The sequence below is a fragment of the Toxorhynchites rutilus genome, chromosome 2 (genome assembly GCF_029784135.1).
Source record: "Toxorhynchites rutilus septentrionalis strain SRP chromosome 2, ASM2978413v1, whole genome shotgun sequence".
Classification (NCBI taxonomy): Eukaryota; Metazoa; Arthropoda; class Insecta; order Diptera; family Culicidae; genus Toxorhynchites; species Toxorhynchites rutilus.
In genome coordinates, this window is record NC_073745.1 from 194942717 (window position 1) to 195231074 (window position 288358).

Below are 288358 nucleotides of genomic sequence, written 5' to 3' on the forward strand. Positions count from 1 at the left end.
ACAGCAATCGCTTCAGAGTTTAATTCATCGGCAAGATCCACAATTTCCATATGCAATTTTGGGAAGGAATAAATTTACACAAACGGCGCCTGCACTGCTGCTGGAAAACTCGCTCCTCTTCTCACGACTTTATTTTCCTTCTCGCCCAATCTATGCGGAATTGACACCCTCTTAGCATGCATCTCACGCACACAATCTCACACTAGCGGAGGATTGACGTTTATTTTGCATCATGCTTTCATGTCAAAGAACTCAGCGGAACGCAGCGCAATGTCGGAATGCGCTTTACGCCGGAAGGTATGAGCTATCCGTTCCTCCAGCAATGACGTCACACTCACGTTGGAATCAATGGCTCGATTGCCGTTTTCATTGTTGTGTCAATTTCATGTTTACAATAATTAAGATTATGCCCTGTGAAAAACACGTCGATCGAATCGAGTACGCCCCGCTTGGCTAGAAGATACTACACTGTGTTTAACCCCCCTTTTTTTAAATCTTGCTTTGTAAATCTGGGCACAGAATACCGCTTTTTGCGTCACGTCACGTCAGGATGCGTTGACAACGCTTGTTGATACGATCGACCAACGCAATCTGTCGATTTTGAATCACGATCCAGCGCTCGGTCGACTCTTTGTTTTGAGTAAACGAAAAGTAAACTTATATTCAGCGAATATATCTGTAATCCCACTTTTTATTGCTTGTAGAAAATCGTGATTATAATCTATTCATCTATTCAATCTATTTCGAATGTCGAACTGTCATCGCAGCAGTCAGACAACTGTGAATCCAAGACAGTGGAATTAATAGGTGGCTCGTAATTTACACTATTTAGAAAAGACGTATGAGGAATGGCAGGACGAAATGTTTGGATTTGTTTATGTTATTACTTACGTTGGTATGGTTACATTTGATTTCATCGAAGGTATTTGCAGCAGAATAATAAATAAACAGTTGTCGTTGAAAATAGTAACCTAGTAACCTTTATGCATATGCTTCCGCCAGCTGACTCGGCTAATGTGATATGATTTATTCAAGGAATGCTTTGATCGTGGTACGGCAATCAACCGTGCCGGCGAAACTGTAGTCAATGTTTAGTGTTGTTTGGATACCATCTATGTAAATAAATTCAAACTTACGGGATACGTTGTAACTCACGAAGACTTCCAGTCGTTTCCGATGCGGACGCCTTCTTAAGCCAGCCAAGCTAACTCACTCAATTATTCTCAGGGTCGACTAAAACGCGCCAGTGGAAACTCACCTGTCCCTTCTCTATTCTTGAGCTAATTAAGCTGAAATAAATTTCTTTGGTGCACACAAGAAAATATCGCAAGCAAAATGTATAAAAACGAATCAAATAACACTTTATTCCAGAATCCAATGACAATTTATTTATTGAAAATACATACCTTCGAGCCTTTCTGATCTATTTGTAGAACATTCAGACATTTTACTGCTAAAGTCGTCATTGCAAAAATCTAGAACTATTGGCGATCTAACGCAAAACGTAAACGATCGGTGAGACATCTGGATTTTGTTTTTGAACTCAGAAAATGATGCTAATGTAACCTAAAACTCAAAAAACAAATCACGTATATTTTACTTCCGGGCTTTCCAAGGTAGTTCTCACATGCAGGAATCGTGCATTTTTCTACTTGTGTTTGATTGTGCTCTCGAATGTCCTTCTTTAATTCAACCATTGTCAACATTTTTATAGTTTTCACTACTGAAAGAGGTAAATAAATAACATGTTGGGCCTGATTCTCGAATACACTTCACGGTGGAAACGAAATAAACGGCACGCCATTGAACTACGTTTTACGAGTTAGTGAAGTGTCGAAGATAATGATGAGTTTTCAGGCAGAATGAGTACTTTTCAAATAAAAAATCATCAATGAAAATTAACTTCTTCGTATCAAACTGGTATTCAATGTGAGTGGAAAACTTTGTTTTCTTCATGTGATATAATAATCTCATACAAAAATTTAATCTGAAGATAATTTGATATTATAATGATAAATTTAGTGGGAAACTAATCTCGCATCCAGATGTCGACACCGTACCGTTGTCATCGCGAATGCGTTTCATACCGTTTCCACCGTGAAGTGTATTCGTAGTGTATTCGAGAATCAGGCCCGTTATATATAAAATTGCGCAGAATTAAATTTCTTACAAACTCATCGCAATCAAATAATCCTTTATGATTATAACATTGTAATTTATGGAAAGAACTACAAACCTTCCATAAGCTCACATGGCAAAATTTAAAACCATCATCACTTTCACCGCAGCGCCGCCTAGGTGTAGATTTGTACGTTAGATCGCAAATTGATGAAACACAAATTTCGAAATAATTCGAAGTCGAACGGATTGATAAATGTGCTTAATCGAAGTCGAACGGGTTACAAAATGCATCTTTTTGCTAATTTCAAACCCGAACGGGATCCGGAATTAGGGTGATTAATTCCACTTGGTTCATCTTAAACTTACTTTCGGTTATGGGACCAGGAGGAAGTATAGAACGATTGCTATCAATTGTCTTCGTTTGATGGTAAGAATTATCCGGAGCGAATATTCCGTGTGTACTGTATAAAAAGCGAATTGGTCGATATTGTGGATATTGCAGAAAAGCCGATGATAGTGCTGCAACGAAACAATAGGAAGAGGCCGCTCGTGAGAACGGATCAAATAAAAGAGAAAGTTTGAATCGCTATTAATCTCGAGGAACCATGATTCCCAACTGGAATATGTACAGGACAATCGAACACCCAAAGAAGTTTGAGATGCACAACAGGAAAGTTCGAAATAAAGAGCATTGCCAGTCATATGTTGCTGGGGGTATTCGAGTAACCGTAACAAATAATACAACTCGATAGAGTATAATTTCCCATTCAAAGCTATAATTTAGATAGTTCACTATTGGTTACAAATACATTATTTACTGTTACTCACAAATTTAGTTTATCGTTTTATTTCTACTTTACCCCAATTCTCCGTATCTTCTTGTTACGAACGGTAATTAATTTAATCAAATTCAATCTCACATGACCTCCAACCGGTCAGACACCTATAAAATGCCACTCGACATTTCTGTAAATGAAAACGGTTTCCTAGATGTCTTCCGCGACTTAGGGAGCGGAGCAATCCGAGAGACAATTGGTTTTGTTTCTCCGAATTTTTCACTATATGTCATCTCTCATAACTTCGTCTATCGTGGTTCGCAATTCAGGCACATAGAATCGTTGGCGCATTCACCTCTGTCTCCCTACTCCCATGACCATACATGTGATGATATGTTTCAAACAACTTTATCGTAATCAGCGGATGCTGCATGTTCTGCATGTTCTTACTTTTCATGCGCTCTATACCTAACTAGTTCAGAAATGGTGACAGTCGACCTATAAGCTCGATTTCCTTTAGAGCCCCCGCAGACTGCAGACTGACTTGTCAACCGATAGTTCGGTCGGCTTCTTAATCAGTACGGAGAAATATGCATGTGCGCGCGTTACACCGATTCAGTTGGGTCGGTTTTTGCACCAGTAGACCGATCCGACCAAACTGTCGGCTGAAAAAAGTCTGTAGTGTGCGGGGGCTCTTGATCTTGTCCTCGTTTCCCATAAGGCGTGGATCGCAAATTGCGTAACGCTAAAAATTCGGATTGTTCATCTCCCAAACTCATCCCCCTCTTTTCTCGTGTTACGTAGTTTTTGCACGACGCCTAAGCAGTTCTGCCTCGTCGGCGAACTTTTGAGCTTATGCAACAAGCAATATTTCGTCTCCAAATAGTTCTCTTCTCGTAAGTCGTATCCGAACAATCGAGGCCGGGTTTTTATCGGTGGCTCTTAGGCGGCTCGCACACCGGAGCAATAAACAACTAGCAAACTGCAATACGCAATATGCAACAGGAAACATATTTTGTTGTTCTTCGCATACCAGAGCAATAAAAACCCCCGACATTATGCAAACAATCGGCTTAATGTACGAAACTTGTCAAAATATGGGCGATAAGTTGCTCTTCAACCGACACGCCGTGTTGCTAGCGACATGTGTTGCTCTGTAAAGGCGACAGCGATATCGTATTGCGTCGGTATGCGAGATCAACAAAGATTAAATGGAAAAATCCATTGGCGATAATATTGCTTATTGCATGTTGATAGTTGCTAGTTGCTTATTGCTCCGGTGTGCGAGGCGCCTTACTCGTATTTAATCGATTGTTGCTTTTGTTCCGGCCAACATTCTTCTTTTTGATACAGAAGTTCGGTTCAGGAAACCATCGACTATCTAAGCTGATCAACCGGATTGGTGATAGTTGCACATCAAAATTTTCACTATGTGATTCGATGGCAACTCGATTTGCGGATCGACGCACTGGTGCGGAAATATCGCAGAACAGGAGCGGGAAAAGATAACCTAGATTTAACGATGGAGTTCGAAAATTGGTTTAAGTAACGTGACAGAAAGAGTCAAATATGAAATTATTTAACCCCTTCACGTGAAACATCGAGGGCCTGATTCTCGAATACACTTCACGGTGGAAACGAAATAAACGTCACGCCATTGAACTACGTTTTACGAGTTAGTGAAGTGTCGAAGATAATGATGAGTTTTCAGGCAGAATGAGCACTTTTCAAATAAAAAACCATTAATGAAAATTAACCTCTTCTTATCAAACTGGTATTCAATGTGAGTGAAAAACTTTGTTTTCTTCGTGTGATATAATAATCTCATAGAAAAATTTAATCTGAAATTATTTTTATTTTATTATGATAAATTTAGTGGGAAACTAATCACGCATCCAGATGTCGACACCGTACCGTTGTCATCGCGAATGCGTTTCATACCGTTTCCAGGCGCCTAGAAGTATATCCTAAGGTGGGCCAACTTGCTAAAAGCACTCTTTAGCAGTGCTGAAAATATTCACGTTCACGACATTCAAATTCAGCGAATTGCTGCCTTCCTTGTATTGATAACCTACTGCTCAAGCGAGAGTCGATAAATACGAAACAACACTGTCAATGAACCCCAGTGGAATGAACATCAACATCAGCTTGCCATGAAGTTCATTTTTCATTTGCACCTTCCTTTTCGTCATGGTATTCGTAAGGTTGAAAAAGAAGATCATGTTAGATGTTAGATCGTGTTAGTGAAAATTAAAGCATAAAATTTAACGTCACCAATTGAGAATAAAATCGATTAATGGTAAAGGATGGCAATTCATCACACAAAATTCTTGTTTTTTGGCGAGTTGTATAGAATAACTCTTGCTGCGTTTTATGAATCTACTCACGATTGCCCGGAAATGACATACACTATTTATATGTGCAATGGGAGTGACACGTTTTCAATAAAAATTCACTGCAAGCGATGAAGATCAACTTAACGTTCGTTATAATCACCTGAAATTATTGACAGTAATGGAAGTGCCTGAATGCATTCATGAATAAATTTTGATAATTTGTGGCTTTAGCCATCTTAGAAGTCTACTGTTTTTTTGTTTGTAAATAAAACACAAAACTTATCTAAACATGAAACGTATTTATTATAATATTAGATTGGACGAACACAAAATCACAAAGTATTCACGCGTTGGTCACTGGGACTAATAGTTACAAAATAAGAGAATAAATAAAATATGGTTTATTTGTGGATGTCGAAATGTGACTCAAATAAATATTACGAAATAAATATCTTTGAGAGCTTAGACCGGCATTGATAATGTACATGTGCTTCCTATGTGCTTTCACCCTCTTGTTGCGAGCTCAATGGAATGCGCAGCAATAACGGTACGGGACTCATCGTGTTGGACATGTCTGACCCATCGTAGACCGCAATTTTTGACGTAGAACTACGTCTTTCAGGAAGGGTGCCAAATCAGAAAAAAGGTCACGTTTTTGTGAAATAAAATAATTAACGTTAACGTTAATAACTATTTTCACAGCGAACAAATTCTGATACTTTGCACACCAATGGAATCGGAAATTCTCTAAGATTCGTTTGATATACAGGGTTTTCCATTTCGGGCTTCCGAAAGTATACAGCCCTGCGCTGACAACCGTTTGACATAGCTGTCAACCAAAGTGTAATATCGTTAGTTGAATGTCTGCCATTTTACAATATGGATCGTTTTAGCATCGCACAACGTGTTAATTTTGTTAAATTATACTATAAAAATGATGAAAAACCGGAAAATGTTTTTCGAGCATTACGGACGGATTTTGGTCGTCATGGACGGCCTACAAAGCACACAATCGCTAATGTAGTGCGTAAATTCGAACAAACTGGATCCGTAGCGGATATTGTGAAACCTGTGCATCATAGTAATGTGCGTTCGGCCGAAAATATTGCTGCTGTTGCTGCCAGTGTGGAGGATGACCAGAATGTTTCGATTCCACGGCGTGCTCAGCAATTGGGCTTGTCAAACACATCATTGTGGCGAATTTTGCATTTGGACTTTCACCTACATCCATATAAAACCCAACTGGTACAAAAATAAGAGCGTGGTGAGCTCGAGCTCGGTGGCTATGTGAACACCCAAAATGTCCGTATATGGGGCTCAGAAAATCCACACGTGATTGTTGAGAGGCCATTGCATCCGCCAAAAGTCACTGCTTGGTGCGCATTATGGTCTGGTGGAGTCATCGGGCCGTATTTCTTTGAAAATGAGGATGGCGAGACGGTAACTGTGAATGGTGAGCGCTATGGCCGCATGTTAACCGATTTTTTTTTGCCACAAATTGAAGATATGGATACGGATGACATGTGGTTTCAGCAGGACGGCGCCACGTGCCACACAACACCACCGAACATGGCCATATTGCGAACGAAATTTGAGGGACGCATAATTTCGCGTTTTGGTGATGCCAATTGGCCGTCCAGATCATGCGATTTGAACCCGCTAGACTTTTTTGTGGGGTTATGCGAAAGACCATGTCTATGCTAACTCTCCGCAAACTGTTGAACATTTGAAAGACAACATTCGTGAAGTTATGACCGAGATACCGCCCCATATGTGCCGAAAAGTCATCGAAAATTACCTGTTCCGGATCAGGGTGTGCGAGGAAGCCCTAGGTGGACATTTGAATGATGTTGTATTTCACACATAATGGCATAAACCAAACTTTAATTTGAAATAAAAGTTTCATCGAAATTCGAATTCTAAGTGTGTTTTATTTCAATTTACTTTCGGAATTTAAAGTTGGAAAACCCTGTACTATACAGCACAATCCACTAATGCCTAAACAATTTAAATTAATGAAACTGGAAGCATTCTCATTTTCCCATACATTTGTTCAGCCGATTTGTGTGCATTCCCGAAGAGAGCTTTCAATGACGAGCAACTAATACATTCGTTTCTGCCCGTTTTCAACATATTTGGTTTAAATAAGCCATCCGCGATGGCTCATTCTTTGTGTGGACACCGAATGGACAACGTCGTTGCTGGACGAGCTGAATAACGAGGGATCGAGTGCCTTTCTCAAGGCAATGAGGGTGGAGGTGTAGTGCAGGTGTGGAGTAAAGTTTTCCAAGGGCCTTTTTCAATGCTAGAGACGAATGAACTGAAAAAATTTAAAGTCTCTATAATCAAAAACCGAACCTATCCGCGATTTGGAGCCACACCACTTCTCGTTTGGTGGTTATCGAAGCAACATGGTTGCCGCAGAGCGTCGAGCAGGAGAGGATTGCTTTCTTGTCAGGTTAAGGAGGAGTATGGAATAGTTTCTTTCTACAAGGGCCCTTCTCAGGGCTAGAGGCGGAAACCAAAAATAGAATAGAATGAAAACACAGATGCGAGTGAGCTAGCATAGCACAACGAGCGGATATCATTCATGCCTAATACTGATTCCACACACATACATACACAGCTCGATACAAGGAGAGGATGCCCTCTGTATCGAGGTGTGCTACGACAAACAAGAGCAGCATACGACAATTTTTTCTGCTAGTGCGGATATGGAAGAGTATCCAGAATTTTGGAATACAGATATTCACTGCATTTATTTAGATAAACGTATATTTTCATGAAAGTATGTTTTCAAATTCCAGCAGGGTAACCTTACTGTTGCATGTTGTGGGGTTCGATCACATCTCAAGCGGAATATAGGAACAAAAGGGTGATCGATATCTGAGTGGGAAGGAGAAAGGCTGATGCGAGTTGAACCAAATAAACGAGAAGTACTGGTAACATTCGACTCTACTCGACTTTTTCGAGTCTACTGAAGTAATAAAAAATTAAATAGCTAAAAAGATAATAATAAATAATATCCGAAGTGATAAGCAAGTGGATTGAATAATATAATTCCGTAGTTCTACGTCGAAAACTGCGGTAGTGTCCTAGATACAACCCATTACCATTTTTTTTTATTAATTTCAACTCTGTTAAGCTTCTCCACAAAATGCCACAGAAACGTTTTGCCAGTTCGTTAAATGTACTTTTTAAGTTTGCTGTCAGGTGTAACATGTGTCGAGCAGGTTTGCCATAATAAAATCTGTGTTTTTGGTCTCAAAAAATCTTTATTTATGAGTTTTTTCTCAGAAAATCTGTATAGAAATCTGTATTACCCATTTGCGTTCGTTTGCCACCACAGCAGAAAAGTATACTAATATTATAATTTATGCAACAATGTATCAGTTCACACATTTTCTAAACGATTTTTAATGTCTTTTGAACTTATTCATGAATCAAAACGGTGCTTTTATGACAACGATACTCAATATAAACAAAAGTTGTCATACATGGTTCAGGAAAGGATTAGTGGAAAACTTCAGGTATTGCGGCACTGTGAAGATGTAAAGAGCATTGTTCTGTATGTTCAAACAAAAAGATAAAAGGTGAAAGACGTCAAACTAATTATTTTTGTGATACATGCGAAAAGTATCACACGAAGAATTATAGAAAAAAAAATATACATAAACATAAAAACGTTGTCTGGTAAATACTTATCAGAAGTTTCCAAAAAATCAAGGAATATTGTTCATTTTAGATAATCTCGCAAAGTTATACATCACTGCTTTTTGAAGTAAAAATAATTGCGACCAGTACGACACACATGTGACATGTAATACGACCGCAAAGGGTTACATTTATATTTCGAAGCATAATTTCAACTTTAGTATCATTGATTGGCATAGTTATTATGAATTTGACGATGTTGATGGCATCCACGTAAAATTCGCATTCACTGTGCTTTAGTAGAAAAAATTGTAAAGGGTTGTATCTAGGACACGACCGCATATTTTCGACGTAGAACTACGCAATTACATTATGCAATCCACTTGTTTACCACTTCGAATATTATTTTAGAATGCATCGACAATTTTGTAATATATAATGTTCTTCGTTACAAATAAATTTGATGAACGTCATTTTACGTTTGCTATGATGCCTAGGACTACCAAAATATGTGAATGGAATCAAACGATAATTGTGTTTTACATTTTCCTCTGAAATTGTTGCACATCTCATCTTCACGTAGTTCTCGAACCGCGAAAGTTCATTCACCTCTAGTATCTGAAATGACGATTCTTCCAGGCTTCTCAGTTTAAAAATGCGTTTCCGGTCTGCACAACGACAAGCGAGTACAAAAGTACTCAACACCAAAAAATACCCCAACTTGCATGTATTCGCAAAGCGCATTCCCCCAGGCACATTGATTTTGAAGTCCGTGTTAGGGAAACACAGCTCGGTGGGAACAAATATACCCCCCGACTTGCATGTATATTTGCAAAGCGGATTTCCAAAGGTACATCGATTTTGAAGTCTGTGTTGGGGAAACCATGAATCGGGCCAATCGAAACTTGGCAGTAAGAAGTTTTTCCATTTTTCATGAATTTAAACCGTTTTGAGATTAGCGAATTGTAATGTACAGCGTATCAAACAAATCTTAGAGAATTTCCAATTCGATTGGTATTCAAATAATGAGAATTTGTTCACAGTGAAAATAGTTATTAACGTTAACTTTATTTCATAAAAAACGTGACCTGTTTTCTGATTTGGCACCCTTCCTGAAAGACGTAGTTCTACGTCAAAAAGATAAACAGTATTTATTGTAGAGTTAGCCGATGACTAAGACTTTTGCATCTTTTCGTCTTATATTGAACATGATAAAGCAGTACTACACGATACATATGAATGCAAGAATGACTCTCATTCAGACTGATTCGAATGCTATAATGAATAAAATTGGTGGATTGGAAAAAAAAGATCATTGAGATCAAGCCATAACCAATATTGGATCGTTATCTTGAAAAATCTGCAAATCTGTATGAAAATTGAAAAAATATGTAATCTGTATCTACAGATTCTTTTAGACCTGAAAAATCTGTATAAATACAGATTATTCTGTAGATATGGTAACCCTGGTGTCGAGCTTGAATTGTTCAAAAAATTTCGACTTCTTTTTGGACGATTCTGACCGTTCTTGTAATTCCCGATGAAAATGACCAATGCAACATTCCCTTCTTCCATCGTTGGACCGCGTCTGAATGATCTTTCGCCTGGTTTGCTCATCTTACGAGGAATTTTCCTTTCAGTAGCAATTTTTGAATCGTTGAATTATAATAAAAACTCCATAAAAGCCATTTCGACTGGACTGTTCCTTTCAACAGCGAAAAAAAATTATCAGTACATTGAGTCTGATCACAACGTTACTCAGAGATGGTCCTTTGGTTTGCAAATATTCTGCGCTAGATCTATAGGAGAAGTGTGTAATACGCACCCCCTAAGCGAAGATGGATTTATCTTGACCGTGCTCTTAAAATTTGAGATAACAACTACGTCAGTACGTAGATTAGTAACCCTAAATCATCTGTAATTGTTCTGCATTTTAGATACTGAATAACAAAAGTGCTACGAATTTTATTTTGTAAGGCGCCCAAATTCTAAATTTCCTATCAAACGGTGTTTAATGGCCCAGCAGAAGTATTAGTTGTGTTGACTTTCGGACGTATTTCGTCAGCTTTGCCTTCGTCCAATCGATGTTGTGGTCCGCCACCTCCGCCCCCCTCCTACACTACGCCGCTGCTGAAGTGTATAAGTAATATTTATAGTTCACATGACCGAGTGGTTCGGAGTATTTTCCGACAAAGAATGTGCATTCAACTTGCTCTTGCATAGGATTTCATCAAGTTTCGAACTCGCTTCGCAACTTTAGCAATAAAAACATCATCAAACCAAGAAATGCAGAGAAGGAACTGACACGAGTATTGTCATCGACAATAAATTTTTGCGAAAGGAATATGTTTTAGAATTAAAATTTTATTATTTCTGTTCTTTGTCTGCTCTTATGCTTTTGTTTGCTTTATCATCAATATTCACAGTAATTTCAAAATCTTACCTCTTAATATACTCATTCGAACTTAACGTAAAATTCAATTATCGTAATGCCATTACTTTTTTTTCTGTGTTATACTTCACACCATACGATTGCGTGTGTGTTTGATTTTTCTCTACTTTTCAGTTATTGGATTACTCTTATTAACCGTCACATTTATTAAAGCCATTGCACACGTTTTTTTTTTAAATTCATGTCTTGCGGCTAGCATTCTTTTTCAAAAGGTTTCCAATTGCATTTTTTTTTTGTTTCTTCATTTTCATCAGATTTTTCATTTGCTTAGTATTCGTTAACGAATTTAGGGAAAACGTTTCTTATTTATGTATGCTTACGATAAATGTGTCACGAAATCATGAGAATATGGGTTGTTTATACAGTTCCACAACAAAATCATTAGGCGTAGAGTTTTGAGAAAAAAAGTTAGAAGATTATCTCGAAATTCGGTAACGGTACTCGGGTATTCGGAAACAGTATTTTTTGGGAAAAAAAATCATGCTCTGGAAGACACACTTGATCATATTGATGAAACGACATCGATTCTACGTTTCCAGACGCCTCCATAAACTTCATGTCAATTGTCGTAATAATTTTATTTTTCTTTTACGTACCAAAATACACCTTTAACTAAATTTTGATCGAATCGAGATGGACAACGCGTGTTTTTTTTTTGTGATGATGATGGAACAGAGATGTTATTGTTATGATATTTATTGGCATTCGATGATGACATGATGGTGTGAATCCCCCGCTTGAAAGTTTACTGTAAAGAAGAGTCAGTTGAAATCGACGCCTAAAGTATAGTCAGAAAGTTGGGATATTGGCTAAGCACACGCGAACAGTGTTTGCGAATATCTGCCTTCTCGTATATACATGAAATACACGCCTCCGGAAAACCGCCAACTTACTTTGAACTAATATCTGTGAAAAAACAAAACTATCTCACAAAGGACATTGAAATTCTAAGCCTATGAATGAAAAACGAAAACCAAAATTAAACTAAAACTTGCTAACAACTAATTGCAATATTCACTTGCTCAACTTTATTCTGTCCATTACTTGTAAATATATTATTAATTATATTTATTAGATCGGGTTTTGTTATCTTTGTCGTCTTACCGCCTAACCTTAATTAGTTGTTTGCTTCTCTGTGTATATGTGATTCTGTATGCGTCTATGTATATTTATATAAACTTACTGTTTCCAAGCCGTTTTTCTTTTCTGTTTATTTTTTTCCTTTATTCATTCATCATAATTTATGCATGTTCTTTAGATTTTTGCGTAAATTCATATAAACTCAAAATTTAACTAAAATAAAAAACAAGAAATTGTTTTTGTGGTAAAATATTAGGCGACCAATTATGCAAAGATCTCTATTTTTTACTGAAACATGGGGGTGGATAACGGAGCACAAATTGACTCTGTAACTATAGCTACTGTTCCTTGCGATCTCAAAAGGCAGGCAATGTGTATATTAAAAAAGGCATGGGGAGATGCGTAGTTTCAACACAAACTAAAGGTGGAATCAAAAACTCACAGTAGAAATAAATTAAAATATACAGTCAATAACTGATCAAACTTGTCTACGCCAAAAGTATTCCATACTTCGGCTAAACAAATGTGTACCGATCGACACCCGCAAACACGCTTGCAACACTTACACAGGAGACACCATGAGCGGAGAGAAACAGGGGCAATAATGGCTAGTGGGAACAGTAGATAGAGTACATCCAATGTTGGCGCAGTTTAGACGTTGAAATAAGAGGACAGCTGAAGAATTAGTTTTAGTCAATGGTGCTGCTGCTGGGTGAGAACGTCTTCCACACTGACGAATGCGCAAGCGCCAAGCGATGAACCGGACATCAGTCGCAAGAGTTCGCATGCGTGTGCTATACACACCTCCAGTGGTGGTCGCCACGAATAGCTCATTGATTCTGTTGAATGGAGAATGTAGGATGGTAACATATTTTCGGTTTGAAATCGTACTACATCTTACCTAATATGGCAGAATTGAGGGCAGCGCAAACAGATTCCCGACGCGAAGGGCACAGCTGCCAACCCAGCGGACTTGCCCAGGGATTAGAATACGCTAATAAACTAAATGCATCCTGAAAAGAAAAAAACAATGGTTCATAGATAGCACCAATATTAGAAATGTAGAAATATCACATTTATCACCCTAGACATCTAACAACGGTTATTTACACCTATCGAACATCTATCAACGATTATTTATAATGCGTTCAAATTGTTGATATCGTGAAAACATCGATGTTATAACTTGAAAATACTGTTCCCCAATTTAGCTTTGCTCGCTAAAGCCGGCGAGCGTCAAATCAATTCTGAATTGATTTATTTACATTATCTGCTTTTATTCATTTCATCGGCACTTAGTTTACTAGAGAACAAAAAAGTATCAACATTTTCTGGTCTACGTCATCATCAACATCAACATAATTCAACGAATCAGTCTGAATAAAATTTTTATTCGATAACACAGAAAATATCTTTGTTCAATGTCGGCCCCCTGCTCGATGACATGGAATAATCAATTGACGAATTTCATGCCAAATCGTCTTAGGGTACGGTGACATTACTTCGGAGTTCTTACGAAAACTTGATTGTACGATAACTGACTAAAAGAAACTTACTATTTTGTTCGCTCGAAGTAGACAAACCAAGCGAGAGTAAGCAATGTAACCACACCAATACAATCCCATATAACCGCCGCCTTAGGAGTTGGCAGCACCATCTCAGATTCAGGTTGGTCACTCAATTTAAATTTTTGAATTCCCGTATTTCTCTCGACTTTTCCCACATGAATTCACGCAATTCCCGACTCTCAGAAATGAAAATTTAATGATATTATGTCGTTAGTTAAAAATTGAGTTTTGAAACCGGATTTGTGAAAATACGTTTACTTTATTGTTTCCAAGTTCCGCAAGTGACAGAAATTTAAACGGTGTGTTTTCCAGCAACATATTTTGAGTTGGATGTAGGGTTCAGGGATGGACGGGATTGTTTCTGGAATATATGCACCTGGTGTTACAGACCTAGTTTAGATAGCAGGGCTGAAAATAAATTAGAATAATCAAATATCAAATTTCTAGCGCAGCGTGCATTCGAAAAACAAAATAATGCCAGCTAGAGCAAACCACATGTTTCATTTCCTTTCCTTCAGCATTCTATACCGCTCCCAAGATAAGCGCGCTAGAGATAGCGCACTAGACGAAGGAATAGAAGTAAACATTTATTGTCGGCAATTAGCTAGATGATTCCCACTTTAACCTTGTTCGTTGGAAGCATGTTTTGAAAAGACCCAAGGCGAGAGCGCTGTACGGGCCACTCGAGAGGTGATAAAAATTGTTTGGTTTAGGTCTCACCCTTTATCGCGCATGGAATGAACGCGAAGTGCAGAGAAGCAATACGATAAAGAAATAAAAATGTTTTTTAGGATCCCAGGCGTATGACGTAGTGAAGGATAAGAACAGGAAAATATAAATAGAGATTCCTTTGCTGGCAATCAGCAAATAGTTAGGTCGTAAAACCTTCACCAAATTGAGCCCCTTTATCGATAGCGAAGAATGGAAACCATGGGATGAATTTGATGTAGCAAATAGGCAGGCAGATAACCGATGCGGTTTCGGTTATCTGAGTAGGAAAGGGAGATTTTTTCTCTCTCTTTTAATTTTAAGCTAGAGTAAGAATTTGTGTATTTTTTTTAAACAAACGAAAAGGTTCATGACAACAAGGAAATAAACAGTTCAATTTCGGAAGCAAACCAGGACGTATTCATTTCTCAATATCAAGTTAACCATCAGGATCATGTCAGCCGAATCCAACCAGCCGAGTGCCAACATCTGCAACGCCAGAATTCCTAACAGGGAAGGAGCTCGAAAAAAAACTAGTAAGAATAACAGAGCAAATCCCAAACCGAAAAGCAGACCACTTACATCACTCGGACGGACCACTCTGGAGCCGTCGGATTCTGAAGGGTTAATGGCTGCCTTAGTCGGGATTTGCTGAAGTCTAGGGGCTTAGCCCATAAGAGTGCCCTTGAGGCAAGATTTCGATATGTAACAAAAATCCAGGGAAATAAGTACCCTGGTTAACACTTGGTACCTGAAGCGCTTTACCCTTTATAAGGCCGTGGCAAAGTGCACCCGTGGCCGAGTGGTTAGCGTCTCACATTATCATGCCGGGTGTTCGGGTTCGATTCCCGTTCTGGCCGGGAGATTTTTCGTCAAATTGGGCCATCAACAATAATTTTTTTTTCGCTACATTTGGAAAATTATTTCAATATTTTATACAGCCAAAAGCTTTTAAAGGTATCTGGCATTACTTTTTTTGACGTAGGACATCGTCTTTCATTTCTATACTGGGGTGTAAGTTCAAAGTTTCGAAAACGAAAGCGTTACGCCGGAGACCAAGATTTTGAGCGTTAATAGCTCCAAAGCAACTGAACGAAATGGTATGATATACACTTCATTCGAAAGATAAAATGTCTACGCGTTCTATGCTTGTTACTTTTTGATTAAAAAACTTGTTTCAATAGCCTTAAAATTGCTTTCAAAACAGGCTATTGAAATCACACCAATCGGTATAAAAGTGAGTGTCGCTCGGAAATCCACTCAGTTATGATTGCGCAACGATTGAGGTACCATCGCTGGAATTAATGGATGTTTCCCTAACACAGACTTGAAAACCATGGAGCCGGGGGAACCTAGCATTGCAAATTAGATGCAAGCAGCGGGATCTTTTGTACTCGTTTGCGTTTTTGCAAATCGGAATGTTTCCCTAACACAGACTTCAAAACCATGAAGCCTGGGGAAACTGACATTGCAAAGTTGATGCAAGTTGTGGGTAGTGATCCCCGATTTTTGAAATTAATCGTTCATCAGCTAATCGAATAGTTTTCAGCAGTTTGTTATTCGATACGATTAATCGCCCCAAATATCGATTAATCGATTAATCGCAACACTGAGATAAATAATTAGTTAGACTAATATTTCTCATTTGCTAGAAAGCCATCTGGAATCAAGTGTTCACTCCGCCTGAAAATCAATTATTATCTTTTACGCTCCCCTAAAGTCGTAAACAAAGCTCTATTCGCGTTGAAGGTATTGAGCTTCGTTTACAGCTAAGGGGAGCGTCAAAGATAATGATTGATTTTCAGGATAAAACTGCAGCGGCCGTAGGTTTTTTTCTCTCTGCGTTTGGATCGATTAATCGACGTAAATTATTCGTTCGCTTCGATTATTGGTTGTGCAGTATTCGTTCGATTAATAATCGATTTCTGTAGGAAGTATTCGATTAATCGATTAATCGAACGATTATCGGGGATCACTAGTTGTGGGTACTTTTTACTCGTTTGCGTTTCAGCAAATCGGAATATACGGATTTCAAAACCATGGAGCGTGGGAAATTACCATTGCAAATGAGATGCAAGTACTTTTGTACTCGCTTGCTTTTTTGCAAACCTGAATGTGTTTTTCCAACACAGATTCCGAAACCAATAAGTTGGGAAAACCGGCATTGCAGATCTTGGCAGTACTTTTATACTCCCATGCATTTCTACACTCCGGAATTCGTTTTGCTAACACGGTCTACAAAAGCGGGTACAACTTCTACGCATACCGTGTGATGATTAGGCAAAATGTTGATACCTATTTGCTACTACCATAATACATGAATTGACCTAAACAGGGATTTGATTGCAATTGAATTCGTAAATTGTTGCATTCGTTCACTAGTTTAATCAATAATTTAATCAATACATACAAAAGATAGCTCTGCGCAGCAGCGATATCGTACCCAATGAGGAACATCCTAGGTGCGATTATTGCTAATTGAAAAAACACAAATGATTACTAAGCCAACGGCAGTCCTACGTCAACCTTGCGGTTATATCATAAGTATTACCCATCCATAGATTTTGTTTGGCTGTAAAAAATGTACGATATAAATTTGGGAGTCATTTATGTAACAAAACTGCGTTTTTAGAGCGCCGGCAAAAAATACTTTTTAAATTCATTGAAAATGGACCAGATATTAGCCAGGTTCCTATCATCATGTCAACGAAGTTTCCGACCCATGTGATGGTTCTAGGCGTAGTCTATTTATTTGATCAAGTGTTAAAGGTAACAGCCGATGTATATTTGAAGGTTCTGCAATGTGTTGTCCCGTGGATGAAGTAGGTTGCCCTCATTTCATCTTTCAACAAGACGGAGCTCCTGCTCATAATACCAAGAAAGCCCTGATGAAAATCAGCTTTCAACAATTTTTGACCATTTTAATTTTCTCGTCCATCAAAGCTACATATCTCTGGGAGTCAGCCAGGATAATATTTTTTTTAGCCTCAAGCTCCTTCGCTTCAAATTTCGAAACAAATTTCGATGAGAACAAGACGTCCTTCATCTTGGTACACCAAAAAAGAAAATTGTTACATCTTGTGCGACGTTTTTACGCGCTAGAACATATACAGTAACATTCTAGAGCGCAAAAAGAAAAACACTGGGCAATAAAATCTCGACTTCATGAAGCAATTCCCGACTTTTTCCCGCATTTCCCGAAATCTCAAAGAGAATTAAACCACTTTTTAAAAAGGGGGAAAGTTCTTTTTCCTAATTTTTTGCAAAAAGTTCTAGCTCAAAAACTACAATAATTACATAGTTTTGATCAGAGTGAAATGTAGGAGATTGATCAAAGTTTCACACCAACAAATTTTCAAATTCAGACTAAAAGGAGCAACCAGACTAACAGCGCAATACAATTTGGATACAAGCAAAGAATTATATTCTAAGCCACTCCCCTTGCGATTCTACTGCTAGTCGAACCAAATAAATTTGCAAACATTATTCATTTTCTAACCGCGAAGCAGAGTTGATGTGCTATGGCTATCGTTCAAGCTTGTAGCGGCAGGAGTGGCTGGAGCGGCGACAGGAGTTGCGACAGCGGGCAACGAGTTTCAATTTTGCTGAGCTCATACACTAATAGCGAATTCGTTTTTAAACCTGGGTTAGTTCTTAACTGATTTTGTAATAAAAAAAGGTTTCCGATTCACGAATGAGACGGTTTGTTGGTGTGCGTTATATAGTCTGAGTTGTTCATATTCCGATGACAAATGTACATTGTCGACGTCTAGTGGCGATTTTCGTGCTTGGGAAGCAAATTACTCTCTGTCAGATCAGAAGGTCCGAGTGCAGTGTAAAATTACTAAAATTTGAATGAAACTTTCCTACTTCATGTTGTTTGAATTCCCAATAACGGGTATTTCAATATGGATGCTACAAAAGAAGACCGATAGGAACAGCAAACGACGCCATATTTTTCCCGCTCTCTTGACATTTCTCTTCAGTAAGGTTTTCCATTCCATAATGGAAAGATATACGATCCAACAACGAGTCGAGATTATTTAAATTTGCTACCGAAATTCGGAGTCAATGGCCTCAACTTTAAGAGCGCCAGAGGCGACGCGTGACCAACTGAACTACCTGTTCAATTTCATTTGAACATTAAAACAACAGTATTGCGATGACAGATTTTAACATTTTTATTTCTCAACATTTAACTATACAGTGAAACCAGTTTTTGTATGGTTTTTTATGCGAATTTTTTTGAGCGATTTTTTTGGTGCAATTTTTTTTTTGTGCGGTATTTGAAAAAAATATGAAGTCATCGGTCATTTTTTTCTATCTTTGATATGTATTTTATCGCTCTACATAGGGACTGTGTCAGTTAATTCCCATTCTCATGTTTTGTTATGTTTGTTTTAAGGTGTCAGTAGGAGCTTATTGACAGGAGCAAAGAGTTGATTTTATGATCTGCGCAAGTTAGTAGGCCGCTTATGAAAGTGAAAAAAGGAAATCGAATGTCGATCACGAATGGAATCATTAGGGTTTGGGTTATTTTCTTAAGGATTTTTTTTATGCGGTCCCTATCCACCACATAACCAAAAGTTTTTTTTCAAATTGTTTAGCGAACACGATTTTTTGGGCGGTCCCTATCACCCGCACAAAAACAGGTTTGCCTGTATAACATAAGAATCCTAAAGTCAACTATAAGCGAAAACTTATCAATGATTTCCTCAAAAAATAAAGACATCTGTCTTATGTCATAAAGGTAATCTTTTTCCACAGTCATCATCATAATTTCGAATAACCGTTTCTGGTCAGATCTCGACCGCAAATAATTATTGATCCGTCGAACAACAAAAAAAGTTCTTTCAACGGATGCCGTTGTATTAGGCAATGTCAGTATCACTCTGGTCAGCCGTTTCGGAGAAGGTTTGATGCAGGTTTTGTCCAGCGATAATCGGAATTATGACTATAATTTTAAAAGAACCGTCAGCTTATTAGAAAGTTTCGCTTCATCGAATTTCGAGTTGTATGAAAAAAGCAACCGTTTCGTCATTTCGTCAATAATTTTGTCTATAATCGATTCATATGAACGACGACAATTGATGACGTTACTGTCGTTCATAGTTTCGTCAGATACATCAATTGCACCTTTGAGCGTAATATCGAAATGATGATCTGCTTTGAGCTCCTCTATAGTAGCAAAACAAGCCTTGACGATACGCACAAATTCTACTACGTCTAATTCCTTTTTTTTCTGCAAAATTATAGATATGATAAACATGTGACATGTGATAAACATGTGACATGTACACGATTAAAATTCGGCTCTGTTACAGCTAAAATGCTAATGAGCCTAAAATAAACAAAAGGGATGAAAAAAAAGTACGCAGCTATTTCATCCACATGTCCGGTCAATGCAGTGGAGGTTTTGAAACGTAAGCAGACAAATGTGTACTATATATACCGGGTTCAAGTTGTCGAATGAACAAAATTGATAAAATGCCCGAATATCACCACATCCACAGAAATCATGAATGAATTTGTTCGTTTTTTATTTGCATCATGCTCGCTCGGGGTGTTTGGTGCTGTGTACTCTCGCGGTATCGTACCCTTTCTCAAATTTTAATGACGTCACAAATAGAAAGAGAAACAGAAAGGGAAACGATGACAACTACGAACAAACACTGAAGAATGGTGGTATGTATTTTCCATCGTTTGCATCGGTTTCGTTCAGCAGAAATATTGAACCGAAAACGTCATTTTTATGCTAGGCGGCGCATTAGTAGTAATAATCGATTCATATGTAGTTGACTGTGTTTGGATGACGGCGGGTTCAGATGAATGGTTTGAACCCGGTAGTCATTACTGCTTATTTCGTAGCGTTAAGGCTGTGTTGCGCGGTGTTTGTGGTTTTATTCAAATGTAATTATTAGATTATATTCTTCACGGTGGGTTTGAGTTCCACCAAAATAATAAGGATATTCGGGATAACATGGAAATCATAAAAAAATTACCTTCGATAATTACCTCATCCATGTTACAAATGTCAAATAATATACATTTTATTCTGAGATTGTCTACCTGTCCTATGAACAGTTTGAACAGGCGGACGAGACGCCTCTGAAGAGCGCTACGTCCGATTTATGGTCGTCATAATTGTCCTGCCAGATCAACAATTGAGCATATAGTGGAAAAATTTGAATCCACAGGCACAATATAAAATGTGCTCGTGCCAGTGAGACAAAGAAGTGCCCGTAGTGTCGAGAATATTGCTACCGCTAGCGCATCAATTGAGGAAAACCCAATTCAGTCTCTCAAGCGTTGGCCATCTCTGAGACGTCGTTGTGACGAATTTTGCGAAAATATCAAATTGACGCAAGAACTGAAGCCGCTTGACCACCAGAAGCGTCGTATGTTCGTGAATTGGGCTGAGTAATTGGGCGCACTTTTTCCATTTCCATTTCCATTTTTTTCCAGGTTATTAGAATGTAATTATTGAAAACTTACTAGAATCAAGCATTTGGAATCTTTCATTTTTTCCTGCATGTTCTGTGTTTAGGTTTAAGAAGCACGCTTGAAGAACATTTTCTAACATGCAACATCCAACAACCTCGCATAAGCAGAATGAGAACAACGAAACTAGCGAGAGATAACCATCCCTTTAGATCCCTATTAGAGACTATTAACCAGTGTAAAAATTAATCTGTTGGCACAACACCAACAATAACGTTTATAAAACGAGGGTACTCGTCTAGTCCTCCATCCACACTAATTATGATTACTGGCCTAATTAGTTTTTTATACCGAATAACGTCGAATTCGGGGAGCTCGCTAACTTTTCTGACGCGTTCGAAGAACAGTGCCCTCCTGAACAAACTGCAACATACGTTCGACCACTGTATCCAAATGCTTTAACATGACCTAGCTCTGTATCTGCGAAAACCGGTGGAATAAGATTATGTTTAGAAGCCACGAAAAAATCACAATATGGAAGATTGAAACGATATTCGAAATGCATTAATCGGTGCCTGCCTATTGACTGCTGTTTAGTCCATTACAACACGTGCTTTATCGACTTGGCTCTGGAAACCCACATCATTCCGTCCCAGAATTGAAGTGAGCTGCTCAATTATATAGGGGCGCGTTGGTTTATTCAGGAATAAAAATGGAAGATTGTTACGTAACGACTACGGTTACCCAGCCTCCCCCCTATGTCACATTAAGTAACGCAACCTCAACCCCCCTTCCCCTTCATGCGTTACATAATTTGTGCATGACACCTACGCTAAATATGTTGTAACCAAATTATCTTCTTATTGGGCTGTTCCAAGGCTAGAGCCGAGTAGAGTTCGTAACATGGCTATTTGTGGCACATTGATTTTCAATACGATAGCAAAAACGCACCGCTCATGACTTCATCCTACCCGTGGAGAGTTTTTTTTATATTTTGTCAATTTAAACTATACAGTTCAATCGCCTATAGCCTTGTAAAAGACCCATTAGAAGATCCATCAACGGAGCCCTGAGATCGTTCACATAATAAGCGGACGCGCAATCGTTATGGCTACGTAAAATCCACCCGCAGCTTGCGTGTATAGTCTAGATGCATGACTTTCTATTGTTAATTTGGAGTTATGGAGTAGCCTCGAACGAATCGGAGCAACCGTAAAGTTGGTCAATTTTTGAAAGTGATCTCGGAATATTGGAGTTTTTCGTACCACTGATGGATGGCTCGTTAGGATGAATATGAGGTTGTTCGCGTGGATGAGACTTTACAGTCTTCTTCGTGTTATTCGGTATGTTCCTCTCATACAAAGGAACAGTATATCATAACGAATGCTAGGAGAAAGAAAACAATTATTTGGTTTTGTTCATTTCAATTTAATTCAACAATGACGCGAAGTTGAACATCGTGAGGCACTTTGTGTCTGTCGGATATATTCGATCTGGAATTTACAACATTTACAACTCCCTTCTGGAGAAAGGCGCGATAATGACGTGTATTTCATACAAATGCAACTGAATTCGTGTGAACAAGAAAGACTTGATGATTTCTCCACTGCAAACCCACAAAATATGCTCAAGACTTGATTGAATTTTCGTTTTTACATTCTGCAATCCGTCCAACTAAAATTCGGTCGATAATGCAAATATATCATCCTTTCCAGCAAACATTAGATCGTATAACTTGGCATATTGTAAGTGGGATCGAGTCACAATCGTACATAATGTCGATCAAAGCATATCGTGTACATCGAAAATTGCATAATCGTTTAGAGAATCACTGATCCGCAATGCGACATTTGCGGATGATCTTTGTGGCAGGAAGGCTGCACATTAAACGCTGCCTACTAAACAAACAATTATAAGGGCCCTCTATTGATCAACTTTGTGTGCTATTATAGGATAGCAACTTCCTATCAAGTGATGGAAATCGTGCCGGACGGCAAACCGTCCACACATGGTCTGCTGCTTGCAAAAGAAACAGACTATTTTTGCTTTTAACCACACAGCCATGGAAACCTTGTATCAACTGTTTCTGTTCCACTGAACGTTCCACTGGGAAAAATGGTTCACCTGATGAAATTTCTAAGCATCAATTAAGAACCTTTCAAGACTTGTATTACTTGTATTAATTGAAAAGCTTCCACTAAGTGTCGCTTCGGTTAATATAAAAAAATGTTTAGAGTCAATCGAATATCAGGTTCTATGATCACAGGGAATAACACTAGTATTGGAACGGACTCGAAAAACCAAACCAGACGAGGTCAGTAAACAGCGGAGGCCAGCAAATGCATGGTACTATCGATTTGGACAGAAAAGTCAAAACGACAGTTTTTAGGGCAAGTTTGATCATTTCGACACAAGAACCAATTTGGAAATCATTCCGAATGATGTCATTAACCAATTATAATCTGAATAATTTAAGAAAAATCTTAAAACAAGTTGAAAATAAGCGTTTGCTAAGGAACTCTGGAATCTATTTTGCTTACAAGCTACACTACGTATAATTGCAATTTCCCAATATGTATACCTCAGTCACTGAACTGATTTAGAAAATCAACTACCCGTCCGTTTCATAAGGTAAATATAATACATTCTTACTGCAAAAACTAATTACCTCTAGCATTTTCTGGTTGGTCTCGTTAACTCCTTGCTCCTTCTCGAGTCGTTGGCTCATCTGGAACAGTTCTCTCCCGAATTCTAGCATACGTTCAACACCGGACCGTGCCACTAGAGCGTTATTTGCTTTGCAATTCGGTGATTGCGACTGATCTACATCTACAAAATAAATATCTCGTGGCTACAATTGCTACGTTTATCTCATTCGCATTGCTTACCCATGGCTTCTTCATCTTCGTCGTCATCTTCGAGCGAATCGTTCGGATTACAATTCGAGGTGCCATTTTTGTAACCATTGGAACTGTTATTCACGTTGTTCGCATGACCATTCTCCATCTCGACATCGTTCGAATAGTCGTCTTCGATACACGTTCCGTTATCACTGCAACGGCCAAAGACACTGAATAACTGTGAAAGCCCACACACACACACATACTCAATGGAGGAAAGCAATTCCACTTACCAAAGGACGTTATTTTTACTTAAACCCTGATTGTCACCGCTATCCGAAATAACTGTGTTACCGTTCTGATAGCTTTTCGTCGATTGTATCACTGATGTTTGCACTGGACTCGTACGAGATGAACCATCCTGGGGAAAAGAATACTCGTATCTTTAAAATCATTGAACAAAGGTTTAGGATACTTACAAGTTCGAAATCAGATCCATTCACCATTTCGATAAATTGTCTGCATTTGAGCATGAACAGCAGATTTTGATTCGATTCAAGCAGCCCCGGATATAAGCGTATTGTCTGCTCGATCGCTTGTCCCATGCGTCCTGATAGCACTAGTTTGATTATTTCTGCAAATAAAGCGTTGAAGAATTTTATTATTATCGACATTTATCATCCACGGATTCATTGAATGGAGCATTAGTATTGAGAATGACATGAGCAATGAAATAAATTGCGAAACCTTCTTACTTTGTCGATTCTTGATCGAGGCAATATCCTCTTGCATTGTCTGTCCGGTGGAGCGAGCGAAGGTTTCCGCCGATGAGCTGTACCCATGGTGTACCAGGTAGGAAGAGACCATTTTGTGTAGAATCACAGTCCAGTCACCCTGGTCATCCGGCAGCGGAAAGTTGTAAATGGTGGCTTTGGTGGCCGCTCTCAGCTCCTTCAACATGTCCTCGATGTCAAACTTGAATGGCTCCTGGCCAAAATTTGCATCCACTACTTCGCCGGGCGTTTGCAACCCAACCGTAGGATATAATCGTGGCTGTGGAAGAATAACGGAACGAATGTAGAAATAATATCACCAACGATGTCATCAACACTCACTGGTAAATCTCTGAAAGCTATTCCTAAATGGTGTCCATTCTTAGTGTAGAAACATGTATTATCCACTAAATTTACTCCACAACCAATAATATCACCGGTGGTAAATGTGGGTCCGTACGGCTGTCCGTTTCCAGACGAACAGAACGAGTTCCCATCGTCCCCGTGATATCCGTAGGACTGCTTATCCCAGCCCGGCAAGCGGTTCATTTTGAAGTGTGTATGCGCGGTCAGCCCGATGCCCATGTAACCGTCGCGACCTTTGGAGATGATCTTCACCTCGAAGTAGTACAGTCCACATGCTGACGGAATTGGGTATGGAGTGCGGGCCGATGCGGCGTCTGTGTGTGACTTCCCGATTCCTAGAATGGCATGAGAAGGAAGAAAAATGTATTTAGCAATGATAAAAACTTGGTTACTAGTGAAAAACTTAACAGTCGAGGCACAAGTAATGTTTAAACGGACAACATTAACACTACTACTAGAGCCAAGAACAGTAAATGAATATACAAGTGAATCCCAACCCCCAAACCCAACTTACTGAAACAGTTTGGAAAAGATGTGATAGAGAAAATTACTTATACACAACACACAGATTGGCTGCAATAGCCATCAATGTGTTATATAGAAGATCTGAAGATCGATTAAAAACCAATTATCTACACCTGTCTTTGTTTATCTGTTCGCGAAAATTTCGGTTGAAAAGTGTTCACTTCGTTTAGTTCAAAAAATATAAACGTAAACATGTTACAATTACATAAACAACACTTTGACTGTAAAAAGTAATGTATAGAATCCGCCCCTTCAAACACGAAAAACAAAGGCATACAGGGTGTCGACTCAAAAACCGAAATAAAATTCTTTGATATTCCCTGATTTTCCAGATGTAGACTAGTAATCAAATTTACTACTAGTTATGTGGTTTATTATCTGTTTGTTCTGTGGGTAGATTAAAAATTATATCGCTTAATGCAAAATACAGTTAGTATCACACGAAAAATCCGGTTCATGTTTTTAACAAAAATCAAAACAAATCACCTTGAGTTTGCTATATAAACTGAACTGAACTTCTAACGGGTTGTGAGAGTTGTAGTGGCAGATATAATGCGGATCCATCAATTATTAATAATATTGATATTTTGAATAGTAAACTAGTGAAAAGAGAATCTAGATAGATATTCCAACATCAACATGAAAAACTCGACATTCTCTGATTTTATTGTATCGATGTTCATAAATTCCAATTCCAATACCGTTGAATTGTTCACTTTCCGTTGCTCTTTCGTGCAGCAGTATCAATTCCGGTATCAAGAACAACATTGGATGTTAGCTGGAACCCAACTTTCATAGGCGGCTTCACAGCTCTTCAAGTCCTGGCATTGATATTGTTCGATTAGATACAACATTTTCTAATTTGTATAGATTTTTTTCAATTAATGGGAATAGAAAAGTTGTTTCTTCTTTTAAAATCGCAAATTGTTTTTTAATATATTGATCTTACCTGACAATGATGTATGTACTAATTTAATACGCGCAATTTTCAATATTTTCTGTTGGATCTCATCCTAAGTTTTATAACGAATCATGTTTAATAATAGTTCAATCAGAGAAAAAAATCGTGTCGATATTTTTCAATTTTCACGAACAATCCGGTAAAGGATATCACGATAACACGTACACGCACTAGGCCAAACAATACATTGAAAGCACCGAAAAAACATTTTGACGTTGAATTACGTCTTTCGGGAGCATATTGGGGGCACAAATTGAAAAACGAAAGTCGATCGTATCGTAAAAGTTGTCTAAATCAAACGCTTTTTGCTCTGTCATTTAAAGATAAATTTACGAAATTTTTGCGTCAACCATTCTAGGCACTACACAAAAATTTATCACATTTAAGAAAATAATATCTATCATGAAACTAACTATCGGACAATTGAAAAATCTCAACTAAACAAAAATGTCGTATTCTGATTGGCCGAAATCGAAAATACAAGCTTCCTCTTATACTCACAATTACTTCTAAGTCATTTCCTGTTGGATTTTCGAGATTTGTGCATCAATCGATTTGGGCACTCCAAAACAATTCATCACAATGAATAAAATTCCATATCTTATGCAACTAACTATCCAACAATTGGAAAATCTCAGGCAATCGTAAAACCCTCGTTCTTATTGGTCGATTCGCAAAAGGAATCTTTTCTCTGTACTCTGTATAAAGTAGAATATGGGACTGTATAATGAAATGCGTTTGATGTTTGATTTTTTGCTGATGTGAATCGTATATGTCACATGTTCATCAGATCAATAATTCAGTTTAAGTTGTTGTTTTTGTTTTCCTTTTGTGCTTAATTTATAGATTCTGAAATTTGCGTAATTCAATACATGATAATCTCTGACAATACAATCCCCCATAACTGAGCAAGGAAAGAAAGAGTCATCTATCCTTTGAGCTTCAACCATTGTGACGGTCTTTGCTCCTGTACAGTTATCGGTGACTTTTGCGGTTGGTGGATTTTCCTGCTAATCGCTCCATTGGTGTTTTGCTGTCCATCGATAAAAAGAAGCGTTCTTCCAGCGGTAATGACGCTACCTATTCTCCGGACAACGGAAAGTTTCCCCCCCCCCCCCTATGGTGAAACGCGCATGTTGTACATTTCGCGTGTTTCAACGTCTATCGTATGAAGTGCGGAAATAATAAGTGATAAATGAGCCTTTTTACGCAAGTAAATATGTCACAATATATGACCAGGCACTATAAGCACCGATCCCGTAGGCGTGCATCAGAGCTAAAACAACAGTCTAACACTGATGCCGAAAGAATTGAATGTTACCAAGAAAGGATTGCTCCCGTGGCCGAGTGGTCAGCGTTACACATTATCATGCCGGGGGTTCGGGTTCGATTCCCGTTCTGCTCGGGGGAATTTTTCGTCAAAGAAATTTTCTCCGACTTGCACTGTGGTCACGCGTATTCTAGAGCTTGCCACATCTGAAAGAACATTTACCTCATTTTCCGTACAAGTCAAAATTGAACAGCTTGAACTTTGACTCCTCCGACCAGATGACACTTCCACTTCCTGGACTTTAGCGGCTTGTTACTATGATTTCTTGCGGAGAGAAGTAGCTTCTTCTTGTTGATTATCGGTCGCTTCCCAGCTAAACAGCTCTTCAGATAACGTTCTGCTATGCGTCGTCGAATGGTGCACTCAAAAATCGGCAGACACAGGGCCTGATCACGAACGTCACTTCATAGTGAAAACGAAGTGAATTGTATACAACTTTATTACGGCTGCCACCGTGTGTGTAGGATCTGGAAGAGCTCATCCGTCGTGACAACTTTGATGAACTCGGTGTTATCATGAATACCACGATACTGTCATGTCACGGAGAAAACAGGTATAGTTTCCACTTGTGTTTTAGACGGTGAAAGCTAGTCACGCGGAATGAAGTAAGTTTAGTAAGTATTTACTTAGCTTTTTTGCCAACATATTGAATCTTGTCTTGTCTTGTTTATGAGAGAAAAGATAAACAAACAACAATTTACCCGGTAGCATTTTTAGACGGAATCCTGACGTATCCAGAGGACGTAAATTTGTTTATTTAGATTCGGTTACTGCGACATGAAGAGTAATTAAGAACTAAAAATGTAGCTCATGGCAACAGGTAAGTAGGTAAGTAATTCTACTTACGATTGTACTATAATAGCATTTTTTTATTTCCATTTTTAGGAGTAAACTAACAGAAAGTTGCAACAACGTAAAACGTAAATTGAGGCCACTGGCTCAGATACGTTGTAACAGTGTGAGCAAAACAACAATTCGTCATCTCTCATTAGAAAGAACGATCAGAATGATGTTGATTATGTATAATATTGATTTGTTGATATTTTGAATCGGAGACGAATGAATCGTTAGATTTAAAGTCTCCGTAAACAAAGGAAAAGAAGAAGAAGATATTTTGAGTATTGAAAAATAACCGTGAAGATGTTCCAACATTGTAGAGCAGGTTTTTGTAATTCAAACATTCGTACGATAGTTATAACGTCGATAGTTATAAAGAATAAGGCCATTATTTTTTTCCCTTTTTACGCAATAAATATTTTCAACGATATTGTCGAAAAACCACGATATTGTCAAAAAAGACGCACCACGCTAGATATGGGGTACAGACTAGGGGGGCGTTGCTGATTAATGGTCAGCTGCATCCCAATAGGAAGTATCCCGTGTCGGGCACACGTACAGAGCATCGAAGACTGCAACATACCAATTATGAGAACACTTGTAATACTAACCTCGAGTCAACCGCGAGTAATCGGTTACATATTACTAACATAGTTGTAAGACAAAAATTGTCAAAATATTGGACTCCCGGCCCCGTCAGGCTAACGCCACATGTGCCTTAATAAAATATATATTTTGGGAAAAAAAAACGATATTGTTTTGAATAAAAGAATATTAAAAAAGTAATAATAGATCTAAGAGCCAAATGCACTGCGAAGTTTAATGTTTCTTAAAAACAAAGAACTGAACTAAACTGATGATAAGGAAACAAACAACGAAAAAATGAGTCTATCATTTCAAAGTATTCTCAAGATACTGTGTTTTGAAATTATAAACTTAATAATAAATTTTGAAAATATATTTTTTTGATATTTTTGATATCCGTTTAAAGAAAATCTGCATCACTTTCTGCTTCTAGAAAATACCTTGAAATCAATCAGATGTTTTATATGAAAATTATGTTTCTGACCGATGCTGTTAACCAGTTCCTGTTTAAATAATTAAATCAAATCTCGTGTCCCATACATCAAATTACACGAGAATAGGAAGTATAAAAGGATTGCATCTTATATAGGAGTAGCTCAGATTATACTGATCGTGAGGTGGATAAATTCGCATTTTCTATGAGTTAAAGAAGATATTGTTATTCAAAAAAATTGTAGAAATGGTTCTTATAAAATGATTCTAACCTTGACCTATACTAAATACTTATCACTATTCAAACGAGTAAGACAGAGCTAAGGAAAAAAATATGCGAGATATTCATTATTATATATAATAATCATGTTTTATCTCTACAGTAATTTATAGAAAGAGGAAATAAAATGACATTCCCATTTGTTGAACAAATACATTATTCACGAGCAACCAAGTATTCATCTTCGAACCAGCGTTTGATTGAGGAAACTAACGCATCAAGCAAATGAATCATGGGATGAATCCGAACAGTTGGCATTGAAATACCGAATCATCGAGGTATAATTGCAAACTTGGCATTCTAAAACATACGCTTAATTAAATGGAATATTATCTCATACACTGTATTAATTTTACCTGCATAACGTTCAAACGTCCGAAATTATTCAATCGACATAACGTTCAAACGCCCGAAATTATCCAAATGCCTCTTATAAACGGGAATGATCTCTTCCACTTCACGGAGTTTATTTTTACACGTAACTGTCCGTGACAATGATGATAGACACTAAAAGATTAAGTGAAGTGACGTAAAAGCGTACGTGACAGTGATGTTTGTAATCAGGCCCACAGTCTTTATTCTAATGCACGAATGATTTTGCGTGGATCTTATTTAATCTCACGGTCTCAGGATCACGGATCATGATCAGCTTGTACGATTTGCATATCCAAAGGTTAGAAAATATCCAGAAAAAGTTCCTCGAAATCTCGGATGGAGAGGAGAATATCTGCCAGCATGCGATGATCTCTGTTGATTGATTGACCTGGATACTGTCAGAAGCAGACACACGATCGCAGATAACGCAATTCTTTTGTATTGTGCTGAGCGGATGGATAAGAAATCCGTATCTTTACGCAGGAATCGAATTTAACACCAGACCCGTTTCTCTTCGTCGTCGGAGGATAGTTGATCCACCCCTGGGTTCCAGAAATTAAACCCAGTACGAAGACACGCATAAGCTTTTGTTTACAATCGAGATACATTAATTTGTTGGTTCTCTATCATTGAAATACGTATAATTCGCAACTATCCAACCTGCTCAGAACAGGTTGAACTCCCGTTGCATCTATGAAACTTCCAATCTTCTACTTCTACTTCCAATCTACCATGCGAGCGACACTACATGTCTCGCTTGTAATGTCGCAGCCTTGAAAGGAGAATACTCCCTTCTCATTAAAGCCAATCCCCTTCTTCACAGAACCGCGGACCATCAAACTCCCACCTGTACTAGGAATCCATTGAAGCGGATCGAGAGGCTGGAACCTGAAACGATTAAAGAGTCGGCTCGGACTCCTTAGTCGTTCGTAAAAATATTGCGTTTGGATGTTCTGAATATCCGACACGCCAAAGCACTACACTCTGTCCAACTTCCAGGTGATAATCCTGCTGCTTTGTGTCATTGTAAACAAACAATGCTTCAATTTATATTCTAGCGTGTAGATATTGGTGACTACCATACACTGCATGATTTTCATATGTGTGTGTGCAAGCACTGAGCGTAAACGAATGTTTTTGTATTTTTCAAGTGCCAAGTTTCTATAAGACCAGTTACAATTTCCGTTGTTTTAGTTGATCAAAACCAATAAATCTGGAAAATGCCGAAGGGAAAAGTGCTCACGAAGAGAGAAGAAAAACAAATCGATGTATTTGATCAAAAAAATGTTAGTATCAGAGAAATTACTCGTCGGATTGGACGATCCCATCAAGTAGTGCTCAATTATTTGGCGAATTCTCAAGGTACGATAAGAAGGATAGAGCTCCACGTGAATTGAAGCTCTTTGACCGGGAATAACTGGAAATAGCTAGAACAACTTCGAGTACCTCAAAATCGCTTATGCAAATAAAGTAATATTTCAATTTGAATGTCATTCGGGTGACAATTCGTCAAGTTTTGGTAAAAGTTCCTCATATAAAAAGGGGTTCGAAGGTTATAGTTCCTCATCTTACACTATCTCACATCGGAAGACGTCTGAGTTCTGCCAAAGCTCACATGAACTGACAGTGGGGCATGGTATGTTGTGACAAAGAATGTTCCTAAAAGAATACATTTTCCAATATACCATAACGAAAAGTTCTTCAATGTATGGGTTATTTTCACTGACGAAAAAAAAAGTTCAGTTTGGATGGTCCAGATGGTTTCAACGGGTACTGGCGTGATTCATGAAAGAAGGAACAATATATTTCAACCAGGAATTTTGGTGGAGACTCGTGCATGTTTTGGGCGGGATTCTGTGCAACCGGGAAGCTCAAGATAGTTTTCACATCATTCAAGGATTACATACATGGGGCCTGATTCTCGAATACACGGTGGAAACGAAATAAACGGCACGCTATTGAACTACGTTTTACGAGTTAGTGAAGTGTCGAAGATAATGATGAGTTTTCAGGCAGAATGAGCACTTTTCAAGTAAAAAATCATTAATGAAAATTAACCTCTTCGTATCAAACTGGTATTCAATGTGAGTGGAAAACTTTGTTTTCTTCGTGCGATATAATAATCTCATACCAAAATTTAATCTGAAGATAATTTGATTTTATAATGATAAATTTAGTGGGAAACTAATCTCGCATCCAGATGTCGACACCGTACTGTTGTCATCGCGAATGCGTTTCATACCGTTTCCACCGTGAAGTGTATTCGTAGTGTATTCGAGAATCAGGCCCATGTTCTGGAATCCTCTCTTCTACCGCTTTTGCGTGGATATCGTCACAAAAGAATCATATTCCAGCAAAACAATGCTACTATTCATCCCAGCAAGGAAACGAACCAATGGATTAAGGATCAAAAACTTAAGTTTTTGCACTGGTCGGATAGCTCTCCAGACTTGAATCCTGTTGAAAATCTTAAGGGGATCCTTGTACGGAGAACTGAGGGAAAACGGTACACCACGATTGAAGAACTCAAGGTCGCAATTTCGGAAACATGGAAAAATATCGAGAAATCCGTTCAGCAGAATTTGATAAATAGTATTCCAACAAGAATTTTCCAGGTTATTAGCCGAAATGGCAAAGTTGCCAATTATTGACATGTAAATCAGCCGATAGTTTTGAATTTTTCATTGATAATACTCATGAATTTTGAAATGGTCTTATAGAAACTGGACAGCTGACATTATCATATTTAAATACAATAAATAAACAAACAACTTTTTTGAACGAAATTGACGTTACACATACCATATTCTAAGCATTCAACAATGTATGAATGTATCTTGTTGAAATTCAAACGGTTTGTGTTGCAACGAAATAAAATCAGGGTGGTCTTATAGAAGTTGGACAGAGTATAGAGACAGTTGGAATGAAAGTGACAGGACCAGACATCTCAGCTAGTCACTACATTCCAGGACCAAAGCTGGTCGACGTGGATTCCGAGAATTCTTCCCACGCAAGATGTAAGAGATAACTTCGAAGTGGAGAGATGCTCGAGGACACCGTGTTAAACAGGTAGTCTCTAGACTAGCGATTGGACATGCTTACAACATTGGCGGAGATAGGGACAACTTTCGACAAGACATTGTCTCGTATCTCATAGAGATGACCCAACCTACAGCTGAAATCTCTAATAAAAATATACCTCTTGATGCTCAATAATACTTAATAATAATACTTAATGATTTATTAATTATCGATAGAAAACCACACTCCTGGCGGAAGTTTCCTAGCATAAACATCTCGCCCACAACAAACGCAAACGTTCGATTTGCTTCCGCAACCGTGAAATGTGATTTACAGTATGAGTTATGTCTGAAAACAAATCATTCATTGTTAATTCCACAAGCACACCTTTGTAAAATAAACACAGTTTGAAACCCTTCTATGTATTTCACCTTAAGCGAGTCTAGTTAAGTATAACCGACATCGAAACGGTGTCGTCTCTGTGTCGTTCTGTGAAGAGCTTCTCCTATGAAACTATTTCCCCATGGCCAAGGCTCAATCGATGTAGCAACGCAACGTCGACGACAAACGTTCGCTTCAGCTGGGTTTCGTAAAAAATTCAATTTCTACTCCATCTCAGCTGACCTTCAAAAATAAAACTATCCAACTTTACACCATCATGGTGTGGATTATATTTTGCCCGTTGGTGTTGAGAACGCCTCAAAAAAGTAGCGCGACGCTCACTCACATTTGATTCGGTCACCGCCGCCGTTCGGTTAATTTTCTATGTATGCCATTAACTTTGTAACCTTCAACACTATGTACAACACGTTACGTTTTCAAACGCTCAAACGCAATCACCGGACTCAAAAGTAGGTCAACCTTTAGCGCGGTGTAACGAAACGGCATCAGGCAGCAGCGCAGCGTATTGTACCTATGGGGGGCACACTGCATACTGCTAAACTCGGGACTGCATCGGGTTTTATTTCTCTAACAACAGCGATCGCGGCTCACATTTGCTTTTTATGATGGAGGAAACAATTGGCTAAAATAATTAGGAAGTGATATGGAGATGTGCCCCGAATCGCAAAAATTAGCAAGTTCCGTAGAACATAATAAATGAAGTTTTGGAAAGATCAATTCACTTACAATCTACGTAAATTTTCCACGAACATAATCAATATATATGGGTGGAGACGAACACAACGAAATAAAGATAGTCATCTGTTCTCTGGTAATCACACAAAAACAAACTTTGTTCTATGCATATTTTATGTCTTATCTATCAATATTACGTATTGCTTCTTTGAAAATTTGATGTCTGTAAGACAACACGAATCTATGAAAACCCTGCCAAAAACTTCCAACTTAATAACATTTGTCCACTGTCAATGTATTTTTTTCCGAGGTATTCTACAAAATTGTACACTCGATTGCTGTTGACAAAAGGAAAACCCAGATGCACCAAATGCACGCCTACAAATCATGAGTTGTTCGTTAAGTACAAAGGTCCATGGTCTGCCAAGCTTACCCTTCCTTCTGGTTTGCCACAGAGCATCCATCTAGGCGTACTTATCATCGTTATCCTCATCAAATTTGTAGTCTGCTTCATTGATCTTTTTGGACGTAGGATTACGTCTTTCATTTCTATACCGGGGTGTAAAATCAAAGTTTCGAAAATGAAAGAGTTACGCCGGAGACCGAGTTTTTGAGCGTTAATAGCTTCTAAACAAATGAAAGAAATGGTATGATAAAAACTTCATTCGAAAGATAAAATGTCTACGCGTTATATATTTGTTACTTTTTGATCCAAAAACTTGTTTCAATAGCCTTAAAATTGCTTTCAAAACAGGCTATTGAAATCACCAATCGGTATATAAGCGAGCGCCGCTCGGAAATCCACTCAGTTATAATTGAACAGCGATTAGAGCATGTTGTCGCTGTTGTGTTGAAGTTCATCATGAAAGCGCTGATGAACGGTGTCACCAAGAGACGGTATGTGCACCTTAGGCCAAAAGGGAATCTATCAGGAGGAGAGTGATGCCACTGGAAAAGCGACCGAGAAAGTACCAGCATCGAACAGGTTCCGTTTGAGGCATCGGAGCAGCTGCCACACATACTCGCGCGGAACTCTTTTCGTTCGGTTGTTAGCCAGCATCGAGAAGAATCGGGAAAGATGTTATCGTTGCAGAAAAATAATCTGCCAGTTCCCCCTGGAATTGAAAATTAGATTCAAGCGAAAGAGTTTATTTTAATGTTTTCTATCCATATAATACTGCGACCAAATACATTTGGTTTTGTGACTTTTCAATCAAGTGCAATTAGCAGAAAAGCTTCTGAAGATTATTCTTCCCCATCAGGATATTTCCGGATCCAATATTGGATGCGCGCGCAACAGAAAATGTTTCGCATCGCGAAAATTATATAATTTCCAATCGATTATTGCTCAGTCGCGGAAAGTATCAAACTTTCCTTCCAAACTGCCATAGTAAACCACGCCTTCTCTTGATTCAATCACGGACAAAAAGCTTACTTAAGCGATTGTGGTGGCGAAACGCATTCATTTATCGTGAGGACACCTACTGGACAACATCGTTGCTGGACGAGCTGGACGGCGAGGGTCGTGAGGACACCGACTGACCTGACCTGAAACGCATTCAGTTTGTTTCGAACTGTGAGGGAGCGCAGAAGAGCCGATTCATCAGGAGAAGAGAAGGCGACCAAGAGAGTATCAGCATCGAAAAACGGTTCCGCTTGAGGCATCGGAGCAGCCGCCACACACGCATACACGCGCGGAACTCTTTTCGTTCGGTTGTTAGCCAGCAACGAGAAGATTCCGGAAAGATGTCATCGTTGCTAAAAAATAATCTGCCAGTTCCCCTTGGAATTGACAAATACATTCGAGCGAAAGAGTTTATTTTTAGTGTTTTCTATCCATATAATACTGCGACCAAATACATTTGGTTTTATGATTTTTCAATCAAGTGCAAATAGCAGGAAAGCTTCTGAAGATTATTCTTCCCCATCAGGATATTTTCGTATCCAATATGGGATGCATGAAACCTTGTGCCTCCAACGTAACGCTCCCGTTTTCGAAGTCCTTCAAATATTCATTTATTCATTCATTCGGAATGGATTCAAATTCAAATTCAAACAAATGATCACTAAATCAACGATAGTCATACGTCAACCTTGCGGTTATACCACAGATATAACCCACTTCCTGTTTTTTATGTGTGTAGATAACCTAACAATTTATCGCGTCGTTCTCTCAGCACTGGATTGCTGTGCACTTCAGAAATACTCTAGCACGTTGCTGGTTCTGTGTGAGGTGAATGGCAAGCCGGTGAATAAAATAGAGCACACAGCAATATCTTAGATATTGGACATTTGTCGCAAGCATCAGATCGTTCAACGGTTTTTTGGCAACTGTTCAAACAAAAGTTTTGAACCTGTCGAAAAAAGATAAGAGCTAGATTAAGAATTCTGTATTAAGTAATATTCTGTTTCTACTTCTTGAAGTTTAAGACCTACAAATGAGAAAATCCTGCCAGTTATCAGTTATTGAATGAGTTGCGTTGCGGGTTCATTTCGCAATTGAAAAAAAATAATAGGTGTACCGCTAAGTTTCTTCGGTTTTACAACAGATGGCGTAACTTGATTATTATTCCAGTGAATCAAATTTCCAGACATTCGTTGGAAAGCTACTGTCCTTGCGTGTCTTTCACAGTATATGTCAAAAAGTTGAAGCGTAAACAACATAGTTTTATGCCACTTCGAGTATGTCGAATTTCTTACCAACGAGAGTGTTTTTGCGGGGAGTATTACTTCATTACTTCAATATAAAGAAAACAGCTGCGGAAAAGCATCGCATTTTGAGGTATGTTTATAGTGACCACGCTCCAACTGAGCGAACGTGTCAGACGTGTTTTGATCGGTTTAAAAGTGATTTTGACTTGGAAGACGAAGGACGTTCCGGACCGCCTAAAAAGTTTGAAGATGAAGAATTGAAGGCTTTACTCGATCAAGATCCGTCACAAACGCAACAAGAACTTATACACATATACACTTCGAGTAGCTCAGCAAACCATACCTGATCGTTTAAAAGCAATGGGAATGTTTCGAAAGATAGGACATTGGGTGCAGTATGAATTGAAGCCACGAGACGTCGAACGCCGTTTTTTCACGTGCGAACAACTGCTCCAACGGCACAGAAGAAAGGGTTTTTTTTGCATCGAATTGTTACTGGCGATGAAAAGTGGGTCCATTGCGACAATCCTAAACGTCGATACCCCGGCCATGCATCAACATCGACGACTGCGCGGAATATTCACGCCCAGAAGGTTATGCTGCATGTCAAAGGATGAAATGTAGGAAAGTGTTTAATTTTTTACAAAAAAATACCAAAATTTTTTTGGAAAAACAATCGCTCACAAAAAAAAAAAAAAAAAAAAAAAAAAATATATATATATATATATATATATATATATATATATATATATATATATATATATATATATATATATATATCTCAATAGCCCTTACAATTTCCAACAAGTCGTCCATGCATCGGAAGATAGGCACTTTTACAGGGAAAAAGTTTTTCTAACAACAGCTTTTTCATATTTTCTTTGAAAAAAATACAACAATCCAAATTTTGTTTAAAGTCAAGATAGCGATATAGTGTATTCGCCAATGTTTTAGATCTTATTAAAATATGAACTGTTATAGTTTTTGGAATATAAGCGATTTTTGTATGAAGACTCTTGAAAAAAATAATGTTTTGCTCCTAACATTTTGTGTGTAAATTCTCACGTTTGACATGTTCTTGACATGTTTCTAAATAGAGAAAAGTTAGCAGAGCACGTAAATTGCGATAATGTATACATAAAAATGTTACGAATTAAACATGAATGATATTTTTTCAAAGAAAAAAATTAAACAGTTGTTGTTCGAAAAACTTTTTCCATGTAAATGTGCCCATCTTCCAATGTATGGGTGACTTGTTGTAAATTTAAAGGGCTGTTTATATCTATTTTTTCAGATTTTTAAAAACACATCCAAAATATATATTTTATTAAGGCTCATATGGCGTCAGCTAGCCGGCGCAATCATCAGCACATGTTTTCGGGAAAAATTAATTTGAATTTTCAAAATGTTTTATTTTCAATGATTTTTTTTCAAAAAATTGTTTGATATTTTTTTATGAAAACCAAAGTACTTTCCTACATTTTATTCTCTAACCAACTTTTTGTAGATCTTATAGTTTTCAAATTAAGATTTTTCGGAAAAAAATTGATAAAACTCAAAATTTAAAAAAAAACCTACAAAAATCTTCAGACCTACAAAATTTTAATCAAAAGATGGAATGTAGAAAATTAAAGGGTGTGTCACATCAAATTGCATCACGGAAAAAACGCTGTAGAAATTCGCCCAGTAGACCGATCCTTTTGAAAATTTTAGACAGTAAAATAAAAACTATTAAACAACTTTTGGCATTTTCTTTTTATTCATACTTCGAGCCCAAGCCCGTATAGTCGCACCTTCCTCTTTACCCCGTCCATAAGGTTCTGTACAACGTCAGGTTGTAATTTTTTTGGAACAGAAATCCATTTTCTCTTGAAGTCCGCCTCCGATTTGACAACTTTTGGGTTTTTCCGGAGGGCCTGCTTCATAATCGCCCAATATTTCTCTATTGGGCGAAGCTCCGGCGCGTTGGGCGGGTTCATTTCCTTTGGCACGAAGGTGACCCCGTTGGCTTCGTACCATTCCAACACGTCCTTTGAATAGTGGCACGAAGCGAGATCCGGCCAGAAGATGGTCGGGCCCTCGTGCTGCTTCAATAGTGGTAGTAAGCGCTTCTGTAGGCACTCCTTAAGGTAAACCTGCCCGTTTACCGTGCCGGTCATCACGAAGGGGGCGCTCCGCTTTCCGCAAGAGCAGATCGCTTGCCACACCATGTACTTTTTGGCAAACTTGGATAGTTTCTGCTTGCGAATCTCCTCCGGAACGCTGAATTTGTCCTCTGCGGAGAAGAACAACAGGCCCGGCAGCTGAATAACGCTTTGACGTAGGTTTCGTCGTCCATTACCAGACAATGCGGCTTCGTCAGCATTTCGGTGTACAGCTTCCGGGCTCGCGTCTTCCCCACCATGTTTTGCCTTTCGTCGCGGTTAGGAGCCTTCTGAACCTTGTATGTACGCAGGCCCTCCCGCTGCTTGGTCCGCTGGACGAATGAACTTGACAAATTCAGCTTATTGGCGACATCCCGGACCGAACTTCTCGGATCACGTCTAAACTGCTTAACTACGCGCTTGTGATCTTTTTCACTGACGGAGCATCCATTTTTGCCGTTCTTCACTTTCCGGTCGATGGTTAGGTTCTCGAAGTATCGTTTTAGTACTCTGCTGACCGTGGATTGGACGATTCCCAGCATCTTACCGATGTCCCGATGTGACAACTCCGGATTCTCGAAATGAGTGCACAGGATTAATTCACGACGCTATTTTTCGTTCGACGACATTTTTCCAAATTTACGAAAAATTGACAGTGAAGCATGGCCAACGTGATCTATACACTCTTATCTGATTCTAAAGCGAAAGCTGAAGATATAATTCCTAAAAATTAAATTTCTACAGCGTTTTTTCCGTGATGCAATTTGATGTGCCACACCCTTTATTTTGGTTTTCATTAAGAATAATCAAAGAATTTTTTTGCAGAAAAATTTCATTGAGAAAAAATATTTGGAAAATTAAAATTCATTTTTCTCCAAAAAATATGCTTTTAAAATTCTGAAAAAAAATAGACATAAATAGCCCTTAAAATTTCCAACACATTTTCCATGCATCGGACGATGGGCACATTTACATGGAAAAAGTTTATCGAACAACAACTAGTTTATGTTTTTCTTTGAAAAAATGCTATTAATGTTCAATTCGTTACATTTTTATGTATAAATTATCGCATTTTAAATAGTCTGCTAACTTTTATCTATTTAGAAACATGTCAAGAGAATGAGAATTTATACACGAAAATGTTACGAGCAAAACATAATTTTTTTCAGGAGTCTTCATACAAAAATGACATACATATATTCCAAAAACTATAAAGGATAGAAAGTTGATGTGTTCGACAAAAGTTTATATTTTAACAAGATCTAAAACTTTGTCGAATACACTATATCGCTATCTTGACTTTAAACAAAATTAGGATAAGTTATATTTTTTTCAAAGAAAACATGAAATTCGTCTATAGCATCATAAACTTGTAGCATAGCACAACCGTTTCCTCACACGTTTTGTTTTCATAAAAACAGACCGTCTCAAATTAATTTTCAAATTTTGTGAGCAAAACAAAGAAAAGTCTAAACGTGAAATGTTTCGCTACTTCAAGGATCTTGGATTCGAAAAAAACTGTATATACCGTATCATCAAACTCTTCGAGGATGGAAATACCTTTAAAAGGAAATCCGGTTCTTGACGAAAATGCTTCTTACAAGCAAAGTTCGAGCGAAATTGGAGACAGAAATGGTTGGTCGGTCGGCGAAATCATATCGTGAGCTGGGAAGAAAATATCAGGTGAATCCAAAAACGGTGATAAAGTTTTTGCACGTCATGAGTATAAAACGGACAGCGAAAAAAACACGCTCCTGCGATCACCGAAAGGCAGTCCAGTACAATTAAATCTAGACTACGAGCAGTTTCTCGAACATTTTTCGCTGCTTCCTCGGAATATAAGTGTATCATGGACGATGAGACATTTGTTACCGCAGAGGGTAATGAATGGCAACCACAAACCTACTACGAGTCCCAAGATAAAGCGGCAGCATCAGATGTGAAGTTTAAAGTCAAAGTATCTGACTAAGGTTATGTCATGGATGGCCATCAGTGAGCGTGGAATAAGCGAACCGATGTTTTTTCAAGAAGAGCCTGACAGTCACGCGCAAATTTATGTGACAAAGTATATGTCTCCTCCAAATATTTATCCAAAGGTACCACAAAAATAAAAAAGTAGTATTTTGGCCAGACTTAGCATCGTCACATTATGCTAATGCAAACTAAGTGGATTCGCGCCAACGCTCGATACCGCGTTCATCCCGAAAGAATGTAATCCTTCGAATGTTCCCTTTTGAAACTTACTGGGCAAATTTGAAGCGGATGGTATATCATAACGGTTATCGAGCTAAAAATGCCAACGTTTTATCAACAAATTCAAGAAGGAACTACAAACTATTGAAACATTTGGAATTCAGGAAGCTATGAGGTAAGTTCCCCAAAAGGTCAGGAAATCAGGACGATGTGGAGCAGATTTCTACTTGTGAATTTTGTTAATGAGTTACATTACATAAATAGACAAACAAGTTAAAAAATAAGTTATGCAGCATTTTTATTTCAAATTGAAATTTTGTTCGGTTTTCTTCATAATACGTTAGCATACACGTTCCTGAATTATGGTGGTCTGAAAATAAGTTTTTCCCAAATATGTAAAGCTTTAAAAATTCAGTACTTTTTAAGGGCTAGACCGATTTTTAGAGAGCATCCTAACAAATGCAAATTGCTAACACGAACCTTCTAAACATACTATACCACAATTCAAATGACTCCTTGATGGCGAAACATTGATGAATTCAATTTTTGATAATTTGGAGGTGTTGTGATCATCGAGTTTATTACATTTTAAAAATTGAGACTATTTTATATAACACCAGCTCACCCGGCAAACTTCGTCCCGCCCAAAATTTGTTTTTTGTTATCAATACCTTCAAAAATTCACTTTTTCTTAGTAAGCGCAAGTTCATGAGTCCAATCGCAGAACTGTTCATTGATTGATTTTCTAATCGACCCCGTTGAATTTACTTTTTACTAAAAAATTCCTAGTACTTCTACCAAAACTCATCATTATAATATCAGATTATTTGTAGAGACAATTCTCGTTCAAGATTTTTCAACCACTTGCAAATAACATGTTTCTCCGTTACATGGAATAAATGTAACATAATACAGAAAACATGATAACAAGGACAGACCCCTCCCCTCTTCTCCCCTTAGAGAGGGGGAAGGAGTGTCTATCCACCATAGAAACATTTCGTGCCCTCTAAAATCTGCACATACCAAATTTGGCTCCATTTGCTTGATTAGTTTTCGAATTATGCAGAAATTTGTTTTTTATTTGTATGACAGCCCACCCTGAGAGAGGAAGGAGGAGTATCTAACCACCATAGAATCATTTATTGCACCCTAAAACCTCCACATGCCAAATTTGCCTTCTTTTGCTTGATTAATTCTCGAGTGATGTAGAAATTTGTGTTTTATTCGTATGGCAGACCCCCCCCCCTAGAGAAGAAGGTGGTGTGTCTAACTACCATACAAACATTGATTGCACCCTAAAAAAACCTCCAAATGCTTAATTTGGTTTCATTTGCTTAATTAATTCTCGAGTAATGCAGAAATTTGTGTTTCATTTGTATGGCAGCACCCCTTGGAGAGGGGGAAGGGTCTCAAACTATCATGAAAACGGCGGATGCAAAAAAACCTCCCATCCGAGCTCCCGGAGCTTCTGGCGCGTCACCAAAGAAGTGTGTGGCCTGGCGTTGTCCTGATGGAAGACAATTCGGCCTCTGTTTATCAAAGATGGCGTCTTCTTCATGAGTGCTACCTTCAAGCGGTCCAGTTGTTGGCAGTACAGGTCCGAATTGAGCGTTTGGCCATAGGGAAGCAGCTCATAATAGATTATTCCTTGACAACCCCACCAAACACACAGCAGAACTTTCCTGGCCGTTAATGAGGGCTTGGCCACCGTCTGAGCCGCTTCAGCGGACTTCGACCACGACCGTTTGAGCTTCACGTTGTCGTAAGTGACCCACTTTTCATTGCCAGTCACCATCCGCTTCAGAAACGGGTCGATTTTGTTGCGATTCAGCAGCGATTAACATGCGTCGATACGGTCAAAGATGTTTTTTGCGTCAACGTGTATGGCACCCATACATCGAGCTTATTTGTGAATCCAAGCTTCTTCAAATGGTTAATAAAGGTTTGATGACTTATCCCCAGCTCTTGGCCGATGCTACGGCTGCTACTATGCCCGTCTTTCTCGGCTAATTCAGCGATTTTGTCGCAATTTTCGACGACAGGCCTTCCGGAGAGTGGCGCATCTTCGACGACCTCTACACCAGAACGAAAACGTTGAAACCATCGTTGTGCGGTGGAAATGGAAACTGTATCGAGTCCATAAACTGCACAAATTTTATTGGCAGCTTGAGATGCATTTTTGCCTTTGTCATAGTAGTACTGTAAAATATGTCGGATTTTCTCTTTATTTTGCTCCATATTTGCGACACTATAACTCACGAACGACTTAACCAAACAAAACACTGTCAAGGACTATATTATAGCGCAAAAATACCTTTCCAACAAGCTATAGTATGACTCGATACAATGAATACAACTAGAACTACGCGCTTACAAGGACACCTCGCGGAAATACCGCAGGACTTTTTTGACAGCCTAATATATATAGATAGAAAAATTAAAAAGGTGTTTTTTACGTCATTGATCGATCTTGCTTCCTACCCGTCGATTGCCATTTTCACCGAATATACTCATTTTTGCTAGTTGCAAATGTAAAATATTTAAGGGAGCTGGTCTAAGAAAAAGAAAACAAACTACAGGGTGGGCCATTTAAAGTGGAAGCATCTGGCAACCCCATAACTTTTGACAGAGATGTCAGATTAACAAATGTCATACCGCGTTGGAAGCGTCATTTCAGTACAATTTTAACCATGGAACAATACACACCTAAACAACGCGCTGAAATTGTTCAGCTGTACATTCAAAATAACTTCTCAATTGTGTTAACTAAACGTGCGTGGAAAAATAAAAATAAAGTTAAAACATCGCCTGGAGACAACACTATACGTCGTTTATATGCCAAATTTATATCGTCTGGTAGTGTTGGTAATGCCAGTAATCTGTCCAGACAACGACCAAGACGTTTCGACGAGAATATTGATGCCGTTCGAGCCAGTGTTGCAGAGACTCCATCGACATCAGGTCGCCATCGTTCGCAAGAGTTAGGCATCGCTCGAACCACTCTCCGACGCATAATTCGTGTTGATTTGAAAATGTTTACGTATAAAATTCAAATGGCTCAACAACTTAACCCATCTGACTTACCACGTCGACTTGATTTTGCGAAATGTTCCCCGGAAGATTAATATCGAAAAACGGCGATTATGACTGGCCACCGAGATCACCTGATTTGACGCCTCCTGACTTTTTTTATGGGGATATTTAAAATCCAAGGTATACACTGGTAAACCAAGGACCCTGGTTGCACTGAAAGACAATATCCGACAAGAAATTGCTGCCATATCGGCCGAAACATTGGGCAAAGTGATGGAAAATGCCGAAAAAAGGGCACATTTTGCGGTCAAGGCCAAAGGCGGTCATTTTTAGACACTTTTCTGGAATGGTGCTCGGAAACAGGCATTTAAGTTTGAGAGAGCTAGCCCGTGAACTAAATATCTCTCACGAGACCGTTTGTCATATTTTGGTTGATGTTTTGGGCATGAGAAAAGTTGCAGCACAACTAGTGCCAAAACAGTTACATTTTCTTCCAAAATTTCATCGCAATCAAGTTTCAATCATCAATCATGTCTTCAGCCATGCTTGAACGATCAAATCCTGATCCCACGTTCATCCAACGCATAATTACTGCCGATATGGCTCCGTGTGACATTTTACTATTTCCGAAACTAAAATTACCGCTCCGCGAGATACTTTTTGACAGCATTGAAGACAGTGTCGTCAACTAAAGTTCTCACACCCAGGGTGGAAGAGTTGATTTGAAAAAAGAAAATCTGTCCATCGGAACCATGCAGATTCAATTGATTGAAGCCGAGAAAAACGCGTTGATTTGAGTCACGATAATTCATTCTGCTATTAATCGCCAAAGCTCCATTTGCAACGTTTCACGGTGCTTCTAGCAACCGAAAAAAATAGTAACAACTCAACACACGCGTCTACTAAAACCGTCATTACTAAAACCGCCAGTGTATTTGTTGGGCGCGAGGGAAAGCACCATAAGCTTCCACTTTACCTTGACTGTTTGCAGTTAAGGTTAACGCGGAGTCGGTAGGTGAAGGATTCGTCCACAAACCTCATTTCTATTACCTGGTAGCATTCGACATAAAACAAGCAGTCGGAAGTGGTTCCACACGTTGTCGTGTACGATTACGATTTGTTTGCGTACCCCGTAAGCATCATCATCATCATCATCATCAACCATTTGTGGGTGTGCGGGCTCGTCCGTCACATTGATGTACTAACATAAACAACAATGTTCACGTTACATTTAATATCAAATCCGATTGGGGCAGTAGCTAGCGGTGTTTTTACGCTTTCAAAGTTACATCATCTGTGTTGCATTCGTGTTGTAATTGTGAGAGGGAAGTGCATCGCGTGGCGATCCAAACGTCCGTCGTAAGGTTCGATAGGCTGTCTTATTCTGTATTCCATCTACTACTAGAGCAAAAAAAAATACACATGTACATATATTTCGCAAACGGCAAGAAAATTTAATTTCATTGGAATGAATGGTTTTCTTTAATTTCTAACGATATGACATGAAAACATAGGTTTAAGATTAGCAGAGTCGTGTATCTGTAAGCGTGGAAATATGTCAAGTATCGCTCAAATTACATATAGTAAATTTGTTTTCAGATTTTAGATAACCCAACATTAGATTAATGTAGTCACCAATTAATAAATAATTGTAAACTTTCATTGACACTAATGGATTTTGATTGAGTCCATCCCATTTTCGTCAACCGATTGTTACGCCGATCCAAAGCTCCATTTGAAGGCAATTATCGAGAGTATAGTCTGAAACATCAGCCGCCAATCATCCGCGATATATAGTTTTATACGGAGCAGACGGAACAAAGAGACAAGCGTCAGCACAAAGATTAATTACTGTGCAAACATTGAACCAGGAAGGAGCTTCCATCGTTTCCTGGTGCAAATTTTGAGTACCTGAACGAAAAACAGACACCAACTCATGGTGTAGTCATTGCACTGTTCTATTCCTCCGTGACCAGAGATTCTCTCCATCAAGATGATTCTTCCAGCGTTAATTTCTGCTTGCCTCACACCCTTACTATTATTATATTGTAAAGGAGACACATTCGCAGACCTTACTGCGCTCGGTTTACTAAATGTGAGATGGTAGCTATGCGGCGGCGGATAGCAGTGTGCTGCTGCTGCTGCTTGTGTTGGTGATCCGATCAGCTGTGGCACTAGAACAAAGCTGTTGCCATCTTTCTACAGTTACATTTAGCAGGTGTAGGTGGAATACGATGAGAAGCATTTATTACTGATTATCGATGACTCCCACTTTCACACTAACAATCGTTAATTCCATTGAGAAAAAATGATTTACCGAATGAGAAAATGCTCCCATCCACAAAAAAAACAATTCCACTTCAAATAAGCAACAAAACAATTTATTCAGATACTAGCTGACCCGGCAAACTTCGTCCCGCCTAAAATTTGTTTTTTTGTTATCAATACCTTCAAACATTCACATTTTCTTACTATGAGCAACTTCATGGATCCAATCGCAGCACTGTTCATTGATTGATCTTTTAATCGACCCCGTTGAATTTACCTTTTATTTCAAAATTGCTAGTATTTCTAAAATAATTAATAATTTCTAAAATAACATGTTTCTCCGTTGCATGGAATAAATGTTTTATACAGAAAATATGAAAGCCCAAAGACAGCTCTAAATCGGACAATTCCTTCCTCGAGTTCTGCTCTTATCAACACATTCGGCGATACTTTTTTATTGATATAGACAGAAGAAGATATAGGAGTGCGTTTCATCACATTCCACATTCCACTTTCGAACAAAGATCAATTTCGCTAGCGCAAACAACAAATGGACTAACAGCATTTGTTACTGCACTTTAAGAATATTCGCTGAACTAAACGTTAGTTTTTTTTATATTTATTCTTTCTATTTTGGTCCACTGCTTCGTTTTTTCTTCTTTTTGTTTTTCTGGTATGAGACAATTCATATAGCACATGGACACTGACAGATTTTAGATAATTTGATTTCTTCATAACTACATTGTGTCAGCCAGACCACTGTCGGCCGAATCGTGCCCACACTCACCTGCGGGAGCTGTTGGGGGAGGACCGATAAGGAACAGTCGGTCACGTGCTTCACGGCAGGAATCTCCCTAATTCCTCACTACTGGTGTCAAACCACCATAAAAACATTTATTGCACTCTAAAACCTCCACATGCCAAATTTTGTTCCATTTGCTTGATTAGTTCTCGAGTTATGCAGAAAGGGCCTGGCCGGGTAAGGGAGTAAAAAGTGCCCCCAAACCAAATCACTAGCTGTATGGCAAATATTGTAAAGGATATTAAATAAGAAATTTTGGTGGTTTTTTTGAACCCCTATGTGGTTTGACGTAGGATCTATAGTGAAAAACGTACTTTTTCGTTTATTTCGCGCCATCCTCAATAGATCCGAGATAAAAATTTGAAAAAAAAAATAAAAAAAATACTTACCCGGCCAGGCCCTTTGTGTTTTATTTGTACGGCAGCCCCTCCTTAGAGAGGAGTGTTGAAACACTTTAGAAATATTTCTTGTCCCCTAAAATCTCCACATGCCAAATTTGGTTCAGTTTGCTTGATTAATTCTCGAGTAATGCAGAAATTTGTTTTTAATTTGTATGGCAGCCCCCCTCAGAGAGGGGGGAGGGGCACCTTTATATGATTAATTTTGAAAACAACTGATTTTATATAAGGGCGTATGAAGGTATTCATTGACCTTTATTTTATTAAAACAATTAGGGTAATAAATAAGAAAATAGCAAAAATAAATAAAAAATATTGACACTGTTAAAAAATACTAAAAAAATTAATAATATTGAAGATTTTATATCTCAGTACACTTCTTCGTTTGGGATACTACTCTATATATTTTCATAGAATACTGGCTTAATTCTCTAAAGTCTTACATCTCGTGATACGTGAAAAATATCAGGAAAACATAAATATATACAGTGAAGTATCGTTTATTTCACTCTCGAATTTATCTCTGAAAATGTTTCGCTTATATCACATTTTTTCGAAACGTAAGAAATAATGTGCAGCTCAATTCTATGTTGAATTGTTGAACAAAACATGAGAAATAAGCAATAAAAAATATTTTAAAGCATTTATTAGAGGTTCGCACGAGTTTCTATCGAAAGCTCCTCTAATTACTTTTATGTGCACAAAATCAACAAATATGGGTTCTTCTGAGCAACTTTCTCTTTGATTGTGTGACATAAGACGCACAGTAGGGTGCTAATGAATGTATGGGAAAAAATCGACCCTAAAATTTCAAAAAGTTACCCTATACAAAATGTTCATCACCTCGAAATACACCCTATACCAAATTTCAGCTTAATCGGACTTAAGGGAGAGTGGCGCAAAGCCGTCAAAGTTTGAGTTTTTAGAAAATCGAAAAATCACCCAAGGGGGGAGTAAAGGAAATCGGTGTTTTCGAAAAAAAAATTCGATGCCAAATGTCTTAAAATTGCATGAAACGTCGAAATCTAGTGTCATCTCGAAAATTTTTAGTTGTCAAAAATCGGCACTCTGGGACTTAGTTTGTTTTTGGAATACGAAACAAAAAGTATGGTTTAGGGTGCCAATAAAAATAGTTATCTCGATTTTTCATTCGGAACATGCTACTAAATGTTGATTTGCACGATAATACACCCTATGCACCCTTTGCTCATTCGGACTTCATTTACTGGTGTCGCAGACGTTAAAATTTGAGTTTTAAGTAAGTAAGTTTAAGTTTCGACGAGTAATGCAATTTTAAGACATTTGGCACCAACAATTTTTTTTTTTGAAAACCTCGATTTTCGGTTATTTTTCGTTTTTTAAAAAACCTCAAATTTTAACGTTTCTTACACCAGTAAATGAAGACCGAATAAGCTTATATTTTGCACAGGTTATATTGTCGTGCAAATCAACATGTAGTAGCACGTTCCGAATGAAAAATCGAGATAACTATTTTTATTGGCACCCTAAACCAAACTTTTCGTTTCGCATTCCAAAAAAAAAGGTAAGGGGCTGTGCACATACCACGTGGACAGAAAAAGTTCGATTTTAGACTCCCTCCCCCTCTGTGGACAAGCGTGGACATTTTCATACCCCTCCCCCTATTGTCCAAGTGGACATTTTTCCTTATTTTACTAGAATAATTGATGAAATAACTGAAATGCGCATAAATTATGTTTTAATTCTATTCAAGTTTATTTGTTCCAAATTTTACTAGCTGTACCCTGTTACGCTTTGCTGTGGCACATTGAGGTTTTATGGCAGAGAAACGATTAGCAAAACTAAGCATATTTTTCTTATGAGTTGAGTTTTGGATGCTTGAAATACTTTGTTATTGTATAAGGCTGTCAAAAAATTCCTGCGGTTCCGCGAGGTGTCGTTGTAAGCACGTAGTTCTAGTTGTATTCATTGTATCAAGTCATACTATAGCTTGTTGGAAAGGTATTTTTGCTATAATATAGTCCTTGACAGTGTTTTGTTTGGTTAAGTCGTTCGTGAGTTATAGTGTCGCAAATATGGAGCAAAATAAAGAGAAAATCCGACATATTTTACAGTACTACTATGACAAAGGCAAAAATGCATCTCAAGCTGCCAATAAAATTTGTGAAGTTTATGGACCCTATACAGTTTCCATTTCCAATGCACAACGATGGTTTCAACGTTTTCGTTCTGGTGTAGAGGTCGTCGAAGATGCGCCACGTTCCGGAAGGCCTGTCGTTGAAAATTGCGACAAAATCGCTGAATTAGCCGAGAAAGACCGGCATAGTAGCAGCCGTAGCATCGGCCAAGAGCTGGGGATAAGTCATCAGACCGTTATTACCCATTTGAAGAAGCTTGGATTCACAAAGAAGCTCGATGTATGGGTGCCACACACGTTGACGCAAAAAAACATCTTTGACCGTATCGACGCATGTGAATCGCTGCTGAATCGCAACAAAATCGAACCGTTTCTGAAGCGGATGGTGACTGGCGATGAAAAGTGGGTCACTTACGACAACGTGAAGCGCAAACGGTTGTGGTCGAAGTCCGCTGAAGCGGCTCAGACGGTGGCCAAGCCCTCATTAACGGCCAGGAAGGTTCTGCTGTGTGTTTGGTGGGATTGTCAAGAAATAATCTATTATGAGCTGCTTCCCTATGGCCAAACGCTCAATTCGGACCTGTACTGCCAACAACTGGACCGCTTGAAGGTAGCACTCATGAAGAAGAGGCCATCTTTGATAAACAGAGGCCGCATTGTCTTCCATCAGGACAACGCCAGGCCACACACTTCTTTGGTGACGCGCCAGAAGCTCCGGGAGCTCGGATGGGAGGTTCTTTTGCATCCACCGTATAGTCCGGACCTTGCACCAAATGACTACCACCTGTTTTTGTCCATGGCGAACGAGCTAGGTAGTCAGAAGTTAGCCACAAAAGAGGCCTGTGAAAATTGGCTATCCGAGTTTTTTACCAATAAGGAAGCGAGCTTCTATAACAGGGGTATTATGAAGTTGGCATCTCGTTGGGAACAAGTCATCGAACAAAACGGCGCATATTTGACTTAAAACAGATGATTGTAACTAATTTTATGAACAAATGAAAATTCAGAAAAAAATACCGCACGACTTTTTTGACAGCCTAATATTATCTGCGATAAAATATAAAGTCTATCTGGTTTCCCAACACGGAAACGTGCAAAATACAGTGAACAATCCGCATCCGAATTTAAACCACACAATTCCAAAGATTGATTTTGAGTAACGCCAATCGAATAAAAATAAATGGATTTAAAATCATCATCAAAAACAATTTTTAAAACACTTTCAAAAAATATGCTGCTCTGACATAGAATACATATTCAATACTAGAAAGTACATTTACGTTCATAGCTTCATTTCAGAAGTGTGCTTATTCCATCTGGAAATCATAAAGCTTCCTGAGGTGTTGGCAGTAGCAAGAACAATCATCGAAGTGTGTTGTATATTTTGTCATAATATGAGCTCCATCAGTACCAAACTTTTCGAGCGCACACAAACGAACAGAACAATTTTTCATACATAAATTATTTTTTAATTATAAAAATAACTTCAAGGAATGAAATAATAAAGTAGGAAGCATGCACTGATATCTATAGATCTACATTTAACAAAGGATTGAGGAGTAAAGAGTCGACATTTTTAAGTGATTTCGGAACGCTGTACCGAACACTTCATTTTGAAATTAAATTTACTGAACATAAATGTTATAAATAATTGAATAATGAAAATCCCGATATTCTTCAGGGTAAACCTTTCTGTATAATAACTTTTATAGGTATCAAAATAACATTGATTCAGTTTTTACAATGAAGTGATCGGAATTTGAGTCAAAAATCAGAATTTCGGAACTTGAGACAAAATGGTAGCTCCGTAACTATTAAAGTTCGATCAAAGGAAGTTTACATGAGATATTTTTAGAATATAGAATCCACTGAAAAAGTTCAACGATATGAGAATAAAATATGAACGTTTGACTGAGCTGCACTCTCGAACGGCTCAATCCGTTTTTATTGATAAATACGGAGAGTTTTGAAACTCTTCAAAATGTAACAGATTTTAATCAATTTTAAATGTATAGGTGATTGGATTGAAAAGATATATTTGTTCTTCCTGTCCACGTGGATCAAGTCTGTACCCCCTCCCCCCTCTTCGTGGACAAGCGTGGACATTTTTTTTACCCCTTACCCCCCTAAAGTTGTCCACGTGGTATGTGGACAGCCCCTAAATCCCAGAGTGCCGATTTGTGACCATGGAATTTGAAATCCGTCAAATTGACGGTTTCGGTAGTTCTAGTGTTAAGACATTTGGCATCAACATTTGTTTTGGAAACTCCGATTTCCTTTACTCCCCCCTTGGGTGATTTTTCGATTTTCAAAAAACTCAAACTTTGACCGCTTTGCGCCACTCTCCCTTAAGTCCGATTGAGCTGATATTTTGCATAGGGTGTTTTTTCGATGTGATGAACATTTTTATGGGGTAACATTTTGAAAGTCGAGATGACCATTTTCGTTGGCACCATAATGCACAGTCTGTGCCGTTTCCCAAGTTTGGCCCTTGTAAGGGGCAGTAGGACTACATCTTTCATTTCTATACCGGGGTGTAAGTTTCGGAAACGAGAGAGTGACGATGAGAGTAAACGTTAATACCTCTTTACCGGCTGAATGGAGTGGTATAATAATCACTTCATTCGAAAAATAAAATGTCAAAGAGTTATATGGTTGTCACTTATTGATTCAAAGAATTGTTTCAATAGCTTAAAATTGCTTTAAAAACAGGCTATTGAAATCATAACAATCTAGCTCATTGATGATGATTGCTTTGTGGTGATCGGAATGTGTTCCCGAACACGGACGCAAAATCAAGGCACCTGTAGAAACAAAAGAAGATTTTCACATTCGGTTCCGGTGATGCAATCGCATCAGTTTCTGTTTTGTTTTCGCATGGAATGCTCATGAGGAAATGTTTGCTTGTAAATGCGGTCGAGCGAAGGAAGACACTCATACTCATCCACTCACACTCGAACAAGGAAAACTTTCAGCAATCTTTAGAAATAATTTTTCATTCATTAATTGAGAATTGATTCAGATGCAATTTCGAACAAATGATTACAGAGCCAGCGGTAGTCCTACGTCTACCTTGCGGTTCTATCACAGATATAACCCACTTCTAGTTTTTTATGATAGATTTTGCAAATTGAGGTTTGTATTTCTTCCTGTGTACTGACGAATAGAAAAGTTAAGCTAATTTAAAAAAATCCTCCAGTGCGCGAATCGAATTAAACCCTTTACTGATTTTTTTTTAAATTAACTGATTTATCGATTGATAAATTTGAAAAAGGTGTGCTACGGCTTGTTTTTAACGTTGTTCAACTATTTGAATGCTATAGCAAGTAACCACCTCTAAGAAAACGCTGTACAACAACATACATCAGTAAGTTGGAAATAACAAAAATATAATGATACAAATTTAGAGCTACTGGCTGGACATTTTCAATAAGCTGTATAATATTGTGTAATCCAAAGCACAAATCGCTAAACAATACGGTGTGCACCATTAAAAAAATGCATACTTGTTTTGGTATTCAACATAATTATTACCATTTATGTTGAATACTAAAACAATTCTACTTTATATCTGTTTTTCAATGAAAATACAATGAGCTAGAAACGATTGTATACATGTGGTTTCTCAAACAACGAGAACTTCAGAATGTCATTTCTTCTAAAGAAATTCACTTACTGTCTGGAAAGTTTGCAGTCAATCAGCACCTGCCCGCCTGCGTTTGAGTTCAATAGTGCCTTAATTTTAAAAAGTGCTTCGCCATTCGAAGAATTTAAATATTGTTTGTGGCGAATTGTTTTCGGCCAATATTCGGGCAAATAAACAAAATAAACTAGATTTGTCACAATTAACAAATATAGTTTATTTTTCAAAACATCACAACGTTACATTACCTCACCGGGGAATCAAAACTGCCAAAACCGGATAACTTTCATGCCATGGTTCCAAATTTTTGATACTCAGGATCTTTCATTAACTCTCCAGTACTCGCGCGAAAAATCGTAACTCGTATGCTCACAGACTGCGTGCGTGTCTCTGTAATATAGCTATTGCGCTATTCTTAGGAGCTATTGGTATTTATTTAAAGAAAAAAGGTATAATTGAATGAAAAAAACTCAAGAAAATATGTTTTCTTCAACTTCATTCAGTTTTAATAGTCATTTTATTCAACCACCTCATTGATTCTCGGTCTGTCAGACTGTATGCGCAAGTATAGGAGTATGATAATTGGAAGATCGAAAAATCCTCGACGTTACAATAATAAGACACATTCAGTATATCAAGGATCTTTAATGCCTGAATTGAAACTATTTTGTATATGGTTAGGGTTACCATCTGTCCTGATTTAGATTTTGAGATCTATTTGAGACGACTTGATTCATTTTTCACAATCCAACCTTTGTCCTGATTTTCATAAGAAATCCAATTTTGTTGCAGAATCGAAATTATTTTCAGTGTATTGTGATTTTGAGTAAAACCTTTTCTATTGAAGACCAAAATTGTGTGAATATATAAAGAGTAGCAGTTGGATCTTTCACGAGATCTTTCGACTATCCTCATTTAGAGATTTTGTTTCACTGGCCACGGTGGTGTTTTTGTGTTTTGCCTCGATATTCCAAGTTATTTTTTTTCAAATATCTAAACGAAAGTGTCGTTTTACCGACGAATTATGCCAGAAGTACCCCTTTTTCACAAAAGAAAACACTTAAGGATTATGAGACAAACGCTGCATATGTGATTCATATGTGTCTGTGGCTCATAGCGGTATTTAGATTTAGCTATTTTGTTGAAACAGAAGTTTGAAATCAACAATGAAACATTACAGATAGATCTGATTAGGCAAAGCATATCCGAAAACTGAAACATTACCAGAATATTCGATTGGCATCCAGAAAATTAGAAAATTAGATCAGAAAATTAGGGTTGCAGAGTGAAAACATTGAATACCCGTGAAAACATTGAAAAACATTGTAAGGTATAGTATCTTAGTTTTTTGAGTCCCGGCAACACGTTTCGTTAATCACAATAATCAAATCTTGAATGCAAATAGGTGTGGTATAGAACAATTATTTAGTTCAAAATTACAACATTTCGCTGTCAACCAAATTTATGGCATTAGACTCAAATAGTGGAATCGGAGCATGAAGCAGAAATAATATATGTATCACAGCTCTGTATAAAGAAAGGGCTATCAAAAATAGATGAAGATATCAGGTTGAGGAAGTTGCAGATGAAAATTAAAGAATACAAGTGTCAATCAGAAAGCTTTGAAATGTTCTTCCTGATATCGTCAAAAGAATGCAATTCACACATGACTAGGCTGACCAAATAGTTCTACTAAATAGACAACTGAAGATAATATGCGAAGATCATGACTTTTGGAAATTTTATCAAAAAAATTTTCAAGATCAAAGATCTGTTTGAAAATTATCGTAACCTTAATCGTTGTAGAAAACTCTTTTCAACTGATGTGAAACTGTCAAGCAAACACGATATATAATCAGTAAGCATCACAAATTCCTCATTATCTTGAGATTTTTTTTTCTCATTTTTTGAAAATATTGGCAACTGGTAGGGATTATTTGTTTCACCTTTTTATCTCATTACAGGCTGACCCGGCAAACTTCGTCCCGCCCAAAATTTGTTTTTTGTTATCAATACCTTCAAACATTCACGTTTCCTTACTATGAGCAAGTTAATGGGTCCAATCGCAGAACTGTTCATTGATTGATCTTTTATTCGACCCCGTCGAATTTACCTTTAACAATAAAATTCCTAATATTTCTAAAAACACTCATCATTACAATATCAGATTATTTTCAGACACAATTTCCGTTCAAGATTATTCAATCACTTGCAAATAACATGTTTCTCCGTTGCATGGAATAAATGTTTTATACAGAAAATATGATAGAATAAAGACAGCTCTAAATCGGACAATTCCTTCCTCGAGTTCTGCTCTTATCAATACATCCGGCGAGCCATTTTTATGGTATAGATAGGAGAAGATATATGAGTGCGTTTCATCACATTAAAATCCATTTCCAGTTACGAACAAAGATAAATTTCGCTAGCGCAAACATCAAATGGACTAACAGCACTTGTCACTATGTAATTGTAGAACATATAGGAATTTAATTTTCCGAATTTTCCCTTTTTCCTTTCGAGTTTTCCGAAAATTTTCAGTTGCCATGTTTGGTTGGAATATTTTTGGTTGAAATATGTGTAATATTGTTATGGGACCCCCTCTCCATTCCAGAGGAGGGAGGGGTGTCATACCATTATAGAAATATTTCTCATACTCAAAAACACTCACATCCCAAATTGTGCTTGATTAGTTCTCGAGTTATGCAGAAGTTTGTGCTTTGTTTGTATTAGAGAGGGGAAGGAGTGTATTCACCATCGAAACGTTTCGTGTCTCGTAAAACCTTCACATGCCAAATTTGCCTCCATTTGCTCGATTAGTTTTCGAGTTATGCAGAAATTTGTGTTTCATATGCATGACAGCCCACCCTTAGAGAGCAGGAGGAGTATCTAACCACCATAGAAACATTTATTGCATCCTAAAACCTCAATATGCCAGATATGGACCACTTTCGACAGTTTTCTGTCTGCAATAGGAAGAAGAGCTAATGCGACATCTCCTCGAACTAGATTCTATGGGAAGTCCATGACGGAGGTCAGAAAATTGACTTTCGAAATGGCGGGAAAACAACGGACTGAAGCATACTTTCAATAAACTAACTCAGAGGCCTCAGATGGCTGAAATAAACCAACTCAGATGGCTGACTTAGCGGTTTTTAGAATATAATCCGAATATGTCATTCCGGAAGCCGGAAGATTTGACTTGAAAAAATGAGAAAAATTTCAAGGCGCATCTAGATGATTTTAGTCAAGCCTTTTTGTTCAATCTTTCTTTCTTTCTTTGTTTTTAAGAGGCTTTAAACTTTGCAGTTCATTCGCCTCTAACAATTTGTTCAATCATTTTTACGGCCTATTTGAAGACCTCCACTTATCCATCTTTACCTTCAAGTGTTTGTATTTCTCGACTCTTTTTATTTTTTCAAAGATGCCGGACACATTCATTTTACAAAATTTCTGCCTCAAAAACAAATGTTATTTTAAAAAGAGACTTAGACTATCAATTTGTGGTGAGATGGCTATATATTTTTCGTGAAATTCGCGAAAAAATCAACTTTTGCTTAAGGTGTCCGCTTTACCACCCTTCCCCTATATGTTGGCAAATACAAAAAAAACGGTAACTTTTCGAGAGCTATTCACAATGCTAAAATTAAGCATTCGCCATAATAAGTCAAAATTCACAGAAACTATTTAATTTCTGCTAAGGAACGCAGTCCAATAAATACCAAATACGCAATTCAAATATTGCGAGCATCGAAGCCCCCAAAAAAGTAAACGCACATATTTATGTATTCCTTCCTATGTAATACATACACAATGAATGAGGAATCGACACAGTTTGAGTTTTGTTTAGCAACGTCATAAACGTGCGTCGTAGCACTCAAAAACAAAACAGACCAGAGTTTGCTAATACGCATTGCGTGTGTATGTGTGCATTGGTATTTGTGGGGGATCACCAATTGTTATTGTCTTTTTTTCTGTCTATATCTCGTGCCAGCTGCTGCTAGGTACAACTATTCGCTTCTCGCACACCTATCCCTGTGTGGTGATAGCTGTTTGTGAAGGGTTTTTACCCATTTTTTGTGGTTGGAACAGAGAATCTATTTTTTTCTGTTCAATCATTTGAACTCGCTGCACATCTCAACATGTGCAGCAATGATTCTTCCCATTCACTCTAGCATCTAAAGTCACTCTGATGATAAGCTCAACAATTTTGTTGTGTGCTATTTCTGATAATCAAATATGCAAACAAAATAGAAATTGACAGGTTCAACATCTCTGAGGTGAATTTCATTCCACCAGCTGATTGTGATGTTGAGACAAACCAGATTTTGTGTTTACTTTCGAAGTTTTACACTCCGCACACTCCTTAAATGGTGTGGAAAATTATTGCCTCCTACAAAGAAACAGAAAAGCGAGGAAAAGTGAAGGAAATTCGACGTCATGTGTGTATACGTAGTAACAGAGTATTCGTGCGTTCGTAGAAAGACCAACAGCGCAATAATGAAGCTAGTTAAAATTAATTCGTTCGCATGGAATAAGCTCAGAAACCTGGCGACAAATATCGATGCATTCCAATTGAATGCCGATATCCGCTTCATGTGCACGAAGTTTGTTAGACAAAGAATCAGATTCTTCGATCATTCATGTGAACATAAATACCAAAATATTTCCCCTGACCACTGGTAAATATCCATTCAATACACGTATCAAACGCATCTCATTCAATCCTCGTGAAAAACGTCAAAACCTGCTGATTTCTCAAACGAAACATACTCACAAAGAAAAGTGTGTTATACATTTTGCTTTGCCACTCCAATACACACTTGCAGCAGCAGCATTCGTGTTATCCATATTTCGACCATTTTGCACATCGCAGGGAATTGTGAGCAAGTCAAAACAAAGCATAGAATGGAAAACACACAAACACCAGATCCGACGGACGGACGACGAGCAGCTAGCTAGTCAAATCATTCCTGCTTGCCTTGTGAAAATATCGCACACAGGTTTGAAAAGAGAATAAAAAATACTCTCGGTGAAAACATAACACAAAACAATGCAGTGTTGGCAGATTGCACTGTTTTGCAGTTCGTCGGGGTTTCAAACTTTCGTTGCAATTACAATAAATTGGCCAATGTATGAATAATTCATATGTGACTTAAACATTCTGGAAACTGGATATTATGTGAGTAAAAAGTTTCGATAAGCACTAAGTAGTACCAAATAGATAATCGCACATGATATTGCAGCTGACCATTAAAAAAATTGTTAAGAGTCGTTAAAAGGTCGTAAAAAGATCGTTCATTGAATATTGTTATCAGTTAATTAGCTTTACTTTTGTTTCATGATTTCCACGAATGCAGCTACGTGGATGATAGTGGTCAATCCCATCCCCCTACAGAGGTTTAAACAGAACAATTTATCTAGTATACACGTAAAAAAATTTAGAGAAATGTATAACATTTTGATATTTTCAGATAACATATATACATAATTTTTAAGCTACAAGTTTCTAGTTTTGACGTAGAACTGCGTCTTTGATTTGTATATAGGGAGGTCACTCTACGAAAAATGTAAAGTTTATTAAGAGTTTTCAAATGCATACTACGTTCTTACGATATATGTTATAATAAATACCATCAGACTACGTCTACGTCTTTCATTTCTATACTGGGGTGTAAGTTCAAACTTTCAAAACGGAAGTGTTACGCCGGAGAACGAGATTTTGAGCTACTATTCAACCCTGTTATGTGTCAAACTGATATTCATTAATCATTCTCGGTTAGACAATCGAACTTCCTGCCAGAAGCTTATTTTCCTTTGTGTTCGTTACAAACCGTTTGACGGTTATGAGAACATATAATAAACGGCCCTTTTCAGGGCTACTGTTTGAAGTTCCGAAAGAAATAAACTAACAGATTTCTGAACAATGGAAATAATTACATTTAAAAAATTGTAGAGGGTTGTATCTAGGACACAACCGCATATTTTCGACGTAGAACTACGGAATTGTATTATGCAATGCACGTGTTTACCACTTCGAATATTATTTTAGAATGCATCGAAATTTTTGTAGTAGATTATGTTCTTCATTACAAATAAATTTGATGAACGTCCTTTTATGTTTGATATGATGCCTAGGATTACCAAAATATGTGAACGGAAGAATTGTCAAACGATCATTGTATTTTACATTTTCCTCTGAAATTATTGCACATCTCATGTTTACGTAGTTCTCGAACCGCGAAAGTTCATTAACCTCTAATATCTGAAATGACGATTTTCCCAGGCTTCTTAGTTCAAAACTACGTTTTAGGGAAACATTCCGGTCTGCACAACGACAAGCGAGTACAAAAGTACTCAACACTAAAACATACCCCTACTTGTATGTATTTGCAAAGCGGATTCCCTAGGCACGTTGATTTTGAAGTCCGTGTTAGGGAAACACAGCTCGATGGGAACAAAAATACCCCCGACTTGCATGTATATTTGCAGATCAGATTTCCACAGGTAACGGTTTTGAAGTCTGTGTTGGGGAAACCGTAAATCGGGCGAATCAAAACTTGGCAGTTAGGGCGTTTAAATAACGCTTGACATTTTAAAGTTATTCAATTGTTCATCTAATGAATAATAATATTTTATTAATTGTGATAGATGCGTAGAAATATTTCCTATCAATTGATGCAAACATCTTTCCGATCTGTTAAGAAATGTTCGAGTTATAAGCATTCGAAATACGGATAGGGTTAGCACACAAATCGGCAGAACAAATGTATGGGAAAAAAGGAAGTTCTTCCAGTTTTCATGAATTTAAACCGTTTAGAGATTAGCGAATTGTAATGTATAGCATATCCAACAAATCTTAGAGAATTTCCGATTCGATTGGTATGCAAATCATGAGAATTCGTTCACAGTGAAAATAGTTATTAACGTTAACTTTATTTCATAAAAACGTGACCTGTTTTCTGAAAGACGTAGTTCTACGTCAAAAAACAACTATTCCGAACAATCACAGTCCTATGTTAAACTTCCGTCCGTGCCCCTAGGTTCAGACCCTTCTACTTTTTTAAACTTCTAGTAACATATTTTTGATTTGATGTGCATATGTGTAATGAACAACAATGTCGGGGAAAAAAGAAAAATCGTTTCATGCCGTTTTTTCCGAAACTTTCGTAAACTGAAACAATATTTTTGCAACTAAACCAGAAAGGTCAAACCTAGCTCATTTCACTCACACTGCCGTAATCTCGCAAAGTGACGCAAGCGCCAGAGGTAAGAATTTTCAGTACGAGACCTTTTGTAAAATTGCATGTATAATCAGCATACGCGTATATAACGAAAATCTGATCTGTGCAAAATGTGTATTGTTGATAGAAAAACATTGCCATCGGCTTGATTTTTGAAAAAATGCAGTTTTATTTAAGCTATGCCACCAAGGCCAGTTTGTTGTGGAAACAGCAAATTTAAATCACTGTTTCCACAACCGATTGGCGTTCATCCATCAAAGTATGTGAGAATCTGTTTCCAATTATTTTCTCCAACATGCTGCGTTGTGCGAAGGATCAGGGAGAAGAATTCACATACTTTCCCAACTTTGTAACATGAGTCGAGCAGGTTAACGTAGTTGAGAACCCGATTGTAATAATTATGGACAGCACTGATTTTTTAGAATTCAAAATGCAATTGAAACCATCCGTGTTAAATAATATAATGCCGTCCGAAATTATCCGAAGTAAAACCGATACAGTTTACGCGAAGATGTTTTGAGTTTTGTTACAAGATGTGTTTCGTTTCGTTTGGAGCATTTAGAAGAGTGCAGCTGTTCACCAAACGAGACATTTATCCTCCAATCAACACTCAGCTTCAATTTATCCGAAAGAGAAATTGAACAGGCGAGGAACGTAAACATCGTCAAGAAGCTTTGTTCCTTGATGCCTGAAGAAAAGAGACACTACATATTAGGGAATCCTTGTAATCAACAATTAAATTGATGAGTTTGAACTATTTAGTTCTAATCTTTATGAGCTATATGTGAGAACAGCAATACACTTCAATCTAGGATAACTTTACTTTAAGATGAGCTGGATTTTATGAATTTAAAGTACATGGTTTTGTGAGCTTCTTAGTACATGATTTGTAATTCTGAAACAACATTGCTATTATAAAAGTAACATTACATGGGGATGGACTGTTTTTGATTAGAATACTTGGCATTTCTTGGTAATTTTTTCACATTTCTGTAAATGTTCACAGTTGTTTGGAAGGATTTGGTATTCTTTATCGATCTATAACAAAAAACGTAAAATGTCAATGTTGGCGCTTGCGTCACTTTACGAGATTACGGCAGCGCAGTACACGTTGTGATGAAGTTCTCTTCTAATTTACTCAAAACTTCGATCAAAATGTAGGACACAACAACACGTTTTTCTTGGATTTTTTTTACATCGATGCGTAATTAAAATGGCTGTCTCTCGATTTGCCATGCAAACCAGCCGGGTGACGTCTTTAGAGAACCCCCATTGAACTGACAGGAGCCAACATATTGGGTATCCCACTGACATTTTCCCTTTGTTTTCATATGAATTGGGTATCCCACTGACAGTTCTGCTTGAGATTTTGCTAACGATCCTAGCATCAATCATAGCACCCGGCTGATGCAAACATTATTCCATGAAATGTTCACAATAGAAGCAATTAGGTTAAAAAACAGAAAAAAACGATTTGTTTCTTTTTCGGTCATCCCTTTTTTCATCTGCACAACATATGTAGCTGGAAGATTCCGAAACTTTACATTAATTTGTACTTTTATAATGCTGTATATCACTGAATGCCTTTCAATAACCTCCGTGTTCTCTATGATTTTTTATCGAGTGTAGACAATATATATGTTTAAAAAAAATAAGAAACCAGTATTATGAAAAAAGTCAAAGCGATCTAGCTCTGTTGGAGGCATAATTTTCAATTTAACATTATAAATAGACATAAATTGTGAATGAAAACAATGATCTTATCCGTATCGACATCCACATAAGGGCATCTCAAAAATTTCCAACCTAGGGAGATTCACAACTGATTGGGAATTGAACTAAAAATCTCAGTTCATAGTTGAAACATAAAACTGATCTACATTCACAACTATCCAATCATGAGTTGTACGAATTCCAGTTTCCACTTTGAACTCTACATCAAAAATGCTTCGTGTATCTCCTTCCTGGCAGTGTTTCCTATCGCCATGGTTCATTCCCACCAAAACGCGTGATTTATTTATTTGATTTCTTCAGATAATTTAATGGCTACCAAAATTAGTTTAAAAAACTAAAATAAATATTAGTACTCCGAGGCCGGATGGTTAGCGTCACACATTATCATGCCGGAAGTTTGTGAATGAAATTTCTTTTGAATTGTACTGTGGTCACGCGTATTTTAGAGCTTGGCACTCAGAATACTTTCAAAGTGTGTAATTTATTTTTATATTATATAGGGTTGGGGGTGCTCCCGTGGCCGAGTGGTTAGCGTCATAACTAACATGCCGGGTGTTCGGGTTCGATTCCCGTTCTGGTCGGGGGAATTTTTCGTCAAAGAAATTTTCTCCGACTTGCACTGTGATCACGCGTATTCTAGAGCTTGCCACTCAGAATGCATTCAAGGCGTGTTATTTGGCATAGAAATCTCAACTAAGTGCTAATAAAAATGACGCAAGTAATACTACGTTGAGACGGTGAAGTTCCTCTAGGAACGTTAGTGCCATTGAAGAAGAAGAAGAAGAAGAAGGGTTGGGGAAAAAGAAATGTCGTATTTCTGATCGAAATTTAACATACTTAAAATTATCCAATTTGAGTCAAATATGCGCCGTTTTGTTCGCTTGTTGCCATTTAGAAGGCAACTTCATTATCCCTCCCTTATAAAACCCCCCACCTTATTTGCAAAAAACTCAGACAGCCAGTTTTCGCAAGCCTCTATTGAGGCCAATTTAGTATCACCAAGAGCGTTTTGCATGGACCGGAAGAGATGATAATCACTTGGAGCCAGGTCCGGACTATATTGTGGGTGCAATAGGACATCTCATCCGAGCTCCCGTAGCTTCTGTCGGGTCATCAAAGATGTGTGAGGCCGAGCGTTGCCCTGGTGGAAAACAACACCATTCCTATTGATCATTTCTGGCCGCTTCTGGTCAATCGCCTGCTTCAAACGGTCAAGCTGCTCACAGTAGAGAACCGAGTTGAGGGTCTGGCCATAGTTGAGCAGCTCATAGTGGATGATTCTCTTCCAATCCCACCAAACACACAGCAAAACCTTCCTGGCCGTCAATCCAGGCTTGGCGATGGTTTGGGCCGGCTCACCGCGCTTCGACCACGACTTTTTTCGCTTTAGGTTGTCGTACGTGATCCACTTTTCATCACCAGTCACCATCTTCTTCAAAACTGGGTCGAGTTCGTTCCGTTTCAGCAGTGCATCGCAGGCGTTGATTCGATCTAAAAGATTTTTTTGCGTCAACTCGTGTGGCACCCATACATCCAGCTTTTTTTGGAATCCAATCTTCTGCAAATGGTTCCAAACGGTTTTATGGTCTATACCTAGTTCCTAGCCAATCGAGCGAGTGCTCACATGCCGGTCTACTTGGATGATTTCAACGATTTTATCGGTTTCTACGACGATTGGCCTACCAGTACGGGGTGTATCTTCGACAGCCACTACACTAGAACGAAATCGATCAAACCAACGCTGTGCTGTGCCAATCGTTACAGTATCGGGCCCATAAACTACACACATTTTTTCGGCCGCCTTCGTTGCAGTTTTACCTCGCAGGCAGTAAAAACGTAAAATATGGCGAATTTCTTGCTTGGTGGACTCCATCTTTGACGCGCTATAACTTGAGACTGAAAAGGACAATCACAACACTGTCAAAACGACACTTGTAGCGCTGATTGTCGTCTTTAAATAGCCGTAAAGTATGACCCGATGCGATAAGTACAGCACAAGACATGTTTAAGTGTTGCCATATATTGACAATATACAACATTCCTTTTTCCCCAACCCAATATATTGGCAAAGCGGATTCCCCCAGGCACATTGATTTAGAAGTCACTGTTGGGGAAACACATTTCGGTGTGAACGAAAATGCTCCCAACTTGCATTTATAGTGTAACCCCGATAGCGAATTCCAAATCTATAGGCCTTCCCGGAATTTGTCAGAGAGGGATAGGTTCACGCGCTTTTGTTTTGGTCATGTCTGGGAAGCGAGTGGCTAGTGCAATCGAAAGAAAACATAACCATTTTAATCGTCAAATTGGTAACCTTTTCACTATATTCACTGCAAAAAAAAAATCCTGTCTAATGATATATAACACATTATAGACGCGTTTCAAGTTGTATTGTTTCAAGTTGTATTTTCAGTTGTTTGTTTTCCGGCAGAATCGTACTATTTTTTTTTCAAAATGAAATCAGTGCGAAATAGAATACTAGATTAGAAGACGAGTTGACTGTTTTTGACATACTTTGGCGGGTCGGCGAGTTGACATATTGACGTGGGACTACGTCTAACCGGAATATATGGGGGGTAAAATGAAACATAAACACTGAACATGCAGGAAAAAAATGCAAGATTTCGAATGCTTATAACTCGAACATTTTCTACTGGATCGGAAAGATGTTTGCATCAATTGATAGGGAATATTTCTACGCATCTATCACAATTAATAAAATGTTATTTTTCATTAGATAAATAATTGAATAACTGTAAAATGTTTAGCATTATCTAAACGCCCAAACTGCCTCGTTTTGATTGGCTTTACGGTTTCCCCAACACAGACTTCAAAACCAAGCAGCCTTGGGGAAATCGGAATTGCAAATACATGAAAGTAGGGGGACTTTTGTTCTCTCCGAAATATGTTCCCTAACACAGACTTCAAAACCAAGCAGCGTTGGAGAAATCGACATTGCAAATACATGAAAGTAGGGGGAGCTTTTGTTCCCACCGAAATGTGTTTCCCTAACACAGACTTCAAATCCAAGGAGCTTGGGAAAATTGGCATTGCAAATTCATGCAAGTCGGGGGCATTTTTGTTCTGACTAAAATGTGTTTCCTCAACATAGGCTTCAGAATCAAGGTGTCTAGGGAAATTGGGATTGCAAATTCATGCAGCTCGGGAGTATTCTTGTTCCGACTGAGTCTGTTTACCTATAAAGATTTCTAAACCAAGGTGTCTGGGGAAATCGGCATTGCAAATACATGCAAACCGCGAGTACTTTTGTACTCGCTTGCCTTTGTGCAGACTAGAGTGCGTTTCCCTAACACGGTCTCACAACGCAAATATATTAAATTCAATTGAATTCGGAAATTGTTTCATTCAATCAAAAATTTGATCAATACAAACAAATGATTACTAAGCTAAGGTAGTCCCACGTCAACCTTGCGGTTATATCATAGATATAACCCACCCATTTTTTTAAAGAGTATTTTTGTACAATAAAGATATATCTTTAAAGAGTATGTAATTTGTTATAGTTCGTACCATAAAACAAATCTGCACAAAAACCGAAATCGATAAGCATTTAAAACTCAAAATTTGTTTTGAAAGTGTCGCAAAATCAAAACAAAAACCACATTTAAAATTTTCAATGAATAGGTTGATAGATTTTCTAGAATCCACGCAGTTTGTTTTTTTTTCGTTCAATTCAAAATCAACTGTACAATTCCAAGCAATAATTTAGAAATTCAAGATCCAATTTTAGAACTTCAAGAACTTCGTATGATGTGAACTTCACTTATGGATTTATATTGTTGATATCTATCTGTGCTGTGCTGTGCTATCGATTGTTGTTGGGTGATGGAGTTCGATTGCCAAAGGGCGTAACAGAAACTTTCACTCATACAGTCATTCGTATATATGCAGAAATAATAAAGCACGATTTCAGAATCACATACGGCAATACCCTCTAGTGCTTCATAAACACAATCATAAACAAGTGATGACTGAAACATGTCCTTGAAAACAGATCCACAAAATGTTTGGAATTCTTATTATCCGTTATTTAGGTAGGCATGGAAATGGAATGCCGATAGAAAACTTTCCACCGTAAAATTTCCATGACGTCTTCGATATTTTTTCCAATGTTGAATCGGAACATATTAACTGTGAATCTTGTCTGATTCCAGTTTTTTCCCCAAAAGTATGACTATTCGCTCATTAAGAAATAATTTCCATTGATAATCCCGTTAGCACTCAAAGTCTGGCAACAATGGCATTGCAATCAGACAGGCAAAAGATGATGGCTGCTCACGGTCTTCCTTCGATCTGATGGATTCTACGTTGAGTTATTTTCCATCTGAAAACTGTTTATATGGAGGAAATATTTTTATAGGAAAATCAATCATATGTTTTCCAACCATAATGCTTGTCTCAATTCATTACTAGAAAGACGTGTTCCGTGTTGTCTGCTCTCATAATTTGCGAACTACTTGAAAACGAATATTTTATTATGAATGAATTTCGTGGTCAGACTTTATACATTTTAACATTAGCTAGCAGACAAACAAGAAATCTCTAATTATGTACAAGGTTGTTCGGGAAGAGTATATTATTACTAATTATAGCAAATGAGAGAGAAATAGATAATGACAACCATTCTAGTTAAAGAGAAAAAAAATAAATATAAAAACCTTTGTAGTGAACACGTAAATTATTTTGTGTCAGTCCGATGGTGGTGCACTTGTCCTGAGAGCTCCAGGAACGGGGCAACGGATCGACGGATTCGTTCACGTTCGGATACAGCAGTTTTAGTCGATCGACCATCGCTACTTGGCCACCGGAAGAACCTGCAGCAACACCTCCAGGATTTCCACCACTCGACGAGGAGGAATTATTCAGAGTATTATGTGAAGTCATTTTTCCCTTTAGTGAGCTATCAAAATATGAAACACCATCACTACACTTTGCATTCACACTGCTGTCAGCCATTTGATAATAAAAAAAAAAGCGAAAGAGAACTTGTCTCTCTGCTTCCTTCTTTTCCTTGTGCTCTTGCTGTTACTGTTTCTGCTGCTCGAACTCTTCAACACTTTCCTTTGTTGAACTTTTTCCTTTTCCACACCCTCTCGCTCACACTTTAAAACGAAAACTGATTTTTTTTAGCTCTCCGCAATCCCCTTTTTCTACTTGTACCCACAATTCTCACTGACCAAAATGTCGAAATGACGACTGAATAAATGACGACTCATTCACTACGTTATGATTTCCATCCGTCCCTGAATAGCACACTAGATCAATCCCAACGAAATTTTCCATCAATTTGATGGAAAATCCTAACTAAACGAGCTATCCTGACAGTGATTAGCAACTATGAACTATCGGCCTGCGATTTTTCCGTCTGAAAAGTCTGTAGCACTTATCGCTCGATTCAGTTCATTGTATTCCGATGGTGAACTTTATTTCTTTTCGCCAGTCGAGCAGGAACTGTCCCTTCTGCTGTTTCAATACTGATTTGTGACTACACACCAAAGCAGCACAATTTTTTTTTGTTGACGATTACCATACAGTGACTTACAACACTACGAACAAGAATGTACACAAAGAAATCTTGTCGAGGGAATAACCTCTTGGCTTTTTGGGTGCTTCGCCACTGACAGTTGTGTTGCCCGATTCAACAACAGAAATTTGAAGTATTTGTTGGAGTTGAGGCGGGTTCACAATGCCAAACTGTTTGCCACTTTTTTTTTGTCTAGATAGAAATTGAGCCGTAAAATTGGAACTACCAAGTTGGTTTAAAACCTCTAAAATATATATATATATACTGGTTGACCCGGCAAACGCTGTTCTGCCATAAAAATATTTCTAGACATATTCAGGGTTGTAAAATAAAAAATAACTAATGTTTTGTAAATGTGTTTAAATGTTTCAAGGATCTACACATACGTGAAGTGTTCGTGACTCTTGTGTTCATACCTGTGTTTTACATACCGAGGAATAGAGTGCCAAGTCGATGACCACCGACAAAAATTTGAAAAAAAACGCAAACCATTCCTTGTATTCCATTCCCGATGTATTTCATTTACGAATTTGAGATTTTTGAGGCGTTGAGACGTTAAATGTAAAGTGAAAAAGGAATATATTTTTGTAGTAAAGTAGATCAATTAAATAAAGAAAATCAATGTAAATTTCGTTGTTGCAAATGTGTTGTTCTTCATCGTGCCACAGAAATTAACATTAATATGAGCATTGAATATTTTGCTCAGCTGAAGTGAATATGTCTGCATTGTTATTTTTTATGAATGATTGTCCGTCATTATCAGTATTTCTTCGTTGATATATTGGACATCCACCAAGGCTTGCGGTCGTGCCGTTGGTGAAATCTTTAAGAAATTGAAGTGTACATTTTCCATCCGCCATACAAGGCTATAAAAGTTCTAGATCACCATACGGCCATGAACCATGTCTGTGGTAATATCCCAGCAAACATTAAATCGCATAACAAGCGTATATATAACATCATATGCCCTAAAATTTGGTTGGCATATAATGTGCCTAACTGGCATATGCATGCAAAAGTGGAGGCCATATACATGCATGGCAAAAGCTTACCGAATCAGATTGGATGAATATGCAATTTTGACCGACTATAATAGCGATTATGTTGAAATTGAATTGCGATCTAATATGAATATATTCATGAATTGTCAACGCTTCTAATACGACTTTTGCCATACTCATATACGATTTATTACACACATAGAAACAAATGGCGCAAAATATTTTCGTAAAATGTTTATTATAGCCTCACGAATCGCCATTTTTATATATTAGTATTTAAATTTGTAGAAATAATAATTATTAAATTTACTTGTGTTGGGAGTGGAATATAAATGTTTAAAATAGCCCAGATTGATGTTTGGTGAAAACTGATCCAATGTGGGTTCGAATTCCGGTCGTATGTATTATCGTTATGCTGCATGTTTCATTAGAAGGGATGTTTGCCGTTGTTTCATCGAACATCAGCAATTTCGAGTGCTGATATTCAGAAGTCCATTTTTGTAAATTCATAAAAAATCTATGATTTCCTGTAATAGATTGAAATTAAACACGTTTTATGAAATCATTAAAAATTAAAAATTAATTACCATCATTATTGAAGTCATTGAATTGCTCTATTCCTGCAATCAAATCAAAATCCAAATTGTTTTGTTTTGGTGATTCATCCAACATTCCATTTTCATCTGTTAATTGGTTATGAGTTTCGCTCATATTTGTTTCGATCCATTTTGCTTCTCTCCACCGGTTGCGATGTTCTGTGAGTAATCGACTATAAGAGCCACTTTTTTTAAATTTAATTATTTTATTCTTCCTTATGTGTTCAGACATTGCTGTTATGAAATGAAACTTGTCAATGTTAAAGCATTTCATTGACATTTCAATATGATGTAATATGTTCTTTATTAGGATCTAATATGATTTACTGTTTCACGATTTTCTTCAGCATGCAACACGATTTATTGCAGTACTGAATCGATTTGAATTATACGCTTATACGACATACAAACTGCATCAGCGTAATATACGTATATGATGCGGATTAAATATATTTTATGACAATGTACATCATAAGACTGATGTTTATTATACCGAATTGCGACTTAATTTGATAATGATATATAAAATCGAGTTTTTACATTTTATGCGATTTCAAATATACACGATGCACACTTTGATTGATATTATAAGCGATTATGATTTATTCTGATTATTTGTAAGACTTAGCACGTGCAAAATTAAACGATTTAATGTTTGCTGGGTAATATCGAACAGTAACCCATATTTCGTCATAAGCAAACCCGAAAGAAAATTTAAGTTGTTGAAATTTGAATGAAAATTTTTATTCGATGTTGTTTAACACATTGAGTGCCACGGTTTTACAGCAACTCTATGCAAATTTTTATTTTGGTTCGAATTGGAATGCTTATAAGCTTATACGTTTCTATTAGTTACCTTCATTATCATATGTCATACTGTCAGTCACCTGTAACTAACGCAGCCTGAGCGAAAACTCGGTGTCAGTCACCGGTGACTGACGTGGCAGTCAACGTGTTGATTACTTAGAAGACATAGGCCTGACCCTAATTTAACTATTTTTCTAAAAATCTCCTTACATTTCAGCAAAAAAATCTTATCCAGCATATCAAATAATTATCAGAGACAATTTTCGTTCAAGATTTTTCCCTATCTGCAGAGAATGCATTTTTTCATTCATTGATCGTATCGTCTCTTTCGTCTGCAATGATGACAGGGCAAAAGTAATTATGAAATCATAAAAATGGTTGACGTGTACGAGTTATTGTTACCAAACGAAACTCCAACAGAATGCAAAAGATAATGAAATATTTTCGTCGGCCACTGAGCGATACTATGCTCATGACATCACTGCGGTGCGAACTATTTTGCGCACGTAACCACTGTGGTACGCCGGACGGCAAAGTGTTAATGAATGACTCAAAACATAGGTCTAACGTCATGTGTATTGATATAAACTAAATATAAAAACTTTAACTCATACGGTGAGTTAAATATCTTTGATGTGATGAATAGAGCTTGTCATTTTTCAAAAACCTGTGAAATATTGTTATATTCAAAAAGTTTTGCAACAAAAATGAAAAGTATTTTATAGATATGTCTGTAAATTTACAAACATATTTGTAAATCTGGCATCTCTGGTGATCTGAAAATTTATTGCAAGAAATCGCTTGAAAAAATGCATGAATTTGCTTGAAAATAAAGTGGATTGAGTCCACACCACTTAGGTAAGTTACTTTCTCATGTTTCCAAAATAACTCCCAATTAATTCCAAAATACAGTAATTTACATTTAATGAGACTTTTTTTTAATTGGACATACCTGTAATGCGACACGTTTAATTGAACATGTTTACATCCTAAGTGGTGCGGACTCAATCCACTTCATTTTCAAGCAAATTCATGCATGTTTTCAAGCGATTTCTTGCAATAAATTCCCAGACCACCAGAGATGCCAGATTAACAAATATGTTTGTAAATTTACAGACATATCTGTAAAACTATTTATTTTTGTTGCAGACTTTTTGGATATAACAATATTTCACAGGTTTTTGAAAAATAAGAGGCTCTATTCATCACATCAAAGATATTTGACTCACCGTATGACATTTGTCCATAGTTTTAATACAGAAAAGTTATTATATTTAGTTACTCAATCTGCGGCCCGGCAGACTTTCTGGTTGGTTTATCTGGTGTGTATGAAGTTTGGAACTCATACACATAAGTACTTTTGCCCTGACATCATTGCAGACGAAAGAGAGGATACGATTATTCACAATTAATGAAAAATTGCATTCTCTGCAGGTAGGGAAAAATCTTGAACGAAAATTGTCTCTGATAATTATTTCCTGTTCTGGATAAGATTGTTTTGCTGAAACGCAAAGAGATTTATAGAAAAACAGTTAAGTTAGGGTCACGCCTATGTCTATGTATTTAAACAACATCGAATAAAATTATACATTCTATTTTCAACAACTTATATTTGCTTTCGGGTCTGCTTATGACGAAATATGGGTTACTGTTCTATATTGTTACCACAGACGGTTCATGGCCGTGTGGTGATCTAAAACTTGTATAGCCTTGCATGGCGGATGGAAAATATACACTGCATTTTCTTATAAATTTCATCAACGATAAGACCTCAAGCCTTGGTGGATGTCCAATATATCAACGAAGAAATACTGATTTTTATAAAAATTAACAACGCGTATGTATGTGTATGTATGTATGTGTAGATCGTTGAAACATTTAAACACACTTACAACACATAAGTTATTTTTTATTTTACAACTAAAATATTCACTAGAAATATTTCTTATGGCAGAACAACGTTTGCCGGGTATATATACAGCCATCCCATGCAAAACCGATATAGTGATTCTCATATTTTCGTCAAAAGTGGCAATTTTGTTCTTTATCGCAAAACATTAGACCCGTATTTTTGACGTAGGATTACGTCTTTCGGGAACATATTGGGGTACAAATTGAAAATTTAAAATCGAGCACATCGTGAGAATTGTCCAATTTCAAACGCTTATTGCTCAGTCATTTCATGATGGATTGATGAAATTTTTGCTTCAATCGATTTCGACACTCCATAACTATTTTTTATATTGAACAAAATAATATATGTCATGAAACTAACTATTGAACAATTGGAAAATCTCAACCCCTATCCTAACGGAAATACCCACTTCTGATTGGTCGAAATTGACGACACATGCGGCGGGTCCCTAACAGAGACATCAAAACCAAGCTGCCTGGAGGAAATTGGCATTGAAAATACATGAAAGTAGGGGGAACTTTTGTTCCTACCGAAATGTGTTCCCTAACAGATACATCAAAACCAAGCTGCCTGAGGTAAATCGACATTGCAAGTATATGAAAGTCGGGGGCATTTTTATATTGCAAGTTAGGTGAGTGATATGATTAATTCTAGCAAATAAAATTCAAATTTGTAACTTAAATGTTAGTTGCTTTCATATCAATGACCGATCGTGTATTGTGAAAAATTTAGCACAAGTGTAAGAGTAAAATTGTATATGGTTGCAGTTGTGTAAAAAATGACTTGATGCATGAAAAGATTTTTTTCAATTTTCATAAATAAGTACACCAAGGTGTGTTCCCGCTCGAGAACGGGTCGTTTGGTTTAAGTTGTCTGTTTTGTTGTGTTCATTTTCACCCAAGGAAAGTTTATACGGCGAGAAAAATTGGAAAAGTTAAGAAACATTGGAAAAAGTGATTGCTCTACTTATAGTACTAGGTGTTGTTAGTCCAATTAAAATTCGCATTGGGTTGAATAAACACTCAGAAAGTAAAAATTATAAAAAAAATTATAAAAAATCCTTTTCCATTTCAATTACATTTTCTTTATATTAAAGTAACAAGTTTTTACTGATGAGAAAAATTGATAATTGTATATTACATTGGTGAGTTTTTTTTTCTTTATTTCATTCATACATATCACAATAGGCATCTCGTCTAGGATCACAGAGGTCGATTTTCATCAGATCTCGTTCCACTTCGGTATCTTTTATCTGATACGCAACATCCAACGACTGTTTACCATGCTTCTATCATCATCACTCGGTAAACACTGATGGAGTGAACAACCAATACCCAACAACCATACATAACGGCCCTTTTCAGGAGGCCACCAAATCATTATCAAAGAGATAGCCTAACGGAATCCTACGTCAACTATGCGGTCGTGTCTCGAACACAACCCTACTGTGGCTTTTTATTTTTTCATTAAGGTGCCCATTGCTATTTTAGGGTGGTCCGAATAATCAATTTTTTCCAATTTTTCCCAAAAATGACAAAGGAAAATTAATAACTATTGAATCACTGAACCGATTTAGATGATCGACATATAAAATTGAAACTAATGACCAACCCTTTTATTAAAAAATATTTTACTTGCGATTGTAGTCGTTTTTTTAATTTTCTATGATTTTGGACTAGAGGGCGCTATATTTTTTATATTTTTTCTTGAAAGCAGAGGATTTTTTACATAACATATCTCGATATCAGAGATACAATTTTTTCGTTTTGGCGTAGGATTACGTCTTTCGGGAACATATTGGGGTATAAATTGAAAATCGAGAATCGAGCACATCGCGAAAATTGTCCAATTTCAAACGCTTATTGTTCAGTCATTTCATGATGGATTGATGAAATTTTTGCGTCAATCGATTTCGGCACTCCATAACAATTTTTTATATTGAATAAAATAATATATATCGTTAAACTAACTATCAAACAATTGAAAAATCTCAACCCCTATCCTAACGGAAATACCCACTTCTGATTGGTCGAACTTGACGACACATGCGGCGGTTCCCTAACAAAGACATCAAAAACAAGCTGCCTGATGGAAATCGGCATTGAAAATACATGAAAGTCGGGGACATTTTTATATTGCAAGTAAGAAGAGTGATACGAATAATTCTAGCAAATAAAATTTAAGTTTGGAAATTTAATGTTGGTTGCTTCGTGAAACTCCATATCAATGTCCGACCGTGTATTTTGAAAAATTTAGCACAATGGTAGGTGTAAAATTGTATACTATAGCCGTTGTGTTAAGGGGGTATTCTAGTGTAGAGACACGAATTTCGGACGTTTTTTCGAACTCCGTAAAAATAAAACAAAGAATATTTTTACTATCCATTATATCATTATTCGTTTATCTATCTTTCAACAATAAAACAAAAATAGGACGGAAAAAAAATATTCATAATTAGAATAGTTACATGCTGGTGAAGTGAGGGTGTTCAAAAAAAAGTTGTGCCATGGCGTACACGATTCCAGTCCTTCTGGTTATCTGAAACAAAAAAATCGAACAGATTCTGAATCAGTAAAGATGTCGCTATGGCATGAACCTCGGACAAGTCAAAAACATGGGTTTTAACAAAATGGCGGCCGTTTGAAAACAAAAATGATGTTTAAAACGTTTTTTTTTTGCGTTTACCGATTTTTTAAAAATAGTAAAATTAAAAAGTTATAATTTTTTATTGGTTCATGCGATAGAGAGATGTATGCAGATTATTTTCATATAAATTTGACATAAATCGGTTCAGTAGAACTTGAGATATCGTGTACGCCAGTTAGAAAAAAACTAGTTCCGAGAGAAACGCGTTTGAAGTTCATTGTGATGGCCGTAACAGGTTAGATACCACATCACTAAGATGGCTCTAACTAGGTAAATAATAGGATTTTCGATAAGTCCTTTCTAGAGTATATTCTTGAATGCCCAAACTACAGAAATATGGTAAAAAAAAAATTTCGATTTTTTCAGATTTCTAGACTAGAATACCCCCTTAACCCTTTCCCGTACAACATAGAGTCTCATTACATATGGTACATATAGTATTAGGTGTACATATAGTATTAGTCCAATCAAAATTCGCATTGGGTTGAATAAACAATCAGAAAGTAAAAATTATAAAAGAAAATTACCTTTCCCATTTCAAATATATTTTCGCTATATTAAAGTAACATGTTTTTACTGATAAGAAAAATTGATAATTGTGTTCGGTATTAATAATTATCTTATATTAAATTGGTGAATTTTTTTTCTTTATTTCATCAATACATATCACAAGAGGCTTCTCGTCTAGGATTATAGAGGGCGGTTCTCATAATATCTCGTTCCACTTCGGTATCCTTTATCTGATACGCACCATCCAACGACTCTTTATCATCCTTCTGTCATCATCACCCGTTAAACACTGGTGGAATGAACAAATACCCAACAACCAAACAAAACGGCCCTTTTCAGGTCCACCTAATCATTATAAAGATGTGCACCCGTGGCCGAGTGGTTAGCGTCCCACACTATCATGCCGGGTGTTCGGGTTCGATTCCCGTTCTGGCTGGGGGATTTTTCGTCAAAGAAAATTCTTCCGGCTTGCACTGTGGTCACGCGTATTCTAGAGCTTGCCACTCCAGAGTACATTTAAGGCGTGTTATTCGGCATCAAAATCTCAACCAAGTATTAATGAATGACGCTAGTTAATGAACACGTTGAGACGGCAAAAGTTCCACAGGGAACGTTAACGCCATTAAAGAAGAAGAAGAATCATTATAAAAGAGTTTAACGATGTAATTATCCAAAATCAACAGATAACCTAACGGAATCCTACGTCAATTATGCGGTCGTGTCTCGGACACAACCCTCCTGTGACTTTTTTAGATATGATTTTTCAAAGTTAACCGGTGGTTCGAAAAATCATTTTCCCCCTTTGTCCAAAAATGACTTTCTGCAAATAATCATAACATTTGAACTACTGAACCGATTTAGATGATCGATATATTGACCCTTTGCGGTCGTATTAAATTTGGGTATGGGTGTCGTACTGGTCGGAATTATTTTTCCCTGAAAAAGCAGTGATACATGCAAGATTTTGGAAAACGAACATTTTTTTTATTTTTTTGTGAACTATATGTATACGTATTAGCTTAACGATGTATTTTAATTTGATGTTTTAATATTATTTTTTTATTTTATAAAAAAAATATATAAAAACATCAAATTATATTTTATGATTGATCTTCGTGTGAAATCTTTCGAAACAGTGTCCAAGAGTAAATCATATGAAGTATCATCAATACATAATTTTATTTTTATTACCCGTAAATATGAGACACTTTTGCTATTGAAGCAATAAATGTGTAATTAATGCCAGCGTTTATGTGTATCCGAAACGATCAGCACTTTTCACTTTTAACAAAGTTTTTTTTACATGAGATTATACAGAATACGTAACACACTTATGCAAACAATTATTCTACTCTTCAAAAACAACTACTTCTGCAGTTACTCAAATAATGATTTCTGCGTATCTGAAATGATCAGAACTTTTTACTTATCAACAATCTCTTCCATCAGTGTTACGATGGCTAAATTCTGCTATTGTGAATGCATTCCTATGCATTCAACGCACTGTGCGTTGTCTTGTGTGGGTGACTACTTTGTTTGATACTGCGTACCGTTATCTAGTACTCAAAGGAGTACCGCATTGATTCGTGAAAAGGTTTACCAGACATCAAGCTACGTTTAGGAAAAGCATAAACTGTTACTTGGTTGAGTGAAAAATAAGATTAGCATGGTTTCTTGCTGTGGTGGCTGAGAGCAGACAAACGACCAGAACGGTAAAAAAGGTATGGTGGCTGAGAGCAGATAAACGACCACAAAGAGTTAAATTGAAGCCAATAAGCAAAATTTGAAAAAATATCACACTTGCAGGTAGATTGGATTCTAGTCGCATAGGTCCAGTTTAGTCATATATGAATATTGATCGAAGACTTGAAACATGTTAAGTTTACAAATCATAACTTAAAAATTATAATTATAGCATCTCTGATATCGAGATATGTTAGGTAAATAATCCTCTGCTTTCCATAAAAAATGTAAAAAACCGAGAAAACTATGAAAAACTAATTCAATCAATAATTACAAAAACAAAAATTCAATTTTTCGCAAAAGTAATTTTTTTTCAAAGAAAAATAACTCGTAAGCTTCAATTTGATTCGATTAAGTGGTTCGAAAGTTAAGAATTTTTTGAAAAAGTCGTTTTTGGGAAAGAGTGGAAAAAATTGTTTTTTGGACCACCCTAAAATGGAAACGGGCACCCTAATGAAAAAATAAAAATATACGGGTCTAATGTTTTGCGATAAAGAACAAAATGACGAAAATCTGAGAACCACTATATCGGTTTGGCATGGAATGGCTGTATATATATACAAAATACAATCTTACGTGCATCGCGATGTACAAAGTATTAATGAATGTGTAAAAATTAACGTTAAAAGACATTTCTATAGATCTACACACTTTTACAGGCTTTTCCACATTTTTAACAGACATTCATATGTTTTTACAGACTTTTTTTAAAAATCATTTGGCATCACTTCATTCCACTTTTTATCGAATATTTTCAAATCGCAGAAGTAAACATTTACGTGACTCTGACTTCGCTTGTTTTTATTCCGTTCAGGAAAACGTTATGTCAAAGAAAGGGGACATTAAAAATGCGTTGCTCAGTGAGAGGCTGAGATGCTCTTTCAGAGATGCAAAGGTTAATCAAACAATTTACAGAAAAATGTAGTTCGTTCATTTTATAATTTTAATTATTTTTACTCTTGATAACAATACCCTTTTTATAGTGTTGATTATCATAAGAAAAATAACACTCCTGATCGTTGGATTTTTTTTGACATTTCAATTGGATCTTTTTTGACAGCCGTTTTGATTCAGTCCGCACTACCTAGTTTACATCTAATTGGACAGAGGTAAATCCGCACTGACAGTGGTTAGTGGCGACTTTCAATTTGGGACAAATCTCGATAGTGGAATCTATGTCAGATTAGAAGGCACGAAGCCAATTTTAAAATAATAAAATTTGAATGCAAATTTCTACATCATGTTAATTAATTACTTGAAACACATATTTTTGACTCTTATTTAATCGTTTGTCTATACATTTCTGATATTTTGACTGAAGCCTTTCATTAAATATAATATAAAATTGTCTTCAAACACAATTTTCGTATGAGGTTTTTTTTACCACCTGTAAAAAAAGTGTATTTCATTTAAATAGAATACTAATTTGATACGGAAAAGTTAATTTTTATTCATAATTTTAATTTTGAAAACGTGTTCATTCCGCCTGAAAATTAATTACTATCTTTGACGCTCCCGAAATCATGAAACGAAGCTCAGTGCCATCAACGCGAATATCAGCACAAACGAAAAACAGAATGTGAAAACGAGTTAGAACCAGAAAAGAAAAACATCAAAATGGACTCAGAATAACATTTTGATAAATCGTGGTGAGAGTGTTCTACAAGTGGCTGACGAAACGGGCCTTCCACGGTCGAGAGTTTACGGAATCGGGAAGCAAGAAATAGCATTGCGGTATTGCAAGGCGTTAGTCAACTAAACTATCCACTGTTTTCGAGATAATAATGGGAAATATAAAGGTAGAGAAACCAGATGTCGAAATCGACACAACTATCGTTAAGGAAGGATACGATGTGAAACTTAAAAATACGAATGCAATCGCTCAGCCCATGGCGTCGAATAAATTAACCAAGAACATTCATAAACTTATAAATAAAGGTTTAGATATTTTAATGTTATTTCTGCATGTTCTTATCTATATTAATTAATTGCAGCCTCAAAACACAAATCTTATTCACGATATGGATTAAAGGATGTACAAGTGCGTCCGCGGAATAATGGAACAAGTTAAGCAATGTGTATATTGTGTGTTGAAATGGAGGTTGCAATTTACAAAAAAGTCTAATAAAATCAAATATCTAATCGGAAGTCTCTAATTCGCATCTCAGTTTTTATAGGATTGGTATTTTCGCTGCAGAAAAGTGGAAATTAAGTGTCACTTGCCAACTGTTTGTGAGAAATGCAATGTCCCATATTACTATACGCCGAGTCGGAAAGACTTGGAAGCAGCAGTGGGTGTGAACGAGGCACAGTTGCAATGCTAATCCGAGAGCAGCCCGATTATCAAGAACAGTTCGATAAACTAAAAGTGAAAAATCAATGCCGTCAACACGAATATACCATTGTGCGAGTTTTTACAATACGATACATTTTTAGGAGTGTTTTCAACCATTTTTCCAACCAAAACAATTTATGGTGTTACAATCAATCATTTTGTATTTTTTGACGTAGGATTACGTCTTTCGGGAACATATTGGGGTACAAATTGAAAATCGAGATTCGAGCACCAAGCAGTGTTGGAGAAATTGGCATTGCAAATACATGAAAGTCGGGGGTATTTTTGATCCGACTGAAATTAGTTTCCTTAACACAGACTTCAAATCCATAAAGCGTGGGGAAATTGGCATTGCAAATACATGAAAGTCGGGGGTATTTTTGATCCGACTGAAATGAGTAAATGAGTTTCCGTAACACAGACTTTAAATCCATGGAGCGTGGGGAATTGGCATTGCAAATACATGCAAGTCGGAGGCTTTTTTGTTCCGACTGAAATGTGTTTCCCCAACACAGACTTCACAACCAAGGTGTCTGGGGAAATCGGCATTGCAAATATATGCAAATCGGGGGTATTTTTGTTCCGACTGAAATGTGTTTCCCCAACACAGACTTCAAAACCAAGGTGTCTGAGGAAATGGGCTTTGCAAATAAATGCAAACTTCGAGTACTTTTGTATTTTGTCTTTTTGCAGACTAGAATATTGTTGATTCATGCAAGGCGGGGGTACTTCTGCACCCGTATGTTTTTTTTGCACTCCGAAAAGTGTTTTACAAAACAAAAGCGGGTACGAACACAACGCTTTGGCTCGGTTGTTCAAGATTGTATTGAAGAATTTGCCTTCATATCTTCTGCTCACTGAATTTCTACGCATACCATTTGATGATTAGGCAAAATGTTGATAACCATTTGCTGCGATAACGCCTATTGATTGAACAATATGCGTTCGCCGTACATGTCAAAATCGAAACTGAGTGCCTGAAGTTCATCAAATCAAGCAAATTCGCGGTTCGAGAAGTACGTACACTTGAGAGATGCAAACTTCAGAGGGAAATGTAAAATAAAATAATCGTTTGATAATTCTTCCGTTCACATATTATAGCGAACGCAGCCATCGCCGAGAGTACTACCCCTTGATTAGCGATTCGCCCATCTCCACTAGCAAGCTCTAACGTCACCATAGACGATCAAATGTCAAATTTATATATATATATATATATATATATATATATATATATATATATATATATATATATATATATATATATATATATATATATATATATATATATATATAGAAAAAGAAGGAAAAACTGCCACCAGATAGGATTGTTTGAACACGTTTTTAATTTTCATCAGTGATTTATATTGAAGTTATATCTGAATAATATTCTATTGGATTTGCTCTGTAATAAGGAGACCGAAATGTAAGTTTCTTTTCAATGAATTGTATCAAAGATTATTAAAATATTAATAAATTTATAGCTTTAAGAGAGCTGCCATTGTATAACCTCAAAAAGGCGCTTTTCTCGAAGAATCCGAAAAAGTAAATCCAACAAGCTTAAAGATTTCGCTTGATCATCGGAATAAGGACACCAAATCATGCCGGAAAGCGATCGGAACGACTGCAAGATCTGTGGGCAATCCAAAAACCTCGATAATATGGTGCAATGCTCAACATGCAAAGAGTGGTTGCATATGCGGTGTGCGGGTGTGGACAGTGTACGGAAGGTACGGAAATGGAAGTGTGGAACGTGTAAGTCTTTAGAATTGCCGTCTCTACCACCACCGACAACTTCCGTGACAGCAGCACCGCAGAGTCCGAATCCGACAGGTGCGAACGAGTGTGCAGGAGGGATGAATCATCCAGCTACGACGACAGCGGCTGCTAGCGGAGATGTAAACAGTCCTCTGAGCTCATCTTCCTCACCGTTCCTTGGTTTTGCCGAGTCGACGAAAATGAATTTATTGCGATTGCAAGAACACCAGAAGATGCTTGAGCGCGAGATGGAATTACAACATAGACAAGAGTTGGAGCGAAAGAAGCTGCGTCTGGAGGCAGTTATGATGAAGGCTAGGTTCCAGCTGATGGAAGGCGAGCAAAACGAGGTTAGCACGGTTATTCAACAGACGGAAGTCGGAGAGGACTGGATCAAAAGGATGGACGCGATGTCAATTTTGCAGCCAAACGTAGCGGCAGAGGCAACTTCATTGGTCATCCCTACTATCGATCGTAGTTCAACATTGACGACCGGAGCTGCAGCGAGTACCTTGTTCGAGTTGACGTCGCCAATATTCCAGCAAAGAACAAATAGACAGAGCAACATTACTACTCCAACAGTAGGCACTACGGCCTCTCTTGTGCCCCACTCGTTAACCCCAACTACCATGTCGTGTCAAAGACAGGGAGCTGTACTATATCAACAACAGAGTGCAGCAGCGTTCTCAGCTTGCAACACGGTTCCAGCGATGACTCAACCACTGACGTTTCCTGGTTCGACGGCTGAAACAACGACAACAGGTATTCGATTGCCAACACATGCAGTAACAGAGCCCCAGCTGAATGCATATCAGCCACCATACATTGGAAGATCGCAGTCAGCATTCCCCACCACGATGAGCGGATTCACATTGGCTGGGTCCAGTTCGATTGTTAGTGCAACAGGTATGTCCCTACCACCACGTTCATCAGCATATCAGAGGCCATTCTGTGGTAACACACTTGGAACCTGCGAAGAAGGACCAGTGCGTAAAGCAGATACAGTCAGTATTATGTTTGGTGTGCAAAGATCCACAACATAAGGTAAAGGAGTGCTCTGCATTTAAGAAGATTGATTCGGAGGGTAGATGGAAGGTTGTGCACGAACAGCATTTATGTCGAACGTGCTTAGGAAAACACGGTCGTCGGCCATGTAGGTCTCAGGCGCGCTGTGGGGTGGATGGGTGTCAATTGCGTCACCACCCCCTGCTACACGTAACTTCTCTGAAGTGTGACGGAACAAATAAAAACGATGTGAGAGCACCGGCTCTAAGAGGTGATCGAGTTAACGCCCACCATAACATGAAACAGGCAGTGATGTTCAAAATGTTACCAGTGAAACTGTTTTGGAATGACAAAGCAGTGGAGACTATCGCCTTCCTGGACGACGGATCATCCATGACGCTTGTGGAACAGGCGATTGTAAATGAGCTGGGTATAAACGATGGAGAAAAACTTCCGCTTTGTTTGAGCTGGACCGGAAATGTCACTCGCTACGAGTCTGGTTCGCAACGCGTATCGATGGAAATATGTGGAGTTGGAACGAAGAGCTAGCAACACTCGTACGGTAGCTAGCTTGAATCTCCCTAAGCAAACACTGAAATACGAACAGCTAGCGCAACAGTATGCGCACTTACGCGGGTTACCACTTCACAGTTACGACTCAACTTCACCGGGCATACTTATCGGTTCCGACAATGCAGGCTTGATCGCAGCACTCAAACTACGAGAAGGTCAACTAGGCGACCCGGTAGCCACGAAGACACGGCTTGGCTGGACAATATTTGGGACAACCTCGGGGAGCAACATAATCACTAATTTCAGTTTGCACATTTGCGAGTGCACGAAAGATCGGGAACTCCATGATTTAGTCAAAGAACATTTTACGATTGAGAGCGTTGGAGTTTCGGCCAGCACGGCACCGGAATCCGAAGAGGACAGGCGTGCTCGAAGAATTCTAGAGCAAACAACGAGGCGTGTGTCTACGGGTTTCGAGACAGGTCTGTTGTGGCGGTATGATAGAATTGAATTTCCCAGTAGCTTTGGGATGGCGATGAGGCGTTTGGAATGTTTCGAGCGACGAATGAAAGCAGACAGCGAACTTTGTGATAGCGTGCATCGCCAGATTGGAGAGTACCTTGAGAACGGATACATTCATCGCGCGACTTCAGAAGAAATGAGTTCAGCGGATCCGAACAGAGTATGGTATTTACCGCTGGGAGTAGTTCGGAATCCCAAAAAGCCAGGAAAGATACGCTTGGTGTGGGATGCGGCAGCCAAAGTGAAAGGAATCTCGTGGAACACAATGCTGCTCAAAGGACCAGACCTGCTTACTCCTCTGTTGGGGGTTCTTTTCGTATTTCGCGAACGAAAAATAGCAATCTGCGGAGATATTAAACAGATGTTTCACCAATTCCGCATTTTGGAAAGAGACGCTCATTCACAGCGGTTCCTCTATCGATCGCATCCATCGCAGCCTGTACAAATGTATATAATGGACGTAGGAACTTTTGGATCGACCTGTTCTCCGTGCCAGGCGCAATATATAAAGAATTTGAACGCCAAGGAATACGAGACGACCTATCCTAGAGCAGCAACCGCAATTATATCCAGGCACTATGTTGACGACTACCTGGATAGCTTCGATAATGAACAGGAAGCCGTCGAGGTAGCGTTCGAAGTGAAAGAAGTCCACATGAAAGGAGGTTTCACTATTCGAAACTGGCTTTCCAACTCTCCAGCAGTTCTTCGACGGGTCGGGGAAGTTGATCTGGAGAATACGAAGGAAATCAACGCAAACAAAGAAAGTGTTACCGAGAGAGTATTGGGAATTTCTTGGATGCCTCGCGAAGATTAGTTTACCTATGCGGGGGAGTTGAATTTAAGTGAAATAACACCTACTAAACGAAATGTTCTGCGGTGCGTGATGAGCATATTCGATCCACTAGGTCTTCTTTCGCACTTCCTAGTACACGGCCGGATAATAGTGCAAGACATCTGGCGGACACAAGCTGGTTGGGACCAGGAGATCGTCGGAGATATTCTGGGAAAATGGAGTAGATGGATTGCTCAATTTAATAAGCTAGAGAGAGTGCGCATAAACCGACCATATTTCCCGGGATTTTCGACATCCGAGATTGGTCCACTACAACTCCACGTTTTTGTGGATGCGAGCGAGGAAGCCTACGCATGCGTAGCGTATTTTCGAGCAGAAATAAAAAACCAGGTACACTGCGCCCTCGTTATGGCTAAATCGAAGGTGGCGCCACTGAAGGCTTTATCAATTCCACGTTTGGAACTCCAAGGTGCATTACTCGGAGCGAGAATGAAGAACCCATCATCCGTCAGACATTGTGGACCGACTCGGAAACTGTTCTGGCGTGGATTACATCAGATCACCGTCGATACCGACAGTTTGTCGCCTTCAGAGTAGGGGAAATCCTATCAAAAACAAATAGCGAAGACTGGAGGTGGATTCCATCGAAACAAAATGTGGCAGACGAGGCGACCAAATGGGGCAGAGGACCGTGTTTCTCTCCAGACTCTCGTTGGATCAGAGGTCCTGATTTTTTATATCTACCGGAGACAGAGGGGCCTGCGCGATCATCGAAGCAGCCCGTAGAAACGCTAGAAGAGCTGCGTTCATGCATGGTTCACAGCGAATGTATTACACAAGAGATCGTGGATTTTGATCGATTCTCTAAATGGGAGCGTGTGTTACGAGCCGTGGCTTATATTCATCGTTACATCGGGAATCTCCGTCGCAGATACCAACAACAACCTAGAGAGTGCGGTGGTCTTACGCAAGAAGAACTACAGATGGCAGAGAACAGTCTGTGGCGCATAACACAATCCTCAGCGTATCCGGATGAAGTGACTGTTTTAAAAGGCGAAGAGAAAAAACGAGTCGACAAAACAAGTAAAGTCTTCAAGCTGACACCATTCTTAGATCAACAGTCCGTGATGCGAATGGATAGTCGCATATGGGCTGCACCGTGTACGATGTACGACTTCAAATTTCCCATTATATTACCACGTGATCATCGTCTGACCTCATTACTCATCGATTGGTATCATCGGAAATACTTACATGGAAATCATGAAACAATAGTGAATGAAATTCGTCAAAGATTCCACATTTCTCGACTTCGTAGAGTAGTCCAACAAATCTCTAAAAATTGTCAGACATGCAAAATCGCTAAAGCCAAACCGGTGGTTCCGAGAATGGCTCCACTTCCTGAAGCTCGCCTCACGCCATGGATTCGACCATTTACCTTCGTAGGACTGGACTATTTTGGACCGTTGAATGTGCGTCTAGGTCGCAGTTGTGTCAAGAGATGGGTCGCCTTGTTCACCTGCCTCACCGTTAGGGCATCCACCTCGAGGTAGTCCACAATCTGTCAACAGAATCCTGCAAGATGGCCATCCGTAGATTCATATCTCGCCGAGGATCTCCCAGTGAAATATATTCAGACAACGGGACCAATTTTCAAGGTGCTAGCCGAGAATTACGGGAACAGATCGAGAATCTCAACAAGAACTTAGGAGAAATCTATACGAACACCAACACTAAATGGATATTTAATCCGCCATCAGCGCCCCACTTCGGTGGAATTTGGGAACGCCTCGTAAAATCAGTTAAGCAGGCTCTTGGGTGCATGCTCAACTCGCGCAACCCAGATGACGAAACATTATTGACCGCTTTAGCGGAAGCTGAATCCGTGATTAACTCGCGCCCGTTGACGTATCTGCCGTTGGATTCCGCTGAACAAGAAGCTCTAACTCCTAATCATTTTATTTTGCTGAGTTCTGATGGAGTAATTCAACCGCCGAAGACACTGGGAGAAGCTACAGCGGTCACCAGAGGTAACTGGAACTTGGCACAGCAGATGACAGACCGGTTCTGGTCGAGGTGGGTACGAGAGTACATACCAACGATCGCTAAACGAACCAAGTGGTTCCAAGATGTGAATCCACCGAAGATCGGCGACGTAGTTGTAGTGGTAAATGAAGGAGTGCGAAATGGATGGGTCCGAGGACGAATCGCCTCCATCGCTAAAGGACAAGATGGCCGAATGCGTCAAGCGCTGATTCAGACAGCCAGCGGTTTCATGCGACGGCCAACGGCGAAAGTAGCAGTGTTAGCAGTAAAGTCTGGGAGTAAAGCTGAGCCGGAAGCGCAGCATTACGTGTCGGGGAATATAGCGAACGCAGCCATCGCCGAGAGTACTACCCCTTGATTAGCGATTCGCCCATCTTCACTAGCAAGCTCTAACGTCACCATAGACGATCAAATGTCAAATTTATATATATATATATATAGAAAAAGAAGGAAAAACTGCCACCAGATAGGATTGTTTGAACACGTTTTTAATTTTCATCAGTGATTTATATTGAAGTTATATCTGAATTAATATTCTATTGGATTTGCTCTGTAATAAGGAGACCGAAATGTAAGTTTCTTTTCAATGAATTGTATCAAAGATTATTAAAATATTAATAAATTTACAGCTTTAAGAGAGCTGCCATTGTATAACCTCAAAAAGGCACTTTTCTCGAAGAATCCGAAAAAGTAAATCCAACACATATTTTGTCCAAATATACACCAAACGTAAGAGGACTGTCGTTAAATTTACTTGTAATGAAGAACATAACCTATCACAATACATGAAACATGGCATTTATTCATTCTCTTTACTCACAAAGCAAATATATTGAATTGAATTCGGAAATTGTTTCAATCAATCAACAATTTAATCAATACAAACAAATGATTCCTAAGCTAAGGTAGTCCCACGTAAACTTTGCGGTTATATCATTGAAATAACCCACCCTTTTTTATAAACTCAAAGAAAGTGTTCAAACCAAACTTTATCTGTCAAAAAGTGTTGAATATTTGACCTCCGCACAAATAGTGTACGGCCACCTTTAGGTTTACTCCACTCAGTGTACAAGCGGCTTCAGAATGTGGTTGGTTTTTCTATATCATCCCATTTGCCTAGTTTGTTTTCAGTGTGTATCAAGCTGGGAAAAATAAACAAACATTGCTTGATAATTTGCTGTCAATTGTCACGAAATAAGAAATCAAAACAATTTACTACAGAGGGAATCCATAATAACGTTACTGTTTCTGATTCACTATATTTGAAAAAGTAATATGAGTACAAAAAACTCAGCTCTCGCATCCCTCACAGCAACGTATACTGATTCAGAAAATGAGGAAAAATCTGATGATGAATCAATTCATTCCGATGGAGATAGTTCCTCCCAGGTGAGTTCTAATTGCAAAACTATCGTGATGCAAATAATTTTGTCGTTCCGTAAATCTTATATTTTTCTAGACCAGAATACAATCACGTCAGCAAACCCCGATGCGTGAATCATCAGAAGCGTCTGTAACTCCACCTGCTACGAATGCTAACGTACCAAAACAAGCTGCCACAGTCGCAACTGCTACTGGCTCGAGTGAATCTTCTACATCACGACACAAGGCTCTTCGTTTGGTTAGTTACTTTGATGAAACATTCGTTTCAGACGATGAAAATGTTTCACCAAATCGGGAGCAAGAAAATATGGATGCATCCGACAATGAAGCTCCAATGGCTGAATCTACTTCACCGAAAAAGATCGATCGAGCTAAACTGTACGGCTTCAGCTTGCCGCCGGAAACGAAGGGAAAATGTTCGCTGGAATTGCAGGAAAAAATAGCCACTTTGTACGAGAAAATGCGTAACTCAAACATGGACACAAACAAAATTATACAGGAGAGAAAGGAGTTTCGGAATCCCAGTATTTACGAAAAATTGATTCAGTTTTGTAATATCAATGAGTTTGGTACCAACTATTCGCCGGAAATCTTCGATCCGTCCCAGTGGGGCAAAGAATCCTTTTACGAAGAGTTAGCAAAAGCGCAGAAAGTCGAAATGGAAAAGGTAGAGAAGGCTCGCAAGGAAAATGCCAAGACGGAAATTCAGGTCGGAGTTAAAAAGATGGATTCGGATGAATCGAAGAAACGTAAATCGAAATGGGATCAGCCGGGTGTGCTGGGAACAGCTCCTGGTGCGGCGGGTGCATTGAAACCGGCAGGAATCATCACTCAAGCTTTGACAACAACTGCTACCGGTACGAAGGGAACCGTTATTTCGGCATTTGGAACGCTACCCAAGAAGCCAAAAGTGTAAATCAATTGAAAACGGCAAATTTATGAATAAAAAAAAATTGGAATGCGTTGTTTTTTTTTCTAACTCCTACTACTTGCAGTTTTGGTTTATGTGTAGAGTACTGTAATTCTGTAACGCATTACACATATATGGGCCCTATTATGGGTCCTATTATATAAATCGAATCGAGAATTTGATACAATCGCACACCGAGCAAAATTTCGTATTTTGTAAATCGAGATAATTTCATACCGAGCTCGAATTGCATGTGTTGCAATTGCAGTATATACAGTAGAACCGCGATTATCCGCGAATGCGAGTTCCCTAGTAATTATAAAAACCTTCCCGAAATGTATCAGGTAATGGTAGAGTCTTGCTCTTTTGTAGTCATGGCTTTCACATTATCTGATCACTGTTGTCCACGACCTCACAGATGGATAGTTCAATAATTTCTGTATTAATAAAACATAGTTTTCATGCTAGAATATCTTTTTTCCGAGTTTGTATTTCATTTTTAGCCTTTCATTGCGTTATCCGCGATTTTCGTTATACGCGGTGATCTATCCCGACTATTTCGCGGACAATCGGGGTTCTACCAGGGGATAGTAACTTCAAGCAAAAAAGTGGGACCGATTTGAGATTGCTTTTATGTAAACAGTGAACTTTTTTTACACTCTAAAAATTGCTCCGACTTGCACTGACAACTGAATGATATTGTCAATTTGTGCGAGGTGCCTCAAAACAGCTGGGAATAAATATTGTTTATATACAGTAAGTTACATTTAATGCGACGTTTATATTATTGGACAGACCTGTAATGTGACACGTTTAATTGGACATTTTTGTAAACATCGAGTTCGGGGCCCAAATTATGGCGCCACATTAAAGTTGCCACCAGACGTAGACACTGTACCACTCACCTCGCCGATGTTCAATTACAGACCAAAATCGCCTCCAAAGCGACACTGATTGGTGCCTCGGCATGTCGTATTAAATTTAAATTACTGTATTATATTGTTATTTATGTTCGCATCATAGGCAACGCACACATTTATTTTCCACTTGCAACAGTTCTCACGATGATTGGATGGATGAATATACGACTTATACATGCATCTAGTACGACTATTGTCATGCGTATATACAATTTACTACAGACAATCAAAAAGCGAATGGCGGAAAACGTTCTTGATAATTATAATAATTGTTATAGATTTTTGTAAATACATGTATATTTGGAATATTACTTTAAAAATTATTTTTAAGTCCGAATATTTCCGGTTTCAAGAAAAGTGAAAGTTAAAGTTGCTTTTTTTATTTTTAACTTTTAAGAACGAAAGATTATCTGTTTGCCGGTCTTTGGCGTTCTGATAAACATAGTGACAAAAATAAATTAGTTCCACTTCGTCATTCAATTCCACTTAACTCAAAACTGTAAACATGAGATTATGAACTTGACAAACCAAGTTGCCAAGTATGCCAACCCAGCAAAAATTAAATCGTATATAGAGCAACGAATATCTGATATTTTGGGTGGTATATGTTGCGCCCAAAGAGCATGTACAGTAAGTTACATCTAATCCTCGACATACCGAGGCACTACTCAGTGTCGCATTAGAGGTGATTGGCCTGTAATCGGACATTCACGATGATAGTGGTACAATGTCGACATCTGGTGGCAACTTTCAATCTGGGGCCATACTTTGGGTACCAAACTCGATGTTTACAAAATATCCAATTAGAGATGAAAATGTCCAATTATTTGTGTCCCACTACTGTACATGCAAGGTTATTAGGCAATACCTAATAACATAAAAAGTCTGTTGTCATACGAATATACGATTCATCACTGCCATAAAAAAATGGCGGAAAATATTAAAGTAAAATGTTCGGCCTGGGGAATCACCATTTTTGTATGTATATAGAACCTTTATAAACATTTATGTTTGTACAAAAAGGAATTAATCAATTGACTTTTAGGGATATAAATGTTTGATATGAGTGGTGTCGACGGTTGTAAAAATGCTCCGATGGTATTTGAACTCCGGTTGTTTGGATTATCAAGCCGCAGCTATCTCGTATGGCTATCTGAAATATGATTTTAGGGCAATTAAAGATCTTACATATGATACGAAAGAGTTGCAATCGGATGCGTCATTACTGTTTGTTTATTGTGCTTTAGTGGAAATATCGCAAAATTTATATAGAAATGGTTAAATAAAGTTCAGTACTACATGTTTTGAGTAATCAAATAACATGAAGTAAAAAATTTCATTCATATTTTAACAATTTAAAATTGCCTTCGGACCTGCCCAGCAAACATTAAATCGTAAAAGATTCGAGGGGTTGTATCCGAGATACAACCGCTTAGAACATAGGACTATGCAATCTTTTTTCATTTGAAATATAATGGTTTATCATTTCGAATATTATTTGCGAATACGTCGAAATTTAATAAATAACTCTTTAGTAAAAAGTTCCGGGGACTTCGAAAAGGTTTAATGGCTTGCGTAGTTTTGTAGAATCATTTCGAGAAGCAACGATCATTTTTTGCCTTTGCGAGAACAATACACTAATTGGTCACATGTCGCAATTTGTTTCTTTATATCAATGCACACATTGCACTGAATATTAACGAGAGGCATCTTCCGTGCATTGCCATCAAAGACGAATGAACTGTCTGAGTTTCAAGTGTCTATAATTCAAAAGAAAAAGGGCATCGTCATTCAAAAAGCATCAAACACGCGTCTAACATATGCACACAGTTGCAGTGCTAAAAATGAAACATCGCGAGAATGACCGTTTATGAAAAATCGTTTCTCGACTCTCGGTCAAAACCGTCAACAAAGTTTCTCTAAGTTTCTATGTTTCGCGCAACGAAAACGAGCAACACACAAAAAACCATACATCGATGTTTAGAAGCGACCTATAATCATTTGCACTCTTCTCTTCTTTCGCCTTCTTTGCCATGACTTGGATGGTTGTGTTAATTGCAATGCCAGATGCACTTCAGTGAAATATTCGCTAGCGTTCACAGCTTGAGGGGAAACATTAAACACAAAACGAGCAGAATAAGCGACCTTTGTTGTTTCGGGCACAGAAAGATTCTGAGAGTTTTCGTCAGAGGAGATGCAATACTTATACGCTAGCGACAGCTTACTTAGTATGCAATGGTGGAGTTTACTTCGCAAATTTTCTCTTTCCGCTATCCCCCTTCGTTGTTTCTGTTCTAGCGGCTGCATAAGATACCCGTTATTGACAGCTCTGTTCGGGAAAGCACACAAACGGACAGAACAAATGTATGGGAAAATGGGAATGCTTCCAATTTTCATCAATTTAAACCATATACAGACTATGGGAATGTGATGTATAGCATATCAAACAAAAAATCTAAGAAAATTTCCAATTTGATTGGTATGTAAATCGTTTAAATCCGTCCGTAGAAAAAAATAGTTACTAACGTTAACTTTATTTCATAAAAACGTGACCTGTTTTCTGATTTGGCACCCTTAATGTAAGACGTAGTCCTATGTCAAAAATCTAAAATTGGAGGCGATATACATACATCCAAGACACATTACTTGTATGATGTGTATAACTGGCATATGCATATGAAATTGGAGGCCATATACATGTATATGGGTTATATGATGTAATATAAACGATAATTATACGATTTAAGTTTTTCTAGGATGTATGCATATCGCCTCCACGCCTGCATGTATGGGTTGGCAGGCGCATCATATACATGCAATTTATATTAATCATACTCATGTTTGTGAATATAATCTTCAAAATGAAATCATTACACTAAACCTTCGTTTCAAACAACTTATGCAGTAACCAAATCACGCAATAAACATCAATAATTGCTGGGAATCTCTTATCAATATTTGTTCAAATTCAAAAAGGTGCTTAACCCCAGTTTTGTTGACATTTTTTATGCATTCAATTAAATCGTACGATAAATCATATATAAACATAAACATTCCCACCTTCCATCCTTCATTAAACACCTCGTAGTAGAAATCTGTCAGTATGCATACACTCTCCTACGAAACATAGTGGAAAAAAATATATTCGTCGATGTAAACAAGCGGTGAAAAAGGAGACACTTTTCGACGAGTGATTTGTATGAAGTTCCACTGCCGTGGTTCTACTGTATTTAAGCGTTTCTGAAATGTTGAAAAGTATCAGGGACGCAAACCAAAACAAAATAATTTTATTGAAGTTATGCATCAAGCAAACCAAACAACTCGAAAAATTATGACAGTTTCACCGCTAACGGTCGATGCTATCGAATTGCTCGGTTTCTATAATAGTAAAATAGAGCTAACGAGCAAAACTCACATCGATTCGAGGCCCTATACACTGAGAGGAAAATTTAGTATATATGACGAATTTTTTCGTAAATGTTACCAATTCGCTAGTCATTTTCTACCCTACTAATCATTGGTACATCTCACAAAAGAAAATTGGTAGGCATTATTTTTGTAGGATGGTGGGCATGTTGGCCCACCATTGGAGCAACATCAGTGAAAACGTTGTTTTTTATTTGTAAGAGATAATGATAAGGGATAATGACATTATGTTATTGATAATTAATTCTTATTTATAAAGTTGTCTTTAATCATACATTATCTTTTACACAGTAATTTCCTACATCCTACATTCTATATCTAAACATTGCTCGTGCAAATAGACAGATTTAATCGCAGCCTCGACCGAATCAGTCTCATATGTTTTTTCAAATCCTCGCTCATCAAGGTTTTGCTCCTTTTCCTGTTGCACATTTTCATCCTTTAGGACAGGAACAACTGATTGGCAGTTGATGGGACCAGATCGCAGTACATTTCATCCGCATTATTTGCTCTCCCGTTTCCTGATGTATGATTATAGTTAGTTTTAAATATGGGTTTGTGATGAAATATATGTGATTACCTGACATTTATTTGTGTTGCAAATGCTTAGTCTAGTATACATTGAATATTCCACCAGTCAACTGTGCAATTTTAATCCAAGGTTAGAAACTGAAAATTAAAAGGGAAAGGATTGTGTTGAAGTTTATTTTTATAAGATTCGGTGTATTAAGATTTCACTACAACGAATTAAACTTTTGTTTTCCCGCAGCGAAAACAAGTTCTCGATATCTTTGTGGTCGAGAATTTGTTTTCGACGAAGAGAAACAAAAGCTACATATATTTTAATCTAATAAAAACCAAAAAACCTTACCTCCGAATGGCTTTGTTTCCTCAAGAAGAATGACGACTGCGAAGTACGTACATTACAGTTCCTAGAAATGAAAACAATCAAGGTTACACATGCTATGAAGTAAAATGTACGAATCTTTAGTAGGGATGTATATTGCATTAGACATCCGTTTTACAAAGTTTTGGTAATATGTACAAAAAATGCGTACATTTTACAAATGTTTCAACTACTAAAGATTTGGTAGCTGCATTTACTAATGTTTTCCTCCAGTGTGTGGTCGAGAATTTGTTTTCGCCTTTTTCGCCGAAGAGAAACAAAAGTTGAATATACACTGAAGTCGCTTTTTACGCGTTTTTTGGAATTTACGCGGTTTATTTTTACGCGGATTTTGGAATTTACGTGAATTTCGGAATTTACGCGGTTTTTTTTACGCGGATTTCGAAATTTACGCGGCACGCATTAACCGCGTGAAAATTTAATTTGCTAATTGATGTGACATTTCACGAAATAAGTTTGTATTGTATCACTGATTAGTAGCTGGGAAAAAAAGAAGATACTGATAGCATGATTGTAGCATGCAAAAAAATTGAGGTAATCAATTGTTAGAGTATGGGTTGTATTTTAAACTACTAATTCACTGTTTGTTTTTACACGGATTTTGAAAATTACCCACTTTATTTTTACGCGGATTTTTGAATTTACGCGATTTTCTTTTGCGCGGTTTTTGTTTACGCGGCACGTATCCCCCGCGTAAAAAGCGACTCCAGTGTATTTGAATCTAATAAAAACCAAAAAAAAAAAACTTACCTCCGAATAGCTTTATTTCCTCAAGAGGAATGACGACTGCGAAGTACGCACATTACAGTTCCTACACTGGAGAAAAACATTAGTAAACACAGCTACCAAGTCTTTAGTAACCGAAACATTGGTATAATGTACACATTTTTTGTACATATTACCAAATCCTTGTAAAACTAATGTCAAACACAATTTACATCCCTACCAACGATTCGTACATTTTACTTCATAGCATGAGTAACCTTGAGTATTTTCATGCTTAGCAACTGTGTGTGTGCAATCGCCATTTCTCTTGTGGAAGCGATGCAATTCGAAGGTAAGCAGTTTGTTTTATTTTAATTATAATTATACTTGTATATTTCTTTTTAGTCGCGAAGCTGTTTTTACTGGAAGAAATGCAGGGCCACACAGAATACAGCCCTCAAGAGGAACGCTATTAAGTCGCCGAGCAGCAGCGGTGGTTCAAAACGGAGTGAATGTGTTCCGCAGTTTGTACTGGCACTTATTCAATTGAGCCGCAAACTCGAAAAAAATTCATTTCTGCGCCCATCGATGATGAGACGATTGGCTTATCACTTAAACTAAGTAAATTTTGAACATACTTATCATTCCCTCGAACGAAACGAAACCAAATCTGTCTTTTTGACGTAGGACTACGTCTAACCGGAAGATATAGGGGGTGAAATGGAAATCTAGGCACTGAACAAGTAGGAAAAAATGCAAGATTTGGAACGCTTATAACTCGAGCATTTCTCAATAGATCGCAAAGACCTCAAATCGTACCGACCAAAACGGGCAATCAGAGCAGCAGCGAAATAGAATGAAGCACGATTGGAAAGGAAAAAGAAAAAAATGAACGAAACATTGGTCGCAGTCTCACACATGAGTAATTCTCGAGCCAGCCAGTCAGCTTAAAAATCCTCGCTCCGCTGCCGTAACGATCATTCTCATTCAAACCGTACACCACATCGGTTCGCATCACAATACATCAACAAACCAACCCAAGCAGTCATGTCTGGACATGGTAAAGGAGGAAAAGTGAAGGGAAAGGCAAAATCCCCTTGCATTTTTTCCTACTAAAAAAAAATGGTTTTTTTCAAAGTCTCACTCGAACCGTGCAGGTCTCCAGTTCCCTGTTGGTCGCATTCACTGATTGCTCCGCAAGGGTAACTAGGCCGAACGGATTGGTGCCGGAGCACCAGTATACCTAACAGCGATTATAGAGTTTCGGCCGTCGGAGTGCTCAAGTTGGCTTGCAAAGCTGCTCACGACAATCAGAAAACCCGCATCAAGAACAGAGCAGCTTCGGTTCGGCGCTCATCAAGGCAACAATTAGTTTCAGTGAGTGGCAAAGTGTTTCTCCGGCATGTCGCATTAAATGTAATTTACTGAACAACATGTCACAAGCTGGATGGGAAGAAATTTTCCGCAAAGGAATTTGTGAAAGCTGTGGCGAGTGGCAAACGCAATAGCTAAACAGGAAGGTTTAACCGAACAAGATGGGAATATCGAGTGATAACAAAAACACAACACCAAAGGTTCTTTTCAGAACCATCAACATATTCATAAAGAGTAAACAGTAAACTAATCCATTTTTCAGGTAGATAGGTATTCACGTAGGAGAAGAAAATAAAACAATATATTAAAAATATATATTTAACAAAAGCTGTCCCCTTTGTATAGTCCTACGTCACTCCGGTTATGTCCCCGACATTACCCACCCGTCTTTTTTTTTACTTTCTAGGTCAACTTAAAGAGTTTCCGGGAGCCGGCTATGTAAACTTCTTCAGTAAGTTTTCAGCCGGCCCATTCCATTAATTGCGCAAATATTATTCCTGCGAACTCTATTGGGCACCTTACACGATCAACCGGATTGACAATAAGTGTCTTCAATATCGTGACAGCTAGGCTTTCAACATCTGATCTAACCTCAATCAATATTTTTCCACATTACACGGTCAATATCGCCCTCAACCCGAGACAACGAAAATATCCGCGATGGCTAGTGGCGACATTCGAGTTTGGGATCCAAACTATTCTCTATCAGATTAGAAGGATAAAAGGCAATTTTCAATTGGTAAAATTTGAATGAAAATATCTACTTGGTATTATTTAATTAGTTGAAGCGCGTAGTCCTAACCTTAACTTAACCTACTTCCTCTGAATTTTCAGATATTCCTACTAAAATGTATTATTATAATATAACGTCAATTTCAGACATAATTTTTGTATGGGATTTTCTCACCACTTGCAGAAAAAAAGTGATTTGCATTCACATAGAATACTAATTTGATTCGTAAAAGTTAATTTTCATTCATAATTTACACTTTAGAATTCGGTTTTTCTTCTCAAAAATACATCATAATACTCGTTTCACAAATACAGACTGTTCCTTTCAGTTTCAGAGATGCCAGATTATTTTAGTTTGCGAAAATATATGCAAGTTATTTTATCTGCAAGCAAATGTTTTTATTCCATAAATGAGACTATGACAGTAGAACCCCGATTATCCGCGAGCGGGTGATCCGCCCTGCGGATTATTCGTGACTGCGAGTTCCATAGTAAATCAATAGGCCTTTCCGGAATTTGTTAGTGAGTGGTAGGCCCATGCTCTTTTGTTGTGGTCATGGCTTTTACATTATTTAGCCACTGGTGTACACTACCTTATAGATGGATAGTTGATTGATTTCTGTATTGATAGAACATAGTTTTTATGTTGAAACATCTCTTTTCGTGTTTGCATTTTTTTTGTCCTTTAATGGGTCATCCGCGATTTTCGTTAATCGCGGTGAGTTTGTCCGACTATTCCGCGGATAATCGGAATTCTACTGTAGCTTGAATTAACACATGATGTTTTTTCATCTGTGATTTTCCCAGATCTTCTCATTCTCCAAATTTTATAGCGGAGTGTGAAGAAACACACAACTCGCTCACTAGCGCAAAGAATCACCGAGTTCAACGTTAAAAAATTCCTAAAACGTTGTTAAGTTTCATCCACTCTCTCACCATCACATTGTCAGTTTACTTTGAAGTTTTGATTTGTATCGTGAAAAGTACCGTATTTTGCTATTCAAAGTATCGGTTTTCCAAACCAAAAGCTTCCATTTATGATTCCTACAATTTCAGTAGTTTATAAATTTTAATTGCAATCGCAAAAAAGACTAACAAAAATTAAATGTGCGCTTGCATATCTGGCAACTCAGTCTGGAAGTCCGTGAGGTAAAACGTCAACATCATGCATCTATATGAAATGTCACGATATTGATGCTCGAAAATCAGAAAATCCGGATTTCTGCGTCGTCGGCCATGTTCAGCTGTCATTATGCTCTCAAATGTCATCATATTGTCAATAAAGTTGACCGTATAAGGTCCGCTTAAAAGTGCGTATTCTCATAGTGTGTTACCGATCAATTAATCATCGACGGTCACAATAGGTTGTTCGTGTCAAATATTTTCTGTTTAGTGTGTAAGTAAAATTTTGTTTGGTTATGACCAAGGATGGAAAACAAGGGAGCATGATGTGATTTACGATTAATCGCAAACTGCACAGATCGCAATCTGTGCAAACTGCGACTAACTATTAATCCTCACCCATCATAACCAAATGATTTTCTCTTGGTAACTCTGAGTTGACCAAAGCATTGCTAGACTGAAAGTAGTTCGAATAATTGAGTTACTCTCCGTCCTCGTTTTGTTTACAACTCCTAACAAGAATTTGCTCCATGGGAATGAGTGTCTCTATGACGTACGATTCTCGCTCTCTCGTCCGGGCGTTCAATTTTCCTTTCCGAGTGCGTTTACTTCGATGAATCTGGGTAAAATAAAAAAATGCGCTACAGCAGATAGGACGACTTTAATGTTTAATGTTTCACAGAGGATTTTTCAGATGGTATTTAAATTAATCTACAAGAGACTACAAACAATAATCCCCCTCAAATCACTAATTTTATGAGTTAATGTAAATGCGTTATTGGCCAAGGCTATTACGACATCGAACACGTGGTCTTGCGAGATATATTTTTCCGCCAGCCCAAATACAGACCTCTTTTTTCGGGCCCGAGTAAACTGGTGGCTAGAAAAGACCTTGATTACCTTGAATTAATCAAAAAACATAAATTAGCGCAAATATGTCAACATGTGTTTTTTTTGTGTAAGCACGTAAATATTTACTCATAAAATTTTTGGATTGTAAAAACTCTACATAATTTGTATGCAGTTTGACTATCCACAGTTAGTGTGGGGGGGCGGGGGGGGGGGGGGTGCGAATACTCATACAACTCAAATGGATAATGATTCTCTGCTATCACAAAGCTGAGTAATTTTTTGACGTTTTGTTTTACTATTGATTCATTCAAAAAAAAAACCTTTATTTTTAAATGTTTTCTTATCCTGAGACTGGCTCACCATATTGCACTGCTACTAAAACCGTAGGCTAACTTCAAGGATATTTTTTATTCATTTTCGGCGAATAATCAATAGAGTGCCGTGTTATGAAACATCAGAATAATAGCGAAAACAATATTACGATCATAAGGTGTTGGATAGGTTATTCCAGACGACATTGGAATATATTCCATATGATCATCTTTAGAAAGATTTAAGACCTTTAAAGGATAAATTTATCTTGGGCACATTGAATTGATGTTCATGACTTCCAGTCGGGTGTTTATCAGCTCTGATAATAATTGTGTGGTCCCCACAAAGCATATATTCCAATGCCGTCAGTTCACTGAAATTCTTAGCATACCGTTTGATGATAAGGTAGGATGTTGATAATCATTTGCTGCGATACCTATTTTTCCAACAGTATTCATTCGACAAAATGAAGACTGAATACCTGAAATTAACCAGATTTAACCATGCAAATCTGCGGTCAAAGCAGTATGTACACTTGAGAGATGCAACAAGTTTGAAGGGATATAAAAAACATTAGTCGTTCGATAAATCTACTGCCAGATATGTCGGAAGTCCACGATATATGAATAAAATACGTCCATACTAATTCATTACATTTATTCGCAACGAAGAACGTAACCACACAGAATTGAATTAATCAAATATGTGATCCGTTTTATCTACAAAATAAGAAAGGGTCTGACATTCAATCGAATTCGAAAGGTGTTTCGTGAAGTCACTAATTGAATTACTATTGGAAAAATTATTTGGAGAGAACTGTGAATGTTCAGAATTATTGGTATCTAAAAACGATTTCGGGCGGGATGAGATTCGCCCAAATCTGCTGGTAATAAAATTAATCACTTGCATCCATTACACGTCTGCTGTTCATCGGGCGGGAGACGACAGAAAAATAAAATCGACACGAGACTGAGTCAGCCACTCACTGCGGACAATGCAATAGAGAATTAAAAATCCCTCGATGAGTGTCGTAAGATTTCAGTTGTTCGTCTCTTGTTACACTTTCCGATCAAGAACTCATCATCCGCTCTATGGAATGGGATTAACCGTTTGTGGCTTGCACTCACGATAAAACTTGAGTAGTAGAAGTAATGTTTCGAGAGTGCAAGCAGTGAGGATTCCGCTTTCATATTGCTTTTTTGAGATCTTGGTAGCTCACCGTTCCAAGTATTCTCTCTGTGTACATATGAAGAATAAAAGAGCATCGCCTGCTGGGGGTGATTTAAAAATATCCGACTAGAGGGATATACTTATTCATTGATCGTTGAATGTGATTTTTTACCATCCCTGGTTATGACCAAGGCGCCTCTATATGTACCAGGTGAAACAATCATATGAAATGCACTTTCAGCCATATTGGAATTGCTGTCGGTATTGTTTACAAACAGCATCCGAACGCTGCCGGCGGCTCTCTACAAACTGCTACGATTCTTATTCGAACGATGCCTACTATGTTCGGATTTCGAGAATTTATGTGAAAAAGACGGGATGATTTTGTAGAATTTCATTCTCATTTCCACTAGAGATGTGCCATCCGCTCATGAGCTGTTCCGAAGAATCGACTCTTTGAAGTGAGTTGACGCGGAACAGCTCGCAAAAAAAATCAAACAGCTCTTCAACTCACTTTGATGATGATGAAGGAGAGAAAAGAGCTGTAGAATAGAAGAGAGTGTGTGAGCTGTAATATTCAAATGAACTGACCGTCTCTCGCTCTCCGTGTTATGATATCAGTTCAGTTTCATTTGTTCCTTGTCTTTTCAACTGTTATATTCGGGTTGACGGAATTGGGCTTTGTTTTAGGGGGCGCCAAAAATAATAATTGACTTTCAGGCAGAATGAGCACGTTTTTTAAATTCAAATTATGAATGAAAATTAAAATCTGTGTATTAAATTAGTGTAAAACACTTTGTTTGTAGGCGGTGAAAAAATCTCAAAAAATTCTTCTTGAAGACAATTTTATATTATAATGAAAAGTCTCAGTAAAAATATCGGAAATGTATAGACAAAAATTCATTTAAATTTTAACATTTTAAACTGGCTTCGTCTTCTAATCTGATAAAGATTACACTATCGAGTTTGGGACCCAAATTGAAAGTCGCCACCAGATGTCGACACTGACAACTTGTAATTTCGTGTTTACTTCATGAATGACTAGCTCATTCAGCAGGGTCGTTACCCCAACGCTCACTGTCAACTACTAGACGTCAGTTGGGAGCTGAGGGGAATTCTCTCTTGCGTTCTACACACGTCCACAATGGTTAGGGTCCTCAACCACGTTCTAACTTCACCTCAAAGGCTGAGATGGTCCCTTTTTCCACCAAACTATATGGGGCGAGGCTTGGTAACCCCTTTCGAGTTCGATCACGATGTAAGAAAAAGATTTTATAGAAGAAGAACCATTCCAAGAAGAATATATGTTTTATTATAAGTGTTTAGTATGTGTATTTACTCCTTATTTTCCTACTTCCTCTTTACTATTCTAACCTACTTGTGACGTCACATTTTTATGTAATACTTGCGCAATTTTGAGCAATGTGGTTCGGGTTCGGCGAATTCCTTGTTGGTTTCTGGGTTAGCCTTTTCCATCCACGTGTGTGCTGTGTTTGGTGGTAATGTTCTCTAACTTTTGTCTATTCGTCCGCCATGTGCTAGATTAAGCGTAATGAGAAAAAAAAGGTCCACTGTGCAGACCTACACAGTTCAGGTTATAATATACCAACCATCGCTCATTAACCGCATGCTCGTTATGTGCTTTTCTTACCTTTTTCTCTCCCTATCTATTTTTCTTTAACTTTCAGGTTTGTACTTCTCGTCGGTTACATTGGTAAGTATAATTTGGTTTTTCTTTTTTTTCTGTTTTCAGGTATCTGGAGCTAATATGGTCATATCGGTAAGTATTTTCTTTTCAACAATACACAAAACATAATTTCCACAGCTATTACACAATTTAAACTAGACACGACGCGCACTACTACTCCCGATTCTAGCTCTAGGCGGAAAGACCGGATATCGCAATCTCCCGAGTTCGTCTCTTTATTAGAATCCGCAGGAAAACCCCAACTCCGACAATCTGGTTTTGACAAATGCTGATGGTTGAGAACCCTGCTCATAAAGCATTGTGAGTGAACACACGAAAGTTAGAAGAAACAATAGCTCAAACCAGTTGAGCTTTTCGTAGCCAATGAGCAGGGGCCTGACATGCTGATGAGTTTTTATTTATTTACAGTATGGTGTGTGGTCTCTGTAGTGTGTCTGTAGTGTTTATTTGGAATATTATGAAACCGATCGGTTACATTACCCCACCGTCCCTCTTCAAAATGAATTGAAAATTCATTTTGAACAAAAGTGGTTCAAGGTCAGACCTTGTCAACATTTTAATGGTTTTGTCGCAGCAAAAGCTTAAAATGTCAACATATAGTAAACGTCAATCCTTCATCTCTTTCACTCAAGTGAAGTCAGAAAAGTACGCAGTATTTTGAGCAACTTGAAGATCTCCATCTTGGACGCTTTCGGTGAGTATCATTCCAACCAATTCCTACGAGCAGATGGTTCGGTAAGTCCGGGAATTGATTCGAAGGATCAAAAAAATTGATCTAATTATTATCTCAAGTAAGTAAACGAATTTCTATTATATCGATCACGTTTAGCCTCTGTAGTAGCTAAAAGGATTTCGAAAAAATATGTTTCTCAAAGTGGAATGAATTACACTTTGTTGTACATATATTATGGTTTTTTTCTTTTTTTTTTTTTAGGAATCTGGTTTTAGATCAGAAGCAGAGAAAACTCCGATTGGTTTACCTGCCTCATCGGCAAGTTCGTATGAACTGGTACCAACCCTAGCGAGGACAATACATGGTACATAAGATGGACCCAACTTGGCATTATACCGATCTGCAGCCGATGACTGGCGGAAGTTTCGTTTATAAACTTTCTGTCCAACGGCGTATGATGGAGCAGGTTTACGGAAACGTAAGTTGTATGTTTTCAGGTTTTTATTATATTGTTTTTCTAAATTTTGAACCACCAAATCTTGAATAAACTTATCCAATCCTTTCTTTCTATTCTGTCTCTCTTCTTTAGTTATTTCACACTCATCCCTATCAATACGATGTTCATCACCTAAGTCGATGATTTCGTGACCAAAAAGGACCCTATACGGAGATAATCCTGTGCAACTATGCGGAGAGTTATTCAATGCGTGCTCTATTTCCGAGATACGAGTGTCCCATAGTCTCTGATCGCTCCGAACATATGTTCGAATACAAGCATTGATTGTGCGATTCATCCGCTCAACGGGGTTAGCCTGGCTATGATAACGTGAGTTAGCCCAATGCTGAATATGGAACTGTTCCAGAAATCGCTGGAACTCTTTGGATAAAAATGTCGAAGCATTATCCGAGATAATGTACTCGGGGGTAGAGTAACGACGAAACCAATTTTCGGAAAGGATTTTGCAAACCTGAGTTGTTGAAATTTTTCGAACGGGAAACATGAGACAGAACTTGGAAAAGAGATCCATTATAACGAAAAGGTGCGTATTACCTTGTTTGCTTCGGGGTAAAGATTGAATATAATCAACGGCTATTATTTGGAAAGGCTTGGTCGTGATTCTCTGTCGACCCATCTCGGGATGTTGGGATTGGTTGCTCGGTTTGCTCTCTTTACAGATCGAACAAAGTCGTACGTGGGTTCGGACATCTTTGGACATTTGAGGCCAATAGTACTTTTTCTTGATTTTCGAAATAGTTTTCTCATAGCCTAAATGAAGAGAGTTGTCGTGCTCTTCTCTCAGGATATCTTGTCTTAAGTCAGGTGGAACACATATTTTCCATTCGAAGCGATAATCAAGTAGGGGATTTTGGGCAAGAACAAACTTTTTCAATACTCCGTTTTCTAATCGAAAATCTTTAAAATTTTCAGGGTTCTTTTGAACTTTACAGACAAGACTACTGTACCAGTCGGATTTTTGAGGATTCGCACTGAGAGATTCTACCGCACGCGACAGGGCATCGGGCACGACATTATCAACACCTCGTCGATGTTTGATTTCGAGATCATGTCTTTGAAGTTCAATACTCCAACGGCACAGTCTAGAGGATGTTCTCCAGCTGCTTCGTAAGATGTACGTAAGAGCCGAAGAATCGGTGTAAACGCAAAATTTTGTACCCTCGAGGTAGCATCGAAACTTGTCTATGGAATTGAGAACAGCCAGCGCTTCTTTCTCCGTGGCACAATACCTTTGCTGAGTGGTTCCCAATTTTTGGGAGAAGTATGCGATCGGTTTATCGATGCCATCATAGGATTGAGTTAAGACTCCAGCTATTGCTGTGTCACTGGCATCACAGTGGACGGAAAAGGGTTTGTTGAAATCGGGATTAGTAAGGATAGGTGCACTTATTAACAACTCTTTTATTTTAGTGAATGATGCTTCTGCCTGATTATTCCATCGCACTGTTTTCGGTTTGTCCTTGAGAAGGTCTGTTATGGGGAGTACAATTTCACTATAGTTGGCAATGAACCTTCTATAGTAATTGCACATTCCTAAGAAACGTCTTACGGCTCTAAGCGAATTTGGCCTTTCGAAATTTACTATGGCCTCGATACGATCCGGATTCGGACGCAGGCCTTTTCGGTCCAAAACGTATCCTAAATAAGGAACTTCTGAGACACAAAATTTGGATTTGGTCACGTTTATCGACAGGTTGGCAGGTTGATCTCGATGCCACTTCCCTAAGGCGATCTAGATGCTCTTCAAATGATTTACTGGCTACAATAATGTCGTCCAAGTATATGAACACGTTGGGTTCCAATTCACTCCCACCCAACACTCTGTCCATCAGTCTCGAAAGTGTCGCCGGACTGTTGACCAGACCGAAAGGCATTCGAGTGAATTGGAACAACCCACGACCGAGAACGGAGAATGCCGTATACTTTCGAGATTTTGGATGTAAAGGAATTTGAAGGAAGGCTTTAGAAAGGTCTATAGTTGAGATAAATTGACTGGGCCCAAGTCGGCTAAGTATGCGATCTGCATGAGGAAGATGATATGAATCTCTTATAGTACGTTCGTTTAGCTTCCTAGCGTCTAAACAGAGCCGAACAGTATCGTCAGGTTTATCAACAGGTACTAAACGTAACGACCAATCGCTGTATGATCGTTCAATTATCCCACATTGGAGCATATTATCAAGTTCGCAGTTAATCTGCTCCTGCCGTTTGGGGGAAGTTGGAAATGGATTTATGCGGACAGGCGGTTTCTTTCTATCTTCCTCAGACAATTCGATGCGATGCATTATCATCGACGTCACATTCAACTGGCCTTCAATTGTCGGTATGAAAAGAGATTTGACTTCTTCTAATTTCGACTGTTGATCTTCAGTCAGAAATAAATTGGTTGTGTCCCACTCGAGTTCTTCTATTTTTCCGGGAGAAATTGTTGGTATTATACCAAATTCCCGCCAGAAATCAGCCCCTAAAATTAACTTTTGTTTCAAAGAAGGGATCACTAAGGTGGAAATGATCTTAGTGGTTCTGTCGAAAGTTATGGGCAAATTTATATATCCTAAAACTTCTAAAGCTTGGCCACTAGCAGTAGCAACCTCAATGTTAATATCGTAAATTTTCAGCTTACAGGATTCAATTATCTGTCTTGCATCTGCACCTAGAACAGTACGATTAGCCCCACTGTCTAACAGTCCAATCAATGGGATATCGAACACAGTTACCTTGGCAAAAGGTCGATCATCGTTCGAATTGTTGAAAAATTGTTCGTCGATTTCGATTTTGGATGTGTGTATATATTGAGAAGGTCTTACAGGTTGGAAAATTTTCTCATCTAATATGAAACGATTTTGGGGGTTTTCGGATGTTCCTTGAACCACCTGCCCCGTCAGGCGGCCTACTGAGCGTTTTTTGCACAGTATGGACAACTATCCGTATCTACATTATGAAACCCGCAATTATTACAAAATTTGTGTCGCGGACGCTCACACTCGTCTTGATGATGACCCATCAAGCGACAATTCCAACACATTCCCTCACGCGGAGGTCTGTGATTATCCAGCAGCACCTGCAATCCTTTGTCTATCCCACTGGACCTGTTCTCTTGATAACTCATGTACTTCTGATATTCGCGCGGTTGTTTCCGTAATGGTTTATCGGTTCCGGATGTATGATTTTGCGGCGTTCGGTAAAAACTACGCGTTTTTTGTGATGGTTTCCCCGATTCCACATGGTTTTTCGGTTCGTCTTGAATCTCGTTAATCTGCGCACGGTTTCGCGTAGGTTGCTCTTCAGTACTATGGTATTTGTACCAGAAGGTAGCGTCCAATTTTCGACCTAGTCTTTTCAAATCGACGAGGTTATCGACATTCGCAGTAACGGCGTGTCCTTTGTAGTCGGCGCGCATATTACGAAAAACTATTTCAAATTTTTTTCCCTCCGACATCGGTTTAGTAAGTGAATTGAAAGTTTTCTGCATCTCGAATAAATAATCCTGAAATGTTTCCTTATTTCCTTGTTTGCGTGATATTCTGGTCCTCTTCCTTGTTTGCGTGATCTGGGCTCAGAAATTCTTTTTTCATTTCGCGAACTAGCTCTTTCCAACTACCGAAATCTTCATTTTCAATACCCGACATGAACCAAATTTTTGCTGGACCTATAAAAAGATGAATAGCGAAACGAAATAGTTCCTTATTCGAAACTCCTTCGGACTTCGCGATAAATTCGACTTTTTGAATGAATTTTATCAAATTTCGACCATGATCTCTACCGTCGTATTTGAGATTCCATTCAGAAATGGGACGATATTTTCGTGATGAATATTTTTTCGTTTTAGATTTTTCTTTACGTCTCACACGAGGTACGTCATCTGACGAATCTGATTGTAAACTATCTACGGTTTCTGAACTAGCAGCTCGCGGTAATGGATTTTTGACGCTATCCTGAAGACGAAATTTATGAATCATTTTCTCTTCTTCTCTATTCCGTTGATCTTCCATCGGTTGAACTCCGATTGGATGAGACCCCTTTCCTGACAACATCGCGTAAGGATTTACCGATTTCGGAACTTTGGATACCGATTTAAGCTCACGCCGTGGTGGGATAGATTGTTGGATCACACTGGCTTCAGGAATATTTTGGTTTCTTGAATTCAGTGCTTCGTCCTGACTAATTTGCGTTGCTATGCTCTCTCGAGAGTTTGCATTCTGCTGCGTGATGGTCAAGCTGGACAAGGTTTTTGCGATTTGATTAATTATTTCCTTTTGAATTTCATTGATTGGGGAGAATGGTGAGAAGTATGTATTCAGTAACTCGCGAATGGAGCCTTTCAATTTGTCTAAATCTTCCAAATCGTAATCTTCGTCGGCACATTCTTGCACCCGTGTGCATCTCACAAAGTAATGTACTAAACGTGTTTTCAACGAGTCGTGAATACCTTCATAACGAGTTTTACCTTCTAATATATCTCTGATTCCTACTATGCTATCATCAATAGCGCTTACTTCAGCTTCAATCAACTTTTCACAACGTGAAAAGTCTACATCAATATTATTATTTTTATTTTCCTCCTTCAATCGGTCTCTTAACCGCCTACGAAGAACTGTATGACTTTCCGATTCTCCGAATTGAACTGCTCGTATTATTAACTCATATTCTACTTCTTCTCTTTCCAGATGGTGAACCATAAGATGCTTATACTGGATTATAATGTCTGAATCCATATTAATTGCAGTAATTTGGACTATCTGCCCAGGCGAACGAAAAATATTAAATACCGATTCACAGCCAGATCAACGTCTGTGCCCTCCACAGACTCACTCTGCTATCCAGCAGTACTAACCCTTCTTCGTCACCGGTCAAATGAACGGCACTCCAGGATGGTTTTGAAAAGCGGCTTTTGTGATTCTAGGGTTATTTAACACTTTTCTTTCTTTGGCTTCAGATAGTTTTATTACTATATTAATTTTATCACAGCACCACTTCAGTATAAATAAATAATCCAACACCAATTATACGAATATTATATAGGTAAATAAATAAATATAAATATGCGCATAAATAATGAATAAACGAATATTTCTACTTCTGCAGAAATATCAAGTGTACATTTAACGTTTCGTTTGAAGAACGAAAATGAAATTTTTAAATATGAAATATTTTTCTTCCCTCGGTAGGGTATGTTCCCGTTAGTTTACCAATGTGTACATGTGTATATGAGTGTTTTTGTTGGGCGCCAATTGTAATTTCGTGTTTACTTCATGAATGACTAGCTCATTCAGCAGGGTCGTTACCCCAACGCTCACTGTCAACTACTAGACGTCAGTTGGGAGCTGAGGGGAATTCTCTCTTGCGTTCTACACACGTCCACAATGGTTAGGGTCCTCAACCACGTTCTAACTTCACCTCAAAGGCTGAGATGGTCCCTTTTTCCACCAAACTATATGGGGCGAGGCTTGGTAACCCCTTTCGAGTTCGATCACGATGTAAGAAAAAGATTTTATAGAAGAAGAACCATTCCAAGAAGAATATATGTTTTATTATAAGTGTTTAGTATGTGTATTTACTCCTTATTTTCCTACTTCCTCTTTACTATTCTAACCTACTTGTGACGTCACATTTTTATGTAATACTTGCGCAATTTTGAGCAATGTGGTTCGGGTTCGGCGAATTCCTTGTTGGTTTCTGGGTTAGCCTTTTCCATCCACGTGTGTGCTGTGTTTGGTGGTAATGTTCTCTAACTTTTGTCTATTCGTCCGCCATGTGCTAGATTAAGCGTAATGAGAAAAAAAAGGTCCACTGTGCAGACCTACACAGTTCAGGTTATAATATACCAACCATCGCTCATTAACCGCATGCTCGTTATGTGCTTTTCTTACCTTTTTCTCTCCCTATCTATTTTTCTTTAACTTTCAGGTTTGTACTTCTCGTCGGTTACATTGGTAAGTATAATTTGGTTTTTCTTTTTTTTCTGTTTTCAGGTATCTGGAGCTAATATGGTCATATCGGTAAGTATTTTCTTTTCAACAATACACAAAACATAATTTCCACAGCTATTACACAATTTAAACTAGACACGACGCGCACTACTACTCCCGATTCTAGCTCTAGGCGGAAAGACCGGATATCGCAATCTCCCGAGTTCGTCTCTTTATTAGAATCCGCAGGAAAACCCCAACTCCGACAATCTGGTTTTGACACATGCTGATGGTTGAGAACCCTGCTCATAAAGCATTGTGAGTGAACACACGAAAGTTAGAAGAAACAATAGCTCAAACCAGTTGAGCTTTTCGTAGCCAATGAGCAGGGGCCTGACATGCTGATGAGTTTTTATTTATTTACAGTATGGTGTGTGGTCTCTGTAGTGTGTCTGTAGTGTTTATTTGGAATATTATGAAACCGATCGGTTACAAACTGAGCTGAAGAGCTGTTCATAAAGAACAGCTCTTCTAGATGAGCTGAGCTGATCTGAGCTGTTCATCATGATGAGCTGGTTTGCACACCTCTAATTTCCACTACTCCCGCATGTGGAAATGCAAAAATGGCGTATCCTAGCAATAACAAAACAAACAACCCCCGCTCCACAAACTGTAATCCCCTTCTTATTGAAGTGATGATGTTGCTACACCTGTTATACATTGATATAAACGCCTTGGTTATGACTGGTCTAATTGTTGTTAAATGTAAATACCAAGACGGGTCTATGGTACTAGGTGAGGCCGTTTCGTCTCTAAGTTGGTTAGGGGAGCGGTATATGAAAACAGTACGGAAGAAAGCAGAAGGGGAATTATTTCCTTGAAGCGTGAAAGAGACAGACTGATCAGGAGCGAGCTTCGGCACTAGCGTATTGTGTTTTTTTTACAAACAAAACACAGTAGTCTTCCAAGATGGCTGAAGAGTGGTTTTAGCAAGTTGGCCCACCTTAGGATATACTTCTACGCGCCTTGGTAAATACTTTGGTTGATAAAAATCGACGTAAACCGACTAACCCGATATCAGGCCGACGTGGTTTGACATCCGGTGAAAAAGAGGCTGCCAAGATTGACATATGTCCTTCCGGTGAAAATGAGAGGAAATGGAAGAAGGAAATGGGAGGAGGAAAGGAACTGGAGGAGAGAAAATAAGTTGACTTGGAAGGAGAGATTGGGGGACTCGGTCACTTAGTCCGGAGCCAGGAAACGAAAAACAAACGGAAAAGTTGGAGAAAGTCAATTGTAAAGAAAGTCAAAGACAAGCTGTAGAAAGTTGAAAATTAAGAAAAGAAAAGTGTCGTGAAAGTAAAAAGTGAGTGGTAGAGTGAAGTAAAAGAAGTAGAGAGAGAGAGAGAGAAGACGTCCTACTGATTTCGTCAAGCGGACCCACCATCCTCGGGTGCCCTGCTGAAAAACACCGGCCGCCTACCACCACGTTCTCACGCGAAGCTTTCCGGGCGATCGAGATTTCGGAGAATCCAGGAAAACACCTCCTTCCTTCCAGCATCAACGGTGATCAGCAGCGCGACGACGACCACGAAGGACAGCAAGGGCCCCAATGATTACGGTACCATACTAACCCGATAAACCGAAAAAATACAATTTTAAAGAAAAATCAACTCTAACTACTCTCTATTTTCCTCTATCATCAAAGCCAGTCCGTTTGCCAGACAACTTCTCGTGTCCGCATTTCGTTTCTCCGCTTTACTGGTTTTCAAAGATTGGAACATTCTTCCCGAGGGCCAAAGCCGACCCTGAGAAATATAAAACACTAGGTGAGCTAAGATGGGCAGTACGGCTAAAGCCGTAGTTAACAAGTGCTCATTAACATAACTTGTTTTGATCATTTTATATCAAATAAATAGGAAAAATATTGTATATACATGCACGCATGACATTACTAAGAATCCTCACTAAGCTTGGCTCTTTTTTAGAGCTTCGTCAAAGAAGCGAACTATTTTTTTCGTTGATAAATGCTTAACGAGAAGGTTGCGCCCCGAGGGTTAGGATAGGACAGATTAAGGAGGAAGGAGTTTGTTGAAGTCCTGGTGTTAAAAAAGACAAAACCGACATTCTTCAAAATTGAAGACCAAGTTTGATAGCGGTCAGAATACAGTGCTGTTTTTTACCGAACCACGAAATGGACAACCTTGTATATGGTGGACTAACGGATATTTCTCATATTTTCTGTTGCAATCGGTATAGAAATAGAATAAAAAAACGTTTATTGAACTAACATCAATTTTCCTACCTCACTCACATCTTCTGGAAAATCGCCATCGAACTTGTATTTTCTATAAAACTCTATAATTGTATAGTCCAAATAATTTCTAAAAATGTCTTCTTGTGAGCAATTCCAGGCATATGAAAAAAGCTCTTATCTCTGATAAAAACTCTCGAGCTGTTATTAAACTACAAATATATATCGCGAACTAAACACTTCCCCTATACGACTAATGGTTTCACCTCATGCTCCTATGAAGAGATGAGAGGAAGAGTAATACTTCATGATAAAAAACTATCAACTATCATTTATTTATGTTATTAAAAAATCTGTTCATAATATTATCAACAAAATATGAGTATTTTGTTTAATTATCTAATCCATCTAATCACGTATCTATATGAAGTAAACAATCGTAAATAAATATCGAACAATTCGTCGGTTATCTTTTCTCACAGTTCATAATGAAACTACCCTTAATGGTCTAATCACCATGGTTAACCCTCTTAAAATAGGTACGGAAATAATACCAGTCAAATTCCTTCCTTAAATTGCACTACTTTGTGAACGCGGACTGATTTCAAATGGCGTTATATCCTTAAAGTTTCAACGGCTGTGGTGAATCTTAACACTAAACATTGATTTTTTTTCTCTCCACATACATTGTTCCTATTGCTAAATGATTTTCATATCGTTGTTTAATGCTAAATTTTTGGCAGGTACTTACGAAGCTAGGCGAACTACAAAAACAGTAGCATAACATAATATTAGTGAAATAAACACGAAACAAAATAAAAATATATAAACAAAATGAATCTGATGGAAGAGTTACGTTATAATTTTGGTACTATAGCTGTTAAGCTATTACTACCAGTTTTAGCTCTCCTCATTAAATGCCTTAACTAATGGAATGATATTTAACTATTGCACCTTAAAGAACTAATTGGATTGTTTGTTTTATTGCACATCCGGCCTCGCTAAACACTAGTTGCTATTCTGTGTAGCTTGCATAGCTTGTTCGTTTATTTACAATCAATTGCTTTAAATATTTGTCTCTATACATTATCCTAGATATAATTTTAGTTTGGATTACGTTTCATTGCATCGTGATTCAACTAATATTCTAATATATTTGTCCGTGTGTGTCATTGCACTCGTTACCTTTTTGGGTCCATACTTGTTATCACGTTGATCTTATTTATTTTCAGAATACACATGATGATCGTCTCGATTAGCTTTTTGCACGCAAATATGCGATCTCCCCACATGATGGTACATCGGAACATAAAAGGCAAACACTTGGCTGTGTCAATAAAGATGTATCGGCTTTGAGGGTTGAATATCTATGTTTTTATACAAATTGTATAATTCTCTGCAGCTGGAAATCTGCCTTTTTTTGTCGTTTCTTGATAACTTTATCATAAAGTTTTACGTTAACGATTTTTTTATGGTTTATGCTGTAGAGCATCCGTAGTAATCGGTAGCTTTGCTAAGTTCATTCAAACCCAATCGTTTCGCGCAAATTTGGATTGAAAGTTGGACTCCGCCACCCGTAGTTCTCTAAGTTGGCGCTCCGCCACTGGGCAATATCTTTTTCTGATCTGAAAGTGTCGTAGTCGCGAGTAAAGCTTTTCGACCTTGTTTTCGATTACGTGTGAAAGTAAAAGGGTACATGAAAAGAAAGAGCTATTTCAATATTTGCGTCTCCAACGAATTCGAAATTTGAAAATTCGAAGTGCCATGCGGCTCCATGTGATTTGAATATTCAAATTCAAGAACGGATTAACAACTCAGTGTATCCATCGCATCGCTTAACCCTTTCATTTCGGCTGTGTGCCCCGCCGACAAAGTGTTACCCCTGTACGGTACACTGCGCCGAAAAGTTTGCACATCGCGCTGGTGTGATCGAAGAGCAGTATGAATTTCATGTCGTCTGAAGACGACGCTCGTAACGAAAGGGTTAAAGGTGAAAGCAACGAACCTCATTTATATTGTGATCACATTACTCACGTGAGTACTGCGTGATACCTGTGAGTGGCTAGCGTCCCACATTATCATACCGGGGGTTCGGGTTCGATTCCCGTTCTGGCCAGGAGATTTTTTGTCATAGAAATTTCTTTCGTCTTGCACTGTGTGGCCACGCGTATTCGAGAGCTTGTCACTCAGAATACAATCAAGGCGTGTTATTTGGAATAGAAATCACAACTAAGTACGTATCAAAAAAATGACGAAAGTGATACTACGTTGAGACGGCGGAAGTTCCACTGGGAACGTTTAAGCCATTGAAGAAGATGACCCAGAGAGGTCATCCGGGAGAGGACTTCCGAGATACTTAGACCCGAGAAATGAGTTTCGGTCTATCACCACTCTATTACTCACCGGTAAAAATGGAGTTGACTTACCAATCAAACCATTCATGATCGGAAAACATTTAGAGGACTTTGCTGAACCAATCGAGCATGCAACCAGTGAGCAGAAATGTACTCGTTACGTGATAAGGACAAGAAATGCAACACAAGTTGAACAATTGTTGAAAACAATTCAACTAATTTACGGAATGGAGGTATCAATAGAACTGCATCCCACGCTCAACATAAGTCGTTGCGTTATATCCTCCTTTGATCTGCTACAACTCAGCGAAAAGTACATCGAAGAAAAATTGGAACAACAAGCAGTTATGAAAGCGAGGAGAATATTGAAAGGCAACAAGGAAAAAACGCAAGCTATTATTCTAACTTTTAATCGTAGTATATATCCTGAAACCGTGAAGGTCTGAGTAGTTCGTGTGAGAACTGGACCGTATTACCCGAATCCAGTGCTATGTTTTCAATGTTACGAATATGGCCATTCACGAATAAACTGCCCCAACCCAACGCGATGCTACAATTGGTTGGTGTTAAGTCAGAGCGGACCAAGTCGCAAAATTAAAATTTTCGAGTTATTGAATGGATTAGGTTAACCATTTTGTAAGCTACATTCCACATTTATCAAATTTGGAAAATCATGCGTACAGCAGGAAGAACTTATCGTTTTTTTTGAGCGCTCAATGAAAACCCCTAATCGTACCAAACTTCAAACTCGTTTTTCTCGAAATCATAAAAATGTCACATGGTCCGGTCTGACTAAACACCGACTAATTGTTCCAATAAACACTAGGATAAAGAAGTGTGCGAACATGAACCGTTCTGCCGAAACTGTAAAGGAAGTCATCGACCCAGATACGAAAGGTATGAAATTAGAAAAACTTGAAATTCAAAACCAAAGAATGAAAAAATATCTTGACGCTCTCTATTGTTGGCAATTCTGAAACCAATAATCTATTAGTCTCAACGGCGGTTGGCACTGCGGAATACGACAAACGACAGGTCTGCTCAGCATTAGGCCGATCTCCAACGCCACTTGCGCCACACGCCACACGAATCAGATCACGCTCGAACTCACAGACAATTGAAACAGACACAGAAACAAGTCGAAAGAAAACAAAACGAGGAACAGTCCAATCAAATCATACCATGCACAACAATATCAACCAACAGGAATGTCGCCGCCACCGAAGAAAATGTCCAACAACACAAGAAGCCCAATAAAAATGAGACGAACAACAAACCAACCGATGGTGGATGAGGGGGATCTTACCGATTTTGGAACTGACCAAGACGCTTTCAACTTATAAGAAACACCTGATAATGAACCCTCAAAACAATAGAACTCAATCATCACAGTCCAAGTCATGTATCACAATCGATAACAAGACCATGCATCGTACCAACATAAATAGTCGGTTTGAAGAGGCACAGCAGGCAGATGAATCTATCCGGGACGTCTCACCCCAACCCGTTGACGGTGAAGTCTCCTGTGCGGTCGACTATTGAACGAACCACGCATTACTCTCGATCAATTTTAATTGGTTATACCAACAAACACCAAGAAGCAACAGGAAAAAACAAAAAACAGAACTATACACAGCCTTTCCACAGTACAAGCTGCTCCACAGGTTAGTGACATCATTTTGAAACCTACAAACCCTACCGCTCTTCTTCTTCTTTCTTTGTTTTTAAGAGGCTTTAAACTTTGCAGTTCATTCGCCTCTATACCGCTCTTTATATACGTTTAGCAGTAACCCAATCATGTCCTTCGCCTGGCGAAGGATCATTGAAAAAGTTTGGATAAAATGTCACATCAACCTTTCAACAAATACGAATCACACAAAGTCTCTCCACAGTGCTGCCCTCTATTGTTGGCGATTCTGAAACCAATAATCTATTAGTCTCAACAGCGGTTGGCACTGCGGAATACGACAAACGACAGGTCTGCTCAGCATCAGCCCGATCTCCAACGCCACTCGCGCCACTTCTCTCCATTCCAGAAAGGACAACCAATTCTCAACACACAACTGACTCAATGCAACAATATACAAGCAGAAGAACGCTTTAACGCAGAATATCAATCCGTCTTCAATGTCGAACGCAACATCGACAAATATGAACTCTAACAGATGTTTCGGGCTGCAATGGAATATCCGTGGACTCGGGCTAACGTCAGTGAGCTAAAATATCTCATCGCAAAACATGAACCCTACATAATAGCTCCCCAAGAGATGAAAATGAAAGAAACGATCACAAAGCTAGACTTTGTCGGCAAGAACTACCAATTGATTCTCAAATCAAACCACAAACATTACTGGCGGCATGGCGTTGGCCTCGCGATCCGTGAAGATATTCTCTTCGAGCGGGTACAAATAAATACGAAACTCCAGATTGTGGCAGTGCGAATCCAGTACCCCATTCAAGCAACAGTAATTGTCATCTATATGCCGTTCAGCACCAAGCGATGTCAGGCGCAGCTGAATGATCCTTTCAATAAAGTGGACTTTATTGGAGACTTTAACGCCCATCATACAGCATGAGGTTCGCAGTCATCAACCGTCTTTGGTCATTTCATTGCAGAGACAAACTTCACCAAACAACTCGTGATCCTAAACGATGGTTCACCCACTCGCATCGATCCAGCTACAGGCAATGCTTCGTCAATCGATATTACACTTTACTTCGAAAATCTGGCTCAGAAGTTCACCTGGCATACTCTGTCGGATACCTACAACAGTGATCATTTTCCGATTGTTATCTCCATTCCCGGAAGATTTCGTACAAAAACATCTCGACAAAAGTGGTACTATGACCGCGCAAACTGAATTAATCAATAATGAATGGGATATCGATAGCTTTACTGAAAAAAATATTAGAAGCAGCGACTGAGAGCATACCGAGAAGCAGTGGTCACGTTGGACCAAAAATATACCTTGCTGGGGTTTCGATGTTGAAGAAGCAATCAAACGATGGCGGAATCCTCTTCGAGCACTGAGACAAAAAAGCAAAAGTTCGGCGACTTCTAGCTAGCGTCTTTTCAAATTGGAGAGAGTGAGCCTAACGACGACGTGTGCATTTCTTGTCCAATAGAATGCATTTCGTTCTGGGTGCGGCGTTGATACGATACAACTTGGCGATATGCAATACTACGTACATTGAAATCATGGCAAATCAGCGGTCGTATGATGATTATCCTGCAAAGCTTCCTCTTGGAAAGAACGTTTCAAGTGTGTGTGAAAGGCTATTTGTCGAGTGCGCACCATCTAGAAAATGGGATGCCACAAGCAGTCTTGCTAATGGATACCATCGTATGACTATTTATGGAGACGAATGTGCTGTGTCATTAATGAACATCAACGTGAACAGTGAACAGTTCTGAGGTGACTGTCGGAACCGAGAAATGCATTCTTGGTCACATTCGCAATACATATTGAGCCGTGACTCTCGCGAAAGAGCAGTATGTGATGGTTGAGAGGAATGTCGACCGTTTACAACACTGGCCACAAGGCTCCGTTTTATCAGTGACACTGTTCCTTATTGCGATGTAACCCAAATTTCAAATTATACCGAATTGGGTAGATATACTTCTAGGGGAGGTGGGGGTAAAACGGACATGTTAAGAATAACTTCAATTATTATTTCTTTGGAAACTCATGTTTCCCAAAACCACTCACCACTCAAAATGCTTAATATCGAAGCAGCTAAACTGACATCCACACGCGGAATCATGTATGGTTTTCGGTTTTTGTTTCCCTGTTCCACTTTTGATTAGTATTCATTGCCATAGGGTGACTTAAATATTATAGAATAACATGTAGAAGGTGTACTCATTAACAGAAATTTGAAATTCAAAATGTAACTATACAAATCAACCACCTGTTCATTTTCCCCCCACTGTCCGTATTACCCGCGGTTCCCCTATATGCTGACGATATTCTTTCAGTAGCGCGGGTGCGTAAAACGGAAGGACTTCATCCTCTACTGCAAAGAGTCGTAAAGGCCCTTGACAAATGGTCAAAAAGTGTTGTTTTCACCATATCTACCACAAAATCACATACTTACCATTGTAGCCCTAATGTTCGACAGAACCCGGCACAAAATATTACTATTGATGGCGCTTCTTTGCCCCAAGTAAGCCTCTTAAAAATTCTTGGCATAACACTGGACCGCACTTTGAACTTTAAGGCTCACTGCAAATTGGCTAAGAAAGCATGTGCACCCAGAATTCGAATTCTTAAGATAATTGGTGCAAAACTTCTGTGCGGCAAGTGAACTACTTTGTTGCAGATTGGTTCAGTTATCGTGATTTCCAAGTTGATTTGGTGAACCGGTTAGGTTAGTCGATGATTTGGTGATTGTTACAGACTCTGCCAGTTGTCACCAGGCTTTAGAAAGCAGTAAATCGAGACATCCGTGGTCTCGGAAGTTGAAATAATGACACATAGCAGACACGTGAGATTTTGTTGGACCCCTGGTTACGCTGGTATTAATGGTCATATCGAGGCGGATAAGTTCGCAAATGAAGTAAAACGACTACCACCCTTGAATATACCGGTTTCAGCGGAAGATACACTAAAGGCAGTGAAAGAAACAATACGACTACACCCATACCTCGCTTTACAGCTTAGATTCGTTCCACGAAACTTGGCCTCACAGCGAAAAGCCGTATAAGGAATAAATTATTCTAATACGAACTCATACGAATTCAATCGGATCGGTTCCAAATTTATTAACACGACATAACATTAACATAACATGGTTTATCATTCGAAATGCATTTTATATTTTTATTTCATTTGAATCAAAAATACATACATGACAAGTACATATATTTAGGGGGTCTCCGTAGCCACATTGGTTGCACGTTCGCTTAGTAAGCGATCGATCGTGAGTTCAAAACTCAGGACCCTCATTGACCATCTTTGTGTTGTTACAGAATAACTACGTCCACGCAGCAATCATCAGCGATGGAGATCGATCCACGGTCGAAATAAGATCGGTTCATCCATACAACTGCTCTGCACTGCAAGACACATCGGGCTGCTGTTCTATAAATAACTCAACAATGATCATTAAACTGTCTCCGCTGTCCGGTCTAACAGGATAATGGAAGAACAGAAGGAATTCTCTTACGCCTAAAAAAGGCTACTGTGTGAATGTGTACCATATGCAATGGTATAGAAGGGAATACTCTAACGCCGAAAATGGCAACTGTGTAATGTGCTAATTATAGATATGATAAACATGTGACACGTACACGAATAAAATTCGGCTCTGTTACAGCTAAAATGTTAATGAGCCTAAAATAAAAAGGGATAAAAAAAGTACATATATTTGTACAAAAAATAATAACAGACTCCGAAAACCAACAATAATTCATGAACAAAACTGAAACAACTTCATGTTACATACAATATGTGTATGTATACAGCAATTCCATGCCAAACCGATGATATAGTGGTTCTCAGATTTTCGTTAAAATTGGTAGTTTTGTTTCTTATCGCAAAATATTAGACTCTTTTTTTTATTTTTTATTTTTTTTCATTTCTATGGGAATCTGAAAAATCATTTTTTACCCTTTACCCTAGCGCCGTTATAGCGAAATGCCGTATAAAGAGTGGCCGTATAGCGAGGTATGGGTGTAATCTGGGGACAATCAATGGTTTGCCTCCAGGGATTCTAAACTCAGGGAAATTAAAAACGACACGCGAAAATGGACGGAACGTAACAATACAGCCGAGCATTGACGCGTTTAACCCATACATTCCAACTTAAGAGAGAAACACTACCTAACTGCGAATTCTGTGGCACAACATTAGATGTGAAACACAATTACCTCCATTGCAGAAAATACGACAACGAGAGACAGCAATACGACGTTAGTACAACTAACGTCGTAACGTCGTCTAATTAGTGTACAGAAATGCACTAATGAACGACGATAGGAATGAAACGAAACTAATGATTTTTTAAAGACAAACAGGACTGTACAAACAATTGAAAATAGCAAATTACTTTGTAAAATTTTTAAAGGATACGAATGCACCAGCTGCCTCGGTGTAAAGTATCCCAAATAAATAACAACAACGCCGCCGTATCATTCTACTGATACTATGCTCAGAACTTCAACTCATAGTTTGTATACATATATCAATAGATTTCCTGGAAAAATACCAAAATAAAAATAAAAATTTAGGAATTTTATTATGAAAACCCAGTTGGTAATCAATCTGAAAAATATTCCCTCTTAAAAAAAGTGGTAGAGAACTCATATGAAGGTTTCGTGATCGTAAACATCAATAGAATCTTCATATGCAGTGTATATGCACCGCCAAGATGGTCAATAGAACAGCTCCACCATGAAATGGATACAGTTACGGACAAACTCGGAAGCCAGTCGTCAATGGCGGGGATTTCAATCCTTGCCTGTTAAGGGGGTAGCGGATGTATCAACGCAAGAGGGCAGAGTCTAGTAGAAGCTAATACTTATGACAGACATACAGCTGTACTTGCGTTGTGCTTCGAAAATTGTATGTCTGTCACCATGTACAGCGCTAGAACCATGGAAGCAACTCGGTACAATCGCTGTACCTGTACCGACCTGTTTTACCGCTGTACATGGCTACAGTTGTACTGTGCGCAGCGCCATAGACGGTTAGTGGTGGGTAGCATGAACAAGCAGAATCAAATCACTTGATAAACGTTCTTTTCATTGACTTTCTTTCAAGTTAATAACTCAGATTGGAAACTTTTTTTGTTGTGTTTGATAATTTAGACACTAAATAAAAACCTTTTTCATTGAAATATGTGGTGGAAATTGGAAAAATATCTGATTGTCAGTTTGACATACGGTACAATGTACAACCAAAGTATGTCTGTCATGGTACGATGGTACCTGTACAACGCTGTACACGTACAACGCAAGTGCAGCTGTATGTCTGTCCCTGGTAAAAGACTAAGCTGGTGCCGTTAGCCTCTACGCAGGAATGGCCTCTCATCTGCGCACCAGTTCATCGCCGGAAAAAAACATAAACTATTTAAAAGTGTGCGAGGGGTATGCCCAAAGTGTAAACCATCATGTGATCCGAGCTTTGTGGCCTCAATACCAACCTCCTGGTGGAACCAAACATTCAGTAGCTTCCGTGCTAGTTGTATTAGCGCCAGAAGATGTGTTCAGGGAGCTAGTACTGCTGGAGTCAGAAAGGAACGAACTAAATAAAGAAGAGTAGACCAGACCTTGTAAAGAACTGTGCCGAGACGGGGAACGCATGCTCTATCGTGATGGCTAAGATCTGAAGTGCAATGACATCTGTGGATTTTAGTTCACAAAAATTAAAGGGATTAAAGGGACTTCTCCGGAATCACCACGAGGAGGTAGCCGAACGCGTGCGGGCGAGGAACTAGTAACAATGGCAAAAAGTTTGAAGACTAAAAATACGCCACGACTCGATGTTATCTTCAACATAGTGGTAGAGAAAGCGGCGATCCATGCTTTTCCGGATATGTTTAGAACGGTGTTGCTGAAATGTCTGTATAAAGGCTACTTCCTTGATATATGAACCCTAGAAGTTGGTTTTGTAGTCTCCATAGAATAACCAAATTGATAAAGAGTGAATGTGGGCTATCACGAATGCAATATCCTAACAGGAGTTGGAAAATCTGAGCAATCCTCCAAACAAAAGCGGATATCAATATCGTCAGAGTTTTGACCGTAAAACTCAACAGTGGTTGGAGAATTGATTTTTCTTTTTGGATTTAAAATTCATTTACAGGCAAGGCTGTATTGGCTCGACCAAAAGCTTATTTGAGTCGTCTTCTGGAGAAATTTGGCATGAACGAGACTGAACCATCGAAACTACCAATGGATCCAACTATCAATGCTTCCTTTAACAAATGGGGGAGTGAAGCAAGTTCCGTTAAGCAGGACCAGAGTCTTATAGGGGCTTTGTTGTATCAGATCGCATTTCAATCGCAACCTCTATATTGAGACAACGTGTCCACACGCCAACGGAAGCTTATGGGTACGAGCTCAAATGGGTGTTGCGCTACCTCAAGTCAACGATCGAGCTTAAGCTTTGTCTGGGGTGCATCGATGCGCAGCTGGAGTGTTTTGGGGACGCGGAATGGGTTGGCGATCGCAAATCAATCTCAAATTTCGCTAGATTGGACCGTCACTAAAGTGCATTGTATTATCGAGCAGTGTAGCTGAATATGTAGCATTAGCGAAGTATCTGATGTAAGATGTGGAAGAAAAGCTTGTTTTACTTATACTCGTTAAGAAGGACCAAAGCTGCATCGTATTGAGAAGAAGTCAAAGTATATTGACACAAAGTACAACTTCGTGAAGGAAATGGTATGCGACAGAGTTGAGTAGCTGCGGTACTGCCCTTCTCAGCAGATGGAGGCAGATCTGCTGACTAAACCGTTACAAGCAGTGAAGTTGAAAAAGCCAAGCGTAAGAACGCACTAGGTGGCTCTCCCGTGCGGATTTTGCAATGACAAACCGTCGCGGAAGCTCGATAATGGAATGTGAATGAGATAAACAACACACAGCGGCTAAATGCAATTCTAAAGTCGCTGCGGTGGCTCGATGGAAATGATGAGCTGCGACGGTTTTGTGAGATTATTAGTGTATATGTGCTTTTGAAAATTGCACGTAAAGAAAGGTGCATAGAAATATACTTTCAGGTGAGCTAATACATCAAAACTATTCTGCGGCTGTGGGATGCGAATAAACTCTTCTGCCCCGGGTGCGAAAGCTTCCCTCGACGCCACTGCCCAGCAAACATTCTTTTCTTTCTTTTTTGTTTTTAATAGGCTTTAAACTTTGAAGTTCATTCGCCTCTAAAGCAAACATTGAATTGTATAACTTTTGCACATGCAAGGTTGCACATTAAAACACATCCAATCACAATCGTATAAAATGGCAATCAAAGTATGCATCATGTGTATCTAAAATCGTATAAAATGCAAAAAATACGATTTTCTATATTATTGATAGATAAAGTGGATTAAATCGGTCTAACGAGCATCGTAATACCCCTATATTATTCTACATTTAATGAATTTTGCTATATCCTTCGATAAAATAATAAAATGTCTATAGAGATAAAGTTATGTCAACACAAACATACAAATATTCACCTTGTGAATAAAATCACTCCATAAATCTCTCAGAAGCATTTCATGTATACGTAACTCTATTCATACTTAAACCAGCTAAACCATTTTAACTAAATCTAAAACAACAGTTCGTAAGATTGCACAAAAACAGAAAAAAGCCTTAGCCGTAACTAAACCTGCAATTATTGCAACTTACCCTTTACATCTGTGTAAATCTTTATCCAAATATTCAGAGGTACAATAACTCATAAGTGTTTTGTTGAAATATACACAACCATTTTCACAACGGTTTTAACTGTCTAGCGCCATCTATTGCACACATGTTTCGCACTTTTACACACTATTTCAATTCTACATTCTAATAATCTTCCCTCCCTCTCTCTAGTGAGCTATTGTGATCAAATTGCACGCCTCCACCAGCCTGGGTCGTATGTTCTTGAAGAAGACCGAGTTCGTTTCGACGCTCTCCGCCCCCGACTCACAGTGGTCGTCCGTGGCACAACTGGTCCCATCGTCATCGTCATCGTTGTTGTCGTCGGTGATGCAGGATGCGTTATCACTGCTCGCAATGTTCTCATCATCGGACGAATACACGTGGACGCTTATGGAATCGGCCGTGTTGAAGAGGAAATTTTCCTGTGGTCGAGGAACTTGCGGCGAGGAGTTGACGACCGGAGGAGGTGGTGGTTTTTCGATCATTCGTGGTGGCGTGGAATGTTGCTGTTTGGAGGGAATCGTTGCGGTTGGAGGTAGTGGCGGAGGATTTGGGGGAGGCAACGGAGGTGGGGGACCACGAGGTCGAGCTAGTTGCTTGTCGGATCGAGCACTGCTATCGGAAGACGATGAGGTATTGCTGCGAGCTGTGTTGACAGAGTTCTCCGGGATCGTACAAATTTCATATTTATTCTCCTCCTGAATTGGGTCCGATGAATCCGTCGAATTACTAGGGAAATTGAAACGTTCGTACAGCTTTTTATTATGGCGACGGAACTCGTTTGAATCGGCACTTATGTAACCACTGTCATCCTTGGCGCTCGGACGTGAATTTCTCCGAACGATTGATATCTGACGACAGCTGGAGGATGGTCCACTTGGACTGGAAATATGATGGTGATGGCGTTTGTGGTGATGAAGATGCTTCTTCTCGGAACTATCGTATGCTGTACTGGCGTCATCTATCAACGACGATATGCCCTCATCTTTGTCCAGTATATCCGAGGATTCCGAATTCTTCTCCAAGTCGGAATCGTTTTTGTTTTCGCCCAATTTGGCGTTGAATTTAGACGTTGCGATCCCGATGAACTTTTTCCACGCATTCTTGATGTCCTTGGATTTTTTGACACGATCACGGAGACCCATGGCGATCTGCATTCCATTCGTTGCTTGATTTATTTCCACTCTGAACACTTTTGTTGTAGTGATGGGAGTTACCTCGAAACTGGGTCTGCTCTCTTCGCCTTCTTTTGGATTTATATTCGGAGTGCTTTTCCCCGTTGCATACTCACAACTGGACAATGTCTTCGTGGAAAGGACTTCGATCTTATCGATGTCTTCGATGAACTTCGTTCTACTGTTATTCTGCGTTTTCCCTCTCGAATCTTGATTCATACGTGTATCCACCATATCCAGGAAGTTCTTCTCGCTGAACTCGCTCAGTGTCATATAGTTTTCCAGCGCACTCAAATCATTCGAACTCTCCACCAACCTAAAACCCTCCTTCTCGGTCGATTGCGACCGATCGCGGCCAGCCTTGTTGACCTGGCTGTAGTTGGAGATCTTTTTCTGTTTTTTCGAAGAGTTGTTATCGGTGTCCGAGAGAGCCGTGTACTGGGTAGATTCACTGTCCGGGGTAAAACTTTTCGTGGATTCATAATTTTCCAGCTTGCAGAAGGTGGGTTTCGGGGCGGGGCCATTAGGTTGCTTCGTGAACTTGTCGTTGTTCCAACAGGCCAAATTTTTCAGGGCAATACCGTAGTCCTCAACTTTTCTCAACTGCTGGCGCGGTTGGTCGTACAGATTTCGCAAGACGGAGTTTTCCGGAGGAATCAGATCCGGAGGAATCAATTTCGGAGCTATGGCTGTGTTGTCGTTAGTTCGTTGTCTTTTCGAATGTCTGAGTTCTAGGGTGAGCAACTTTCCCGACTTCAACTCGAGGTCATCCAAATTCCGGATCTGTTCAATGTTCACGTTTTTCAAGTTCTTCGACTCATATATCTCCCGGAGGCTACCAAAGGATGTTTCCTTGAATGAATTGGAATTCTTGAGGACGGTGGCGTTATTCAGATCCGTAGATGACGAGAGACGATTGGTTTCTTTCTCGTTGTTCTGTCCCCAAACGTTTGTTTTATGTTTCCCAACAATGTTGTTGTGCTTTTTTGGCTTACGGTCCAAAGTGTCCGGCTCGAATTGGTCGCTGTCGGTGGAGAGATCGCATTCGTCCGGGCTGTGTTCAACCTCGATCGTTATACTGCCCTGAAAGGGCGTGTCAGCTTTGATTTTCGGTCCCTTTTTTGTCGGTACCTGGATAACAGTTTCCGCCAAGGAGTTCATGGGAACATCTTCGTACTCCTCGGGGTCAATGCTTGACAGTTCGCGTTCCTTTTTTATGGTGTCGGTATCCTTCCTAAACCCCTCCACCCGATCGTAGATGGCATTACGAATTTCCACCTCTTCTTCCAGTGGAAGCGCAGTGCTGTTCGATGGCGACGGTTGAGAACTCAGATCACTGCTAGTCGTGGTGGACGTATTGAAGTTGGCGTGCGTCTTCGAAGTCACTCTTTCCAGACTATCCGTTTCGTAGTCCACGATCAAATAATGCGGTGATTTGCGAGAGTAAATCGGCGAATCCGGTTGATACTTGTTGAAGGAGTTTTTGCCCGAGCGGTTGCCGAGGGTGTTGTTATCGTCGGAATTGATGAAGTCATGAAAGAACTTTTCATTTTTGTACTTATCCGTTCGATCGATACTGCTAAATCGGCTGTTGCATGATTCGTTCAGGAATTCACCAACGGGAATCGATTCCGGATTGCTTGTCCATGAGTTTTGCCGTTGATCCATAGCTAACGCTTCGTAGACCATGTCAGGCATATGACTGAAGTTACGCATCCTCGTCGGAGTGACATTTGCGAATTGATCATACACTTCAATCTGTTTCTTGCCGCCTGACAATCCGACACGGCTTTGTGAGCGTTTGCGACCGTGTTGGTGGTGATGATGGCGGTTGCTGATGTCCAACGAACGGTGCTGCATTTTCGGTGACAGATCAAACTGTGGATTGTTGTATAGTTCGCTTCCAGTTATGTTGTATATTTCATTTTTCTCGTAAATCTTATCAGCGCCTGCATTTGCCCGGGAGTTGTTCAAGTTCCTCTCTGGAATTTCTTGATCGTAAGCGCGATCATCACTAGGCATTAGATCGTACTCAAAGTTATTGTTCTTCATAAGTGACCTGTCTTCAGAACCGAACTGGGTCATCTTCACGGTTTCGTTTTTCAGACTGTGGGAAACGATTTTCGGCGTAGAACTAGAATCCGAACGGATCGATTTGTCCTTCGACGGAGTGCGTACGATCGAAGATCGTTCTTTAGCACTACCAGCAACGATGGTTTCGTTGTCCGAAGCTGATGAACTGTCGCTCTGAACATTGCCATGGTGGGATCGCAAAGCTTTCGGTACCTTTTTAACCTCCGGACTGATTGGCATTGATTCGGAAGCTTTTTGTTCGTCCATTTCTTTCAGCAATTCAACACTTTCCTCAGAACTAAGGACTGGAGACTTGTTGTCGTCCATAATTTCATCTTCGTTTATCGGTTCTTCTTGTGTCGATGAAACTTCTTCCAACCACTTCCGTATGCTGTTCTGCTTGTCGCCACAGTTTTTGCAATTGCTCGAAGGAACAACAACGTCCGAGCCGCCCCCCTTCTTATCACATCCCGGACAGCCCGAGCAAGCGCTTTTCTTCGAGCTGTCCTTTCTGGAGCTGATCAAACTACTGCGTCGACTTGGGGATGCTGTTTGGGCCGCAGCATACGTTTCCGATCCCTGTGCGTGTTGTAACTCTTCGGGGATGATATTCAGAGAGGGCTGAAACCTTTTCGTAGACATCTTGTACTTGGCGATTGTGATTACTTCACGTATCTTGTTCAAGAATTCAACAGCTGCCGGTGGTGGAGACTGTAAGGAACGAAGGATAACCATAAAAAATAAACAAAGGTCAACCATGGCTTTACTCACCACCAGAAGATGCGGTTCGAAATAGGCGGGGTTAAAATAAAGTTTCCGCCGCATAGTACCGTTTACGATCGATTTCATGCTGTGGAGTTTCTCGTCGTTGCTGACATCTTCGACAATAGACACATTCTCCTCGGGTAAACACTCGGTATCGGAGTTCGGATTGTTCATTGCCTCGGGACTGTGATGTCCCATCTGCTGCTGGTTGCTGTACTGTCCTTGCGGTGGATGGTGATGTCCTCCATCCATATCGGTATGCCCGGAATAGTTTTTTGATTGGTGAACATTTGCGGTGGTTTGCATCTGAAAACGATCTCATCTGTCAACATAAAGGGTTATTCGCAACATCATTCAACAAATCACCTTCTTTTCAGCGTCAGCCGTTCGCTCATCCTCAAACTCAGATGCCGAATTCGAGTTGTCACTGATGAAGCCCGAGTTGTCGCTCAAGTTTGGAAAGTGCTTCAACAGCGGATTGTTCTTGACGATGCCCATCTCCTCAGCGTGGAGACCCACATTCAGAGCTGTCGAGATCCCCCGATGAGTTGTTCTTTGACTTCCAGAACGTCCTATAAAACTATTTTTCCTCGCCTGTCCTCCAAATGGACCGACTTGGGAGCCCAACCCAACACCGAATGTAACCTGATCGTTCTGCTGGTAGGAAGAGTAATCGTTCTTGATCGTGTTTGCGTCGTCGTCATCCGTGTTGCGTTTTCGTTTCTTCATGTGGATGTACAGGAATACCGATGCGATGTAAATCAATCCCAAGCAGAGGCTACAGATTGCGATAACTATGTACTCCTTTGTACTTAGACCCGACTCGCTATCGATGTGGTGATTTTCCGACGAGAAACTAACTTCTGTGACATCTGTTAGGTTAGCGTGAAAATAAATGAATAACAAGTTGTTTTTTTTAAATTTATTTCTTTTATCATTAGTTTCATTATTTTTATGAATTGTAATTTGAGCAGTAAGTTCATAGCACCAGTCAAAGTGCCAGATGAAAAAAAACATAGTCTGAACAAAATTTGAACCCGAAGATGCCAAAAAACACCGTGATCGGTTATAGTGACATCAATATGTCATCGATCCACAGCTCACCGACGCAGTAGTCGACGCCGAAGCGAGTCTGCACCCAGTTTCAGTGATCCAGTGATTCAGTTAGCGAGGTTACATCGTCAATTGGCCAAAGGGATTCCCCGGTGCACAAATGTGACCACTTCCAAACTTCCAAACAGACAAGCATCTCTGTTACATTTCATCTAAAACCGAGTGCAGCAAACAAGCGAAACCAGGAGGAGTCTCTTGTGAGAGTAAAGACATCTTCAAAACCACGAAACTATCCAAGTTCTCAAAAATACCTGCATCTGAGACTAAAAAAATGAATTATCGCCACCAACATCATCAATCAGGACTTACGAGGGCAGGTCCCGAAATCTTCGAAGGTGAAAAATGAAGACCGACTCTACTCTCAGTAGCTTCGCTTCGACTAGAACTGTTTCGGCAGTCGTAGTCAACAAAAAGTGACTTAACTAGAAAATGAATTGACTAGCGTTCACTAGCGAGGATGATTGGTGGAATAGTCTAGTCAGTGGTTATTTTAACTGACGCGACTAATGAATACAAATCTGCCTCTTCATTCTGACTTCAGCCCACACTTCCATTTCCTCCTGACACTAATTTTATACCCGCGTACGCAATCGTATTTTTACGTCCATATAAAGAGGAACGAAAACTTGATTTCTGACGCAAAAAAGTAGTTACCCCATCAATGGACGGTTTATTGCCTACCCGTCGTGAACTCAAACCAACGAACTAAGACATTTATCAAGTATGCTATAAAGGTCCTCGCGTTAGTATTAGTAAAAAGCGCACACTCACTGCACGCTATTTTATACGTGTGAGTAATTTTCGTATACGATATAAAAAATCTAGCTCACCTGTAGCGTATGTCAAACCACGTTGAACTTAAACATCGATGCTTGCATAATGATACTTGGGAGAGAGAGGAACGAATTCGTTTTGGGGGAAGTCACTTCAAAATGCAATGAAGACAAATTGACTGGGAAGAATGAATAGTCGAGTCGGTAGAGGGAGATAGCGACTAAACGTCCGATTGACTGTTTAGTCGTTTTGGCGGAGAAACTGCATGAAGAAGCCGAATGTCATTTCCGACTGAATACGGATATAGTCAGTCAGATAGTCAGCTGACTATCCTCAGTTGACTATGACTATGCCGATCCCTGTACGAGGATAGTGTTGAGCGTGAAGCGTTTATCGGCGGTACAAAAGGTACCGGACGCCCGAGCACGTCAACAACAGACGAAAACTTTGATGCAATGAAGAAAATAGTATTGGCCAATCGTCGAATCATCGCTAGCGGAATTGCTAAGCATCTAAACATATCGATTGACTTGTGTCATATGGCTATATGGCTCTATCCGCGAAAACTCAAATTCGCTCCAAAAGGTCATAAATTGTCACGAATCATGGGTTTATGATTATGATGCGGAAACCAAAGCTCAAATTCCAATGGGAGCCGAATTGGAATATGCAAAAATCTAAGACGAGCCAAAATACGTGCAAGCAAAGCAGCTGCCAGGAATTAACTGAACATTCAAAATGATAGAACCTGTCATCATAAGTGAGAAGGATGACTACCAACATAACACCACAAAAAAATCGAAAATGGAATATACATAACCCGCGAAAATTCAAAATTCGCGATACTCTTTGATCACGTCAAGGAAAGTCTGGAGAATCGTCTACAGATTCTCAACAAACTAAATGATAGCTCGCGAATTTGAAATTGAAACCACTGACAGTAGAATCAATTTAGAAAAATTTTAAAAATGTTCAGTTGGAAGGTTTGAAATTGCAAAAATATATTTGATAAAATGTATACCAAACGGAATTTATAGGGACATCATTTGGAGTATGTAATGAGCTAAATTTACGGATTTCTCAACAGTTACAAAAACTTTATCCAGAAGTCCAACCGTCCAACGTGTTTCCGTCCGTGCCTCTAGGCACCATAACGTCCATAAATCGGTTCCAATTCTTACAGTGAATTTGAAACTGTTTCTAACCGTGTACGTTTCTGTGGCATCTTGTAAAGCGACTTATCAGATTTGAAATTGATTAAAAATTTGCGGTCAACGATGGGGCAGATATATTTAATTCGTTGAGCCCCGTATCGTTATGGCTGCGCATTCATTGAGACCGCAACAAGAGAGCGGAAGCGCACTGAACGGGAAGCACTTGTACAATATCAGTGTCGGCTTCAGTTCCCAATGATATTTATTTGATAAGATTTTTTTGAGTCACATTATGACATCCAAAGATGAACCATATTTTATTAATTCTTTTATTTTGAAACTGTCAGTTCCAATGACCAACGCGTGAAGATTTTGTGATTTTTTGTTAGCCCTAGCTGATATTAAAATAAATAAGTTTAATGTTCAGATAAGATTGGAGGGGGACACCCTAATGACCCGCCCCGGGTGTCACCCGGTCACGCTACGCCATTGTATACCAGTATTTGAGAGTCATGACATTTTCTGTTATTTTTAGGCTCATTTAATGTAGTAAATCGGGATGACAAAACATGTGCTAAAAATGAGTGGGCTATATTTATGCCCGCAAGGTTGACGTGGGCCTATCGTTGGCTTAGTAATCATTTGTTTGCATTAATTCAATTATTGATTGAATGAAATAATTTCCGAATTCAATTGTATTCAACATATTGGCTGTAAGTAAAGAATTTGAACAAACGTCTTGTAATGTAAGGCGCCTTGATTTTGATGGCTGTGTTAGGGAACACATTTCGGTGAACACAAAAGTTCATCCAGCTTGCATGTGTTTCTGCAATGCCAATTTTCCTAGGTACCTTGGATTCTTAAATGGCTGTGTTAGGGAACACATGTCGGTGAGAGTAAAAGTTGCCCCAATTTGCATGTATTTGCAATAGAGATGGGCAAGCCGTTCATGAACTGTTCAGAAGAACTAGTAGGTTTTAGTGAACGAACGGTCGTTCGGCAACAGTTCGGATCACTTGCAACTCGACTCTTGATTGGTTGATGAGGAAAACATTTGACAAAGATAAATATACAAAAATGGGATTTCCAAAATTTTTACAGTGTTGCCAAATATATTCAAAATTGACTAATAGTTGTATTCTTATTTCAATTTAGCGAAAATTTCTATTATGGATTCTTTGTATATTTTCGTTTCTGTTGCGTCCTGTGTTCAGTTCCCGAAGAGAGGGAAACATTGTACAGTACTGTTATAAGGCCTAATTTCCGTATACACTTCACGGTGAAAACGAAATGAAGTGTATCTGCGATGACAACGATACAATGTTGACATCTGGAAATAAAATTAGTTTTTAACAAGGCTTACTACTCTCACCAGATAAGATTAGCCGGTCCGAAGGCAGTTTCAAATTGTTAAAATCTGAATGAAAAATTTTACTTGGTGTTGTTTATTCACTTGAAGCACGTCTTTCTTACCCTAACGTAACCCATTTTCTATACACTTTCCGATATTCTCATTGAAACTTATTATAATATAAAATTATCTTCAGATACAATTTTTGTAAGAGATTATTTTACCATATGAAGGAAACAAAGTTTTCCATTCACATTGAACATTAATTGGATACGGAGAAGTTAATTTTCATTCATAATTTCTATTTAAAAAGTGTTCATTCTGCCCGAGGCCCCATCATTATCTTTGCCGCTTCACTAACTCGTAAAACAAAGTTCAATAACGTGCCATTCATTTCGTTTTCTTCGTGGGGTGTATACGGCAAGGCTCATAGTCTCTTGATGAATAAAATGCACCATAAATTTAATTCATGTATTTCAACATATCATACTCCTATTACCAAATCTACGTTTTCTATTTCCCTCTGCTCTCTCTGCATTTAAATTTGTTTTGAATACCAAAATAACAGGAAAATACTAACTGTTTAAAATATGACACCCGATTTTTAATACGAAAAATGGTACATCTCCAAAAATACTTCTCCAGTTCATTCGTCTCTAACCTTCAAAAAAGCCCTTGGAAAACTTTACTTTATCCATCATATTACTCCTCCACCCTCATTGCCTTGAGAAAAGCATTCGATCCCTCGCTGTCCAGCTCGCCCAACAACGATGTTGTTCAGTCGATTTCCTCACAAAGAATGAAAGTTTGCCTCAGCGAGATCCACTGTTTATACTCTAGGCAAATATTCCCCTTCGTTCTTCTTATTTTCCTTTGTTCACGGATACTTTACTCTTACGATTTCCCCTTCGTTGCTCGTCGATAAGATGCTCGTTATTGATAGCTCTGTTCGGGAAAACACACAAATGGACAGAACAAATGTATGAGGAAATGGGAATGATTCCAATCAATTTAAACCATATAAAGACTATGGGATTGTAATGTATAGCATATCAAACAAATCTTAGGGAATTTCCGATTCGTTTGGTATATAAATCGCTAAAACCGTTCGCGGCAAAAATAGCTATTAACGTTAACTTTATTTCATGAAAACGTGACCTGTTTTCTGATTTGGCACCCTTAACGAAAGACGTAGTTCTCCGTCAAAAAATTGCGAGAGCGTGTGCGAGTGATGGGACAATCTTTTTTACGTGATAGTCTCGAAAGTACGTGATTTTTTCACGCGCATGCATCAGTCGCATAAAAAATTAATTCAGTTTATTCAGGCATCGATTGTCGATTGTGAAGATTAATCTGAAATAAAGGGATGTGACTACACGCGAAGAGAAGGAATTCGATTTAAAATGGAAATTGGCTATGAAACAACGGTAACGGTATTGAATTAAAGAGACTTTAAACTCAGAGAGTTCATTCGTCTCTATGAAACAAGTGGTAGAACAGATGGTGCAAAGGATGATGGACCGTGTTCAGAAAATAGTTCGAGAAATGGGCTGTGGTGAGAAGTAAGGCTGAAATAATGGTCTTGCAATAAGCATAAAAACCGTATTACCGATACAATTAAAAACAAAATGTATATTTTTTTCTTTAATTAGTTTTTTTTTCGTATTCTATCTTTAGTCAAACTTATAGCAGTTTGAATAAACATTAATCTTTACAATATCTACTATGAAGAACTTAATTATTCCTGTATTCAATTATAGAGGCCCAATATGAGTTTTCTGATTTAAACATCGTGCGAATAAATGTCATTAAATAATCAAATCAACAAATCATTCGCGTAATCAGATACATTCTATGAAGCGAGCTAAACCTAATATATGGCAGGTTGAGCGAGGATCGCCATCGTTACTACTGTCGGCTTGATCTCAAACGTTTCAACGAATAAGAAATGAATGAACGCCGTACAAAACGTATTTTTATTGTTGTAACTCTTTCGACAATCGAGATGATATACTGCTACTTGAACGAACGAAAGTGAAAGTGATGCGCACCATGCGGCAAATGTTTGTTAGATAACTGCGCCACTCATAATTGTTTGATAACATTTTTTTTCTAATTAAAATTCCCACAGAATGGCCAGCAATGGCTAATGTAATGGGAATACTTTTTTTCCAACCCAAGATGCGACGACCGTGATGAATATGATGTCCATTACGATCGGACCAGCGAAAAAGGCGAAAATACGGTGATAAGGAAGCGATACGTAACCAAACAAACCACAGCCCATCCGACAGTGGAATCTCCGTTTTACACCGCACAGTGGTGCCGACATACAGTAAAACACGTCATCTGCTGCGGAACTCTCATCACCTGGCGGCGGCGGCGGCGGTTGCGAAGGCCATTCAAGAAAGAATTATCATGGGAAAATGAGACATGTAGATGAGGAAGCGGTTGGACGGAGAAAGAGGATGGCTTTATTTTGTCCCCATTGAAGGCGCTTCCCGCAGACTGTGGTCTCACGCGATTAGCATACTTATAATTCAAATGACACGATCTGATATTAGTATTCTTACGGCAGGGTAGCGCCATTCGAAGACTAAGTGGTGGTAAGTCGCATGGAGAAATGGTCTGGGGGAGGTCTCAGCCGAGCTGTGTGAAGTTTTCACACTGAAAGTGAAATTACTATAAAACGAGATTACTTTGTGTGTAACGTGTCCAATTCATTTGTTTTCGTGTGTTTATATAATGGAAACTAAATTAGTTCTTGTTTTCTCTAACACTGGGTCATTTGCATCGATTAACACTTCACGTTTTGACTCATGGGTCTCACGAAGTTTTATTATCACTGGCTTTGTTGACGGTTCATGGAAGCATGACTGATGACAATGCATTGTGTGCATTGAATTATTATTGAATGATTTTGATCTATTATTCGAAATTGAATAATGTGAAGAATTATCAGCTTGGACAATTATTAAGCTAATATGAATCGAAATGTACACTTACTGTTTACGTATTTGATTGGGGTACCCACAACGCGGAACGCAATACAAGGCGTGAATATATTTTGATTGGGGTTCAAATCATCTGTAAAGAAAGAGATACAAAGAAAAAGTTAAAAAGATTAGCTAATAAACTGTAATCTACAATAATGCTCTACATTGTATCGTTGTTTTAGAATGTTAAGGAAGGTTGATCGAGTTATCTATACCCTCTGGGTAGGTAAATATACGATCGAAGGTATACCTACGACTATACATCATGTTGCTAATAACAAACTAAATCAATTTATGAGGTATCAATTATTGATTTCCTTAAATTGAATAACAGTAATTCATATTAATGATCGCAGGTAGGGAGAAGCAATCAATTACTCCCTCAAGTTGGCGTGCGTCGAACGCAGATAAACAAAAAAAACGCGCACTTGAATTGACGGAACCTATAGACTGCAAAGATCGATCGAGCATTGTAGGCGTTCCGTAGATAAATTATGTATTGCTGCCTCCTAATGAAAGCATCACGATCGGCTCTGGGGAGCACTACGGAGTAACAGATTAACGGGATGCAATCCCGATTGTGGTGTGAAATTGATTACGTTTCAAGCAGAAACGCCCACAGAATAGCATACATACTGCATTTGCATAGGCTTGCCTTTGCTCTCATTTCTGAACGTATCATTCTCACATAAATCGGTTCACAGTCGGCCCGGCCCTTCATCTGCCAATAGATGAGGTTACCTCAACACCTTATCTAAATATATTGTTATTGTAGTTACCTACAATGATTACCTTGTTATTGCACGGGTTTTGTTTGACCTATTTTTTCTGATTGATCTTGTACTTCTGCACTATATTCTGATGAGCTAGTCAACAGGAAATGTTATGTTTGCAAATCCAGCTAATATAACTGGCTTTCTTTATGCGTTGGAACGACGATTAAACAGATTGCAATACGGTGGTGCTCGGTTTATTTAGATATAAGGAGTATATCGAAAATAAGCTGTAAACACATTTTTAATCTCAAAATCCATTTTTATTGGTGACTCACAATCAAACAAGGAAACCATTCGGCAATGTTTCATGAACCGTCTTCTTATAGTGTGTGAAGAAAAATAAGTTAAAAATGATTATTGGAAATATGCTCTGACCTTCGATTTAACGCATTTCATTAGGTTTTGTACAGTGAATCAATCGGCTTTCTTGGACATAGCATTCCAGTTTTTCTTGAATTTCGCCATGGTATTATTGATATTAGCATCCTTCTTGAAGATTCAGTTGACAACAGCCCAATATTTCCGGACCGGATAGAACTGTGGGCAGTTTAGCGGATTGATGTCTTTCTCAACAAAATGATTGAACCACTTTAGAGTGGTCTTGGTATAGTGGGCTGAAGCCAAATCCGGCAGAATGGTGGTAGGGTGCTATGCTTCTTGTATAGTGAAAGGGACCTTTTGATTAGTACAATTCGGCATTTATTGTTTCTTTTGTGTTGAAACTTGACTACTTCAATCTACATGAGCGATTGCTTGCCACACAAGCAGTTTTGCCTAGTTGTTTCCATTTGAATTGACTTCTCATTGGTCATTCACATCTTCACCTAGACTGTGGTGTAAAATTGTGGCCCCGGAAGAGTTCTTGAGTCTTCTTCAACGTAAGTCTCATCATCCATCAGAATGTACGCATTGAATTTATGCACAATTCGATAATACAGCTTCCGGGCTCTGGTTTTCGCTCGTGATTTTTATTCAGCACATTGTTTTGATATTTTTATGCTTTTTGAATGTCTTCAGGTTGTTCCGCTGCACCATTCCGACCGTTGTCTCAGCTTTTTTCGCCAAATCACGTTTATCATCAATTTATTCCGATTGATGAGGTTGACTACTTTCCGGTCCAGATCGGAGTTGGAAGGTCCTGGTTTTATTCCTCTTTCCGGTAAATCATCGAATGGATAGTGTTCCTCGAATTTCGGGATGATGGATTTCACACTTGCCGGATAAATGCCAAAACGTTTTGTCATTTTATTCATTGTAATACTCTTCTGTCGCCATAATGTATCCAAGACTTGAACTTGAGTCTCCTTTTTCATACGCGACATTTCGAAAGGAGTGAAAAATCCACACGTAAACAAATTCTTGGTGGACTCTTGACAGATCAGGATACTGAATACAGGTGAGCACAACTGCATTCGTTTGCACATCAATGTACAAGGGCATTAAAAAAGTTTATAGTTTATTTTCGATATACCCCTTAGAAGAATGAAAACTCGTTTTTATTATCACAAAATGGCTTTATTGACTTTCGCATGTATTTTAACTGATTTTTTTTCACCATTTATACTTTTCCTAAACATATTTCACTGTCGCATCAACAGTTCCTTAAAAGGACAAAAATTTGATCACCAAATTTGTTTGACTTATGTGCATAAATCATGAATGTACTTTTAAAAAAAAAATCTGACCAAGATCTAAGATGAGACCAAACAACTGGTTTCTTATTTTATTTTGATTTTTTCTTCAAAACGCCACCGAAACATGTGAGCTGTCAACAATTTTAAATGTTACAATATTTGTGAAAGTTATCTTCCCAGGTTCTTCGTATTATATCGTATACGGCACATTGATTGCATCATTTTACATAAGTCTCTGTCATTTGAGATGGGTGCGTAATACCGAGGGTTTCTTTGTGTGTTTGAGTGCTATAACTCAGCAGTAAACAAAACGTAAACAGAACTCATCAATTTTTGCAAGCAGTGTTGCCACATTTTTATCTGTACCAGAGGGGTTAAAAAATTTTCCCATTTGTACTTTTTCTTCGAAAAATCTGTACCAAAAATCTGTAACATCGAAAATATTCGTTGTAGAAAAAAACTATTTTATTAGAATGAAAAAAAAAACTCATTCAATTGCTACAAATACTACATTTACATTTGCAAGTCACTCGTATGTTTGATGATGCTTATACATTGCCACTTATTTATTCAAACCTATTGATCTATTGGAATGGATAAGAGCAAAACTCGAGGCAGGAATTGTCCGATTTAGGACTGTCTTTATTCTATCATATTTTCTGTATCAAACATTTATTCCATGTAACGGAGAAACATGTTATTTGCAAGTGGTTGACAAATCTTGAACGAGAATTGTCTCTGAAAATAATCTGATATTGTAATGACGAGTTTTGGTAGAAGTACTAGGAATTTTATAGTAGAAGGTAATTTTAAAGAGCTGATTAGAAGATCAATCAATGAAAAGTTCTGCGATTGGACCCACGGACATTTGTGGTCCGTGCTGCGAACACAGATCAGCAGTGGGTTATCTAGCGTTACAGGAACCCGTTACTGAAGACATTGCAGACGAAGAAACAATAGATTGACAGATCATGAACACACAATTGTCAAACACTCACTCACACATACGAACATGTAAACACTCAGAAAAACAACAAATCACAAAGGCACGTATTAGACGTATAATTGGAAGCAGTACAGTCAAAATACAGTTGAAATACGAATATTTGCCCTTTTCGTTGGACAGCAGATTACGTAACACAAGCAAGACTAAAACGAAATTATTTATAAATTAAACATGAACTACATAATAAAACCAAATAAAAATTACAGCTTAAAAGATAACCTAAAAACGAGTTTGCTGAACGGTGGTCCGAAGTTTTGTCAGCCAACAATTTGCTTAGTAAGTAAACGTGAATGGTTGAACATGAAATTTGGGCTGGACGAAGTTTCAGCTAGTTTACACATAAAAATGTTACTAAACTTTAGTAGTAATTTTTTAAAGAAAACATGAAAAAGTTGTTGATAGGAAAACTCCATTTCTGTAGTAGTGTCCATATTGCGATGCATTGATGACCTACAAAATGTAGGTTAAAGACTAAAAAGAAGGAAATTATTTATGTTTACATAGTTTGACATTGTAGTTTATTATAGTATTATAGTTTTTGAGTCATAAATTTGAAAAGTTACTTAAATGACCAATATTTTTACACTCACAACTTTTCACTGCAATCTGAGAAGTGGTTGCCAATGGCCTGTCGAGTTGGCATTAAATTCGTCTAATAACGGAAACTCGATTGACAATTAACTTTGTTTTAAGTCTAATACTGAGTCTACTAGAGCAATAGAGAAGTGCAAAAATAGCTTGTTCACACCGATTTCTGTTTTAATGATAAGAATCGTAAAGTTTTTGCATTATTCCAAATATTTGACAGCATGTCAAGTTTTGAGCCAATCGATGGGTCTAAAGAGGATTTTCGTAAATATCTAGATCGAAATGGTGTATTAGATGCCATTACAAGAGTACTTATCAACTGTAATATTCTGATCGACCTAAGAATGCAATCGAGTATTTGCTCGATAATCTTGGAGAAAAACTGAAGATAAGGACACTATTGCAAGATTGGAAAATGAGTTGAATGAGGCCCGTAATGAAGTTGAGAAATTGAAACACGAAATGAGTTCGTTGAAACTATCTGTCTCGGAGGGTAATAAAACTGATCAATACCACGCCAATAATCAAAATTCATTAGAAAATAATCATTCCGTGTCTTTAGAAGGTGATTCTAATGAAAAATCTGTCGCAGCCGAGAATGTATCAGACCCCGTAATATGCCAGAAGACGGCATACAGTATTGTCACTGAATTTGAAAATCAAACAACCGACTCTGTAGAATATGTGCCAGTATAAAAATGCCTACAATAGGCTTCTATCAAATTCTTAGATACTCCTAAAATATTTTACCGGGGAAAGATTTGAATAATTTATGAATATTTACATTTATTGTCATAATCGCCAGGTACAATTCTGATAAATTCCATATGAAAAATGAAGAAATAAATAAATGAGTTTGGTTTTCCAAAAGATATGCTTTTTTCTTCAACATTCACATTACCAAATGGTGCAATCTCGTTATGCCGAATATGATACATTTCACTAGCCTGTAAAATATATACCGGGAATTTTTAATTTTAAATCTTCCCGCTGATTTTTTTTTTAATTTTAAGTTGGTACAGTTGTCAGCCGTCCGAATGTTAATTTTAAGCACGATCTGTCATTTAGTTTGTGTAAATGAAATAAGTGAAATCCGAATGAAAAATCGAGATAACTATTTTTATTGGCACCCAAAACCATACGTACAAAACCATAAGTCCTAGAGTATCGATTTTTGACAAAAACTAGATTCTCGAGATAACAGTAGATTTCGACGTTTCATGCAATTTGAAGACATTTGGCACCAACAATTTTTTTTCGGAAACCCCGATTTCCTTGACTCGCTTGGGTGATTTTTCGATTTTCAAAATACTCATACTTTGACTGCTTTGGATTAGGATTTTTTATGGGGTGACTTTTTGAAATTCGAGATGACCTTTTTAATTGTCACCCTTGTGTACATCCAGCAACGTGTGAGGCCGAATGCGCGTAATGTTATAATGAAGCTCATGAAAGACTTCATTTTTTTTGTTTGAACATATGTGCTGAAACGTCATGACATAAATTCCGTTTTGGTCGGGCAATGGTAAAGGTTGTGTCGGCGTTGCTCATGATAGCGTCTCGCAAGTGAATGTATTCTTCCTTGCGCAGCTTCTGTTGATTGTATTGTAGGAATCGCAGTCGTTCCTGACTGCACCGAATCTTCATACGATTCTCTTGTTTATTTTTTCTCCAGTAACCACACATTCGTAAATATTAATTAATAAACCGATGAAGTAGGGCCATTTGTCATTAACCAGCGTTTAACAACAATTAGTTCTTTTTGAAAAATGATTGTCGGTTAATTTATTTGGATAGTGTTCATACCAAAATTTCAAAAACGTGGTTTAAAAAAGGGGTTTTACAAAAAAAACCTTCGATTGTTGCGAAATAGTTAAGAGATAGTATGAGGAAAATCGACTACTTCATGTCGGGGTGTATGTACAGCGAGTACATCCAGGAACGCATTGAGGTCTCGTTTGAAATGTTTCCGAGAACGTTACGCTTTTGGAATATACTCTCATCAGAGTATTAGTAAACGAGGACTTTCGAAATTTAGGCTAAGTAGGTTATCAAATTAAAATTTCCAATTATTATAAATCATAGACATTAGACTTCATCAAGTGCAGAGCAGAAGACACACAACAAATGACAAAAATGTCCAAATGATCATCATATAATATGATAAACAAATATTAAAATCGGTAATAATTTAACCGCTGTATGTGACATGGACAAAAAAGGCTACCGTGGCAGTCTGTTATGGACCTTGAATGAAAATATAGTGTCACCGAGCCATTCGTGCAACGAAGAAACTGTTACACGCCCAATGCAGTTTTTCTATCTATTATTAGAGCAATAATTAACTATTTTCCCAAACTCGAAATGAGTTTTTTTTCGAAAACCATACATTACAATTATGGGAAGGTATTAATGATTTCTATTGTTTTTGATGAAGAAAATTGTGCGTGACTATAGTTTACTACGCTCATTAATTTATGCCACATTGTTGATTTAATTGCTCGCCCAATCTGAACAGTATCAAATCTAATCAGTATGCTATAAACCGACCTATTGATGCAAAATCAGCACCTAATTAGAGCCGTATTGTCTATCAGACTTACGAACAGATTCCCTTCTTCACCTTGTCACGCTCTTTTACAAAGTGGGATAAAAGGCGCGAAATAAAGAGTGAAATCGTCATCAGTTCATTACAATGAATACCAGTGGACTGTCCAACGATAAGATCGGATTTCTTATTTCGATTGACGTCATAACGAACCTCGAACCGAGGCTGCATCATATACAATCGAACCTCAAGATTAATACACAAAGATTAGCTCATTCGCAAGTTAACAGTCGTTCGCGTCGATTAAATGGATCATAACAACGATGATATGCGAGATCTCTCGTGAATGGTCATTCAGCGTCCAAGAAACAACTAATTCAGGGCTGGTTACGAGAGGGATGACGGTAATTGTGAATGGAATCACTGTTCATCGGATAAGTTTTATTATCCCATCATCGCCCCCTGTTAGCCTTCGCCGGTTGTGGGCAGCTAAACAGTGGCGATCGTGAGTGGCATGGTTCCTCTTTGATCTTACCATCAATAGCGGAGATATGATTGACGGCGGGTTGTCGAGGTCTAATTTGTTAACTGTGATGCAGTAATAAAATGTTTATTGCTGGCACTATTATTCATTCATGATATTGGATCGTGTGATGCTGTTATGAAAGGTGTAGTTTATAGAATTTAATTAACCGTTAATAGATAGGATTCACTTTCCTTGCAATTGTAGACAGAGTATGTCAATGAATGCCTAGCTAGAACACAAACGTTACTTACCGAGTGGTCGTGTGCGTCCGTCTTTCAACACTAGCCGCGGTGTCATATCCCGACACATGAGATGCACCAATATGAGACGACCCTGCATCCGTTGCCGCAAGTCTGGTTCTCCAAGCCACTGTAAATAGATGCGCCCTTCATCGCGGAACAGCCGGAACGGCACATCCGTATCGATTGGGTTCCTCAGCTCGGTCCAACCGGTGTGTGTCAGGAATTGTGAACCAGAAACTGCACACATTGGCATCTTCACACCTGTGGGTGAGAAATGAGAAAAAAAATGAAATAATTAGTGTATGTCACAGGTGTGAATCACAACCACATTAAATGATTCCTTGTTTAACAATTCAGTTGTTAAGATCAATATATCATTAAACATCATGTTTTATGGTGAACCTAATGAAGCATTTCAAGTTCGTTCCTCAGTTCGGACTATTGAGCAATTGGAATGGGTTTATTTTTCATTCCTGTTTTTCGATTTCGTTATATATAATATTTCGCATTTCATTTGGATCACGGGAGAAGCAAATTAGTCCGATTGCGTCTGTTTCGTTTGGTACAAAAAACCCAATCATTTTGTTGCTCTGGTTTTCGGTGGAGCGCTTTTATGACCTTATCTCCGTGAAAAAATCCTGTTTTCAATAGTTATCGTCTGGTGGAATGAACTTTGTTTTTGCAAAAAATATATATATATACATATAAAAGCGCATAAAATGTCTCATTTGAATAGCGGAAATTATATTTAGTGATGGAGGGAAACAAGACATGATCAGCTGGTTTTAATAATTGCTCTATTTAGTTAATTCATCCCATACTAGGACACCTTTTGGTATGTGCTCTAGATTTGAATACCGAGAATCTGATAGGAAAATTATTGCCGAAGTGTCAGGCCGAATTGTTCCGTTTTTATGATCCATAAATTTGCCATGATCGTATTGCTCTTATGTCCATCACGTGCCATCGTCATCCTTTTTTGGACCAATTTATACTTGTGATAAATTCCGCATTCGATGTACAGGGTGGGCCATTTAAAGTGGAAGCATCTGGCAACCCCATAACTTTTGACAGAGATGTCAGATTAACAAATGTCATACCGCGTTGGAAGCGTCATTTCAGTACAATTTTAACCATGGAACAATACACACCTAAACAACGCGCTGAAATTGTTCAGCTGTACATTCAAAATAACTTCTCAATTGTGTTAACTAAACGTGCGTGGAAAAATAAAAATAAAGTTAAAACATCGCCTGGAGACAACACTATACGTCGTTTATATGCCAAATTTATATCGTCTGGTAGTGTTGGTAATGCCAGTGATCTGTCCAGACAACGACCAAGACGTTTCGACGAGAATATTGATGCCGTTCGAGCCAGTGTTGCAGAGACTCCATCGACATCAGGTCGCCATCGTTCGCAAGAGTTAGGCATCGCTCGAACCACTCTCCGACGCATAATTCGTGTTGATTTGAAAATGTTTCCGTATAAACGGCGCTACATGCCATACAGCGGCTGCCACGACCAAATTATTGCGCAAAATGTTCCCCGGAAGATTAATATCGAAAAACGGCGATTATGCCTGGCCACCGAGATCACCTGATTTAACGCTTATAATTTTTTTATGGGGATATTTCAAATCCAAGGTAAACACTGGTAAACCAAGGACCCTGGCTGCGCTGAAAGACAATATCCGACAAGAAATTGCTGCCATATCGGCCGAAACATTGGGCAAAGTGATGAAAAATGCCGAAAAAAGGGCACATTTTGCGGTCAAGGCCAGAGGCGGTCATTTACGAGATATCATAATCAAAAAGTAGTTAGAACAAATCTCCTTGGACCAAAATAAATGAATTTAAAAAAAAATTTAAATTGCACTTCTTTACTTTGCTATTGCAAAAACAAATCCTTCCACTTTAAATGGCCCACCCTGTATTTGATGAAATTTGCAATAAAGGAATAATTATCGATACCAGTTGTCAAAAAGCGATTAAATTATTGGGTTGTCTGGAGAGTTTGTGTTTTCAACTGAATCCTATATTAATCATGAACGAAGACTGGATGGAAACAGAGACTAACTTCAGCGTTCCTTTCAAAGTGATTGAATTCAATCGCAGCGTATGGGAAGAAGGTGGTCCAATAACTCGTCCGGGATCACTCGTGTTTTACACAGATGGGTCAAAAATTGGAAAATCTACAGGAGCTGGGATTACTGGACCAGGGATAGATGTCTCAATTCCAATGGGACAGTGGCCTACAGTTTTTCAAGCAGAAATACATGCTATTCTAACATGTACAAACATTTGTTTGGCTAGGAAACACAGGTATGCCAGTATCTGTATTTTCTCAGATAGCCAAGCAGCTCTAAATGCATTGAAAGCATATACTTGTCAGTCAAAGCTAGTTTGGGAATGTATTCTTTCTTTAAAAAAACTAGCTGTAACTAATGACGTTAATCTATACTGGGTGCCTGGTCACTGCGGTATAGAAGGTAATGAAAAAGCTGATCTTCTAGCAAGATTAGGATCTTCAACTAAATTCGTCGGACCTGAGCCATTTTGCGGATTATCTACATCCTGTCTGAAATCCGAGCTCAAATCCTGGAAAATATCGATGATTGAAGCCAACTGGAGAGCTCTATCAACATCACGACAATCAAGATCATTCATTACACCTTGTAATAGAATAACACGCAGCCTACTCAGCTTGAATAAAGCCGATCTGAGTATGTTGACTGGGCTATTGACCGGACATTGTCCGAGCAGGTATCATCTCAAAAAAATTGGGAAAATAACGGATGATAAATGTCGTTTCTGCAATTTTGATGCTGAAACTTCGGAACATTTACTGTGTCAATGCAGTGTATTGATTCAGCAAAGACTGCGGATTCTTGGAAAGGGCATTCTTATGCCTAACGAGATATGGTCTGCTGAACCAAAAAAGGTAAGAAACTTCTTAAAAGAAGTCATACCTTCTTGGGGGGAGATGCAAAGTCCTAGTGCGACTATCACTTATTCCTTGAGTGATGGAACGAACTGACAGCGCATATATAGTAAACTGGAGTGCACCACAATAGATCAAACTAATGGTCGCAGTGGTTCAATGCTCCTACAGAAGAAGAAGAAGAAGGAGAGTTTGTGTTGAGCTAAAAATCAAAAGTATAATTTTTATAGGATGCTGCGTTTCGTTCCATATTTGTTCGCCATCTTTCACGCAATTTGAATATTTCATCATCGCAGAACTTGTTCGCTGTTTCGTCCAGAAACTTATCAAAATGCTGTTTACGCTGTACAAAGAGTCGAAGTTTTTGCTCTCAAGAGAATTTGGCCGGGATAAGTGGTAATCTTAAGGTGCCTATAATTTACTTTTCTAATTTCGAGCGCTTATTGCTCTTTCATGATTGGTCAATGGACGCAAGCAATCTGTGCTCTTGCAGTTGCTCATTCAATGTGAATACGGCACTGTGCAATGAATTATGCGTTTGGTTTGATTTTCTGGTACGGTAAATCCCACTTTTGATTGGTTCAGTTTGCGCCTCCCCAGTCCTCATCTTACCTCCTTCGGCATTCTTATCGTGCACCATCCAATGACTTATCACCATCCTTCTACCATCATCGCTGGATTGTACCACTGGTGACTCCACCACTGAACTGAACTGAACTGAACAAACAATACCCAATAATCAAAGTGAACGCTCCTTTTCAGGGCCATCAAACTATTACTATGGATTTTTTTAAACATATCAATATGCAATAACAGCTCAACGTAATCCTACGTCATATGTGGTCGTCTCTCGGACACAACCCTCCTGTAGCTTTTTTCTGGCGATTGAACTTTGAAAGCGTGTAGATAGTGACGGTTACATCTTTCACGAAATTATCTATCAGTTTTCATTCAGAGTTATATTTTCACCGAGTTGTTTTGTCTCGATATCCCAAGTTGGCTTTAAAAATGTCTAAACGGAAGTGTTATTTCACCGACGAATTGCACCAGAAGTACCTTAGTCTCACAGAAAGACGTAATGATTATGAGACTAAATGCTGCATATGTGATTATATGTGTTGGTGGCCAATAGCGGTATGTGCATTTTATCATTTTGTTGAAACAGAAGTTTCCACAAGAACCCATTACAGGTGATTTAGAAAAACATAACCAAACACCGCAACATTGCAAGAATATTCAATTGGAATCAATTTCCAAATCTATGCTGAAATATGTGTATTAAAATCTCATCGTCCGGAAGATTTGGGCTGCAGAAGGAAGTCTTGCGTTTCATACATCATAAAAGTGATACACAAACGTACAAGCCCCTACAATGGCATATTTCTGTGTATTTGTATGCTTCACGACGAATGTTGTGTACCTAGAACTGACTTAGTGGCCGGTACAATCTAATCCATCACTTTTCTGCTCGAAGGACACCATTTTTTCACGTTTATTCTTCCATTCTAATTGAAGAATTGTCACTCAATAATGAACCTTCTTCTCTTTCTTTAGTGACTCTAACGTTCCTAGAAGAACTTCTCCGTCTCTCAGACATAGTATTATTTTCGTTATTTTGATTAGATCTTAGTTGAGATTTATTTCTTTATTTCGTCAAACAATAGTAGACAACAATTACATACATTACATTACAATTACAATATACTTAATGAAGGAAGCACGTTGTTTGGTCGTGCGAGTTGTATCTTGTCGCCAGATCGAATTTAGAAAACTCCCTCAGGGCTAGAGGAAGACAGCCCAATGTGCCGGTGAGAGATGTGTTGGCTCGGTTAGACCTTGATTACATGTCCCAAATCTATATTTTCCTTAAAACTATCGATGTTCGTGTGTGATTATCCTTATATCCTTATATCCTTATATCCTTATATCCTTATATCCTTATATCCTTATATCCTTATATCCTTTGCGTGCAATTGGTCCCCTTGCTACAAACAGTAGAATAAGTTGAAATGTAAATACACAATAGATATACGAATAGATTTAAGAATTGAGTGTGTGAGATTATCATTATTGTAACAATTTCCTTATATCCCATCCTTTTCCTGAATAAATATGTCACCCTACTAAACTCGAGTAATCGGTTTTCTACCTTACTTACCTTAGATTTAGAAAATGTTTATGTATAGTAATAAAAAATATAATTAAGAATTCGGCTTCTTTAAACTTATGAAACTGAGCCTGTAAAAATAAACGAATTTAATAAAACAAAAATAATACTTAATGAATTTTTTTTTATCCCATTTATTTATTCATCAGGCTCATTGGCATTTTATCTGTAACAGAGCCGGGTTTTTATCGTGTACATGTACATATGTTTATGTTTCTATAAATTGTAAATTACACAGTAGTAGTAGTAGCCATTTAGGCGTTAGGTTTTTCTATTCCATTACATTATGGTAAATTACTCTGTAGTAGACATTTAGGCGTAAGGGTATTCTATCTGTTCTTCCATTGTTCAGCAGACCGGACAGTGGAGACAGTTGATATTGATCATTGTTGGGTTATTTATAAGAACAGCAGCCCGATGTTTCTTGCAGAGCAGAGCAGTTGTATGGATGAATCGATCTTTGTTCCACCGTGGATCGATTCCCATAGCTGATATGATGGTTGCGTGGACGTAGTTATTCTATAACAATACAAAGATGGTCAATTGAGGGCCCTGAGTTTGAACTCATGATCGATCGTTTAGTAAGCGAACGCGTAACCAAGTGGCTACGAAGACTCCCGATAATGAATAATTAATAGCTATATTTATGAAAATCAATTATTAGAGGTATCATGTATTTTGTATTAATAATGAATTACGAAATGCAACACAGCAAACATTGAAAATTGAAATTTGCAAAATTGAAAAATTTCTTAGGATCGGATCATATTGTAGTGATATTTTCGTATCAAGGTTTTTACAAATATCTTTGTATATGGTTAAATTATCCAAAGTTTGGTTTGCTTTGTATCTTTTATGAGCTTTTTGTTTTTTGTTTTTGAGATTTTTAATAGCACGGGTGAACCATACTGGTATTTTTGAATTTGTATTAAGTTTTTTCTTTCTTGTTGGAACATGTTCGCTTATGATTTTATACAGATTATCATCAAAAATTTCAACAGCTTTGTCTATGTTCCTTTAATCTTTAAGTAGAAATGACCAATTTATATCCTTAAGCTTACAATTAATTTGCTCGTAGTCTGCTATTTTGAAATCAAAATATATCTCAAATTCGCAATCGGCGGGGCGTGTACTTGTGCTATAGATAAATAAAGAGTATTCTATAGCGGTGTGGAATTTTTCATTTTTCCAAAGAGGACATTCAGCTTTCGAAACATGGAAATCTTCTGTGCAATTAGTAAACAACAGATCTAGGAAACAATTTAGTTCATTTGAAATAGGATTAATTTGACATAGACCTAGTTGGCTTGTTTTATCGAAAATAAGTTGCAATGTCTCATTTTCGCCTATAATCGGGAGTACGATTGATTCATTCTCCTCGTCTACAATGAAATCAATTGTATTTTGATAGAAGTCCCCGTAAATATGAATTTTTATTTTAGGGTCTAGTTCATCAACAAATGACTCTACAATATTAAAAAATTTCTCATAAGAATGTTTTTTGGCAAAATTAGGGATACGAACTGCGTTTACCAGGGCATTAACAGCAATGAGTACACCACCCCCCCCCCCCGATTTTTTATCACACAATGACAAATCTCGATCACACCTAAACACGCTAAAATTGCTACCAAATAATTCTTAACACGTCTGGAATGTATTTTATGTGCAAGCTCTGGAATACGCGAAACTACAGTGCAAGTCGGAGGAGATTTCTTTGCGACAAATCCCCCAGCCAGAACGGGTATCGAGCTCAAACTCCCGGCATGACAATGTGTGGCGCTAACCATCGGACCACGGAAGCGTGATGAGCATACCGAATTTCAATTTGCAGCTTACTCTACCTTACACTACCTTACTGTCCCCTTTTCACGCTCAATAATGAAAATATATCTTCTCTTTTCGCTTCAAGTTATTCGTTTCATTCTTCACACATTCGTTTATTCGAGCAGCTCAAATTTAAATGAATGTTTCGTTACTGCATTCGAAACATATTCACTGAAATTAATAAAAAGGCTTAGTGAAAGGTTATGCAGTAGGATATCATGAGTAATCAGTTGCTGATGGTGGTGATATGATGGTAAGCGTAACCAATATAGCCTAGGTGCACCCGTGGCCGAGTGGTTAGCGTATCACATTATCATGCCGGGTGTTCGGGTTCGATTCCCGTTCTGGCAGGGGGAATTTTCCGTCGAAGAAATTTCATTCGACTTGCACTGCGGTCACGCGTATTCAAGAGCTTGCCCCTCGGAATACATTCAAGGCGTGTTATTTGGCTCAACTAAGTGTTAATAAATGACGCTAGTTAATGCATACGTTGAGACGGCAAAAGTTCCACAAAGGAACGTTAACGCCATTCAAGAAGAAGAACCAATATAGCCTCCTATTTCTCTGCTCATACCGTCATGTTTGAAACTGGAGCGGATGAAACATTCAACTGGAAGCTGTGAGGGTACTTCCGCATGCGAAATTAAACTTTTTCACGGTGATAATTGAATACACAGCCATTCCATGTCAAACAGATATTCTAGATATTCTCAGATTTTCGTCGAAAGTGGTAATTTTGTTCTTTATCGCAAAACATTAGACCCGTATTTTTTAATTTTGTTTTATTAGGGTTCCCATTTCCATTTAACACGTTAAGCCCCGATTTTTTCTTGCTCCGCTTTCCATTCAGCACATATCAAGAGCGTTTGCACAATATCAGTGTCAGTCCCAGCTTCCAAAGATACTTATTGTATAAATAGAAAGTAGTCAGAGATTCGACTAGAAAGTACTCAAATTTTGTAAAACATCCGGAAACAAACCGTATATATTTTTGTTTTCTTATTTTGTAACTGTCAATCCCAGTCAGTTCGGCCCCTAGGGACCGACGCTGGGCTCAACGTGTTAAGAGTGTTCCGGAAAATCTTTTTTTTTCCACTTTTTCCCAAAAATGACTTTTTTCAAAAATTCATAACTTTTGAATCACTGACTCGATTTAGATGATATCATATCATATTATATATCATATTATATCATATCATTTGCGGGTGGTTTTGCGTATAAAAATGACGAAACGTCTGCAACGTAAAATGTCGTATTGGACAGAGTTCACAAAACCGTGTACAATCATATTGTGTTTTGTGTACAAAAAATGCTAGATTTTTAAGATTGCTGTAGTATATTGTTAAGAGGTTTGATCCACACAGTTTGAGATTTTGAACCGTCGTTTGGCATGATTGACACCGTCACATGTCGTGTATTAGTACAGTGTTGGTAAGTGCAAAACTCGAGAAAGGAATCGTCCGATTTGAGCTGTCTTTATTTTATTATATTTTAATATCAAACATTTATTTCATGAAACGGAGAAACATGTTATTTGCAAGTGATTCAAGAATCTTGAACGATAATTATGAATATTATACAAGAATATTATAATGACGAGTTTTGGTAGAAGAACTAGGAAACTTATAGTAAAAGGAAATTATAAAGGGTCATTTAGAACGTTGAACGTTTGTTCAGTAAGAAAACGTAAATGTTTGAAAGTATCCATAATAAAAAATCAATTGGTGGAACGAAGTTTACCGGGTCAGCTAGTAAACTATATAAGATATACATTGTGCAATACAACGTTTTGATAGTTATAGATTGAAAAATAAAACAATTAGGATATTACATCCAACTTTATTTAATGCAAGCTGTAAATAGTTGATCATTGCAATTCTTGAATTTTGTCGATTACGGTGTATTTTGTCGATTTCGGTACAGAATAAAAAAATGTGACCTCAATCGAATGTGAATCGCCACAATTAGATAATGGTATTCAGCAGCAATTTTTCTATCACATTCTTCTCATACAAAACTTCTTCCCGATTCACAAAAAGGGTAGCAAAACGAATGTATCTAACCGTCGAGGAATAGCTTCATTAAGTGCTACCTCCAAGCTAAATATTCGAGCTGATTATTCTCGAAAAACTGGCCCAAAACTTCGCCCACTCCATTTCAGAGGATCAACATACTCAAGAGTTCGACGACTACTAATTTAGTAAAGTTTAGTTCGTTCGTCATCCGCGAAGTTGAGCTAGGCCATCAAGTAGATGCCATCTATACAGATCTCTCCGCTGCGTTTGATAAAATGAATCACGATATTGCTTTGGCTAAATACGATCGATTAGGTGTTCATAAAAATTTGCTTGCCTTGCTATCATCTTATCTGACTGGAGACTATGTTTCTTCTCCCTTCCCTGTGACATCCGGAGTTCCTCAAGGCAGCCATCTAGGACCATTTCTGTTTCTACTATATATGAACGATGTCAACAGTGTTCTAAAATGTCTTAAGTTGTCTTACGCTGATGACCTAAAACTGTATTCAGTGATACGGAAACCAAGTGATGCTAGATTCCTGCAAGATCAATTGGAAGCTTTCGCCGAGTGGTGCCAACTGAACCGCATGGTACTTAATGTTTCGAAATGTTCCATTATACAGGGTGGGCCATTTAAAGTGGAAGGATTTGTTTTTGCAATAGCAAAGTAAAGAAGTGGAATTTAAATTTTTTTTTTTGAAATTCATTTATTTTGGTCCAAGGAGATTTGTTCTAACTACTTTTGACGTGGGACTACGTCTAACCGGAATATATGGAGGGTAAAATGAAAACCTAAACACAGAACATGCAGGAAAAAATGAAAGATTTCGAATGCTTATAGCTCGAACATTTCGTACTGGATAGGAGAGATGTTTGCATCACTTGATAGGGAATATTTCTACGCATCTATCGCAACTAATAAAATGTTGTTTTTCATCAGATAAACAATTGAATAACTGTAAAATATTAGGCGTTATCTAAACGCCCTAACTGCATAGTTTTGATTGGCCCGATTTACGGTTTCCCTAACACAGCCATCAAAACCAAGCAGCCTTGGGGAAATCGGCATTGCAAATACATGAAAGTAGGGGGACTTTTGTTCTCATCGAAAAATGTTCCCTAACACAGACTTTAAAACCAAGCAGCGAAATCGGCATTGCAAACACACGAAAGAGCCTAGAGGCGAGTGAACTGAAAAGTTTAAACCCTCTTAAAGCCAAAAAGAAGAAAAAGAACACACGAAAGTAGGGGGAGCTTTTGTTGCCACCGAAATGTGTTCCCTAATAGAGATTTCTAAACCAAGGTGCCTGGAGAAATCGGTATTTCAAATTCATGCAAGTCGGGGGTATTTTTGTTCCGACTGGAATGTGTTTCCCTAACACAGACTTCAAATCCATGAAGCGTGGGGAAATCGGCATTGCGAATTCATACAAATCGGGTGTATTTTTGTTCCGATTGAAATGTGTTTCCCTAACACAGACTTCAAAACCGAGGTTTCTGGGGAAATGGGCTCTGCAAATAAATGCAAACTGCGAGTACTTTTGTCCTCGCTTGCCTTTGTGCAGAGTGGAATATATCTGTCCTAACATGATCTTCTAAACTTAGGAACCTGGGAAAATCGTGCAGCCACTAGAAGCGAATGAACTTCCCAGTTTCAAGCAAATTCGAGATTCGAGAAGTATGTACACTTTTGGGATGTAAACTTCAGAGGGAAATGTAAAATAAAATAATCGTTTGATAATTTTTTTTTGTCTTTATTGGAAAGATTTTCAGCCTTAGGCTGGTTCATCAAACGTTTGATAATTCTTCCGTACATATATTTTGTTCTAGTCATCATACCAAACGTAAAAGGTCCGTCATTATTTTTACTTGTAACGAAGAACAATCAATCACAATAAATGAATTGACTTTACACGGCATTTGTTCATTTTTTTCACTCACAGAGCAAATATATTGAACTCAATTGAATTTGGAAACTGTTTCATTCAATCAAGAATTTAATCAATACAAACCAATGGTTGCTAAGCTAAGGTAGTTCCACGTGAACCTTGCGGTTATATCATAGATATAACCCACTCATTTTTTTGATTGTGATATCTCGTAAATGACCGCCTCTGGCCTTGACCGCAAAATGTGCCCTTTTTTCGGCATTTTCCATCACTTTGCCCAATGTTTCGGCCGATATGGCAGCAATTTCTTGTCGGATATTGTCTTTCAGCGCAGCCAGGGTCCTTGGTTTACCAGTGTATACCTTGGCTTTTAAATATCCCCATAAAAAAAAGTCAGGAGGCGTCAAATCAGGTGATCTCGGTGGCCAGTCATAATCGCCGTTTTTCGATATTAATCTTCCGGGGAACATTTCGCGCAATAATTTGGTCGTGGCAGCCGCTGTATGGCATGTAGCGCCGTCCTGTTGGAACCAGTAATTGTCCAATTCATTTTCACGAACAAATGGCAATAAAAAATCGGTTATCATTGTTCGATAACGCTCCCCATTCACGGTTACCGTTGCTCCATTTTCGTTTTCAAAGAAGTACGGGCCGATGACTTTATCGGCATAAATGCCACACCACACAGTAACTTTTTGATCGTAAAGAGGTTGCGTTTCTATGAATTGAGGGTTTTCAGTAGCATAAAACCGACAATTTTGTTTATTCACTCCTCCATTCAAGTTGAAATGCGCCTCATCAGACATTATGATTTTTTGCCAAAAGCCACAATTGAGAAGTTATTTTGAATGTACAGCTGAACAATTTCAGCGCGTTGTTTAGGTGTGTATTGTTCCATGGTTAAAATTGTACTGAAATGACGCTTCCAACGCGGTATGACATTTGTTAATCTGACATCTCTGTCAAAAGTTATGGGGTTGCCAGATGCTTCCACTTTAAATGGCCCACCCTGTATCATTCGGCAGACAACGTACATTTATACATTATAATTATGTCCTATCGAGTACTACCTTGAAGCGGGAATTAATTGTCAAGGATCTGGGAATACTCATCGATTCTAAGCTCACGTTCAAGGATCATGTCGCTTACGTGGTGGCAAAAGCTTCCTCTCGACTCGGCTTCATATTTCGTTTCGCCAAATCATTCAAATATGTATATTGCTTGAAAGCCTTGTATTGTTCATTAGTGCGGCCTATTCTGGAATACTCGGCTGTGGTGTGGTGTCCATACTACCAAAACGAGACGAATCGCATCGAAGCTATTCAACGGAAGTTTGTTCGATTCGCTCTGAGGTATCTTCCGTGGAATGACACCGTCAATTTACCCAGTTACGAAAGCCGTTGTACGCTCATACATCTGGAATTATTGGAGGCGAGACGCAACATTGCGATGGAAAGCTTCATTGGTGATCTGATCCAGGGAAACATTGACTGCACTTCGCTGTTAAGCTGTCTACATATAAACACCCGCCGCCGGAATTTACGCTCACATACTTTTTTGTATACCCGTCCCTCACGGACCAACTATGGATTCAACGAGCCCATGCGGAGGATGTGCCGAATCTTCAACAGATGCTACGATGTGTTCGACTTCAATGTTTCTCGTTATAAAAACAAATGTAGTTTCCGTAGTGTCTTAAATTAAGTTGTATAGAGCGAGTGGAATTCGTTGTCATTGGGGTGAATACATTGCATTGCTTCTGGTTGAAGAATCCTGCAACATTCGGAAAAAAACATCCTAACATTTAATATCAAGATCGAATCAACAATTCATATTTTGGTTAAATCTGTCGAATTCTCTATTTTATTACGAATTATTATGTTCGAACGATTTGGATTGATAACCTAATATTTGCCGAAACTTTCTCGAGAAACATTTTTGACGAGTCAGTAATGGTTTGGGTCGTATTTTGAGTTTGGAAATGTTAACGATGAGCGCATTTATAGTTTTTATCCTAGAAGATAGTTCTGTAGTTTCCGCTTTTAGCTGTTTCGTCTCAACTGTTTCTGGATAGCTTATCGCAGTTCCGGACTCAAATTTTTTTCGCTGATGCGGGTAATACTATTTGATGATTGCGTCAAGAAATTTTTTATTTTCGACATTTTCGATAAATAGACAGAATCGTGAAACAAGCTTCATAAAGAGTGTATCGAGAAGTAGTCTTAAACTTTTAAACATCAAAATAAAACTGAAAACGTTCAGAAAGTGTTTACAAAAGTGAATTTTATTAAAGAATATTAAGTTTAAATAGCAATGAAATGAAAAAAAAATCTTTTTTTTTGTTGATTTCTGAAAAATGATTGAACCTACGATTTAACTCCACCATCAAATTCTGCACAGCAGACTTTGTACACTTTCTGAACGCTGCCGACGCTGTTCTGATGACTGGAGTTCAATCTGAGGTTCGATCATTTTTCACAAATCAACAACAAATTCTTGAACTCTTGACATATTTTCAGACACTGTACCTTCCTTCTTGAACATGGCCTTTACAATTGCCCAGTAACGTTCAATTGGCCGTAGCTGGAGACAGTCAGACGGGTTGAGGTCTTTTTTGACGAACATGATGTAGAGGAGGAACCTCGTACTTTCTATAAAGTGGAAGCAATCTCTTCTTCAAGCATTCTTCCACATAAATTTGAGCATTTAGTGTCCCTTTTGTGAAAAAAGTTAACGATCGCATACCACACATCCAAATGGTATGCCAATCGAACACTTTTTGGCCGAATTTTTCCATCACAATAGTCGTATCCGCAAATGGTACACTCTCTCCAATCGATTTGGTATAAAATTGAGGTCCCGGGAGCGTTCTGGAGTCTTTTTTGACGCATGTTTCGTCATTCATGAGAATGCACTGGTTGGGATTGTTCAAAATACGCTCATATAACTTTCGAGATCGTGTTTTAGCGCGATCTTGCTGCTCCGGTGTTTGTTTGGCCCCTTTTTTCTTCTTTTTTTTTTGCTATTTTGTAGTATGTAACACCCTTTTTGGTGCATCAATTATGCGGACTTTAGTTTCCAAATCAACATTTCGAAAACAACTTTATTGTATTTCGATTTTTGAACAAAGCGCGCTCTGATTACACGACAAAAAAAAGTTCACCCGTTTGTGTGTAATAACGGATTAAATGTTTGAGACTACTTCTTAGATGTAAATTGAACAACATTGTCATCTTCTCTCAGATTTTTAGCCGTTTTGATAAACCGTAAGAAGTCTACGAAGTAACCTATCTATTAGCTGCGGGTTGCGATATTTTATCATCATTAATTTCGCATTCGCAAATGGGTGACAAGTTAATTTTGACAAATCCTGTTAAGCAGAGTGTCATGAATATGCAAATACATGGGATGTATATTCAAATTATTTTCTATTTCGCGGAGAGCATCTTCAACGTGACCGCAGCATTCAATATTTCGCGGCAAGAGATGCATAATACGTAAATAATTACTCCACTCGGCGCAACCCAGAGTGCTGTTCAGCACCTTGGTGGCCAGGTGGCTATCGCGGTAACATCGCGTCCCAGTATCACGTTTCACATGAGGCGCGAGTACGAACCATATCGCGAATTTATGGTTGCAAGCATTGTGGCATGTCGTCTGCCTCAACCTGAACCTGATCTATACAGTTGTTTGCCAGTTGCCATTTTCTTGAACGTGGGGACCATTGGGCTAATCCAGCCTGAACGATAAGACCAAGAAACGAGAAGAAGAAGCGAGACCTAGAATCGTCGCGATTTGCGTCTGGGTTACAAATGCGAGCACGTTGGCTAAAGTGGAAACATTGTTGTACAAACAGTTATTTTTGTGCTCTTGGTGATAATAATCATGTAGTGCCTTCGGAAGTAGAAATTTGATCTACCCACGGGAAAAACCTCATGGTTCGAGATGCAGTTACAGATGCATTTTTCAGGTTTGCTCCAATTATGTGCATAGATTATCGCTCATCCCACAATATCAGCATTTTTCTGTAATGCCACTGTCAAGGGTTATCATTGATAATGATTGTTTTGTGTGTTTCCAGCTTGAGTCAGGCAGCTCAGGTATGCTGTAAAAAATCAAAAATAATAATATTGTTGCTAGAGGTGTTTGCGTTACGGTCACGAACGCTGTGGGTTTGATAGAAGTAAAGTGTGAAATTAATGACTGGTTTCTGTTACTTGTGTTATATTGTGATGAATTTAGCTTTAACGCTTTCCCTATAATCAGAATTAGAAGCATCACTAGCTTGCTATAGGATTGTGATGGAGATTGTCGGATGCCATGAAAAGTTTAGGTAAACAGAAAATTGAAAACTGAAAATCACTACCATCAATCAAAACATCGAAGGGTGCATATAGAAACACACCGTCAACCAATCAATAACTCAAGATTGAAACAAAAGCCTATGTCGCGTGGCAAATGTTTTAATTCCTAGGCGGAACCATCAATTTGTAGCCTTGGATGCCTCCGGTGGGCGGTGCAATCGATAAAGGTATAATAAAACCATCGATAAAATTGATGGGCGGTAATTCAAGCGGCCTTTCATCGTGTTTACACCGTTGGGAAGCCATTGTGCCCAAGTCTTGGCTTATAACGGAGCCTTACTTGCACATTTCGACGAGGTAGTTATGCTTATTCTGCTGATGACAGCGGAATACCAGACGAAGCTTCTTACAACATCAACTGCGTGTTTGGGAGGGCTATAAGCTACCTCGAACTGCCCTTGACTTCCACACGGTTATGAGCATGTTTACCTTGCTGTATAGTGCATCCACCTCAAAAAAGTAATTTATATTTGTCAGTAGGGAAAACCTATGCGAAATTAATGCCTGTTTTTACCTAAACGACTTCTACACACAGGTGTATCATTATAAGTGCATTCCCGAGTGCCAGAAGCAGCGTGTAAAGAAATAATTATTGCAGCTAATTAGCATATGCACTGCACTTTATCTACGGTCATTTAATTTTGTGCGTTTAATTTGTGGATGTGACATTACACTGATGATTTTCAGCGGTTAACATTTTATTACTGCGTGAACAGTTTTACTGAAGATTCACTCAACTGAGGCTTCTCAGGAAATTGGATGGCGAAAGAGGTTGGGAGATGTTAGGTAGCTAACAAGTGAAAGCTGATGGAAAATTGATTCGAAATAGTTGCACTACTGCAATTACTGAGTTGAACCTTCTGAAAAACATCAACAAACATCTTAAAATGTCTTAACTATATTGACCCATTCCAGCGTGAAGTGGCAACGTTTCGACTCACTAAGAACAGTTTTTTTTTGTTTTTGTTCGACTTCGAAGTGAAATTCTATAGTTGAATTCGTTTTTTAACAGTCCAATACTTTTGTAACGTGTCAACATCTGACTTTTGGCGGTTTTTGACTGTTAAACATTAATGTTGGATTTTCAGTTCCGTTTCAAGACATGGAAATAAAATTTGTTTTATGCTTTGTCAACAAAAGATGAACGTTATGTTAGTATTATCCTGAATACTTCTCACATTCCACCGAGATCTCCCCTTCCCCTTCCAAAGATCCATCCTATGGGAGAGGGTGGCCCTAACCAGACCGGTTGTCCTGAACCTATTCCCCTTTGTATCTCAGGAACGGTGCTTCATACTGAATTTTGGGTGGTATCTAATGAAAGGTGTTACATCGCTAACAATTTGATAATCCAGAAAGTGGTCCAGAACCGACCTCCAACAGGTAGTCTTAAAACAACCCCTAGTTATTGTTTCGTAATTATTTAACACGTTCACTCTGGCGCTTGTCATCAATGGCTCGCGCAAGCCTGACTCATTGGGCAACGCTCACTATCGGGGGAACGCATTTGATATGCATAGCAGTCGGAGTAAGGTCAAAAAGTGGATCGGATGCCAACATCTAGGAAATAACAGAGCAATGGGTCCTGTTACACAAGAGAAAATGCTTAACCAGACACCGACTAAGCAATGAAAAATACTTCGGCGCAGAAACAGCCTGCTAACGAGCGAACTCCCATTAATCTCCCAGAGATTAATCCTATCAGAATACGCTAGTCCAGTCCTCGATCGTAGAACAACCGAAGATTTCTCCCACAAAACCTAGTGCACGTAACGCCTTTTCTTCAGTACAAGGGACGGATGGTCCGACGCGTCCCTTTGATTCGAGAAATCCAAACGGACAACGGCAGATGCAAGTTAGATCCTCAACAGTATCGCCCTCGTTTCCCACTCTACCTGCAGTGGACAACAAACGTTACTCGTATGCACCTCCAGAGGACATCTCGAACGTCCCACTCGAGACCTCACATACGGCTTATGAACTCCCGGTGTTCTCTGGAAGCCTAGAAGATTGGCCGTTATTTATCAGCGCGGACAAAAATTACACACAGGCCTGTGGTTACACAAATGCGGAGAATCCGGTGCGACCTCAGCGGTGTTCTCGTGGGCATGCGCTGGAAGCTGTGCGAAGTCGGTTATTACTGTCTGCGTCCGTTCCACTCGTGGTAGCTACACTGCGTACGAAGCACACCTCAACAACCCTACTCTTTTGTTCGAGTTGGTCGAGAAGTTATCTGCCAATCACAATTTATAGTGGGTCTTGTACAAGCGCCAGTTTCAGCGGGTAGACTTACAGACGTTTGCAGTGTACATGGGGAACCTTGTATCAGCTGCGACGGAGGTTACGCTGTACGTGGACGGCAAGCAAAATTCATCGAGTAAAACGGAGAGAATGAAAGATATGAGTTTCCATAATTCCCACGATGTCAACATAACTGCCGAAGCGATGAAGGCTAATAGATACTTAGATATGGGTAGAGAGACGTGCACCCGTGGCCGAGTGGTTAGCGTCTCATATTACCATGCCGGGTGTTCGGGTTCAATTCCCGTTCTGGCCGGGGGATTTTTCGTCAGAGAAATTTCCTTCGACTTGCACTGTGGTCATGCGTATTCTGCCCCTCGGAATACATTCATGGCGTGTTATTTGGCTTAAGAAATCTCAATTAAGTATTGATAAATGACGCTAGTTAATACATACGTTGAGACGGCAAAAGTTCCACTGGGAACGTTAACGCCATTCAAGAAAAAGAAGATATGGGTAGAGAGATAACGAATGGTTATCACGTATGCAAGGACCTTAATCACAAGGTTAGAGACTGTGATACGTTCCGACAGTGGGTGTCTAGAATCGCTGGCAAACGGTACAACGGTTGCAGTTGTGTCGAATCTGCTTATACTCACACAGAAAACGCCCATGCTAGTCCAAAAGGATGTGAGAGGAGGATGGCTGTACGTTATGATATAATCCTTTGCTGCATTCGATAACGAACGCGTCTGGTCAGCCTTCAACGAATGGTACAAGCGTTCTTGGACGATGGATCGTCTGTTTCGTTACTAGAGAAGTCAATAGCTGATTATCAGAACCTAGATGGAGCAAGCGACACCTTATGCCTGACCTGGACGTCTAACGTGACGTGGGTAGAGCCTAAATCTAAACGGATCAGCATGGATATCTCGGGGCAAGATTGTCTCGTAAATACAGAATATAGCTTCCATATCTGCGAATGTTCACCGGATGACGGCAATCTGCGCGAGTTGGTGAAACAGAATTTCGCCATAGAAAATTTGGGAGTTTCCTTGGAGCATTGTCCGGAATTTGCAGAAAACTAGCGGGCAATGCGAATTCTGGAAATGACTACGAAACGCGTCGGACAGCATTCTGAAATCGAACTGATTTGGAAATACGACCCGACCCAGAAAGCTACTCAATTGGCAGTGAGGAGATTGCAGTGCTTGGATAAAAGTATGTATGCTGATCTTGTTATAGGAGCCAGCGTAAAAAAACAGATGCTTGAGTACGAGCAGAAAGGATACATCCACCTAGCAACGGAGTAAGAACTGAGGGAAGGTATTTGTCGTTGGTAGTTATCATCAATCCCAAAAAACCTGGGAAGACACGCATATTTTGCGATGCGGCGGCCAAGGTGAATGAGATTTGTCTCAATACCATATCGCTGAAAGGACCTGACTGGCTCGTGTCGTTACCAGAAATACTGTTTGAATTTCGAGAACGCAAGGTGGCAATTTGCGCAGACGTGCGAAAGATGTTCCACCAAATATTGTTCAAAGGTGAGGACCGACATGCGTAGCGACTTCTGAAAATCCAGCTGACGATCCGAAAATCTTTCTAATGGATGTTGCGACATTTGATTCCAGCTGTTCTCCACGTCAACACCTGCGAATACGAGGAGCAATATCCTGAAGCTGCGAATGCCATCAAACGAAAACATTATGTCGACGACTATCTTGACGTCTTCGATAGCATCGAAGAGGCAGTGCGACGGGCGTTGGAGGTGAAACACATTCATGCGTGCGGCGGGTTTGTGATTTGGTCATGGATGTCGAACGGTAACGAGCAGAAGAGCTTGGGTGTCATGGGAATTTTATGACTCCCGAAGGAAGATGCGTTCACTTATTCTTCTATGACTGGTGAAATTCCAGTTTGGCCAACAAAGCGGGAGGTGCTCAGGGTCGCAATGCGGCAGTTCGATCTATTGGGGTTCCCCTCACACTTCTTAGTGCATAGGAAAATCCTAATACAGGACATATGTCGAAGCGGAACGAAGTGGGATGAACGGATTCCCGAGCAGTTGCAGTTGCGAAGGGTGTAGTGGATTGAAAAGTTTCCGTAACTAGCAGAGGTGCGACTGGCCCGCAGTTATTCCCCGGGGTACACGATATCGGATATTAGTATTCTACAAATTCACATTTTTCAGACTTCAGTGAAGCAGCTTTTGCTTGTGCGGTTACCTCCGGGCTGAGAAACTGTTCACTGTGCGCTAGCAGCAGCAAAATCTAAAGTTGCACCATTGAAGCTGCTCTCTATACCGACGTTAAAGTTTCAAGTGGCGTCTTCTATTACGCCTTCCCTCAATCTATCAATAACGAGTAAATACATCTGGAAAGACTCCCGAACGGGGTTGGTCTGGATCAATTCGAGATATCGGCGATACCTTGTCCAATACAAACTTTGGTGATTGAAGATGGGTTCTCTCCAAAATGAACGTGGCAGATGAAGCCAATAAGTGGGGTAGTGGACCTTAACTAAACACCGGCGGTCGGTGGTATCGTGGACCTAGTTTTTTTTTCAAATGAGCTGGAGAGCAGTTGGCCAACACAGATTATCCTCTTATTTGGAGGAAATGGACATCCAGACAAGCGACTATCTCCGTTTATAGATGAAAAAGTTGTGTTGCGTCAGGAGAGTCGCGCTGCTCAAACGTCGTTCGTACCATACGACACCCGGTGTCCGATTGAATGTTTTTAGAAACAAGACATTGATATATTCGTCGCAAGCAGTTTAGAACAAGTGTTAGCATTTAATACAACGATGCTTATGACGCAACACATTATTGTGGGCGGCGAAATGGAAACACGTATGTTTAAAATGAAGTGTCAAAGCACAATTGTCGCGACGCGAGGCATAGCGCGGCATTCTGGTCCCACCTTAACACTTATCTCTTTGGAGTCTTCGAGCCAGGAAGGATTAACTCCAAATCACTTCTTGTTGCCCAATTCAAGCAGAGTCGTACAACCACTACGGGATCTGCTAGAACCGAAGGCGTCGGAATTAACTTGTGTCGAGAGGTGGTGGATCACTTTTGGCGTAGGTGGATCAAGGAACACTTTCCCAGGATCACCAGGAGAATGAAGTGGTTTGAAGATTGTAAGCCTTGGGCGCATCTTGTAAAGGGTGTGTCACATCAAATTGCATCACGGAAAAAACGCTGTAGAAATTCGCCCGATTCTTTTGAAAATTTTAGACAGTAAAATAAAAACTATTAAACAACTTTTGCACAGCGCCCGAGCGGCCTCACGGCATTCTTATGTTCTAAAATACAAAAAACACAACTTCTTGGTTTTCAGGAGACACCACCGTTCTCCTGCGTGGCTCACGATCGACTCCCTTTTCTTTATTTTACTTCTCTTCACGATAACATTAATGTCTTAATATCTACCGACAAACTCTAGGTAGAGTTTTCCTATTCTGCTACCTCCGTTCTATTTATTTATTTACTGCTGCCTATCGTATTCATGGAATTTTCCATCTGTATGGAAAATTCCGGCATTCTTATGTTGCTCATTCTTATTGTAGAATCCTTTATTGGATTCTCATATTGTCTGGTTAGAAAAATGTCTGATGAGATGAGAATTAATTTAAAGGGGCGCTGCACTTTTGGCATTTTCTTTTTATTCATACTTCGAGCCCAAGCCCGTATCCTCGCATCTTCCTCTTTACCCCGTCCATAAGGTTCTGTACAACGACAGGTTGTAGTTTTTTTTGAACAGAAATCCATTTTCTCTTGAAGTCCTCCTCCGATTTGACAACTTTTGGGTTCTTCCGGAGGGCCTGCTTCATTATCGCCCAATATTTCTCTATTGGGCGAAGCTCCGGTGCGTTGGGCGGGTTCATTTCCTTTGGCACGAAGGTGACCCCGTTGGCGTCGTACCACTCCAACACGTCCTTTGAATAGTGGCACGAAGCGAGATCCGGCCAGAAGATGGTCGGGCCCTCGTGCTGCTTCAATAGTGGTAGTAAGCGCTTCTGTAGGCACTCCTTAAGGTAAACCTGCCCGTTTACCGTGCCGGTCATCACGAAAGGGGCGCTCCGCTTTCCGCAAGAGCAGATCGCTTGCCACACCATGTACTTTTTGGCAAACTTGGATAGTTTCTGCTTGCGAATCTCCTCCGGAACGCTGAATTTGTCCTCTGCGGAGAAAAACAACAGGCCCGGCAGCTGACGAAAGTCCGCTTTGACGTAGGTTTCGTCGTCCATTACCAGGCAATGCGGCTTCGTCAGCATTTCGGTGTACAGCTTCCGGGCTCGCGTCTTCCCCACCATGTTTTGCCTTTCGTCGCGGTTAGGAGCCTTCTGAACCTTGTACGTACGCAGGCCCTCCCGCTGCTTGGTCCGCAGGACGAATGAACTTGACAAATTCAGCTTATTGGCGACATCCCGGACCGAACTTCTCGGATCACGTCTAAACTGCTTAACTACGCGCTTGTGATCTTTTTCACTGACGGAGCATCCATTTTTGCTGTTCTTCACCTTCCGGTTGATGGTTAGGTTCTCGAAGTATCGTTTTAGTACTCTGCTGACCGTGGATTGGACGATTCCCAGCATCTTACCGATGTCCCGATGTGACAACTCCGGATTCTCGAAATGAGTGCACAGGATTAATTCACGGCGCTCTTTTTCGTTCAACGACATTTTTCCAAATTTACGAAAAATTGACAGTGAAGCATGGCCAACGTGATCTATACACTCTTATCTGATTATAAACGAAAGCTGAAGATATAATTCCTAAAAATTAAATTTCTACAGCGTTTTTTCCGTGATGCAATTTGATGTGACACACCCTTTAATTATAATTGAACGTAATCAGAGAAAAGATAACGAAGTTGAATTTATTGGTAAGTAGTTTGAACTGCGTATAATTAAATGATCGAATGATTAAAATTATTGTAGGCTGGAAAGAAGAGAATTTAAGGGCATAGAAGAAGGAAGAAATTGTTGGTCAGATAGAACGGATACTACGTGGGGGTAGACAGAGGATAAGTTATAAAAGGAATGTATAAATAAAATTTAAATTCATAGCTTTTAGATGTGTCCAACAACAGATTGTAAATTGCTCAAAAGATCCCGAAAATACCGCCAACAGAGTGTATGTTTCATCCGAGTATTTGTTACATTAGGGTAAATGTGCTTCGGATAAACGTGTTTCGGGTGAATGATATTCGGGTGAATGTGACACAACCACTATCATTCCCGTTCGTATTGTGGGATTTCATGCCGTTTCCTGTCTTTTAGAGCTGTTTTTAACGAACCGGAAGTAACCATCTTCGATTCCAAAATGGCTTCGGAATATTATATTCGACTTCCGCTGGTAAGACCCTTGCATCCAATACCAACCCAATATGGGGTTTCCAAAATATAATACTATTATACTATAATACTATTATCAGCAAACCGGAAGTCGAAACAAGATTGCTTACAAATCATAGAACAAGTTCATTTGTATGTTTTGAATTGAAGTTCAACAGTCCGAAACAGCAAAAGGTCAGGTGTTGTCACTTCACAAAAGTATTTGACTGACAACAAGCCAATCTAGCTATCAAATATTATCAAACTAAGGATTCTTGAAGGTAATTTTCTCAATTTCACTGTAACATCGTTTAGTTTTGTGTGGTTTATACATGAAAACGCATAAAAAAGTGTTTGTAGCGAGTCGCGTCACGCTAGAATGGATCGAATATATTTTTCGTGACGTGACAACAACAGCTTGAGACAGTTCATACTCCTCTATTTGTAAACCGATTTTAACCAAATTTTGTAAGTTGTTGACCCTCATTGTTTGAAACTGAAGTATAAAAATGTTTGAACTTAAGTTCATCTGATCAACCAAAAAAAGCTCTATTTTTGTGACGTGACAACGCTTTAAAATACCAGTTTTTCAAATGTATGTTTCTCATAAATAACAAAATGAATCCTAGGTTCCCCCACGGCCCTTTAAACAAGTATTAACTTATCTATTCTATGGTGTATATAAATCGAAGTTTGGTTAAGGAAGCAGAGATTTCTCAAGAAACATAACAATAGTGAAAACCTAAATTATTTTAAATAGTTAGTGGGTTTTTAAACTCTCAAAGGTTGGCGCACCCCTCAACCCTTACCATGAGTCTCGAGGTTTTGGCAGGCGTACTCCCACTAAAAGATCGCTTCAATTTGTTATCTCTTCGGTTCCTCATTCAGTGTAAGGTCATGAACCCATTGGTGATCGGAAATTTTGAGCAGCTGATCGAGCTAAATTTTCGCTCCGGATTCATTAGTTCATATCATGAATTCATCTCCATGCAGGTTGTTCCTTCTTCGTATATTCCCAACCGTGTTTGTTTTCCTGACTATATCAATTCCTCTGTGCATTTTGATCTGTCCATGAAGCAGGATACTCATGGAATATCAGACTATCTTCGATCGAGGATCGTTCCAACGATCTTCGGTGCAAAGTATGGGGATATCAATTCTGATAATATTAGGCTGTCAAAAAAGTCCTGCGGTATTTCCGCGAGGTGTCGTTGTAAGCGCGTAGTTCTAGTTGTATTCATTGTATCGAGTCATACTATAGCTTGTTGGAAAGGTATTTTTGCGCTATAATATAGTCCTTGACAGTGTTTTGTTTGGTTAAGTCGTTCGTGAGTTATAGTGTCACAAATATGGAGCAAAAAAAAAGAGAAAATCCGACATATTTTACAATACTACTATGACAAAGGCAAAAATGCATCTCAAGCTGCCAATAAAATTTGTGCAGTTTATGGACCCGATACAGTTCCCATTTCCACCGCACAACGATGGTTTCAACGTTTTCGTTCTGGTGTAGAGGTCGTCGAAGATGCGCCACGCTCCGGAAGGCCTGTCGTCGAAAATTGCGACAAAATCGCTGAATTAGCCGAGAAAGACCAGCATAGTAGCAGCCGTAGCATCGGCCAAGAGCTGTGGATAAGTCATCAAACCGTTATTAACCATTTGAAGAAGCTTGGATTCACACAGAAGCTCGATGTATGGGTGCCACACACGTTGACGCAAAAAAATATCTATGACCGTATCGACGCATGTGAATCGCTGCTGAATCGCAACAAAATCGACCCGTTTCTGAAGCGGATGGTGACTGGCGATGAAAAGTGGGTCACTTACGACAACGTGAAGCGCAAACGGTCATGGTCGAAGCCCGCTGAAGCGGCTCAGACGGTGGCCAAGCCCTCATTAACGGCCAGAAAGGTTCTGCTGTGTGTTTGGTGGGATTGTCAAGTTGTAATCTATTATGAGCTGCTTCCCTATGGCCAAACGCTCAATTCGGACCTGTACTGCCAACAACTGGACCGCTTGAAGGTAGCGCTCATGAAGAAGAGGCCATCTTTGATAAACAGAGGCCGCATTGTCTTCCATCAGGACAACGCCAGGCCACACACTTCTTTGGTGACGCGCCAGAAGCTCCGGGAGCTCGGATGGGAGGTTCTTTTGCATCCGCCGTATAGTCCGGACCTTGCACCAAGTGACTACCACCTGTTTTTGTCCATGGCGAACGAGCTAGGTAGTCAGAAGTTAGCCACAAAAGAGGCCTGTGAAAATTGGCTATCCGAGTTTTTTGCCAATAAGCTTCTATAACAGGGGTATTATGAAGTTGGCATCTCGTTGGGAACAAGTCATCGAACAAAACGGCACATATTTGACTTAAAACAGATGATTGTAACTAATTTTATGAACAAATGAAAATTAAAAAAAAATACCGCAGGACTTTTTTGACAGCCTAATATGTACTTTACTGATGGGTCCTCTATGAATGAGTCCACAGGTTTTGGAGTGTTCGACGAATTTTTAGCACCTTCCACAGTCAGAATCCTTGCTCAGTGTATATTGCTGAATTGGCAGCAATACACTGGACGCTGGACAGGGTCGCCTCACGACCTGTTGAACACTATTACATTGTAACGGATAGTCTTAGCTCTGTCGAAGCTATCCGTTCAGTGAGGCCGGAAAAGCACTCGCCGTACTTCCTTGAGAGATTACGAGAAATTTTGAGTGCTTTATCCAGACGCTGTTATGCCATTACCTTTGTCTGGGTCCCTTCACATAGCTCAATTCCGAGTAATGAAAGGGCTGATTCATTAGCAAAGGTAGGTGCGATTGAAGGCGATATTTATCAGCGTCAAATCGCCTTCAATGAATTTTATTCCTTAGACCGTAAAAATACCTTCGCTAGCTGGCAACGCAAATGAAACGAAGATGAATTGGGCCGGTGGCTTCACTCGATTATCCCCAAACCGTGGTTCAAAAGTCTGGACTTGAGTCGGGACTTTATTCGAACCTTCTCCCGACTCATGTTCAATCACTGTTCTTTAGACGCTCTACACTTTCGTTTTAATCTTGCCGATAGCAATATCTGTGTTTGTGGCCAAGGTTACCACGACATCGAACACGTTGTTTGGTCGTGCGAGGGGTATGTTGTTGCCAGATCGAATTTAGACAACTCTCTTCGGGCCAGAGGAAGGCAGCCCAATGTGCCGGTGAGAGATGTATTGGCTCGGTTAGATCTTTATTCCATGTCCCAAATATATGTTTTCCTTAAAACTATCGATCTTCGTGTGTGATTGTCCTTATATCTTTATATTCTCCTTTTCCCTTTCCTTCACGTAAAATCGGATCCCTTCTTACTAACAATAGAATAAGCTGAAATGTAAATACATAATAGACATAAGAATAAGCGAGTGTGAACATTGTTACAATATCCTTATATCCCCTCCTTTTTCAGAAGAAAATATGTCACCCTTCTAAACTCGAGTGGACCGCGAGTAAACGGTTTTCTACATTATTAACACTAGAATTGAGGAAAAATGTTAATATATACTAGGAACAATACAAAAATAAACGATTTATATATATGAAAAAAGGCTGGCGCACAAAAATTTAATTCGTTTCAAAGAATGAATGTTATAACTATTGCTTATTCAGATAACGTTTCAAATTTTCTTCTAAAACTTTATTTGAAATTTGATTCTTTAGTGCATAACCTCATGGAATGACATATCTTCACAGTAAATCAAATGACGCCGAAATGGAGACTTTTGTTCACATCTGGCATTCCTTGGGATGTGCTGTCAATTGATAGGAAACATTGTCATCCTAAACATCATGAAATAATGGTTTTATCATACAATGATTTTTATCATTCAAATAAACTAAAAACAACGAAAATAATTGAAATAGGTTTTGTATGCCATACGCATTTCTCTCATTGTACGTCTTTTATCATGTTTGCCTTAAACTAGTTTCCCAATTGCACTTATTTGTGTTTCTCTTATGCAACTGCCATAATGCGACACTGGACAACTTCATGAGAAAAACTTCTTTCTCGAAACTGTTGTCAAATCCATTCTCGCCTTGGTAGTCAAACTCCAGCGTAGGGAAGTTAAAGGGGCCGCCCAAGTGAAGTTAGACCTCTTCAACAGCAGCACTTATCCCTCACCACTCAGCAACTTGGAACTCTCGGGGGTAAAGGCTTGCAAATATGCAAAAATTAACCTTTGGCTTCGCCAAACGGACCAGACCGGAGCCGGGTGAGAAAGCTTTACGAGGGCGTTCGGCTGGATGGAGTGTTGCATCAATTCATCTGCCACCGCACGTTCGCACCAGAGGAGACCACCGGCAGCCCGAAGGGTAAAGACGTTTGTCGGTAAATTACACATAAGTGTTGTCCATTAGAGAGAAAGAAAAAAACAACGAGTACCGGACAACGTGAACGATTTGTTTGGTCAACACACTTACCCGGAAAACCAATCTCCTTGCTTGGATAGACAATCTGGCCCCGGTGCGGCAGGAACACGAACGGAATCTTTTCCGTGGTGGATCCGCTGATGAAGGGCGCGAGGGTGCACTCTAGAAAGAAGTGGATAATGAAAGCTAAATTAGTCGCGTATCGATTACAGTGTTCCATTTTTAATATTAAACATTAAACAATCAGGTGATTGTTATTTCAAACAACTTAATAATCCGTGCGCTCGTTCGCTACTGATTACGGCCTTAACGGTTCGGGAAGAAGTTGATTCGAGTCCTCACTCAACTAAATCCGTCCGTCTTAATGATGAATTTGCTGTACGCAGGTGCGGTTCAGCCCGTTTATTATTGTTGTGCTCACCCTTCTCACTAATTTTCTCAGCTCTCGGAATATAGACATTATTCAGCTCAATCAAATCTGGCTTGGGAATCGTGCATTCCCAGTTCTACGTTGTTCAGTTTACCAAGCTCTCGGAGCAAGCAAGCGAAATTAGGAAAGTGTTTTTTGAAACAATATCATCTCATACCATGCTTGTATGCCTTGCTTCATTCATACCCGCACAAATCACCACGTGATGCGTGATTGAGAGGTGAGGAGGCTAATGATAATTTTCAAACGTTCATTATAGGGTTCCCGCCACCACCGAAGGGTGTCGGAAAGGTGTTGGCTATCGTATTAGGGATTAGGCGGCTGGATTTGTGGCCGTAGCGCATAAATAAGCAATTCGAAGCGACAAATCAAAGTTGATTGTCGAGGGGAAGATAATGTGAACCACTTCAAGGCTCGAATTAGGGCCTAATAAAAACCAATTAAATAAATAGGCGACACCATTTTTAAATAATTGAACACTTGGGTATGACCGTGTAACTGTGCTTGTTCCGGAAGCAGATCTTCGAGGCGGGGATGGATTTCAAAGTATGAATTCAAAAGATGTTTCTCTGTAATGATTTCGAGATTTGAGATTACTAATTTTTTATATCCGATTCATAATATTTTTGACGTAGGACTACGTCTTTCATTTCTATACTGGGATGTAAGTTCAATGTTTCGAAAACGGAAGGGTTACGCCGGAGAACGAGATTTTGAACGTTAATAGCTTCTAAATAGTTGAACGAAATGGTATGATAAACACTTCATTCGATAAATAAAATGTTTACGCGTTATACGCTTGTTATTTTTTGATCCAAAAACCTGTTTCAGTAGCCCTAAAATTGCTTTCAAAACAGGCTATTGAAATCACACCAATCGGTATATAAGTGAGTGCTGCTCGGAAATCCACTCAGTTATGATTGTGCAACGATTGAGGTACGATCGCTGGAAAGGATGGATGTTTCCCTAACACAGACTTGATAACCATGGAGCCAGAGGAAATTGGCATAGAAAATTAAATGTAAGCAGCGAGAACTTTTGTAACTCGTTCGCGTTTTTGCAAATTGGAATGTTTCCCTAACAGACTTCAAAATCATGCAGCCTGGGGAAATCGGCATTGCAAAATAGATGCAAGCTGCCGGTAGTTTTGTACTCGCTTGCGTTTCTGGAAATCGGAATGTTTCGCTAACACAGACTTCATAACCATGAAGCCTGTGGAAATCTGCATAGCAAATTAGATGCAAGCAGCGGGAACTTTTGTACTCGTTTGTGTTTTTGCAAGTTGGAATGTTTCCCTAACACAGATTTCAAAAACATGGAGCCTGGGGAAATTGGCATAGCAAAATAGATGCAAACTACGGGTACTTTTGTACTCGCTTGCATTTTTTCAAACCGGAATGTGTTTCCTCAATACAGATACCGAAACCAAGAAGTTGGGAAAATCGGCATTGCAGATACATTCAAGTCGGCAATACTTTTATAACCCCAAGCATTTTTATACTCCGGAATTCGTTTTGCTATCACGGTCTACAAAAGCGGGTACAAATGCAATTTAATAAAACACACACAAAAGATATCTCTGCGCAGCTATATCGACATCGTACACAATGACGAACATCCGAGGTGGGATTATAGCTCATTGAAGAAACACCATTGATTACTAAGCCAACGGCAGTCCTACGTCAACCTTGCGGTTATATCATAGGTATAATCCATCCATAGTTTTCATGCTTCAAATGCCTTGCCAAAGTGGTCAAAGTTGCATGAAATTATGCAGTTTTTAAAATATCATTATTCTATGAAGATAGACGTGATTTTTGGTGCTACAATACGTTTAATTGTATTTATAATGAAAAAAGGAAGTTATACGCACAAAAAAATCCCACCGATTACTGTGTTATTTTTCATGGTGATGCGTTTTACTGACACGGTGCGTCTTACCCAAAGTTCCCCTACATATCGGAATCGAAAGGAATAAGCAGTGGATCAAAAAGTATCCAAAAAAAACGCTCCAATGTCGTTTGACATTTTGATCCGTTGTTGTGGTGCATTTTGGACGGGCAGAAGGGCATCCACTTCGCTTATTTAAGGGGGGACCCCTGTCTGGAAGGTCGAAAAATAATGAATTTTCGTGATTTTTTTTCTAGATGTTAGAAGTAAAGTTAAGTGTCTGGGAATTTTGGTTATTGGTATATTTGTTATTTTTGAGTGAACGAATAATGATTATTACGCCGTTCACAGCTGGATGCGTAGATGCTTTCTGAAAATCGGTGGAGGGTGGTTTCATGTCTTTGGGTACGAATGGGACAAAACTCGAGGAAGGAATCGTCCAATTTGAGCTGTCTTTATGTTATTATATTTCCTGTATCAAACATGCATCCCATGTAATAGAGAACGAGAATTGTGTCTGAAAATAATTTTATACTATAATAACGAGTTTTGTAGAAGTAGAAAAAAATATACGAAAAGGAAATTGTAAAGGGTTAAAAGGTAATTAATCAATGAAGTGTTCTGCGATTAGATCAACGAACGTTCGCTTATAGCGAATTCGTTTTTAAAACTGAGTTAGTGCCAAACTGACTCTGTAATTAAAAACAGGAAGTGGGTTATATCTATGGCATAACCACAAGGGTGACGTAGGACTATCGTTGATTTAGAGATCATTTGTTTGAAGTTGAATCTCAATCCATTCTGAATGAATGAATAAATGAATATTTGGGGGACTTCGAAAACGAGAGCGTTACGTTGGAGGCACAAGGTTTTATGCATCCAATATAGGATACGAAAAATCTTGTTCTGAAGAATAATCTTTAGAAGCTGCTAACTGTACTTGATTGACAAATCACAAACCCAAATGTATTATATGGATATTTTATGGATAGAAAACATTAAAATAAACTCTTTCGCTTGAATGTAATTTTCAATTCCAAGGGGAACTGGCAGATTATTTTCCAGCAATCATTAGATATTTCCACATTTTCCTCGATACTGGAAGCCCACCAGTGGTTAATACTAATTCGATAACCACCTGTTAATAGCACTTGATTGAAACATATTTGGTCACAGTGTTACATGGATAAAAAACATTCAAATAAACTCTTTCACATGAATGTATTTTTAAATTCCCAGAGGAACTGGCAGATCATTTTCAGTAACGATTAGATATTTCCACATTTTCCTCGATACTGGAAGCCCACCAGTGGTTAATGCTAATTCGATAACCATTTGTTAATAGCACTTGCTTGAAACATATTTGGTCACAGTGTTACATGGATAGAAAACATTCAAATAAACTCTTTCACATGAATGTATTTTCAAATTCCCAGAGGAACTGGCAGATTATTTTCCAGCAATGATTAGATCTTTCCGGAACTTTCTCGATGCTGAATGGCATCCAAACGGAAAGAATTCTGCGCGTGTATGTGTCGATCCTTCGCCGTCCACCTCCTCCAGCACGTTAGGCAACGATGTTGTCTTGTCGATGTCCTCACGAAAAATGAATGCATCTCACCACCAGAATATCGCTTAAGTATGCTTTTTGTGTGTGATTGAATCGAGAGAAGGTGTGGTTTACGATGGCAATTTGGAAGGCAAACTAGAGGGGAATGAACTCTCTGAGCTCGGAACTTTCGGCGACTGAGCAATAATCGATTGCGGGCGCATACAATATTGGATACGCAAATATCCTACTGATGGGGAAGAATAATCTTCAGAAGCTATCCTGTTAATTGCGATTGATTGAAAAATCACAAAACTAAATGTATTTGGTCACAGTGTTACATGGATAGAAAACATTCAAATAAACTCTTTCACATGAATGTATTTTTAAATTCCCAGAGGAACTGGCAGTTTATTTTCCAGAAATGATTAGAACTTTCCGGAATTTTCTCGATGCTGAATGGCATCCAAACGAAGAATTCCGCGCGTGTATGTGTGTGTGTGGCGGCTGCTCCGAACTCTTCCCGGGGAACCGTTTGTGGCATCACTCTCCTCCTGATGGATTCTCTTCTGTCCTAAGGTGCACAAACAGGCTCTTGGTGGCACCGTTCATCCGCGCTTTCATGATAAACGAAGAGCTTCACCACAACAGCGACAACATGCTCCAATCGCTGTTCAATTAGAACTGAGTGGATTTCCGAGCGGCGCTCGCTTATATACCGATTGGTGATTTCAATAGCCTGTTTTGAAAGCAATTTTAAGACTATTGAAACAAGTTTTTGGATCAAAAAGTAACAAGTATAGAACGCGCAGACATTTTATCTTTCGAATGAAGTGTTTATCATACCATTTCGTTCAGTTGTTTAGGAGCTATTAACGCTCAAAATCTCGGTCTCCGGCGTAACGCTTTCGTTTTCGAAACTTTGATTTTACACCCCGGTATAGAAATGAAAGACGTAGTCCTACGTCAAAACGTTTTCTGTTTCATGAATGCGGTGGTTTGTAGGTGTGCGTTATATAGTCTGATTTGTTTATATTTGCTATGACAAATGTACAGTGTCGACGTCTGGTGGCGATATTAGTGCTTGGGAGATATTTTTTCTCTATTAGGTCTGAAGGGCCAAGTGCAGTGTAAAAATATAAAAGTTTGAATGAAATTTTCTGCTTCATATTGTATGATTACCTAACACATGTAGTCCTGACACTCACTTAACCATTTGTCGATGAATTCTTGTTTGTGCCACAAATAATTACTATTATACTATAAAATCATCATTAGACATAGTTTTCGCTCAATATGTTTTTGTAATTTTCGAAAAAACCTCTTATTTCATCACATAAAATAAATATACGATTCCAATAATAAAGCAGTAGGTTTTCCATTTTCATAGTCTTTTTTTTCAGGTTTTCCAAAACAATACTGGGAACTCGGGGGCTTTGGGTTCGATTCTCGTTCTGGTCGATGGATTTTTCGCCAAAGAAATTCCTTCCGACTTGCACTGTGTCACGCGTCATATTTTAGAGCTTGCCACTTAACACTTTCGTCGCCCCGTCACCCAGATATGGGTGACACTTTCCTCGTTCAAATTGAATAGGATTTTGAAAGGAATTTGATAGAATAGGCACCTAAGTGTAACTGTAGGATATGTAGAAAAATAATAAAATCATAACCATATCATTATAATGTTTATACTATACTTTTTATTATAGAGCGGTTTGTACTGCAACTTTTTGCAAAACTCATATAATATGACTTTGGCATGTGTTATTGTTGTCAATTCATCTTCAAATTAAATAAAATATTGCCAGATCTTGTAAAAGTTGTCTACTAACTAAGTTTGATATTCAATAATATAATTTATACGCAAGTTGGGCTCCGCAAGAAACTCAGAAAAGTCGCTTTGGCCGTCGAACGTGTTAAGGCATCCAAGGCATGTTATTCGGTATAGGAATCTGATTTTTTGTGCATGTTGATTTACAACTGCTGTGTATTCAAAAAGCTAAACCAGCTGTAATGCAAATATAAGATAAGTTTATTACATATGCTAACGCTCAATTGGTTACCTGGGTTGAACTTCTTCAGGAAAGGATTTCGTAGTCTAATCCCTTTTAGCTGAGTGGCATTAAAAGTTACAAGCACATTGACCATTGTTTCGTCGATTACCGATGATCAGATGATCGGGAAGTTGCAGAAAAAAAGTAGAACATTGTCCGAACAACGGCCTCCTGAATATGGGATTGAATCAAATTGCCCTCTTTAGTGCCATCTGATAATCATCGTTCGCAAAAACCTCCAGCCAACGCAAAACAATTGAACTGTAAATTCCAAGCCCAGCCTACAGCTGCACTCCACACATAGATTTACCTTCCCATCCCCGATCCTTGCTACCCACTGTTTTTTTTATGTTGCTGTGATATCTTCTTACGAACGAGCATGGGAAATGCTCATTGTAAGATGATGCGTGTAAAATTACTACTTTATTTGACTGCCACTTTTTGCGCCCTCCGTACTCTACTTGTGTCGCTAATAGTCGTGTTTTTCTCTGTCACGGGCTCAGTTAGGGTGATATGCATTGCATACCTAATGCCACCTACAAGCGGATGCCACGGTAAAACATTCCGCACGGTTGGCATTTTCGCTTCAGCTACACCGTCGACGATGTGGCTAATGGCTAATCCGGCGATCGACACAGGTGGTAAATAAGCGTCAGTGAGGGGGAGGAAATGAAAGCGCACTGAATATGGGTCCAGATTCCGGTTAGGGCCACTCTAGGATTCGAACGAAAAAACGGTTCTTCAGCCGCCGCCCGCTGAGAGATCATTATTTAAACGCTCGTTTTTGCTGTGGGTGCCCATTACGGGTGAGATGCTGCATACAAAACTGCACCGGCGTGTGTTTGCATTAGAATATATAATCATGCGGAAAATGGGAAAACGTAATAATGCGCGAAACTCGAGCAGATCCAAATTAACATACTGAGGAACGTGTTCTGGAATAGCGAAAATTCAATTCCTTTTTTTCTTTCTTGAACATAACATTGGCGAGTGCAAGGCTGTTTGTTACCTGACAGCCCAGCGAGCGACTCGATACTTTTTTTCCTCCTTGCTACGAGGCTTATGTTGTGGGGTGAGGTGAACTGAGCTTTTTGGGCCGCGCGAGTCTTTCACTTTAGCGACACATTGACAGTATGAAGATGCTAATGGCGTAGAGAATTATGCTCGACGCGATAAAACCGTATGCACCGTTAATTGATTGACGCAAATGTTGTTGATTGGAACGTGCGTTCGCGTAATTGGATGCTGCCTCGGCGAAATAGGCCATACGAGGAGTTGATCAGTAGGCGTCCGAGAAACGGGAACTCTCGGTAGCTTTGTCGTAATGTGCCATCGCGCCCCTCAAATGTGCCCTAAAGTGGGCATCGCGGCCGAATGTCGTTTGCAATTTAAAAAGGGATGGAACAACTCAATGTTGTCAACCGATGGTTGGGCGTAATGTTATGATGGCAATAATATGTTCTTCTCGGGGGCTTTATTCCCTGATCATTCGTTCCGTTCGTGTAGGTGGACATTTGAATGCTATGCGATGCGAGGAGGAATGGATAAAAGCTGAATATGATTATGTCGTTCGCCGGGGATATATTGATCATATCGGGTACGAGGTCGATCATATTCGTGGGTGATCCGTATGTTTGTAAGTGATGCTAATATGATCGGAAGATCTCGAAAGAGATAGTATAGAAGGCATCCAGATGATTGCACATAGATTGATATTCTATGTTTCGTTTTGATGGTCCAAATCATTAAAATTATATTTAAAAAGTATTTACGGTTTTCTGAAAACAAATACAAAAGATGGAGCCTGCTTTGAGATCCAAAAAAAATATATTCCGATTTTTTTTTCATCAATCGAGACTAAAGACTATAATTCTCTATGTTTTCGTAGAAAACAGAGCCAAGCAGAGCAATTAAAATAGAGCAAAATCACCCTTTCGCAAACATTTTAGATAAATAAAAATAAAATAAATAAAATTTTAGAAATATAAACTAAATGAAATTTTATGATTTATCAATAAACCCTTATCGGTAATACCCTGTCGGAACCATTGTTGGAAATATTTGATTCGGTCATTCTAGTTTATTCAAACAAAAGCTGGAATTGCGCTGGAATTCATACATGATATAGGATTGAAAGATAAGATAGAAACGCTTTGGAAAGCTTGGAACCACAATTCGTTTCTCGTGTTCTCTGATTTGATTCATCACATAATCGAATATTTTGCAGATGTTTGTTATTCGATACGAGAATCAACGAATTAAAGTATTAATTGTTCCAAAGTCCACCTTTTTCCCCAAACGCTTCTTTCTATCTTCTGACATCCTACAAGAAAATAGTAGATGGTCTCCAGGGTACGATCGCATTGTACGGCATCTACGGATCTATTTTATTCAATTCACTTCTTTATATATCCTATTTTTTATGCAGCCAACATATATTTTTTCCACCACCGCCACTATTATCTACTCTTGAAAGCGCATAAAATCAACATTGCGTACATGTAATTCAATCGTACACAAACTCTCTCCACCTATCGGTATGAAAACCGGCACGGCGCATCTATTCATCGAGCCTACTAGAATTCGAGAATACGGATTATTCGGATATGCATCCATGAGGTAGAAGATAAATGACCTGTTTTGAGAGATTACATTGAACAATATTTTTATCAAAAATTGTGATTTTCCTATAAAACGACAACACTTATTGAACAATGCCGCGAGTACATCATGAACATAAACGAATTCTAACGCGTGCGGACATATAATACGAGTCCTAGATATTGACTTTCTTCCTTATCATGCCCAAACTGCAATTTTTTTACAACTCTCTGTGCTGGCATCTCTGACTCATTGTGAGCTTAACGATTTTCTCCATCTTATTCATGATATGTATCATCATCCAACAACACATCGGCAGTGATGAATAGGAATACTCAATGATTTGTCGGTGGATAATTTGACATTTACTCCAGGAAAAAAAAGTCCGACATGAGACTATCAAAATATCACCACAATCAATAGTTAGCGCCTTCCAAGATGTTCGTGAAAGATTTTTTTAGACCTACGTGGTCACGCGTACTCTCAGTCTTGTGACTGGTAATACAATCGAAATGTATGTTTTGGCATTTCGCATTATTATTACTTAAACATGAATCAATTAATCAAACGGTTACCGGACATCACTATATGTTGTTATTCTTCCGATGAAATAAAGCATAAGTGTTTAGATATGATACATTATTCCTCGCTTCATAGTTCGTTTAGTGACAAAGGTTTGAACTAGTTTTTGTATGTCATTTATGAGTAATTGCATGAAAAGGCGATGACGAGCACTGAAGATCCCTATTTCGTTTGGTTCTACATATCTCTGTGAGAATTCATTGAAACTAGACGTCGAGAAAGATAAAAAAAGTAGAATAGTTGCAATCGAACCCTCGTTTATGAAACTTCTATTTCAAATGTAGATGAACCAGTCGCCATGAATGATTTTCTGTCATGAAAAATTGAAATTAAATAGAAATGAGTTTGAAAAGGACAGTTTTTGATTATCCCAAAAAAAATTCGATATATACTGTATCAAAAGATTGTCCGAAATCGTAGAAGTTTTGAAACGACCACGATCGTTTATTTAGTACATGCTTCAGAACAGAAGAACAGAAGTAACATTTTGGAGACAACTTCCGGAAGAGGATGCAAGTCTTACAGAACGTAATTATCGCATTACTCTGCGGGGAATCAATCAGAATATCAGATGAGTATTCAAACCTCAAACAATACGGAATGTGCTCCATGACAAAGGGCATTTTTTGGATTTAATTCAGTATTGGGTTTTGCACCACACTTTTGTTCATCAGACCCAAAAATGTTGAATTTTTCCTCGTCATCGAACTCTTCAGATTTAACTACGTATTTCTGAGCATATTCCAGATGCTTTTTTGTTTGTAAGCTCGCAATAGTTGCCAGAAATATTTTTTCCTGAGATCTAGCAAATATGGAATCTTCTCGTTATAGTTCTGTTTTCCCCATACCACAAAATTTGAACGTTCACTCCAAGAATACTTTGAAGGCATCATTCTTAAAAATTTTCAACTTTTGTTTAAAAAGCCCGATGCGAGTCTTCAATTGCTCAATTGTTGCATGGAGGCGGTCTTTCTGAGAGACGTAGTCCCACGTCAAAAACAGGCTGTTACAAATTGTTACAAATTCAGCAAACAACATCGTCAATTAGCACACCATCTAACAACTTGTGTGGTTAATTCGATGTACGACACGAAATGCTGTAGCATCCACTTTGGCATCAACCACTCGTTAGTGGAGAGAGTCGAACAATGCGTGATTATTTGATTGAGCAATTTCACGCCAAATCGATTTTTTGAAACTTGGTACTTATGATGGAAACTACCTAAAATCACGATTCTCATTATAATATGACCAATTGAAATTACGACTGATTTTTGAAAAGGGCGTATTCAAAATTATTGATCTTTCGTTCGAAAAATCTTAACCCAAAATCCAAATGCATGAGTAATATATGATGTTTGACAAATTTGTTTGATCCGCAACAACAAACTAACATTTGAACCATTATCATATCATGAGACTTAAATGAACAGTGTTTGTGAGATGAGAGTATGTTTTTTATAATAACAGTTAATATGGTATATACACAGATTTACCAATGCAGTCAATCTAGTCAATTTAAATCAAAGTTTGTGATGCTAATAAGTTAAGTGTATCTATAAACCAACATGACAAAAAAAAATACTTGAAACATTCGTAACAAAAAAACTATGTTGTGATGCAAACTTCAGATCTTCAGTATGAAATCTGACCATAAACCTCAATCACCTTCTGAAAACCATTGGGCCTGCTCGCCACCAAATTCTTCAGATGTTGTGCGTTAATCTCTTTCCAGGCTCTCGATAATGGTGTGAAGTACGTGTCCTTATTCGTTACGCCAGTTTTGTTCACTTTATTGTCCAAAATAGCCCACAGATTTTCAAAAGGATGCAAATCTGGACTTTGAGCGGGCCATTTCAGAACTTTCTTCTGCTAAGACTAGAAAAAAGCCTTCGCTTTTTTGCCAGTATGTTTAGGATCATTATACTGTTGGGAAACAAAGTCTTTACCAACGCCGGTTTTCGCAACGGATTCACGAGGATTTTCATTAATAGTATCAATGTTGGCGTCAGGTGTCATTATGCCGTTGATTTTAACCAAGTTTCCTACTCCAGCCCAGGCGATGCAGCCCCACCATGCTTCACCGTGGGCTGTAGGTGACGATTTTGTAGTGCTTCTCGTTTGTTTCTCCAAACTCTCACTTGTCGTTTTTTATTAAAGATCTCAAACTTCGATTCGTCAGTCAACGAAACACGTTTGCAGAAAGATACCGGCTTGTTGAGATATTTCTTTGCGAACTCGATTTGTTCTTTTTGACTACTTTAGGACTACGTCTTTCATTTCTATACCGGGGTGTAAGTTCAATGTTTAGAAAACGAGAGAGTGACGCTGGACTGCAAGGTTACCTCTTTTCCGGCTGAACGGAGTGACATGATAATTATTTCATTCGATAGACAAAATGTCCACGAGTTATATGATTGTTAATTATTGACCTGGAAACTTGTTTCAATAGCTTTAAAATTGCTTTGAAAATAGGTTATTGAAACCGTATATAAACTCGCATACGGTTTCCACATTCAGTTGATGCGGCGATACGAGATGAGGACCGTCGCACTAAGACGCCTATGCATTATGCTCTTCTTTTCCCTTGCCATTTCTCTTCTGCAGTTGAACCGAACGGATGGGTATAAAACATGAGGCTTCCTTTGCGCTCGTTCATTTCTACCTCTACTCTCGTACTGTGAGGACTCGTTTCATTGGGACAAAGCAGACAGCTCGTAAATCACCCGGTGGTAATGCACCACGAAAGCAGCTCGGAAAAGCACACCAGCCGCAGGAAGTGTGGAGAAGCCACATTGCTACCGACCAGGAACCGTCGCTTTGCTTGAAATTCGTCACTATCAGAAGTCGACCGAATTGCTGATCCGCAAGCTACCTTTGCAGGGCTTGGTTCGTGGTATTGCCAAGGAGTTCAAAACCACTTCCAAAGTTTTCCGCTGTTATGGCACTGCAGAAGGCAAGCGAGGCATATTTAGTCGGCCTGTTCGAAAATACCAATTTGTGTGCTAAGCCACGCAAAACACGTCACATCATGCTCAAGGACATCCAACTGGCCCGCCGTATCCGAGGAGAGCGTGCTATTACCTTAACATATAATCAACGGCCCTTTTCAGGGACACCAAATTTTTAATTAGAGTTCAGAAACAAATTATGCAGGCCGAACTGAAGAAGTATTTAGCGAAAATCGTGGTGTCGATGATAATTCGATACCGATGGGCGCCATTGACTATGGATTTGATAATGACAAATACGAAATATATATGGTAGTGGATATTTCACCATATCGAAAAAATCACTTTGCTAAAAGTTGCGTTATAAAATTATTTGTATACGAATGCCGCAATCGATAATCGATTCTAATTTGCGCTGGGTATTTCCTCGGAGGGCTCGATTCTTCCTTCGAGCATTAATGATTTCTTTCTGGCAAAACGAAGTGGTATGATAATCACATTATTCGAGAGATAAAATGCAGAAGTTTTCTGCCAATCCCCTTTCAACCTCCAACATGTCTTTCTCCCATTTGTCGTTTTTCAATTCTATTTCTCTTCTGCAGTCGGACCGAACGGAGCATTTAGCGAAAACCGAGATATCCATGATAATTCGATACAGAAGTGTGCCATTGACTATGGATTTGATAATGAAGAATACGATATTAATGGTGTAGTGGGTATTATCGAAGGGTATATTATATTACATATCGAAGAAATCGCATTTATGAAAGCAGCGTTATAAAATTATTTGTTTACGAATGCTGCAATCGATCGACGTTATTAGGAAGTTGGAATTGTTGGGTAGGGGGTCTTATTTTTGCTGTGTAATTCCGAGGAGGAAACCACTTCTTCTCAAGTGTTGATAATCCTGCTCCGGTTCAACGATGATTCCAATTGGGGAGTGAGTACTATTTGCGCTGGGTTTTTCGGAGGAGGAAACGATTCCCCATTTGAGCGTTAATATTTTTTTTCAGGCTAAACGAAGTGGTATGACAATCACTTTATTCGAAAGATGAAATGTCTAAGATTTATACGCTTCTTACTTATTTATTGTTAAGTCAACGTTGGTCCTACGTCCACCTTGCGGTTATATCAAAAATATAATCCACTGCTAGTTTTTTGTTTTTGGACTGATGTATGGTAGATTATGAGCGAATTTGCTCTGCTTGCTCCATGTTCCCCGATCCTGCGGATAATTGTACGGTCCGATACCGAAAGCTGGAGGTTTTCTTTGATAGATCGAATAGTTACCGATCGACTTTTCTTGATTTAACGGATGATCATTGAATCAGCGCGATGGTCTTTTTTACGCACACATCCTCTACACATTCTGTCAGCCACATATCCATGCTACTGGTACTTCGCCCATGATTTGTTAAAATTCCAACACTCATTGAAAAATGCCCCAACGATTAATCGCTAATCGAATAAATGAAAAACTTAGACATCACTACTTGAATTGAGCGTAAATAGCGCGTACAAATAGTTTTGACATAACGCAACGCCAATAACAAGGGGTGCGTCATTGTTTTGTTACAATATATTGTTAAATTTTCCATTGGACGGGTGTTAAATAAAAAATGAGAATTTTTTCAATACCTTTCAGTAACTCAAATAAAGAGCGTAAAGTTTTCTTTCTCCAAGAAAAATGCTCTTTGGGCTAGAAACTAGAAACAGTAGGCGTGTTTGGTTTTGCTAGTTTGAATTTAGTCAAAGCAAAGATGGCGTCGAAACAGCACGTGCTCCGCGAACGCATTGTACGGTTCTACGAAACGCATTTCCAGCAAGGAAAAAGTTCATGGTGACACATTTTAAGAAAGAAAATGTACCTGTCAGTACGGTATATCGTATCCTGGGTTCCCTGAACGTAGAGCGGAAGGTCGGAAGTGGTCGTCCGGTGACGATAATGACGAAGCAGAGGAAGACATCGTTAAAGAAACTGTTTGACAACAAGGACGCAACCAGCCTGCGTGACGCCGGTCGGAAATATGGCTGCTTCCACGTATTGATCCACCGGACCCTAAAGATGGAAGGAATCGTCTGCAGGAAGAAGACGAGGTCGCCGGAGTACACGGAGGAGCAGATTGAGACGGTTAAATCACAGTGTCGGTGGATGACCAAAAAATACCGCGGGACGTCTTTCGTTCTGGACGACGAAAGCTATTTTCCGCTGTCCAAAACGCATATTCCAGGAAATGATAATTACTACTCCAGCGACAAGTCATCCACACCGCCTGAAGTGAAATATAAGTCCAAGCACAAGTTTGAAAAAAAGGTTATGTTGTACATCGCCATTTCCGACCGGGGCATTTCAAAGCCTTGGTTTAAGCCGAGCGGTCTGGCAATCAACCAATAAATCTATCGAGAAGAGTGCCTCGATGAAATCCTGCTGCCGTTCATGAACGAGCATCACGCGGAGTCTTCTGGCCAGACAAGGCGTCTTCCCATTACGCCAAGAAGACGCTGGCGTATCTTGAGGAGAAAAAGATACCGTTCGTGCCGAAAGATCGTAACCCAACAAACTTGCCCCAGTGCCGCCCAATAGAGGATTTCTTTGGCTCACTCAGTGCCCTAGTGTATAAAAACAATTGGAAGGCCAAGGACACGAAGCAACTGACTACAAGAATCCGGAATTGTATCCGGAAAATGGACGTAAGTGCCGTACAACGTTCTTGTGAGAGCATCGCGACAAAGTTGCGTCGAACATCAGACCGTGGCCCTTACTCAAACATTCACTGACATTTTTTTGAAGAAAATACATTATGTTATTAATAAAAAAATACTGAAATCGATGAAAAAAAATATATTTTTTTAATATGTGATTGAAAAAATTCTCATTTTTTATTTAACACCCGTTAAACACTACCAATTTTGCATAAAACTTGAAAATTGGGGTCAAATTGGAATTATTCAATGCTGTTCAACAACGGTCGATATGAACTCCCATTTGAGAGGTTACCTTAATTATTCCGGCGATTGAAATCCCACGGGATGAAGCGGAATTTCATCTACACTCGATAAAAAAAATTAGAGTGCGAAGTCGGAGATTTTAAGTGATTTTTGACATGCTGTAACTTCGTGATAAATTAACGCATATCGATGGGGTGTACATCATTTTAAAGCTTGTTATTAGAATATTTTACGTACATGTTTTTTCTTGGTGTGTGTAGGTGTAGTGGACATCAATGTCAAGAAGAAATAAGAAATCGATTTTTTCTGTTTTTTTTCAAAGGTTTTGTGGACTAACACAATTTTGTTGCTAGCCAACTCAATAACAAATCTAATTAACTTTATTAACCAGCTTTCATTTGGTTCCTAGAACGTTCCTGTAGGACCATTCCATACAGAGATATTTCAGTTTGAATTAAAAATTACCTCTTCGTCTTTAATGATGAATTATTCAAGAAACAACCATCGTATCGCAAATCGAAAAACAGTGGAAACTCTAATTCTGCACAAGTGTAATAACTGAATAAAAACGAATTTCTTTAGTTTCGTTTATTTCTAGATTTTTCCGTCCACGCTGTCTTCAGATCTTTTCACGAATGATCCTCTCAAGGAATAAGCTGAAACGGAATACACACAAATCAGAAATACATCAGACATGGAACGAAACGGAATACACTCGTGGTTTGGAGCAGCCGTGTTCGTTACGTAACAAAATTCCGTGTTTATTCCTAAATAAATTCATGCGCACCGATATGCTTGAGCAACTAGCTTCGATTCTGGTACCGAATGAGGTGTATTTCCTGAGCCACGAAGATAAAGCACGTGTTGTGATGAGCTCAACAGTAGCCGATAAGCAGGTACCGATTAACGCATCTCGAATATCACGTTAATCTACCGGATCATGATTTTGTCATAAGCCGCTAAACATAAGCTCATTACGTTTGTTATCGCAGGATGCAAAATAAAGCTAGGACACCGTGGCCATGCTGAAGCAGTTCTCATGGGCTCGAGTTTAAAAGGGTGTGCGAGCTGCCTGAATTCGAAATTATTCGGTATCAAGAAATAATCAAGCCAGTAATCATAATTAATGTGAATGGAGTTAATATCACAATTGCTTCTTTAGAGTAATCCCTTGGTTTCACTATCATTTCATATGAGAACTACATTTGAATTATAACATAATCGGCAGAAATCTGACAACACTACTCATTATCGTTTGTGTTTGACGTTTGCTTAGCGTGAATACGTAGAGTTTACCCGTTTATAAATATTTAAATTTCTTCCGTGTTTCATCAGTTCTCATCATCGTTAACAGTTTACTGAGATTGTTTGGTAAGTGTTTTGCAATTGACTATAAAATATAATCAAGTGTAATGTAATTTTCGTCCAGAAAAATACAAAATAAAGTGTCCGAAATATGAATTTGATTTAGTGTCCGAAGTTTGATTCTTATTCACTTCATTTGAAAAGCATTTTATTCGATGATTTTTTCATGTTTTCAAATAAATAGATACCAAAGCAGAAAGCTTAAAAGCATATTGAACTAATTTATTGAAAATATCAACCAAATAATACCTGTGCATAAAGTTTAGATCTGTTTTCTGCATCATATGTCTTAAGCGTCCGAAATATGATTCAGAACGGTAATTTGTGTACCACGCCTAACTTGTTTACGTTTTCAAAGTCGTTTTCCGCGCATTGAGATGAAAACTAAACAAAAGTTTCGCACATGTGGTTTACAACATGCAATCAAATCGTGAAAATGTTCAAAATTTCCCCGTAGAGTGTGAAATGAATAATTGATTAGTTTGGCAATGAGTGTCCCCTGAAGGATCTGCCGCGAAGTGGATGTGACCCGGTTCTAGCGGCCTCGGATTGAATGAGAAAGTCGTGAAATTTGGAACGATCATCGGATTTATCGGAATGATCCAGCGGATTAAGAAGAGACATTATTGAAAACTTACAAAAAGCGGAAAGTACCCAAACAAACTCAGGGACAGCAACATCTGGCTAAAAAGAGGGTTCGAAAGCTTTATGAGCGTATTTTGGATAATCCTAATAAATTAGAGGATGGTCTTGGATATATCCCATACCCAGTTTTTTATTGTGGGGGATACATACCTCGTAAAGAAAACCATGTAAAAAATCTGGGTGTACATTTTTCGTTTCATTGCGTATAATCAAGGACAACGCGCTGCACTATAAAGAATTCTTCGAATATTTTTGACCGTGAAAACACCATTAAAATGTCGACACGCTTGACATTCGATCGGTATTATGATATTATTATGTGCGAATTGAATCAGAGTTACCATAGAATTGACGTCTGTCACATTTTTTTTTGCTCGATCAAATATATCAATCAATCAAAATTATGCTTTCTCAGCGAGTGAAATCAGTTACACAAAGTTAGCGGTATTTCTAAGCTAAAACAAAAAGCATTTATCTTCGGCTGCATCTATGTATTCAGTCATTAATCTTTGCAATCATTTTGTGTATACACTTTTTGATAGCAAAATGAACACATCATTTTATTACAAACAGAAACACCCAACAGGTGTTTTGGTTCTGCGCTAACTCACTGTGAAGTCATTTGCGGCTTTACTTTTTCCTTTGTTTCCGTCGGATAATTCAAAAATCTTCCATCTGAAAGCATAGCCCAGATCATTACCTCACCTGCAACAACATTCAGCTTCGTCAAGCAGATGCTGCGCAGAACTCTATGAGCTTTGCATTCTGTACACGGTTAACTGTGCATTGATTCGTTTCGTTTAATTTTACGATCGAGTTCAATACGAGTGGAGCCTGAGCTCATCAGACTCCGGTGGTAGAGCTATGTTCATAGCTGTTCTCGTTGTTTCCTAATGTTGATTTGTGGTGTGCTTTTTTCTGGATCACTTTTTTTTATTTCCTTTTCATTGAAGTGCTACTTAACAAGGTTTGAGATGGGGCCGCTTTCATCTTTTCACGCCTGATTGAGTTAGATTCGTTTAGCGTGAGAATTTACCTTGTACATTGCGGAATTACATTGGGTTAGCAAGAAATTCACGCCGTCACTGATGAACGTAAAGAACGGTAAAGAATTTTTATTTCAACATTTTTCTCGAAATTGTCGATAGGTAGTGAGTTGTATTCAAAAAATATTCATTTATCAGTTGCAAACGATTTCACTTTAACTTTGACTAATTGTGTTCAACCATTTACTGTATTACCGACCACTATACATAAGAATCATCTCATGATATGTGTATAAATACGTTGAACACCCGCGGGTGCAATTATTGTTCATTGCCCCATTGCATACGAAGCTAGCCCATAGTTTTGCATTGGCAGAAGATAGCAACTTAATCCTACCGTGTAGTATAAACGGGAGCAACCGATACACATAAACGTCCGATATCCACAACCAGCAAACCGTTATTTCAGTCAGCATTGCGCGAATCGATCACGTGTGCCCGTGGAACCAGAGCCAATCACTCCCAGCGAGGATTGATAACCACCATTTTGCAGCTAGGAATTAGCAGATTAAAGACGTCGGTGGCAGAGTCGTGGCCGTGGACATTAGTGACAGAACGACACCGTGCTTCGGGCTACCTTCTGGCTTAATTGTGGCCTCTGGGCGGGTGCGTTGAGGATCCAATGTGTAGCGCTTGCCCAATGCCAATCCAGTTGAGCTGAGCTGGTAGCAGAATGACGAGAAAGCGAATTGTCGGTTACGTGCTGATCAATCAGCTGACTCTTGAGTAATATTATAGCGGCTGTGTATCTTGCACATTATCATTATGTTTCTTTAGATTGATCTTAGGTTGACTTTGGACTCTGGTTTTGTAGTGGAGATCTAGCTCACATTTGTTGGAAATCAGTTTCATTTGTTCAGAGGTATTAGTTTATTTGAAACGTCTTGAACATTGAGAGAGTCATTACTCAAAGAGGATAGCTATGAATGTTAAGGTGCTCATACACTATACACTGAAGCCAAATATTTGACACTTTTTGCCAGATGAAATTTCCGATTTGTTTAAAATATTTCTGGACCTGATCCTCGAACCATGTACTTTAATACGTTAAATATTCTATTCGATTGTTTTCCGATCTCGAAATTTGGCATTGTTGGCCACAGTTGACAAAAGAAGAGTGACAATCAATGTATATTTTGTACCCAATTCCAACCAAATTTTATTTGTCAAAAAAAGTCAAATATTTGATCTCCGATCAAGCAGTATAAGACCACCTTTACAACTAGATTGCATTTGGTTATAGTTAACCCAATTTTTTTGTTTTTGGAGTTTTGTGCAGTATAGAAATTATATGGGTGTGTCAACTTTGGTACCATCAAATCGAAAATCTAAGAGGTGCTTAGAGTTATTTATAATAAAAATTTTCCTGTTGCATAAACATGCCTTTTTGAAACTGTACGAAGGTAGAAGGTAAAAGGTTGTAGATTTTCTTTAACATAGATTCTTTTGACGTAGGACTACGTCTAACCGGAAGATATAGGGGGTGAAATGGAAATCTAGGCACTGAACAAGTAGGAAAAAATGCAAGATTTGGAACGCTTATAACTCGAGCATTTCTCAATAGATCGCAAAGGTTTTTGCATCAATTGATAGGAAATATATCTACGCATCTATCATAACGAATAACATTTCATTTTTCTTGAGATGAATAATTGAATAATTGTGAAATATCAAGCATTGTCAAAATGCACTATGTGCCCATTTTTGATTGGTCCATTTTGTGCTCCTCAAATCGTACTGACCAAAACGGGCAACCAGAGCAGCAGCGAAATAGAATGAAGCACGATTGGAAAGGAAAAAGAAAAAAATGAACGAAACATTGGTCGCAGTCTCACACATGCGTAATTCTCGAGCCATCCAGTTAGCTTAAAAATCCGCGCTCCGCTGCCGTAACGATCATTCTCATTCAAACCGTACACCACATCGGTTCGCATCACAACACATCAACAAACTTACCCAAGCAGCCATGTCTGGACATGGCAAAGGAGGAAAAGTGAAGGGAAAGGCAAAATCCCGCTCGAATCGCGTTGGTCTGGAGTTCCCCGCAAGGGTAGCTAAGCCGAGCGCGTTAGTACCAGTGCACCAGTCCACCTAGTCGGCGTTATATAGTTTCGGCCGCCGAAGTGATCGAGTTAGCTGGCAAAGCTGCTCGCGACGATAAGAAAACCCGCATTCGGAACAGAACAAATTCGGTTCGGTGGACATCAAGACAACAGGCAGTTGCAGCGAGTGGCGAGTGGCAAACGCAATCGCAAAACGGCAGCAGGTAGCAGAAGAAAAAAGTTTGTTCTTTATACAAACTGCTTTGGTGGCAAATCCAGAACAAGGCGGCATCGAGGGCGTTTGAAATGGTTTTTTTCAAAACCACGAGTACTAAGTTTTCTAAATTGGAACCATTCCATAAAACAAGGCGCTTTTCAGGGCCATTAAAGCTTCCAAAAAAGAGTTTAGGAAATACAGTTCAATGCTTTCTAAAACAATATCCAAAATAATAATAAACACAAATTGATTTTTTCATCATTTGTTTGCATGTATCTTCTATCTATATAAACAAAAATGGAAGGCCAAATGTGTTGGTGTGCCCTAAACTCGAGGAAGGAATGGTCCGATTTGAGCTGTCTTTATTTTGTAATATTCTCTGTATCTAACATGTATTCCATGCAACGGAGAAACATGTTATTTTCAAATGCTTAAAGAATCTTGAACGAGAATTGTGTCTGAAAATAATTTTATATTATAAGGACGAATTTTTGTAGAAGTACTAGACAATTTATAGTAAAAGGAAATTGTAAAGGGTCTAAGGGTAATCAATCAATGAAGAGTTCAGTGATTAGACTCACTAACGTTCACTTAGTAAGAAAACGTGAATGTTTGAATGTATTCAAATCGAAAAATCTATTTTGGGCGGGACGAAGTTGTCTGGTCAGCTAGTTGAAAATAAAACAACTTCTTTCTTTGCACCGCGAATTCAGCCTGTCATTTATTCCTCCAATTTCTCTTAAGGTGAAGGTGGAAGGAAGCTACAAATGGCTGCCACAATTGCGGTCATTTCATTCATCTCCCACCCTCACCCCTCGCCCGAAAATCAATAATTTTGCCGAACAGTGTGAGGAAAATGATCGTTTTAGCACTCTTTCCATCAAGTAATATCAACTAAACTCAATCGATATTAAATTTTCATCTGCCATCGCACTGTATAGTGAAAAACGTCGGAAAACTCGAGCTAGTGCTCTGAAAGTTAAATTTTCATTTTCTAATTTTCCGCAATGGTTTTTTTTTGTATTGGTGAAAGCATCGTTATTTTTTCGACACTGATGCCAGACAACATCATCGAAAAAGCTATGAAAAACCACTCAATAAAATGTTATTTTTTTTTGTATTGGTGAAAGCATCGTTATTTTTTCGACACTGATGCCAGACAACATCATCGAAAAAGCTATGAAAAACCACTCAATAAAATGTTATTCCTGAGTCATAGCGTTTCATATCATGAAAATCAATAAAATAAAATTGTGTTGATATCAATACAATTATTATTTCTACATTTAACGGGTATATAATGTAAGTTTTAGTAACTTTAACATTGGTTAAGAAAACTGTATTGCAGAGCTCAGAACACAGTCACGGCTGCCTATGGTTTCAAAAATAGTAAACTGAAAAGTATTACATTCAATAAAAATGCCTCGGGTGCAACGGAGAGAAGGGTTAAGGCTCTCCAACGTGAATATTTGAAAACAATACGATCAACGAAGGAAAATATTAAGGAATTATCAACATCGAGTTACTATGCGGAAGAACTTGTAAATACCAAAAGAGCCCCATTTCGCACGTGTTATAAATTTGCTCATGTTACGCTCGCGTATGATCATAATTTTATTTCATAATTCGCCTTCTATATATATTTATATTGAGATTGTTCATCGGAACACATCGTTCATACATTTTACTTTAGTATTGAATTGTGATTTTTTTCAAATGTATTCTAATACTCGTGTCAGTGAAGCGCCACACAGTCTGATAAGTGAATTGATCTATATACGTACAAAAATCAAAACAAACGAAACAAATTGCTCTTCTCTCACAAACACTTTTACCCAATTTTTCATGTGGTTTTACCTATACTACTACAATGGCTTCCTTCCACCTTCACCTTAATGAAATATTATCTATCTAAATTCCTACCGACTGATCTCTACAGGCGGAGTTTGCCTTTTCTATTACCTACTCTCTATTTATCTCTCTACCGCTACTTATTTTAGGCTTTATGGAATTTTCCGTTTGTATGGAAAATTCCGACATTCTTATTTAAGAATCCTGTATTGGATTCATCCCCATATTCTGGTTGGAAAAATATCTCATTAAATCTGTATGAGGATTTTTGGCATGGGATTCCAGAGTTAAACATTATATTTAGATTGTCAAATTTACCAAATACCAGATTAAAATATCATAATTATATTCAGGAATCCTTATCCAGGATGCCAATTTCAGACCTAGAGACTAGATTTCGGATTACTGTTAAATGTTTTCTGTTTTCCTGTTTTAAATAGCTGAGGGAATGATTTTTGTACATGACGGGATGCGCTTCTTGGAAGTTCCACGTCCCATAGAGGCCATTCAGTGTAAATTTGTGAGATTTGCGCTTCCCAACTTGCCGTGGGACGATCCGGTCAATCTGCCACCCTACCAGGACAGATGCCAGTTGCTAGGACTGGAACCATTAGAACAAAGGAGGAAGAATACGAAAGCTGTTTTTGCAGCGCCGAACTCGACGCTCCTAACCTCCTGGCCCCAGTGGACTTTCTCAAGACTAAAGTACCAGATTCATCCAATTCCTGAGCTATTAACATTGAGGGCTCCTTCAGCCGAAGGATTCGCCATTCCCACCAAATGATCTTTTCGATTAGACTGTTCCGTTTAGCAGCAAGCAAAATAACTAGGGCATTGAGTCTAGTTACAACGTTATCTAGAAATAATTTTCTGGTTTACAAATAGTTCTGCAAAAGATCTACTTGGAGTAGTTCATCGCATCTTGAATACAGGTAATCATAAACAGAATTATCGAAATGTCGAACCACAAACTGATAGTAAACTCGTGAACTCGCTCTATCATTCAAGCTTTCGTCAAGATCTCACGAAACTTCAATGGTTTTGATCGGTTTGCAACAGCCTTTCTGTCATCACATCTATGTGACTTGGAAGCATCCCAGTGACGAGTTTTTTTTATCCCATCTGTTTATTTTGTTAGGCTCATTCAGCCCAATTTACTCCATTCTCATCTTACGATAATTTTGAAGTATGTTACACACTACCCATTTAGGCGTAAGAGTATACCTATCTTATCGATACACATTTTTATCTATTACACAGTAGCCATTTAGGCGTAAGAGTATTCTTATCTTATAGATACACATGTTTCCTTTTCCGGCGTGAGAATATTCCTATTGATCGAATGTTTTCAGTTGGACCATACCCAGCGGGACTGTTGTTATGAGGCTTCCATTGTTGTGTTATCAATAATACCAATACCTGCTGCGTCGGTAGCAGACCGTAATATGAGCGGCAAGGGACTGGGATTACCGTCACATGATGATTGTTGCGTGGACGTAATAGCTAGAACAACACACAAAGATGGTCAATTGTAGCGGAGACCCCCCCAGTGACGAATTGAAACTGCGAAAAAGGAGTAAACAGTTCCAGAAGTTTGACACGTGAATTCCACATAAATTCAAAGAGGGGTCTATAAACCCGATAAATATGGCTTTTTATTTTACCTTCTCAACGAAACTTGAACTGCTCTATTCGATCTTAACATGGTTGGAGCGTTGTAAAAAGATTGTGGAAGGCACTTCATGAATTCCAACCGTTACTCTTCAGTTGATGAAGAGTCGTTACAGCCACTCAGCACTCAAGACAGATTCTATTGCATGTACACTTAACTTCTTAAACTCCACTCGTGCATTGGTTCAGAATTTTTTCTACCACTTCAACTCTCACAACCCGTTTGTACTATAAAAATCCATGTAACAAACGGCTTTCTATATGGTCACCATTCGGAATATTAGATTAGTAAAATCTAAGAATTTCTGAACAATTTGAAAAAACTAAAATTAGAAACATTTTTCACAATAACAATAACAGTCCTACGTTAAACTTATGTTCAGGCCATTGGGCACAGACCGAGTGACGTGTGACGTACATTCAAAAACTTGAATGTTTTTTTCTCGAAAAACGGACCGCCCTCCTCACCCCCGTATATTACACCACTGATAGACATTGAACAAAGGCAATTATTAGAAGCAGGATAAGTAAAGAATTAGCAGCTGACTGATAGAGGTATAGGAATTCCGCCGGTGGCGAAACTACTAAATGACTAAATTTTCTTGCTGGATATAAAAATTAAAAAAGTGAAATAAATCAGTTCTAGTCTAGAGCTCAAGACTCTAACATATTTCCATTTATTATAACAAAGCTCCAAGTCCTTAACTAAATTAGAATTTCCAATAAGCGTAATGGCTTCTGTTTCCAGCAAACCTTCCCAAGCAGCAAGTAATGATGAGATAATGATGCTAGTGATGTCTCTAGTAAACCGTTCCTCTAGAATCACGAAAAACTTTTCGCTAATGTGTGTCACTGAGGTGTTCGTCAGGCCAGTTATCCCAAGCTACGCAAACCACCACAAGATCTTCACCTGAACTGAGATTTTTTCGATCTCCTCAGACTTTTTCCTACTTCCAGGTAACTGTAGTTTGCCGAGTAAATGTCACCACCACCATCAATCTTCCTATTGTTTTTGGGTGAAAGTTTTCAGATATAGAAAACTGTCGGCATCACAAATCTTTTCCTTCAGGCCTTTCAGAACCTCGGCACTCGGCACCTAGTAGACAGAAATCTCGACACGTGCTGCTGCTGTTAGAATCCATTTTACATTTTCCACAGCTCCAGTGGTAACCATTTCAAATCGTCCACATCCCACAAAATATCAACCGAGTCAATCAAAATATAGATTCGCTGCTTGGAGTTCTTGATGGATTGTTTCCAAATACGATGCAATTGAATGAGCACATCTAGGAGGGGTTCCCTTCACGTTCAGATAGCATTCCGGCAACCAAGTGTGAATATTCTGCGTGATTTTTGCCATCAGAACGATCTTTCCAGCGCCAGTTTTTCCATAGATTACCAGCGGTCTCTGGCTGTAGTTGGTAAGACAGGATTTAACCCGATCGGTGACGCAGAAGATGATACAATTTACGTTTATGATGCGCGACTGACGATTTACTTCCTCGATTTCACCAAAGAACAATGGGAATATGTTCTGTGCAGTTACCTGGAAGTAGAAAAAAGTCTAAGGAGAACGAAAAAATCTCATTTCAGGCGAAGATCTTGTGGTGGCTTGCGTGGCTTGGGATAACTGCCCTGACGAACACCTCAGTGACACACATTAGCGAAAAGGTTTTCGTGATTCTAGAGGAACGGTTTACTAGAGACATCACTAGCATCATTATCTCAGCATTACTTGCTGCTCGGGAAGGTTTGCTGGAAACAGAAGTCATTACGCTTATTAGAAATACTAATTTACTTAAGGACTTGGGACTCTGTTATAATAAATGCTAGCATGTTCCAGGTTGACCTCTAGACTAGAACTGATTTATTTCACATCGTTTCACATTTTATATCCAGCAGAAAACTAGTTATTTACTCGTTTCGACCCAGGCGGAGTTCCTATATCTCTATTATTCAGCTGCTAATCCTTTATGTACCCTGCTTCTAATCATTATACTTGTTCATTGCCTACCCACCTGGCAAAGCACGCTCAGTATTGTATTAGTTGTATACCTGTTGGTGGATCTGAATGTAGAGATCTTACCTTTCCTATCATGTCTTCTTTAACGTCAATAATTGTTTATTATTTGGCTTCAAATTTCTTCCGCGAATCCACATATAATCATACCAACGAATAAAAATTATGAAAAATTTGAAAAAAGTATGAATTTGTGTTGATGTGATGCGCAGTATTTTCTCATTTCAACACGCTGTCACGGAGAATATTGAAGAGAAACCTGTAAAGGTGAACGATAATTTTTACAAAACGTGTATCCTAACAGGCAGCGACGGAAGATACCCGTAGGTAAAGATGGCAATTGTAAAGGTAAACAAATCAATCGTTTTCTTGTTTGTCCTGTGCTAATTCTTGTTTTTTTTTTACTGTTTTTGACTATCCTGTACAACGATTTTTGTGTCAACGAATTAACAAATCATCGCTACATCGAAATCACCTCGAGTTTGATTGCCTACCAGATATCGAATCTATTTATTTGATATCTAAAAAGTTATCGCCCAGTGGAACACAAACAATGGCTAGCACCTCAGTTTGCCACTCTTGCGCTTTGGAGATAAATGAAGTGGAGAAGATTACTTGTGACGGCTTTTGTAATTCAACCTTCCATTTGAAATGCGTAAAATTGTCTGTTGTTACTCGTGAAACAATAAAAAACTGTGCTCATATATTCTGGCTATGTAATGCTTGCACGAAAATGATGAAAAATGCCACATTTCGTCAGGCCATTTCATCTACTAATAAAGCCATTGAGGCTTCTCACGATATGCACAACAAAGCTCTCACTGAGCTGCGAACTGAAATTGAACAAAACACTACCAAAATAAACTTGGTTTTGGAACAGTTCCCTAACGCATCGAACCGGCAAGTAATAGAACGGCCGCCATTGAAAACAGGCCCGCTTGACAATTCGAGGAAACGTGCCCGAATCGACGACGAGCCAAGAAATGAAGTCGTTGCTGGTACCAGACTAACAAACTCTGCTGTGATAGTACCACTAGCGGTGCGCCCGGAGAGAGCTGATTTATTCTGGCTGTACTTGTCTGGCTTCGACCCCAAAGCCACAGAGGATAACATTCGTGAACTTGCAAATAGTAACTTGAACACAAACGAGACCGTTGACGTTCGAAAATTAGTTCCTAAAGGTAAAAATCTCGATGAACTTACTTTTGTTTCGTTCAAGGTCGGTGTTGTGTCGAGTTTGAAGGAAGTCGCACTTTCGCCCGCAACATGGCAAAAAGGAATCACTTTCCGGGAGTTTGGTCTCGAAACTCGAAGTCCATTTCAATTCCGACGGTGAACATTTTCTTTCACTACACCGCCCGCACTTACCCGCACGCCCGAGAGATGACGAGAGTGTAATGAGAAATTTGTCACCACGTACCGATCTATCTGTTTACGTTCCACATCGCACATCGAATCGACCCGCTCTATTTTCATTCACCCTATATTACCAAAATGTGCGTGGCTTTCGCACCAAACTCAGCGAACTTCACATGGCTCTCTCTATTTGCGACTACGACATCGTAGTGTTTACCGAAACTTGGCTTAACGAACTAATATTGGATACAGAGTTGACTGATGAATATGTGATATATCGTTGCGATCGTTCCGCTGCTTGATTGGAGTTAAACGGCACTTGTGAAGCAATGTTGTGCATGTCGATAATGTCAACCAGCTGGAACAAATCGTTGTGTTGTGTTGTTGATGACAACAGAGATCTATTTGTATGTGCGATATACCTGCCTCCTAATACTGAACCGATGAATTATGAGCAACACAGTGCATGTTTTCATCGTATTTGCAACCAGATGAGAGATAGAGACAGGATACTGGTGTTGGGTGATTATAATTTGCCACTGCTACACTGGGGCGCCGATGAGGATATCGGAAGTTTCATACCAACCAATGCATCATCTGAACAGGAGACTACTCTGGTGGAATCGATTCTTTCAGCCGGGTTACAGCAAGTAAATAAATCAATGATAATGGGAGAATGTTAGACTTGGTTTTTATCAATGACATAATGTGATGTGAAATTTTCGAACCCCCCATGCCGTTGATGAAAATAGATCGCCACCATAAGCCTTTTATTGTCAAGCTAACCGTTTTGAATATGACACGTGTGGATAGTTATGAGGAGCAATATTACGACTTCAGGCAATGTAACTTCGTTGATTTGAACGCTAAAATTTCGTCGATTGATTGGAGCGAGATTCTCACAGTGGGCACAATAGATGAAGCTGTTAGCCGGTTTCATCGAAAGCTGGATGGAATCATTCATGGGAACGTACCTTTGCGCAAACGGTTTGTTCAACCGAAGGGTAAACAACCGTGGTGGAACAGAGATTTGGGGAATCTTCGAAATCGACTTAGGAAGGCACGAAAGCGGTATTTCCAACTGAGAGGCGATGATCAAAAGACTGTTGTGTGGGAATTAGAGCGCCAATTCAACTCTTTGAACCAAGCATGCTTTAGATCTTAGATAAGCCGTGTGCAGAGTGACGTCAGGACTAAACCACAACAGCTTTGGAGACACATCAAACTACATTTATCGTCCAATGGAATTCCTCAGAACGTTTTCTACAAAGGCAGTACATCGTCATCATCAGTTGACTCAGCTAACTTATTCTCGTCCTTTTTTCGAAGTGTGTTAAGTAATAACTCACCACCTTTGTCTGAACGGTACTTGAGTAATCTGCAGTCATATGACCTGAACTTGCGGCTTATTTCATTCACCGAAGAGGACGTCTACAGGAAGCTGAGCCGTCTCGAAGCCTCGAAGGGAGCCGGACCGGATAAGTTGCAACCTTCTTTCATCAAGGCATGCAGCTCCTCGTTGGCTTTGCCGTCTACTTTGCTTTTCAACCGTTCGCTGAGAGAAGGGCAGTTTCCCGCATTATGGAAAACTGCATCAATAATCCCTATTCATAAATCAGGTGACGTCCACGATGTGCAAAATTACAGAGGAATATCGATTCTGAGTTGCTTGCCGAAAGTTTTTGAAAGTATGCTGCTGGATCTCATATACTCATCTGTCCGCCACATCATCGCAAACGAACAACATGGGTTTGTCAAAAAACGGTCTACTACATCAAATCTCATGAGCTACGTTTCTCTGCTGATTGACAAAATTGGGAAAAGGCAGCAGGTTGACGCCATTTACGTGGACTTTTCGAAAGCTTTCGACCGCGTTCCTCACGCCCTTGCTGTGGAAAAACTGAAGCGATACGGGTTTCCACTTTGGTTAACCAATTGGATTAATTCGTATCTGACTGATCGTAGTGCACACGTACGGATTGGCTCGTCAGTTTCATCGCCCTTTTCTGTCACCTCTGGCGTGCCGCAGGGCAGTCACTTGGGTCCTCTGCTCTTCGTTCTCTTTATTCACGATATTTGCGCTGTTCTCAAATCGCCTAAGTTGATGTATGCAGACGATCTGAAATTGTAGTAACATCATGTATGGACTGCTGTGCTCTTCAAATGGATTTAGATACTCTGCTGGGATGGTGCTCAATAAATGGCATGGAGGTGAATATTAGGAAATGTCATGCGATAACATTTTCGCGACTTTGCTCACCAATCACATTTGAATATACGATGGGGTCGACCGAAGTGGAAAGAGTTGCAGCCGTCAAAGACCTGGGTATCGTGCTCGACAACAAGCTAAAATTTACGCAGCATATTGCAACGGTCACCGCTAAGGCTTTCACCGTTCTTGGGTTCATTAGACGCCACACTCAGGCATTTAGAGATGTCTATTGCCTCAAATCATTGTATGTGTCGCTCGTACGCAGTATATTGGAATACGGTGTTACAGTTTGGGCCCCATACCACGCTGTTCACATCGCTTGTCTGGAACGTGTGCAGAAAAGTTTTATCCGATATGCTCTTCGTCATCTCCCCTGGCGCAACGACCAACATCTGACCACGTATGAAGAACGCTGCGCACTGATTCACTTACCGACACTGCAAAAACGACGAGAATTTCTCCAGAGACTGCTGATTTTCGACCTTCTTAACAACAATCTTGACTGTGCTGATGTTTTGGGCTAGCTTCGAATCAACGCTCCAGGTAGAACAACCAGACAATTTGTTTTCTTCCGGCAAGCAGCACATCGTACTCTATACGGACAGAATAATCCCTTGGATGTTTGTTGCCAACGGTTCAATGAAGTGTATCATTTGTTTGAATTCGATATGTCCAGAAATGTGTTTGTTATAAGGATTCAATAATTGAATTTTAGTCTGTCCGACAATTTCTTTGCGAAGACTGAATAAATAAATAAATAAATAAAAAGAGGTTCATTTCAGTGAGCAGGTCAGAACCGTGCATTCAATGAAAGGAGCCAGCTCATTTGAGCGGCTCGACGGCTCTTTTCAAGAAGCCGTTTATTCGGATATGTAAAGAATGAAAGACATAAAAAGTAAGGTTCAAAACAATAGTTAGTGCAGATAAAAGTAAAAATGAAAAATGAAGGTTTTCTCTGATATTTTTCCATCACAATAATCTTCATTACATTTTTTGATTTATAAACATTATATTTCCAATGTTATCTGATGAAAGTCTACTACGTATTTCATTGCAAACCTGTCCTGCTTTTGGGAAAATTCACTCACATGGTACTGAGCTATTTACAATAGCTATTGCAGCAGCTTCTGGACCATGTGAGGATTGAAGATCGCCAATCAATGCATCAAACTCCTCCCATACAGATGACCGCGCTTCGTCTTCAACGATTTGTGGTGGTTTCGTAGGCGTGTATTCTATGGATGTCATTTTTGGCGTTCTTATCAACGACTGGTTATACTTCATGTTATCGATTTGTTGTACTTCCTGTTATCTCCAAAAGCTTGCTGCTTGAAGTGAGGATCTAGCAGTATTTATTAGGTTACTAATTCGTCTGACTCAAAATTTGTAAATCGCTTTACTAGCTCCGACATCAATTAATTAACAATTTTTTTTAATCATTAGAACTGATTTCTCTTGATCCATATTATGTTGAACATATCGAATTATCAGTCGGGAGAGCATAGCAGTTTTCGATAATGACTCAGTTTTCTGCCCGTTTTATATCCCAAACATAAAAAAAATAATTATTTCTTACTTCATTTTTTCGGAATGTTTTAATGATGTACTCTATCATACAGTGATAGACATTCGTTTAGCCGCACTTGAAAAAAAAACTTGAAACACTCACAAAACAACCAGGAATGTTCTTTTTATCAGGATACTTATTTGCTGTAGTGGTAGTATATTCAAGTCAATTTTATTGAAAGGACGTGCGTCACAATCACACACACACAAGGCGGCATCGGTGTATACAAACATTCAAACGTCGTTTTTTCCCGAGACATACGTTTAGTGGCAGGGCATAAAAATCGAGTTTTCGCATAATCACCAAGCCTGTATCTGTGTTTTTTGAAAAAAATACTTGGGAATGTTCAATTTACAAGATAAATATTAGATGTGGAACGTAAGAAGTTGGTCAGATTAGTGATTTACGTAGAATTTAAAGGAATGGCGAAAGGTATTCTATTGACGGAAGAGGGGCGGAAAATAATAAAGATATTCAGTGAACAAAAGTTTTCTAATCGCTCGATCGTAACAAAAATTGGTCGATCTGAGAAAGTGGTACGGAATTTCTTTAAATAGTGCCAGAAATATGGGATATAACGACCAACAAATGGGAACAACAAAGTTGCGTCTGCGTCTTGAAGGTCGAATAAGACACGAAGTAACCAGGAAACGATGTCCTGTTCATACATTGAGGCAGAATCGGTTGTTCCAGTAACGAAGAGGCATATTGCGCGCATCTTGAATGAGTCACCAAACATCATATGGAAGAAACTTCAAGGGAAGCCGAAACTGACCACCACCCATAAGCAGAACCATCTCATTTTCGTCCAGCAATACATGGAATGGAAACTAGAATGGGGAAATGTTGTATTTTCCGGCGTAAAAAGTTCAGTTTGGATGGTCCGGACTGTTACAGTTGCTATTGGTACAATTTAAGTCAACGGCATGTCGTGAAATCAGGCGAAACTTTTGGGGCGGAAGTTTGACAGTGTGGGGGGCCGGAATGAACTCCGAAAAGTATCTTCAATTACTGGAGGACGTTTTGATTGGCAATATTGAGAATAACTCTACCGAGAATGTCGTTTTTTCAGCAGGATTATGCATACATCCACGTTTCCAAGCAATCGAAGGCATGGTATGCCGAAAAGGACAATCCGCTTCTTGAATGACCTGCTTGCAGTTGATTGCAATCCCATAGAGAACATATGGAGAATCTTGGCCGAAATAGTCTATGCAAACGGATGACAATTTGACAACATTTCCACTCTCAAGGCAATAATTCAGGAGTGTTGGGCTATAATCATGGCAACACTTTAAAAGCTGTCTGACTCGATGCCAAATCGAGTTTTCAAAGTGATCCGAAATGGGGGTGGACATACTAAATATTAGCTACCGATTGGATTCGAAATTTGCCGCACAAATTTTCTTTTATTGAAATTTTAGGATGCGGCTAAACGAATGTCCACCCTGATTCCACATATTTGAATTACTTAGAAAACAAAAAGTGAATTTATACTTTTTTTAGAATGATTTCGATGAAAATAAACAATAATAGTCTTTTATGAACAAAACTGTACAAAGAATTGACTTATTTTTAAAAATATTGAGGAAAAATAGGGCGCGGCTAAAAGAATGTCTATCACTGTATTAGTCAAATCATTCCATTCGATACCCATACGCGGGAGTTGCATGTAAAGTAATTGGCCATCTTGGAGTTGGGTTTATCATAAATAACTGTGTTCTACTAGTGCAGGGTTTTCATTTGATACGCATATTGATGGGGTTTTGACAAAATATATACAGGTAAACTTCGATATAACGTACATTTCACTTTCAAAATTGTACGTTGTATCGAATTGTACGTTATATCGAAGCATAATAAAGTACTCACAAACGTAGTCTATATTACTTTATTGTGTTGCTGTTTTAGTAAAGTTAATAAATAACTTCAATCAGAAGACGAAGCCAGCCTTTCGCATGATGTTTCCCTTCGTACTGTTGATTAAAGCTTGATTCATTTAGAATCCGGAATCACAAAACCAGCTGTATTTCGGAATTGATTGAAGGTACAAAACTTGTTTTAGCATCACAATAAAAATAATTCATTGTTCTATCAGAAAATAAATATTGAAAAAAATTTTCCTTTACACTTTGGAAATATGTACGTTATATCGAGGTAAAATGTACGTTATATTGAGTGACGTTATATCGAGGGTACGTTATAACGAGGGTACGTTATATCGAAGTTTCCCTGTAGTCTGCCATTTTGTAAGGGCCGCCATCTTGGATTTCCATTTTTCATAAATAACTGTGTTCTACTAGTTAAGTCCTTTCATTTGATACCCATATTGATGGGGTTTTGTGAAAATATGCAGTCCGCCAAAATTTATATTATATTATATTGAATGGCGTTAACCTTCCCATGGAACTTTTGCCGTCTCAACGTATGCATTAACTAGCGTCATTTATTAATACTTAGTTGAGATTTCTTAAGCCAAATAACACGACTTGAATGTATTCCGAGATGCAAGCTCTAGAATACGCGTGACCGTGCAAGTCAAAGGGAATTTCTTTGACGAAAAATCTCCCGGCCAGAAAGGGTATCGAACCCGAACACCTGGCATGATAATGTGAGACGCTAAACACCCGGCCACGGGTGCACAAAAATTTACAAAAATCCAAACAACGGTTTTACCGTTTAAAAAGCAGCATGTCTCAAACATAGAAAAAAATATTTTGTTGGGAAATTTAGAATGCGAAATATATATTTCTTCCGCACTGCCGCAGGCCACGGTTCGTCAGAACGAGCGTTTAATTCAAGGTTCTTCACAAATCAACCGACTCTGACTGAACAGTGGTTCATTTAAGATCCATTCATTGAAAAGTTGTTCATTTGAGAGCCGCGGCTCATTTTTAAAGAACCTCGGATCGTAAACTTTTTCTGGCGAACCGGCTCGAATCACTTGCCCATCTCTACCCGTGGGTAACCTGGAATGGAAGCAAAAGAATTCCTCTATAATGAAACGACGAACGATACATTTTGTGTTTCATGGCGTAAAGATTTCTTCCAATTTTCAATGAGCCTTTAAACATTTAGAGTATCTGGAATCACTGAAAAAGTTGTATTTCGGGATTGGTAAGAATACAAGAAAATATATATCAAAATGCAGATGATTTATTGCACTTTCCAGAAAAAAATATTCCGTTACAGTTCAGACTAATTTCGCACTTTTCTTCGGATACCCTCCTTCAAAGTTTGGACTCTCTGTTGGTCAATCTCAGCGACCATTTTATTCCACGGCCTCGGTGTGCAGCATCCCGAGTCACTTTGACACCCGTCGTTAATTTCCGTTTGCTAATCTCTAATATTTTCCAATTGGGCGGAATTGGGGGTAATTGTAGTGGCAGCTTGGCAAATCTGGCCAAAAGTTTAATGAACCTTTGCTGGCCATTATATATGGAAGATGACATCCCTGCAGGCACTCTTCCCTATACATTTTCAAGTCCATTGTCTTGTTTGTGGCGGTTTTCTGTCCACAGCTGGGAATCCCTTTCCAAATCAAGAACTTCCTGACACATTTATCAACGAAAATAAACTTAAGTTTGCTGGGGACATCTCCACTGGCAGTGACCTGGTAGAATTTCAGGCCTGTCCGAAATCGATCTTCACGTACGCTTCGTAATCCATCAGCATGCATCTTTCGTACTTAGTCAAAACCTTGTTATACAACCTTCGAGCGCGTCATTTGGCTTCCAGATTTCGCTTCAGCGTCCTTTTTGGTTGCTTTCAGGCTAACCATCTCGCAAACGGATTCTCCGGATGGTACCTGTGTGGATTCCAGATGGCACATTGACACCACTGCCAGCTATATTTGTCTCACCTTATTGGATCTTTTCCATTCCAGCCACAGTAGAGATAAGATGTGTTACCGAGTTCCGGGGGAAGATAGTATACCCTACGTAGCTCGGTAATTTACAGTACCGGTGTGGCATGCCCAGTTGTGGTAAAACGGGCATTGTCAGTTTAGCGATTAAGTGGGCTGTGCATTCGGCATATATTCCGCCATCTTATCAGCATTATTGTTGTTATTGCTCTCAATACCTTCAACCTAAGCTTCCGATCGTAAGTACCACTACGACGCGTCCTCTGATCCATCCGAACATCCGTTGTACGTTCACGGAAACGTTTCAGTACATCATACACGGCATGATAAAGGATACAGGTTTTCCAAACAATTTGCTGGCAAGAGTGTTGACGTAGAACTACGTCTTTCCGGAAGGATTCCAAATCAGAAAACAGGTCACGTTTTTATGAAATAATGTTGAAGTTAATAACAAGTTCGTTTGCTGGACGATCTGGACGGCGATTCATCGAATGCCTTTCTCAAGGCAATGAGGGTGGAGGAGTAGTACAGGGAAAGTAAACTAAACTTATCCAAGGGCCTTTCTCTAGGCTAGAGACGAATGCAAAAGTTTAAAGTTTCTATAATTCATCACCTTCTTCCTTGAAATAACAGTCTCGCAAGTGAGCGCAGCACAACGAACAGATAACATTCATTCCCAATGCTGATGTCACACACATATACGCACAGACCTCGATACAAGAACGGAAAGAATGGAAGATATTGCAAAATACCAGTGCAGTTTCGTTCACATTCGCTACAACAGTATCGAAGAAGAGGAAAGCTTCTGTATCAAAGCGTGCAACGACAAAGAAGTTAGCTGCAGCGCACGAGGAATTTCCGCGTCAGTGTGGATATAGAAGACTATCCATATTTCTTAAATATGGCCATACACTGCATTTACAAGGACAGTCCGATAAGTAGTTGGCCTACCAAAAAAAAACAAAAATATTGAGAAAGTGGCGATTTATTTCTCAACATAGTCTCCTTTTAGCTCGATAAACTTGACCCAGCGATGCTCTAACTTCTTTAATCCATCCGAAAAATACGTTTCTCGAGGTCTGCAAAGTAGGCTTTCGTGGCAGCGACACCTCCCCATTCCACTCAAATTTCTGCCCGGCGAGTGACTTTTTCATGTTTGGAAACAAAAAAGTCACAGAAGGGTTGCGTCCGAGACAAGACCGCATAGTTGACGAAGGAATCCGTTAAGCTTTCTGTTGATTTTGGATATGTTAGAAAAATTACATCGTTAAACTCCTTGATTTGGTGGCCCTGAAAAGGGCCGTTTTGTTTGGTTGTTGGATATTGTTTGTTCACTCCACCAGTGTTTACCGAGTGATGATGACAGAAGGATGGTAAACAATGGTTGGATGGTTAAAAATAAAAAATAAAAATTGTTATGTATGGATGAAATAAAGAAAAAAAACTCATTAATGTAATATGAAATACCAATACCAAACACAATACTTTTCTCATCAGTATAAAAATGTTACTTTAATATAAAGAAAACATATTTGAAATGGAAAAAGGAATTTTCTTTTATGATTTTTACTTTCAACCCAATGCGAATTTTAATTGGACTAACAACACTATGTAGAGCATATGGGAAATCACTTTTTTTAAATATTTCTTCGCTTTTCCAATTTTATCGCCGTATAAACATTCCTTGGGTGAAAATGCACACAACAAAACAGACAGCTTGAACCAAACGACCCGTTCTCGAGCGGGAACACACCTTGGTTTTTATTTAAGAAAATTGAAATAAATCGTTTCATATATCAAGACATTTTTAACACAACTGCTATCATATACAATTTTACACTTACACTTGTGCTAAATTTTACACAATACACGATCGGTCACTAATATGAAATTTCACGAAGCAACCAACATTAAAGGTCCAAATTAAAGTTTTATTTGCTAGAATTAATCGTATCACTCACAAGGCATTACTAGTAATATAAAAATCCCCCCGACTTGCATATAATTGCAATGCAGATTTCCTCCGGGCACCTTGGTTTTGATGTCTCTGTTAGTGAACACTTTTCAATGGGAACAAAAGCTCCCCCTTCTGTCATGTATTTGCAGTGCCGATTTCCCCCAGACAGCTTAGTTTTAATGTCACTGTTAGGGAATACATTTCGGTAGGAATAAAAGTTTCCCCTACTTTCATGTATTTGCAGTGCCGATTTCCCCTAGGCAGCTTGGTGTTGATGTCTCTGTTAGGGAAAACATTTCGGTAGGAACAAATGTTCCCCCTACTTCAATGTATTTGCAATGCTGATTTCCCCCAGGCAGTTTGGTTTTGATGTCTCTGTTAGGAAACACATTTCGGTTGGAGCAAAAGCTTCCCCTACTTTCATGTATTTGCAATGCCGATTTTCCCCATGCAGCTTGTTTTTGATGTTTCTGTTAGGTAACCGCCGCATGTTTCGTCAATTTCGACCAATCAGAAGTGGGTATTTCCGTTAGGATAGGAGTTGAGATTTTTCAATTGTTCTATAGTCAGTTTCATGACATGTATTATTTTCTTCAATATAAAATATTGTTATAGAGTGCCGAAATCGATTGACGCAAAAAAAATAATCAATCCATCGTGAAATGACTAAGCAATAAGCGATTGAAATTGGACAATTTTCACGATGTGCTCGATTTTCGATTTTCAATTTGTACCCCAGTATGTTCCCGAAAGACGTAATCCTACGTCAAAAAGGTCGCACGGGGCCGAATCTAGAGGATACGATGGATGGGGTAGCAGTTCGTAGTGCAATTCGACTAATTTGGCCGTGGCGACGGTGGAGTTTTAATTTTTTTCCATTTTTCTAAAATCCGCTGACACGCGCGCTCCCACACACAAAACTACGAGTCCGATTCGGCTGAAATTTTGACAGTAGCCGGTTACGAGAATGTACTACACGATAAGTAATCTCTTATGCGATACTGACACCATCGGACGATGAGGCTAAGTACTTATCGGACCGCCCTCGTATTTAGATACAACCTTACTATGGTATGTGCTGGGGTTCGCCCCCACTTCAGGCGTATTATAGAAGCAAAAGTGTTTCAAGTTTGAGTGTTGAGTTGGCTGATACACGAATCAAATGCACCGATCATTGAACGGACAATGAGTGAGGAGAGAAGCAATATAGCGATTTAAGCTGCAATTCCGCCATTTCTCGATTGTTCGCAGAGATATTTGCATTAATCGGCAGGAAATATTACTACGTATCTATAACAATACATCATCAAACACATTTTTTGTAAAATATATTTTCACAATTGGCGAAAAAATTTCCAAAATTTTTACATAGAATACATATGCGATACAAAAAAATCAATTATCATTCATAATTTTTATTTTAATAGTGTGTTCATTCCACCTTAAAATCCGTTTTTGTTTTGTCGCTTCTCAAACTCGGAAAACGAAACTCAATGTCGTAAATGTGGATGGTGATGACAGAACAAATATATAATCGCCTAGGGGGTGTGTACGTCAACTGGAAAAAGATAACATCAAAAATAAAAATAACACTTGCGATGCTCACTTATTATTCTCGTGCTCGTCGTATTGTTCTCGCGAGGAAAAGAATGAATTATGACTCATCCATCTTCTGCTGATAACTAAATAAAACTACGACTCTTTCCAAACTATTAAAATATTCTTCTAAAAAGTTGTTTAAAAAATTACGATGCATTCTAAAATGATATTCGAAGTGATAAACAAGCGGATTGTATAATATAATTCCGTAGTTCTACGTCGAAAATGCGGTCGTGCCCTAGGCACAACCCCATTACAATTTTTTTTAGATACGCCTACTACGATCGCTGCTATAACAGTTCAGTTATGCCTCGCCCACTTTTACAATTTGAGGTCCAATGTTGTCTTGCTTCAAAAACGTTGCATCTTATCTCTCTTTGTATTGCGGCCGTCAATCTTACAACGCTTGACTGAAACGCATCGATTCCAATAGCTTGTGATGGTTATTTCAGTCGGTTTTTACTGCTTTGGTGAGTTTTATCGGCGGCTTACGAGCATGGCCGGGAGTTCTCTATGATTTTCTTGCGCTTGGAATGATCATAATGAACCCATTTGTCACTCCCAATCACGAAGTGACGCAAAAATACTTCGCGTCTTTGCATTTTAAGCAGAGGTTCACAAAGGAATAAATCCCGTTCAGTATGTTTTGAGTTAACAAACATACACAAATTAATTAAGTTAACAAATATGATAACGCTGAACGTGTTTAGGAAACATACACCAGAAAACATCAGAAATCCAATTGACCTCTGTTGACATTTTGTGTCGGCATGTTTTAAAATATAACTATGACTAATGTGTCCTCCCTCACGCCTATAAATTATTATGGAAGGATTAAAAAGAAAAGTTCGAAATCGAATGATATAAATGATGTTCGCTGTTAGGAACGCAACATGATATCGTGCTGCAAGATTTGCAGTTAGAAAGACAAAACTGGAAATATTTGCATACGAGCATTCAATGAGAAACAGCTTCAGAGGCTGGGGTATAGTCACGGACTCCGTTGCAGTCAAAAATTATGTTAATTATTCTAGCAAGAATTAATCACTGGTGTCGGCTTGATATTTGTTCATTACTTCAAATTAATCTTGCAATATTCACTCCTGTTGCACAATCAATAATAGATAAGCGCTTTCGCGCATCTTTACCTGCTTGGCACACGGGTCATGTGTTCCATGGTGCAGTCTAACTGTTGGAGGAAAAATACTCCTAATACATCTTCTTTCAGAAGCCATTCATTATACCGCACGGAAACGTCGTTTGGACGTAGTACATTTTTGATAATTCAATTGTACATCTTGACCCAAACTCTGAACCCGAGAGATTATGTGTACAATGCAACTGGGGAATTCCCCGAACCCCGAACGAGCGTAACGTAAGCACATACATCAACTGCACAGGTGAGATGTTATTGCTGAACGATGGGAGGTTGCGGAGTTAACGGAGTCTGCTGCGCTATTCAGGAAGCGTCGGCCTCTTGTGCTGGATAGATCTCACAGGTTCTGTGTGAGGCTGGAACGATTAACCCCCATACGGGCTCTATGATTGATAAATGGTGATCGACGGATGGTTTTAACAATTTCCACACTTTGTAATGATCAGCTGCTACCCATTGGCAGCGGATGGAAGCTGCTCATGGGATCTCTTCTGCGTGCTGCATGTTTTTACCCCCATTTATTGGACCGAAATACCGTTTTATTCAAAGCGAAAAACATTATTTTCTTCATTTTTAAATGTACAACTATTTCAAAGCACTTAATGGTGAGACGAGTGGACGTTTTTCCCTTTTTTAATTAAAATTTCAACTGTCTTCATGGAGCTAAGCCCTTTCGTAATTGGTTCACCGGCGACAGCTTGCTTCATAACTTCATAATTTCGGAGGATTTTTTTACTGTTAAATAACGCACTGGACACCAGAAAAATATCGCTGAACAAAAGATGCTAATGGTGAATTTACGAGATTCGAGGGTTGTTAATTGATCTTGAATATTGAATGGGCATACAATTTGGAATAAACAAAACTGCCAAAAACCAGAATTCGAACGAATCCCGTGAGGAAAGGTAACCGAATGAACGAAACAAAACAACACAATTAGTAACGCTGGAAACACGCGGATCAAGATTAAGATCGAATTGAACGGGAGGTCCAGAAACGTTTTGATGGACAAAAAAAAAACACGACACGATGAATGACTCAATTTTTATGTAGCTTCTAAGTTTGTTTGCTGTTTCATGATTTAATCTGGGAAACGGTGATTCGAGTTGTTTTTTTGTTGCTGTTCGCGCCTCGATTTGATCATTCGCTTGATGGGTGGATTATTGTTTCACTGTTTCATTAATCAACTTCGTGCGTTACAGTTACGTTATTCTAATATCTAGTAGATCTAATGATTCGCTTTTGAAATACCCGTATCATTTATTTGATGTTAGCCGGTGTTTGAATTCAGTACATTCAATAACCATGCAATTGACCATCATTTCTCCCTTGACTCTCCTATACTCGCGCACCGGGAGGAGGCTGAGTTAAATGATTATCAAAACTGAATGAAGCTGATGAAAGAATGCTTTCTGGATTTTTTTATTCTATTATATTATTTATATCAATATTACAGAGACAAGAACGGTATATGCTGTCTTTTAGTGAAATAAATATGTCGAGAGGATATCGATCTCACGCGCCATCTTACAACCATCATGACCGAATTCTCGAAACACCTCACAGATGCACTAATTAGTACGATCATGATTTCCATAACGAATCAAATCCATAATTGTGAAGAAGCGTTTAAAAATTATTTCTAGAGTAATATCAATTGCAATTGGAGATTGAACAGGTGGATTTCCAATCAGAACACGACAAGCTCCACTAAAATAAACGAACAGTACCTCAAAGGTAATAATATCACAGTGATGGACCTTATTCCCCTCATATTAACTCAATACCTGATATTAACTTATGCCCAAACGAAAAAATAATGAAAAGTGCACACAACAACTAGTGCCTATGCTGCGGAAAATCGTCACTTGCCGCTATGCTGCCGAATCGTTCGTCTCGTTTCTCGAAATCGTTCGAATCGTTCAATGCATGCTCAGGACATGTACAACGCATGTTCAGTGCTTACACTGACACTATGACACTAAAATGTACATTTACCACTTGAATTTCGTCCTTGCACAACATTAGACCGGAGATGAGATCAGCAAACGGTTCAGGGCCTAATGACTCTTCTTGAGAGGTGGTTTATTATTATATTTGAAAAGGAAAATATAAAGAACGAGGATGAGAACAATATTATATGGATAGACAACAAAAATGTGAGTTCATGTTTCACCCTGACTTACAACGTCAGCAGCTTTTGCAGCAGTGGATCATTCACAGGACTTTTACATTATCATTCCAGATACCAATTCCCACTTACAATGGATCCAAACAGTCTAAAACAAGGTGACAATGATTCGAATCTGGAAAAATAACTAAGAAACGCTTCTGATACTTCCAAGTGCAATGACATATTCAAAATGTAGTGAATTACTCTGATGTAAGAAAGATACACAAAAAACTGATCCTTCATTCTACTGAAAGACAATTTTAGTATATCAGTATTCATTAAACTTTACTTCTATAGAGCCAAACAAAATGAATGAGTGAATTGGATAAATGAGCTGGATAGGTATATTTTGACGTAAGGCCTTTCAATATAGGGTCCCATTTCAATATTTCGGGTGGGAAAAGATATAAATTTTAAACGTTACTGAATGTATTTCTATTCCAAATACACAAACTAACAGGAAATACACCCAGAAATGTTTTTGCTTAAGACATATACTATGGAAATGGTGAAACAGGTAAACAATGGCACGAATAAAATAGATAGGTTTCTCCGATTTTACTCGTCGCTAACATTCCCTCACAATGCAACAAATAACATTGTCGCATGTGATTCTGGCATTAGCTTAAGCCTGCTTTAGAGTTCCCGTGAACGTGAACTGAACAGGTGGTGGAATAGTACAATCATTCCACGGTGAACTACATTGCGAACAAACAACTCAAAAAATCGTGGTGAATAGAATATTTTTGTTCACGTTCATGTTCATATTAAAATTTCGGCAGAGAACGTGAAGTAAATGAACATCGAGCTTCAATAAAGTAATTCGGACAAAATATACAGTTGTTCACGAATCAACCCGAAGCAACGAAGTTTTTCAACCCGTGCAGAGATCCGATTGAAAGAAATTGCATCCATATCGAAATTTTCATTGAAAACTTGAGAGTTGCTAAACATATTCTTTTGCAGTTCACGGCGAAATAATTTTTAGAATGCCTTGGGACATTCGAACGTGAACATGAACGGGGAAAAATTTTGTCGTCTATATTCACCACTGTTTTCAAGTTCACGTTCACCGAACTATGGAGAGTTCACCAACATCTCGATTCTACGGTGGAAATTCAGAATCGTTGTGAAATATTGAATTAATCCACTTTTATCAGTATGAATTGTGTTTAAACATGTTCTTCAACTAGAAAATGTTTCTTCCTATCGTTTCAAGATGTTTTCCTCGCGTTTTATATATGGACTGATGAATTATTAACAAAAAAGTGTTTGTCCGCGTTCACGTTCACGTGAACTCTAAACCTACCTTAATAAGGAAGTCGGATGAGGAATAAGCGACACTGAGAATCTTATACCTGAATACTGAGAGCTACAACATTCCCACCAATATACTGCCTACACAAAATCTCCTCTTTTGTGTAGGGGATTTGGCCACGTATTTTCCATCTGCGAATTTTATTTTATATATGTCATGAACGGGAGTATATCCGTCGTAGAAATTTTGATGAAGCAGGTGCCAAGATCGTTAGTTGTGCCGAAGCTCTGATTATACAGCCATTCCATGCCAAAACATGCCATGGTTCTCTGATTTTCGTGAAAAGTGATAGTTTTGTTCTTTATCGCAAAACATTAGACCGGTATTTTATTATTTTTTCATTAGCGTGACCATTTCCATTTTAGGGTTGTCCGAAAAATCAACTTTTTCCTTTTTTTTTTCAAAAATTCATAACTTTTGAACTACTAAACCGGTTTAGATGATCGACATTTAAAATTAAAGCCAATCACCTTTTCGAATTCTGTTTTTTATTGTTTTCATAGTATCGGGACCAAATTCGCTATATTTTTTTATATTTTTTTCTGAAAAGCTGAGGATTTTTCACATAACATATGTTGAAACCAGAAAGACGTTTTTTTCGTTTTTGAGTTATGATTTTTCAAAGTTAACCGATGGTCCAAAAAATCATTTTTCACTTTCTTTCCAAAAATGACTTTTTTCATAAGTTTATTACTTTTGAACTACTGCACCGATTAAGATGATCGATATATCAAATTAAAGCCAATTAGCTAGCCTGACACATTTGCCAATTGATTGAATTCTAGTCGCATACATCCAGTTTAGTCTAGTCTAGAAAAAATGCCTCTCTGGTTTCGACATATGTTATGTGAAAAATCCTCAGCTTTTCAGAAAAAAAAATTAAACAAATATAGCACATTTGGACCCGAGATTATGGAAACAATTAAAACAAATACAATCAATAATAACGAGAGCAGAATTCGTATTTCCTGCAAGTATAGTATTTTTTTTTAAAAAAGATCAGATGATTGACTTTTTAATTTGATATGTCGATCATCTAAATCGGTTTAGTAGTTCAAAAGTTATGAATTTTTGAAAAAAGTTATTTTTGGAAAAAAAGAGGAAAAAGTTGATTTTTCGGACAACCCCAAAATGGAAATTGTCGCCCTAATGAAAAACAGGAAGTGGGTTATATCTATGGTATAACCGCAAGGGTGACGTAGGACTATCGTTGATTCAGAGATCATTTGTTTGAAGTTGAATCTGAATTCATTCTGAATGAATGAATATTTGGAGAACTTCGAACACGAGAGCGTTACGTTGGAGGCACAAGGTTTTATGGATTCAATATTGGATACGGAAATATCCTACTGATGGGGAAGAATAATCTTCAGAAGCTATCCTGTTAATTGTGATTGATTGAAAAATCACAAAACCAAATGTATTTGGTCACAGTGTTACATGGATAGAAAACATTAAAATAAACTCTTTCACATGAATGTAATTTTAAATTCCCAGAGGAACTGGCAGATTATTTTCAGTAACGATTAGATATTTCCACATTTTCCTCGATACTTGGTTAATGCTAACTCGATAACAATCTGTTAATAGCACTTGATTGAAAAATATTTGGTCACAGCGTTACATGGATAGAAAACATTCAAATAAACTCTTTCACATGAATGTATTTTTGAATTCCCAGAGGAACTGGCAGATTATTTTCCGTATCTTTCTCGATGCTGAATGGCATCCAAACGGAAAGAATTCCGCGCGTGTATGTGTGTGTGTAGCGGCTGCTTCGAGATCTTCCCGGGGAACCGTTTGTGGCATCACTCTCCTCCTGATGGATTCCCTTCTGGCCTAAGGTGCACAAACAGGCTCTTGGTGACACCGTTCATCCGCGCTTTCATGATAAACGAAGAGCTTCACCACAACAGCGACAACATGCTCCAATCGCTGTTCAATTAGAACTGAGTGGATATCCGAGCGGCGCTCGCTTATATACCGATTGGTGATTTCAATAGCCTGTTTTGAAAGCAAATTTAGGACTGTTGAAACAAGTTTTTGGATCAGAAAGTAACAAGTATAGAACGCGTAGACATTTTATCTTTCGAATGAAGTGTTTATCATACCATTCCGTTCAGTTGTTTAGGAGCTATTAACACTCAAAATCTCGGTCTCCGGCGTAACGCTTTCGTTTTCGAAACTTTGATTTTACACCCCGGTATAGAAATGAAAGACGTAGTCCTACGTCAAAAATAAAAAATACTGGTCAAATGTTTTGCGATGAAGAACAAAACTACCAATTTTAACGATAATCCTAGAACCACAATATCGGTTTGGTATACGAAAATGCATTTTATTTTGCCGAAGATGGAATGTTATCAGGCAACGCTAGTTTGGGTGTAGCGGTTCATAGATTTTCATGAAAAGTGGTAGTTCTTTTTTCTAGTAGCGTGACTATTTTTATAGTTTACATGGTTTTGGACCAAGGGCGCTATATATTTTTATAATTTTTCTTAAAAGCTGTTTTTTTATCAAATTTTTTTTCTTTTTATTTTTTAAGTTATGATTTTTCGAAGTTAACCAATGGTTCGAAAAATTATTTTTTTCCAAAAATGTTTTTATTTTTAAATTCTTAACTTTTGACTACTGGACCGATTGAGATGATCGATACATCTTATTCAAGCCAGTGAGCTAGTTCTTTGAAAGAATATCACACTTGCGAGAAATTTATATATTTGCGTTTTATGGTTTACATGGTCTCGGGACAAGGGCGTTATATATTTTTTATATTTTTTCTTGCTGAGCTGAGGTTTTTTTTATATATCATACCCAAAAATCAAAGATGTGTTTTTTTCATTTTTGCATCATGATCTTCCAGAGTTTTTTTTAAATAGCACATTGGCTCTAATTTGATATGTAAATCATCTGAATCGGTCTAGTAAATCAAAAGTTATGAATTTTTGAAAAAAAGTAATTTTTGGAAAAAAGGGGGAAAACTTAAATTTTTGGACCACCCTAAAATGGAAATGGCATCCTAATACAAAAAGGGTCTAATATTTTGTGATAAGGAACAAAACTACCACTTTGAACTGTACTTACCTGGGCACTACATTCGCAGATCCTTCGATCCTTCGTTCCTCCTGCAAACTTGCAGCGAAGGGGTTGAGCTCAAGCTGATCCAAAAGGATTCCATCGACTCACGGAACATTCGGCGATCTATTGTTTCATGTACTGCATGGATGTTTTCCATAGATCAGTCGCTGTTGCCCGCCGTCTCTAACATATGTTAACGGCGCCCTTCTGCATTGTTGCCAATAATCACCCCGATTCTGTATTCCAACGGATTAACATTTTGTTCGAAAGCGATATTTCAATCGATTTCGAATTCGGCATTCCCAATTTCAATTGTTTTGCCTGTAAGATCCTCGAACAACTTGAACGAAAGATATGCGAGTTACAAAACAACTTAAACGAAACAGGGAAGGGGATTTATCAAAACGAACGAATATTTCGATTCGATAGAAATACAGAATCAGGGTGAATATTTAACAATACACTTCTACACTTCTATCACATACTCACGAACTAGTTTCAGTGTCAAAGAATAACAGAAAAACAGAATTTGTTGCAAAACATGTAACAATTTTGCATTACATTAACCAAATGTACCTATTTAGAAAATATATTATCCAAAGAACATATGTTATGGGTGTGAGAGAAAAACCTTCAGAAATCTAATGACGTGCGGAAACCTAACATATCGAATGGTTTAGCATCCCTGTTGTTTACACTTGGTCAAAGAAAAATTAAAACGAAGAGTAAAAAGCCAGTTGTTGGTTCTAGTCTCGGGTCGGATCCAATTGGTTCTGTTCAAGACGATAACACGATGTGTCAAAATGTGTTCACAAACAAAGATTATATACGATCAACCTCAAAAATATTTGTTATCTCGTGCTTTCCATTTGTCAGGCAATTCAGTGAACAAGGGTTTGTATTACGGAGACGAACATCAGGCGTGCCTTAAAGTAAGTGAATGAATAGAAATGGGTACCGCAATTCGATTGTGATGTCGGGGAATGGTTATCGTGTCAGTGGGTTGACAAACAATGACCAACTTATGAAATTGATCTAACTTAATGAACGATGAACATTTCAAAGATTGATTTTCTTTCAAAACCATTGTGTTCGATGTGCAAAGTATCATAAACAACAAGTTGAGCTTGTAGCCTCTTTATTGCTCGGTTTAATGCAGTTTACGGCAGCACTTAATTTTCTGATCTGTTACGCGTTTCTGCTCTTTGAGTTTGATTTCATTCTATTGTTGCCTCTCCACCTGTTGGGGTCTGAGCCAGTAAGTCACAATAATAAAATAAAACAGACGAATATAACTACACGATGTAGTGAAACGGTAGCTCATAAGAGAAAACTAAGAGCGTAAACCCCGCAGAAGTTTTGGTTAGATTTTAATGAGGCAAATGCACGTGTTATTCGTACAATTAAGATAGGACACGGCGAACTACCAGTCTTGATTAAGACGACTTTGGATTGTTTTTCAGAAGCAGTAGCAAAAACAAAAACTTGTGCTACCACGCGCTCTGTCGGAAAGTACTTAATTATTTCGGGTAGCGCTATGGTGGATTTGCTTTACTGTAGATTAGCGGTACCTGTCCAGGTGTTCCGTGACCGAATGCATCATTTTCATCATCCTTACCATCATCAGCGAAGCCATTATTTCTAATAGGCAAAGGAGTTACAATTTAAGGTATTGTTTTAGGTCTATCAGTGTTTCGTTTCTTCAGAAGCATATCAAATCGGGAGACCTGATTGCGAAATCTTGAAAATCAATCAACTGATAAAGTGTTATGAAATTATGTATGGTTGAATTATTTTTCATGCTGGTTATAGTTTGAGTTTTAGTTCTATTCGTGACTACACTTTGCCAACTAATCATTGAGTTGGTTCCCAACAATACGGTAGCAGCAAATAATTCACTGTGGCACAGAATTTCCATCCCATTCGAGTGCGTTCGTGGGAGATAATGATGCTGCTGGCCGTGTGGGCTGTGGTCCATGAAGTGAGTTATGAATGGATGCGTCATAAGAGATTGTGATAGCACACACACCCACACAGAAGGCTCTTTGGGTGTGGGGGGCCTTCCTCTGTGATTGATTATGGAGCGTGCGCACTCAGTCTCGCACCGATGATGACTGACAGAAAAATGCGTGAAATGAACATGAAAGCAAATGTTAATGATGGCCGGGGTGCTCATTTCGCCATTCGCTGAATGTTTTTACGGTATGCAGCTATTCGCCGTGGTTGGTTAGCTATGATTGGGTGCTCATCGCCATACTCCGAACATTCGGCGCAGCGGGAATAGTTGAGTCAGGGTGTTTTGAGAGATGAGAAACAGGTGCAGCTTTTTGCCACTCGTTACTACTTATGGCATGGTTCTATGTGGGGGGTATGGTGATATAGCAAACCGTTCTAAAATAGTTTTCTTTGCAAGAATTGACTCAAATGTACATACGGCAAGTTGTTATTGAGTTGTTGTACATTTTATTTTATATTTTTGCTGTGTCGAATGAATGCTAGTCGTGAAACAGAGTTTTTTTTAGAATAATGATTCCCCTACAAAGGTTTAAGCCACACAAATGGTCTTCAGAATAATTCCCAAGATTAATTCTAGTTTTCACTTTCTACCCCTTGAATTGATGGTTATCTTATTCGAAAACTGATTTTTCGTGTGCTGCATGACAAGGGATATATACATGTCCGTTGGAACTCTATTATATCAGTCACAATCCAGAAACATCTCGTTAGAACATCAAATGAATCTCACATCGGAATACGTAGGGGTAGTGAGGGCAAATTGGTCATGGGGGGCAAAGTGGTCACCTGCTTGTTTGGTAGTATAACTATTGACGATATATGCCGTATTGATAGTCGCCTTATGTTTGAAGAATTTAATGACTTTTGAGTCACCCTGTACTTCTGTAGAGCTGTCGCATGTCAAAATACAAATGAAAACAGAAATTACTCTCTCGATAGCCACTCGGCCGTAGTTCTGTGCGCATGGTATCTAAGGAATTTCTCGTGAAGTTTAGTTTATTCAATCTGATATGTTGGACAAATCATCAGTTTGGACGACTGTTAACATATTCTAGGAGAGGTGAACAGATATTTTGTTTAATCTCAGTGATTAATTAACATAGAAATTACTTTGATGTTTGGGGGCAAAGTGGTCATAGATGAATAACAACTTACAATGTTCTGTTTACTAAAGCTGATATATATCATCATATTCTGCTCTTGAAGAAGATCTTTTTGTGGCTTTGACCCTTGAGCTTGAGCTTGGGTAGACTGTACAATTCGTAGTTGCTCTCCGTGATTGACCTGAACCAACCAAATTGAACAAAGGACACACAGAATGACGCTTGGGACTAGCAAATCATTCTCGTTGTGCAATTTTCGGTGATTCAAGCTTTAAACGGTCAATAACGACACCGGCTACGTCCTTACAGTCACCAGGAGAAGGGAAGGAATGTTAGTATGATATTCGCGGCCCGAAGGCCAGAAGGGTCGCCTCTATAGCGTGGTTCCCTAGCGTTTATCATGGAAGGAATAGTTGTTAGTGGGAATGGTTAAAAATCAGGATTCACTGCGGTAAGTGATGTGATTCTAAAATCTTAAATTTGAAAATTTTTAAATTTTTAAATATTTAAATTTTCAAATTTTTAAATATTTAAATTTTTAAGTTTTCAGATTTAGAAAAAACAAAAATAATCAAAATTCTAAAAATCTAAGAATAAATTTTTAGAATTTTGATTACTTTGTTTTTGTTTTTTTTTTTAATTTTTAGTAATTAGATTTTAACACGTTAACCCCGACTTTTTTCTGCTGCGCCCTCCAATTAGCGCGCATCAAAATCCCCCCTAGGGACCAACGCTGTGCTCTACACAACGACGGAGAGCTATATTTGGGAAACCTGAGAAGGTAACCGAGAGCTCGTATAAAACCAATCGACTCGGCGATGTGTTCCGTTATTTATCACGTGTACGCTTCGTAAAACTTCAATCACGACAACGGAGAGTTATCTTTAGGAAACCTGAGAAGGTAACCGAGACAACTTCCCCAACTTACCAACCTAGCAAGACAACCGGGAGAACTGCTATTCTTCACGATATCTCAAAAACACGTAAAAATAATAATAAAAACGTCTGTAATGATAATGTAGATCACCATATAACTTCCTTGATCAAGTATATTCGGTACAAATCTCGATATTGAACTAACGCTGGCGATCGTGCGAAGAAGCTTCCATGATATATTAAGCTTTGAAAACAGCGGAAAAATATCTAGATCTTCCGAGAAGACGAGCCGTGCATTCAATTAAATGACAATGTTAGCTGATCAACTGGATGAATAAATTTTGATATCCTATCTGCGACGTAATAATTATGATTTCAAGATTTCTCAGTATATCAAATAATTAAGCTAAATAGAACTCGTGAAAACCAGAAAAACAAACGATTCGGATTTTATTTATCGTGATTCGTTATTTACCGGAATTCTGGATCGTAAGGGCATCATTTCGACATACACATCCGCACGATGAAAAAAAAATTATAGGAGGTTGTGTCCAAGATACGACCGCATTGTTGACGTAGAACTACGCTGTTATTTCATATAAGTCGCTTGTTTATACCTTCGGATATTATTCTATAATGCTGTGAAATTTTCGATACAACTGCTTAGTAGAATAATCTTTGAAATGGTTTTTCATCGTAAAATCAGTTGACGATAATTGATTGATGATTCATTCTTGCCCTCGCAAAACAATACACTAGCTGATCGTATGTCGCAATTTATTTCATGTCAATGCATTGAAAATTTACCTCAAACGCTATTCCGGTGGCCTTTTTCGCAATTGACATAGACTCGGCTACAGTCGATTATATACATATTACACCAGCACCATTATTCCACATCTCATAACTACATCAATACATTTTTGGCACCGAATGGAAACAACAACAATGACAACACTTGCAAGTATCAAATATAATGCTACATGTTATTTAGTATTGCCTCAAAGCAATCGCACCTCTAGGCATCGTTCGTACAACGTAAACCAAGCCCCAAACAAGCGGTCGTCATAGCATGCATACAGAACCATACATTGGTGGCTTGAAGCTACTAGGTATACAAATACTTCTCATCATTTTGCACTATTCTCAAAGGAAACGCTTTTGTTAATATTACAGGCCTCAAAAAATGTTGCATTACTTTCTCATGCTCGAGAGAAGCGCAGCTGTCACCCTTAGTGGAGGAATTTTTGCTACTGGTAAGCGAAACCTAATCACATACAAAATTCCAGAACGACATTTACTTTCTTGATATTTACAAACCAGGGGATTCTAATGTATAGCATATTAAACAAATCTTAGTGAATTTCCGATTCGTTTAGTATGTAAATCGCTAAAATCCGTTCACGGCAAAAATAGTTATTAACGTTAACTTCATTTCATAAAAACGTGACCTGTATTCTGATTTGGCACCCTTAATGAAAGACGTAGTTCTACGTCAAAATAGCGACACGCAACTAAGCTCATGAAGAACTCAAGCATAATTTAAGAGAAAGAGAGAGAAAATAATAGATGCGCTTAGCTTTGTAGAATCCATCTTCACTGCCGTAAAGCTGATTCTCATTCTCCGCTCTACGCTCCTGCTCCTATTTTCGCTCGGAAAACTGCTCCGCACTATACACACATACATTCTAGCACTTCGGTGCATTAAATTTGAAAATTTAAACAAAGGTCAACAAACGAACGGATCCAGGTTTTGCGTTTCAGTGATCTGTTTCTAAAGCGTTCATTTCTTCAAACTCACAAAGCTGAAAATACACTTTCAAACAGGCGCTTCAAACTTTTCACAAAATTACAGTCCTTTTTTTGGCATCACACTGCCGACGCTTCTGGGAAAATAAGAAAAAGGATCGGAGCGACCAAACACCACGTCTACACTCGTTGACTGCTCTCGCCAGTCTCAAAGATCCTTTTGTGGCTTTGACCCTGGATAAATATGCCACTCCAACTAAACCAAGCCTCATTATGCGGAACGTTATGTGTTTCTTACTACGTTTTTGTATGCAAGAGAAAATTTAAATTGAGACTCTAGGTGAATAGGCCAAGCTTATTTCATACATGTACCTACTATAACAAATATGATTTGAACAAATTTGGACGAAAAAAAAACCATAAATCTATCCCATTTAGCTTGATATGTGCGGGTGACCACTTTACCTCCAAGCAAAAAAAAAAAGTTCGATTTTCACCTTTTTTCCAAAGGATGAAAAATGTACTATTTTGAATTTCTATAGTAAAAGCCATTTGCTATCTTGAAGTACAATGAGTAATGTTCTTCGAGAAACGGGAATTAAATCGGTTTGTGGGCGCTGGAAATGGTCATATTCCTTAGGGTGACCACTATGCCCCTACTTCCCCTATGTGTTTAGCCAAAGCTCACATGAACCGACAGTGGGGCAAGATATGTCATGACAAAGAATGTTTTCAAAAAATACATTTTGTTATATATCAAAACGAAAAGTTCTTCAATGTATAGGTTATCTTCACTGACGAAAAAAAGTTCAATTTTGATGGTCCTGATGGTTTCAACGGGCACTGGCGTGATTTACGGAAAAAGAAACAGTATTTTTAAACTAGGAATTTCGGTGGAGACTCGTGCATGGTTTGGGCGGGATTCTGTGCAACCGGAAGGCTCAAAATAGCTTCCACAGCATTCAAGGATTGCATATATGCTCTAGAATTCTCTCTTCTACCGTTTTTGCGTGGATATCGTCACAATAAATTACATTCCAGCAAAACAATGGACAATATATTAAGGACCAAAAACTTAATTTTTCCAGATCTGAATCCTGTTGAAAATCTTACACCTGGGAAATCTTACACTGAGGGAAAACAGTACACGACGAATGAAGAGCTCAAGGTCGTAATTTCGGAAACATGGAAAAATATCGAGAAATCTGTTCAGCAGAATTTGGTAAATAGTTTTCCAACACGAATTTCCAAGGTTATTAGTCGAAATGGCGAGGTTTTATTGACATGTAAATCAACCGATCGTTTTGAATTTTTCTATTTGAATCGTTTGCTTGTGTGTTGGTCAACCACAGCTCTCCACTTTCTTAATAAGCGACAAGATAACGATTAGCGTGACTTCTGAATTGCTCACAAAGAGCATTGTAAATATGGTCGGGAAAAACAATATCCCGCTGATATTTTTGTCACAACCAGCTTTCATGGCTTTAAACGGTGGAATGGCAAGAAAACATGGAATTTATCTTCAAAACTAAAGCCAACTGATGCTGGTGATTGCAGAAGCAAACATTAAAGAAGTCGACTCGCGCAAATTCGTTTAGAACCGATATGAATAAATTGAAAATAATTTGATACCGTTATAGATGGAGTTGCCGATATGTTCAAGATCTTCCACATGCGTTGCGCCATTGACGCACTTCAGTTGATGTATCGTGACGGACTGAATGATCGTTCTGCCTTTGATCGATCTACCTTGATTGGTAAATTGAGGCATGTTACTACAGTTTTTTTTTCGCTTTTTATGCATGTATTTTTCCTTTTTCTGAAAATGAAAGAATAATTTAATTCATCCCCTTAAAGCCAGAGAACACCCTTCTCACATGAAAAAAATAAATTTATCCAGAGTCTTTCAAGAGGTGATAGACGATCATATATATGAGTAATTGAGTACACATCAACAAAATATTTGATGAAAAAATACTTCTACACATATGTTCGAAATTCAACAAAGACAGAGTTATTGATTTTTTTTTTGTTTCGGACTCTGTTTCCTTAAATAGCCCCTACATTACGCCGCGTCGATTCTGTTACTTCCATTTGAAAAATCTAAATTAAGAGATTTAAATAACATTTTGGAAGTGAAAAACTCAAAAGTTTGTAATTTTAAATTTGTTATTATTTGTTTTATCCAAAAAAAATCATATTACACTTGATTGTTTCTGTCAATCAAATTAAAGCTCTCAACTTGTTCTTTGATACTCAACTTCTGTCTTTCCTAATTTCGCTGTAATATCGATAAAAACAATTCCTGGTGAAAATTCAGGTAAAATCTTCAAAAATCACGATTTTTACCCCACTGTGCTTTTAATAGCCACCTTAATTTCACCTTAACGTTGAAAGGTTACATTTTTTTCTTGAAATAAGTTATATTTGAAATAGAAAAAAATCCAAGCTGTATATAATCGAGTCTAAAATTGTATATAATCGAATCATATATAATCGAGTCCGACCTGTATAAAGGGTGTGTCACATCAAATTGCATCACGGAAAAAACGCTGTAGAAATTCGCCCAGTAGACCGATCCTTTTGAAAATTTTAGACAGTAAAATAAAAACTATTAAACAACTTTTGGCATTATATTTTTATTCATACTTCGAACCCAAGCCCGTATGCTCGCACCTTCCTCTTTACCCCGTCCATAAGGTTCTGTACAACGTCAGGTTGTAGTTTTTTTTGAACAGAAATCCATTTTCTCTTGAAGTCCGCCTCCGATTTGACAACTTTTGGGTTCTTTCGGAGGACCTGCTTCATAATCGCCCAATATTTCTCTATTGGGCTCCGGCGCGTTGGGCGGGTTCATTTCCTTTGGCACGAAGGTGACCCCGTTGGCTTCGTACCACTCCAACACGTCCTTTGAATAGTGGCACGAAGCGAGATCCGGCCAGAAGATGGTCGGACCCTCGTGCTGCTTCAATAGTGGTAGTAAGCGTTTCTGTAGGCACTCCTTAAGGTAAACCTGCCCGTTTACCGTGCCGGTCATCACGAAGGGGGCAAATTTGGATAGTTTCTGCTTGCGAATCTCCTCCGGAACGCTGAATTTGTCCTCTGCGGAGAAGAACAACAGGCCCGGCAGCTGACGAAAGTCCGCTTTGACGTAGGTTTCGTCGTCCATTACCAGGCAATGCGGCTTCGTCAGCATTTCGGTGTACAGCTTCCGGGCTCGCGTCTTCCCCACCATGTTTTGCCTTTCGTCGCGGTTAGGAGCCTTCTGAACCTTGTATGTACGCAGGCCCTCCCGCTGCTTGGTCCGCTGGACGAATGAACTTGACAAATTCAGCTTATTGGCGACATCCTGGACCGAACTTCTCGGATCACGTCTAAACTGCTTAACTACGCGCTTGTGATCTTTTTCACTGACGGAGCATCCATTTTTGCCGTTCTTCACCTTCCGGTCGATGGTTAGGTTCTCGAAGTATCGTTTTAGTACTCTGCTGACCGTGGATTGGACGATTCCCAGCAACTTACCGATGTCCCGATGTGACAACTCCGGATTCTCGAAATGAGTGCACAGGATTAATTCACGACGCTCTTTTTCGTTCGACGACATTTTTCCAAATTTACGAAAAATTTACAGTGAAGCATGGCCAACGTGATCTATACACTCTTATCTGATTATAAGCGAAAGCTGAAGACATAATTCCTAAAAATTAAATTTCTACAGCGTTTTTTCCGTGATGCAATTTGATGTGACACACCCTTTAGCTGCTAGAGCCCCGAAAACGGATGCAATTCCCAAAACAAGAACAGGGAATGAAGTAATTTTAGATCAGACCACTCGCTAAAGGAGAACATATCTCACGATTGAGCGTCTGATTGGACTTTGAAATTTCATCTATGATCAGGATAATGAAAAAATACTTTCCTGACCGAGAATCAGTGGAACACAGCGATCGATCTTGGAATGAAGAAGTCTGATCCTTAGTAAGATAGAATGACTAATTGCAGATGGAGTTGTATGGTCCATGGAGAGTAGAGAAAGTACACTTCTGGCTAACCCTATATTGTTAGCGTAATGTAAATTGCTACATCGATCTAAAGAGCAAAGTTTTACTTAACGAGAGCATATTAACGATGGCCAAAGAAGCACTCTGTGAAACATCGGAACGGATGAACGGATGTTTGTTGTTGACGAAGGAGGATGATGACTCTGTTGGCGAATCGTGCAGCGATAATCCTGGGTCTTCATCTTTGTGTTTCGATGCCTACCCGAATAACGAAAAAGCAAAACGACGGCACCTCGGAAAAGAGAAGAAAAACTTGCGGCTGAACATCGTTCGAAGTGGAGTCCTAGCTTGTTTGCCAGAGATTGAAAAATATAACTGATCGTGCGAGATGACAGTACATGAAGTGATTCCAGCGTTTTCTGAACTTATCGTGGATGTTGCACGAATGATTACTGTCATGCCACCAACTCAAGTTAGCGTAGAAAAACTGTTCTCTGCTCTGAAAATTGTGAAGTCAGATCTTCGAGTTTCAACGAAAGAAAATTTAGCTGAAGCAATTCTGTTTTTTTTACGAATAAAAAGAAATTTTATTTGAATTCGTTTATGTTTAAAGGCTCAGCTACATAGGCTTAAAGAAGCCAAACTTTCACCAGTATATATCAACTTGTTTCCTTGACTCTAGCGTTCGGTAGGAAACCTATGGGTAGGTAGAAAACAGTCGAGTTGAATTTAGAATGGTTACATATTTTCTTTGAGAAAAGGAATTTTAAATTTTGATGTTTATTCTTATTATGTTTATTATGTTTATTTATTATGTTTATTCAGAGAAAATCGCAAATTGAACGTTCTAATGAAAAACCTGGTTTCGAATTATTTCATTTTTTTAGCAGGAGTCGGAGTCGGTACTAATAATTGTGAGGAGTCGGAGTCGAAGTCGGAAAATTTTTTTCCGACTCCACAACTCTGAAAAAACCAAGAATATAGGCACCTGTTTGTGAATCCACTCAGTCAAGATTGTCCGGAGATCCTATCCCTAGTTTTCTTAGCTTCAAAAAGACTGGCTCCACTTAAAAGATAAATGAACTGACAGAGTCATTAGAAGATTGCATAACAATTCTGATCCGGTAATCCAACAGGGTTTTCCAGTTTTTTTAATGGTAGAACACTTTTTATAATAAAAACATTTGATGGAGCATTTGGAATCGATAAAAAAAATCCTGTTTCCATTGACATTACCCAACAGGAAACAACTCTATTTCGGTTGCGCGTCACAGTTACATGATATCTCCCCGAAGTCAACAAGATAAATCACAGCCCAGTGAAATTAAATTAACCCTTTGCGGTCGTATTACATTTGGACATGGGTGTCGTACTGGTCGGAATTATGTTTACTTGAAAAAATAGTGATGTATGACTTTTGAAATTATATGCTGTATATAACTTATGAGATCATGATAGAAAAACAAGAGTCATTTATTCTTTTATCTTTATATAGGTATTTACTAAACAATGTGTTTTAATGTGTTGTTTTCATATAAAAAAATATGCTATAATTCTCATTCGTGTGATATCTTTCGAATCAGTCTCCGAAATGCAGTCCTGGTTTTCGTATGTATCACAAAAATAATTAGTTTGACGTCTAACGCTTTTTGGGGGAACCCGGGGCAAGAGTGCCCATCTGATTATTTTGCCTATTTCCATCTTTTACTATTATTCAACTACAGAACTTTGTTTTATACAGATACTGCATATATCTCACATATTATCAGTCAGAACCTTAAATATTTTTTATTGGAAGACAGATAAATACTAACTGAGCTTTTTACAACTGCAATCTATATAAGAACGCACAGACGCAAATTAACGAAATACCCTCACTTTCTATATGTTTGCATGACTCCACCCATAAATACAAATAGAATAATCATTTTTCTTCAACTTACTGTATGAACTAATTTAAATCGTACGTATTTATTTCAATAAAAAATAAATTTGTTATCTCTCAACTTCCGGGGCAAAAGGAGCCATTATTACCGGGGTAAAAATGCCATAGTCGTAACCTCGAATTCGATCTGTCAAACGTAAATAGTGTAATCGTAGTTGTGCTTATTGTGGTCATGGTTTGTAAATATGAACGGATATCGTTCCGAAACCAGTGGCAGATGGAAACTTTGGTTGTTGCCGTACATTCTGTAAATCATGGAGACGAGTTGCGGAGGAATATAGTTGGCCCAGAAGAACTTTGCCCAAATATGTGCAGAAGTTAGGCCGCTTTAAAACTGTGTTTTCTGAACAACAGGAGGAGTAACTCGTGAGTCACATCATTAATATGCAGAAGTTATTTTATGGGCTGACAACACACGACATCCCGAACCAAGGGTATAAAATCGCAGAGTGAAATTATTTAGATCACTCTTTCGACAACACATCCAAATTGGCCGGAGAAGATTGGCTTGCTGGTTTTCGTGAACGCCACCAGAACTTGAGTTTGCGTTCTTTGGAACCACCGTGAATTTCACAGTGCTTTTTTCATCAAAAATTATATTTTTATAATTACTCTTGCCCCGTACTTGTAAAATACAAACCAAAAACATCATTTTTGTAAATGAAACATTTTCATAGTAAACATAACTTTTGAACAATTTGATGCATAGCTACACCTAAATAGGAGTATAAATGAACAAACCAGCAAAAAATGGAAAAAATATAACAAAAGAGCATTCAAAAACGCGTATTAGCTTGAGGTGGCACTCTTGCCCCGGGTTCCCCTACCTAACTGTTTGAACATAAAAAATATGAAGTTTTCCATTAACATTTTCCTCAAGCATGGATAACGACTTTTGTTTATACTGAGTATCGTTATCTATTATTCATAGATCACTGTTTTGATTCGTGTACAAGTTCACTAGTCATTAAAATTCGTTTAGAAAAAGTGCGAACTGATACACTGTTGCATAAAGTATAAGGTTAGTACACTTCTCGCGGTTGTGGCTCTCACAAACAACCGCAAAGGGTTGGACAATTTTTTTCAAGATGGGTTGATGTAGAAGGAAGCATTCGAGGATGTATATGATTGAATTGAAAACATATGAGGGGTTCTATATTCCAAAGAGGGTAGGTGATCAATCATTTCGCTGGGGTTCGAATTCAACCGTTGTTCAAAACATCGAATCAAAAAAAAAACAACAACATTGTACTGCAAAACTGTTGTAAAATCGCAATGCGTGAAATGAGAATAATTAAGCTGTTAACATCGTGTAAATTTCAAATGAACACACTTTGATTAATATGACGAATAATCGTTGCAAGGCGATGCTTTCTAATGTTGATAACGATCCTACATCGATCAAACGCTTCATTACCGAATCGTTTGCCTTTTTTTTTCTCTAACTACCCCTACTCTAATTTGCGTTCAGAGGAAGGCGTACTGAAGTAACCGGGATCGCCACACGAGAGAAACTGTGGACCTTTGGAAAAGTATAAATGTTTGGAACAAGTGTTGACTTACCAGATATTGCAACCAAATAATAAAACTGACACTGTTCTTTTCGTTTTTTTATTCAAAAGTTCAATATCGCCATATTGTGACATCATCAGACAAATTTATTGTGAGATTCATGAGCTAGATCTTAAATGGTCGTTACATGTTATATGTTATTATGTTACCGTCAATCGATCACATCTATCTTGTAACGTGAACGTCGTAAGTTTTATTTCAGTTTCATATATCCTCGCATGAAAGAGCTATTCTATTCATGAATACACGAACATATGTACACAGATATTCGCAGTAAATTTACTCCATGTCGGCTCCTCAATAAACTGTTACTATAACCTTATATGGATTACAATTACACACTATTGCATTTTATAGGATTCCCAAAGCTTTGTAAAACACAGAAAAAATGCCTTTTTGAAATAGGACGCTCAACAGATGTCTTAACGCCAATCTGTTGATTGGAACACTCTTCAATAATCCAATGGTTTATGTAAGAACCTCATTGGACCCTCACTCGTGTTTATGACTTTGATAATAATCAACGATAATTCATTAAATGATTGTAAAACTTACCTCTTACGTCATCCACACAGATACCAAGATCCTCGCGGTAAGTGGTCAAATGGGGAAGGCACTGACACTTACATTCGACTTTTGAACCAAGCGACGCATCTGTAACAATTATAGGTAATTGCCATTTCATATATAAGCGTACTAACGCAAGTTTCATGTTCGGGCATTTTTACTTACCATTTTCTCTGTTGTTGTGTACATCATTGCCACCGCCACCGGTAAATACACTTGCCGTTCCGCTTGACAAACCGACACAGGTATCTGTATCACATTTCTCGTTCTCTGAAAACAAAATAATAAAGATTGTTATCTTAGTATAGAAATTGATAATAAAATTCTTGAGGCTATTACTAGGAAACTAGTGAAGAAGATATTGAGAAGGAATCTTGGCACACCTTTGTTTCGTTGATATTATAATCTTCAAGACATTATTTATTTATTTATTTATTTATAGATTATATTTCACAATTATCTGATTGAAAACCAAACAAGCACCGCTGTTTTTCCTAACCTAATGTAATCAAAATTTCGTTCATCACTGAAATGGTTCCAAAAATGTATTCTACACATTTTTAGCATCATTCCGAGACCATCCGGATGCCTATCTTAGTAGAAAATGAACTGTTCGAAACTAAAGACAACATCGTACAACCAATCAAACGAAGCACAATTTGTGACGATCATTCAAAATTAACGACCATCGTTGAAGATGACACTTTGGAATGCCCATCCTCGGTGAAAAACCGTAACAAACCGCCAGCACCATCTCTAGCTGTAAGGTTGAAGAATTTCGGTGTAAAAGTTTATGCTAATTACGCTTTTCCTGTGGCCCTGATGACTGTCGCTACTGAACCACTGGTTGGGGTGGCCTTTACCGGACGGATGACAGACAAACTTTCGGACGAAAAAATTAACAACAAAAGCGCAAAATTTGACGATCACGAACCAAACACTGCGCCGTGATTTATAGCGCCGATAAACTTTGCTCCAAATGCAAATTTGTCCGCGCTCGCACTCGCTCGATTGACGGTATGGACGTTTATGGGCACGTTTGGAGTCATGGACCATTACTGAACTGACCTAGCGGAGAATGTGTGAACGTTCGGTAGTAGGTGATAAAACAAACGGCGGTCATTATTGCTTCGCTCGTTTTCTATTTTATTACTTATTTCACAATGAATTTTGCCGGGAGATCACGATTATCTTCATGTTTTGTTGTCGAAAATTTACAAAACACATTGGTATCTAATCAATAGCAAAAGATTCACTCGATCGTATCAGCTGTGGTCCCCTTAGAATTCGGAACTAAGAACTCAGCTTCGACATAGATTTCTGAGATCTGATTCCTTAGTTCCGTAACAAAAATGGAAATATGTTATTTCACCTTTAGTATTAGAAAATTATACCGATGGGCTTTGGATAAAAATTTTTTGGAATTTCTTGAAGATTTCACCCAATAAACTATTGCAAATACATTACTCGAGTAATGCAGAAATTGGAGTTTTTTATGTATGGTGGCCACCTAACCCATAATCAGAAATACTACCATCCGGTGGATCCGTCAGCGAGACGATATCGCTCTTTTCGTATTGACAAGCAATCAAACGAGACAACAAAGCAGAATCTACTTGCCGAAGGGAGCGCTCTGAAGTATCAAAGCGAAGTTAACACTAAGGATTTCTATTTATTGTCAACGAAACGTGCGTGAAAATTTTGAATTTGGGTTTTTGGTAACTTCCAGGTCAAAAATTCTAAGACCACAGCTCGAGGATATTTCACCGGAAAGGTAAGTGCGCTAATAAATTCACTGGGGAACTCTGGGGATTAGTTCTCAAACAAGACTCTGTAATTGAAGATATATAGACGATAGTAACTAAAAGAGCGTTTACCTCAAAGCACATAAAGGATCTGTGAGGTTTTGGCAAAATTACCCAAGTTGGTACTACAGGCAATTGGCCGTACGTGTCACAAATACACGGATGATTAACCCCTTGAACGGAACAGACGAATCTAGCATCTAGCTCCTCATAAACTTTCCTGAACAAACTAATAATTATGAGCTGGAGCCGCCAGAAATTATTGAGCTTTGATGCTTTTCACGAGAGCAGTATCAGTAAGTCATTTCGATCTGTTGCTTTGATACTTGTGTGTAAAATTAAATCGTCTGCCAGAGCAGTGCTGACTTAAAATAAATTGTCGGTCAAGGGGTTAAACAGCGTTCCACTCTTCTCCCCTTAGAGAGGGGGGAGGCCTGTGAAGGTTTTATGGAGAAAGTTTCTTCCCCATAAAACCTCCCCACGCCAAATTTAGTTCCGTTTGCTTGATTAGTTCTTGAATTATGCGGAAATGTATGCTTCATTTGTATAGCAGGCCTCTTCCCCCTCAGAGAGACTCAGAAGTGTCTATTCGCCATAAAAACGTTTTGTTCGCATGCCAAATTTGGTATTTTCATGATTAGTTTTCGAGTCATGCAAAAATTTGTCTTTCATTTGTGTGGCAGCTCCCCCTTAGAGAAGGTATGGAGTGTCTAACCACCGTGAAAACATTTATTGCACCCTAAAACCTCCATATACCTAATTTGGTTTCGTTTGCTTGATTAATTCTCGAGTAATGCAGAAATTTGTGTTTCATTTGTATGGCAGCCCCCCCTAAGAGAGGGGGGAGGAGTATCTAACCACCGTAAAAACATTTATTGCATCCTAAAACCTTCACATGCCAAACTTGGTTTCGTTCGCTTGATTAATTCTCGAGTAATGCAGAAATTTGTGTTTCATTTGTATTTTGTATGGAAGTCCCCCTTTAGAGAGGGGGGAGGGGTCTTAAACTAGCATGAAAACCTTCCCCGGCCCCAAAAACCCCTTCATACCAATTTTCATGTCGATCGGTTCAGTAGTTTCCGAGTCCATAAGAATCAGACAGACAGAAATACATTTATATATATATATATACTAGCTGACTCGGCAAACTTCGTCCCGCCAAAAAATTGTTTTTTGTTATCAATACCTTGAAACATTCACGTTTTCTTACTATGAGCAAGTCCATGGGTCCAACCGCAGAACTGTTCATTGATTGATCTTCTATTTGACCCTCCGTTACATGGGATAAATGTTTTATACAGAAAATATGATAGAATAAAGACAGCCCTAAATCGGACAATTCCCTCCTCCAGTTCTGCTCTTATCAACACATCCGGCGATCCTTTTTTTGGTATAGATAGAAGAAGATATAGGAGTGCGTTTCATCACATTAAAATCCATTCCCAGTTTCGAACAAAGATCAATTTCGCTAGTGCAAACATCAAATGGACTAACAGCACTTGTCACTATGCAATTGTAGAACATATGGGAATTTAATTTTCCGAATTTTCCCTTTTTCCTTCAGAGTTTTCCGAAAATTTTCAATTGTCATCTTTGGTTGGAATATTTTTGGTTGAAATATTTGTAATATTTTTATGGGACCCCCTCTTCATTCCAGAGGAGGGAGGGGTATAGAAATTATAGAAACATTTATTATACTCAAAAACCCTCACATCCCGAATTGTGCTTGATTAGTTCTCGCGTTATGCAGAAGTTTGTGTTTCGTTTGTATGGCAACCCCTTAGAGAAGGGGGGAAGGAGTGTATTCACCATAAAAAACTTTCGTGCCCCGTAAAACCTTCACATACCAAATTTGGTTACATTTGCATGATTAATTCTCGAGTAATGCAATTTGTGTTTCATTTGTATGGCAACCCCCCTCCCCCCTCTCAGAGAAGGGGGTGGAGTGTCTAACCACCATAGAAACATTTATTACACCCTAAAGCTTCCACATGCCAAATTTCGTTCCATTTGCCTGATTAATTCCCGAGTTATACAAAAATTTGTGTTTCATTTGTATGGCAGAAATTTCGACCCCTCACAACGGAAATATCATAAGAACCTTCCCCGACCCCAACAACCCCTACATACCAATTTCAATTTCAACGATAGTGTGTACTCACCAAATGTATAGAACAGATCACCACCATGTTGCCGCGTGAGGTTGGCGAATATGGGCTTATCGGCTACTCCAACAATTCGCGGGAGGCCAGCTCGCTTTCCATAGGCTGGTATGGTACCCTTGGGCTCCGGAACAGGATCAGCAGCTGCGTGACAGAGCAGAATGCCCCTGACACATATTAGTATTCCGATAAGAAGTAATGTTGGCATTTTGAGCGAGAGCTTTTGTCTCATCCCATAGAAACAGGTCAGTAGTGAGCATTGTGACCGCGATCGAGACCGTCTTAGGGTTGAGTTGACCGATGAAGATGGTCGCAGCTTAGGCCGCTTCGGATAGTGCTTCGAGTTTTTTGGTGATATGAAATGTTCCTGATCGCTATAGTGTTTGAAGAACGGCAGAGCCGAAGGCTTCACCATTTTTGTTGCGTCTACTCATGCGTGCGTGAAAATCGCTAAGCGGTCTATCATGGAAAACGATTTTCGGTTCCTTTAATCTTTTGTTCTCACATGCCTTGTGCTGCCGCTGGGATCATTGCTGTTCGAATTACGGATCCAGCTTTCAGTCGTAAATCTGAAATTGAAAAACAAAAAAATATAAGTTTAGAGTATAACTGCTTATAGTTCAATGAAAATAACATGATCCAAACTCATATGCGTGAGAAGGCTGTACGTGAAAAATTCGGTAATCATTGAACGAATAAATTGATTAATGACATTGATGACTGAGCTTTATACTGTAAGCTTGTAGTATGTGAAAAGTTAATAAATTCGTCGAACGACTAATCGTTGGGGCAAACTTCTGGATCGCCTCCGGCGACATCGAAAGATGAATAATGATGCTGAGAACATGTTACAGATTTACGACTTCCCGTATTTTTCCCGAACCTTTAATTACTAATAGCAGTATCTTAATCAAGTAATGAGCTCGGAGCGAAGAAAATGTTTGTCTTAACCTCAAACTCTTTTGTGTAAAACAACATTAATAAAGTCATTTTTCTTACTAATCACCGATTCAATCTGTCACGGGAACAACAGCCGCCCAGTGTTTATCGGAGATAATTTTGAAATTAGTCATGTGCTCATTTATGTTTTTAAAAAAATCAATCAGTTGCGTCTCGTGAAACAAATTCAGTACCTGGGGCACAGTGGTGTGAATCGATAATTAGTCAGCAGTATCCATGAATGTTAACGATTTGAATCTCAACCACGCTGACCGGAAAAATATATGCTCCAGTTTAAATTTTACACGTTCGGGTTCTCATCTTATTGCGACAATAACAAATCTCTGTTCTTTTTATAAGGACAAGAGAACGGATGGATCGGTGTTTCCTTGCCGCAGCTACCAAACCATTTGGCCATTAAATTTGGATCAGAATATTGTATACGTGACATGGACATGCTGTTTTTGGGTTTAATTTTATCGTCGCCAACAGTTATTAGCATACTTGATGTCTTGACATGATGTTTTCCTTTCACAGCGCGATATTTTAACCTGCTGCATCGAATAAGTGAAACACAGAAGCACTGTTTTAGTATTAATGATCAAACGTAATAATTTTGTGTTTAAATACAGTGATGTTCTGGTTTTATCACGGACTGTCTTTATCACTTTCCATTTATATAACTTATTGATGTCACGAAAAATGAAATACCTGTAGCACTTATTCTAGAATCATCAATTCAACATTAACGATACCGTTATTTTATGACAATCCTTTGCGGAAGAGAGTCGACTTTCGCTTCCTCAGTTGTTATTATTCTTCCATACAAGTGTGAAAAAGTGTGTGACAAAATGAGAAATTTTATGTTTGCTACATACTATTGTGAAGAAGTGAAAGACTGGCGAAAGTGTATATATACGCCTTTCGTAGTGAAAAGGTTAAAAGTTTTTTTTTTAAATTGATAACTGATAACTGATTCCGGCATGTACTGTTACAATTTATTTTGAAGGCTAGGGAATTCTGGAAAGTGTTTCACTCTTTGGGATAAATGCCAGGGTTGAACACTAATTTTACCCGGTAAGTACGTGCACCAAATGCCTGAGATATGGTCATAAAGAAATGATATGCTTATCAAACCAAATTCGTTGTTCCAACTGTGGTTTAGAACATGATATGAAAGAATGTTCTTCATCATCACATTGCTTTAATTGTCAGAGTCCACAAGCGGCAAGCTTTGCGGATTGCCAAGAACAAGATTAGATAAAATAAAATCAACTACATAATGACAACACAGAAACTTACTTTTTCGGAAGCAGCCAGACAATTTCCATAAACTTTTCACGTTCAACATAGACTAATATCTCTAGCTGATTTCCAGATACTCCAACACACTGCAAATCAGGAAATGAACAAATCATTTTCCAGGGAACATTCTCTTAGCATATCCTTGCAACAATTGGAATATGAAAACATCGAACAGTTAGTGAAAGAAGAACTGCAAAATCGATTCAATTGATGCTATTGATGCTATTTTTGATAAAATACAAAAGATACAAAATTCGATAACAAAACATACTACGCAGCAAAAAAACACGTAAAAATTCTATTGATTCCGATACTCTTCTAATAAATATAAGCGATCAGATTAAATCTATTATTGACTCGGAATTAAAAACAATGAGCGATAAAAAACAGCGCAATAATACTACAAGAGCACAGAATATTTAAACAAGAAAAAATAATGGAGGGTATTGAAATTAACAAAATGGTATCACCACATGATATAATCCCACTATTTACGGAACAAATACAGAAATCCAAATACACTATCAGGAACGAAAAACTTACACCAAAAGCTTGGTGGAATGACGTTTTTTTAACCCAACAGTTTATTTTATTAGACTCATTTAGCAATTCAGCAGTAACAGATCCGAATTCATGCTACTTATTCTACATTATCAACGACCAATTAAATTTGATAAATAAAAATCTGATCACATATTTTAGAAATCAAACGTATGAAAACTATTTGAATTCCAAAAAGTCCAAAGCCAAGCTAAAACAATCAATGCGAAAATCCTTCAGGAACGACTGGTACGACTTGATAAATTCAATAACGTCGAATATGAATAATAATAAATTGTGGAACACAATTAAAGAAATCAGTTGCGGTTGCACTGGAAAAAATAATGTACACTAACTAATCGGACAGAAGCTTAGCAACAGAGTTTATACAGAATAACTTCCCACAAATATCACACGACACACAATTCACTGAAAAGCCAATTACTAACCAAATAGAAATCAATTATCAAGAAACAGATAGGCTATTACGATCACGGAAAGATAGCTCCACTCCAGGAATAGATAGCATATCGTTTTCTATGCTGAAACGTATAAATCCTAAAATAATAAACAAAATAATAGATATTTTATGTATGTCAATAAATGAAAACTTCATTCCAGATGATTGGAGGATTATAAAACTTATTCCATTGAGCAAATCCACGTCAAATCGACCGGCCGCTGACCCGGCCTCGATTTTTTTGAAACTTGGTACTTATGGTGGAAACTACCTAAAATCACAATTTTCATTATAATATTAAAAAATTATGTTTGACAAAGTTGTTGAAAAATCAATTAGCTATTTAGGAAAAATAACATTTAGAATACATTGTTAAAAAATCTTACTCAAAAATCTAATTTAATATTAAAACCTTGTATATCTCAAAACACCCCCCTTCGATATTTTTTTGTATATTTTTATTAGAGAGCCCTTCTAATTTAAGTTTGACGTATAATGGTTCTGTGTCGGACTCTCAGAAATGGAGATATAAATTTTTGAGAATTGTTGAAACTTCAATACTTTGTGAAATCGTAACCATTTAAGAATAGTAATATTAATAATAGAATCTACATGCGATTCAACATGAAAAACTATATATAACATTTTGTCCTTGGACTAACCGTTCTCAAGATATAACCAATTTCTTATAATGAAAATAATGTGGAGCAATTCCACCCCAAATCGACCGGCAGCTGACATTTCGATTTTTTTGATACTTGGTACATATGATGAAAACTACCTAAAATCACAATTTTCATTATAATATAATCAATTTAGATTACGACTGATTTCTCAAAAGGGTGTATTTAAAATCATTGATCTTTTTTTCTTCAAAAAAATGTAACTCAAAAGCTAGATGTCTGATTAAATCAATTAGTTATTGAGCGAAAATAACATTTAGAATACACTATTAAAAAATCTTATTCAAAAATTGAATTTAATATTAAAAAGTTGTATATCTCAAAACTCCCCCCTTCGATATTTTGTTGTATATTTTTATTTGAAATTCCTTATAATTCTACAAAGTTTAACGTTTAGTGGTGCCGTGTCGGACTCTCCAAAATAGAGATATAAATTTTACCATTTAAGAGAAGTAATATAAATAATAGAATATACATGCGATTCAACATGAAAAACTATATATTATGTTTTATCCATGCGCCAACCGTTCGCTAATTAAAATCATGTTTTTGAAATATCAAAAATTGATTTTACATCAACTCTGTCAAACATAATATTTTAATCAGACATCTGGATTCTAAGTTACCATTTTTTGGAAGAAAGATTAATGATTTTTGATTTTTGAAAAGGGTGTATTCACTTTTAAAAAATCGTAATCGTAAAAAAGTCGTAATTTAAATTGATAATATTATAATGAAAATAGTGATTTAGCTCTTATTGTAGGTACCAAATTTTTAAAAAAATCGACGTGGAATTGCTCCATTACTAAAACAATCAGCGAACCCAAATCACTACATCTCTTACAGAACGATTGGCATGCTATCCTTGGTATTTAAACTAAACAATTTCATAAAAACTAAGAGTCGTTTAACCGATCATATAAACGAAAAAAAAACATATTACCATCATATTTATTCGGATTTAAAAAGAAGGTATCAGTCACACTCTTTTGTCACACATTCACCATACCAAAAGAGATAACCCCAGATCTCGTTGTTGGTTAATTAATGAAATGTAAATTTCTTTTGGTTAAAAAAAGTCAAACAAATTTTTGAAAAAAATTTATTGAAAATTAAAAATTATTTTTCTCAAAAACATGTGTTTTTAAAATTATGAAAAAATAAATATAAATAGCTCTTACGACAAGTCATGTTTACGTTTAACGATTTACATATTCTGCAAACTTTTTTTTATTTAGAAACATGTCAAAAGAGGAGGCGATCTGGCGTAGTGGTAACATCCATGCATCTCACGCTAAAGGTCACGAGTTCAATTCTCACTCCCGACATTCTTCCAAAAATGGAAGTAAAAAGTGACGAACCAGCCAAATGAGTTGAAAATCACTATAATACAGATAAAAAAAAAACATGTCAAACGCGAGAATTCACGCACAGAAATGTTACGAGTAAAACATAATTTTTATATTCCAGAAACTATAAAAGACAGAATGTTGTCGTTGTCTTCGTTGTCTTCGATAAAAGTTCATATTTTAATAAGATCTAAAACTTCGTCACTATAAAAGTGCCTATCTTTCGATGTATGGACGACTTGCTGGAAATTGTTAGGGCTATTCATATAATTATTTTGAGAATTTAAAAAATACGTTTTTAAGAAAAATAAGTTTCAATTTTTGAAATAATTGTTTTAGCGATTTTTTTTTAATTTTAAAATTTTTTATGAGAATTTCATACATTTCATGCTTTGGCCAAAATTTTGTAGGTATTATATTTTTTTAATTATAAATGTTTGTAAGAAATGAAGGAAAAAAAATGTCCTTTTTAAAAAAAGTCTAATTATTTTTTGAATATTTCAAGTATGCAAAATTGCTTGAAAGACCTATGTGTTTACACCCACAACGTTTCACTGCTATCTGAGATGGTGCTGCCAACTCCTAAGACGAGTTGGCATAAAATTCGTCAGCTTCCAACGCCAGAGGGAGAATAAATATATTGAAAATGTTAGTGAAGAGAAAAAATAGAGCTAGTCCAACCACCATGCTACGTGTCACGAAAACCGTAATTCAATCACTTATTGATTGTGGATTAACAATAGTCGCTTCCACGTCTTCAGATAATTTCACGACACTTGAAACGATACAACACTTTTATATGAGAATATAAATGAGAAACATGAAATCAACTCCCAGTCGCGTTATTTTAGTAGAAACAGTTGAGCTTACCTTAAAGGAAAGAGCAGAAATTTTAGCGTTGAAAGAATGCACCAAACTAATTTATCAAAATAACTGTCCAATTGTAAAATATTTCAATCTGTTTATGATCATAGATCTAATCAGCAAACATTGCACATTTAAAAGGAATAAATAATCATCATCTTTTACAACTGGCTCGAAAGATACCATACCACCCATCAAACAAATTAGAAATTATTCCAGAAAACTGCGGAAAACTACAGAAATAAAAAACGGATCTCTGGAGGTTAAAATACGAAATACACAAATAATTACCAAATCTTTACATACGGATCAGAAGCACAAAAGAAAACAGGATACGGAATCTACGACAGACAAGAAAAAACATCCTATAGTGGAATTCACAAATTACAATCATGAATCATACTGAAAGCATTTAACCATACAATTGTTAAAAATATAGAAAAGGCAATGATTTTCACAGACTCTAAAAGCGCCTCCCCACTAATTGAAAACACAAAATCAACAGATAATAATATAGTTTGTGATTTTTGTTTGAACAAAAAAATTTAAATTTGACAAAAATCATGCTCCAATGGATTTCAGGGACCATTGGAACAAATGGTAAATGAGCGTGCAGATCATGCAGCTGAACTGGGAACAACTATGATACGAATAAAAAACATAAAAATTCCAAAAGATGATCTAATTCATAGTTTCAAATTGTGCTTGGGGGAAACTAGATATAAAATTATATTGCTTGAATCAACCATTGTAAGATAGTGCCAGCTATAAAATCAAAGCCCTAGTTTATAGATTTCAGAATGAGCACAGAGCAAACAATTATTATTTCAAGATTAAGATTAGGCCATACTGCTACGTAAGATGAATTACACAAATGGGGTTTACTTCCTGACGATAGATGCGAGTTCTGTAACGTTCCAGTAAATATTCCGAACATCTCACACGAATGCACAAATTGTAATATCAAATCAACTGCAGAGAAACTCTGACATCATAGGTATTTTAGCCAGAAACAAAATAGAAGAACTAAAACAATTGACTGGATTTGTAGGAGAAAACAAAATAAGCATCTAGGGATTTTTTTTTTAATCTGTGTTATAGTGATTTTCAACTCATTTGGCTGGTTCGTCACTTGTACTTCCATTTTTGGAAGAATGTCGGGAGTGAGAATTGAACTCGTGACCTTCAGCGTGAGAGGCATGGATGTTACCACTACGCCAGATCGCCTCCTCTAGCATCTAGGGAAATAAAATCAGCATTTTTGTAATTACACGATATAGAACTATGGACCTCGGTCGAAATCAGTAAAAGACATTGAAACGTCACAACACTTGGATGTTAAGGATCGATAAGTCTTCGCCAGAAACGACAAAAACAAAAAAAAAGAAGGTTGGATGATTTAAAAGTGGTGATTTTAGTGTTAAAGTCAAAAAGCGTCCGGGTCAACCGAAAACGTTCGAGAACAAAGAACTAGAGACATTACTCGATCAAGATTCGTGAGAAACGCGAACAGAGCTTGCATAGTCATTTGGAGTATCTCGACAAGCTATTTCTAAACAACTGAAAGCCGCAGAATACATCCAAAAGCAACGAAATTATTAATCAATAGTTTTCATAAAATTTCGCGCATTATTTGAACAAAATTAAATCGAAATGTCACGATATTTCATGTAGTTATAGTTTCAACAATTAACATTTCTGAGATTAGATCCAAATTTACTAGTCAATATTGGCCTATATAATGCCACTTTCATCATCGCTGAGTGGTTATAAAGAATAGAAATGTGAATGATTCAGTTTATTTTCATGTAATTCAGATCATGTTTTTGCCCCTTTCTTCGCTACTCAAACCACTGTTCCAGCGAGAGCAAACTCCTTGTGATGATTCGATATTTATTGGTTCGAAAAAAAACATTTAACAACGAAATTAATGGGCGACCGTTTGATACATACATACATAGATACATACTAATGATTACATTTCACTTAATATTTTGGCAGCGAACCCCAAATTAAAGCTTACGGGGCTACACTTATCGCTCAATTCCCGCTCCGTGCCTTTACATCTTCGAAAACATTATGTTTTTATGGTTTCGTTTTAATCATCGGTTGTTGTAAACCGTCATAACCTGATCAATCATCAGTCGCTGCTCCGAGCAGAATATTACCGCTTACACAGGCAGCTGCACTACTTTTCCCCCTCTTAAAATCATCATTTAAAAGACACTCTTCCGAAGACCGCCCGTTAATTATTTCACTCTCCCATGATGCTGGGAAAGAAAGCTGGTTGGTGATAAATAGAGTTAAACATACTTCTGGGCGTTGAGCACCAAATTTTAACACATCGTGTTAGTTTACACAATCCAGATCGAAGCAGAGTCATACACGTATCGAGCGTTTTATTAAACTCGATCCAATTTGTGGCGCTTTTCGGCCATCGTCGTGATCGTCTTGTTATTAGCGTATAATAATGATCAACCCAATTTAAAACAGTTCTGCTCCTGCGGTCGTCCACATTTTTTTTCTGGCTTTGTCCGTGTGGATTGATTTTATGTCGCTTCTCACAACCTGTTTAATTTGATCTGTGAATTCTCCGCCGTCGGTTTCCCACCGTCGTCAGTCGGAGAGTTCGATCTTCGATCGGCACTTGTTTGCCTCAAGGATTAGTTACGCCCGGATTGAACAAATTGATTAATATTCGACGTTTATGACGGCCGCCGAATCATTCGGGTGTGTGCTTTAGTAGACAAAACGATGTGTATCGTCGAAAATACAAATAGTGTATTTTAGAATTACCATAAATCTTTCTTCGGCTCTGTTGTGATCCAGCTTTTTGATATCTCTCCTATCCATCATAATAAAAAGTAACTTGGGTATGATCACTTGGCAACCTGTTTAATGTTCAGCAAAGTTTTCTGTGTATCTAATCGATTCGGGACACTGAGTCGGTTTTTTCTTGAAGTTTTCATCCTTTCTTGGGAAGGCAATGGAGAATGTCACCTTGTGAAACCTTCCATCAACAAATTAATATTTAATTGTAACGCATGAAAGTGGTTTCGTGAGACGGATATTTTTTAAAGACAGAACATAATTTATTATCTCGTATTGCTAGAAAAATAAACTTGTTTAATAACAATCGACATAATTTATTATTATTAATTTAATCAGTGCTAATCGTAAATGATATCGGCGAATTGTTTTTTTGAAGTCACAATCAGTTTCCTCTAGTTATTCAGTTGATCTTTTTTTTTTATTTCGTCGTATGATAAGCACTTTAGAAGCAATGGTTATAACTTCATGGTTGTAACTATAAAAACAGACTAGGGTAAATGATCCTGGTTTGCCCGATTTGGGGTGATTTTGAGAAACTAGTAAATGCAAATTGATTTTTCTTCATGAAAATCACCCATAATCGATACGATTTTGGGTTTGTTGAGAAGCCCAAAGTCTCTAGTTGCTAATACTATAATAAGGTGTTGAAATCACTCAAATTTTTATGTTTCTTAGCGATTTTCCTTAAAGAGGAATTATGATCAAGGTTTGACCACCTCTGACCATGGTTTGTCCAAAAAATGATCATGGTTTGTCCGGTTTTAGAAATCATCATTTTTGAATGAAAACTCAAGTAGATGTTGCATTTATCATTGCTTGAGTTTACTGTCATCATATTGATCCGTTCATAATTTAGGCTTTCTTCAGAATATTGCCTTTTCTTGGGCATTTTTTAACACTCAACACAGAGAAACTTTATTTCTGCAATGCGCGAAGGACACACTAAACAAACTGCAGCGCGCCAAGCGGTTGCCATAGAAATCATGTGGACAAAATAGCATTATTGAATTGGACAACTCATGATCATCTTGAGTTCATCGAAATGCGTTAATTTAATGGTTTAGTTATGTTAATCTGATACAAATGGTCTGCAAGCATGATGTATACAATATGTAAGTGTTATAATCCAGAAAAGGTATGAATACATGCCAAATAATCATCTGGTAATCGACTAAAAGTCAGCTCAAGTGAGGGGTGCATTGACACCAATAGAAGGTGTATTTTATAATCCTTTAAAACATGTGATTCCGTAAAAAAAAATACTATAAAATTACTGTAAATCATCAAAAAGACATTTATATTTATAGGTTTTGAAACATTCAAATACCTTATTTGACACAGGAGCGCTGAATTAGAGATTTCAAAAAAGTGGGCAAATCATGATCATATTTCGACTGGACAAACCAAAATCATTTACCTCATTTAATGTGTACTCAGTACAGATCAGCTCACAATCAAATAAAGTCTCATGTTTTTCTGATAGTTTGTTGGGAAAAAGTGCGTTATGGAAGACAGCACACATTCAACAGCAAAAAAAAATAGGGACAGGTTATATATGTGATACAACCGAAAGGTTGACGTAGGACTACCGTTGACTTAGTAATCATTTGTTTGAAATTGCATCTGAATCAATTCTCAATGAATGGATATTTTGAAGAATCTCTTAAAAGTCGGAGCAAGTGCAAGCATAGAGCTTCTTTCATGCACATTCTACAGATGCAGAAAAAAAATAGCGCGTCCGTTCTTCTCGGAAGCAAAAAAAAATTAGGGCGATTGAGCTTAAATTTTGCACAGGTCATATTTTGGGCCAATAAACAAAATGTACATGGTCGGTTTTTGAATTTTGACATGACCATTTTCGCTGACACCCTAGTGAACACTCAATGTTAGAATTTTGCAATGGTACAATAGATATTGTTTTCAACTTTTAGGTATAATCAATCAGTAAAAACTTTCCGCAAAATTTTCTTGCGCGCATAGTTAGTAAAATGTGTGTGTTATTAATATGCATCTAATAATGTAATATATTTTTATTTTATATTTTGCACCAAATAAATGAAGAGTATCGTCGAATAACATGTATACACCCAATTTTGCAATTGACCGTATATTAGCGCTCAGAACATTCTCTTGATAAGATCTCAACACACTATGTTAGTTTGTTAAACTATGTAATGTAAACCAGCGAAATAGCGCGGTTTATTTGATATGGTAAATTTTTTTATCCCAACTGTTTATTTCTATTATTAGGCTCATCTAGCAATTCAACAGTAACAGAGCCGAATGTATCGTGTACATTTTCTCATGTTGTATATTACACAGTAGCCACTTAGGCGTATTCCTGTATACATTTTTATCTATTACACATTAGCCGTTTAGGCGTAAAAGTAAAGGGTGTGTCACATCAAATTGCATCTCGGAAAAAACGCTGTAGAAATTAACTTTTTAGGAATTATATCTTCAGCTTTCGCTTATAATCAGATAAGAGTGTATAGATCACGTTGGCTTCGAGAACCTAACCATCGACCGGAAGGTGAAGAACGGCAAAAATGGATGCTCCATCAGTGAAAAGGATCACAAGTGCGTAGTTAAGCAGTTTAGACGTGATCCGAGAAGTTCGGTCCGGGATGTCGCCAATAAGCTGAATTTGTCAAGTTCATTCGTCCAGCGGACCAAGCAGTGGGAGGGCCTGCGTACATACAAGGTTCAGAAGGCTCCTAACCGCGACGAAAGGCAAAACATGGTAGGAAAGACGCGAGCCCGGAAGCTGTACACCGAAATGCTGACGAAGCCGCATTGCCTGGTAATGGACGACGAAACCTACGTCAAAGCGGACTTTCGTCAGCTGCCGGGCCTGTTGTTCTTCTCCGCAGAGGACAAATTCAGCGTTCCGGAGGAGATTCGCAAGCAGAAACTATCCAAGTTTGCCAAAAAGTACATGGTGTGGCAAGCGATCTGCTCTTGCGGGAAGCGGAGCGCCCCCTTCGTGATGACCGGCACGGTAAACGGGCAGGTTTATCTTAAGGAGTGCCTACAAAAGCGCTTACTACCACTATTGAAGCAGCACGAGGGCCCGACCATCTTCTGGCCGGATCTCGCTTCGTGCCACTATTCAAAGGACGTGTTGGAGTGGTACGAAGCCAACGGGGTCACATTCGTGCCAAAGGAAATGAACCCGCCCAACGCGCCGGAGCTTCGCCCAATAGAGAAATAAAGGGCGATTATGAAGCAGGCCCTCCGAAAGAACCCAAAAGTTGTCAAATCGGAGGTGGACTTCAAGAGAAAATGGATTTCTGTTCAAAAAAAAACTACAACCTGACGTTGTACAGAACCTTATGGACGGGGTAAAGAGGAAGGTGCGAGCATACGGGTTTGGGCTCGAAGTATGAATAAAAAGAAAATGCCAAAAGTTGTTTAATAGTTTTTATTTTATTGTCTAAAATTTTCAAAAGGATCGGTCTACTGGGCGAATTTCTACAGCGTTTTTTCCGTGATGCAATTTGATGTGACACACCCTTTATTCCTATTCTATCGATACACAACGCATGTCGCATTTTTCGGCGTAAGAATATTCCTATTGTTTGAATGTTCACAGTTGGATTATATACACAGCGGGACTGTTGATATGAGGTTTCCATTGTTGTGTTTATAAATAGTACTAATTACCGATGCATCAGATCGATCATATGTGGAGTGAGAGGCTGGGATCACCATCACATGATTGATGCATGGACGTAGCAGCTAGAATAACACACAAAAATGGTCAGTTGAGGGCCCTGAGTTATAAGCTCATGATTGTTCGCTTAGTAGCGGTCACGCAACCAATTTGGCTACGAAGACTCCCCTTATTAGTTAACAAAGGAAAGACCGAAACTTAGTATATACCTGTATTGTCCAAAAGCAATCAAAATGACTGCTTTGTGAAAGAATATCTGATGTGTAACGAAATTTATTCAAAACTAATTTTCAATATTTTTTATATCAATTACAGTTACATAACAAGTTATTAGTGAATATTAACAATAAATAAATTATTTTACTTGAAAAAATCATTTTTGAATCATTTATGTATTTTTTGAAAATGAGGTGGAAACCTTTTCATGTGTCTTTTTTTACTTTTATAAATTTTCACATATTCGTGCTTAGAATCTAGAACAACTATTCTTTTATTTGGACTGTTATATACTGTAAGAACACAATTTTCTGATTTACATAAAAGAGTTGAATGAAAAACGAGGCATGTTATCTTCCGTTTGATAAGCTGACTTGAATAGTTTTTGTTTCCTCTAATGGTTCCAACTAGAATGCTTTCATTCTGTCAATAATTTTGTCGCGAGTGACATACTGCAGAAAATTGGTCGTGATCTTTCTTGAACTTTCTTGAAATTACATAGTGACAAGTGCTGTTAGTCCATTTGATGTTTGCTAGCGAAATCGATCTTCGTTCGAAACTGGAAATGGATTTTAATGTGATGAAATGCACTTCTATATGTTCTTCTATCTATACCAAAAAATAGGATCGCCAGATGATAAGAGCAGAACTCTAGGAAGGAATTGTCCAATTTAGGGCTGTCTTTATTCTATCATATTTTTTGTATAAAATATTTATTCCATGTAACGGAGATTCTATTTACAAGTGGTTGAAAAAGCTTGAACGAGAATTGTGTCTGAAAATAATCTGATATCATAATGATGAGTTTTGTTAGAAATAGTAGGAATTTTATAGTAAAAAGTAAATTCAACGGAGACGAATAGAAGATCAATCAATGAACAGTTCTGCGATTGGACCCATGAACTTGCTCATAGTAAGAAAACCTAAATGTTTGAAGATATTGATTACAAAACACAATTTTTTGGCGGGACGAAGTTTGCCGGGTCAGCTAGTTATTGATAAAGTTTGTGCGGAATTCCTCGAAAATAAAAAAAATAGTTAAGTAAGGGTGAGAACTACCTGTTTAAAGTATTTAAATAACATCAAGTAATAATTCTCACTTTAATTTCAACAATTTAAAAAATACAACAGAACATACAACGCATAAAATCAACAATGCTTACGTGTGATTCAAGTATACATTAACACTGTCCAACTAACGGTATGGAAGAGCCGGTGGTTTGCTTGATTTTGTTGAAACGGATTGATGACTCATTCTAGATGTCCTTGCGAGAACAATGTACAAGTCTGCCATGTGTCGTATTTGTATAATCCTTATATCATTGTACCCATTGTACTAATTATTCATAGCGAACTCTAACGCGGCAGTCTTTCTCGCAATTGATACATACTCGATCACAACTGATTATATACCGACAAAAAATAGAGGAACATAGTGCGAAGTCGGAAATTTTACGTGATTTTTGACATGCTGTAACTTCGTGGAAAATCAACGTACCGTTTTGTCTCATATTCCGAACACTTCATTTTTGAATGTAAATTTACTAAACTTTTATGTTATAAATAATTGAATACTGAAAACAATTACATTCTTTGAGGTATAGGCTTTATTTTGACATCATTTACAGGTATCGATACAGCCTATAATTCATAATATTAAATATTTGTAAAAAAGTGACAGTCAAATCCAATGATAAAATGTTTGCGTTAGTAAATTCCGTAAAAAACAAGCATCGTTCATTTTTCAGTTTTTGTAGTTGTATCAACTATGTTGTTTGTTGTTCTGAAGTTAAGTGCTAGATAATATATAAACCTACAATAAATGGGTGAAAAATATTATATTTTATGCAGAAATCTTCATTAAAATTAGTATTGAAGTAGTGTTCGGAATATGAATCAAAGTTCTACGCATGATTCAAATTCCGAACACTTCATTTTCAAATGTGAATTTTCTGAACTTTAATGTTATAAATAATTGAATAATCACAACCCTGCAATTCTTTGGGTTATAGCCTTCATTTTAACATCATTTACAGGTATCGACACCGATATAGCGCCCTTGGTCCCGAAACCATGTAAACTATAAGAAACAAATACAATCAATAATTGCAAAATCAAAATACAATTTTTTTTGTGAGCAAAACATTTTTTTCAAAAAAGACTAGCTAATTGATTTCAATTTGATATATCGATCATATGAATTGGTCCAATAGTTGAAATGTTATATATATTTTTGAGATTGCATTTTTGCTGTTCGGAATATGAGTCAGTGACAAAAATGGAATTCGGATTTTGAGACACAAATGATTAAACATATTTTTAGTTTTTCGCCATGAATATGTATTTGTAAAACAATTTTATTGTTGTCAAATGAAAAAGAAGGCTCTATTGTACCCGAAAATCAAATTAATTTGACGAAAGAGTACCATTTTGAGTAATGAGACACTGTTTAATGGTCATCAAAGCTTAAGTGTTCGGAATATCAGACAAAATGGTATATTGATGGGATGCGCATCATTTTGAAGCTGCAGCTTTCAGGTATTAGAATACATGTGTTCATCTTGGTGTGTGTAGGTGTAATGGGCAACAGTATCGAGAAAAAATGGAAAATCGATTTTTCTTTGTTTTTTCAATAATATTGTGGACCAACACAATCTTTTGCTAACCAACTGAACCGCAAACCCAATTAACCTTTTTATCCAAATTTTATTTGGTTCCAAGAACGTTCCTGTAGGACCTTCCCACACAGAGATATTTCAGTTTGAATGAAAAATTACCCTTTCGTGATGATGAATAATTCAATAAATAACCATCGCAAATCAAAAGGCAATTTTAAAAACTCGAATAATTTCTGCACAAGGATAATTTGGTACTTCGACGAAAAAAAAAATTTTTAAATTTTTGCATCGATTTCAAATGCCAAAACCAGGATTTCTATAGTGCTTTACAAAATCCACTGTATTTCTGCAAATATCGCAGCAAGTTCTAATGTTTGCATGCAAATTTTTAGCCTAGTGTATTCCCTAAACATCTGTGAACGTTGCATACGTTCAGCCGTTTTTTCTAGCCGATTTTTCAAAGTTTGGAGTAAATTAGAGGAGCACTTAATCGCATTTATTTCTATATTTATTTCATCTGACTTGTGTTGTCATATTGACAACGGATGGAGAAAAGCCAAAGTGGTATAAAAACCCCATATCTTGACATAAAACCCGATATTGTTGCCCACTACACCTACACACACCAAGATGCAAATATGTACGTAGAATATTCCAATACCTGAAAGTTGTATCTTCAAAATGGTGCGCATCCCATCGATGTGCGTTGATTTTTCACGAAGTTACAGCATGTCACTTAAAGTTTCCGACTTCGCACTCTGTTACTCTAATTTTTTTGTCGAGTGTATTTGTTTCACCAACATCATTTTTTCACATTCCTCAACCACTTTAATCTACTTTGACAAACGCATGAAACAACAACAAGATGTGCGTGTGATGCAAAAATACAGGAGCACTTTTCATCAATCTGCATAAAAATTGACGCGGTGCCTTCAACAAACAAAATCGCTGTTTGCGATATCATTCATTCTTCCATTTTTTAATCTATATCGACCAAAACCTCTGGGTGTGATATCAGCGTTAGGAAAGAATGTTATCTGCTCACTAGCTGGATCTGGGCTATGATTTGAAATCACGAATAGCTTTTTTATACCCAATAAGTCGAAAACGAGAATCGCAATATCCCCTTTCTAGACATTGTCCGTGGAATGAACGCTGCATTTGCATTTTGAGCGAATGAATTGTGCGCACAGTGGTATACAAATATTGTACCTCGGTGATGCATTAGTTGCTCGTTATTGACGGTATGGGTAGATAAGCACACAAATGGGCAGTACAAATGTATGAGAAAATGGGAAATCCTTCAATTTTCGTTAGCTCAAACTATTTACAGATTAAGAAATCGTAATGTATAGCATACTAAATCATTTTTAGAGAATTTCCGATACGATTGGTAAGCGAAAAAAAAATCGTTCGTGGCGAAAATAGGTGTGAATATTATTTCATAAAAACGTGACCTCTTTTCTGATATGACGCCCTTACTGAAAGACGTAGTCCTACGTCAAAATATGAGAGGATAAAGTCATAGCTTGTTTTAACCTCTTCATACTCCTTATGCTGATCTCAGGTTTATATAAATATAAAAAGAAACAAGAGAAACTAGTCACAAACACATTCCGGGAAATCGACGCGAACTTTCAGAACAACCCAATACCATATTCTTATCAAAATAAATTTATGCAATGATATTGTCCAATTACAAAATCGTACTAACCATATTCTGATCCTCAGTCCAAGCATGAAATGTAGATTAATTTTCATCACACCACCTGCTGGTTTATTTTTATAGTGAAGTACATACGTTCGAAATACAAGTACCCATAAGAGGGAAGAATAACAGGCATCAACTATTCTGTTCCGTGTAGTCCGCTGAAGCATGAAAAGATTAGATCCATACGAACACGTTCCTCGTCGCATTTTCGTGGAGATAAGACCTGAGACATAATTGCCATTTGCGGAGGATCCACCGCCCGTTTTGCACCATCGTAACTTCAGAAAAACCACTCTCGTGGGCTTCGTTTATAAGGAAAAATGCGCATTCCTTCATAAATTAATTTCGCGTGTAGCGTTTCCCGCGAACTGGTCCTCGGCGTAAACAACGTTGCTCGTGCATACCCTCCATCTAGTGGGATTCCATTTCGACCTGTTGCTGTTGCATAGGTTGACAGTTAACTTGATAACAAGTATTTCTTAATCGAACGCTCGCGCTTAAGAGAGTTAATTACATGGCACGCAATTTTCGAATTATCTAGAACTTACGTTAGTAAACATATCATAATTGGTGCGTAAGAGTCGATACAATGTAGATTGACATGGGGCCATCCAGAGTGTTGCACAGAAACGTTCCCTGAAACACAAAACTTTTATAGAATGAAACCAATCTTTGACAAACCCTTCAAATGTTGGGAAATTGAATAAACCTTTTATCTCTATTTTTCCATTCATCGCATTTAATTCTTACCCGGAGTAATTCAATTTAGCCAGTCGACACCTATTTTCTTCTGAGTTACGAAGACCTGTCGATTTCATCCGTTCGATAAATAACTTCTTCACGATCTGCAAATATTTAATTGGAACTACCTACGCTTCGAGCGCTGCCGCTGACCTTCAACTATCCCACCTAAAGACGAAGCTCTTATTTAACCAATTAGTAGCAATTATTATTACTCGCGATGTTTTTCGCTCGCAATTTTTATCAGCGCTCTTGAATCGCAAGCCTTCATCGTGTTCGTGAAATGGGTTCGATTGGGAAATGTGAAGAATGGAATCATCCATCCCGTTATGGAAGAGAGGCCCCCTGTTTAATGGGTTTATTGAAACATTAGAGTACACTTTCGATAAGTGAAAAACAGAAGTGAGACTTTGGTAAAGGCTACCTGGAATGTACTCGTATATATTGTATAACTCGACGAGGGAGAAAAAAAGAAGATAATTATTTTGCACTGTTCTATGATTATACTGTTTAGCAGTGCTGATCACAATTTAGTGAGTAGATTATAGGTATTTGTTCTATTATGATGAAGCTGCATGTGTCAGAAGTGTTGCAGAAGAACTTGCTAATTTAGAAATTCAATAAAAAAAACTGCAGATAGGGTTTTGACACAGAAAACCATGCCTCGTTTTTATGAAATAGTTTCAGTATTCATGACTATTTCTGCTACGAGCGGATTTTGATGATTTTCGAATCGAATCGGAATTTCTCTAGATTTCGGCAGTATTGTATAGAATATCTAACTTTAATTTACTTTTTGTATTAAAGTGGCTTTTATTTTTGTAGTTCATTGGTCTCGGAGCGTATCTAACGATTACAATTCCTGGGAATCGTAAGTAAGTAAATAGTTTTTATTTGACAAAAAGTGGAAGCATTCCCGTTTTATCTCTAATTCGATATGTGCTTCCAAAACAGAGCCTGCCAAAATAAGCGCCTAACGCAGCGGTGATAATAAAAATCACGGGTAGTTTTTGCTTCAAGTCTTACCCACTAAATTTTTTATTCTTTTTACCTCTTATTTGTAGGTGCGAATGAACTGCGAAGTTTAAAGAATAAAAAAACAACCAACCAACCTCTCATTTCAGACACTATATTTCCCGTCAAATCCGCGCAGTGGCGCTGTTCCGTGCGAGTGTTAAAAGTACTGAAAAAAAAGTCTTTTTCAAGACTTAGTGGGATCCAAATTGAAAAAAAAAACATAATACAGGACGGACTCGATCATATACAGTCTCCAAGTTCTTTTCACTCTATATAATCGAATTAGCAGTGCAATCGAGCAAGACAAAAATTTTGTTTCATTGAATTTCAGGAATTTTATTTTCGACTCATCCCCTTATAGTCTCTTAATACTTGTCTCGCATAAAAAACCTAATTCTTTCAAGAGGTGATAGAGGATCATATTCATTGAAAAGAAAACATTCTTTTACTCATATATTCAAATTTCAACAATGACTGAATTATTGAAAATTTTCTTTGTTTCGGACTCTATTTGCCTTAAACTGGCTCTGTTTCAAAAAGTACATTGAAAACCTAAACATAGAACATGCAGGAAAAAAATAAATGATTCCAAATGCTTATAATTCGAACATTTCTTACTTACTCATTTCTTTTCCTAATTGATACGGGATATTTCCTTCCCCAACACAGCCATCACAACCAAGCAATCTTGGGGAAATCGGCATTGCAAACACATGAAAGTATGGGGACTTTTGTTCGCACCGAAATGTGTTCCTAACACAGACTTCAAAAACAAGCAGCGTTAGAGAAATTGGTATGGCAAATACATGAAAGTCGGGTGTATTTTTATTCCGTCTGAAATGTGTTTCCCAAACACAGACTTCTAAACCATGGAGCGTGGGGAAATTGGCATTGCAAATACGTCCAAATCGGGGTCATTTTTGTTCTGACTGAAATGTGTTTGCCCAACACCGACATCGAAACCAAGATGTCATCATACCAAACCTAAAAGGACCGTCATTAAATTTACTTGTAACGAAGAACATAATCTATTGCATGAATTGACCTTATATGGCATTATACAATCTTTTTACTCACAAAGCAAATATATAAGCAAATAAATTGTTTCATTCAATTATAATTTTGATCTATACAAACAAATGATTGCTAAGCTAAGGTAGTCCCATGTCAACCTTGTGGTTATATCTTAGATATAACCTACCCATTTTTTTCAAATTGTATATAATCGAGTCTAAAATTGTACATAATCGAATCGGACCTGTATACTAGTAATCCTAGTTTTGGGAGTGCTTGTTGGGTTTTTATTAAGGCTGACAGTTTTGTATTTAGCTGAAGTGCTTGTTAGGTGATAACTAGTGATATCGACTTAAGCGAATTTTTTTTATTGGAGGTCAGAAATCCTGAACAGGTTGACATATGCTTTCTTTAAAAATATTAATAGATGGAATGAAAATTTTTATTAAATACCATCAAACACTGATCTTTTCTAAATATGTCGTTACTTGCTGGGAAGCCATGAACAAGACCTCATGGTGTGGCTAAACGACCAAAATGTGACCAAAATTTACAGAATGACGAAATTTTGAGAATTTGGTCCAATTAGCGTACCAACCAGACCAGATATTCCGGAACCTATGCTGTGATTGAGGTTCTGGAATATAGGACTCACCAAGGAAGAAACCGTTTTGCGGCACTTTCGGTAAAGAACATACAATCGATACAAAAATTAAATGCCATAAAAAAGAATTTTGCTTGAGATGCAAAAAATCTGAACATGGCTCCATTAACAGTCCTATACTCGCGCATTGGTCTGTCAGACCGAGAAATCAATAATTCGTTCATTTCTCAGAATATATCAACACTACGACTTTGCGATTCTCTCTAGCTTCGTTATTCGTCGTTCGTCATCGTTTAGCGTATCGCATGTGTTGGTGCAAAGGGGACGTGTGCCACTTTTTTAACACTTTCGGTCTGACACACCGACGCGAGTATAGAAGTAACTTTTTTGGACAAGGGCCTTTTTTCATATTCTAGAATATTGTTGAATGAAGTGTATAAATTAATGTTAGTGGCGTGGAATATTTATTGAATATAATGCATAAGATCATTACCGGATTATTATTATTTGATTTCAGTCCCTTTTGTAACTGAATTGAACGGATCCATATATTTACTATTCGTCGATATATTGGTCGTTAGATTCATACGTTCAAAAGAAAAATATAAATGTTTGATTTTCGTATAGTTATTCGCTAAATATAATGGTCATACATACACACACTTGTGAAAGAATTTCACTTATGGAAGAATTGTAAACAGTAAACTATAAACTAATCGGTGACTTATGGTCATTTTTAACAGTTACAGTTTCGGGGATATTTTTGTTATAATGGATAATATCAACAAGAAAACAAGAAAAAGAAAAGGAAGTTCCTAGAAATCCTTTCATATTTTTTTTATGCCCCATCTAAAAAAAGACATTAATTCTTAGTTTACCAAGAATACAGAGACAAAGAATATTAGAAATATGCTAACTTTGTATTTCAGAACATTCTGGTAATTATCTAGAAGGTCGTTATACATTCTTCTCTTCGATAAAAGACCCGAAAAACAAGCAACAACTGCATGAGATGAAAAAATATGTTTGTTTCGAGCTTGCAGTTATGCTTTGTCCTGATTTTTACTCCATTGAAACCACAATCGATTAATACGTTTTTATGTTTATTTTATAGCTCTTTATACTTCCATGAATTATATTCAGTTGCTTACTTTTTATTAATAACAGTGAAAAACTCGATTTTCGTTATTTGTGTTCGAGTATCAAAAATTACTCTGTTTTGAGGAGGCTGAATTAGATGACTATTAAAACATAATAAAGACGAAGAAAACATATTTTTTGAAGTTTTTTTCATTCAATCATACCTTTTTCTTCAAATAAATGCCAATAAAGCTTGAAAAATACACAATGACAACATTACAGAGAAGTTCAATTTTCGGTCTGTGACACCGTGCGCGAGTATACGTGTTATGATTTCGCACGCGAGTACAGGAGGGTTAATAGAAAATTTCTGATCTACCAGGACTAGAAAAAAAGTCCAAAGACTTCACATCTTTAATGGACTTTCCCTCGATGTAGGACGCAAAACTGTGAAAGGTGGTAACACCACCTACCAGGGCTCTGCATAGTCATAGTCAACTGAGGATAGTCAGCTGACTAACTGATTGACTATATCCATAGTCAGTTGGTAATGACTTTTGGCTCCTTCACGCAGTTTCTCCGCCAAAACGACTGAACAGTCAGTCGGGCGTTTAGTCGCTATCTCCCTCTTCCGACTCGACTATATCATACCATTCTTGCCAGTCAAATTGTCCTCATTGCATTTTGAAGTGACTTCCCCCAAAATGAATTCGTTCCACTCTTTCTCTCTCCCATCTATAGTGCATGCATCGATGTTTGAGTTCAACGTGGTTTGACATACGCGAGCTAGAGCTAGATTCTTTTGTATCGTACCCTAAAATTACTTACACGTATAAAATAACGTGCTAACGCGAGGACCTTTATAGCATACTTGATAAATGTCTAAGTTCGTTGGCGGCGACTGCCGAAGCAGTTCTAGTCGAAGCGAAGCTGCTGAGAGTAGAGTCGGTCCTCATTTTTCACCTTTGAAGATTTCTGGCCCTGCCACCTACGCAGGCGCTATAAAAACTTGTACAAAGCAAAGCTGACGATGAGCTCAAAACAATAATTGAAATGCTTTATTGTCATGAATCTATCTCCGAACTAGAAACGTAAAGTGAGAGAGAAACACTATTAACATAACAATGAAACGGAACTAAAAAAAAACACAAACGACACTTAACAACAGACAAGGGATAATAATGCGAAGTCGAAGTTAGACTAGGGAGCGTTGCTGATTAATGGTCAGCTGCATCCCAATAGGAAGTAGCCCGTGTCGGGCACACGTATAGAGCATCGAAGACTGCAACATACCAATTATGAGAACACTTGTAATACTAACCTCGAGCCAACCGCGAGTAATCGGTTACATATTACTAACATAGTTGTAAGACAAAATTTGTCAAAATATTAGACTCCCGGCCCCGTCAGGCTAACGCCACATGTGCCTTAATAAAAAATATATTTTGGGAAAAATAAAGGGATAATAATCAGCTAAAAAATTGTAGGGGGTTGTATTCAAGATAAGACCGCTTAGAACGTAGAACTACGCATTCTTTTTTATTAAATTTACTTGTTTATCATATCTTCATTCCTACTCCTACTCGACGCTCGCCGGCAACGATGTTGCTTCGATGACCACCAAACGGGAGGTGAAAATTTTTCCTCAGAGGATATGCAATATTTAAACGCTATGCAAGGGTGGAGTTTGAGTCGCAAATATTCTATGTTCGTTTATCCACTTCATTGTTCCTATTCACGCGGCTGCACGAGTTGCTCGTTGTTGACAGTACGGTTAGGGAAGCAAACAAATAGACAGAACATATGTATGGACAAACGGGAATGTTTCCAATTGTTATCAAATTGAGCAATTTCCAGATCATGAGATTGTAATGTATAGCTGCTATACATTACAACCCCATAATCTCCATCTGAACCTGAATCTGAACCTGAATCTGAATCTGAATACTGAACCATCAGTGTAAATTTGATGTCTCTAAGATTTGTTTGATATGCTATAGTATAGCATATCAAAAGAATTTTTGAAAACCTATATACTGGTAGTTTTCCACTTCCACTTTCCACAATTTTCGCTACCCAATAGTGTACACATGATTCTCTTCCTACTGTTATTTTTTTTCTGATTCCGCGAGCTGTCTCCGGACTCTTCGAATAGGTGAAAATCTTCATCCATGGATTACCCAAATAGAAGAAGCTGCTTCTAATAAAAATATTACCTTCTATTATGGAGGTATTCTAGTGTAGAAACACGAATTTCGGACGTTTTTAGAGCTCCGTTAAAAATAACTAAGAGTATTTTTACAATCCATTATATCATTATTTGTTCATCTATCTTTTAACAATAAAAGAAAAATTGAACGGAAAAAAAAATTCATAACTAGAATAGTTACAAATAGTTCTTCTGGTTATCTGAAACAAAAAAAATAGAACAGATTCTAAATCAGTAAAGATGCCGCTATAGCATATACCTCGAACAAGCCAATAGCATCCTTTTTGACAAGATCGCGGCCGTTTAAAAACCAAAACGCGATTTAAAACGATTTTCCTTACGTTTTCCGATTTTTTAAAAATGGTAAAATTCAAAAAAATATTACTTTCAGTAGAACTTGAGATATCGTGTACGCCAATTTGAAAAAACTGGTTTCGAGAAAAACGCGTTTGAAGTTCATTGTTATGGCCGTACCAGGTTAGATATCGCATCACTAAAATGGCTCTAACTCGGTAGATAATGGGATTTTCGATAAGTTATTCTAGGGTACATTCTTGAATGCCGCTACTGCCGCCGACGAATTAGCTGGTAGGGGCAGAACCCAAGAACCTCCTAATATACCCATTTCTAGCTCTGATACAAAGCTTTGGGTAAAAAACAGATCCATCAAACTTGGAAAATAGCCTGAAGAAACTTTTCTTCAAAAAATTAAAAACACCACTATTCCATGGCATGAACAAAATAACAGTAGGGAATGACGGCTTCTCATCCATTTCCGAACCGGCCACACCAATTTCACTCATACATATCTCATACAAGACCCCGGTTTGGGCAGGTCGGATCTCCCTTCTTCACTTGGAGCTTCTTGGACGTTTTTTAAAAATAATAATTGGAACTTTAATAGGAATAGACTGTATTCCTCAAAGGTTGGATTTGAACTGGCGCTTTATGTGGCTATAATTAATTGAGGTAGTTACACAAAGTGGATTCGGCTTTTAGCCATAAAATTTCTTATCTAGATGTAACAACCCCATTTCTGTAAGTCACATACTACTGAATAGCCAACATACAAAGGACGCTAGAATTCGGAATAATATAGGAACTTAAGAGATATCGTCGATGGGGGTGAAAATGGGTCAAAAATTGAGAAAGTTACTATCAGTAATATCTTGACAAATATTGCGAATATTTTTGAAAACTGTGAGCCGTTTGATAGGAGATATATTTCCACAACTTCCAATAAATAATACTTAACTGTAGTACAAATAGTGATTGTTTAATAATTCATCAAAGTTTGATGAGTAAATAGCCATCAAATAACACCTCAGAAAAAATGTCATGTTCAGCATTATACAGAACTACTAAAATTGTATAGAATTGAACTCTTTAAAATCCTCGGATGAGTCATTACGGATTTTGAATATAGTTTTTTTTTCCATTCGAATTTCAATATTTCCGAAATAATCCCTTATTTACACTGAGTGGGGGTGAGCCAAACCAAACCGATATACCGTTCTGAATCATATTTCGGACAATATCATATTTCGGACACTCGATGATTTTTTTTTATGTTTTCAATCAAATAGGTACCAAAGTAGAAAGCTTAAAAGCATATTGAACTAATTTATTGAAAATAAAGGGTGTGTCACATCAAATTGGTTTTATAATCAGATAAGAGTGTATAGATCACGTTGGCCATGCTTCACTGTCAATTTTTCGTAAATTTGGAAAAATGTCGTCGAACGAAAAAGAGCGTCGTGAATTAATCCTGCGCACTCATTTCGAGAATTCGAAGTTGTCACATCGGGACATCGGTAAGATGCTGGGAATCGTCCAATCCACGGTCAGCAGAGTACTAAAACGATACTTCGAGAACCTAACCATCGACCGGAAGGTGAAGAACGGCAAAAATGGATGCTCCGTCAGTGAAAAAGATCACAAGCGCGTAGTTAAGCAGTTTAGACGTGATCCGAGAAGTTCGGTCCGGGATGTCGCCAATAAACTGAATTTGTCAAGTTCATTCGTCCAGCGGACCAAGCAGCGGGAGGGCCTGCGTACATACAAGGTTCAGAAGGCTCCTAACCGCGACGAAAGGCAAAACATGGTGGGGAAGACGCGAGCCCGGAAGCTGTACACCGAAATGCTGACGAAACCGCATTGCCTGGTAATGGACGACGAAACCTACGTCAAAGCGGACTTTCGTCAGCTGCCGGGCCTGTTGTTCTTCTCCGCAGAGGACAAATTCAGCGTTCCGGAAGAGATTCGCAAGCAGAAACTATCCAAGTTTGCCAAAAAGTACATGGTGTGGCAAGCGATCTGCTCTTGCGGAAAGCGGAGCGTCCCCTTCGTGATGACCGGCACGGTAAACGGGCAGGTTTACCTTAAGGAGTGCCTACAGAAGCGCTTACTACCACTATTGAAGCAGCACGAGGGCCCGATCATCTTCTGGCCGGATCTCGCTTCGTGCCACTATTCAAAGGACGTGTTGGAGTGGTACGAAGCCAACGGGGTCACCTTCGTACCAAAGGAAATGAACCCGCCCAACGCGCCGGAGCTTTGCCCAATAGAGAAATAAAGGGCGATTATGAAGCAGGCCCTCCGGAAGAACCCAAAAGTTTTCAAATCGGAGGCGGACCTTTATCAACCAAATAATACCTGTGCATAAAGTTTAGATCTGTTTTCAGCATCATATGCCTTGAGCGTCCGAAATATGATTCAGAACGGTAGTGATTGTCAGATTTTCATGAAAATTGGAAGTTTTATTCCTCATCGTAAAATATTAGACCCGTATTTTTTTTTCATCAGGGTGGCCATTTCCATTTTATGGTGGTCCGAAAAATCAACTTTTCCCCCTTTTTCCAAAAAAGACATTTTTCAATAATTCATAACTTTTGACCTACTGGACCGATTTAGATGATCGAAATATCAAATTAAAGTAAATGAGCTAGGTTTGTTAAATGAAAAAAATGATGTTAAATAAGACAGACTATTCAAAAAACGAACTATTCAATAATAACATGAAACTGAGCGTCAACCGAAATGGTTTTACTCCAAGGTATGCGGGAATCACTGTAATCCAAGGTCTAGACCTCAATTTCGCGAGCTCGTATGAGCATTATTTGTAGCCACAGTAATCTAGATTGTTCGATCTCAAACAATTGGCTTAGCGTGATACCATCTCGAACGGCGGGACGATATCAGGGGGAGAACCATAGCGAAGATGGTAGGATAATCTATTGAAAATCGGTCCATTTGGTTCTGAACCAACCAACCGATCGCGCATTACAGATTGGGTGTCCCTTCTTCTTCGCTTTTCCTCATACTTGGTGGAAGTTATCAGAGATCCAACTCTCGCTGCCGAGGAGTGGCTTTGATTGTAAATACAATCTGCCGGTGTGCAATTTCCCCCGGTCATGCGTTGGCCGCATTGCTTCTGGATTTACCGGTTCCATTGGGTAGAAATCAATTTCCGTAAGCAGTGAAGTGCAGTGATCCATTGTTCGAGCGTCTTTAACTAATGGTGATTTTACCTTTTTCAGAGTGTTGCAGGTTCAAGTGTGCAGTTAAACGTTTAGGGAGCTTGTATTATACGAACAAATGAAGTTCATTAGCTATTCAGCGTGTGCGAAATAAGGGCAATGTCGAAACTCATGATACTACTAACTACTTGCTGTTTGCTTCTCAGTACAAAGTTGTCCTTACCAAAGTCGATTTGTATTATGTAAACTTACATAAATCTGAAAATAGAACAGAAAAAATGAAGATGTTAATGACAGTTGTCTAAAAAACATTCAATTGAAAAACGTTGATATGACACCGAAAAGTATTATGATATTGAACTGCCTTCCATCTATGCACAAACCAGAAAGGCGAATTTCGCTATGCGATCCATCACAACCAATATATTTGCATGCCTCTAACCAATCAAAAAACCCATCCCTTCGCTCTCTGGAATGAAATCCAGGTCGCTCATATGGAGAAATGAATGCCACCAAAGAGGCTCCGGCACCGGCTCAGATCAGCAGATCAGCAGTTTGTGTTTTACGTCGTCAAACCAGCCTTGTTGCCTTGTTGGATGGTAACATGTTTTTTTTGCTCGTCCGCATTATCAATCAATTCAATCAATGTCCGCTGTCCATCTACTGAATGTTGATTTTCGACTATGAAATGCAATTTGTCATATGGGCAACAACAGCAACGGCCAAGACACGATGACACCTACACCAGTTGTGTCGGCGGCGATAGCAACGCGTGTCTCGTTAGCGGATTACCGTGAGACAACACATTTTTACGGGAGTGTTGTTTGTAATAATTTCTCCGCATCTAATTTATAAAGTGTTGCATTTTTACATTGATTCAATGCGTGGTAAGATATGATTATCAGTGATCGTGAAAGCATACATACCCTCGTATAACGGATGATTTGGTTTTTGACAGATCGTACATGATTCATATCATTTGTCAAAATTAAAGATGTATAGTTCCCATTGTCAACTCAAACGAAAAACTTCTGTTAAAAATCTTTTTTTTTGTTTCATAAAAAAAGGCTAAAATATACTGTTTGGTGCAGTTTGTGGTCCGAAGGAATCATTTGCCTGTACTTCTTTAAAAATGAAGACGAGAACAACGTTACTGGCAATGGTGATCGCTGTCGTGCTATGATTTCCAGCTTTTCATTGCCCAAAATACGCGAACTTAACCCATTAACGACCAAGCTGTAAAAATATTTTTTTGACAAAAACCCATTGGTGTAATTTTGATTATTGGCGTTACAGAAACACCAATCTTCAAGTGATATTTTTTCCGTTCTTCCGTTTACCGGAAAATGACAAAAAAGCGCCAAACAAAAACATCGGCCAAAACCTATATTTTTGTTCCTGTTGGAGGTTCAATCCAACGGTTTTTTTCCTACATCATAATGTGTGATATTTTATCAAAATAATATTGTAGAAAAGTTTACATTTTTTTAAATTTTGTAAGGTTTTGTTATTTTTTAGGTTATGTGAGGTTATGTACTTTCCGGACATAGTTGCTTTAAACCGATTTTTATGCCCAATAAAGTGATACAAATTTGAATGAAATTGATAGTAGGTGGTAGCTAAAAGACTAAGCTATCATTTCATGCTAAAACCTTACCAGAAGTTGCTGTTCGATTTTTCGAACGCTTGGCATAAAACGGGTTAACTTAGATGACATATGGTTTCAACAAAACGGTGCCACATGCCACACATTGCATGAAACGAGGGACCTATTGTGCAACGAATTTGGCGTGCAAATGATCTCTCATTTGGGGCCAGATAATCGGGCGTTTTTACGTCGTTAGACTAGGTTTAGTGGGGGTATGTCAAATCTCTTGTAATATATGCTCGATATGCTCGAAAAAGTGGCTCAAATTTGACCTTAACTACAGGCGACTGAACTGAGAAAATTAAAGCCTCTATAATTTGTAAGTACTCGCTAGCCCAGTGGTACTGATTTGTTTCATTATCTTAGAGTCGGCTCTTACCTATGAACAAGGTGGACTCACGAATACTACGGAAGCTGATGGTGATGATTCGCCTTCTAAACCCGAGTTTATCGCCAGTTATCGACTTCTTATCCCACCCATCATGGATATAAGTGAAAATGTCAATATATAACCTTGTCAGCAATATAGTTAAGAATTTGACTCCTTAAAACCTATGTAACTGAGCCTGTAAAAATAAACTTAGAAAAAATACCGACGATACAAGCAAATTGCGGCGGTTCTTGAGCTCAAGCGAGAGAATATGATTTTGCATATAATTTTCAGATCGCTAGGTGATCAGTCCATGAAGATAAGCTAAAACTTCATCGCAAGCCCCGCCCCTTAGTGGTTTATTAGCCAGTCAGAAATGCATAGAAGAAGCTGTTCGGCTATCATACATCCAGTTGTCGTTGACGACGAGGGCAACCAAAATGTCCTGCCTCAAGGCCGAGAGTTTAGGTTAAGTTTCCTGAATTGGCCTTTTTCAAGGCCACAGGCAAATGAACTGCTAAACATTCGCAGTTTGCCTCCAAAATTTGAGACTTCTCCTTTTATCTCTCAAGGAACAGAGAGTATATTTTGAATCGCGAGATAGTTCACACCACCAACGAAAGTAGTAAAACCCAATTCTCAATCCTTTAATCCTTTAGTTCTTTAACTCATTAATTCATTAATTCTTTAATGCTTTAATTATTAAATTCTAAATGCTTCAATTATTTTATTCTTCAATTTTTAAATCCTTATTGCTTTAACTCTTGAAGTTTTAAATGTTTCATTCTCCTTTTTCTTTCATTCTTTAATTCTGTATCTCTCCAATCCTTCAATTCTATAATCCTTTTATTAAATTGATTCTTTTATTCTCTCATCATTTATTCTTTGATCTATTCCTGCCGTCGCGAATGATTATAAAGAGTGCGATTGATTTTGGTAGAAACCTTCTCAGGTTTCTCAAAGATAACTTTCCGTCGCCATGATTAGATGTCTATAAAGCGTACGTGCGGTGCGTAAGCGAAATGAATATTTCTAAAGAAGTTCCCTCGGTTCCTTCTTAGGTTTCCAAAATATAATTGCTATCCGCCTTTACGATTGGAACTCTATAAAAAAAGCACACACGATGAATAACTGAGTATATCACCAAGTCGATTAGTTTCTAATTTTAGAGGGATTCCATCGGTTACCTTCTCAGGATTCCTAAATGTAACTCTCTGCTGTAGAGATATCTATAAAGCGAATGCGCAATGATTAATTTTAGATTAGTTCTCTAGGTTACCTTCTCAGTTTTTCAAAAGATAACTTTCCGTCATTATGATTTGGTTTCATCGGTCACCATTTCAGGTTGACCAGAGATAATATCAGCCACTGCGTTTAAATAGTTTTAAAACATAATACGAGTAATGAATCACAAAATATAGGTTTAAAAATAACCTCGGTCGTCGAGATTTAATGATATTTTGAAAGATAATACAAGTGACGAACATCAAAATACATAGTCAGTTTTAGTGAGTTTAGAAGAATTTCCTCGGTGATCTTTCCCGGTTGAGAATATATCGTCGATTAGAGAAATACTAAAAGGGTTTCTTAGCGACCTTCTCAGGTTGAAAATTTACCCTTGGTCTCTGCGATTGAATAAAAAATATATAGATCGAGAGTTTTTAAAGGAGTTTTTTATGACCTTCTCAGGTCAGGAAAAATATCTATGTACTACGCACGACGAATAACGAAATGCATGACCGGCTAGAATGTATATTTTCTTCAAATCTCATTTCGCCGAAGAGCCGAGAGTCCACGTTTTTAGAATCACATCAGTTACCGCAGTGAATCCTGATTTTTGTTAACCGTTCCCACTAACAACTATCCCTTCCATGATAAACGCTAGGGAACCACGCGACCCTTCTGGCCTTCGAGCGGTGAATATCATACTAACATTCCTTCCCCTCCCCTGGTGACTGTAAGGACGTGGCCGGCGTCGTTATTGACCATTTAAAGCTCGAATCACCGAAAATTGCACAGCAAGAATGATTTGCTAGTCCCAAGCGTCAAGCTGTGTGTTCTTTGTGCAATTTGGTTGATTCAGGTCAATAACGGAGAGCAACTACGAATTGTACAGTCTACCCAAGCTCAAGCTTAAGCTCAAGCCAACGAAAGTAGTAATACCCAAACGTGCGTTGCATGTGTTGTATGTTTGCTTTTGTCGTCATGGACTTTTTTTTCTAGCGTATTCCCACGCAGTTAATGATCAGTTTTTCTCAGAACTAATTTCCAAAGGAGTTTCGATTGTGGGCTTTCGAGTTCAAGTGCCTATAGGCACGTTTTTGCCAGTGAAACGGTGCATCATCCGACTAGAGCTTCCGCGGGAGTATATGTTCGTTCAGACTACAAGTCGAGCACAGGCGTATTTTTCGAGAGCTACACCAGTTATAGACAAATTATTTCATGCGATGATCTCCGTAACCATAACGGGTTTTACGCGAGTTGATATTTGGCCACATAATATTATTCTACATATTGGTTGCGTCGCTAAATTACAACAACCGTTCATGCATTACGAAACGTTAAGTATTAGTGTAAGTGTAACACTATGGGAAAGAGTGATTTGTCATATTGTTGTTAATTTTATTGAATTCCGAGTTGATGTATTTGGCATCTTGACAGTGAAGAAACTATCCCTTCATCCTCTATATAAGCAATGGTAGTGGTACATAAAAACAAAAACAATAATTTCAAGTGATATTCGTTCCCATTGCAAACAAACAACTGCTAGGCAAGATTGTTGTTTGGTTTGACAATGAATTAACTGCTGAGATATTTTCCGGTGCAAACAGATATTACAGAAGCTTGAGATTCTCTTTAGAATAAATATTAAGTAGCCCCGATAAATGAATGCTTACACTAAGCGACGTAAACGATTCGCAAAACTGCAAAGCAATAAAAAGCTAATTTGAAAATTGTCAAATCATTCTCAGCATTATAATACAATGATGTACATTCTGTCAAAAAACGGGTTTTCAATAAAAAACGAGAATGCTTTCAATACCTTTCTGTAAAAATTGCAGAGAATTGCTCTCTGGGCTCTCTAGAAACGGGTTGCACGTTTCTTTTAGCTCGGGTGTTGTCAGTTCGATCAAAGATGGCGTCGAAACAACGAGCGCGTTGTACGGTTCCTCGAAACACGTGAAAGTCAAGGAAAAAAGTTTACAGTAGACCCCTTTCGGGACGAAGATGTGCCGGTGAGCACTGTTTACTGGATCCTGGCATCCCGGAACGTCGAGCGGAATACCATGGTGGCCGCACGGCGATGATCATGACGAAAAAGAAGAAGGAATCTCTGAAAAAGCTGTTCGACAACAAGGACGGTATGAGTTTGCGTGACGCCGGCCAAAAATTTCGCTGCCCCCTTTCCCTCATCCACAGAACCCTCAAGCAGAAGGGCATCGTCTGTCGGACGAAGACTAGGTCCCCAGAGTACACGGACGAGCTGATAGCGGCCGTGAAATCTCAGTGCCGGTGGATGACGAAGAATTATCGCGGGACGTCGTTCGTGCTAGACGACGAGAGTTATTTTCCGCTGTCAAAGTCCCACATTCTCGGCAATGTACAAATATGTTGTATATTGCAATCTGCGGCAAAGGGATTTCAAAGCCTTGGTTTAACAAGCCGAGCGGACTTGCCAACAACCAGACGATGAACCAGGAGGAGTGCCTGGAGAAGATTCTGGTTCCGTTCTTAGAGGAGCATCATTCTGTTGGGAAGTACATCTTCTGGCCGGACAAGTCGTCTTCCCATTACGTCAAGAAGACCTTGGCGTACCTCGAGGAAAAACAGATACCGTACGTACCCAAGGAACAGAACTCGACTAACTTGCCCCAGTGCCGTTCTATCGGGGATTTTTTCGGCTCCCTCAGTGTGCTGGTGTACGAGAATAATTGGCGGGCCACGGGCACCAAGCAGCTGATCACGAGGATCCGGGATTGTATACGGAAGATGGATGTCAGTGCGTCCAGCGCTCTCCACCAAGTTGCGCCGTACGGCTAACTGTCCCTTTGCCAACATTCACTGATTTTTTGGAGAACAACCTGTATGTTTTTAATTCAAAAAATACTGAAGTGCTTGAAATAATGTTTTTTTTCATTTCTATTATATCACTGGAGAAAATCTCATTTTTTATTGAACACCCTTTATATGCTGGGAATTGGTGTTTTTAAAGAAAATGCTTTATTTATCATCCAAATTTATATTATCGTCCTTAAAAAGTCACACAGGACCATATCTGGAGAGTACAGTACTCACCTTCCCTGCTATTTTTGGTCAAAAATTCCTTTACAATGATCGAACGATGAGCTGGTACATTATCGTGGTTCAAAATCCAAGTACTATTCTTTCACAAATCTAGTTGTGCGCGATGAATTTTCTCTCTACAACGCCTCATAACGCTCTTTATTGACCGTTTGGCCCTTCGTAAGTAATTCCGAATGGACAACATCACGAATATCGAAGAAAATAGTCAACAATTCCTTCATTTTTGATTGATTTTGACGTAGGTTTGATGGTGGTTGATGATTATTGATTATTTATTGATGATTATGTCCTACTCGTACACCCATGTCTCTTCACCAGTAAATATGCGTTGGATGAACTTGGGATCAAAATTTGGTCATTCATGCATGTCCTCAACCACTTGATTGTAATGAAAAAACCGCCGAGCAAAAAAAAGTTAACTTGTTCTTAACACTAAAACTACCAACCGTCCGAATTGAACAGTTATATAATTTGTTCGCAAGATTTTGTAATGTATTTTTTTATAATGTTATTAGTTTTTCCAAATTCATAAATTTTCTACAACACTATAAAAATATAATTTTGACATTTTTTTTCAAAATCGATGCAAAAAATTCAAATACTTTTTTCGTCAAATTAACTGTATACAGAATTTATTGGAGACTAGCTGACACGGTAAACTTCGTCATGGGTCCAACCGTAGAACGGTTAATTAATTGATCTTCTAATCTAGCCTTTAAAATTATTTTTCACTATAAAATTTCAGTAATTCTACTAAAACTCGACATTATAATATCAGATTATTTTCAGATACAATTCTCGTGCAAGATTTCTCATCCACTTGCAAATAACATGTTTCTCCGTTACATGGAATAAATGTTTGATACAGAAAATATGATAGAATAATGACAGACTCCTCCCCTCTTCTCCCCTTAGAGAGGGGGGAAGGAGTGTCTATTCACCATAGAAACGTTTCGTGCCCCCTAAAATCTTCACATGCCAAATTTGGCTCCATTTGCTTGATTAGTTTTCGAATTATACAGAAATTTGTTTTTCATTTGTATAACAGCCCACCCTAAGAGAGGGGGTGGTGTATTTAATCACCATAGAAACATTTATTGCATCCTAAAACCTCCACATGCCAAATTTGGTTTCGTTTGCTTGATTAGTTCTCGAGTTATGCATACATTTGTGTTTCATTTGTATGGGAGCCCCCCCTAAGAAAGGGGGGAAGAGTGTCTAACCACCATAGAAATATTTATTGCACCCTGAAACCTCCATATGCCTAATTTGGTTTCATTTGCTTGATTAACTCTCGAGTAAAGCAGAAATTTGTGTTTCATTTGTATGGCAGAAATTAAATCAGTCAGAAATCAGAAATCAGTTCGTGACTTCTTGATCCATTCCTCACTAGATGACGTTCGCGAGAGTCATTTTAGAAGCTAATTATCATATCTTTCTCGCAATGAAAACTATACTCACTTTTTCAATCGATCGTTTTAAACTGATAATATTCATCCTTACAAGATCTTCTACAAACATTGCCACCTTGGAATGCTATTCAGCAACCAAGCGATCAAGATAAATGTCTTCAGAATGGTTCGGTTCAAGATCTCTAAATTGACGCCATCGATGACAAGTTATACTATTCGTTAACATGTTCGCTGTCATCAGGCCAAAGTCTTCCAGAGGAATAGTTCTGTCTTTCCGGATATCTGATCGTAATCATTGGGAGACAGAGGCTGCATATGTGTAACAAACGGAAAAAAAGGTTCGTCATTCCCTCTGGAATGTGAATGACTTGGCATTCACTAGATTGCAGTAGAGGGAAGCTGCATGGATTATCTTATCAACAGAAGGCAATCGTATCCGTCCGAAGCACAAAAATGCACAAAACACTCACTCCAGAATGGCCCCATGTTTTTGTTGTTTCGCTGCAATATAAATTGACATTCAATTCTCACAACGGAATGAAAACAGAGCAAAAATCGACAACCTTACATACAGCTATTCCATGCTAAACCTGAGAACCAGGTTTTCATCAAATGTAGTAATTTCGTTTCTTATCGCAAAACATTAGACCCGTATTTTTTTATTTATTCATTAGAGTGCCCATTTCATTTTAGGGTGGTCCAAAAAAATTATGTTTTTCAAATTTTTCCCAAAAATGACTTTTTTCAAAAATCCATAACTTTTGAACTACTGAACCGATTTAGATGATCGACGTATCAAATTGAAGCGAATGAGTTAGCATTTTATTAAAAACTATTTAACTCGCAAAGTAGGTGGATTTTATTTTTGTTATTATTGATTGTAATCGTTTTTTATTGTATTCATGGGCTAGGGAGCGCTATATATTTCGGTTTTGAGTTATGATTTTTCAAAGTTGATCGATGGTTCGAAAAAATATTTTGTCTCACTTTTTTCACAACAAAAATTCATAACTTTTGAACTACTGTACCGATTTATATGATCGACAATGCTTATGAGTTAATTTTCTTTGAAATACATTTACTTTTGTGAAAAATTTTAATTTTCGTTTTTGTAATTATTGATTGAGTTAATTTTCCATAATTTTCTCGGATAAAGCTGAGGATTTTTTACATAACATATCTCGATATAAGAGATGCTATTGTTTTCGTTTTTGAGTCATCATTTTTCAAATCTAACAAGTTTTCAGTCTTCGTTCAATATTCCTATGTGACTAAACTAAACCTATGCAACTAGAATCCAATCTTCACGCAAGTGTGATATTTTTCCAAAGAAAGTTAGCTTATTGGCTTCATTATAATATGTCAATCATCTAAATCGGTTCAGTAGTTCAAATGTTATGAATTTTTGCAAAAAGTCATTTTTGGATAAAGGGGGAAAAATATTTTTCGAACCACCAATTGACTTTGAAAAATCATATCTCAAAAACGAAAAATCTCTGATATCGATATATGTTATGTAAAACAATTTCAAGAAGAAATATAAAAAAATATAGCGCCCTCTAGTCCAAAGCTATGAAAACAATTAAAAAACGACTACAATCTATAATAACACCAATAAAATCCATTTTCTTTGCAAGTTTTTAGTAAAAGGCTAACTCATTGACTTCGATTTGATATGTCGATCATCTAAATCGGTTTAGTGGTTCAAAAGTTATGAATTTAAAAAAAATCATTTTTGGGGAAAAGTGGAAAAAATTATTTTTTGGACCACCCTAAAATGGCAATTGGCACCCCAATGAAAAAATAGAAAAATAGGGGTATAATGTTTTGCGATGAAGAACAAAATTACCACTTTTGACGACAATCTGAGAACCACTATATCGGTTTGGCATGGAATCGTTGCATAGAAAAGTTAGTTATGAAAGCGCAAACGGTGGTGCATCCCATCAATGAATTCCTCATCTCAACCCGAGTACATGGTGCAATAGCAAAGTAAGCGAGATAAGGTCATACAATAAAACTGTAGCATCGTATAAATCGTTGCTGCACTGCACCTAAAAGTTGGAATAACAGCAGCAAAAAAAATCAGCAGGGTGTTCGTAAGGCACTAAATAAAGTAAGAAAGGAGAGCAACAAAGTTTGCCATATATGTAACGGAGATATATTAATTTACATAATGTGTTTGATTGGTCACTTCTCAGCCGATGCTGCCTCAGATTGGGCGTACGAAGCTGCATCGATAAGGGCAACCTGAGGCCAAATGGGTGTTTGCAATGTGAGATTTTCTTTGTTACTACCGGCAACTAGGAATTGTGGTTTCCTGCTTCTTATGGAGGTTTATCGATTCAATCCAGCTCCGGGGAATAAAGTTGTGCGTGCTAGCATTGAGAGCAATTGTTTTGTAACGGGTCATCTTCAGAGGCTCGGATATGGCATAAAATGTATTTTAGCAGATAAGATTACATTTGAGCTACACAAAGGCCCAAAAATCTAGTCACATATGCAAGTTGTAATATGATGGTGAAACCACCTGTCGAAAGTTTGGAGGCGCTTCATTGGAAAGATATATTGTATGAAAAATTGAACCTCGATTAACAACAACAAATTTAGATCAGCTTGAAATTCTACCCAAAACGAAGAACGATGCCAAGCAAGGATCGAACCAAGGCCAGCTGAAATGTGAGGCAGTTTTACACTACCACGCTATCCACATAACCACTGAAGCTAAAGTGATCAGATGGTCAGAGGTCTAACGCGGGACACAAAAATACAAAACGTTATGTATATACGTTATGTGAACATAAATCATAGTTGAGCAAGTCTCATTTATTCGTGAAACTCTTAACATGTGTCCTGCAATTAAACCTGATCTGTATTATTTCTTTCTAAGTATCGGAACTCAGTTGTGATTTTGCGGTGGTTTAGATTTTGTTCACGCCTGAAAATCACTCGCTCAGTCAGACCATTTAAGCCTGGCAAGCACGATTCAAATTCTATAATTTTAAAAAAATTAAAAAAAAACTACAAAGATATTTTTTTATGGAACAAATTTTCCATAACTTTTACGTTTATTAAGCCTACAACAAAAATAATTCAAGGCTGTTGATTCGCAGCCTTGCACTTTCAAGCAACTTGATGATTTTTTCATACTGCCAGCTCCACATCACAGCGAAGGAGTTGAACATCCTGAGGCACTTTGTGTCCGCCAGATATAGACGATCTGGTATTTACAACATCCTTTCCCTGCCGCTCCTTAAGCCGGGAGATCGAAGCAACTGACCAAACGGTGAAGGAGAATCTGGCCAAAATGGACATTTTTATGTGGAAGCGTCAGACGAGACTGGCCGTATCTGAGCAGCAGACAATCACCCAGAAGGAGTAGCTTGAGGTGCTGGTGAAAAACTTCTTCCCGCCGAAAGAAGTGAAATGGCCGGGGACCGGGTGCTTTACGTTCCCCAGGTAAGCGATGACGTCGAATATATCATCCACATCAAGTTATCGAAGAAGATCCTTCTCTGACAGAAGAGAAGGGAATGTCCAAGTCGGTCTTCTTTCGAGCCATATGGTGAGCGGAGAGATACACAGTACAAAGTGCTTGCCGGAAGCTGCGAAGGTGATGTGGTTTTTATGCCGAACTTGGGATCAGCCCACTGGAGGATGGATCGGCTGGAAATAAATATTGTCGCCCGATAGAAAACTTTTGGGCGAAGGCCAAAATGGAGAGACAGCTGACCACCAAACCCACGAAAAGGTAAAAGAACACGCCGACATTCATTTTTTCATTGGTCATGTTTGACTCCCGTAAGGCCGCCCAGCGCTTCATTTACGATACTTCATCAAGTAATCCTGCTTCTTCCTGTCCAGTATACACTATCGCGAAAGACAAGAGTAGAATTTGTAGAATCGCAACGAACCAGCGAAGAACATCAACAACCATTCCAACTCAGAGATTTTCATCGACCGCACGTTGTGTGCAATGAATTTTTGTTGATCATCGAGTGTTAGAAGTGGCGTAAGCGACTCGGCAAGCAGAATCTTACTGAACGACGTAAGTTTAATTACTTCAATTTCACAAAAAAATGCATTGCCTGGATCAAGGAATGGAAGAATGTACCCTTTTTGGATGAGAAAAAAAGATGGACTTGACGGCTGGTGGCATTACTATTGATTGTTGGAAACCCCGGACGAGAAAATGAGCCGGAACATGGGAGCTGGCACTTTTTACACATTATGGCAAGCTGCAATTGACGTCGATTACAACAAAAATGAAGATGGAAGATAATGTGGAAATACTGAAGATAAGTTTGATAAAACATAGTACGAAATTGAGGGTTTTATATCTTGGTATTTGAACGTCTCGGATTTGCTGAATAAACAGAACTGATCAGGTTGGTGTTGAACGTCAATAGAGAAATACCTGCTTCAAGTTTATTTTATTTCTTTGGCATGCGTTATGAGTGTTATGCATTTTCAGCACTAATACTCCTTCAATCAAAATATCTGTCATTGGACAGCCATTACTGTACACTATAGAGGTGTTCAGATTTTGTTTTCAAGCAAGGCAATGCCCACAACCCAAAACCGGCCTAAGCATGGTTTGCCCTTTAAAATATAGAGATTCCCTAGTGAACAGCTTGTTCTGCGGATTAAAATCCCATCAAAAACCTTTGGTTTGGTTTGCATGTAGTGTTTACGAAAATGATAACCTATTTGATACCGTCAACATACTCAAATGTTGAGTTCGAACGTGCAAATTAACCAGTAAACATGAGAAAATCGTTTTAAGCTTGGGCAGTATCCTCGAATTTTTTCGTAGATTATCCACGCCCTCCAATTCTCACGTCACCATCGTCATGTTTATATGTTTTGACCACACAAAGCACCGATTCACCGTAAGCGTCGAGAAGTATTTGATGCGATTCTGCAACAGTTTTTTTTTCCAATAGCAGCAGAAATTTGTAAAAATTGTAAATTGTGTAAATTGTACTTTCCAGGCACAAAAGCCGACATGTTCAAAACTCTTAAAACCAATGCTGCAGAGTGAAACATGTTTTGTTTTGATTTTGTAATTCTTTGCTAGATGTCAAAGCAAGGTAATATTGCCAACAACGTTTGAAACTAAAGAGCTGTCATTGGATGAGCGAGGAAGGCCTAGCAAACATTAAATCGCATAACTTGGCATATTCTAAGTCGAACATAAAGTGAGATCGAATCAAAATCATATATAATGTTGATCGAAGGATACCATTTGTACATTTAAAATCGTATAAAACGCGAAAGCCTCGATTTTACATATCGCTACAGATTAAGTCTCATTTCGGTGTAACAAGCATCGGTTTTATGACATACACTATCGATATACGCGAAATTATATATGCATATCAGGCTGATGCAGGCAGACAGCCGTGCGAGATAGCTGCGGCTTATCATCCAAACAACCGGAGTTCGAATCGGTGCAAGTTCGGTGCAATTTTTCTTAACCATCACCTCCACTCATTTTAAATAATTATCCCCTTTTCCACTACAAGCTGATTGAATAATTCCTATTTCTAGAAACATAAATGTTGTCATTCGTGCGGTTAAGAAATAATTATAACCTCACGAACATTTTCCGCCATTAGTTTTTTTTTGTAGCACAACGATTGCTTCGCCAAACTTTTTCTGCTTTTTGAGCCCCAAAATACTTTGTATGGCCTCCATGACCCTGTGCGATTCATGTCGGCAAGTTTCGATGAAGTCTTTCCTCACTTCGATTTTGGCTCTACTGCGTCCGCACTCAAACACAGACTCACAGAACTGAATAGGATGAACCACTGACAACGATGATAACAATGGACTAGGGCCCAGTTCCCAATCAGTTTTATGTTATTTTGTTGACGTAGGATTACGTCTTTCGGGAACATATTGGGGTACAAATTAAAAATCGAAAATCGAACACATCGTAAAGTCATTTGTCCGATTTCAAACGCTTATTGCTCAGTAATTTCATGATGGATTGAATAAATTTTTGCGTCAATCGATTTCGGCACTCAATAACAATTTTTTATATTGAAAAATATAAATGTCATGAAACTAACTATCAAACAATTGAAAAATCTCTACCTCTATCCTAACGGAAATACTCACTTCAGATTGGTCGAAATTGACAACACATGCGGCGGGTCCCTAACAGAGAAATCGGCATTGCAAATACATGAAAGTAGGGGAACCTTTTGTTCCTACCGAGATGTGTTCCCTAACAGAGACATCAAAACCAAGGCGCCCGAGGGAAATAGGCTTTGCAAATATATACAAGTCGGGGGCATTTTTATATTGCAAGTAAAGTGAGTGATATGATTAATCCTAGCAAATAAAGTTTAAATTTGGAACTTTAATTTTGGTTGCTTCGTTAGCTTCATATCAATGACCGATCGTGTATTGTGAAAAATTTAGCACAAGTGTAAGTGTAAAATTGTATATGGTAGCAGTTGTTTTAAAATGACTTGATATATGTAACGATTTATTTCAATTTTCATAAATAAAAACCATGTCGTGTTCCCGCTCGAGAACGGGTCGTTTGGTATAAGCTGTCTATTTTGTTGTGTTCATTTTCACCCAAGGAAAGTTTTTCCAGCGAGAAAAATTGGAAAAATGAAGAAATATTAGAAAAAGTCATTTCTCATATGCTCTACATATAGTTTTAGGCGCTGTTAGTCCAATTAAAATTCGCATCGTGTTGAAAAAACACTCAGAAAGTAAAATTTATAAATTAAAATTACCTTTTTGTTTTGAAATATGTTTCATCTATATTAAAGAACCATGTTTTTACTGATGAGACAAAAAGATAATTGTGTTCGGTATTGGTAATTATTTTATATTACATTGGTGAGTTTTTTTTTCTTTATTTCATCAATACATAACAAAGGAGGCATCTCGCCTAGGATCACAGAGGGCGGTTTTCATCATATCTCGTTCCACTTTGGTATCTTCTATCTGATACGCACCATCCAACGACTATTAACCATCCTTCTGTCATCATCACTCGGTAAACACTGGTGGAGTTAACGAACAATACCCAACAACCAAACAAAACGGCCCTTTTCAGGGCCACCCAAAGAAATTCTTCAAACATATCCAAAATCAACAGATAGTCTAACGGAATCCTACGACAATTATGCGGTCGTGTCTCGGACACAGCCCTCCTGTGACATTTTATGATTTGACCACAATTGACGCCTATTTATATTTACTTTTTCATATTTGTTGTGTTCAAAATGTGCTGTTTTTTATGCATATATATATATATATATATATATATATATATATATATATATATATATATATATATATATATATATATACCATAGAAACATTCATTGCACCCTAAAGTTTCCATATGCCTAATTTGGTTTAATTTGCTTGATTAATTCTCGGGTAATGCAAAAATTTGTGTTTCATTTGTACGGCAGCCCCCTCTAAGAGAGGGGGAAGGAGTATCTTAACACCATAGAAACATTTATTGCATCCTAAAACCTCCACATGCCAAATTTGGTTTCATTTGCTTGATTAATTCTCGAGTAATGCAGAAATGTGTGTTTCATTTGTATGGCAGCCCCCCCTTTGAGTGGGGGAAGGACTGTCTAACCATCATAGAAACATTTATTGCACCATAAAACTTTCACATGCCAACTTTGGTTTCGTTTGATTGATTAATTTCCGAGTAATGCAAAAAATTGTGTTTCATTTGTATGGCAGCCCCCTCTAAGAGAGGGGGAAGGAGTATCTTATCACCATAGAAACATTTATTGCATCCTAAAACCTCCACATGCCAAATTTGGTTTCATTTGCTTGATTAATTCTCGAGTAATGCAGAAATTTGTGTTTCATTTGTATGGCCCCCCCTTTGAGTGGGGGAAGGACTGTCTAACCATCATAGAAACATTTATTGCACCATAAAACTTTCACATGCCAACTTTGGTTTCGTTTGCTTGGATAATTTCCGAGTAATGCAGAAATTTGTGTTTCATTTGTATGGCAGCCCCCCCTTAGAGAGGGGGGGAGGGGTCTCAAAGTATCACGAAAACCTTCCCCGGCCCCAAAAACCCCTACATACCAATTTCCATGTCGATCGGTTCAGTAGTTTCCGAGTCTATAAGAATCAGACAGACAGACAGACATCACTCCATTTTTATATATATAGATATAGAAGATAAAAACCACCATTTACCATAAACATAGTCAGAAGTGTTGGCAAAAATAGTCGGCAATATGAACATCATAACTCAAGAGTGCGATCCAAGAAGAATGGTCGAAAAATGACAAAATTATACCGGAATTTGGTTAGATGGTGTATTCAATGCCAGGACGCCTTATTATATTATGAGGGCAAAGGCTGATCGTACTGATTGAATTTTCGAAATAGTTTATGTAGTATTGTATTGAATCATTTCATTTTTTGTTATTAAACGTTTTAGAACACCTACTGAAGAATTAAATAATGGTAAATTCACAACAAATGCGTTCCGGTTTTTCTCTTTTTAATTTGAATATCGTGAATCACAGCCTAGGTTTTCTATTCAAGCTAACGTATTTAGGAATTTCAATAGATTATTTGTTTATTTGTTTATTTGTTTAGATATAACATTCATCTGAAAAAATCGTCTTAATGAACAAAAATTAGTAAAATAATCGATAATCGATAATCGAGATAAATACCTCGACTCCAGAACCACGGGAAGGAACGGTCAATCATAAGGCATTTCAGTAAATTGCCTCTACGAGCGAATGAAATACTTTCCTGAATAATCACGGTACAAAGGTAACCGACCATATGCCTAGCTTCATGGAATTAGTATTGAACAAAAAAAGAAAAAAAACCACCTGACCACCTGTTACACCTGATGTATTAATTAACCTTCGAAGAAGAAGGGGAAGTTTCGGCGCAGTTACAGGAGCGAGAAATAAAAACAGATAATGATACTTCTTCGCGGCTCGCAGCCGATCGCAACAATTGGTGCTAAACAGCCAAAGAAAATACGGTTGCTGCTCGGATGGAGGTGGATTATTCACCCAGACAGTTGCTGACAGCAAATATTGTAACACTGGGAGATACCTTTCTTCTGGGCTCATCTGGCTGATGGACCATAAATTCCGAGATTACGGTGGCACTCAACTGGCAAATTCTTGACTCAGACGACATTCTCGATCGGTACTCGGGACCGGATGCAAATTAAAATGCCGCTCACAGGGCATAAAATTGTACGACAGTATTAACGTTGTTTTATGGGTACAAATTAACTGCTTCTACTATTTTACGACCGATTGCCCGGTTTGCAAATGATGCGCTATCACAAGTGCATCAACACTCGATGCAGTATGGGTGATATTTTAGCAACTTTTTCAATCGCTTGGCGTAGATCTGCGGCAACAAGTACAACTTTTTTTTATTAGCGCAAGTATGGATAATTTTTATGATTCTAAGCCGATCGTTTGCAGCTCTTTTGAGGTATTAAAGGTTATCGCAGTCAAATGCTACTGCTTTCATAACGCAGTCTTCGGTCGAGCTCTATCTCTAGGTCATCAGCGGGAGCTTAGTGAGGATAATTGATCTCACAGGGGTCTTTACTACTCCGATATCTGAGTTCAACTGATTGAAACAGTTTTATTCGCGGTGTGCAGTAACTCCCCCGTGTGTGCGGAGTGAACGGCCAAAGTAGATAATTTCATGGTAGCACAGTAATCTTCCACGATATGGCGGTTCAATTCGCTGCCCGCTGTTAGGTAGCTGGGCTTTACCTGGTTGAGAAGGGGCGCCTAACTGTTCACGTCTTGGGCCGTCCATCTAACAACAGTCGTCCAACGGAAGACTAGCTATAACCTATCCAGGAATAATCATTACTCAATTATCATAAATCACTCAATTTATTATTCAATTTTGCCGTGTGCCAGTTGGTGCGAGAGATTTGATACCTTTGTTTCGGCGAAAATAAGTGAGGGAAATGGTGCTTCAGTTCAACACCTTTTTGTTAACTGCTTCGGACGAACAGGTTGTTTTTATTTTGATGTTCAGTTGCTCCCAAATTAATAGATCGACCATAAACTTTGTAATTATGAAATCACGCAGTAATGGAGTATGACATAGGAATTCACTGCAGAACATTTCCACGGAACTCCCAAGCCGTAAAAGGAAACAAGTGACTTCGATTCCGCACACAATTACTACCTGGCGAACCCGTTTCTCTCTCAGACGCGGTACGCACGTACATGAATGCCTATGTTTTCCAGTCGATGCTGTCCGACAGTTCCATCTGTTCAATAAAAAAGCAGTTATAATAGTTATTTTTCTATAATGTCTCTCGTTATTAATTTCGTTTAATCAAATCACATCTTTTTCTCTGCATCGTCTCCTAAACGACGCGCTGTCGATGATGTGACTTGCGCAACAAGTTTCGCAAAACAAGTTCCACTTTGAGTTGTGCGCTTTTGCGCGGATGAGATGGTCTACCTGCATAGCAGGAACATGTCGATCTGCTATGCTGCAACAACCGAAGATAGATAATTCCACAATGCCAAGGCTTTCTCATTCCACAATGCCACTCGCCATCCACAAGGAGCCCTGATATGGGAAGCTCAAATTGATGTTGAAGTGCAACCGAGTCCGAAAGAGGATCTTCAGATTTTTCTACATCTGCGATGATAAAACCAGATTCGAGTACAAGTTCAACGTTTTCATAATGCGTACAATCGATTAAAGTATTTTATAGGGAAGATCTGCTCGCCTATCGTCACCCGTTGTGCCAATGTCGCTCTGGCAGTGGGGACAAAGTGAGAAATTGTTCGAATCTAATGCGAACCAATGATGCGCTCCTCTTCGTGGCGGTTGATTGTCACGAATGCAGTGCTGTCAATTAGTGAAAAAACTATGATCATGTGCAATGCTTACCGTTATATTGGGAATGCACAAGAAAGTAGATCGTCTGTCGGGATTTTTTTTCCTGCAGCGGCCACAAGCAATAAATTATTTTTTGTATTGGGCTATAAAATAGCCATTCACTTCAGCGCAATCAGGAAATGCCTAATGAGACCTGATCTCTGGGGTGTTTGGTGCAGAGTATCGTACTGGTATGAAACCTTTTCAGGCTACAACATAGCATAGATCACAGTTTTCAGTATCAACACAGGTCCCTGTGTTGATTAAACTGGGTTTGAAAGCCATTTTATATCCTTTCATATCTTCAATACAAAGTGCGATTTCAAACAGCAAATTTTATTGGAATAACAAACGTATAAAGTCGAGGATCACCCAATGAATCTAAATCTGTTATTTCTGCGTACTCCTCGAAATTATGGACTTGTTTACCTTCATCAAAAAAAATCCTATGGGGCTCCGTAATCAACCTACGAAAAACCTACGATAAGTTTTTCGAAGCAACAAAAATGAACATGATTCACATGAATAATGGGAGAATAATGTGGGTGCCGGTTTTATGTTGCTGTTTTGATTTGTACCCGAATGCATGGGATAATGACCGTAAGTGGGTGGTCGATAAACTGTGCGACATTTGGGAAGACTTGTTTCTGAAAATAGGATTGGAAGAGAACATTCTAGCATGGAGACGATATATATGGTGAATAAAACGTTCGCTTTTTTCTGCTAGGCGTCGTGCACAGATTACGTAACGCCGGGAGGCGGGTCGAGCTTGCGTTACTTAAGGGGATATTCTAGTGTAGCGGCACGAGTTTCGAACATTTTTTTGAGCTCCGAAAAAATAAAACAAAGAATATTTTTACCATCCATTGTATTCTTATTTGTTCATCTATCTATTAACAACAAAATAAAAATTGAACGACAAAAAATATTCATAATTAGAATAGTTACAAGCTGATAGAGTGAGCAGGTTAAAACAAAAAATATGCCATGGCGTACACGATTCCAGCCCTCCTGGTCAGCGGCGTAGTGATTTTCCAAAAAAGTGATTTTCCAAAAAAAGCCTCCAAAAATTTTTTTGGTGCCCCCAAAAATAACACTTTTTCCGAGATTGTGATATTTTGATATTTTTCACTTTGAGCAGTTGATTCGTATTTACCAGAGCAGTGCTGACTGAAAATAAATTGTCGTTCAAGGGGTTAAGGAATAACTGTAAAATATCGCCTAGTATGGAAAAGGTGCCCAGGCATGCGTAGCGGAAAAGTCAAAATGGTATTGGTGTAATATGATGTTGTGTTCCAATTTTGAGAAGGAAATCAAACTAAAACTACTCAAACTACTCATGATGGATGTTTTTACTCATTTGAAAGATGAAATATACAACGGGAAAAAATTGCTATTGATGATTCCTGGATTTTGGCGCCCAAAGGCTCAGCGCCCCCTAAATCCCCTATCCTAAACAAAAAAATCGTTTCCGCTATCGCATGAACCTCGGACAAGTCAAAAACATGTTTTTTGATAAGTTGGCGGTCGTTTGGTGAAGAAAATGCTATTTGAAACGTTTTCCGGTTTTTCAAAAATAGTAAAATTTCAAAAAATATGGTTTTTCTTGGTTCATGCGATAAAGAGATGCATACAAATTGTATTCATATAAATTTGACATAAATCGGTTCAGTAGAACTTGAGATATCGTGTAGGCAGTTTTTTTTCTTTCTGTATTATAGTGACTTTCAACACTTTTGACTGGTTCATCACGTTACATCCATTTTGGAAGAATGTTGGGAGTGAGAATAGAATCGTGACCTTCAGCGTGAGAGATGCGAATGTTACCACTACGCCAGATAGCATCAACATGTACGCCATTTTGAAAAAAAATAGTTTAAAAAAACGCATTTGAAATTAATAGTTATGGCCGTACTAGATTGAATGGTACTTCACTAAAATGGCTTTAACTCGGTAAATAATGTGATTTTCGAAAGATCCTTTATAGGATATATTCGTGAATGCCTGAACTTCAGTAATATGAAGAAAAACAAAATTGATTTAGACTAAAATATTGCCCTAATACAACAGAGGGGAGAGCGGCCGTAGCCGTAATGGTTACGTAACGAAATTAAATTTTTGTCCTAAATAAATTCATGCGCCCATATATGATTGAGCAGCTAGCTTCGATTCTGGGACTGAATGCGATGTGTTTCCTGAGCCAAGATGATAAAGCACGTGTTGTAATAGGCTCACAGCTGCTAGTAAACGGGAACCGATTAATGCATTTCGAATATCGCGTTAATCTACCAGATCATAATTTTGTTTGTTCTTTTTTGCTAAACATAAGCTTATTTCGTTTGTTATCGTAGTATGGAGAATAAAACTAAGGCACTCTGGTCATTCTGGAGCAGTTGAATACAGTGGTCCAATGTATGTTGCAATTCGTTTAGGAAGGCACTGTTCTCCGAACGCATTTTCCCATGGGCTCGACTATAAAAGGGCTTGCGAGTTGCCTGAATTCAAGATTATTCGGCATCAAGGAATAATTAAGTCTGTAAAAAAAATGAAAACCAAAACACAGAACATGCAATAAAAAAAAATGAATGATTTCCAATGCTTATAACTCGAACATTTCTTACTGGATCGGAGAGATGTTTGCATCAATTAATAGACGAATTTTATGCCAACTCGACTGGCCGTTGGCAGCACCATCTCAGATAGCAGTGAAACGTTGTGGGAGTAAAGACATGGGTCATTCAAGCAACTTTGCATACTTGAATTATTCGAAAAATTCATATTTTGGGAAAAAATCATTTTAATTTTTGAAATACCTTTATCGTCAGCGAATTTTTGGTATTTTTTTATGAAAATTTAAACAATTCCCTACAATTCATCTTTGGACAAAAATTTTGTAGGTGTCAAAGTTTTTGAGTTATAAATTTTTGTATAAGATTAAGAAAAAATTTGGCTTTTCCAAAAAATAGTCTATTTATTTTTCGAATATTTCAAGTATGTAAAGTTGCTTAAATGACCCATGTCACAACGTTTCATTATTATCTGAGATGGTGCTGCCAACTCCTAAGACGAGTTGGCATGAAATTCGTCAATAGGGAATATTTCTACACGCGCTGCCTCGTTTTGATTGGCCAGATTTACGGTATACATGAAATGAAAGTAGGGGAACTTTTGTTCTCACCGGAATGTGTTCCCTAACACAGACTTCAAAACCAAGCTGCCTTGAGGGAAAACGGCATTGCAAATTCTTGCAAGTAGGGGGTATTTTTGCTCCGACTGAAATGTGTTTCCGAATATTATCGTCCCGAAGTGGGACGAAGTTTTTCATAAGAAGCTTTTAGATTTTTTTGCATGAGCGCTTAATCTGAAAGACCCTGTAATATATGTTGTTTTAGTTGCTCCGATTACGTCTTGACTATAGGTGGTAAATTCTTATAGCATTCAAATATTTGGATACAGTTGAAAACAAACACAGCACAATATTCGCACTCTGGAATGGCTCAGAATAACCCATTTTTGTTGATCCTGAATAAGTGAGTAATAGTAATACGAGGGGCAGTGTTTAAAAAAGTTTTTCATGACTCATCCTCATGTTTTGTTCAAAATTTTGATGAAAAATTGAACTTTTTATATTACTTCTAATGTTTCGTAAAACGTGATATAAGGGAAATATTTTCAATGATAAATTCGAGAGTGCTGTAAACGAAACGTGATAAGAACGCACAGTGATATGATCGAGACGTCACTGCATTTTTTCCCATGGAAATCGTATGGTCGCATTCACATACATCAGCAACGGCAACTTCGACGTTGGCAAAATAAGTCCTAGAGAATAGTTGACGGATTACAGTTTGCTAAGGCATATGTAAACAGACCTAAGGAGTTCTGAAACAGGGTTTTTTACACGGATAAGCCGAAAACCAATCTCTTTGAATCGGATGGAAGACAGATGGCGTGGAGGAAACCAGGATCGGTGCTCCAGGTTCAGCATTTGGTTACCACAGTAAAACACGGCGGCTGTAGTCAGTTGATGTATGGTACAATCTCGGCTTCTGGTACTGGAACTATGGAGCTTATCGATTCGGCGATGGACGAAATGGCTTAATTGATCTTCCTGAAACGTATCCTGCAGGCTCCCGTTAGAAATTGTGTCTCCATCGTGATTACTACTTTCAACAGAATAATGACCCGAAGCAAACTAACTTTATGGTGAGGATATGCCTGCTCTATAATATCCTAATCAACCCAAAAAAACCTCCGCAATCACCGGACTTGAACACTATCGAGTATCTTTGGTGGGAAATCCAGAACCATCTGAAGAATAACAATCCAGGGAACGAAGCGGAACTCGAAACGACGATTTCGGCGATCTGGGAGGCACTTCAGTTTACAGTGACCAGAAATCTCGCCTCGGCACTTGCAGGAAGTGCTGGACCCCAAAAGGGGGCCATACCAAACACTAGGGGAATTAATTTTTGCTATCTGTTAACAGTTCTGAACTGATTTCAATTTTGTTTTTAAGAAAAACTTGAACTGTACACTCAATTTTGCCACGTCTTAATTGGAGATTTTTTTGTTTGTATTTTAAATATGAAGTAAAAATGTGATAATTTAAATTTTTTTCTTATCACTACATGAGGGTAAAATGGATAGATTTTAAGATGAATATGAGTCGCATTTAGTTATTTACTTTTTAACACTGAAAAACTAAAAAATAACAAACCAGCACGAGGTGTATACTTAATTTTGAGATTGACTGTAGCTTGTTTTGATAAGCAGGACATAAGCAATCGAATTTGCTTAGTTTTGTAAGTTTTCGACATCTACAAGAACATTTAACTCATTTTCCGTACAGGTCAAAAATCTTTCGCTTCCTTTTTTGCAATGAAAATACAAAACGGCACCAAAACGCTAGAATGAAGGGAGCAGGAGAAACATCTTTCATTTGGCACTACTAATAATTCGGTTGGTAGCACCATACCCGAGATACAAGTGTTGGTTGGTTCAGGGCTACCGGTCGGAATTGGGCAACCTTCCTCTACTCATGAATTTCCTATCTGCTTCATTGCGACATGAATATATTCTAAAGTGTGTTGGGACAGTTTGAAAAAGATGCTCATACCCGTCAACGACGATTTCAACATTCACGAGTAGTACAGCGCGGAATCGATTATATACAGTCTCCGATTTATTTTCACTGCATAAATTCGAATCCTGTATATTATCCAGTCAAAAAAATTGTTTAATTCGTTTTTCATGCATATATGTTTCGTTTTTTGAATATAAAAGAAGAATCTAATTTTTGATTCATCTCCTTAAAGTCAGAAAATACCTTTCTCACATGGAAAAAATAAATTTATCCAGAATCTCTCAGAAGGTCGATCATATTTGATGAAAAAAATCCTTCTGCGCATATGTTCGAACTTCAACAATGACCAAGTTATAGATCTCTTTTTCTGTTGACTCAAACTGGCTCTACATTAAAAAGTACGCTATGGAAGACGATTCTGTTGTCTAAATTAGTGGATTTAAATAACATTTCAAAAGTGAAAACTTAAAAGTTAAATTAAATTTTATAATGTGTTATTATTAATTTTTCTTTTAAGAAATCATACTTAACTTGATTGTTTCTATCAATTAGATTAAAGGTCTCTAACCGCTCTACAATTTGTTCTTTGACACCCAATTTCTATCTTCCTTAATTTCGCTGCAATATCGATATAAACAATTCCTGGTGAAAATTTAGACAAAATCTTGACTTTTACCCCACCGTACATAAACCCCAAACCCCGTACCATTTACCCCACCGTACATAAACACTAAAATTTCACTTTAACGTGGAAAGGTTACATTTTTGCTTGAAATAAGTCATATTTGAAAAGTAAAAAAATATTTGTTTCTCAAACCGTATATAATCGAGTCCAAAATTGTATATAAACGAATCACATATAATCGAGTCTGTATATAATCGAGTCCGACCTGTACATATTTCATCGAGATAGAACGTCCTGTCATGTGTTTATGAAATCAAACGCTGGAATTGATGCAATGAAAACTCCCTTCCAAGTAAGGAGCGGAATGCTTTTTTGATAACAAACCAATTCAAAATGTTGTTATTGATTCGTCAAATAAGTCCTCGAATAACATGTAGAAGTTATTTTTATGATCGAACCTCGGAATGTTGACCATTATAATGGATGAAAAGTCGCTTTGTTCGCATGTGCCGACGTAATAGCTCGCTATTAAATTATGATACCTAAAAGCCGCACCACCTAGTCACGCTCCGGTCAAACTGCTCTTAATTTAATCTTCGCGCAAAAAAAAATAGAGTCGTCTCGCGATTCAGACGCCTGTCGCCGCTTTCTTCTGCTTCTATATTTTGCACCCATAGTGGCACCAATATAGAACGCCAGATAATGGCATATGAGCAACAAAAAGAATTGATTCCTGATCTTGGCTCCGGTTTTTTCAATGATGCCTCAGAGCCGTTTTGCAACATATTTACACACAACGCCCGAACGAAGAAAAACCAAGTGATCCCACCACCGTGGAACCAGGTTTCCTACGAATATACGAGCTCACATTGGATTCCTGGATGAAAAATAGTTATCATTCAGTTTTATTTCCCGCTATTTCGCTGCTCCCCGAAGACGTGTCCCAGTGCGTACAAAGAAACAATTTATCGTGGACGTTTATGCTGCAACTAGGAATATTCCGGGACCACGTTCAATATTCGCTGAATTGTTCGAACTTGTCGTTTAGATTTAAATATATTAGATTGCAGTGCACGTGTTGATGTTTGCATGTTCTGTCATCTGTTGCATCGAACTTACGCGAGTCGTGTTTGGAAGAGGAATGTATTCTGTCAAATGGCGTCACACTCAGTCTGACAGTCACAGAGAAAAATTGTGGAACGAGTTCTCTTTCAGAGGTCTCCCATGTCTGAATCCAATCGAGATGTGTAAGACAACAGAGGCATCGATTTATATTTTATTGCTTTTCATCACCAGTCGTGTGATATCGGCGATTCATAATAATTGCGCTCGCTTAGCATATGAATAGGAATGGTTGATAAACAGAAAAATAAGGCAACAATCACAAATAAAGTCATTGGATTCCACTTTGTCTGTTGTGTCTGGAACGACACAATTTTTTTTTTGGCCCGCGTTCCACGAAACCGAGAAAGTTGTTTGTGAAGCTGTAGATGAGCGAACTAGTTCAGGTACCTAATGCTCTCGGTTACCCTAGATATGGAGGACCATTAACTTGTCAATCGCAAATCGCAAAACAAAAGAAAACATTTGGCGCGACCGATGAATGGGTTGAATACTCTTAATACGAGCCTTACAATAATGATCTTTCAAAAATAAACTCATAGAACGGAATATATGAATCCTAATTGGTTCATATTCAAAACGTGCGATGGACAAATACGTTTTGGCAGATTTTCAAATGAATAGATTCATGTTTGAAATTTATTGCTTCTTTTCTATTTCATAAAAGCCGCTGTCAAAAAAATCCGAGTCACATATAACTGTGTTCCATTTCCTATTAGGAATCGTCGTTCGAATCGTAATCGTAAGAAGATTATTGAAGTATATAAAAGTGAAACTAAAAAGTGATATTTAGATGATTCTAGCTCGAATCAACTACCGATCAAATCAGAAATAACTGTTGAATTCTTATAAATTATTTAATGTGACAGTTTTCTTACTATTATTTTCAATAATTATTGCATCTGACAATTTTTTTAACGGATTAAATTTTGTTGACAATTTTGAGCAAAGAATTAAAATGTTAATTTAAAAAAAAAATATTAGTATTATATCTGGCATGGACTTCGTTATGAACATTTCTTATCATGTTGTTTTTATCTTGAATTAGTTAAAACGACTACGTGTTTTTCCACATCAACTTCACACTTGAGTCGCATCGTTTGACAATTAATATACAGTCAACTCTCCCTAACCCGATGTTCTGTATCTCGATATTTTCCCTAACTCGATGGATTTCATGGCACCTTCGATTTTACAAGCATTCTTCTCTCCATAACACGATACCTCCCTAACTCGATGCCTCTCTTACTCGATGTGTTTTGATTCATTTTTCCATGGATTTTCACCTCCCTAACTCGATTGATTTTCGCGTACATGTTTTTGTGCGTTATTACCTCAGATTTAAATGAAAGTGAAGACGGAATGTTCATGTCATCAAACAATTTCTTTTCAAGTATGGAAAACCACGAGAAACCTTTCAAGCGAACAATCAAAACGCTAACCATTGCGCAAGGTTTGAGCATCATCGAGCAGGTCGAAAAATATGGACGGAAGGGGTCTGAAGCTGCAAATAATTTCAGTATTGCACAAAGTGCGGTATCAACACTACTCAAACTAAAGTAAAAATGGAATCGGAATGGAAAATTGTATCTAGACCAAAAGCATATAAGGTTGGTCAGAATCGAGAAGCTGGAGCGGTCAATGAATTTTTGTCTTGTCAAGCTAGACAAAATAATTTACCCCTCTTCTATTCTTCGGGATATGGCTTGAGAATTTGTCCAGAAACTGGGAAATCCTAACTTTAAAGGACAACCAACATGAACGGGAGTGATATTCCGCTGGCATAATTAATGTGTCGTGAGCGATGTCGACGGTACAATACCGTTCGATTGCTCAATGTATTTTAATAATTTGCGCAAAAAGGACCAAAACGTGATTTGCTGTGATCTGATGCCAGATACCGATATACTAGAAAGTGTTGAAAAACCTGAGAAAAACGCTGAAGATAGTAGTTCTATTGAGATGTTAATTCGAACGTTAAATCAAATCTGAAGAATATGTCCGGAATATTGAAATCAACTGAAAATGTTCCTGTGAAACTATTCGAACATTTCTTTGTGATTGAACAGTTCCTGCGTGATCGTTACAATTCAGTTTGAGTAACATACTTAATCAATATTTTCTTTGTTTACCTAGTGCCTCGTGCAAGTCGGACTCGATTATATACAAACTCGATTATATATGATTCGATTATGTAAAATTTAGGACTCGATTGTATACAGTTTGAAAAAAAAAGTTTTTTTTTTATAATTCAAATATGAATAATTTCAAGAAAAAAAATTAACCTTTCAGCATTAAGGTGAAATTTAAGTGGCTTTTATAAGTACAGTGGATTATAAATCGCGATTTTTTAAGATTTTGATTGAATCTTCATCAGGAATTGTTTATATCGATATTGCAGCCAAATTAAGAGAGATAGAAGTTGGGCGTCAAAGAACAAATTGTAGAGAGGTTAGAGAGCTTTAATTTAATTGATAGAAACAATCAAGTTTAGTATGAATTTTTAGGATAAAATTAATAATTACAAATAAAAAAAAACTTTTAAATTTTCCACTTCAAAAATGTTATTTTAATCCACTAATT

At 38.2% G+C, this 288358-nt stretch overlaps 7 protein-coding genes, 1 long non-coding RNA gene and 1 pseudogene across 13 annotated transcripts in view; 6 read left to right on the forward strand and 3 right to left on the reverse strand.

Moving 5' to 3' along the window:
- LOC129771109 (G protein alpha o subunit) overlaps positions 1-143 on the reverse strand; it is a 158099-nt gene extending 157956 nt beyond the window's left edge. For 3 of the 4 annotated variants that reach the window (XM_055774450.1, XM_055774449.1, XM_055774446.1), the window contains exon 1: positions 1-134. This exon is cut by the window's left edge. The gene's annotated coding sequence lies outside the window, so the exon portion shown is untranslated. The other variant, XM_055774451.1, reaches the window with a different exon arrangement.
- Positions 144-11231: 11088 nt separating this feature from the next.
- LOC129768540 (ran-binding protein 9) lies at positions 11232-68337 on the reverse strand. Its single transcript, XM_055770263.1, has 9 exons — positions 67445-68337; positions 25092-25450; positions 24732-25029; positions 24456-24610; positions 24270-24397; positions 24025-24188; positions 23805-23965; positions 13321-13432; positions 11232-13258 (listed from the first exon to the last, which is right to left on the reverse strand). Exons 1-9 carry the CDS (start codon positions 67740-67742, stop codon positions 13113-13115), a joined length of 1821 nt encoding a protein of 606 aa, XP_055626238.1. The 5' UTR covers positions 67743-68337; the 3' UTR covers positions 11232-13112.
- On the forward strand, positions 17113-17189 carry LOC129772389 (U4 spliceosomal RNA; annotated as a pseudogene).
- A 16210-nt stretch (positions 68338-84547) lies between the features above and the next one.
- Positions 84548-85054, forward strand: LOC129766570 (uncharacterized). Its single transcript, XM_055767144.1, has one exon. It carries the CDS (start codon positions 84548-84550, stop codon positions 85052-85054), a length of 507 nt encoding a protein of 168 aa, XP_055623119.1.
- A 215-nt stretch (positions 85055-85269) lies between these two features.
- On the forward strand, positions 85270-86010 carry LOC129766571 (uncharacterized). Its single transcript, XM_055767145.1, has one exon. It carries the CDS (start codon positions 85270-85272, stop codon positions 86008-86010), a length of 741 nt encoding a protein of 246 aa, XP_055623120.1.
- LOC129768584 (uncharacterized) lies at positions 85928-87604 on the forward strand. Its single transcript, XM_055770331.1, has 2 exons — positions 85928-87074; positions 87133-87604. Exon 1 carries the CDS (start codon positions 86040-86042, stop codon positions 86859-86861), a length of 822 nt encoding a protein of 273 aa, XP_055626306.1. The 5' UTR covers positions 85928-86039; the 3' UTR covers positions 86862-87074; positions 87133-87604.
- Positions 87605-87639: 35 nt separating this feature from the next.
- On the forward strand, positions 87640-88842 carry LOC129768583 (SAP30-binding protein). The gene is made up of 2 exons (XM_055770330.1): positions 87640-87892; positions 87963-88842. The coding sequence occupies exons 1-2, from the start codon at positions 87779-87781 to the stop codon at positions 88800-88802; spliced, it is 954 nt and encodes a 317-aa protein (XP_055626305.1). The 5' UTR covers positions 87640-87778; the 3' UTR covers positions 88803-88842.
- Positions 88843-101993: 13151 nt separating this feature from the next.
- LOC129764863 (uncharacterized) lies at positions 101994-108231 on the forward strand. 3 transcript variants are annotated; one of them, XR_008741264.1, is made up of 5 exons: positions 101994-102815; positions 102959-103175; positions 103287-103737; positions 104127-104328; positions 107882-108231. It is a non-coding gene; the product is annotated as an uncharacterized LOC129764863 (long non-coding RNA). The 3 variants fall into 3 exon arrangements; XR_008741263.1 differs by lacking the exon at positions 104127-104328; XR_008741265.1 differs by lacking the exons at positions 103287-103737; positions 104127-104328.
- A 3154-nt stretch (positions 108232-111385) lies between these two features.
- Positions 111386-233529, reverse strand: LOC129764862 (uncharacterized). The gene is made up of 9 exons (XM_055764411.1): positions 232962-233529; positions 229160-229264; positions 228983-229081; positions 169073-169183; positions 141835-142086; positions 134516-134596; positions 127484-127989; positions 127124-127423; positions 111386-127063 (listed from the first exon to the last, which is right to left on the reverse strand). Exons 1-9 carry the CDS (start codon positions 233374-233376, stop codon positions 123272-123274), a joined length of 5661 nt encoding a protein of 1886 aa, XP_055620386.1. The 5' UTR covers positions 233377-233529; the 3' UTR covers positions 111386-123271.
- Positions 233530-288358: the final 54829 nt, after the last annotated feature.

What these genes read in the sequence shown, in the direction of transcription:
- LOC129766571 (XM_055767145.1), top strand. Translation starts at nt 85,270, where the DNA reads ATGGTTCACAGCGAATGTATTACACAAGAGATCGTGGATTTTGATCGA.
- LOC129764862 (XM_055764411.1), bottom strand. Translation starts at nt 233,376, where the DNA reads ATGGTGAAGCCTTCGGCTCTGCCGTTCTTCAAACACTATAGCGATCAG. An exon ending in CCCAATCAAATACGTAAACA is followed by an intron (nt 127,990 to 134,515) that starts GTAAGTGTACAT and finishes CTAACCTAACAG; the next exon opens with ATGTCACAGAAGTTAGTTTC. An exon ending in TCGAACCGCATCTTCTGGTG is followed by an intron (nt 127,064 to 127,123) that starts GTGAGTAAAGCC and finishes CGTTCCTTACAG; the next exon opens with TCTCCACCACCGGCAGCTGT.
- LOC129768584 (XM_055770331.1), top strand. Translation starts at nt 86,040, where the DNA reads ATGGCCATCCGTAGATTCATATCTCGCCGAGGATCTCCCAGTGAAATA.
- LOC129768540 (XM_055770263.1), bottom strand. Translation starts at nt 67,742, where the DNA reads ATGGCTGACAGCAGTGTGAATGCAAAGTGTAGTGATGGTGTTTCATAT. An exon ending in TAGCTTTCAGAGATTTACCA is followed by an intron (nt 25,030 to 25,091) that starts GTGAGTGTTGAT and finishes ATTCTTCCACAG; the next exon opens with CCACGATTATATCCTACGGT. An exon ending in CCTCAATTCTGCCATATTAG is followed by an intron (nt 13,259 to 13,320) that starts GTAAGATGTAGT and finishes TCCATTCAACAG; the next exon opens with AATCAATGAGCTATTCGTGG.
- LOC129768583 (XM_055770330.1), top strand. Translation starts at nt 87,779, where the DNA reads ATGAGTACAAAAAACTCAGCTCTCGCATCCCTCACAGCAACGTATACT. An exon ending in ATGGAGATAGTTCCTCCCAG is followed by an intron (nt 87,893 to 87,962) that starts GTGAGTTCTAAT and finishes ATATTTTTCTAG; the next exon opens with ACCAGAATACAATCACGTCA.
- LOC129766570 (XM_055767144.1), top strand. Translation starts at nt 84,548, where the DNA reads ATGAGCATATTCGATCCACTAGGTCTTCTTTCGCACTTCCTAGTACAC.